General features: G+C 43.1%; 1 protein-coding gene and 1 long non-coding RNA gene across 6 annotated transcripts; both read left to right on the forward strand.

Moving 5' to 3' along the window:
• The first annotated feature begins 58,120 nt into the window (after window positions 1-58,120).
• LOC311129013 (Krueppel-like factor 12) lies at window positions 58,121-229,257 on the forward strand. The gene is made up of 6 exons (XM_084161259.1): window positions 58,121-58,247; window positions 135,489-135,570; window positions 159,919-160,492; window positions 169,637-169,772; window positions 216,755-216,912; window positions 224,370-229,257. Exons 2-6 carry the CDS (start codon window positions 135,505-135,507, stop codon window positions 224,549-224,551), a joined length of 1,116 nt encoding a protein of 371 aa, XP_084017385.1. The 5' UTR covers window positions 58,121-58,247; window positions 135,489-135,504; the 3' UTR covers window positions 224,552-229,257.
• LOC311128965 lies at window positions 88,258-93,630 on the forward strand. 5 transcript variants are annotated; one of them, XR_014613246.1, is made up of 7 exons: window positions 88,258-89,229; window positions 90,740-91,013; window positions 91,106-91,863; window positions 92,119-92,267; window positions 92,356-92,537; window positions 92,676-92,824; window positions 93,335-93,630. It is a non-coding gene; the product is annotated as an uncharacterized lncRNA (long non-coding RNA). The 5 variants fall into 5 exon arrangements; XR_014613247.1 differs by having other exon boundaries at window positions 91,106-91,295; window positions 91,706-92,267; XR_014613248.1 differs by having other exon boundaries at window positions 88,258-88,839; window positions 89,139-89,229; window positions 91,106-92,267.
• Window positions 229,258-288,358: the final 59,101 nt, after the last annotated feature.

Below are 288,358 nucleotides of genomic sequence, written 5' to 3' on the forward strand. Positions count from 1 at the left end.
CATCAGTTGTCAGAGCACCTTACCGATCACTGCACCTGTACACAGCCCATCTGAAATTAGCCCACCCAACTACCTCATCCCCATATTGTTATTTATTTTGCTCATTTGCACCCCAGTATCTCTATTTGCACATCATTTCTTGCACATCTATCATTCCAGTGTTAATACTAATTGTAATTATTTTGCACTATAGCCTATTTATTGCCTTACCTCCATAACTTACAACATTTGCACACACTGTATATATATTTTCTGTTGTATTTTTGACTTTATGTTTTGTTTTACCCCATATGTAACTCTGTGTTGTTGTTTTTATCGCACTGCTTTGCTTTATCTTGGCCAGGTCGCAGTTGTAAATGAGAACTTGTTCTCAACTGGCTTACCTGGTTAAATAAAGGTGAAATAAAATAAATTAAATAAACACCCAGTAGTGCTATCTGCAAGGTTAGCTCCAGGTAAATATTGCAATCCTTCAGCCATTCATGGACAGTACCAAAACAAATGATTTAATGATTCTGTATCTCCGCAGCAAAATCTGCAGAGCTGGGAAGATTGTATCCCTATATAAATAACATTCTATTGGTAGCAAGAATTTAGTATAATAATTTAAATAGAAAAATTAGAAGTTTTGAATCTGAGTCGTTTTGCGTATCATTCATAAACACTATGCCATGGAATCAGTAAGTCAAAAATCTCTTCCCAACTATTTTGCAATCTATATGGAACGGCTGTCAATCCTTTGGTACTTAAATGAAACTGGTATACTTTTTTATTTATCACAATATTTCACCAATTATGCAAGGCCGACAGACAAGTTTCTTACTTTTTCCCCCTTCCACTATCCTCTTCCATTTTTGCGGTAATGCTGCAATTGTTTGGATGTAATTTTGGGTAGAGTAGAAATTTCCATATGTTTTTGTTAGCGACATAACTCCACCAGTCCTACCTATGATATCATTTATGAAGATTATACTTTAATTTTTTTATCATGTTTTTTATCAATTAGTATATTTCGCTTTAACCACAATATTTGTTGCATTATTTGTTCTGTCGTTTCTAGAGAATTAAATTGAAATTGCAACCAACTTTCTATGGCTTGTTTTAGAAATAGTGATATTTGGGAGGTGATTTCCTTTTCAAATAACTGAAAGTGAGAGGTTGTAATCTGAATAAAGGGAAAAAGGCCATTCTTGAACATGGGGTGAGACAATCTTACTAATTTGCTAGAGAACCAGTTCGGATTTAAGTATAACTTTTGTATGACTGAAGCTTTTAGTGATAGGTCTAATGCGTTAATATTTAATTATTTCTGTCCTCCGAATTCATATTCATTCCAAGTAAAATTGAATCTTTTTTTCTCATATAATTTAAAAAACTGTTCGCTAGGGTTAGGCAAGACCATAAGCAAATAGGTAAACTGGGATAATACTAAAGAGTTAATCAGGGTGTTTGTCCACAAATAGACAGGTATTTACCTTTATGAGGCATGTCTTACCTTGCTTCAAAGTAGCCTATTATGTCTCTTCTCTTTCTACATTTCTAATGGATATTTTCATCTCTGTCACATGAAACCTTTTGGCAACGGTGTTTTTCCGCTCATTGTATTATGGAACGTAGCCTGCTGCCTTGTGCGCAATGTTGCGCCTATAATGTGAAGAATAGTTTAACAACATTTTAAGCTAAACATTCTGATATGTTGCATCAGACTCAATGCTTTTTATGTAATCTAGGCCTACTGGTTGTATGAATTTAGGATCTATCGTCACACAACTGTCTCAGAGTCTTTTTGGAATAGGCTATTTCTTTCTTGACAAGCTGACCAATAGAATATGTAGCCTAAACTTTTCTACTATAGTGGATTGACAAAGGCTAGTGATTTTGCTGTTCGTTAGTCGTCTTGTTGGCTGAGGAAAAGTGAAGAATTCAGAATTCGTAAGAAGAACCACACATTGTTGCATTCTCGACTTGCATGTTTTGTTAATATGAATTACCATATTCTAAATGTGATTCCTGTCATTCTGAGCACCGTGGGTGGATGTCCTAATCAGGTTACGCACCCAATGCATATGTGTACGGTACATTTCTCAAATGTCTGGTAAACTAAAATGTTGTCGGTCAAATGTCCAGCGCCACATTTTCCTAATGGAAATCCTGTATGGTAGCCATATCTAGGAAAACTAAAGTTCCAATGGCTGGGCCTAATATATTATTTAAGAGATTATACAAGAGGTTTTGTATTGATTCCCAAAGTGCATTTGGAAAGTATTCAGACCCCTTGACTTTTTCCACATTTTGATACGTTACAGCCTTATTCTAAAATGGATTAAATAGTTTTTTTCCCTCGTCAATCCACACACAATACCCCATAATGACAAAGCAAAAACAGTTTTTTATAAATGTTTGCAAATGTATTAAAAATAAAAAACGGTAATGTCACATTTACATTAGTATTCAGACCCTTTACTCAGTACTTTGTTGAAGCACATTTGGCAGCGATTACAGCCTTGATTCTTCTTCGGTATGACACTACAAGCATGGCACGCCAAAGAGTTCAATCTTGGTTTCATCAGACCAGAGATTCTTATTTGTCATGGTCTGAGTCCTTTAGCTGCCTTTTGGCAAACTCTAAGCGGGCTGTCATGTGCCTTTTACTGAGGAGTGGCTTCTGTCTGGCCACTCTACCATAAAGGCCTAATTGGTCACCTCCCTGACCAAGGCCCTTCTCCCCTGATTGCTCAGTTTGGCCGGGCAGCCAGCTCTAGGAAGAGTCTTGGTAATTCCAAACTTCTTACATTTTATAATGATGGAGGCCACTGTGTTCTTTGGGACCTTCAATTATGCAGAAAAGTTTTGGTACCCTCCTTGACACAATCCTGTCTCGGAGCTCTACGGACAATTCCTTCGACCTCATGGCTTGGTTTTTGCTCTGACATGCACTGTCAACTTTGGGACCTTATATAGACATGTGTGTGCCTTTCCAAATCACGTCCAATCAATTGAATGTACCACAGGTGGACTCCAATCAAGTTGTAGAGACATCTCAAGGATGATCAATGGAAACAGGATGCACCTGAGCTCAATTTCGAGTCTCATAGCAAAGGGTCTGAATACCTATGTAAATAAGGTATTTCTGTTTTTTGTTTTTAATAAATTAGCAAAAATGTCTAAAAACCTATTTTCACTTTGTCATTATGGGGTATTGTGTGTAGATTGATGAGGAAAATATATAATTTAATCAATTTTAGAATAGGGCTGTAACGTAACAAAATGTGGAAAAAGGGAAGGGGTCTGAATGCTATCCGAATGCACTGTATGTTGAAGATGTAAATAATAATTGCTGTTCTGATGTGTGTAATGAGGAGCAACCAGATGCTGCACTTGACACATTTATGAAATAGCTTATTCCAGTTACTAATAAGCATGCACCGTTTAACAAAATTACTGTAAAAACTGTTACATTTTTGTGGCTTGATCAGAAATGGAAAATGTGTATGGTTGAGAGGGACGAGGCAAAAGGAATGGCAAATAAGTCTGGCTGCACAGATGATCGTCACAGATATCATGTGACTAAACTAAACAAAAAGAAGAAGAAACTGATAAATGATTTAAAAAACTTTGGAGCACCTTAAATTACATTTTGGGCAAAATCAGCGCCATCCTTCAATGAATCAGATGGCTCATTCAGCACAAAACCCACTGATATTGCCAACTTTAATTATTTTTTCATTGGCAAGATTAGCAAACTTAGGCCTGACATGCCAACAACAAACTCTGATCCTACAGATGCATTCATCTGACCAAATCATGAAAGACAAGCATTGTAATTTTGAATTCCTTAAAGTTAGTGTGGAAGAGGTGAAAACATTATTGTTGTCTATCAACAATGACAAGCCACCTGGGTGTGACAACTTGGATGGTATCGGACTATATTGCCACTCCTATTTGCGATCTCTTCAATCTAAGCCTACATAAACCGGACTGGAGACACGCACCACTGGTTTGGTGCGAGGAGCAGGCACGGGCCGTACCGGACTGGAAACACGCACCACTGGTTTGGTGCGAGGAGCAGGCACGGGCCGTGCCGGACTGGATACACCCACCACTGGTTTGGTGTGAGGAGCAGGCACGGGCCGTACTGGACTGGAAACACGCACCACTGGTTTGGTGCGACGAGCAGGCACGGGCCGTGTCGGACTGGATACACGCACTGGTTTGGTGCGAGGAGCAGAAATGGGCCGTACCGGACTGGAGACACGCACCACTGGTTTGGTACGGGGAGCAGGTACGGGGCATACCGGGCTGGCGACACGCACCACTGTTTGGTGCGAGGAGCAGGTACGGGCCGTACCGGGCTGGGAACACCCACCACTGGTTTGGTGCGGGGAGCAGGTACGGGGCGTACCGGGCTGGAGACATGCACCACTGGTTTGGTGCGGGGAGCAGGTACGGGACGTACCAGGCTGTGGAGGCGCACTGGTGACACAGTTCGTAGAACCGGAGCAGGATATACTGGACCTTGGAGGCATACTGGAGGTCTAGAGTGTGAAGCTGGCACAACCCGTCCTGGCTGGATGCCCACTTTCGCACAGCACGTGCGGGGCACTGGCACAGGACACACTGGGCTGTGAACGTGCACTGGCGACACAGTGCGTATGACTTGCGCAGGATATACTGGACCGAGCGGGGCACTGGCCCAGGACGCACTGGGCTGTGAAGGCGCACTGGTGACACAGTGCGTATCTCCGCATACCTTGGTTCCTCAAAGAACACACACTCCTTCTGTTGCCTGGCCAGCTCTTCTCTCCGTGCATCCACTAATTCCTTCTCCCTTTGGGCCTCCTGCAGCGCCTCCTTCTGAAGTGAGAGCTCCTGCTCCCTCTTCTCTAACAGCCCCCGTAATGTGGTGGCCTCCTCTCTCAAACTGTTGATCCACAGATCTTGGAGGACCTCTACAATAGTGGCATCCTCATCCACAGTCAGCCCTTTTACGGCCTCCTTCGTTGACCACCCCGTGTGCCCCCCTCCAAAATGTTCTTGGGGTTGCCTCTCGGGTCTCCTTCGTCGTTTTGCATTTTGGAGTCGCCGTCTTTTCTCCCTCGCTGCCTCTGTTTGCTCCCAAGGAAGGCGATCCATACCATCCGGGATCTCTTCACACGTCCATGATCCTTTTCCGTCCAGTGTCTCCTCCCATGTCCAGGCTTTTTGATTTTCCTGGCCACGCTGCTTGGTCCGTTGGTGGTGGGATCTTCTGTCACGTTCGTTGAGTACAGGATTGGACCAAGGTGCAGTGTGGTATGCGTACATGTTCGTTTATTAATGAAACACCAACAAAAGCAATGTAACGTGAAGTTCTACTGGCTAAACATCAAACAAGCCAAACACACAGAAACAAGATCCCACAACTAAGGTAGGCAAAATGGCTGTCTAAGTATGATCCCCAATCAGAGACAACGGTCGATAGCTACCTCTGATTGGGAACCACACCCGGCCAACATAGATCTACAATAACTAGATCTGTCACGATTCTCTAAAGCAGAACCCAGAAGCAGACCAGGACAAGGTGAGTAGAACGAAGGTGAGTATTTATTTACAGATTCAAATGTAGAAGCAGAATAATCCAGGAGACAGAGCGGGCAGCGGAGGTGAGTTGGTGGGATTGAATAGGCAGATCCAATGATGGCACAGAAGCCACCGACGACCAGGGTGGGGTGAATGTTCCGGGAGAATGACTGTAGACAGAGTAAACGAAGGTAAGTACACAGCAAGCAAAAAGTACAAAACAACAAAACTAACTCTAGTAACTTTGAGGCTGATACGCTGATACAACATACTGTTCATGGCTAACGATCCGGCAGGGAATGGATGTCAGGTCAGAGCTTATGAAGAGGTGATGATCAGGACCAGGTGTGCAGATAGCTGATGAGATGCAGGTGCGGGTAATCGAGAGATCTCCCTCCTAGCTTCGTCGCCCGGCAACCAGACAGGGTGCGTTCAGGAACCTTCAGGAAACAGACTCCAAGACAGAAAACAGGCAACTCAGGCAGAAACAGACTCAGGAAGCGGGATTCATGACAGTACCCCCCCCCCCCCCCCCCCTCCGACGAACGCCACCGGGCGGACTACCCGGAGCGCCAGGATGGAGGCCGTAGAAGTCACGAAGGAGGTCAGCATCAAGGATCTGACGCCGAGGAATCCAACTCCTCTCCTCAGGACCATACCCCTCCCAGTCCACGAGATACTGGAAACTCCGGCCCCGCCATCTGGAATCCATGATGCGGCGCACCGTGTAGACAGGGCCACCTCCGATCATCCGAGGAGGAGGAGGAGGCGGAGAGGGCAGCAGAGGGCTGAGGAGAACAGCTTGAGGCAGGAGACATGAAAGGTGGGATGGACTCTGAGCGTCCTAGGCAATTTGAGTCGAACCACAACAGGATTAATCACTCTCTCCACAACAAACGGACCAATGAACTTCGGTGACTGCTTCTTCGACTCAGTCCGCAGAGGAAGATCCCGTGTAGCCAACCAGACTTTATCTCCGATGGCATAAGCGGGGGCTGGAATACGGCAACGATTCGCCTGGATACCGGTCAGAAACTCTAAGAAGGGCCTTTTTGGCCCGATGCCAAGTCCGGTGGCAACGACGAATGTGGGCCTGGACCGAGGGAACCGATTGATCCTTCTCCTGAGAAGGAAACAAGGGAGGTTGGTAGCCGTACAGGCACTGGAAGGGAGACATCCCAGTGGCAGATGTAGGGAGAGTATTGTGGGCATACTCGACCCATGGCAACTGAGAGACCCAAGAGGTGGGGTTGGAGGAGACAAGGCAGCGCAGCGTGGATTCCATCTTCTGGTTGGCTCTCTCCACCTGACCATTAGATTGGGGGTGAAATCCAGAGGTGAGACTGACTGTAGCACCAATGGCCAAACAGAAGGATTTCCAGACAGCAGAGGTAAACTGAGGACCACGGTCGGAAACTATGTCACTGGGCAACCCGTGGACCCTGAAAACCTCCCTAACAAGGATCTCGGACGTCTCAGAGGGAAGCTTGGAGACGGGCACAAAGTGGGCGAACTTGCTGAATCTGTCCACAATCGTTAGAATGACCGTGTTCCCATCAGAAGAGGGCAACCCAGTGACAAAGTCCAGGGCCAGATGCGACCATGGTCGCCGGGGAATAGGTAGGGGGTGAAGAAGTCCAGAGCTGGGCCGATTGGTACTCTTATTCTGCGCACAAACTGGACAGGCAGCAACAAATCTCCAGGTATCTTCTCCCATGGCAGGCCACCAAAATTGTCTGCGTAGTAACGCCATCGTCTGAGCCACACCAGGGTGACAAGCCAACTTGCTGGCGTGGGACCATTGGAGGACAGCAGAACGGACGGACTCAGGCACAAACAACCGACCAGGTGGACCGTTACCGGGACCGGGCTGCGTCCGAAGGGCCGCCATAACCTCCTCCTCAATCCTCCACGTAACTGCTCCCACGACGAGGTTCTGGGGAAGAATCGTCTCAGTCTTGGCCCCACTCTCCTCCGTCTTGGAGAACATCCGGGACAAGGCGTCCGCCTTTCCATTCTTAGAACCCGGTCGGAAAGTCAGGGAAAAATTAAAGCGTCCAAAAAACAAAGCACTCCTGGCCTGACGGGAGTTGAGACGTCTAGCCGATTGCACGTAAGCAAGATTATTGTGGTCAGTCCAGACAATAAACGGTTGCTCCGCCCCCTCCAACCAGTGGCGCCACTCCTCCAAGGCAAGTTTCACCGCGAGAAGCACCCGGGTTACCCACATCATGGTTTCTCTCTGCAGACGAGGGACAACGAGAGTAGAAGGCGCAGGGATGGAGTTTTCCGTCAGTGGAGCTTCGCTGGGACAGGATGGCGCCAACCCCCACATCAGACGCATCCACTTCAACGACAAACTGACGGGCAGTGTCAGGTTGAGAGAGAATCGGGGCGTTGGTGAATCGACTCTTCAAATCCAGAAATGCTCGGTCTGCCTCAGGATTCCAACAGAAGGTTCTGGTGCTAGAAGTCAGGGCAGTTAATGAAGCGGCCACACGGCTGTAATCACGGATAAATCTACGATAGAAATTCGCAAACCCCAGAAACCTCTGGAGCTGCAATCTCGTACTGGGCTGGGCCCAATCCAGAACCGCCCTAACCTTCTCTTGGTCCATCGTAATCTCTCCCCTGGAGATGATGTACCTGAGAAAGGATGTAGTGTGGGCGTGGAAATCACACTTCTCTGCCTTCACAAACAGGCGGTTCTCCAACAATCGCTGCGGAACCTGCTTGACATGCTGGACGTGGCTGGAAAGCTCCTTAGAGAAGATGAGAATGTCATCCAGGTACATGAACACAAATAGACCGATCATATCTCTCAGAACGTCATTTACCATGCTCTGGAACACTGCTGGAGCATTGGTCAATCCAAACGGCATCACTTGGTACTCGAAGTGTCCCATAGGTGTATTGAACCCAGTCAACCACTCGTCCCCCTCTCTGATCTGGACCAGATGATACGCATTGCGTAGATCCAGCTTAGTGAACACAGTAGCACCCTGTAAGGAGTCGAAAGCAGAGCTCATCAAAGGCAGGGGATACTTGTTCTTGACCGTAATATCATTAAAACCCCGATAATCAATAGACGGTCGAAGAGAGCCATCCTTCTTACTCACAAAAAAGAAACCTGCTCCCAGGGGTGATGACGAGGGACGAATGAGATCAGCAGCTAGAGACTCCTTTATGTAGGTCTCCAAAGCTTCACGTTCAGGTCGAGAGATACTGTATAAACGTCCCTTGGGATAGGCAGCTCCAGGGAACAGGTTAATCACACAATCATATGGTCGGTGGGGAGGAAGTGACAGAGCCTTCTGTTTACTGAACACTTCACCCAAATCGTAATATGTTTCAGGAACCAGGGACACATCTGGGGGGGTAGGATCAATGACCTGACTGGGAACAGAATGGGGACAGGCAGTCTTAAGGCAGTTAGCATGACATTCCATGCTCCAACTAGTTACCTTGCCAGTCCCCCAATCGAATGTGGGATTGTGTTCTCTCAACCAGGGGTATCCAAGAACCAGAGGAACATGGGGAGAAGGCAGAATGAAGAAGGAGATAACCTCTGAATGATTCCCTGACAACAGCATCTTAACCGGTTCAGTCCTCATAGTGATACGTGCCAGACTACTGCCGTTCAGAGTGGTAGCTTCAATGGCTTCCGGTAATTGCTCCTTGGAAAGCTCCAGCTGTTCCACCAAGTCGGCATCCATAAAGCTGCCATCGGCAACTGAATCGATAAAAGCGTTAATCGCTAAACTCGGATTCTTGTTCATGAGGGTTGCAGGAAAACGAGGTCTGTCAGGGCTATTGAGAGGTTGAAACTGGCTCGCTAAAAGTCCTCCCAAACTTAACGAGCCGGGCAGTTTAACGGGTGCTGGGGACAAGCGGAGATGTAATGTCCCGAGTTACCACAGTAGAGGCAGCTGTTGGTCTCACGTCTACGTTGGCGCTCCTCCTTGGTTAACCCGTGCCGCCCCACTTGCATGGTTTCAGGATCTGGAGGCAGGACCCCTCCACTAATCCCGTGAGGTGAACTTCCTGACCCGAATGGTAACCGAGTAGCTGATTGATTGGACGGGCCCCATTGCTCTCCCTCCTTCTCTCTCGGACTCTGTTATCCACCCGAATAGATAATGCTACCAACCAGTTCAGGTCACTAGGCTCAGGATAAGAGATCAACTCATCCTTGAGTTGCTCCGACAACCCCTGATAAAAAAACGCTTGTAGTGACTCCTCATTCCACCCACTCTCCACAGCCAATGTCCTGAATTCGATAACAAAGTCGGCAACACTGCGAGCTCCTTGGCGAAGAGAAAACAAACGCTTAGCTGCATCTTTACCTCGGGCTGGATGGTCAAACAACTTCCTCATCTCTGCCGTGAACTCCTGGTATGACGCCATGCAGGTGTCCTGTCGTTCCCATACGGCTGAAGCCCACTCCAGAGCTCTACCACGCAGCAGTTCAATAACAAAAGCTATCCTAGCCTTGTCTGTGGCGTAAGAGTGGGGCTGCAGATCAAACACTAATCCACAGTGCATAAGAAATGAACGGCATCTTCCCAAAACCCCTTCGTACTTATCTGGCGTCGGAATCTTGGGCTCACGGAAGGGAACAGCTCCAGAAGCGGCAGGCGAGAGGGGTGAAACAGGTGGTGGATTCTCCGCCGGCAAACTGAGCTGAGCCTGGATACTCGTCAGACTGGCAGAAAAGTTCTGAACCGACAATGCTATCTCCTGTAGCGCCGTGCTGTGTTGTCCCAACATCTTCTCCTGATGGGTAATGGCATGGCGAACAGAGTCCAGGTCCGCTGGGTTCATCCTTGGCCGGATCGTTCTGTCACGACTCTCTAAAGCAGAACCCAGAAGCAGACCAGGACAAGGTGAGTAGAACGAAGGTGAGTATTTATTTACAGATTCAAATGTAGAAGCAGAATAATCCAGGAGACGGAGCGGGCAGCGGAGGTGAGTTGGTGGGAGTGAATAGGCAGATCCAATGATGGCACAGAAGCCACCGACGACCAGGCAGGGGTGGGGTGAATGTTCCGGGAGAATGACTGTAGACAGAGTAAACGAAGGTAAGTACACGGCAAGCAAAAAGTACAAAACAACAAAACTAACTCTTGTAACTTTGAGGCTGATACGCTGACACAACATACTGTTCATGGCTAACGATCCGGCAGGGAATGGATGTCAGGTCAGAGCTTATGAAGAGGTGATGATCAGGACCAGGTGTGCAGAAAGCTGATGAGATGCAGGTGCGGGTAATCGAGAGATCTCCCGCCTAGCTTCGTCGCCCGGCAACCAGACAGGGTGCGTTCAGGAACCTTCAGGAAACAGACTCCAAGACAGAAAACAGGCAACTCAGGCAGAAACAGACTCAGGAAGCGGGATTCATGACAAGATCTACACATAGAAATTCACACCCTTATTTGCTGAAATAAATTGATAATAAGAAGCTTGTGGGAGCTGTGTTTTTAGACTTCAGTGCAGCTTTTGACATTATCGATCATAATCTGCTGCTGGAAAAACGTATGTGTTATGGCTTTACATCCCCTGCTGTATCGTAGATTGAGAGTTACCGGTCTAACAGAACACAGAGGGTGTTCTTTAATGGAAGCCTCTCCAACATAATCCAGGTAGAGTCGGGCATTCCCCAGGGCAATTGTCTAGGCCCCTTACTTTTTAAATCTTTACTAATGACCTGCCACTGGCACGAAGTAAAGCCTGTGTGTCTATGTATGCTGATGTCTAAACATTATACACGTCAGCTAAAACAGTAAGTGAAATCACTGCAACACTTAACAAATAGCTGCAGGCAGTTTTAGAATGTGTGGGAAGTAATAAGCTAGTACTAAATGTAAAAAAAAAACGAAAGGCATTTGGGACAAACCATTTACTAAACCTTAAACACCAGCTAAATCTTGTAATTAATCATGTGGAAATTGAACAAGTTGAGGAGACTAAACTGCTTGGTGTAACCCTGGATTGTAAACTGTCATGGTCAAAACATATTGATGCAACGGTGGCTAACATGGGGAGAGTTCTGTCTGTAATAAAGCGTTGTTCTGCTTTCTTGACATTGCTATCAACAAAACAAATCCTACAGAGCTTATTTTTATCCTACCTGGATTACAGTTATAAATTCAAATACCACAAAGAGGGACATAGGCAAATGACAGTAGGCCCAGAACAGAGTAGTACGACTGGACTTTAAATCTACACAGAGAGCTAACATGAATGACATGCATGTCAATCTCTCCTGGCTCAAAGTAGAGGAGAGATTGAGTTCATCACTACTTGTCTTTGTGAGAGGTATTGACATGTTGAAAGCACCGAGCTGTCTGTTCAAACAACTAGCACACAACTCAGACACCCATGCATACCCCAGAAGACATGCCACCAGAAGTATCTTCACAGTCCCCAAAGTCCAGATCAGAAGCACACACACACAGGCACACTCACACGCATACTCACACACACTCCAGCACACGCACTCTAGCACACGCACTCTACACACACGTACATTTTAATATTGTTGTATGTTGGTATTATACATTTTGTGTTGTAGATATGTAGTGGTATAATAATGTTATATGATGTACTGTTTTTGTTTGTTTTTTGTTTTTTGTGTGATGTGCCTTAATGTGTTTTGACCCCAGGAAGAGCAGCAGCTAATGGCGCCATAAGAAATACAAATACAAAAAATGCACACAAGAACAGCCTTTCATTTGTTTGAAAGAGTATTTTTTAAATGAAAATAATGGACTAACCAACCTGAGAGAGCAAAGCCAAGCATTCCTTTAGCGTGCAGTCAGTTTTATTTCAACACACTTAGGAATCCTACACGTTTTCAACTCTTGATTAATTTTCTTGCTCCTTCCGTGTCCTCAATATTTCAGACCTTTCCTTGAATGTAGAAAAACTTGATCCCTTCATTAAAAAATAGTCATTGTTTGCTTGTGATGTAATCCAATGGCTATATTCACAAAATGTTTTTTTCTGCCTCTGCAGGCTCAACATTTAACTCAAATATTAAAAAATACTCAAAACCATTTATTTTGGACTAATATCAAATCCTTCAGCTGATTAAGTTTGGCTTTGCCCAGAGTAAATCAAGTAGAAAATAGTAGTCCATTTCGCCAGCATGAGCCACGCAGGCCTGTGCAGCAGCACATGCAAAATAAAACATTCCAACGATTTCTGTGAAATTATGTCTTGTTTTTAATATCAGCCCCTTGCAAAATACATATAAACTGTCTGCAATTCAGGAAGCCCATATAGATTGGTGTGTGGATACTATAAAGTGAACTACAGACAAAAGGTTATATAAATTGTATTAATGTAAAACACACAAGAATAAAAAGAAGCCTACTGTGTGTCTGAAAGCTTGTAAAATCTTGAAAATGACCTGCTTGTACATGTAAATCATTCAATGACTGAGTGAGAATCACAAGTTATGGACTAGCTCGGAAAGCACAACCATACAACCATGTTATAGCTGTTCGTAGAGAAATCTAATTAGCATGGAAGTGCTCACAGACAAAAATATAAATATTGTAAGAATCATATGGTGTACAAAGATTCCCTCAGATCTTTTTCAGCAGCTAACAAAAAAGTAATGTTTGTAATCATCAATTCTAATTTTATTTTCTTCCATCAATTCTAATTTTATTTTCTTCTGTAGCATTTGTGGAGTTTTGGTAGAGACGCACAAGTATCTCTTCAGCCTCTTTTCCACCCACTACAATCTTCCATTTGAAAAATACATAATTCGCTGTGTGGCAATCATCCTCTCTCTCTCTCTCTCTCTCTCTCTCTCTCTCTCTCTCTCTCTCTCTCTCTCTCTCTCTCTCTCTCTCTCTCTCTCTCTCTCTCTCTCTCTCTCTCTCTCTCTCTCTCTCTCCAGGCTTCTCTGCAACACAACGTCCGCCAATGATTATGTAAACGGTTTCCAGAAAATGAATGTGACCCCTTTAATTTGGGCTGTATGAGATAGAGGGTGGGAGAGAGATGGAGGGATAGGGGTTAGTAAGAAATAGAGTGAGGGGTTGAAAGAGAGACAGAGAGAGGTAGGAAAAAAAGAGAGAGTGATAGAGAGAGAGATGGAGAGAGAAAGAATGAGAGTGGCAGATAGATAGATAGAATGAGAGATAAAAAGAGAGCGAGAGAAAGGGGCCCTACAATTCACCACACTCCCTCTTTTGCTAGCAAGCGAGGCTGGGGAAGTGGCAGCCAGAGAGAAGCTGTTGCCATGACTACTCGCTGGCAGCTTCTCTCCGTGTGTTCCGAGAGCACTGGCTGTTCCCTCTACCCAACACATGGGAGTGACGGAGGGAGGGGTGGAGCCGCTGAACTAAGCAAGTCTAAGGTTTCTCTTCCACAAAACCTAAGGTTTGCCGGCTGGTAAAAGAGCAACAAAAGAGGAACAACAAGGGCTCCGATGTCGGATCAGCCCATGGCCCTTAGTTGGAAGATTGTTGGTGGTTGCTACTACATACATACATCATCTCTATAGTTGCAACACAGTAGCGTTGGAATACTAGTGGTACAATGCAAATCATTATTATCAGGTATCTCCACAGAGTTTGTTACATTACACATTCCAAAGTGCCACTTTTAGTAACTTGTAATACCTCAATTCCATATGGCTCCTCTTTTCCACGCTGGATATTACCTTAACACAATTTGAATTTAAATATGCAATATGCAGAAATCGCTCTCTGCCATTTCCTGGTTGCTAAAATTAAAATATTTAGCCTAAAATCAATTTATGTGACAAAACAAGCACTTATAGTGTAGAGAATTAAACTGCTGTGAAATATATAAAATATTATATTTTCAGCTGTTTGAAGCTGGTGTACAAAACTGAAAGTAATAGATAAAAAAAAAAACTTAAGTACAGGACGCATAGAAATAGCGCACATAGAACAGATTCTTAAACTTGCTTTCAAAGAGATTGACAGATCTATAACTGACATTTCTATATGAATTGGATTGGGCTGCCCAAAAAGTTACATATTGCAGCTTTAATGGTTTTATTTAATTCCCCTGCAGTTCTATCAGTGTGTGTACACAGGTGACTCAGGTATGTCAGAATGAGGTTTCAGTGTCTATGGCTCCACTCTAGCTCAGACAAACTGTGTGTGTGTGTGTGTGTGTGTGTGTGTGTGTGTGTGTGTGTGTGTGCGTGTGTGCGCGCTCGTGGGTGCATGAATGTGTATGCATGTGCGTGTATGTGTGTGCATGTGTGTAGGTAAGATGATCTAGGTAATGGATACAGGTGGAATGGATATAATACACCAGCCAACAGTTTTAGGACATACAGGTCTCCTTGTTACTTTCATAGTCGTCCTTCTCCTCATCTTAACTAGTCAGGGTATAGTTACTTTGTCAGCTAATCCACAGCGTTTCCATCACATTGTGATGGCCTTTTGTTCAGTCGTATTGTGTGTGTGTGTGTGTGAATTCATGGCAGGTTGAAGTTTATTGTCATGAGTCTTGCACTGGAGGCAGAACGGAGTGGTTTCTGCTAGATGGGCCAGCTGCAAAGTCAAATTGGCTATATCTTAAAACATTTGCTATTTGGTCTTAATTTATGGTTAGGGTTAGGCATTAGGGTTGGCAGTGTGGTTAAGGTTAGGGTTAAGGCTAGGTTTAAAATCAGATTTTATGATTTTGTGGCTGTGCCAGCTAGTGACCACTCTGCAGAGCTGCATCCAGTACGAGTCATCTCTATAAATGCCAACCTTCAAATTCGTGTGCATTTGTGTGTGAACCTGAATGTGTGTTGTGTATGTGTGCTGGCGTTTGTGTATGCTTATTTGTCTATGAGTGGTCTACTCTCCACTTGCCTCTCTCTGTGTGTCTGAAAGGCTTTGCCTTTCCAGATGCAGTTGCTATTAGACACTGCACGCAGAGGCCATAGTGGTCATGTTGGAGCCTCCACCCCTATCTCCGCAAACACAGCCCCCGCTCTCTTCCCCTCCGGCCCCCAGTGAGAGGCTGACCTTGGCTGGGCCTGACAGAGAGCTGGCCTGGGGGGGGGACTGCTGTAGCTCCACACCAGCCCACCGAGTCAACCCACTCAGCCAGTGCAGGTGTACTGATGCCTGGACAAACACACACAGAACAGAAACACAGACACACGGACAGGCACACACACACACACAGCACATGGACCACGGGAGTCCCCCCGAGCTAGCAGATGTCCAGTCTCTCTCTCCCTCTGTCTCTGTTCCTCTTTTTCCCTCTCTTTCTCTCTCTCTCATTGCCTCTTCCACTTATAGTAGCTGTGATCTACATCTGTCTATATTAGTTACTATGCTGTTACCTAAGCGGTAATGTGTGTGTGTTATTGGTTTATTCAGATCCCCATTAGCTATTGCTGAAGCAGCAGCTACAGCCTTCAGCATGCCTGTGTCCATACCAGGGTTCTGTACCAACCAACACACTGACTGCCTAGTCCACTCCCTTGGACGACACAGTATATGATTTTGGTTTGTTGGCACTTTTCTTGCTTTCTCATTTGCCTAGTTGACATACAATACTTTTTCATCAAGGTCTAATATTATGTATGTTTTGGAATTATTGGACACATAATTCCAAAGCATACATAATATTTGACCTTGATAAAAAAGTACTGTATGTATTTTCTCAGACACCTGTTCGCATCATTCGGACTAGTTAAGGAGCTCATCTTGGACAATGGGCCTCCTTTCAAGTCGAACAACTTTGAAATGTTACTCAAGAACGATTGAGTAAGAAACATCCTGTCACCACCTGTGATGAGGTGGTGTTGAAGGAGTCAGGTGCAGGAGGGTAAATCACAGAATAACAGGCTTTAATCCGCAAAATACAGGTTTACGCAAAACTGTGTCAAACACACTCCAGGGCACAAAACAGGTGCACTGGAAAATACAAAGCACACAGGAAAAATACTCCTGTCGAACAAAATACACGCGCTCCACCGAGCTTCACTAACCTTCACAATAAACAATCACCCACAAGGACAAGGGGGCAGAAGGAACACTTATACACAGACTAATTAGGGGATAGAACCAGGTGTGTGTGATAACGAGACAAGAAAATTGTGATGATGATTGGGGCGGCAGTGGGTAGTACTCCGGTGACGACGAACGCCGAAGCCTGCCCGAACAAGGAGGGACAGTACACCCCCCCTGACGCGCAGCTCCAGCAGCGCGCCGACCCCGGCCTCGGGGACGGCCAGGAGGACGTGGAGCAGGGCGAGCCGGATGGCGACGGTGGAAATCCCGCAACAGGGAGGAATCTAGGATGTCCCTCACCGGGACCCAGCACCGTTCCTCCGGACCGTACCCCTCCCACTCCATGAGGTACTGAAGGCCCCCCACCCGACGCCTCGAATCCAGGATGGCACGGACAGAGTACACCGGGGCCTCCTCGATGTCCAGAGGAGGTGGAGGAACCTCCCGCACCTCAGACTCCTGGAGCGGACCAACCACCACCGGCCTGAGGAGAGACACATGAAACGAGGGGTTAATAAGGTAATCAGGGGGAAGTAACAACCTATACGTAACTTCGTTGATTCTCCTCAGGACTTTGAACGGCCCCACAAACCGCGGACTCAGCTTCCGGTAGGGCAGGCGGAGGGGCAGATTCCGGGTCGAGAGCCAGACCCGATCCCCCGGTATTCCGGGGCCTCACTGCAGTGACGGTCAGCGTTGGCCTTCTGACGACGCACGGCGCGCTGGAGGTGAACGTAGGCAGCGTCCCACGTCTCCTCCGTGCGCCGAAACCAGTCAATCACCGCAGGAGCCTCGGTCTGGCTCTGGTGCCACGGGACCAGAACCGGTTGGTAACCTAAACCACATTGGAATGGTGTTAGGATAGTAGAGGAGTGGCGGAGAGAGTTCTGGGCATATTCTGCCCATGGCAAGAACACGACCACTCCCCCGGCCGGTCCTGGCAGTAGGACCACAGGAACCTACCCACATCCTGATTTACTCGTTCCACCTGCCCATTTGACTCGGGGTGGAACCCAGAGGTCAGGCTGACCGAGACCCCTAGACGTTCCATGAATGCCTTCCAAACCTTGGACGTGAACTGTGGACCTCGGTCGGACACGATATCCTCTGGCACCCCGTAGTGCCAGAAGACGTGATAAACAGGGCCTCCGCAGTCTGCAGGGCCGTGGTGAGACCAAGCAGAGGAAGGAGGGAGCAGGATTTGGAGAAGCGGTCCACAACAACCAGGATGTTGGTGTTACCTTGGGAGAGGGGAAGATCAGTCAGACAATCAATACTAAGATGAGACCATAGTTGTTGTGGAACTGGTAATGGTTGTAGCTTACCCGTTGGGAGGTGCCTAGGTGCCTTACTCTGGGTGCACACTGAGCAGGAGGAGACGTACACCCTCACATCCTTAGCCAAGGTAGGCCACCAGTACTTTCCACTCAAGCAGCGCACTGTATGGCCGATACCTGGGTGACCAGAGGAGGGTGACGTGTGTGCCCAGAAGATCAGACGATCACGGATAAGAGCAGGCACGTACCGCAGCCCAGCTCGACACTGCGGTGGAGATGGATCTGTCCGTAATGCCTGCTCTATATCCGCGTCCATTGTCCATACTACCGGCGCCACAATACTGGAGGCCGGGAGTATGGGGGTGTTGTCTCTGGGCCTCTCCTCTGTGTCATACAGCCGGGACAGTGCGTCTGCCTTCACGTTCTTCGTACCCGGAATGTATGATAGTGTAAAATTAAACTGGGTGAAGTATAGGGCCCACCTGGCCTGGCGAGGATTCAGCCTTCTCGCTGCCCGGATGTACTCCTGGTTACGGTGGTCCATCCAGACAAGGAAAGGGTGTTTCGCCCCTTCGAGCCAATGCCTCCACACGGTCAAGGCTCGGACAACAGCCAACAGCTCCCGATCACCAACATCGTAGTTCTGCTCCGCCGGGCTGAGCTTCTTAGAGAAGAAGGCACAGGGGCGGAGCTTGGGTGGCGTACCCGAGCGTTGAGACAGGACAGCTCCTATCCCAACCTCGGACGCATCCACCTCCATTACGAACGGTAGTGATGAATTGGGGTGGGCCAGTACTGGGGCTGAGGTGAACAGACCCCGCAGTTTGCTGAAGGTCAGCCTCAGCAGACCAGCGGAGCCGGGACGGCCCACCCTTCAACAGGGAGGTAATGGGAGCTGCGATCTTGCCAAAGCCCTGGATAAACCTCCGATAGTAGTTGGCAAAGCCAAGGAAGCGCTGCACCTCCTTAACCGTGGTTGGAGTCGGCCAATTACACTCGGCTGAAATGCGATCTCCCTCCATCTCCACACCTGAGGTGGAAATGCGGTATCCAAGGAAGGAGACGGACTGCTGGAAAAACATATACTTCTCTGCCTTAGCATAAAGGTCATTTTCCAACAGTCGGGCCAGCACCTTGCGAACCAGGGACACATGCACCAGGATGTCGTCGATGTAGACCACTAACCACGACCAAGCATGTCCCGAAACACCTCGTTCACAAAGGATTGGAAAACAGAGGGAGCATTCATCAAAACATAGGGCATCACCACGTATTCATAATGCCCCGTGGTTGTGCTGAATGCTGTCTTCCACTCATCTCCCTCTCGGATACGCACCAGGTTGTACGCACTCCTGAGATCTAATTTGGTGAAGAAGCGCGCTCCATGCATTGATTCAATCACCGAAGGAATGATGGGGAGAGGATAACAAAATCTTATCGTCTCCCTGTTCAGTGGTCGAAACTCGAGGAGGCGGGTGAAGTGGAGGGACGTATATACCCCTGGCGCAGGGACTCGGTGACATAGGTTTCCATAGCCACCGTTTCAGCCTGTGACAGGGGGTATATATGACTCCTGGGAGGTACAGCGTCTACCCGGAGGTTTATCGCGCAATCCCCCGCCCGATGAGGTGGTAATTTAGTCACCTGCGTTTTAGAGAACGCTTGCGCCAGATCGAGGTATTCAGGGGGAATGCTCACGGTGGAGGTACTGTCTGGACTTTCCACCGTGGTTGCACCAACGGAAAGACACCTCGCGACCACCCCGTGAGAGCCCTCTGCGGTCATGAGAAGGTGGGATTGTGGAGTGCTAGCCAAGGGATACCTAATACCACAGGGAAAGCAGGAGATTCAATAATCGAAAAAATAACCTGCTCAAAATGAGTCTCCTGGGTGATCATGGTGACTGGTATCATGACTTCCGTAACAATCCCGGACCCTATTGGTTGACTATCGAGTGCTCTGATGGGGAGTGGAATGGATAGGAGAACCAATGTTATGCCTTGACGGCGTGCGAATGCCCTGTCCATGAAGTTCCCAGCTGTGCCTGAATCGACTAGCGCCTTACACTGGGGAACTACCATGAGATCGGGAAAGTAGATAGGTAGGGTACAGTGCGCAGCAGAGAGCTCTGAACAAGTGTGGGTGTTCGATATCTGGGGTGCTGCGTGAGTGCCCTGCCTGCTGCCTCCCGGCCCAAAAGAATGTTCACTACGACGTGTAGTGTATTGTCCCATCGTGCCACCAGAGTGGCACTGTCGCTGTCCTCCTCCGCTCTCTCGGCCGGCGGCTCCACCCAGCTCCATCGGCTCGGGATCCGAGTCGTCCGGGGTGGAAACGGGCAGACCCCTACCAGGACGTCCTCTGGCTGCCAGCAGGTTGTCCAAACGAATGGCCATGTCCACCAGTTTGTTGAAGGACAACATGGTGTCTCGGCAGGCGAGCTCCCGTCGGATGTCCTCCCGCAGATGGCACCGGAAATGGTCGATCAGAGCCCGCTCGTTCCACCCGGACTCCGCTGCCAGCGTCCGAGACTCCAACGCGAAGTCCTGCATGGTCCTCATCCCCTGCCTCAGATGGACCAGTCGCTCACCCGCCTCTCTACCCTCGGGCGGGTGATCAAAGACCGCCCGAAAGAGGCGAGCGAACTCCCTGTAGTCTTCCAACGCGGCTCCTCCTTCGTTCCACACCGCGTTGGCCCACTCCAGGGCTTTCCCACAGAGGCAGGAAACGAGGACGGACACCCTCTCCCGCTCCGATGGTTCCGGCCTGATGCTGGCGAAGTAAAGCTCCAATTGGAGGAGGAATCCCTGGCACAGCGCCATCGTCCCATCAAACGCCCGTGGTCGGGATATCTGGATCCCTCCGGGTGCTGGGGTGTAGGTGGCTGGATCCAGATGGCCAGCTGGTCTCGACAGATCGGGTTCTTTCCTCTTCAGGTTGTCCATCGCTTCTCTCAAGCTGGCCAGCATTGTGGAATGCTCCTGGACCTGTGCCACGACTCCAGGCATGCGCTATTGTCCCGCTGACTCCATATGAAGGGCGGGTGATTCTGTGATGAGGTGGTGTTGAAGGAGTCAGGCACAGGATGGTAAATCACAGAATAACAGGCTTTAATCCGCAAAATACAGGTTTACGTAGAACTGCGTCAAACACACTCCAGGGCACAAAACAGGTGCACTGGAAAATACAAGGCACACAGGAAAAATACTCCTGTCGAACAAAATATGCGAGCTCCACCGAGCTTCACTAACCTTCACAATAAACAATCACCCACAAGGACAAGGGGGCAGAGGGAACACTTATACACAGACTAATTAGGGGGATTAGAACCAGGTGTGTGTGATAACGCGACAAGACAATTGTGATGATGATTGGGGCGGCAGTGGTTAGTACTCCGGTGACGACGAATGCCGAAACCTGCCCGAACAAGGAGGGGAGGCAGCCTCGGCCGAAGTCGTGACACCACCTTACCATCCGGCATCAAACAGAGCAGTGGAGAGAGACATGCAAACTTTTTAAGAAGGCCTCGACTAGACTCGACCCACCCATCAAAGGCTTGCCCGCTTCCTGTTCACCTACCAGAACACACCAGACACAGTAACGGAATGTATACCAGCTGAACTGTTTCTGAAATACCAACCACGTACCCGCCTGACACTGCTGAAACCGAAACCAGACTTGTCAAACACTGTGGCTAAGCACCAGCTACAGCAGGTGAAAGCTCATGACAGACACCAAGCCCATGGTACTTGCCTACGGAGCAGCAACAGGAACTGCCCCTCCCTACCTTCAGGCTATGCTCAAACCCTACACCCCAACCCGAGTACTCTGTTCTGCCACCTCTGGTCTCTTGGCCCTCCCACCTCTACAGGAGGGCAGCTCCCGCTCAACCCCCACCCCCTCCAAGAAAGATGTGTGAACTAACACTCGTATTTGACTTTTCCCCCACTACTAGCACAGACTTTGCTGATAGCTACTTTATTTAAAAACATTTACTTACTATTACTGATATATGTGGTTGTCCCACCTAGCTATCATAAGATGAAAAAACTAACTGTAAGTCGCTCTGTATAAGAGTGTCTTCGAAAATGACTAAAATGTAAAAACATATATATAGACACTGAAAGACTGTCAGAGAATTCAAAGAGGGAGAGAGGGTGATGGTACGTGAATTCAGAACTCAGGTGTGATACTGCGACACAGAGGACCTTTGACCTACCAAGTCCAAATTAGTCATCGCCATGTCAATGCTCAAGTGGTCCAACACCCCAGCAGAGACATGCTGAGAGAACGAGAAAAACAACGACCCCCAGGACTATGCTCCTAACTGTGGACATACAAGAGAGACAGAGCTTGACCTTCCACCTGAACCTGACCCACCACCGGAAGCCCAGGAGGATGTATCCTTTTCGACAGTGAAGAGCACCTCAAAAGCTTGACCTTTGAGTTGACCTGTTTCAGGAAGTAACGAACCGTGAACAAAAATACTTTGATATGTCCTAAAGAATAGAAAAAGAAAAAGGACATTACCCATTACATGAAAAGATTAGTTTCTGGTTTGAAAATTCCAGAACACTACCACAAACAAACAGTTATTGGGAGTTATCAAAGCCGTGTCACACACATACACACCCTGCATGTACGTTGGGAAACAAACAGGTACATGTTCAGACAGGCTGAACATGTCTGCATACCTGCCGTGATCGGGTCGAGTATTCCAGGAAATTTACCGGGAATGAACAGTGTCTCTCAGGTTTCCTGACAATGTGTACTGCAGGGAATGCTCAGTGTGCATGTCTGAAAAACTCCTGATCACTCTCCCCCATAATATATGTGCCATTTAGCAAAAACTTTTATCCAAAGCAACTTACAGTAATGCTTGCATCATTTTGCGTATGGATGGTCCCGGGAATCGAACCAACTACCCTGGCGTTACAAGCACCATTCTTGCATTCTTGCAAACCTACAACATTCCACAGGCCACAAATGACATCACAAAATTCATGTTAGGTCAAACTACACTGAACAAAAATATAAACGCAACATGTAAAGTGTTGGTACCAAGTTTCATGAGCTGAAATAAAATATCCCAATATGTGCACAAAAAAAAAAGCTTCAAATTCGTTTACCTCCCTCTTAGTGAGCATTGCTCATTTGCCAAGATCCATCCACCTGACAGGTGTGGCATATCAAGAAGTTGATTAAACAGCATGATCATTACACAGGTGCACCTTGTACTGGGGACAATAAAAGGCCACTCTAAAATGTGCAGTTTTGTCACACGGCACAATGCAATTGGCATGCTGACTGCAGGAATGTCCACCAGAGCTGTTGTCAGAGAATTAAATGTTCATTTCTCTACCGTTGTTTTATAGATATTTGGGAGTACGTCCAACTGGCCTCACAACCGCAGACCACATGTAACCACGCCAGCCCAGGACCTCCAGATCCGGCTTCTTCACCTGCGGGATCATCTGAGACCAGCCACCCGGACAGCTGATGAAACTGTGGGTTTGCACAACCGAAGGATTTCTGCACAAACTCTCAGAAACCGTCTCAGGGAAGCTCATCTGCGTGCTCGTCGTCCTCACCAGGGTCTTGACCTGACATCAGTTCGGTGTCGTAACCGACTTCAGTGGGCAAATGCTCACCTTCGATGGCCACTGGAATGCTGGAGAAGTGTGCTCTTCATGGATGAATCCTGGTTTCAACTGTCCCGGGCAGATGGCAGACAGCGTGTATGGCATCGTGTGGCGAGTGGTTTGCTGATGTCAACGTTGTGAACAGAGTGCCCCACATGGTGGCGGTGCAGTTATGGTATGGGCAGGCATAAGCTACCGACAACGAACACAATTGCATTTTATCGATGGCAATTTGAATGCACAGAAATACCGTGTTGAGATCCTGAGGCCCATTGTCGTGCCATTCACCCGCCGCCATCACCTCATGTTTCAGCATTATAATGCAGGCCCCATGTCGTAAGGATCTGTACACAATTGCTGGAAGCTGAAAATGTCCCAGTTCTTCCATGGCCTGCATATTCGCCAGACATGTCACACATTGAGCATGTTTGGGATGCTCTGGATTGACGTGTACAACAGCGTGTTCCAGTTCCAATATCCAGCAACTTCGCACAGCCATTGAAGAGGATTGGGACAACATTCCACAGGCCACAAACAACAGACTGATCAATTCAACTCTATTCGAAGGAGCTGTGTCGCGCTGCATGAGGCAAATGGTGGTCACACCAGATACTGACTGTTTTTTTTTATCCACGCCCCTACCTTTTTTTCTAAGGTATCTTTGACCAACAGATGCATATCTCTATTCCCAGTCATATGAAATCCATAGATTAGGGCCTAATGAATGTATGTCAATTGACTGATTTCCTTGTTTGAACTGTAACTCAGTAAAATCTTTGAAATTGTTGCATGTTGGATTTATATTTTTGTTCATACAGGTATTCATTCTCAGACCAGTTTGGATTTTTTACTTTACCTTCTATAACGGTATTTTAATGTTTGATTTGTTACATGAAAACATTCAGTAATTATTCTGAAAAATGATGGCAATAATCTGTTTTTAGTGTCAGTAAGAAACTGCTAACTGCGGAGAACTGCTAGATAACATCCAAGCTCAACAAGTCAACAACCTTCGGAGTACAGACCCCCCAGAAGTCGGGCGACTAAAATGCACAGTTATAGGAGAATAATAATTATGTCAAGGAAACATATTTTTTTTATGAAATAGAGGCATACTAAGACAAAAGAAACGCGACACAGTGTATAAAAATAACAAATTAGTGCAGGAAATTGATTAAAATGCTTGAAGTGAATTGAACAAATAACTATGCAAATGTTAACCATTGGTCGAATAACAGTTTGAGGCTACAAATTATTAACACATTAAACTACACATTCATATTTACATAAAAATGCACTCTATTATACACAACAATACACGAAAAGCAAAACACAATCATAAAAAACAGACACATTCTTAAAGTGTTGAATTGTGCAATAGTTGTGCAGTAATAATATAAGTCCAATAGCAGCAGTCATGGTGTGTGTAGCATGAATGTGTGTGTGTGATTGTGTAGGTGTGTGAAACACCTCTGACCTCTCATGGGACCCTTGACCTGCCAATCACCCCCCTTGACCTTTAGGTGTGAATATGTCAATGACGAGTAAGTGAACTCTCTTCACCCCATAGGTCATGTACATAATCCTGTTCAGTGTTATTAGCTGGTAAATCGTTTTACGATGGTTATTACATAGCTATTACTTTGTACTTGTTCTTGTTTATTTCGATGGTAAAGTGTTTACATTGTGTTCATGTGTGTATTCTAGGCTATTCAACTATTCTGGTAGTTTTTTTCCTTCCATCAGTGCACTTTGTTATCTGAGCCATGGGGAGAATCCCTTCACAATAGCTTTACATTGACCTAAAATGGTGGCTTGTAGTTCTCCTTCAAGTCCCGTAAAAGACTACAAGTCCCAGCAGCGCAGTCACTTACAATTACTTCTGGTTTCAGGTATATCCGGTGACATCACTGCTGGAGTATTTCTGCATGGTTAGCATGACTAACATGCTAGCTGGGGTTTCCGATTGTAAAGAGTGTTTTGTGTGCTTGTTTAATATTGTTGGTATAAGCATTTTTTATTGCTGGGTTTTATAGCCATTATCATTGCACTTTATAAACACATTTCTACACTTTTATATGATGTTTACTGCTATTTACCTTCTGATATTGCACTACAATATGCTACCTCAGTTGCTATAGTTGTTATTTATCATTTATGCTAATTTCTTAGTACTGCTCTATGCTAAGCTATTACATGCTATAGTTGCTTATGCTAAGCTATGCTATCGCTAATACCTGGTCTCTCATGCTATTTCAACCACCTGCTAATACTGCTTGCCACTACTGCTAATCTACATTTACCTTACATTTACGTCATTTAGCAGACGCTCTTATCCAGAGCGACTTACAAATTGGTGCATTCACCTTATAGCCAGTGGGATAACCACTTTACAATGTTTTATTTTTTTTTTTGGGGGGGGGGGGGGGGGGTAAGGGGGGGTAGAAGGATTACTTTATCCTATCCCAGGTATTCCTTAAAGAGGTGGGGTTTCAAATGTGTCCGGAAGGTGGTGAGTGACTCCGCTGTCCTGGCGTCGTGAGGGAGCTTGTTCCACCATTGGGGTGCCAGAGCAGCGAACAGTTTTGACTGGGCTGAGCGGGAACTGTGCTTCTGCAGAGGTAGGGGAGCCAGCAGGCCAGAGGTGGATGAATGCAATGCCCTCGTTTGGGTGTAGGGACTGATCAGAGCCTGAAGGTACGGAGGTGCCGTTCCCCTCACAGCTCCGTAGGCAAGCACCATGGTCTTGTAGCAGATGCGAGCTTCAACTGGAAGCCAGTGGAGTGTGCGGAGGAGCGGGGTGACGTAAGAGAACTTGGGAAGGTTGAATACCAGACAGGCTGCGGCATTCTGGATGAGTTGTAGGGGTTTAATGGCACAGGCAGGGGGCCCAGCCAACAGCGAGTTTCCGTAATCCAGACGGGAGATGACAAGTGCCTGGATTAGGACCTGTGCCGCTTGCTGTGTAAGGCAGGGTCGTACTCTCCGAATGTTGTAGAGCATGAACCTACAGGATCGGGTCACCGCCTTGATGTTAGCGGAGAATGACAGGGTGTTGTCCAGGGTCACGCCAAGGCTCTTCGCACTCTGGGAGGAGGACACAACTGAGTTGTCAACCGTGATGGCGAGATCATGGAACGGGCAGTCCTTCCCCGGGAGGAAGAGAAGCTCCGTCTTGCCAAGGTTCAGCTTGAGGTGGTGATCCGTCATCCATACTGATATGTCTGGCAGACATGCAGAGATGCGATTCGCCACCTGGTTATCAGAAGGGGGAAAGGAGAAGATTAGTTGTGTGTCATCTGCGTAGCAATGATAGGAGAGGCCATGTGAGGATATGACAGAGCCAAGTGACTTGGTGTATAGCGAGAATAGGAGAGGGCCTAACTGAGCCCTGGGGGACACCAGTGGTGAGAGCACGTGGTGCGGAGACAGCTTCTCGCCACGCCACTTGGTAGGAGCGACCGGTCAGGTAGGACGCAATCCAAGAGTGAGCCGCGCCGGAGATGCCCAGCTCGGAGAGGGTGGAGAGGAGGATCTGATGGTTCACAGTATCAAAGGCAGCAGACAGGTCTAGAAGGACAAGAGCAGAGGAGAGAGAGTTAGCTATTCTACACTATGCTATTACCATAACATGCTATTGCTGATATAGATGCCATTATGCTATCCTAAGCTATGCTAGTCTATTGTATAATGTGCTATACTGTTGTTTATGCTATTACTGCTCATTCTCTGCTATTACTTAGTAATAATTTCTAGCCATAGTTTATCCTAATGCATACATTTCCTGAAGCTTTGAAACGTCTGTGAGGGAAGCCACCTCTATGTCCTTCACGAGATCCAAGCCAAGGAGACCCCGACCAGTCACCTTGTCACTGCCCCCAAGACGACAGCGCAAATAGGGCGGCTATGCTGACATGCCAGGGTCTTGCTCCTCCACAAAGGATACGCGATACATGGCCCCATCCATCCTCCCCTCAATACGGTGCAGTCGTCCTGTCCCCTTTACAGAAAAGCATCCCCAAAGAATGACGTTTCCACCTCCATGCTTCACGGTTGGGATGGTGTTCTTGGGGTTGTACTCATCCTTCTTCCTCCAAACACGGCGAGTTGAGTTTAGACCAAAAAGCTATATTTTTGTCTCATCAGACCACATGACCTTCTCCCATTCCTCCTCTGGATCATCCAGATGGTCATTGGCAAACTTCAGACGGGCCTGGACATGCGCTGGCTTGAGCAGGGGGACCTTGCGTGCGCTGCAGGATTTTAATCCATGACGGCGTAATGTGTTACTAATGGTTTTCTTTGAGACTGTGGTCCCAGCTCTCTTCAGGTCATTGTCCAGGTCCTGCCGTGTAGTTCTGGGCTGATCCCTCACCTTCCTCTTGATCATTGATGCCCCACGAGGTGAGATCTTGCATGGAGACCCAGACCGAGGGTGATTGACCGTCATCTTGAACTTCTTCCATTTTCTAATAATTGCGCCAACAGTTGTTGCCTTCTCACCAAGCTGCTTGCCTATTGTCCTGTAGCCCATCCCAGCCTTGTGCAGGTCTACAATTTTATCCCTGATGTCCTTACACAGCTCTCTGGTCTTGGCCATTGTGGAGAGGTTGGAGTCTGTTTGATTGAGTGTGTGGACAGGTGTCTTTTATACAGGTAACGAGTTCAAACAGGTGCAGTTAATACAGGTAATGAGTGGAGAACAGGAGGGCTTCTTAAAGAAAAACTAACAGGTCTGTGAGAGCCGGAATTCTTACTGGTTGGTAGGTGATCAAATAAAATGCAAATTAATTACTTAAAAATCATACAATGTGATTTTCTGGATTTTTGTTTTAGATTCCATCTCTCACAGTTGAAGTGTACATATGACAAAGATTAAAGACCTCTACATGCTTTGTAAGTAGGAAAACCTGCAAAATCGGCAGTGTATCAAATACTTGTTCTCCCCACTGTATATACAATGTATGAGTGCATTCAAAGGAAATAAAAGCTACATTTGACACTCCATTAATTATTTGTCTGTACTAGGAAAATATGTTGTGCTATAATTCAGTCAATATGTGATGGATTAAAAAAATCAAAAAAGTTTGGAGTACATTCATCCATCGTCCAACTGTTGCATTTGTTAGAATTGTTTTTAAAACCTTTTTTAAAATGTGATAACCATTGCTAATAACTTACGTGCTCTTTCGTGTCATCTTTTTATTTTATTTTAATTAACCTTTATTTTAACGTAAGACATACAGTGGGGGAAAAAGTATTTAGTCAGCCACCAATTGTGCAAGTTCTCCAACTTAAAAAGATGAGAGAGGCCTGTACTTTTTATCATAGTTACACGTCAACTATGACAGACAAAATGATATTTTTTTTTCCTGAAAATCACATTGTCGGATTTTTTATGAATTTATTTGCAAATTATGGTGGAAAATAAGTATTTGGTCACCTACAAATAAGCAAGATTTCTGGCTCTCACAGACCTGTAACTTCTTCTTTAAGTGGTTCCTCTGTTGCCTCGTTACCTGTATTAATGGCACCTGTTTGAACTTGTTATCAGTATGGTCCTCTGTAGCTCAGCTGGTAGAGCACGGCGCTTGTAACGCCAAGGTAGTGGGTTTGATCCCCGGGACCACCCATACACAAAAATGTATGCACGCATGACTGTAAGTCGCTTTGGATAAAAGCGTCTGCTAAATGGCTTATTATTATATTATAAAAGACACCTGTCCACAACCTCAAACAGTCACACTCCAAACTCCACTATGGCCAAGACCAAAGAGCTGTCAAAGGACACCAGAAAAAAAATTGTAGACCTGCACCAGGCTGGGAAGACTGAATCTGCAATAGGTAAGCAGCTTGGTTTGAAGAAATCAACTGTGGGAGCAATTATTAGGAAATGGAAGACATACAAGACCACTGATAATCTCCCTCGATCTGGGGCTCCACGCAAGATCTCACCCTGTGGGGTCAAAATGATCACAAGAACGGTGAGCAAAAATCCCAGAACCACACGGGGGGACCTAGTGAATGACCTGCAGAGAGCTGGGACCAAAGTAACAAAGCCTACCATCAGTAACACACTACGTCGCCAGGGACTCAAATCCTGCAGTGCCAGACGTGTCCCCCTGCTTAAGCCAGTACATGTCCAGGCCCGTCTGAAGTTTGCTAGAGTGCATTTGGATGATCCAGAAGAGGATTGGGAGAATGTCATATGGTCAGATGAAACCAAAATATAACTTTTTGGTAAAAACTCAACTCGTCGTGTTTGGAGGACAAAGAACTGAGTTGCATCCAAAGAACACCATACCTACGGTGAAGCATGGGGGTGGAAACATCATGCTTTGGGGCTGTTTTTCTGCAAAGGGACCAGGACGACTGATCCGTGTAAAGGAAATAATGAATGGGGCCATGTATCGTGAGATTTTGAGTGAAAACCTCCTTCCATCAGCAAGGGCATTGAAAATTAAACGTGGCTGGATCTTTCAGCATTACAATGATCACAAACACACCGCCCGGGCAACGAAGGAGTGGCTTCATAAGAAGCATTTCAAGGTCTTGGAGTGGCCTAGCCAGTCTCCAGATCTCAACCCCATAGAAAATCTTTGGAGGGAGTTGAAAGTCCGTGTTGCCCAGTGACAGCCCCAAAACATCACTGCTCTAGAGGAGATCTGCATGGAGGAATGGGCCAAAATACCAGCAACAGTGTGTGAAAACCTTGTGAAGACTTACAGAAAACGTTTGACCTGTGTCATTGCCAACAAAGGGTATATAACAAAGTATTGAGAAACTTTTGTTGTTGACCAAATACATATTTTCCACCATAATTTGCAAATAAATTCATAAAAAATCCTACAATGTGATTTTCTGGATTTTTTTTCTCATTTTGCCTGTCATAGTTGACGTGTACCTATGATGAAAATTACAGGCCTCTCTCATTGTTTTAAGTGGGAGAACTTGCACAATTGGTGGCTGACTAAATACTTTTTTCCCCCACTGTATTGAGACCTAGGTCTCTTTTTCAAATGCGCTCTGAATAGTACAATATAAATATACACATTATCCCCCCCCCCACCAACAAAAAAATACTGTAATCACAAATTAAACATCACAAATCACCCAGAAAAACAGTTACATTCCTCCACTAATAAGTCCCTAATCAATTAAGATCACTATTATCCCCGCCCTTATGGAGTGGCAGCACAAGATCTGATTTCCATACTTTTGGAATATTCCCTGATAACAATGTTAAATAAAAAATGTGGGTTACCAAGATCCAACTGGTCAGCCTCTGTGGATTTCTTGTTGTCTACTGCTAGCAAAGCATCCAGGACTTATTTTTCTGTAAAAAGCCTAAAAGAAAAGCTTTGACTATAATTTCTCTGATCATTCAGCAAGTTTCCCCTATCAGCATCCAGCCGAATATCATTGTGAATAGGCTTAGAAAATCTTTCAAAGAGATAAAATGGTGATTAAATGCATCAATGATTGCATTTTTTTTCCATAATGAGACCAGTGTCTGAATTAATTTGTTGTGGCAGAGAGGTGGAAGTAGAACCCTTCAGGGATTTGACAGTTTTCCAGAATTTAGCCGGGTTTCCATTACAAACCGAAAGAGTGGTTACATAATAATCAGATTTAGCCCGCTCGATTCAGTCTTATGTAGTAAAATTTGAAGTTGTGTTTTTTACATTGGATAAAAGTAGAGACTCAGAGCTAAACAATGGTAAATCCAGTTGAGGAACAATGGGAAAGTAATTCTGCTTTGAAAGTTGATAAACTTGTAACCCCACAAAAAGTGCCTTGAATGTTTTGGTACACCTACTGGAGAGCTCTTCTTTGTCAACACCCATTCAGCATCGTTCAAACCCTCTTAAGCCTTAGCCCCACCCATCTCTTTAGGGATTCACATGTGCTAAACAGAGTGAGTATGGTAGTGTACTAAACAACCAAAGATTTCAAGACTAAAGGCTGGTTTATACTATGTCTATTGACATGTCTGTAGACAGTTGTCACAGTGACATCATCGTCGAACATCAAACTTGTCGTTGTTGTTATGAAAAAGTATAAAGACAAAAACGACAGGCTGCATGTCATCAGTTGGTGGTCCAACATAAAATAACTGGTGTATTTAAACACCAATAAACCCATCCGTTTAAAAATGAATTTATTATCTAGCAAACCAGGCAACTAAGAGCAACTTTCTAAACAATGTTTTGGTTCCCTTCTAGATTGTTAGCTAGCTAGCTAACATTAAGTTAGCTGGCTAGCCAGTTCAAATAATGACCATATCATATAGCTGACAACGTCTTAACTTTAGCTAAGTTGTATTCATTAATACAGGAAAATAAACTCACAACAAGATCATTATTTAAAAGTTAATGGCGAGATAATTACAGAAAATAGCTTACGGTTGTGAGTGTGACAAAATAAAAGCAGGGCATTCTACAAGATAATTTTAGATTTTGGACACTGTCTCGTTGGCCTAGCGTTATATCCTAATTTGACTTTGGTGCAGGTCATGTTGGTCTTCACATTACCGTCTCTGGTAAACACACACTATATCAAATCAAATCAAAGTGTTTTTGTCACATGCACAGGATACAGAAGGTGTAAACGATACATTGAAATGGTTACTTGAATACTGGAGTCTTTTGTTTAGACATGTAGCTAGCTAGATAGCTAGCTAAACAATGAACCATAATCCCAACTCATAACTTTACTACCCTGCATGAATCTGCTGGTAGCTAAAACTTACCAACTAGGTTCAATGTTAGCTAGCTAGCTAACATTAGGCTATGACTAGCAATGCAAATGGCTCTGAGATACGAATAATATTACTACACAGATCATACACATAATGTTAGCTAGCGAGCCAGCCATTTAACGTTAGCTAGCTAATAGTATGCTTTAACTTGCAATGAAAACAACTTTCTGACAAAATCAGAAATGTATAATATCTGAGAATGTAGCTAGTTATACTCTCTTACCCGAATACATGGATGAATGTTTCTCCCTCTCTGTCACGGATGCCGTGGTTGCCCTTAGTTTGAATATGTAATCCGGAGACAGGTGCCACTGTATATACAACAGCATTCTGTGTATTCTCTTTTCGACTCCCTCCACATATTTGCAATCAAATTCCAGAATTTTCTCCATCTTCTTAGCTATCATACTTTGGTATAAAAAAAAATATATAAAAAAAATGTTATAAAATATAACATTTGCCCTTTACTACTATAGCCCATAGCAACTCATTAAATAACAAATTCATAAATGGCAAAAATTACAGTCAAAAAAATGAATCATAAGGAATCAGGTTTTGAAGTGTCTGTCCCTATATCTTTGAGATATAAGAAAGCTCAGGAAATACATATATACTGTATATATTTTTTTTTACACATAAATGTATTTAACCCCTTATTTTTGTTGCTACAAAAACTACCTCCATACTTCCATTCATTTGTATGCATTACATTCAGATGAGTCCCGTGGGGCTTGTCATGTTCGTGAGAGTCATATTAGTTTGTAGGCCAAACCATTCGAATGCTACAGACGTTTTAGTGAGAAGACCCATTTTTGGGATGTCTCATGGTCTAGCTTGCTTAGCAAATGGAACTTCCTGTCCTTGACGAACAATAACAAACTAGCTAGCAACATCTCTAATGTTAACCCTAAACTCCTGCTTCACACAAAGTAGCTAGCTTGATAAAATATGTTTATTAAACTCTGGTATGTGGTAGCTAGCTAGCTACCATTACTAGTTAGCTAGCTGCCGGTGCTGGCTTGCTAACTAGCTAGCTAATAAATAATTTACATTTACATGTATACCCACATACATTTATAACTGTCACTAACATGTTAGTTTGCATACATTTATATCATTCCGTTACATCGTTAGTTTACCTTTCTTTCCTCAGTCATTTTTGTGTGGTTGTTCCTGAGGATCGCTTGCAATAGTACAGTAGATCATATTAAGCTAACCTATTACAAGTTGTGTAATAATTGGGCACGTAGCGTATTTTAATCATTATGGAACGCAGACCATATGTAGCGGTTTAAACCTGGAGACTGGTTTACGGTTCATGTCGACTGGACTGTTGTCATCACAGTTCCATGATTAGTGAGGATTATTAAGGTAGATTTATAGGACTACTGTTCAACCCCTATTGTACACTTTTCTCACCTTTCAATATTTCATGAATTGAACAATTGAATAGGACAACTTTCAGGATGAATCAAACCAATGTATTTTTGATTCACCAATATATTTTGTGTATAAAGGCTCTCCAAACCTTTTTTTATTTTGTTATTATTCATAAATACTTTCCTAACCCTAAATAATATACAGTGGGGAGAACAAGTATTTGATACACTGCCGATTTTGCAGGTTTTCATACTTACAAAGCATGTAGAGGTCTGTAATTCTTATCATAGGTACACTTCAACTGTGAGAGACAGAATCTAAAACCAAAATCCAGAAAATCACATTGTATGATTTTTAAGTAATTAATTTGCATTTTATTGCATGACATAAGTATTTGATACATCAGCAAAGCAGAACTTAATATTTGGTACAGAAACCTTTGTTTGCAATTACATAGATCATACGTTTCCTGTAGGTCTTGACCAGGTTTGCACACACTGCAGCAGGGATTTTGGCCAACTCCTCCATACAGACCTTCTCCAGATCCTTCAGATTTCGGGGCTGTCGCTGGGCAATACGGACTTTCAGCTCCCTCCAAAGATTTTCTATTGGGTTCAGGTCTGGAGACTGGCTAGGCTTCTCCAGGAACTTGAGATGCTTCTTACGGAGCCACTCCTTAGTTGCCCTGGCTGTGTGTTTCGGGTCGTTGTCATGCTGGAAGACCCAGCCACGACCCATCTTCAATGCTCTTACTGGGGGAAGGAGGTTGATGGCCAAGATCTCGCGAAACATGGCCCCATCCATCCTCCCCTCAATACGGTGCAGTCGTCCTGTCCCCTTAGCAGAAAAGCATCCCCAAAGAATGATGTTTCCACCTCCATGCTTCACGGTTGGGATGGTGTTCTTGGGGTTGTACTCATCCTTCTTCTTCCTCCAAACACGGCGAGTGGAGTTTAGACCAAAAAGCTATATTTTTGTCTCATCAGAACACATTACCTTCTCCCATTCCTCCTCTGGATCATCCAGATGGTCATTGGCAAACTTCAGACGGGCCTGGACATGCGCTGGCTTGAGCAGGGGGACCTTGCGTGCACTGCAGGATTTTAATCCATGACGGCGTAGTGTGTTACTAATGGTTTTCTTTGAGACTGTGGTCCCAGCTCTCTTCAGGTCATTGACCAGGTCCTGCCGTGTAGTTCTGGGCTGATCCCTCACCTTCCTCATGATCATTGATGCCCCATGAGGTGAGATCTTGCATGGAGCCCCAGACCGAGGGTGATTGACCGTCATCTTGAACTTCTTCCATTTTCTAATAAATGCGCCAACAGTTGTTGCCTTCTCACCAAGCTGCTTGCCTATTGTCCTGTAGCCCATCCCAGCCTTGTGCGGGTCTACAATTTTATCCCTGATGTCCTTACACAGCTCTCTGGTCTTGGCCATTGTGGAGAGGCTGGAGTTTGTTTGATTGAGTGTGTGGACAGGTGTCTTTTATACAGGTAATGAGTTCAAACAGGTGCAGTTAATACAGGTAATGAGTGGAGAACAGGAGGGCTTCTTAAAGAAAAACTAACAGGACTGTGAGAGCCAGAATTCTTACTGGTTGGTAGGTGATCAAATACTTATGTCATGCAATAAAATGCAAATTAATTACTTAAAAATCATACAATGTGATTTTCTGGATTTTTCTTTTAGATTCCGTCTCTCACAGTTGAATTGTACCTATGATAAAAAATTACAGACCTCTACATGCTTTGTAAGTAGGAAAACCTGCAAAATCGTCAGTGTATCAAATACTTGTTCTCCCCACTGTATAACATCAGAGTATTTTAAAATCTACCAACTGGTGCTGTAAAGGAGACAAATATGTGTGTATTTACATGGCTTTCCTTCATTGAGCCCTAATATTCTGAACCGTTCTCTCCATATATTCTGTCGAGAAAATTCAAGAGAATGATTTGCCTCATGTCTTTGTCATGTTAAATTAGACACTCATTCTAACACTCAAGTCCTATTTATGTACTTTAAATGTACTGAAAACCGTAGTCAATGAACACTCCACGAGAATATCTGTTGGCCAGCAAGTGGGAAAGTTTTCAGTGGTTGAATTAAATGTGTTCAGCGCGTGCAAGGGAACCACGTCTGCAAAGCAAAGCCCGTTACGCACCTGCATAAGGTACTACTGAGAAGTGCATAGGAAAGGCGTGCATATTAAAGGAGTACATTTCCTAAGTCTGAATTGGGCCCCAAGGTCCTAAGACTATGTTGTATTGCATGAGATGTGAGATGTGTTACTAAATGACACCCTGACCTGTGCTCCCGTCTCCTGCCTGTTGATATTCTCCATTACACAAATATTACACTTCTCTTTTTCCATCTCTCACTTTTTTGTTCTTATCCCTTCCTCTCTCACTCTTTCTGCTCTGATCTCTCTTATTTTTCCTCCTCTTCTTTTCCCCTCTATCTGTCATTGTTCTTTCTTTCTCTGTCTGTATATTAGCAGGTCTTTGCCCTTCCTCCTCCCCAATTTACTCACTGAAAACAAATGACATCGTCAAAACATAGAACATCTGTAGAAGAATGGTTGAATCACGTAGCTTTCAGGAATTGTGTTTTAATTTCAAGAGTATTTCAATATACATTGGGAGAAATATTGATGTGGTATGGACTAAAATAAGATACTATACATACAGTGGGGGGAAAAAGTATTTAGTCAGCCACCAATTGTGCAAGTTCTCCCACTTAAAAAGACGAGAGAGGCCTGTAATTTTCATCATAGGTACACGTCAACTATGACAGACAAAATGAGATTTTTTTTCTCCAGAAAATCACATTGTAGGATTTTTAATGAATTTATTTGCAAATTATGGTGGAAAATAAGTATTTGGTCAATAACAAAAGTTTCTCAATACTTTGTTATATACCCTTTGTTGGCAATGACACAGGTCAAACGTTTTCTGTAAGTCTTCACAAGGTTTTCACACACTGTTGCTGGTATTTTGGCCCATTCCTCCATGCAGATCTCCTCTAGAGCAGTGATGTTTTGGGGCTGTCGCTGGGCAACACAGACTTTCAACTCCCTCCAAAGATTTTCTATGGGGTTGAGATCTGGAGACTGGCTAGGCCACTCCAGGACCTTGAAATGCTTCAAACCAAGCTGCTTACCTATTGCAGATTCAGTCTTCCCAGCCTGGTGCAGGTCTACAATTTTTTTTCTGGTGTCCTTTGACAGCTCTTTGGTCTTGGCCATAGTGGAGTTTGGAGTGTGACTGTTTGAGGTTGAGGACAGGTGTCTTTTATACTGATAACATGTTCAAACAGGTGCCATTAATACAGGTAACGGGTGGAGGACAGAGGAGCCTCTTAAAGAAGAAGTTACAGGTCTGTGAGAGCCAGGAATCTTGATTGTTTGTAGGTGACCAAATACTTATTTTCCACCATAATTTGTAAATAAATTCATTAAAAATCCTACAATGTGATTTTCAGGATTTTTTTTTCTCAATTTGTCTGTCATAGTTGACGTGTACCTATGATGAAAATGGCATCATCTCTCATCTTTTTAAGTGGGAGAACTTGCACAATTGGTGGCTGACTAAATACTTTTTTCCCCACTGTACTTGATTACTATGGGCAAAGACAGATGTACATGCATAAATACATATACCAACCAATGTGTGAATTCATAATTGGCCCAGCGTCGTCCAGGTTTGGCCAGTGTAGGCCGTCATTGTAAATAAGAATTTGTTCTTAACTAAATTGCCTAGTTAAATAAAGGTAAAAAAATGATTTAAAAAAAATATATATATATGCTGTATATACTATGCTATTATATTCAGTTCTGTAATGTATAATACTATCATTATGTGATCTTGCAGACATTGATTCAGTTTTGATCTAACTTTATGAAATGAGCACCATTCACCTGAGGAGCCTGTTCTCTTAGTATGGGGGACAGAAATTCCACGGAAAGGCTGATCGCAGCCACTCAAAGATGTTATTAAGTCAAATTAGTTGGGATTTGAAGTTGTTTCATCATATAAAGAATCATCCCAAAGTATCAGCTGCAACTAAATACAAATATAATACTTACTTTACATTATAAGGCTGTGTTGAGACAATGACTTATCAATAACCCAAGCCCAGCTCATTGAATCCCTACCATTGAGTCGCTGAGTTGTCATAATGCTTCAGCAAATGTACATTATCCCAGGGGTGCTGGAAGACACAATGTAAGTAACCTACTTTATGTCCCTTTTACTGCCCTGAATGCCTCTGCTGATCCTACAGCTATTGTATGCAGTAATCATGTGCCTATGAACAAGAGGTATACTGTTAGCACTGAGCAGGAAGGCCACTGTGTGCAGCTCACCCTGCACTAACATAAATAACCTGAGCACCTCTGCTAAACTTCCCAGTAAAGCAATAAAAACAATCAAGCATCCCAGAAAAATGCTAAATATAGCCGACATTAACATATGTAGCTTAAGAAACCAGGTTCATGAAATCAATAATTTGCTAGTAACAGATGACATTCATATTCTGACAATCTCTGAAATGTACTTACATAATACCTTTGATGATACAGTGGTAGCAATACATGGTTACAAGATCTATAGAAAAGACAGAAATGCCAAAGGGGGAGGTGTGGCCGTATATATTCAGAACCACATTCCTTTAAAGCTTAGAGAGGATCTCATGTTAAATACTGATTAAGTAATATGGCTACAGGTTCATCTGCGTCATCAAAAGCCCATTCTGGTGGGAAGCTGCTATAGACCACCAAGTGCTAACAGTCAGTATCTGGATAACATATGTGAAATGCTTGATAATGTATGTGATATCAACAGAGAGGTATATTTTCTGGGTGATTTAAATATTGACTCGCTTTCATCAGGCTGCCCACTCAAGAGAAAGCTTCAAACTGTAACTAGTGCCTGCAACCTGGTTCAGGTTATCAGTCAACCTACCAGGGTAGTTACGAACAGCACAGGAATGAAATCATCAACACGTATTGCTCATATATTTACTAATGCTGCAGAAATTTGCTTGAAAGCAGTATCCAAAACCATCGGATGTAGTGATCACAATATAGTAGCCACAGTTCCAAAGGCTGGGCCTAATAAGCCTACTAGAAAGTGTGTGCCCTCAGGCCTGGAGGGAAGCAAAAGTCATTCCCCTACCTAAGAATAATAAAGCCCCCTTTACTGGCTCAAATAGCTGACCAATCAGCCTGTTTTCAACCCTTAGTAAACTTTTGGAAAAAATGGTGTTTGACAAGATACAATGCTATTTTACAGTAAAGAATTGACAACAGACTTTCAGCACGCTTATAGGGAAGGACATTCAACATCACAGCACTTACACAAATGACTGATGATTGGCTGAGAGAAATTGATGATAAAAAGATTGTGGGGGCTGTTTTGTTAGACTTCAGTGAGGCTTTTGACATTATCGATCATAGTCTGCTGCTGGAAAAAAGTATGTGTTGTGGCTTTACACCCCCTGCTATATTGTGGATAAAGAGTTACCTGTCTAACAGAACACAGAGGGTGTTCTTTAATGGAAGCCTATCCAACATAATACAGGTAGAATCAGGAATTCCCCAGGGCAGCTGTCTAAGCCCCTTGCTTTTTTCAATCTTTACTAACAACATGCCACTGTCTTTGAGTAAAGCCAGTGTGTCTATGTATGCGGATGACTCAACACTATACACATCAGCTACTACAGCGACTGAAATGACTGCAATACTTAACAAAGAGCTGCAGTTAGTTTCAGAATGGGTTGCAAGGAGTAAGTTAGTCCTAAATATTTCTAAAACTAAAAGCATTGTATTTGGGACAAATCATTCACTAAACCCTAAACCTCAACTAAATTGTGTAATGTATCATGTGGAAATTTAGCAAATTGAGGTGACTAAACTGCTTGGAGTAACCCTGGATTGTAAACTGCCATGGTCAAAACATATTGATACAACAGTAGCTAAGATGGGGAGAAGTCTGTCCATAATAAAGTGTTATTCTGCCTTCTTAACAGCACTATCAACAAGGCAGGTCCTACAGGCCATAGTTTTGTCGCACCTGGACTAATGTTCAGTCGTGTGGTCAGGTGCCACAAAGAGGGACTTATGAAAATTGCAATTGGCTTAGAACAGGGCAGCACGTTTGGCCCTTACATGTACACAGAGAGCTAACGTTAATAATATGCATGTCAATCTCTCCTGGCTCAAAGTGGAGGAGAGATTTACTTTATCACTACTTGTATTTGTGAGAGGTTTTGACATGTTGAACGCACCGAGCTGTTTGTTTGAACTAGTGGCACACAGCTCAGACACCCATGCATACCCCACAAGACATGCCACTAGAACAGACTGGTCCAGAACAGACTATGGGAGGCGCACAGTACTACATAGAGTCATGACTACATGGAACTCTACTCCACATCAAGTAACTCATGCAAGCAGTAAAATTAGATTCAGAAAATCACCTTATGGAACAGCAGGGACTGTGAAGCAAAACAAACATATGCACAGACACATGCATACAAACACGATAACATACGCACTATACACACATGTACACATGGATTTTGTGTTGTAGATATATGGTAGTAGAGTAGGGGCCTGATGGCACACACTTAATGTGCTGTGAAATCAGATGTGAATGTATTGTAATGTTTTTAAAATTATACATTTACCTTAATTTTGCTGGACCCCAGGAAGAGTACCTGCTGCGTTGGCAGCTAATGGGGCTCCATAATACATTCAAATACAAATACATGGTTGAGGCTCACCAAAACTGTGTGAGGCTACAACATTTCTTAGTATTGTTTTGGGAAAAAATGTGATGGATTTGAACTAAATAATCACCCTATTACTCAGTGGACCTATCGGAGATTAATTAAAGTAATTACATTAATACAAAAAAATGGGTCCCACTTTAAATGACGTGCAGCTTATAAATGCTTCATAAAACCTTCATAAAGCCTTCAGAAATGTCACAAATCATCTTTAACCATATGTCATGCTCTATAAAGGGTTCATAAATGAGGCATAACTGTGTGACATAACCACCAATGTCAAATGTGACATAACCCACTAGGTCAAATATGACAACCTGTGCTTTATAAAGGGGGGCATAAGCACTGCTTAATAAAGGCTTTATAAATCATATTAAATTGAGGCTTCACAAAGCATTTATAACCTTGTCATGCATCTTGGTAGAGCATTGCAATGCCAGGATAGTGGGTTCAATTCCCGGGACCACCCATACGTAAAAATATATGCACACATGACTGTAAGTCACTTTGGATAGAAGTGTCTGCTAAATTGTAAATATTATATTGCTCAACAAAAAAAAATGTAGAATGGCCCAACCTCTTTCCCTCTTGGGTGCATAGTCAATATTGGACCTGACCTCAACTTTCCCCAAAATGCTGTGCTGCAGGATGACACGCACTTTATTTCACACTTTTTTTCATAGAAAAACAAGCAAAAAAAGCTTTTCTGTGTTCGCCAAAATACTTAAACCACATAAGGGGAAGACTTTTGAGGTTTTGGAAAAATCTAAGCAACCTTTATTTTTGAGTGTAGTTTGTCCATTCATTCAGTGTGCATGCCCTGCATTGTTGTTTGGTTAGCGGTGTTTCTATAGCGGAGTAAGCACAAGTGATGAGTTGGCAAATCAAATGTCCACTTGTGGTGCCACTGGACATTGAAAAACAAGTAAGTTAACCTTTATATATTGTAATTTAAATTAGTTTGTAGTAGTTAAGTGTTGAATGATATTACATATCTACCTCAATCGTTATTTCAAATAATTTAGGTGATTTCACATCATTTGCCAGCTAGCTAGCTAGCTAAAGAAATTTAGCTAGGTAGCAGGCTCAGCTAAACAAACATCCCCGTAGAAACAATCACGTCTCATACTAATGCCATGAGATTTGTAAATGAAATAGGAATATAATAATATGAATCGAATGGAGTCTTCCAATCTCCCAATTTAGATTATTTGCCCTTATCCAGATGGTGTGACAAAGGAACTTCCTAACAGACCTGCTAACTTTCTTTGTTGTTACTTTTAAGGTTTAACCAACATGCAGTACCTCCAGCAGGCAGAGAGGCAATAACCATTCGTCCATCAGCTCAGGGACAAGCTACACTATTCACAGCCCTGTATAATGTTCAATGTAATTGCATTGCATTGCTGGACTTTTTTTAACTTAATGTACTTGTATTGTAAAAAAATAAATAATAATAATAATAATAATAATAATAATAAGCCCCGTGTAGCTCAGTTGGTAGAGCATGGCGCTTGCAACGCCAGGATTGTGGGTTCGTTTCCCACGGGGGGGGCCAGTATGAAAAAAATGTATGCACTCACTTCCTGTAAGTCACTCTGGATAAGAGCGTCTGCTAAATAACTTTTTAAAAAAATTTAAAAAAGGAAAGTATGGTTTAAACATGTTTTTAATGTTTATTTGTTTGAGCTGTTAGTGAATTCCCTAAGTGTTAATATATTTGCGTTTACATAATTAAGCCTTTATGTATGTGTTATGAATTAGAGGTCTGCAAGGGACTGATTTCTTCATCCCGCTCCCATAGCTTTTCATACCACACCCCTCCCGTACATTAAGTACATTAAGTTTAAAAATGTCCAGCAATGCAATGCAATTACATTGAACATTACACAGGGCTGTGAATAGTTTAGCTTGTCCCTGAGCTGGTGGACGAATGGTTATTGCCTCTCTGCCTGCTGGAGGTACTGTATGTTGGTTAAACCTTAAAAGTAACAACAAAGAAAGTTAGCAGGTCTGTTAGGAAATGCCTTTGTCACACCATCTGGATAAGTGCAAATAATCTAAACCCAACCACAGCCTCGCAATGTTATTCTAGGCATATGTGATGCAGCTCACTTGCCAGCCATGGTCCCAGCAATTTTGCACCCAATAGGCAATATCAAATGTGCAAAAATAACTTCAGAAATAGGTTAAATTACCAGAGATTCTCACTTGGCCCATTATATTCGGCTATTTGTTTTACTGGGCTACATCAGCCAATATGCTAGATGTAGTTTGAAGAGATCAGAGTTGGAGAGACTTTTGAGCTATTTTTATAGCCTACCTTTTAGGAGTGGGACAATTTTCAGATGGAGAAATATGAGTGATCCCCAAAAAATTCTAGGCAATGAGGTAAACTATAGCCTAATCATATTTCGGAAGTACATTTCCTTGCAAAGATAACTGCCTCGTGCTTCAAAGTAAGTACAGCGTCATGCAAGTATTTTTGGATGTGTTATGAGTGACCGAAGATGTCTCACATCAAACAAAGTATTACAGGACACTACATAAAGTGTCAATAACATACTGCTGGACAGCCACAAAGTCATAAATATGGCTAAACCCATTTCTACAATTTCTCTTAAAATGTTATTATAAACCTAACCCTAACTAATGAATGCCAAGTTTGATGTGTTGTTTCATCAGACCCTCCGCACATTTGGACAGTAGAGTCTGGGAACGAGATTAGGTGTAATGTGACTAACGTGACTTCACTTTAGAGTCTGTGCCCTCCTTCAACACAACATGTCAACCTTTATAAAGCACATGTTTATACTGTATCATAATTGACATAAGTGGGTTGTGTCACATTTGATATTGGTGATTGTCGCACAGTTATGCCACATTTATGAACCCTTTATAAAGCATGAACATATGGTTAAAGATGCTTTGTAACACATTTATGTAGTGCTTTATGAGGCCTTAATAAGTTGAATGTAATGTAAAGCATCTAATGGACTACAGCTAAGGAGGAAAATAGGAAAAGAGAGGGGGAGAGATAGAGAAAAAGTGGGAGAGAGAATGAAAGACAGAATGTGCAGGAGAGAGGGAAGAGGGAGAGAGAGAGGGGGGAGCAGACAGGACGGGAAGTGACTCGGCGGTACGAGGGCTCTCAGGCAGTTAGGAAATGTTGCCGTCTAGTCAATTTGAGGTATTTCTTATCACATCTTTCTCTCTCTCTTTCCCTATCTCACTCTCTCTGTCTCATGTTTCTTTGCCTCTATTTCTCAATTTCTCTCTCTCTCTCTCTCTCTCTCTCTCTCTCTCTCTCTCTCTCTCTCTCTCTCTCTCTCTCTCTCTCTCTCTCTCTCTCTACTTTGCTCCACCTCTCTACACCCTCTCTCTCTCTCTGACTTGGGCACAGCAGGTAACAGGCTGTGTTAGCACCACTGCCCCCTTGCCTCCCTGTGTAGTGGTCTGCTCTTGAACTGCTGTATATAAAGTTCAGCCAGACACAAAAGGGTGCCATCACATCTCAGATCACTAAGTATTTCACAACACAACAGGCAGCTTTTCGCTGAGTCAAATACATGCTTCCTTTCCTTTAGTCCAATCAGTTCAAACGTATCTGTCTTTATACTAAATCTTAATTTTAATTTTGGCAAAATGTTTGAGTAAGGGCTCGATTCAATCCGTAGCTCGGAAGATCTGGGTTGTAGCACGATTGACATTTAAAGGCAATGTTACCGCATTTGCTGAGACTGCAATCAAGGTAAACGCTACAACATATGAAGAATGGGGCCGGAGGGGATGGCTGCCGTTTGACGGGCTCCTAACCAATTGTGCTATTTTGTGTGTTTTTTCACATTGTTTGTAACTTATTTTGTACATAATGTTGATGCTACTGTCTCTTATGACCGAAAAGAGCTTCTGGATATCAGAACAGAGATTACTCACCTCGAACTGGACGAAGAGTTTTTCTTTAATGAGTCAGACGCGAAGGATATAATCCCAGACAAAGCCAAAATCCCGTCATTCACATGAAGAAAATATGGAAATTCAGGATGCGGAGATCAGGATGCCTCGTGAGAATTAGTCGGCGAGTGGGAAACCCGCCTCTACCATCCGTTCTATTAGCCAACGTGCAATCACTGGAGAATAAACTAGATGAGCTCCGTTCTAAATTATCCTACCAACGGGACATTAAAAACTGTAATATCTTATGTTTCACCGAGTCGTGGCTGAACGACGACACAGATAATATACAGTTGGCTGGGTTTTCCGTGCATCGGCAGGACCGAACAGCTACATCTAGTAAGACGAGGGGTGGGGGTGTGTGTCTATTTGTCAATAACAGCTGGTGCGCAATGTCTAATATTAAGGTAGTCTCGAGGTATTGTATGAAAAATGTATAAACTCACTAACTGTAAGTCGCTCTGGATAAGAGTGTCTGCTGAATGACTCAAATGTAAATGTATTGCTCGCCTGAGGTAGAGTACCTCATGATAAGCTGTAGACCACACTTCACATCTACCAGCCGTCTATTTACCACCACAAACCGACGCTGGCACTAAGACCGCACTCAATGAGCTGTATAAGGCCATAAGCAAACAAGAAAATGCTCATCCAAAAGCGGTGCTCCTAGTGGCCGGGGACTTTAATGCAGGCAAACATAAATCCATAACATGTGCAACCAGAGGAAGAAAAACTCTAGACCACTTTTACTCCACACACAGAGACATGTACAAAGCTCTCCCTCGCCCTCCATTTGGAAAATCGGACCATAATTCTATCCTCCTGATTCCTGCTTATAAACAAAAACTAAAGCAGGAAGTACCAGTGACTCACTCAATACGGAAGTCGTCAGATGACGCAGATGCTAAACTGCAGGACTGTTTTGCTAGCACAGACTGGAATATGTTCCGTGGCACTGAGGAGTATGCCACCTCAGTTACCGGCATCATCAATAAGTGCATCGACTGTAACGACGTACACAGGGAGACAGGAAGCAAGTACAGGGTGAGGATTTAATAATAAATAGACATGAAACAAAGCAAGAACAGCGTCTGGACGGAAGAAACAAAACAACATCAATGCAGACACGGGGAACAAACTGAGGAACAGACAGATATAGGGGAGGTAATTAAATAGTGATGAGTCCAATGAAGCGCTGATACACGTAACAATGGTGACAGGTGTGCGTAATGATGGGCAGCCTGGCGCCCTCGAGCGCTAGGGAGGGGGAGCGGGAGCATGCGTGACAGTAATGATGGACAGCCACCTGGCGTCCCACCAGGGCGAGCCTGCCGAGTCAACCGAGGCTTGAGAGCCTCTCGTGCCGGCCCGAGGCGTGGAAGCCTGACGAGCCAGCTGAGGCGTGGGAGCCTGACGAGCCGGCTGAGGCGTGGGAGCCTGACGAGCCGGCTGAGGCGTGGGAGCCTGACGAGCCAGCTGAGGCATCCCCGGTTGCTTCGGCAGCGGCACCCGGACCCGACGTCACCACCAAAAAGACATAAAAAACTCCCTGATGCTTCCAATTGTGGTGTCTGCATTCTGTAACGACGGACACTGGGAGAAAGGAAGCAAGTACAGGGTGAGGATTTAATAATAATAGACATTAAACAAAGCAAGAACAGCGTCTGGACGGAAGAAACAAAACAACATCAATGCAGACACGGGGATCAAACTGAGGAACAGACAGATATAAGGTAATTAAAGAGTGATGAGGTCTTGGTGAGTCCAATGAAGTGCTGATGCGCGTAATGATGGTGACAGGTGTGCATAATGATGGGCAGCCTGGCACTCTGGAGGGCCAGGGAGGGGGAGCGGGAGCAGGCGTGACATCGACGACATCGTCCCCACAGTGACTGTACGTACAGTACATACCCAACCAGACGCCATGGATTACAGGAAACAACCGCACCCAGCTAAAGAGCTGCCGCTTTCAAGGAGCGGGACACTAATCTGGACGCTTATAAGAAATCCCGCTATGCCCTCGGACGAACCATCAAACAGGCAAGCGTCAATACAGGACTAAGATTGAATCCTACCACACCGGCTCTGATTCTCGTCGGATGTGGCAGGGCTTGCAATCTATTACGAACTACAAAGGGAAACCCAGCCGCGAGTTGCCCAGTGACGCGAGCCTACCAGACGGGCTAAATACCTTTTATGCTCGCTTCAAGGCAAGCAACATTGAAGCATAAATGAGAGTACCAGCTGTTCCGGACGACTGTTTGGTCACGCTCTCTGTAACCGATATGAGAAAGACCTTTAAACAGGATAATATTCACAAGGCCGCGGGGCCAGACGGATTACCAGGACGTGTACTCAGAGCATGCGCGGACCAACAGCCAAGTGTCTTCACTGACATTTTGAACCTCTCCCTGACCGAGTCTGTTATATCTACATGTTTCAAGCAGACCACCATAGTCCCTGTGCCCAAGAAAGCGAAGGTAACCTGCCTAAATGACTACCGCCCCATAGCACTCACGTCGATAGCCATGAAGTGCTTTGAAAGGCTGGTCATGGCTCACATCAACACCATCATCCTGGAGACCCTAGACCCACACCAATTCGCATACCGCCCCAACAGATCCACAGATTAGACAATCTCAATCGCACTCCACTCTGCCCTTTCCCACCTGGACAAAGGGAACACCTATGTGAGAATGCTGTTCATTGACTACAGCTCAGCGTTCAACACCATAGTGCCCACAAAGCTCATCACTAAGCTAAGGACCCTGGGACTAAACGCCTCCCTCTGCAACTGGATCCTGGACTTCCTGACGGGCCGCCCCCAGGTGGTAAGGGTAGGTAACAACACATCTGCCAAGCTGATCCTCAACACGGGGGCCCCTCAGGGGTGCGTGTTTAGTCCCCTCCTGTACTTCCTGTTTACCACAACTGTGTGGCCAAGCATGACTCCAACACCATCATTAAGTTTGCTGATGACACATCAGTGGTAGGCCTGATCACCGACAACGATGAGACAGCCTATAGGGAGGAGGTCAGAGACCTGGCAGTGTGGTGCCAGGACAACAACCTCTCCCTCAACGAGAGCAAGACAAAGGAGATGATCGTGGACTACAGGAAAAGGAGGGCCGAACACACCCCCATTCACATCGACGGGGCTGTAGTGGAGCGGGTCGAGAGTTTCAAGTTCCTTGGTGTCCACATCACCAACAAACTATCATGGTCCAAACACACCAAGAAAGTCGTGAAGAGGGCACATCAATGCCTTTTCCCCCTCAGGAGACTGAAAATATTTGTTATGGGTCCCCAGATGCTCAAAAAGTTCCACAGCTGCACCATTGAGATCATCCTGACCGGTTGCGTCAACGCCTGGTATGGCAACTGCTCGGCATCCGACAGTAAGGCGCTACAGAGGGTAGTGCATACGGCCCAGTACATCACTGGGGCCAAGCTTCCTGCAATCCAGGACCTATATACTAGGCATGTCAGAGGAAGGCCCAAACATTTTCAAAGACTCCAGTCACCCAAGTCATAGACTGTTTTCTCTACTACCGCACGGCAAGCGGTACCGGAGTGCCAAGTCTAGGTCCAAAACGCTCCTTAACAGCTTCTACCCCCAAGCCATAAGACTGCTGAACAATTAATAAAATGGCCACCGCGCTACAACGCAGATCATCTTCACCACTACGGATTGAATCGAGCCCTAAATGTTTAGCCATACAGATAGGTTTGGATTTCCCACTTCGTCTCCTTAAAAAAAAAAAAAAAAAAAAAAAAAAAAACATAACAGACCATACACATGACTGCACCTGATTAATTTGATTTAATTGAAAACCTTGACTGTCCATCAGTGACACACATTGCCACAGAAGAGTGTCAGAGAAATATCGTTCAGAGGAGGAAATGTCATTGGCTCCCTGTCAAGTACCTCAACCATAGATGTTCCATCTGTTACCTCTGTTCCCTTTCTCTTGGTGCTGTTGGTCTCTGAGTTCTGCTCTCTCTCTCTCTCTCTCTCTCTCTCTCTCTCTCTCTCTCTCTCTCTCTCTCTCTCTCTCTCTCTCTCTCTCTCTCTCTCTCTCTCTCTGTCTGTCTGTCACTCCCCCTATGCTTCCCCCACTGCCTTCTCTCTCCTTCTCTTAACCCCCCTTTTCCACTTACAGTCAGCCCTTCGCCTCATCCGTCTCCCTTTCTCTCAGGGCGTTGTGCAGGAGTCTTGCCCAGTCTGAGTGGCCTCAGGAGGGGCCCTCGTGGCTGTGGTCTTTCATAAACTCTGCTTGGGAGGCAGGAGGAGGGCTGGGAGACCTGGCTCTGTTCCACAACCATCCCATTCCACCTTCCCCCAGCCCCTGCCTGCAACCACTCTAACCCATCTCTTTCCAACCCATCTATCTCCTTCAACCTTCCCCGTCCAACTCTCCTCCTCCCTCTAGTACTTCCACCTACCACCCACCCTCTCCATTCCCCACCTCCCCCAAGTCCTTCCACCTTCCCCCCTCCATCCCATCCCATCCCATCCCACCTCCCACAACCTCTCATCCTCCATCCCCCCTTCCTCCACCCCCACCCCTCCTAACATCTCATTCAAATCTTGTCTCCATCTCCTCCCTCATTCTCTCTCTGACTCACTTTAACCACCTGCCAGGGGTTCCTTGTGAGTGTGTGTGTGCGAGTGCGTGCGTGTGTGTGTGTGTGTGTGCGACAGTATGTGTGTGTTTGAGGCTAAGTCTGGTCCCCACTCCCTGGCATCTTAAAGATGTCATTTTGGTGAGATCACCAGCCGTCATCGCGGCCACAGCTGCTTTACGGCCCTATAGAGAGGACCGTCAGGCATTGTTAACTATGGAGTCCCTCAGATCATACAATTTACCACCAGTATTATCGCTGGAATAAATTATGGCGCCTTTATGGAATATGCATTCATAAGGTTTAGGTGTTAAGTGCTACATTATCTTATTTAGGTATTGGAAGACCGGGTGATATTCGGTCGTGAACTCAGTTATGGATACATATTTTCACCCAATAATGTATTTGCATAGGGACAAATACAATCACAACATTGATACATTGAACATGCAACAGTCAGATTCATTGCACTATCTTGTCACTTATTCATCTTAATGTAAATATCTAATCATTAGATGTTGTCATTACTCATAAATATCACCGTCTCCATGTATTTGAAGTGTTAACAATGGCCCACACTGGTAGGCTAGCGCTGAAAAGCCCTCTTGTTGTAAAGCCTACTGTAGGCTACATTTATCCAAGCAGCCCATATAGCAATAAAGGCCTGTAATTATAACCCATTACAATTAACACAACTCAAAGAGAGCATCATCCCTCTCCTCCCTTCCTTCCCTCCGTCTATCCCCTCTCCCTCAATCTGTCACCTCCCTCTAAACATCCCTTTACATCTCTCCATGCACCCCTATCCATCCTTCTATCAATCTCTTTCCTCTTTCTTTCTTTTCTTCCTGCTCTTCTCTCCATCCAGCCTCATCCTTTCATCTATCCCTCCATCCTTCTTTTCCTGCCAATCTTCCACTCCTTCCATGCCCTCGTATCTATCCATCTATCAATCTCCCTCTTTCAATCCAACCTGCACATGAACAAAGGCTGCAAAAACACCCAAATACGTCCTTTTAGAAATGGCAACGCTCTCAGTCGAGTGATGCAGGTCTGTACACATGAAATTGTGTCATTCCAAACTTTATCCGCAACGTTATATTCCATTTTGTTGGACTCTAGTGATACATTTCCGTGTGCTAGCATGCGATTGCTTTTCTTGTTTCTCGTATTACCACAATGGGAACGAGAAAGCCTGTGCATGCAATTGAACCCAGCGAGTGTTCTTCAATGGAAGCTTCTCTAACATCAGATACTGTATGTACAGTGCAGTATCCCTCAGGGCAGTTTCCTTGGGCCGTTACTCTTCTCTATTTAAACAAATGATTTGCCACTTTTCTTACAAGAAGCTCAAATGACTATGCATGCTCATTATTGCACACTCTACAAATTGCACCTACAGCCAGTGAGCTCACTGAGACTCTTCGCAAGGAGTTACAGTCAGTGTCAGAATGGGTAATGAACCCTTCAGACCCCAATAGAATTCTAGAATGCTGCTATGGATTACTGAGAAAAATCTAATGTTCGCACACATTTCAAACAGACATAGCTCAAAAACAAAGTTAACAAAGTTAACTTAGTTTTAAAGAGCACAACCTCTTCTTTAACATGACACCTCATTCACGTCAATAGGAATAACACAATAATTTTTGTAAGGTTCTGTATTTATTTTCTTAGTCAACCTTGTGTTCTTGAATGTAGCCCTGTTTCTTTGTGTTCTTGAATGTAGCCCTCTCATTTTTGTTCATTGATTTCACCTATGTTTGTTACTCACCTGGTCTCATTAGCTCCTTATTTAGTTCAGTTCATTCTTGTGCCTTGTGAGGTATTGTTCATTTTGACTCTACTAAGCCTTTTCCTAGCTCGTTTGTGAGAACCCGTTATAGCCTTCAGTCCTAGTTTTTGATTATCCTGCCTGTTTGCCTACCTGTGTATGACCATTGCCTGCCTGTGACCACGATTCCTGCCTTTTGCGAAGGCGAAATAAAGACCTGCCGCGCTCTGCGCATTAATCTACAAATTTTTCTCCCTGAGTATAGATTACAGTTTTGTCTTCCATTCTGTAAAGACGCTCACTATCAACAACGATTAACACTCAACACAACAAAAAAACCTAGAGTATTTATTGTAGTAAATTTGACTAAATTACTCACTCAAAATGTACAATACATTATACTTACAACAAATATTTACATTTTTTATTATCCATAATGTGACCAGAGTACAATATTCAGAAAGTATTTCAAAACCCACACAAAGTAGGCTATTTGACAGTGATTCTTACTTCTGTAACAATATAAAAATGCAAACTATTCAGAGACTACTTCAAAATGTAGATAACCTCTCTCAATAAGATTTAGTACAGACCAGGCCTGACACAAAATGTAGAAATAGTAGCCTACTTTGACAACAATTCAGTGAATGTATTAAATAGAAACATATAAAGAGAAGATACAAAACACAACTGTTCAGAGACAATTTGAAAAAGTACACAATTTCCTTACAATATTTGTAGGACAAATTAATATTTCACACTATCATTTAGCATACAACATGTCATAGAACTTCTGGAGGCACAGCCCCATCCTGCAAAGTGGCACAGAACACGTAGAGCACCCAAAGGAGGTTTCTACACACTCCGGATGCACACCACACACCCACTCTTGCACCCTTCAACTTCACATGCTTTCAAATGAGTTACAACTAGGTTCACACACCCTGGTGCCACACTCTTGGCTACCCTCTTCCTACAACTGTAGACATATCACAAAGTGAATGCACAAGCTGCATTCTGAATGCCTTCAGGGACCCGCGCCTGCGATTTCTGGGAAGGAGCCTTTGCAGGGTCAAGATGGTCAACCCCGCCCATTTCTTATTGTAATCCATGACAAACTCTGGAACAGAAATTCCTACCGCTTTTAAAAACAACTCCAAAACCCCTGCCACTGTCACTTTAGGCCCAGGCTGTGTGGTACAAGGGTGAATGGTGGGACTTGGGGCAGACACACTCCATGGAAACGTAGGCTCCCCTCTCAGGTGTGCTCTCCCTCTTCCCCTCCCTCTTTCTCCTCCTCTGCTTCCTCCTCTCCCTCTTCCTCCTCCTTTTCCTCTCCCTCCACTCTCCTGTCCTTCCTCTTCACTCTCCTCTTCCTCTCTCCCTCCACTCTCCTCTCACTCCTCTTCACTCTCCTCTTCCTCTCTCCCTCCACATCTCTATCCCTCCAATCATCTCTAACTCCTCTTCCTCCCTGCCTTTTGCTGCTGAGCCCTGACTCTCCACATCACTTCTCTCGCTTTCATTGACCTAGAGGATTATAGGAACAGAGAGAGAGGAGCAACAAATAGGATACATTTGTGGTCAGGAACATAATCTCTCTTTCTCCCTCTCACACTGTCTCTCTCTTCCTTCATCTCTTTATTTTTCTCAACCATACACATACTCTCTTCCTAATAATCACCTCTTAGGGGTTTCCATAATAAATTGTGTGATACAGTTATACAGCTCCCATCCTCTCTCTCTCTCTCTCTCTCTCTCTCTCTCTCTACTAACTACAGAGTTCGCCAGTGTTAGCTGATTAGTTACGAATATGGGACAGTTTCCAAAAGAATTGAATCGGTAGAAACAGGATAAAACAAGCAACTTCTTCACTGGCTATGTAAACAAATATCCAACTCAATATCATATGAGCTCCACTGCGTAGGCATCTACCCTAACACGACAGCTAAGCTGTCAAATAATAGGAAAATGAGGCAATGTATAGCCTATGAATATCTGCACCAAGCAAACATGACAAACCATAACCTACAGAAACATGAATTACTCTAACCTTCATTTCGGTGGCTAGTTAGCTGGTTGACTGTATGGCTAGCTAGTGAAAGTGACAGCTGAGGTTGACGCTTCCTGAGCGCAGCCCAAATTTACTGCTACACACAACTTTTCTTGCCTGACAGACTAACTAGATAGCTAGCTATAGCAAGCAGCTTGGCCGTTTCCATATTAATTACATTGGTAGAAACAAGACAAAACAACTAACTAGTTAGTTGCAGTGTTTAGCTGTATATAGTCATCTATTTCTATGAGACAGAGAGCAATCCTTCGAGCTCCACCGCTGATGTGCTCACCAATACCAACCATGTGATCATGACAAGATTTGCTAATCTGATAACTATTCCCCAAGTTTCACAGCATCAATCATCGACAACGCCAAACATGTATCTGCTGTTTACTTATTTCACTCACCTCGACATCATCGCTTTTCAAAGTGCAAGGACGTGTCCAAATCCTTATCATCAACCAACATTCTCTAAGACCTAAACCTCAACTGGAGTTGTGCATAAAGGGTGTGACCATTTAACAAGTTGAAGAAGCTGAACTCCTAGGAGTAACATTGGATGGTCAGTTATCATGGTCAAGTCATATTGACAAAGTTGTTGTGAAGATGGGGAGAGCTATATCTATTATCAAAAGATGTTCTGACATAAATATCAACTGTACTAGTTGTTCAGACTCTGATCTTGTCTCATCTTGATTACTGCCCGGTAATACGGTCAGGTGCAGCAAAGAAAGACCTAGCTAAGCAGCAGCTGGCTCAAAACAAAGCAGCACACCTTGCCCTTAACTGCACACACAGAACTAACATCAACAACATACATGATAGTACTTCATTGTTGAGGGTTGAGGAGAAATGTACTACTTACAGTGCATTCGGAAAGTATTCAGATCCCTTGACATTTTCCACATTTTGTTACGTACAGCCTTATTCTAAAATTGATTAAATTCAATCTACGCACAATACCCCATAATGACAAAGCAAAAACAGGTTTTTCATTTTTTTGCAAAAAAAATTACAAATAAAACTTAAATATCACATTTACATAAGTATTCAGACCCTTTACTCAGTACTTTGTTTAAGCACTTTTGGCAGCGATTACAGCCTCAAGTCTACTTGGGTATGACGCTACAAGCTACAAGTTTCTCCCATTCTTCTCTGTAGATCCTCTCAAGATCTGTCAGGTTGGAAAGGGAGCGTTGCTGCACAGCTATTTTCAGGTCTCTCCAGAGATGTTGGATAGGGTTCAAGTCCGGGCTCTGGCTGGGCCACTCAAAGACATTCAGAGAATTGTCCCGAAGCCACTCCTGCATTGTCTTGGCTGTGTGCTTAGGGTTGTTGTCCAGTTGGAAGGTGAACCTTCGCCCCAGCCTGAGGTCCTGAGCGCTACGGAGCAGGTTTTCATCAAGAATCTCTCTGTACTTTGCTCCATTCATCTTTCCCTCGATCCTGACTAGTCTCCCAGTCCCTGCAGCATGATGCTGCCACCACCATGCTTCACCGTAGGGATGGTGCCAGGTTTCCTCCAGACGTGACACTTGGCATTCAGGCCAAAGAGTTCAATCTTGGTTTCATCAGACTAGAGAATCTTGTTTCTCATGGTCTGAGAGTCCGTTAGGTGCCTTTTGGCAAACTCCAAGCGGGCTGTCATGTGCCATTTACTGAGGAGTGGCTTCTGTCTGGCCACTCTACCATAAATACCTGGTTGTTGGAGTGCTGCAGAGATGGTTGTCCTTCTGGAAGGTTCCCCCATCTCCACAGATGAACTCTAGAGCTCTGTCAAAGTGACCATCAGGTTGTTGGTCACCTCCCTTTCTCAGTTTTGCCGGGCGGCCAGGTCTAGGAAGAGTCTTGGTGGTTCTAAACATCTTCCATTTAAGATGATGGAGGCCACTGTGTTTTGGGGACCTTCAATGCTGCAGAAATGTTTTGGTACCGTTCCCCAGATCTGTGCCTTGACACAATCCTGTCTTGGAGCTCTACGGACAATTCCTTCGACCTCATGGCTTGGTTTTTGCTCTGACATGCACTGTCAACTGTGGGACCTTATATAGACACGTGTGTGCCTTTCCAAATCATGTCTAATAAATTGAATTTACCAAAGGTGGACTCCAATGAAGTTGTAGAAACATCTCAAGGATGATCAATGGAAACAGGATGCACCTGAGCTCAATTTTGAGTCTCATAGCAAGGGGTCTGAATACTTATGTAAATAAGGTATTTCTGTTTAAATTTTTAGTAAATGTGCAAAAATGTCTAAAAACTTGTTTTCTCTTCGTCATTATAGGGTATTGTGTGTAGATTGATGAGGACATTTTTTTATTTCATATATTTTAGAATAAGGCTGTAACGTAACAAAATGTGGAAAAAGGGAAGTGGTCTGAATACTTTCCGAATGCACTCTATCTTCTAGTCTTTTTAAGAAAAAATTTTGTGGTGAAAATGCCTAACCACTTGTATAATCTATTTGCATTAACTTCAAACAGACATACATACCCCACCAGACACGCGACTATGGGTTTCTTCAATGTACCCAAACCAACAACAGATGTAATGTGTCACTCAGTTATGTATAGAGCCATGTCATCATGGAATGCACTGCCACCAGAGTTTACTCTGGCAAAATGCAAGCTTTAAAAAACAGATAAAAAACATATATTGAATCACAGTCACTCTCCTGTTTCTAAAGATCTAATTGAACTGTACTGTAGATAAGAATATGAATATGTATACAGCGCCTTTAGAAAGCATTTACCCCCCTGAGACTTCTTCCACATTTTGTTGGGTTACAGCCTGAATTTAAAAAACATTATGTCAAAGTGGAATTATGTTTTTCAGACTTTTTACAAATTCATAAAAATTGAAAAGCTGAATGTCTTGAGTCACCTTTGTCATGGCAAGCCTAAATAAGTTCAGGAGTAAACATGTTCTTATCAAGTCACATAATAAGTTGCATGGACTCACTCTGTGTGCAATAATAGTGTTTAACATAATTTTTGAATGACGACCTCATCTCTATACTCCACACATACAATTATCTGTAAGGTCCCTCAGTTGAGCAGTGAATTTCAAACACAGATTCATCCAAGACCAGGGAGGTTTTCCAATGCCTCGCAAAGAAGGGCACCTATTGGTAAATTTTTTTATTTTTATTTATTTAAAATAGACATTGAATATCCCTTTGAGCATGAAGAAGTTATTAATTACACTTTGGATGGTGTATCAATACACCCAGTCGCTACAAAGATAAAGGAGTCCTTCCTGTAGAGTTTAATGGCTGTGATAGGAGAAAACTGACAATGGATCAATAACATTGTAGTTACTCCACAATACTAACCTAATTGATAGAGTGAAAAGAAGGAAGCCTGTACAGAATAAAAATATTCCAAAACATGCATCCTGTTTGCAGCAATGCAATAAAGTAATACTGCAAAAAATGTGGCAAAGCTATACATTTTTTTTGTCCTGAATACATGGTGTTATGTTTGGGGCAAATCCAATACAACACATTACTGTGTAATACTCTCCATATTTTCAAGCACTGTGGTGGCTGCATCATGTTATGGGTATGCCTGTAATCATTAAGGACTGGGCAGTTCTTCAGGATAATAAAGAAATGGAATGGAGCTAAGCACAGGCAAAATACTAGAAGAAAACCTGGTTCAGTCTGCTATCCATATATCTGGGAGATTAATTCACCTTTCAGCAGGATAATAACCTAAAACAGGCCAAATCTACAGTTGCTTACCAAGAAGACAGTGAATGTTCCTGAGTGGCTGAGTGGCTGAGTTACAGTTTTTTGGCTGAGTGGCTGAGTTACAGAATTTACCACAGGTGGACTCCAATGAAGTTGTAGAAACATCTCAAGGATGATCAATGGAAACAGGATGTACCTGAGCTCAATTGCGAGTCTCATAGCAAAGGGTCTGAAAACGTATGTAAATAAGGTATTTCCGTTTGTCTAAAAACCTGTTTTTGCTTTGTCATTATAGGGTATTGTGTGTTGATTGATGAGGGGGGGAAAACAATTTAATCAATTTTCGAATAAGGCTGTAACGTAACAAAATGTAGAAAACGTCAAGGGGTATGAATAATTTCCGAATGCGCTGTATTTAGTTGGGTGAGAAAAATACAAAATTCCCTTTTTTTTTAATCCAATCAGTTTGCCATGTTGATTCAACGTCATCACATTGAATGTTTTGTCTGAAATGAAATGGAAACAGCGTTGATTCAATCAGTTTTTGCCCAGAAGGTTGTGTCTTCTCTATCCCCTCTCTCTCTTTCCCCTTTAAAGTGACAATCAGCAGTTGAAACAATAACAAAGCACCTCCCCACCACTGCTTCGGTAAAAAGCGAAGGGATGGGGCTGGAGAAATGTAACCACTGTCAAATTCAAAGGCAGAGCTATGGATGCATGAACTGACCATCCATATCAAAATTATAGTTTTAACCATGTTTTTGGGCTATACAGTGTTTGTTTGCGTTTATTTTTTTACAAATATTGGATTAGAACAAGTTTATATTTTGGGTTCTGATGGGGTAAACCTGGTCGTTCAAGATTAACATAGAAATTGGACATCTATCCATGTCCTGAGGACGTTGGGAAATGCCTTCAAAACCGGCCACAAGGGGCAACAGTGAATGCTGCTACCATCAAGTAGGCTTGGGTTTTGGTAGAGTGCTGGGATGTCAGGGGTGTAATCCCATGACTTTGGATCAGAAGGTTGTGTGTTTGAACACTGGTGTTTTATTTTTGTTTTTAACCCTATCCCTATTTGGAGAACGTGGATGAATGTCTAATTCTGCAGTGAGATTGTGAGAGCTTGTTGGTTGAACTGTGCTCATGAGGCATTTATAAGTTATATTCTTCAAGAATCAATGGGTACATATCATTAATTTATAAGTCCAAAATTGTTCCTTTAAATGGGGAGGCACTCCAGTGATCACTCCCAGCCCTGAGAGGCAGAGAGAAAGGCAAGGAGCAAAAGAGGCAAAGAGAGAGAGGCACAGAGAGAGAGAGAGAGAGAGAGAGAGAGAGAGAGAGAGAGAGAGAGAGAGCTGCATGCATGCATGGACCGATGCGTCGGAAACCTCCCACGAGGGGCCCCATGTAATTAGATGCATGCTGTTCAAGCTAGAGTATATTGTCTTCCTGTTGCCTATGAAGCCTCCACCCACTGGCCCACCCTACATTTAGCAGATCATGTGATGTGGGCGGGCAAGCTAAGTCATTTGCAAGTACAACAGTTCTCTGTGCAGCTCCCCATTCATTTCCTGAGAACTGCAAGAGCTCAGCAGCTGAGAGACAGAAGGGGAGGGAGCTGCACACACAGAGAGAGTGAGAGTGAGAGAGAGAGGAGCGAGAGAGGACTGGAGAAGGGAAAACCGTTTTCTACGGCTCTGAAGCTTCTGACAAGGTCTGTGGAAATGTTTCCTCCTTCTTCTGTTCTTCTCATGCTGTGGTTCTCATTTGTCATGCTTGTGGGATTGTGTGTGTGTGTGTGGTTCAGCTGTCATTGCTGTGTCAAGCCTTAAGACAACTCCTGGTCATCTAGCTACCTACTGCACGCTGGCTGCCTGTGCGCGCCATTGTGCACTGTAAAACTTTTCCCTGTAAAGTTACAGAATTATACTGGCACCAGAGATGCTGTAATATACTGTATTTTACAGTACTATTTCCCTTACTGTAAAACATACTACAGCATACAGCATCCATGCTGTAAATTTACAGCAGGGATGCTGTAATGTTTTACAGTAAGGAAATTAGTACTGTGAAATATATTACAGCTTCTCTGCTGTAAAGCAAAATTACAGTATTAAGCTGGCAACTCTGGTGCCAGGAAAATGCTGTAAACTTACAGTGAAAGTCTCCCTGAAATGTAAATGTAAGAAAAACAATACATTTGTACATAAAATACATTTATTCAAATTGGTAACAACATTAACTACAAATGAACAACATAATTGAAAATAGAAGTAACAACAGTTAACATATGTAACCAAATAAGAGCATAATTACAACACTAATTTAAAAACTATATTGTGTGCCTGTGTGTGTGGTGTGGGGGAGCAGAGAGACAAAGAGAAGGAGATGGAGTTAAAATTGAGATTGGGTACAGTTCTAGATCTATGATCAGGGGCAACTCTATTCGGCGTAAGGGGGTTCAGAGGCGGTGAAACACAATGGGACAGTTTGGGCAGGAGAGCATCCAAGATAGAGAAGTCAGCACAGCATCAGGTGTTCCTCATGAGGCTCCGTAACAATCCTCCTCTGTTCTGATTTGTCAGCTCTTCTCACCCCTAGGACAAGCATGGAAAAATACATTATAGAATGAGAGACAGAGAGCACCAGGGCTCGTGTCGTGTGTGTACTTACCTCACTAGAGGTCTTCATTCAAACTCAGTGAGCTCTTGGAAGAATGAGGCAATGTAGGGGTTGAGAACAGCTGGCTTCCTCTGGGCCACCTTGTCATGCACTTTGTCCCATCTTCAGGGTTCATATTCTTGGGTTGATTCGAACCAGGAATATGTACAGCCATATGTCCAATACAGTTTATTAAATCAACTGAGGCACTGAACAAATACAAATTAGACAGCTACTGTAGATACTGTACACCTACTTCAAACCCTAGTTAACTATATAATAAAATATTGATATAAGCCTACACAATAACTCAGATTATTTTACCAGACTCACAACATGTTCCTTTCTTTCAGTGCCACCAAATGTTTGCATACTACTGGTAAAGTGAGAAGGTTTAGCTAATACTATAACATTATGGAACAGTGTTGTTTAAATTAAACAAATGGTTAGGGGGAGAGGCTGTACGGACACACTGTAAAATGATGACGTATGTTGCGCAGCTGAGAGCCGAGTGAACCGATCACACAGGGTTGTGACAGCTAAGGACACTGTCCCGATGTGGTTGCAGTTCATGCTCTCCCCATTGAGTAGACTGTATCACAGTGACATCTAGATGGCTACCAATATTAGTTATTAGTTGTGTAGGTTGCTATCCTACTTGAAGTATAATCCTGGGAGGGAAGAAAATTGGCCACGTTACTAGCTACCGCCGGCAACACTGATACAGCTGCCCGTATACAGTGCCTTCAGAAAGTATTCACATCCTCAAAATGTTGTGTTTTTGTGACATTTTTGTTACTGGCCTACACACAATACCCCATAATGTCAAAGTGGAATTATGTTTTTTGAAGTTTTTACAAATTAATTAAAAATGAAAAGCTAAAATGTCTTAAGTCAGTAAGTATTCAACCCCTTTGTTATGGCAAGCCTAAATAAGTTCAGGTGTAAAAATTTACTTAACAAGTCACATGATAAGTTGCATGGACTGTTTGGACATGATTTTTGAATGACTACCTCATCTCTGTACCACACACATTTGTTTACCTGTAAGGTCCCTCAGTCGAGCAGTGATTTTCAAACACAGATTCAATCACAAAGACCAGGGAGGTTTTCCAGTGCCTCGCAAAGAAGAGCAGCTATTGGTAGATGGGTAAAAAAAAAAAAAAAGCAGACAATGAATATCCCTTTGAGCATGGTGAAGTTATTAATTACACTATGGATGGTGCATCAATATACCCAGTCACTGCAAAGATACAGGCGTCCTTGATAACTCAGTTGCCGGAGAGGAAGGAAATCACTCAGGGATTTCACAATGAGGCTAATGGTAACTTTAAAACAGTTACAGAGTTTAATGGCTGTGATAGGAGAAAACTGAGGATGGATCCACAATACTAACCTAATTGACAGAGTGAAAAGAAGGAAGCCTGTACAGAATACAAATATTCCAAAACAATACAACAAGGCACTACAGTAATACTGCAAAAAAATGTAGCAAAGCAATTAACTTTTTGAATAGAAAGTGTTATTTTTGGGCCAATACAACACATTACACAGGTGCACCTTGTGGTGGGGACAGTAAAATGCCAATCTAAAATGTGCAGTTTTGTCACACAACACAATGACACAGATGTCTCAAGAGTTGAGGGAGCATGCAATTGGCATGCTGACTACAGGAATGTCCACCAAAGCTGTTATGATAGAATTTAATGTTCATTTCTTTACCATAAGCCGCCTTCGTCGTTTTAGAGATTTTGGCAGTACATCCAACTGGCCTCACAACGGCAGACCACTGGTAACAACGCCAGCCCAGGACTTCCACATCCAGCTTCACCTGTGGGATCGTCTGAGACCAGCCACCCGGACAGCTGATGAAACTGTGGGTTTGCACAACTGAAGAATAGGATAGCAAAACCTGTTGTCGCTTTGTCATTATGGGGTGTTGTGTTTAGATTGCTGAGGATTTTTATTTATTTAATCAATTTTAGAAAAAGGCTGTAACGTAACAAAATGTGAATACTTTCCAAAGGCACTATAGTGTATCTGTATGTATTCCCAGTTCTGTGAAATCCATAGATTAGGGCCTAATTCATTTATTTCAATTGACTGATTTCCTTCCGCAAAGCAGCAGCAGAGACAGAGAGAGAGACAGGGCTGTTAGCAATGGGTTAAACAGTCAGAGGCTCGGGTAGTGGAGGAAGCACGCCTAGGGGGAGGTTTGTGTGTTTGTGTTTGTGTGTGTGTGTGTGTGTGTGTGTGTGTGTGTGTGTGTGTGTGTGTGTGTGTGTGTGTGTGTGTGTGTGTGTGTGTGTGTGGTGTGTGTGTATATGTGTGGGGCGGGTGGTTGGTGTCTTGGATGTCATCGGCAGTGGCTATGACTTCCAGAGGGGTAATAGTCATCGGTATTGATGGGTGGCTGTCACCAGGCTCAACACAACCCAGGCAGGGCTAGGGGTGGCTGGGGGCTGGCCCTGGCCTCTTCTTTTCAATTACAGGAACCGGGCCAGAGCTGACAGCAAAGGCATTTGTACACCAGGGGTTTGGGGCCAGGGAGAGCCAAGGAGGGGAGGGGAGCTACAGGGGACTGAGGGAGGGAGGGAAGGAGGGAGAGAGGAGACTGATGTGGAAACTGAGCACTGACCTCTTAGACCTTACCCCCGTGCTGGAGAGAGTCCCTGCCTTTAACACTGTGAGAGCCGCAGGGTGTGTGTGCGTGTGTGTTTGTGTGTGTGTGTGTGTGTATGTGTTTAGGGTCCGTGTAGCTCAGTTGGTAGAGCATGGCGTTTGCAACGCCAGGGTTGTGGGTTCGAATCCCACGGGGGGCCAGTATGAAAATGTATGCACTCACTAACTGTAAGTCGCTCTGGATAAGAGCGTCTGCTAAAATGTAAAATGTAAATGTATGTGTGGTGGGAGTAGGTGTAGGGAGGATAAGAGCGGACCCCCTGCTGCTCATTTAAACTCTCACTTTAAATCCATTTACCATTGGCCCCCTTGCCTCAGCATTAGTATGCTTTATATGGGGTAATATTGTTTGTACTATATGTACTTAGCATTTGCACTGAACATAATGTTCAAATTCATTAAACAGTTATATTGATACATATACAGAATAACGTATATTACAAAATATAAAAAACATTTATACACAATAATATATGTTTTACTGTATATGCATAGTGCCTTCGGAAAGTATTCAAACCCCTTGACTTTTTCCAAATGTTGTTACGTTACAGACTTATTCTAAAATTGATTAAATAAATAAAAATCCTCAGCAATCTACACACAATACCCCATAATGAAATTTAGCAAATGTATATATATATATATATATATATATATATATATATATATATATATATATATATATATATATAAACATAAGTATTCAGACCCTTTGCTATGAGATTCAACATTTTGCTCAGATGCATGCTGTTTCCATTGATCATCCTTGAGATGTTTGTACAACTTGATTGAAGTCCACCTTTGGTAAATTCAATTGATTGGACATGATTTGGAAAGGCACACACCTGTCTATATAAGGTCCCACAGTTGACATTGCATGTCAGAGCAAAAACCAAGCAATGAGGTCGAAGGAATGGTCTGTAGAGCTCCAAGACAGGATTGTGTCAAGGCACAGATCTGGAGAAGTGTACCAAAGAATGTCTGCAGCATTGAAGGTCCCCAAGAACACAGTGGCCTCCATCATTCTTAAATGAAAGAAGTTTGGAACCACCAAGACTCTTCCTAGAGCTGGCCGTCCGGTCAAACTGAGCAATCGGGGGAGAAGGCCTTCATCAGGGAGGTGACCAAGAACCCAATGGTCACTCTGACAGACCTCTAGAGTTCGTCTGTGGAGATGGGAGAACCTTCCAGAAGGACAACCATCTCTGCAGCACTCCACCAATCAGGCATTTATTATAGAGTGGCCAGAACGAAGCATTCTGTAATGCTGACGTCATCTGGAAGTCGAAGAAAGCGTCCTCTGGCAACGGGGGTCTCCTTGGAGATGTTAAGCTTGGACCTGACACAGACCAGAAACGGCTTTGCGCCCTGGATCCAGAGGTTCCGGCGTCTTCTTCCTTAGGGGCTTCCCATTCGAGATCGGCTCCAGAGGTACCTGTGTCTTCGTCCTCTGTTCTGTCTCCCTCTCCAGTGGCTTCTACCTCAGGTTCAGGTCCTCAGAGCTCCCACCCTCATCAGACCATGAGGCTGCCTGAGTGACCGGCCCATTCAACATCACCAGCTGTCATCATCGGCAGCTCTATTGTGAGAAACATCTCGGTTCCCAATGCAAAAACCCTGTGCTACCCAGGAGCATGAGTACAGGACATCACAAGGCTGCTTCCGACTGTTCTACGACAGATGCCGGGAGCTGACACTGTCGTAGTCCATGTGGGGTCAAACGACATCAGGAGGGCTAGCTTGGAACATCTGAAAATAGATTTTGAAGAACTCATTTTAGCATTAAAAGACTCCAAAAAACGGCCAATAATTTCAGGTCCAGTACCATCATTGGGCCGCGGGTGTAAAATATTCAGTAGGCTACTGGCATTACACATCATGAGCCTATGAACCAGAGTTACACTGTTAGCACTGAGGCGGTGTGCCCTAGTAGGAAGACCACTGTGGGCAGCTCACCCTGCACTATCAGCTCCAATATAAATAACATGAGCAAGTCTACTTCTGATAAGCTTCCCAGTAACGCATTAAAAACAATCAAGCAACCCAGAAAAGTGCTAGAAATAGCCCGTATTAACATATGCAGCCTGAGAAACAAGGTTCATGAAGTCAATAACTTGCTTGTAATAGATGACATTCATATTCTGGCTATCTCTGAAACTCACTTAGATAATACCTTTGATGATACAGTGGTAGCAATACATGGTTATAACATCTACCGAAAAGACAGAAATGCCAACGGGGGCAACCACATTCCTGTAAAGATTAGAGACGATCTCAAGTTCATAACTGTTGAAGTAATATGGCTACAGGTTCATCTGCCTCACCTAAAGCCCATTCTGGTGGGAAGCTGCTATAGACCATCAAGTGCTAACAGTCAGTATCTGGATAATATGTGTGAAATGCTTGATAATGTATGTGATATCAACAGAGCAGTATATTTTCTGGGTGATTTAAATATTGATTGGCTCTCATAAAGCTGCTCACTCAAGAAAAAATGATGACAAGAATATTTGCTGGTCTGTGGTGTGTAATGAGGAGCAACCAGACGCTGCACTTGACACATTTATGACATTGCTTATTATAGTTACTAATGAGCACGCACCTATTAAGAAAATGACTGTAAAAACTGTTAAATCCCCTAGGATTGATGAGGAATTGAAAAATGGTATGGTTGAGAAGGATGAGGCAAAAGGTATGGCAAATAAGTCTGGCAGCCCAACTGATTAGCAAACGTACTGGTTATTTAGAATTAAGAAATCATGTGACTAAACTAAACAAAAAGAAAAAGAAACTTTACTATGAAACAAAAATAAATGATATAAAGAATGATAGTAAAAAGCTTTGGAGCACCTTCAATGAAATTTTGGCAAAAACGGCAAACTCGGCTACATCATTCATTGAATCAGAAGGCTCATTCATCACAAAACCCACTGATATTGCCAACTACTTTAATGACTTTTTCATTGGTAAGATAAGCAAACTTAGGCATGACATGTCAGCAACAAACGCTGACACTACACATCCAAGTATTTCTGACCAAATTATGAAAGACAAGAATTGTACTTTTGAATTCCGTAGTCAGTGAGGAAGAGGTGAAAAAAGTATTGTTGTCTATCAATAATGACAAGCCACCTGGGTCTGACAATCTGGTTGGAAAATTACTGAGGATAATAGCGGACGATATTGTCACTTCTATTGGCTACAAAGAATAGTAAAGCCCCTTTTACTGGCTCAAATAGCCGACCAATCAGCCTGTTACCAATCCTTAGTAAACTTCTGGAAAAAATGGTGTTTGACCAGATACAATGCTATTTCACAGTAAACAAATTGACAACAGACTTTCAGCACGCTTATAGGGAAGGACACCCAACAAGCACAGGACTTACACAAATGACTGACGATTGGCAGAGAGAAATTGATGATAAAATCAATGATGATGTGGGGGCTGTCTTGTTAGACTTCAGTGCAGCTTTTGACATTATCGATCATAGTCTGCTGCTGGAAAAATGTATGTGTTATGGCTTTACAACCCCTGCTATAATGTGGATGAAGAGTTACTTGTCTAACAGAACAGAGAGGGTGTCCTTAAATGGAAGCCTCTCAAACATAATCCAGGTAAAATCAGGAATTCACCAGGGTAGCTGTTTAGGCCCCTTACTTTTTCAATCTTTACTAATGACATACTTTGAGTAAAGCCAGTGTGTCTATGTATGCGCATGACTCAACACTATACACATCAGCTACTACAGCAACTGAAATGACTGCAACACTTAACAAAGAGCTGCAGTTAGTTTCGGAATGGGTAGCAAGGAATAAGTTAGTCCTAAATATTTCCAAAACTAAAAGCATTGTATTTGGGACAAATCATTCACTAAATCCTAAACCTCAACTACATCTTGTAATGAATAATGTGGAAATTGAGCACGTTGAGGTGACTAAATTGCTTGGAGTAACCCTCGATTGTAAACTGTCATGGTCAAAACATATTGATACAAAAGTAGCTAAGATGGTTAGAAGTCCGTCCATAATAAAGCGCTGCTCTGCCTTCTTAACAACACTATCAACAAGATAGGTCCTACAGGCCCTAGTTTTGTCACACCGAGACTACTGTTCAGTAGTGTGTTCAGGTGCCACAAAGAGGGACTTAGGAAAATTGCAGTTGGCTCAGAACAGGGCAGCACGGCTGGCCCTTAAAAGTACACTGAGAGGTAACATTAATTACATGCATGTCAATCTCTCCTGGCTCAAAGTGGAAGAGATTGACTTCATCACTACTTGTTTTTTTAAGAGGTGTTGACAAGCTGAATGTACCTGTCTGTTCAAAATACTAGCACACAGCTCGGACACCCAATGCATACCCCACAAGACATGCCACCAGAGGTCTCTTCACAGTCCCTAAGTCCAGAACAGACTATGGGAGGAACACAGTACTACATAGAGCCATGACTACATGGAACTCTATTCCACATCAGGTAACTGATGCAAGCAGAAGAATCACATTTAAAAAACAAGTAAAAATAAACCTTATTGAACAACAGGGTCTGTGAAGAGACACACACAAAGGTACAGACACATGCATACGCATACATTGTGATGTTGTTGTATGGTGGTATTAAACAGTTTGTATTGTAGATATGTAGTGGTGTAATAATATTATATGTTGTACTGTTTTATCTTTTGTTTTATATGTAATGTAAGTGTTTTTAATATGTTTGGACCCCAGGAAGAGTAGCTGCTGCCTTGACAGCAGCTAATGGGGATCCCTAATAAATACAAATAAACATTTTCCTCAGTAAAAGGCACATGACAGCCCGCTTGGAGTTTGCCAAAAGGCACCTAAAGATTCTCAGACCATGAGAAACAAGATTCTCTGGTCTGATGAAACCAAGATTGAACACTTTGGCCTGAATGCCAAGTGTCACATCTGGAGGAAACCTGGCACCATCCCTACGGCGAAGCATGGTAGTGGCAGCATCATGCTGTGGGGATGTTTTTCAGTGGCAGGGATTGTGAGACTAGTCAGGATCGAGGCAAAGATGAACGGAGCAAAGTACATAGAGATCCTTGATGAAAACCTGCTCCAGAGCGCTCAGGACAATGACCCTAAGCACACAGCCAAGACAACGCAGGAGTTGCTTCGGGACAAATCTCTGAATGTCCTTGAGCCAGAGCCCGGACTTGAACCCGGTCTAACATCTTTGGAGAGACCTGAAAATAGCTGTGCAGCAACGCTCTGCATCCAACCTGACAGAGCTTGAGAGGATCTGCAGAGAAGAATGGGAGAAACTCCCCAAATACAGGTGTGGCAAGCTTGGAGCGTCATACCCAAGAAGACTCGATGCTGTAATCACTGCCAAAGGTGCTTCAAGAAAGTACTGATTAAAGGGTCTGTATACTTATGTAAATGTGATACTTCAGTTTTTAATTTTTTATAAGTTAGCTAAATTTCCTAGAAAACTATTTTTGCTTCATCATTATGGGGTATTGTGTGTAGATTGATGAGGGACAAAACAATTTAATACATTTTAGAATGAGGCTGTAACGTAACGCAATGTGGAAAAAGTCAAGGGGTCTGAATATTTTCCAAAGGCACTGTATAACTGTACATAACTGAGAGAATGCCAAGAGTGTGCAAAGCTGTCATCAAGGCAAAGGGTGGCTATTTGAAGAATCTCAAATATAAAATATATTTTGAACTGTTGAACACTTTTTTGGTTATTACATGATTCCATATGTGTTATTTGATAGTTTTGATGTCTTCACTATTATTCTCCAATGTAGAAAACAATAAAAATAAAGAAAAACCCTTGAAAGAGTAGATGTGTCCAAACTTTTGACTTGTACTGTATATATATATATATATATATATAGTTCAGCCTAGGTAGTCAATTATAAACGTTCAATCAGCAACAGACACAGTATATCTGTCCAATCACTAACAGACCTATAGGGCCCTATAAAATTACTACCTATTTCAGTTTTTTTCCAAATTCCTTTTTCTCCGTTTAGTTTTTCCAGGCTTCCGTTTTCCCCCGTTTTTTCAGGTTTTCACTCTCAAAATCACACCTTTTAACAGAAAAACAACTAGATTGGATGTTTTAAGTCCACAACCATGCTTAAACCACATCAGGAGACCACTTTTGAGGTCAGGGAAAATAGAAGAAATATGTATTTTGGGGTGTAGTTATCCTTTAATGCAAGTGTGCACCAGCAAGAGATCGCTGTTTGGTTAGCGATGTTTCTGTAGTGCTCATGTGATTGCAGAATTTGCTAAACAAATGGCCACTGGATTGATGTAAATAATCATGATATCATTCTGCCAGGTAGACATAGGATAATTTGTAGTTAACATTTAATTGAGAACGTTTTTGGGAAAGCCTTTCCATCTCTACCAGAAGAAGGTTTTCATTAGCATCATCGCTAATGGCTACACAAAGTGTAGACATACGTGTGCACTGCACATACACACACAGACCGGAATATTCCTGTGCCGTTTCAGAAAGATGCAGGAAAATATGAATCACTGATGCATTTTGTTCATGTCTATTGATTATCTTGGGCCAATTAATGCATTTTCGAATAAGTTCAATACAATTAGTTGATTTCCTACTAAGTTCAATACCTTTTTGAATATTGTTGAATTCCATTTTAATATCTGGATTCCATAATTCCGTCCACCTTCTCCGCACGCAGATTTGATAGGGCCCTAGATGTAGTCTGTCCAATCAGTAGCGAACTATCTATGTGTCCAATCAATTAAAAAGACCAATCAGCAATGGACACAGTCAATCAAACCAATCAGCAGTCTACCTGTCCAATCAGTAGCAGACACATTCTACCTGTCCACAAGGTTCATTCCAGTCCAATTATAATTGCTCTAAAGGATCCTGCCACCAATGGCATCATCTGTCTGACACATATTGTAATAACATCGACACAAATTGGAGCAGTTGTTGATGGATGGAATGTCATGGACTAGCTATTGTATTCTATCAACGATAATTGTTTCAACTAATATTGAATAATATTGAATAAACTGACCAGGTCTTGAGAAATTCTCTAAAACAACGTTGGAGGCGGCTGCACATTTAATAGTGGCCTTTTATTGTACCCAGCACAAGTTACACCTGTGTAAGGATCATGCTGTTTAATCAGCTTCTTGATATGCCACACCTATCAGGTGGATGGATTATCTTGGTAAAGGAGAAATGCTCACTAACAGGGATGTAAACAAATTTGTGACTGATTCGGTCTTATGTAGCAAAATATGAAATTGGATAACAGTAGAGACTCAGAGCTAGAAATGTTATAGCATACACTGCAGTTGAGGAACAATGGGAAAAAGTTTGATAAAGTTGTAACCCCACTTTTGAGAAAATGTCCCTTGAATGTTTTGGTACACCTACTGGAGAGCTCTTCTTTGTCTGCACCCATTCAGCATCGTTCACACCCTCTTAAGCCTTAGCCCCACCCATCTCTTTAAGGATTCACAGGCCATGTGCTAAACAGAGTGAGTAGTTTAGTAAACAACCAAAGATTTCAAGACTTAAAGTGGTAAAAGTAGTAGCCTACAATAAGGAAAACTCCAGGTAAAAATACACGTTATCTAGTCCATGGCTTATATCGTAATCTGATTTTGATGCAGGTCATGTTGTTCTTCACATTACCTTCTCTGGTAAACACACACTATTATCTATTTAGTCATTTAGCTGACGCTCTTATCCAGAGCGACTTACAGTTAGTGAGTGCGTACATTTTCATACTGGCCCCCCGTGGGAAACAAACCCACAACCCTGGCGTTGCAAGTGCCATGCTCTACCAACTTGTGTTATCAAATAAAATCTACGTTTATTTATCACATGCACAGGATACAGAAGGTGTAAACAATACAGTGAAATGAAGTGAAATGGTTACTTGCATAGTAGAAATATAAAAACCAGAAAGTGTCCAGATAAAATATTGTATAAATATTATATAGTTATTAGATGACACTTACCCGACACACTTGTCTAAATTGATGGGTCATGTGAAGGAAATGCTATAACCACCCCTCAGCCACATCTAGCTAAGTGGATGGGTCACTATTGTCTAGACATGTACACATGTTCATGAAATACAATAGATGGCCGTAATCACTCCCAGACACACCTGGCTATCTTGATGGGTCATGAAATCATCTGGTGAAGTGGAGTCTTTTGTTTAGACATGTAGCTAGCTAGCTAAACAATGAACCGGCACAATCCCAACTAATACTACTACCAATAGAAACATTGTCTTAGCTGTAGTATGAATCTGCAGGTAACTAAAGAGCTAACCAACTAGGTTCAATGTTAGCTAGCTAACATTAGGCTATAACTTGCAATGCAAATGGTTTTTCTGATTTGAATATTACTACACATATCATACACGTAAAATTAGCAAGTGAGACAGCAAGCTAACATTTGCTAGCTAGCTAAAAGTATGCTTTAACTTGCAATGAAAATGACTTTCTGACTAAATTAGAAACATATAATATCTGAAAATGTAGCTAGACTCTTCCCTGTATACATGGATGAACGCTTCATGGCAGACTGTAACAATTTAACTCAGTTTTGTTTGTAGTTACATCTTGTTTGGCCAGCGTTGTGTCAAGTCACTCCGGTTCACACTTACCATGGCATGTGCAGAAAGTAGCCCATCACTTTTTCCAACTGATCTGTCGATAGTGCCTGCTCAATTCAGGGCATCATTGTTGTTGAGAAAAGTAGCAAAACGTTTGTATTCTCGATGGCTAGCATTCTATCTTTCAAAAACGGCGCGGTAGAAAGGACTATCAACACATATTGAGCAGCTCACATTATAGACAAAAGCATGCTACATGGCAGACCAATCTAAACTCATCTCCCAGCATCTCCAACCCATCCAATCATGGCTAGCGGGAAGGTTCCTGTCTTTTTCCGTGGCTAAACCAACTAGGCTCGTAATTTAACAATTTTATGCATATTTACGGATGGAATACAAGTTTGTTAATAAAGCACATGAAAGTTTACGTTCCAGAAGGCATTTCTGCAAAAAAATGCATTTTGATAAAAAATAAATGTTAACTTTCAAATGCCTCTCCTGTGACGTAGTGACGTGCGACATAAGCCTAGTTTCCTGAAACTAGTCACATGTGTGCACAACATTTGAGAGAAATAAGATTTGTGTGAGTATGGAAAAATGATGTGATCTTTTATTTCAGCTCATGAAACATGGGACCAACACTTTACATTTTGCGTTTATATTTTTGTTCAGTATAATAGCAGACACCTGTCAATGAATGTAACCTGGATTAATACTTGTTGTAATCTGTAGAGTACAGTGTGTAGATTATTTCATCTGGTTGTAGCAATAATCTGGCTACTCTGCATTGTGGGGTAGCCCCTGGCCTGTGCCCGCGTGTGTGTGTGTGTGTTTGTGTGTGTGTGTGTGTGTTTGTTTGTGTGTGTGTGTGAGTATGTGTGTGTGTGTCGGCCCCTGGCTACAGAGAGGGCATTGTGTGTGTCTCTGTTTCTAGGAGCTATCAGGCCCAGCTATTCACCAGGACAGGAGCCTCTCGTCACTGACACACACAATACAAAGACTCCAGCAACACACACACACACACACTGTAAAAAAATCTAGATTCAACAAATAATGATTTAGTAACTGGTTCCACAGCCTTTTTTAGTTCACTTAATTTTTCAGCCAACGTGTTACCTGAACTTAACATTTTAGTTGGCCCAAACTTAGCTCCAATTTAGGAAAACGTATGTTTGGAACACACACACAGTGCTTTGAACATACAATGTTTCCAACGTACATATTTGACACACATTGACATACATGATGACATTGTGCATGTTCATTTATACAGTTAATTATTATTCACCATGTCCTCACCTGGGATTTGAACTCACAACTTGGTTCACGGCATTCCGATCTTTCTGCTACGCCACCATGTCTGTGTGAGCAGTTAATCTGACTATTCTTTCATCATTGATTTGATTTACTTATTTTAGGGTTTTCTGTTTTAATGTTACTCCATACTAATAATTTAAACGATTCTGGAGTGTACTTTTAAAAGCTCAGACACACTGGTAGTAGGATTGTCAAGCGTTTGCTGCCGACAGTACTTAGCTCCTCTGTACAGAGTGTCGGCAGTCAATCTCTTTTGTGTTCATTTACATTTTACATTTTTAGTCATTTAGCAGATGCTCTTATCCAGAGCTACTTACAGTTAGTGAGTGCATACATTTTTTATTTATTTTCATACTGCCACTCAGCCTTGTTAAAATACTCCAAACCAGAAGGTGGCCTGTAGCGTTTTTTTGTCAATGCATATCCATGCGCATTGCTTATGGTCTAGATTCCAAGCTATCTGTGCTAATGTTGTTATTTTGTAGAAAGCCTTTGTTGATACTAACCAGATGGTCACAGCTAGATTACTACCTAGCAAGATGACGAAGAAACAATTTAATTCACTCTCCATAATCCCATACTGCCATTGCCAGGCCATAGCCAAATGTTTAGCTAGCTAGCTAACATTAGCATATTCGCTAGGTAGCACAACATAGCTATCTATCTAGCTAGCTAAGGACACTGCACTAACTCGGCAACTAACACAGGCAGCTGTTTCATGGAATCTAGCTAATCCATTGTGATTGAATTATAATGTCAATACTAGCTACAGTGGTTAGCTTGCTGGGAGGAAGTTTTTAGTGTTGTGTGCATTGTGTCTGTGCACTTAGCCTACCATCCCATAGCCTACATTGAATATGAAGTGTGACTGGCTCATCTGTGGATGTCTTTATTTTTTTGTTGGCTTCCCCACGTGGGGTTTCGTGCTCTCTGATTGGCTCAAAGTAAAGTTATTGGCCAATGACGAGCATTGCGATTCTACAAGGAGAATCGGTAGGTTCGTCGCTACCAGGTCGGCACACAGCAGGTACTGCTTTTGTTCTAGCAAGATATTTACTTTGAAGTGCAAAGTATAGGAATACAGGTGAAATCATTCATTGACACAGACATGGTGGCGTTAGCAGTAATATATGAATGCCATGAACTAAGAGGTTGTAAGTTCAAATCCCAGGTAAGGACATGTTGTAATATTAATTACTGTATTTATGAACATGCACAATGTAATCACGCATTTCAATGTGTGTCAAATATATAAGTTGACATTTTTTATGTTAAAAGCACTATTTTTATGCGTAGGGGTCCCTAACCTAAATTCTGCCAAGTTGGAGCCAACTAAAAACTTTAAATTCAGGTGACACTTCGACCGAAAAGTTGAGTAAACAAAAGAAGCTGTGGAACAAGTTACTAAGTTAAATCAACAAAAACATTTGTTTTACAGTGCACACACACACACACACACACACACACGATTGATGCTGTGAAACGATTTGGTGAAAGAAATGTTGAAATCAGAAATACATTAGCTAATCTGAACTTTATTGCTGCTGACCACCTCTTCTAGTCTTTTTTTAGATTTGTACTGTATGTACGGTACATTATATTTAATGACATACTTTTTTGAACTAAGTGGTCGGCATGTTGCATTGAGACATTTTAGAATATTAATTGATGTATTCATTTCTGATTTATTACAGTATAGGCTATTTATCAGCAATGGGAATCAAGAAAAACCCTATACACATACATTTCAATAGATGGTTATACAATCAAATCTTAATGTAAGAATGACATGTTTCCTGAGTTTGAAATATACAAACAATCTAAAATATGTGTGTGTTTATGTGTGTATGTATATAAAGGCCATGCTCCTTACTCATTTAGACATCCGTTAAGTTGACAAAATGTTCTTTCTACGTGTCCTCTTGTGTAGTCAATCCTTGACCTCAGGTTCAGCCCATGTTTGTTTACTAAAGTTGTAGGGTTTGTGTCTGTGTGTATGTGGGGAGGGGGGCGGATTATGGAAACACCCACACAATCAGAGGTGGAGGAAGGGGAGAAAGTAGATGATCTGGTTATAGTTGCTGACACAGACAGAAAGATAAGTACAATCTGACATCATTGACAACCCTGTAAATACCACATGGTTCTTTTTTCAGATTACCTTGTCAAAAAGTGTGCAATACTCTCATTTTCCAGGCCAGTGTGTTAGTTATGAGCTATTGGACTAGGGGAAATTAAGAAAAGTGAGAGTGCCAGCCCACTTGTTGTGCAATCAGACGTATATAAGCCTGTATTTCTTGAGGAAAGAAAGAAAATGCATTATGGAATGCTGAAACAGATAGCAGCAAAGTGACAATCAAGGACAAAAAACAGTGTACACATTGAGAGGCGAAAAGAAACAATGGTAGTCTGTAGCTACCTCAGTCTGGCCATGGTGCATGGAATAAAAAGAATACAACTTCTACAAAAGATATTCAGCCACTCTTTGAGAAAAACCGAAGAACATAAAAAGGACTACAGAACTACAAAAAAAAGACAAACACTGAAGGACAAAATATACTTACGCTTTGAAAGTCCTGTGAAAAAAATAGCACATTTACGTTCTCACCCATTCCCCAAAAATCTTTATGGTTTGGGTTTAACATGTTAAATACTGTTGAAGTAATATGGCTACAGGTTCATCTGCCTCATCTAAAGCCCATTCTGGTGGGAAGCTGCTGTAGACCACCAAATGCTAACAGTCACTATCTGGATAACGTGTGAAATGCTAGTAGCCATATCTAGGAAAACCAAAGTTCCAAAGGCTGGGCCTAACATAGTGTATAAGAGGTCATACATTAAGTTTTGTAGTGATTCCTATGTTGTTGATGTAAAGAATATTTGTTGGTCTGTTGTGTGTAATGAGGAGCAAACAGACGCTGCACTTGACACATTTATGAAATTGCTTATTACAGTTACTAATAAGCATGCACCCATTAAGGAAATGACTTTAAAAACGGTTAAATCCCAGTAGATTGATGAGGAATTGAAAAATGGTATGGTTGAGAGGGATGAGGCAAAAGGAATGGCAAATAAGTCTGGCTGCACAACCGATTGGCAAACGTACTGCAAATTGAGAAATCATGTAACTATACTGAATAAAAAGAAGAAGAAGCTACACTATGAAACAAAGATAAATTACATAAACAATGATAGTAAAAAGCCTTGGAGCACCTGAAATACATTTTTGGGAAAAAAAGGCAAACTCAGCTCCATCATTCATTGAATAATATGGCTCATTCATCACAAAACCAATTGTTATTGACAACTTCTTTAATTACTTTTTCATTGGCAAGATTTGCACATTTGGGCATGAAATGCCAGCAACAAACGCTGACACTACACATCCAAGTATATCTGACCAAATTATGAAAGACAAGCATTGTAATTTTGAATTCCGTAAAGTGAGTGTGGAAGAGGTGAAAAAAAGATTGTTGTCTATCAACAATTACAAGCCACCGGGGTCTGACAACTTGGATGGAAAATTACTGAGGATAGTAGAGGGCGATATTGCCACTCCTATTTGCCATATCTTCAATTTAAGCTTACTAGAAAGTGTGTGCCCCCAGGCTTGGAGGGAAGCAAAAGTCATTCTGCTACCTAAGAATAGTAAAGCCCCCTTTACTGGCTCAAATAGCCGACCAATCAGCCTGTTACCAACCCTTAGTAAACCTTGGGACAAAATTGTGTTTGACCAGATTCAATGCTATTTTACAGTAAACAAATTGACAACAGACTTTCAGCATGCTTATAGGGAAGGACACCCAACAAGCACAGCACTTACACAAATGACTGACGATTGGCAGAGAGAAATTGATGATAAAATGATTGTGGGGGCTGTCTTGTTAGACTTCATTGCAGCTTTTGACATTATCGATCATAGTCTGCTGCTGGAAAAATGTATGCGTTATGGCTTTACACCCCCTGCTGTAATGTGGATGACATACTTTGAGTAAAGCCAGTGTGTCTATGTATGCGGATGACTCAACACTATACATGTCAGCTAATGCAGCGACTTAAATGACTGCAACACTTAACAAAGAGCTGCAGTTAGTTTCAGAGTGGGTGGCAAGTAATAAGGTAGTCCTAAATATTTATAAAACTAAAAGCATTGTATTTGGGACAAATCATTCACTAAATCCTAAACCTCAACTAAATCTTGTAATAAATAATGTGGAAATTGAGTAAGTTGACGTGACTAAACTGCTTGGAGTAACCCTAGATTAGTCTGTCCATAATAAAGCACTGCTCTACCTTCTTAACAGCATTATCAACAAGGCAGGTCCTACAGGCCCTCGTTTTGTCGCACCTGGACTACTGTTCAATCGTGTGGTCAGGTGCCACAAAGAGGGACTTAGGAAAATTACAATTGGCTCAGAACAGGGCAGCACGGCTGGCCATTGGATGTGCACATAGAGCTAATATTAATAATATGCATGTCAATCTTCATACCATTCCACTACTTGTATTTATAAGAGGTTTTGACATATTGAATGCACCGAGCTGTCTGTTTGAACTACTGGCGCACAGCTCGGACACCCATGCATACCCAACAAGACATGCCACAAGAGGTCTCTTCACAGTCCCCAAGTCCAGAACAGACTATGGGAGGCACACAGTGCTACATTGTACGGGGGGCACACACCTATGGAACAACGGGGACTGTGAAGAGACACACACAATGGTACAGACACATGCATACGCATACATTGTGATACTGTTGTATGGTGGTATTAAACATTTTGTATTTTAGATATGTAGTGTTGTAATAATGTTATATGATGTACTGTTTTATCTTTTGTTTTATATGTAATGTAAGTTGTCTAATATGTTTGGACCCCAGGAAGAGTAGCTGCTGCCAAGGGGATCTCTAATAAATACAAAGACAAATACATAGAGCCATGACTACATGGAACTCTATTCCACATCAAGTAACACCAATAAAACAAAAACAAAAAAAGTAACTGATGCAAGCGGTAAAATTAGATTTAAAAAACAGATAAAAATACACCTTAAAGAACAGCGGGGACTGTCAAGCAACACAAACATAGGCACAGACACTTGCATACACACACATGATAACATATGCACTATACGCACACGTACACATGGATTTTGTACTGTAGATATGTGGTAGTGGTGGAGTAGGGGCCTGAGGGCACAAAGTGTGTTGTGAAATCTGTGAATGTATTGTAATGTTTTAAAAATTGTATCAACTGCCTTAATTTTGCTGGACCCCAGGAAGAGTAGCTGCTGCCTTGGCAGCTGCTAATGGGGATGCATAATAAATACATATACAAACAGTTATGGATAGAGTGCTTAGTGCTTAGACATAGAGAGACATATCACCTTATTTAACATATCACCATATTTAACCTTACTTCTCACTGTAACCCTAACCTTCGCCTCTAGTCTAGGCAATAACATCATCTAGGCTATGGCATGATCCTTAAGGTTCCTTGGACTGGCCTGTGTGATAACCTGAGGTGAGCCACTAGGAACGATGACGCTCATGGATCTATGGGACCTAGTCCTTGTTCTAATACTGTAGAAATAATCACAGATATAATCACAGATCTCACATTACTTTATTGGTCAGTGAAATGGACTGGAGCTCTTCCTTTTACTCATGGGTCATTCCACCTCAAAAAGCACAAGGAAGAGGATTTCGACACCCACCATCTCAGATTGTGCTGACATTGTTTCTGTAGTTAAAAATAGATAAGATTAGCATTCCTGAAACATTATTCTGTTGAAATATAATTTGATCTCTGACAAATTTCCCATGAGTAAAGGGAAGAGCTCCATTCCATTTAACTTTGACCAATAAAGTAATGTGAGATATGTGATTACATCTGCGATTACTTCTACAGTATTAACTCCTTCAGTTAGCTCGCTAAGTAAGCCATGGCGCTTACCAGAGACTGTATTAGCTGAAAATGAAACGAGAATAACAACAGTTAAAGAGAAGCTGTGCATGTGTGTGTTTGTGTGTTTGGGAGAGAGAGAGAGAGACACACACAGAGTCACAGAAACACAGAAACACAGAGACCAACAGCATCAAGAGAGAGGGAACAGAAGTAACAGATGGAAAATGTCAAAGAGTGGGAGCAAAATCTATGATTGAAATACTTGACAGGGATGCACATTATAGCCAAAGACATTTCCTCCCCTGAAGGACATGCTATATTACTCCAACACTCTTCTTTGACAATGTGTTTAAACTGATGGACAGTCAAGGTTTTCAATTCAATTCAATTAATCAAGTGCAATCATGTGTATGGTCTGCTATGATCACAATAATTTTTTTTATTACGAAGACGAAGCGGGAAATCCAAACCTACAGTTGAAGTCGGAAGTTTACATACACCTTAGCCAAATACATTTAAACTCAGTTTTTCACAATTCCTGACATTTAATCCTAGTAAAAGGTCAGTTAGGATCACCACTTTATTTTAAGAATGTGAAATGTCAGAATAATAGTAGAGAGAATTATTTATTTCAGCTTTTATTTCTTTCATCAAATTCCCAGTGGGTCAGAAGTTTACATACACTCAATTAGTATTTGGTAGCATTGCTTTTAAATTGTTTAACTTGGGTCAAACATTGCGGGTAGCCTTCTACAAGCTTCCCACAATAAGTTGGGTGAAGTTTGGCCCATTCCTCCTGACAGAGCTGGTGTAACTGAGTCAGGTTTGTAGGCCTCCTTGCTCGCACACGCTTTTTCAGTTCTGCCCACACATTTTCTATAGGATTGAGGTCAGGGATTTGTGATGGCCACTCCAATACCTTGACTTTGTTGTCCTTAAGTCATTTTGCCACAACTTTGGAAGTATGCTTGGGGTCATTGACCATTTGGAAGACCCATTTGCGACCAAGCTTTAACTTCCTGACTGATGTCTTGAGATGTTGCTTCAATATATCCACATAATTTTCCTTCCTCATGATGCCATCTATTTTGTGAAGTTCACCAGTCCTCTTGCAGCAAAGCACTCCCACAGCATGATGCTGCCACCCCCGTGCTTCACGGTTGGGATGGTGTTCTTCGGCTTGCAAGCACCCCCTTTTTCCTCCAAACATAATGATGGTCATTATGGTCAAACCGTTCTATTTTTGTTTCATCAGACCAGAGGACATTTCTCCAGAAAGTATGATATTTGTCCCCATGTGCAGTTGCAAACCATAGTCTGGCTTATTTATGGTTGTTTTGGAGCAGTGGCTTCTTCCTTGCTGAGCACCCTTTCAGGTTATGTCAATATAGGACTTGTTTTACTGTGGATATAGATACTTTTGTACCTGTTTCCTGTTTCCTGTTGTTCTGGGATTGATTTGCACTTTTCGCACCAAAGTACGTTCATCTCTAGGAGACAGAACGCGTCTCCTTCCTGAGCGGTATGACGGCTGCATGGTCCCATGGTGTTTATACTTGTGTACTATTGTTTGTACAGATGAATGTGGTACCTTCAGTCATTTGGAAATTGCTCCGAAGGATGAACCAGACTTGTGGAGGTCTACAATTTCTTTTCTGAGGTCTTGGCTGATTTCTTTTGATTTTCCCATGGTGTCAAGCAAAGAGGCGCTGAGTTTGAAGGTAGGCCTTGAAATACATCCACAGGTACACCTCCAATTGACTCAAATTATGTCAATTAGCCTATCAGAAGCTTCTAAAGCCATGACATCATTTTCTGGAATTTTCCAAGCTGTTTAAAGGCACAGTCAACTTAGTGTATGTAAACGTCTGACCCACTGGAATTATGATACAGTGAATTATAAGTGAAATAGTCTGTCTGTAAAGAATTTTGGAAAAATTACTTGTGTCATGCACAAAGTAGATGTCCTAACCGACTTGCCAAAACTATAGTTTGTTAACAAGAAATGTGTGGAGTGGTTGAAAGACAAGTTTTAATGACTCCAACCTAAGTGTATGTAAACTTCCGACTTCAACTGTATCTGTATGGATAAACATTTAGGGCTTGATTCAATCCATATCGGGGAAGATCTGTGTTGTACGGCAAGCGGTACCGATGCACCAAGTCTGGAACCAACAGGACCCTGAACAGTTTCTACCTCCACACCATAAGACTATTAAATAGTTAACCAAATAGCTACCCGGACTATCTGCATTGACCCTCTTTGCACTCTTTTGACCCATTACATATGCTGCTGCTACAGTTTATTGTCTATCCTGTTGCCTAGTCACTTTACCCCACTTATATGTACATATCTACCTCAATTACCTTGTACCCCTGCACATCGACTCAGTACTGGTACCCCGTGCATATAGCCAAGTTATCGTTACTCCTTGTGTATTTACTCAATATTTCAATATGTTTCTCTCTGCATTGTTTGGAAGGACCCGTAAGTAAGCATTTCACTGTTAGTCTACACCTGTTGTTTACGAAGCATGTGACAAATACAATTTTATTAAATTGTATTTTATTTGTAGCTTGACATTTAAAGTTAATTTCCGATTGAGCCAACATATGCAGCGTTTACCGTGAATGCAGTCTCTGCAAATGTGGTAACATTGCCTTTAAATGTAAATCGCGCTACAACCCAGATCTTCCGCGCTATGGATTGAATTGAGCCCTTACTCAAACATTGGAGTACATGACTAACCGAAGTAAACACAGCTGCTGGTTTTATTAAGTCGAGTATGAATGCTGAAAACTTTTCCCCCCTTTTTAAAAATAGGCGCAGTAAGATTTGATATAATGAGTGTCAGTGAGCAGGAATGTTTTCCTTGGTACAGTATTGTCTGTTTCCATGAACTCAGTCAGTGTGTGTATGTGTGTGTGTGTGTGTGTGTGTGTGTGTGTGTGTGTGGCTGTGGAGGTTTACATGGTGTCAGCGTAAATGCTGAGTGAGGTCTGAAAGTGTTACCATTCCGTGAGGCTGCATTGATAGGGCTCGATAGGGCTTCCTCCGTAAGACCATTAAAGTGTGTGTGTGTACGTGTGTGCATGTTCGAGAGAATGAATTTGCTTACTTGTAATTTTTTGTATATGAGTGTATGAGTTTGTGTGCTCATGTGTGTTTATAGTTACTGTAGATGATAAACACTTATTTTTCTACTGTGGCAATGTGTTCATACGGTATGATATATAAGGGTTATGAACTTCCATGCATACTTGAGTGTGTGTTTTATTTTTTTATTTTTTTGTTGGGGGGGGGGGGGGGGGGGGGTTTACATAAATACATACAATTACATACATACAGAACCATTACAGAGATAGAGACGTAAACGTGCTCAACCTCCAGAGGGGGGAGTTTAAGTAAAATTCTTACAAGCTTTTTTGGCAGGTACAGTGGGGAAAAAAATTATTTAGTCAGCCACCAATTGTGCATGTTCTCCCACTTAAAAAGATGAGAGAGTCCTGTAATTTTCATCATAGGTACACATCAACTATGACAGACAAAATGAGGAAAAAAAATCCAGAAAATCACATTGTAGGATTTTTAATGAATTTATTTGCATATTATGGTGGAAAATAAGTATTTGGTCAATAACAAAAGTTTCTCAATACTTTGTTATATACCCTTTGTTGGCAATGACACAGGTCAAACGTTTTCTGTAAGTCTTCACAAGGTTTTCACACACTGTTGCTGGTATTTTGGCCCATTCCTCCATGCAGATCTCCTCTAGAGCAGTGATGTTTTGGGGCTGTCGCTGGGCAACACGGACTTTCAACTCCCTCCAAAGATTTTCTATGGGGTTGAGATCTGGAGACTGGCTAGGCCACTCCAGGACCTTGAAATGCTTCTTACGAAGCCACTCCTTCGTTGCCCGGTGTGTTTGGGATCATTGTCATGCTGAAAGACCCAGCCACGTTTCATCTTCAATGCCCTTGCTGATGGAAGGAGGTTTTCACTCAAAATCTCACGATACATGGCCCCATTCATTCTTTCCTTTACACGGATCAGTCGTCCTGGTCCCTTTGCAGAAAAGCAGCCCCAAAGCATGATGTTTCCACCCCCATACTTCACAGTAGGTATGGTGTTCTTTGGATGCAACTCAGCATTCTTTGTCCTCCAAACACGACGAGTTGAGTTTTTACCAAAAAGTTCTATTTTGGTTTCATCTGACCATATGACATTCTCCCAATCCTCTTCTGGATGTACTCTAGCAAACTTCAGACGGGCCTGGACATGTACTGGCTTAAGCAGGGGGACACGTCTGGCATTGCAGGATTTGAGTCCCTGGCGGCGTAGTGTGTTACTGATGGTAGGCTTTGTTACTTTGGTCCCAGCTCTCTGCAGGTCATTCACTAGGTCCCCCCGTGTGGTTCTGGGATTTTTGCTCACCGTTCTTGTGATCATTTTGACCCCACGGGGTGAGATCTTGCGTGGAGCCCCAGATCGAGGGAGATTATCAGTGGTCTTGTATGTCTTCCATTTCCTAATAATTGCTCCCACAGTTGATTTCTTCAAACCAAGCTGCTTACCTATTGCAGATTCAGTCTTCCCAGCCTGGTGCAGGTCTACAATTTTGTTTCTGGTGTCCTTTGACAGCTCTTTGGTCTTGGCCATAGTGGAGTTTGGAGTGTGTCTGTTTGAGGTTGTGGACAGGTGTATTTTATACTGATAACAAGTTCAAACAGGTGCCATTAATACAGGTAACGACTGGAGGACAGAGGAGCCTCTTAAAGAAGAAGTTACAGGTCTGTGAGAGCCAGAAATCTTGCTTGTTTGTAGGTGACCAAATACTTATTTTCCACCATAATTTGCAAATAAATTCATTAAAGATCCTACAATGTGATCTTCTGGATTTTTTTTTCTCATTTTGTCTGTCATAGTTGACGTGTACATATGATGAAAATTACAGGCCTCTCTCATCTTTTTAAGTGGGAGAACTTGCACAATTGGTGGCTGACTAAATACTTTTTTTCCCCACTGTATCTTATTCTTTAGATGTTTGGGGCTGCTGGTGAACCATTATGTGCAGGCATAATCACTAGACTAGAGCACTTGCCAGAGACTCTAGGGTGTCTATAGCTAGGTGACCAATTCCAAAATGTTCATAAAACCAATATGCCATTTCAGAGTTTCCTTTAGGAAAATTTGGTGCCGGACAACATGACAGGGAAGATTTTAATTTACCGGACATTTGAGAAGTCTAATGGACATCCATAAGCATTCAGATCCAACCTGGCGCAGCCAGCCCAATCAATAAATGAGGGATGTTGGCCAAATGAGCAACATTTACGTGTCCTTAAAAACAGCCTATAACCAATTCTAAAACTTGATTCCTTGTGTTCGATGTGTAGCATATGCAAAACTTTATAGACACTTATGTTAGTTTCTTTAGGCTACTTTTCTAAACCAATAATTGTCCACTTCACGGTTCAGCTGTCAGAGATTAGAGCACTACATGTATCAGGGCATTGCATCTAAAGGCCTATAGGCATAGGTGTCCACTGTATGATATTCATATTTTAATAAATATATATATAGGCTATATAAAGGAAGAGAGGCTTAGGCCTAACCTCAGCGAGAAAGAGATATGCCGGTGGCATGCTACGATACCGACATTCTTTATGTCAGATGGCTACTGCATCTGCTATACAGATATAGACGTACAGAAGAAGGATCATTTTCTATCCGAATATTTTGTATAAACATAAGCATTATATTGTTAGATTATAGGACTAACTGAAACAGTCTTCCTTACCTCAAGTTCAACTGTCGGAGTTAGTTGGCGTGCCGGGGCGCACTGCTTTCATATTGTAGGCCTGCAGTAGCTAAAGCTTAATAATAGCCACACCATACCAAACCTTCACAAACATTTCTAAACTTTATTAGGGTAATATCAAAAGTAAGTCAAGCCATTGTTTATCTGAGAAAATACGAGCAGAAGAGCGAATGTAAACCAGGGAAAAAACGCACTACCTTCCCCTGTGCCCCCCCAAAAATCACACAACCCTCCCCATAAATTTGATCTGTCCCCTATTGGATCCCAATATCAAAATGTTTAATATTGTTATGTCAATTGTGAATTATATATAGGCAACATGTTTTATATTTTGCACCCTTGGCTACACAATGCATTTCTCTACTGGGAGAATAAAGACTGATTTGAATTGAACAGCACTCTTAGCACCTTTTTATCTATCTAGAACCATAGGAGAACCCTTTGAAGAACCCTTTTTGGTGACAGGTAGAACCCTTTTGAGTTCCATGTAGAACCCTTTACACAGAGGGTTCTACATGGAACCAAAATTAGTTCTACCTGGAACCAAAAAGGGTTCTACCAGGAACCAAAAAGGGTTCTACCAGGAACCAAAAAGGGTTATCTTATGAGTGCAGCCGAAGAACCCTTTTGGAACCCTAAGAGTGTGGAAGCATAAGATTATTTAGTACCTTGGTGACTGCAGCCTAAGCCCTCTGCGGAGAGAGGGAGAGGTAGAGAGAGAGCGAGAGAGAGAAAGGGGGGAGAGGGACATTGAGAGAGGGAGAGTAAATAAGGGGAAGGAGTGGTGACACTGTTGATCTCTGAGAGGTAGACTAACACGCACGGGCGCACACACGCATCAACCAGAGAGAGTGAATTGAGAATGCTGATCAATCACACGCATGCATGCACACACACACTGAGAGAGAGAGAGAGCCCTGAGGGGGATAAGGCAGCAGCCTGCTCTAAGAATCCCCCCATTAGGGCAGGAGTGTACAACCATCCCAGAGAGAGAGGGAGAGGGAGAGAGAGAGAGAGAGAGAGAGAGAGAGAGAGAGAGAGAGAGAGAGAGAGAGAGAGAGAGAGAGAGAGAGAGAGAGAGAGAGATGGGAGGAGAGCAGAACAGTTATTGGACTGATGATAATGCTCTCTGCCCCCCCCCCCCCCCCCCCCCCCACTATCTCTCTTTCTCTCTTTCTCCCTCTTCTTTCTCTGTCTCTCCTTCACTGGCCCTGACCCTAAGTCCATCCTATTGGAACCATCGCTTCAGTAAGCTGCCGCTGCATTAACTAACAGTCAGCTATACACTATGTAAACTATGTACACCATTATACAGTATCAATACTACGTGGTTACATTAAAAACACATGTACTTACATTTACAGTTATGGGTCATCAATGTGACTGTTGTTATTGGATCCCCATATATATATATTTTTTAAAATATGTAATGTGAATTGTGTATAGGCTACATGTTGTTTATTTTGCACTGGCTACACAATGCATTTCTCTACTGGAACAATAAAGACTGATTTGAATTAAACTAGAAGCTGAAGATTGTTTAGTACTTTGGTGACTGCAGCCTAAGCCCTCTGCAGAGAGAGGGAGAGGTGGAGAGAGAGGGGAAGGGAGAGGAGCACATTGAGAGAGGGAGAGTAAATAAGGGGAAGGAGTAGTCACTGTTGATCTCTGAGAGGTAGACTAACATGTATTTCCATTCAACATCCTATTTTCCCTAACCTCTAACCCTTACCCTAACCTTAACCCAAACCCTAAACCTAACTCCTAACCCTAATTGTAACCCTAACCCTAAACCTAACCCCTAAGCTTAAAATAGCCTTTGTCCTCATGGAGACATGGGAAATGTCCCCACGTGGGAGAATTTCCCTTGTTATACTGTCCTTGTGGGGACTTTTAGGTCCGCACAATGATAGAAGAACCAACCAGCCCATACACATACACACACACACACACACACACACACACACACACACACACACACACACACACACACACACACACACACACACACACACTACCCAGAGAGTGAAAACCACGTTTACCCAGGTTTACTCCTCCCCACCTCCCCCACATCAGTGCAACTGAGGTTTTTGTGTCAAGGCTATTTTAGACAAACAGCCGCTGAGCTGACACCACTGCACTTTTATGTGGGGGAAATGGTGTGTGTGCATATGTGTGTGTATGTGCGCGTGTCTGTGCCTGCGTGTGTGTGCGTTTGTTGGGGGGTTCCACAGAGGTCATTCTATTGTATTGTTTAACACGACCGACCGTTCAGTAATGGTAAGAATTGAAACGCAACTCTCTGCTTTCTATGGAACTGAAACCTGTGAGCTGTGTAAGTCTCATATACAATCATGACCACTCAAATCTGTAGATTCAAAATCAGTACTTTGACTGCATCTGCGAATCGTACCAATTTTTGTTTTTTATGGTGACCACTCAAAATTGTTGTTTTTAAAGCTGTTTTTAGTCCTTCTTCAGTTTGAGCACAGTTTGTTTTGCTGCTTCGCCCAGAGATCTGAGGTACATGATGAAATCAAACATCAGGCTGCTCCGGCTCTGTTTACCTCTTTCAGGAGTGCTGTGTGTGTGTGTGTTGAGAGTATTCACTCAATGGTTAAACAGTGGTCTCCTTTGGTGTTATGGTGTGAGGTGTGTTTACAGTGTGGTGTGTGTGTGGTGTGTGTGTGTGTGTGCGCATTGTTCTACCTACCTAGGGGGACTATGATATAGAGACAACAACACGTGGTAACTCAGTGTCTGTGTCTGTGTGTGCGTGCATGCCTGCGTTTGTGTGTGTTAATGCAGTGCAGCACAGGGTGGGTGCAAGCAGAGGTCACAGGAGTGTGTGTGTAGCAGACAGTTTTAGAAGTGGAACAGAAGAGGAGGGCCCAGGAAGACAGACTAACTTCACAAATAGTGGGTAAAACCTCCAACACACACATGCAGACGCGACAGAAAACACTTGACTCCTACTTTCACTCTGACTGTGTTCCCCTCGAGTCTGAAGAGGAGTTCTTTATTTCCCACAGTTTGACAAGATGAGAGGCAGTGGTTAGATATCTATAGGCTGTTGTAAAGGCTGCACTGCTGCTGAACACAGTCTGACCTTTCTAAGTGAATAATAATTGCTGTTATTCTATTCTGACTTGGCACAGAAAGTGTTTTGATGCATGGATATCTCATGTTGCAGACGGTAAAGGACTGAACATGGCTGAAAATACAGGGGATGTTTTGGGGTGTTGTGAGTAGTATCATATAATGAAAAGGCAACCAACATAAAAAAAAAAACTGCTTATAGATAACGTGTGGCAACCTTCACATGACAAAGTTACCACACTTGGATAAGAAATGCAACAGCAGACCCTCGGCTTGAACTTAGAGTGTGTGAGGTCTGTTTAGAAGTGTGCGTGTGTGGGTGAGTGTGCGTGCCTGCATGTGTGTGTGTGGTTGTCTGTGTGTGTCTGTGTGCACACTCGCAACACAGTGCATCCAGCGACCTCATCAACCCTATCCTGTCAGCATTACTGACACAAGATCCCCCTAGCAGAAATAATCCAGGCCCAAGGGGAATCCACTGGGATGTAGGGACTTCCGTGTGTATGTGTGTGTGTGTTTACGTGGGTATCATCACTCTAAATTTGGAGCCCATTTCCTCCCAGGTGCTGAGGTCCTGACTGGGGCATTGAGGACATGATATTCAGTCTGTGTGTGTCTGTGTGTTTATATGTGCCATATTCAACTCTCATGTCCTGCCTGTCAACAGTATAATCAAATCAGGCTGTTCATCTTGGTTTTGATGCATCTCTCATATTACGTAAAATATTGATGTGTTTAAATCTTTATCAAATCATATTATACCTCCATTGCAGTGTATTTTGCTTAGTATTGAATACTTCATTAGGTTTCATCAAATGGGTTTAATATTAGCCTGCTGTGTCAGTAAACAGACTAATTTTGCTCCCTTTAGTGTTGAGCTACTGTATGCAATATGTTTACAGTGTATTTTCCCATGTTTTTTTAAATCAAACATTAGGTTAAGTAGGGCTTTGCTCAAGTCTGCTGTCGTGTATATTGTTATATGTACATTAGACCACTCAATATGTAACTGTTCCAACCTTAACCAGCTCCATTTAGCTAGTGCAGTCTGCACTGTAAAACCTGAAAAGTTAAAGGTCCAGTGCAGTCAAAATTCTGTTTTTCCTGTGTTTTATATCATATTGTACAACAGCTGATGAAACTTACACTGTAAAAGTGTGAAATAATTTGATCAATGCTATTTTCTGTTAGTTGCTGGTTGAAAATACAATATTCACAGACCTTCAAATCAGCAGGTTTGCATGGGCAGGAGTTTTGACTTTCCATGGTGACATCACCATGCGGTAAATTGGTTAATAGACCAATAACAAAGAGAGTTCCAAACCTCTCTGCCAATAACAGCTAGTTTTCAGTTTTCCCCTCCCTACTCAGACAACTCCCAGACAGTCCTAGGAAAATTATTGCTTGAGAAGTAGTTTTTGGCTAAAACTATTTTCTACCCACTTGAATGGAAATCTATTACAGTAAGGTATTTAAACGTACACACCAGTAGAAATCCACTTTTTTGAGCTGAAAGACGATGGCCAGAGCTATCTATCTATCTATCTATCTATCTATCTATCTATCTATCTATCTATCTATCTATCTATCTATCTATCTATCTATCTATCTATCTATCTATCTATCTATCTATCTATCTATCTATCTATCTATCTATCTATCTATCTATCTATCTATCTATCTATCTATCTATCTATCTATCTATCTATCTATCTATCTATCTATCGATCTATCGATCTATCGATTGATCCATCATCTCTATCTATCCCTCTATCCGTCTGTCTGTCTCTCGCTGTGTGTGTGTGTGTGTGTGTGTGTGTGTGTATGGGTTGGTTGGTTGGTTCTTCTATCCTTGTTTGTAGCTTTGTCCACGTTCATGTGTCTCACTTCTGCATTTCTTTGTCTATCTGTTTTTAGCTTATTACGTTTGTCTGTCTGCCCATATGTACAATGCCCCACTGTGCGTGTAGGGTTTCTGGTTGCAACATCAAAGACCGGGGTTTGCATGAGTTTCCCTCCCGAGGTCTCCATCCTCATGTTGACCATCAGTGGATAACTTTCCTCATCTTGGAAGAGTCGCAAGAAAATGTACGCGCTTCAGTCTGCAATGCGCATTTCACCCAGGAGTCCTTTTCAAATTACTTGGACTTTCAAATGAGGCAAACTTTGACTCAATGAAAATGTTGTTCCGACCATCTACCCGGACAACGAGACTGTAAGTAAAGAAAGCTTCTCAGCTAGCTAGTTAGCTGATCAAATGTAAATTCTAAACTTGCTTCTTCTAGTTAGCTACATCATTACAAGAAATGATTATGCAAGTAACTAGCTAGTTAGTTACCTAACGACATTAGCTAGTTGACTAGCTAGCTGACTGCTGACTAGCTAGCTGTGATAAATGTATGCTATCAAAACATCTGAATTAAGTGAGTTCAGTTCAAGTTAGCTAGCTAGCTACCAACTATTTGGTTTAGGGCAAAACATATCCAAAACTGTACAATGTACATATATTTACAGGTTTCTAGAACAAGAGAGATCGGCTGCCAGACAGACCCGCCGCAGGCTTGTGATTTATCTGCGCGAGCATCCCCACAAAGGAGGAGCAAGGGTGAGTTTCTGACACTCAAGTAGAAACTACAGTTGTGCTCATAACAACACATCAACTAGAATAATTAGCTAGTTGGCTTGGCTATTTCCTTTGCCTCTCCCGACCTACTCAAATGTAATGTTACCTCATGTTACTGTTGTTACTGACATACTTGACATTCAGATTACCTCAAATACAGGCATACTGTGTAAATTCGCAGCTCAATTGAAAAACAATATCAACACAAATCGCTATCTGAGGTAGGGTTCAGTGGAGCTGAGGCTGGGTTAGGAGAGTGTGAGCGGAACAGGCTGCACTCGCGTAGGGAAGGTCTTTGGGGAAGACAGTTTGACTGGGTTTGCCAATGGGAATGAGATAATTAACTGCCTAATTTCTCTAGCCTACAGTTCACCAGATTATCAAACCCGTCATTTTGCCTGTTTATCATGCAAAAAAGTAGCATGTGGATCACAAGCTGTGATTAGCGTATCACTGAGACACAAAACAATCTATTGTCTTTCTGCATAATTTACAGCCACCCAGTTCCAGCCAAAATGCAAGATCGTCTATTGCAATACAGCAACACTGGTGTACATGCCTGAAACCTTAGCTCCTTGCATTCCAGTAAAAAGGCCAAGAGCGGACTATTCAAATAAAATAAAATAAAATGTTATTGGTCACATACATGTGTTTAGCAGATGTAATTGCGGGTGTAGTGAAATGCTTGTGCTTCTAGCTCCGAGAGTGCAGTAATATCTAACAATTTCACAACATATACCCAATACACACACATCTAAGTAAGGAATGAATTAAAAATATATACACTACTGTTCAAAAGTTTGGGGTCACACATTTTTGAAAACTGTTGTGCTGATTAAAGAAGAAATACAACTGGCCTTCTTGAGACTAGTTGAGTATCTGGAGCATCAGCAATTGTGGGTTCAATTACTGGCTCAAAAGGTCCAGAAACAAATAACTTTCTTCTGAAACTCATCAGTCTATTCTTGTTCTGAGAACTGAAGGCTATTCCATGCGAGAAATTGCCAAGAAACGGAAGATCTCGTACAACGCTGTGTACTTCTCCCTTCACAGAACAGCGCAAACTGGCTCTAACCAGAATAGAAAGAGGAGTGGGAGGCCCCGGTGCACAACTGAGCAAGAGGACAAATACATTAGAGTGTCTAGTTTGAGAAACAGACGCCTCACAGGTCCTCAACTTGCAGCTTAATTAAATAGTACCCGCAAAACACCAGTCTCAACGTTAACAGTGAAGAGGCGACTCTGGGATACTGACCTTCTAGGCAGAGTTGCAAAGAAAAAGCCATATCTCTGACTGGCCAATAAAAAGAAAAGATTAAGATAGGCAGTCTAAGATGACACTATAGTGAGCTTGTAATGACAATTTATGGGTTGTTGTACTGACCCATTTGATCAGTGAACTGCATTGCTGTGCCAAAATACTACATGTAGACTAACGTAGACAGTGGAGAAAGTGTACCTCATACCGGCAACTTTTTTATCACTATTGCAGAGTCCCTGACACACCTGTTCACATGGTGAAGAAGTACATTGTGTACAAATATTGTCTGCTGCAGCTTTTCCACTGTTGTCCGGTTTGCACCAGAACATGGAACATCACAAAGCGGTTCAAAGGCACCCTGATTTCCACTGTCCAGATATGGCCTCACTGTGACCACATCAAGACATGGAAGAGTCAGCAGTATGTGTCCGACACCCCTGCAGGCAACCTCCACCTAACTGCAGCTATTGCTTTCACAGGCTCTTCTATTGCTCAGACAAACAAGGTAAAGCAATATATGTTGTAGTGCCACCTAATACCTTTCATGTAAGTACATAATGCTGAACAGCTCTTTTATGTGCTTAATTTCTGTTTCAGATCCTGAATGCACTAAAAGTGCAGATCATATCTGAGTCGACCTTTTACAGCCATCAGAAAACGGTCCAGCTTCCAACCATATACTGGCAGTGGAAGTCAGAGCAGAGAGTCATCCAGCAGTATGTCAGGGAACCTGTGGATCTTGGAGGGGATATGACAGCAGACTTGCCTGGCCACTGTGCAAAATGTGGTTCGTAAAATGTATTTGCATGCTCGTAAAATGTATTTGTGGAGAAAGGTACACATGCCTGCATGTCCTACGCATATTTGACCATACGCACACATATACAAATGTCCACAATTCTCTTGTGTTGGACGGACATTGATCTCAAACACTAACATCTAACGGGGTCCTACACCATGGTCAACTTCAACATTAACAGAGTGCTTGATGTACAACTTGTAAAGGTGAGCTTTTCATCCGTGGAGTACCTTTTTACATTTTACATTTTAGTCATTTAGCAGACGCTCTTATCCAGAGCGACTTTTCAGTGCCATGTTGGTAATGGCAATCCTGAATCCTGATTTGGGAGCCTCTGTGCCCAGCCTAACAAAGATTGAGGGAAACATTGCTAATGATACTGTTAATCTCTTCCACAGAGCAACGAAGTTGGCAATAGTCTGAGAATGGAGAAGGAGGGACTGCTGAGGAGCATCGTGTCAGATGTCAGCATCGGCTCCATTATCACAGATCAACACATCTCAATCCAGTAGTACCTGAGGGAGGAGATGCCTGACATTAAGCACTACTACGATGGGTAGCATGTGGCTAAATATATGTAGTTGTTCAATTTTCAATTTTCAGAAAGTGTGGGTATGACGGGGGGACTGCACAGGCAACAAGTATGTGTAATAATCTGTCTGTTATTTTGCATCTATCCAACTGTGTGGAAAAAACGTGATGCCCTTGGGAAGGAGAGAGACTGTGAGACGGTTAGGGGCTGGCGAAGGTCAATGTGAATGTTAAACATACTTGTGATGTTCACTCACATGTCTGACATGTTGTCTTACAGACTTCTCCTTGCAGCCATTCACTACAACGAGAATGCAGACAGGCCTCAGGCAACCACTGCAGCCGGAGAACCCAGGTTCATGATTCTGTTCCCTAAGTGGAAGAAAGGAGACTACTCCACCAAAATTTTGAAATCTCATCCTATGTATGGTAAGTTATTCCCCCCCATTGCTTTGCTGTAGCAATAGTAATTACTCCAATTTTATAACTGCCTGTATATGTAATACATTTTTCTTAGCTAAGTCCACAAACTCCTTGGCGCTACTGTTCCAGGATGTTGTGTGAGATTCAGGGCCATACCAACAGCTGCTGGAAAGCGTGACTATCATAGCCCCCCTCTGCATTGAATACGACCGACCGGAGAAGAGTGACGCCGTGGCCAAACACCAGTCTTGCTTTGCCTCTCTGGAGAATGCTTGAGTATATATCGGTCTAGAAGTTAAATATTGATCTATGATAGTTATAACAACTGTTTGTATACAGCCATGACAGACAGGTATCACTGTTCAACTGTTTACCACACTTTACATCTACCTCTGTCTTTCACGTCTGCTACAGGGACTGCTATTGCTTTAGCAATAGTGTGATGACCGGAGACTGGATGAGAAAGCAGTTGCAGCCGTCAACACAGTAAATGTGTTCTACCGCCACACACTGAAGTACTGCGCCCAGAGTGCAGTCTACACATTCATTCAAGTATAGTGAAGGTAAGTCACGGAATCCTATCACTAGGATATGTTGATGTTGGATTTGGAGCCATGACAGATGGGGCTGAATCATATCAACACATAATTTCTGCCATAAATATCCCACTGACATCACAGCATGATTTGCACAAAAGTCAAAGCACATAAATCTCAAGTTAGGATTCCACCTACACTCTTAGAAGAAAATGTGCTATCTAGAACCTAAAAGGTTTATTCGGCTGTCCCCATAGGAGAACCATTTGAAGAACCCTTGTTGATTCCAGGTAGATTCATTTTAGTTCCAAGTAGAACCGTTTCGGGTTCAATGTAGATTCCTATCCACAGAGGGTTCTACATGGAACATGGAACCCAAAATGGTTCTACATGGAACCAAAAAGGGTTTTACCTGGAACCAAAAAGGGTTCTCCTATGGGTACAGCCGAAGAACCCTTTTGGAACCCTTTTTTCTAAGAGTACAATGTACAATAAATTCAATTAACTAACTCTACTTTTTTGTCATATGTTTTACAGGACTGCTGTGCTGCGTGAGACCAGATGGACAGATGCTGAGTCAGTGGTTATATTGCAATAAAGTTTTGATTTAATTGTAGCATTTAAATAAAGTGAGGATGTTTACACAATTTGACTGACTACATTATTCTAATGGGGTAAGTTTGAAGCCAGTGTAGTCCCCGTGGGATCGGGGAATCTGGCCTGCATACGCTGGGATTATCAAGTGGACATGCGTTCCTAGGTACCCACGGCACTAATGCACAATGACTTTCTGCCAACGATTTGCCTAAGTCTCACAGAACCTGTTATCACAATTGCAAATAAAGACTTTGAAATTGAATAAAATGTATTCCAATCTACAAAAAGCCTACAGGTGTATTCTAGTCCACTATTCTTTTTCTCAGGGTTAGATTTCCCCATTGACTGGGGGTTCATTGATATTTCAGTTACTATAGGGATGTCCAGTCCCCCTATAATTAGAACCCTGCCTGTGCTCTAACATAGCATAGTTTGCATTTACCTACCAATGTATTTCAGCATCCATGTCCCCATGTTCTTGCCTGTAAGCATTGCATAGGGCATGTGGGTTGAGGCATACAGGCCAAAACCTGGGTGGTCAGTAACATGCCACCAACACATGTTCATGCACTTGGCCATCACCTGTACAGTGCATACATACACCATAGAGATCCTATTAAATTCCTAATTCCTAATTTTATGGTATACACATTCTGCTACCAGACCACCATTGCTATGTCTTTGTAGAACACTAGTTAGCCAACTAATAATGGTGTGTAGTTGCATGAACAGTGTGCTCAAAGATTATGATAACTAACCCTGTACACTATCATCTGCGTTGTGTGATGGTAGCTATATCATTGAAAACTGGTTTATTGTGTGAACACAAAATGACACAAAATATTTCATGAGCTAATAACATTAAAAAATAATATATATAAAAAACAAAATACCGCAAAGTTTCCTAAGAGCTAGTCGCGAGGCTGCCATCTCCGTGGGCGCCATCACAACAACATTTGGTTCCTAAAAGGATTACACATCATGGTAACTCTTTACTTGACACCCAGCATCATAACACGTTATGACACGGTCATAACCTGTTATAATATGGTCGTAACACTGTCATGAAACATATACAGTGCATTCGGAAAGTATTCCTTCACTTTTTCAATATTTTGTTACACTACAGCCTTATTCCAAAATTGATTAAATTATTTATTTTCCCCATCAATCTACACACAGTACCCCACAATGACGAAGCAAAACACTTTTTTTTGATATTTTTGCACATTTACTACAAATAAAAAACGGAACAATCACATTTACATAAGTATTCAGAGCCTTTACTCAGTACTTTGTTGAAGGACCTTTGGCAGCGATTACAGCCTCGAGTCTTCTTGGGTATGACGCTACAAGCTTGGCACACCTGTATTTGGGGAGTTTCTCTCATTCTTCTCTGCAGATCCTCTCAAGCTCTGTCAGGTTGGATTTGGAGCGTTGGTGCACAGCTATTTTCAGGTCTCTCCAGAGATGTTCGTTCGGGTTCAAGTCTGGGCTCTGGCTGGGCCACTCAAGGACATTCAGAGACTTGTCCCGAAGCCACTCCTGCGTTGTCTTGGCTGTGTGCTTAGGGTCGTTGTCCTGTTGGAATGTGAACCTTAGCCACAGTCTGAGGTCCTGAGCGCTCTGGAGAAGGTTTTCATCAAGGATCTCTCTGTATCTTTCCCTCAATCCTGACTAGTCTCCCAGTCCCTGCCGCTGAAAAACATCCCCACAGCATGCTTCACCGTAGGGATGGTATTGGCCAGGTGATGAGCAGTGCCAGGTTTATTCCAGATGTGACACTTGGCATTCAAGCCAAAGATTTCAATCTTGGTTTCATCAGACCAGAGCATTTTGGTCAACTCCAAGCGGGCTGTCATGTGCCTTTTACTGAAGAGTGGCTTCCTTCTGGCCACTCTACCATAAATCAAATCAAATCACATTTTATTTGTCACATACATGTGTTTAGCAGATGTTATAGCGGGTGTAGCGAAATATTGTGCTTCTAGCTCTGACAGTTCAGTAATATCTAACTAGTAATATCTAACCATTTCACAACATATACCCAATACAGACAAAACTAGTAAGGAATGGGATTTAAGAATATATACATATATGGACAAGCAATGACAGAGCGGCATGGACTAAGATACAGTAGAATATTATAGAATAGAATGCAGTATGTACAGTGGGGGAAAAAAGGATTTAGTCAGCCACCAATTGTGCAAGTTCTCCCACTTAAAAAGATGAGAGAGGCCTGTAATTTTCATCATAGGTACACGTCAACTATGACAGACAAATTGAGAAAAAAAAATCCAGAAAATCACATTGTAGGATTTTTAATGAATTTATTTGCAAATTATGGTGGAAAATAAGTATTTGGTCACCTACAAACAAGCAAGCTTTCTGGCTCTCACAGACCTGTAACTTCTTCTTTAAGAGGATCCTCTGTCCTTCACTTGTTACCTGTATAAATGGCACCTGTTTGAACTTGTTATCAGTATAAAAGACACCTGTCCACAACCTCAAACAGTCACAATCCAAACTCCACTATGGCCAAGACCAAAGAGCTGTCAAAGGACACTTTGTTTTGTTAATGTTGAGTGAGAGGTTATTTTCCTGGCACCACACTCCCAGAGCCCTCACCTCCTCCCTGTAGGCGGTCTCGTCATTGTTGGTAATCAAGCTTACGACTGTTGTGTCATCTGCAAACTTGATGATTGAGTTGGAGACATGCTTGGCCACGCAGTCATTGGTGAACAGGGAGTACAGGAGGGGGCTGAGCACACACCCTTGTGGGGCCCCAGTGTTGAGGATCAGCGAAGTGGAGATGTTGTTCCCTACCTTCACCACCTGGGGGCGGCCCGTCAGGAAGTGCAGGACCCAGTTGCACAGGGCGGGGTTCAGACCCAGGGCCTCGAGCTTAATGATGAGCTTGGAGGGTACTATGGTGTTGAATGCTGAGCTATAGTCAATGAACAGCATTCTTACATAGGTATTCCTCTTGTCCAGATGGGATGGGGCAGTGTGCAGTGTGATGGCGACTGCATCGTCTGTGTATCTATTGGGGCGGTATGCAAATTGGAGTGGGTCTAGGGTGACAGGTAAGGTAGAGGTGATATGATCTGGGCCGGCAGCCTTGCGGGGGTTAACATGCTTAAATGTCTTAATCACGTCGGCCATGGAGAAGGAGAGGCCACAGTCCTTGGTAGTGGGACTCGTCAGTGGCACTTTGTTATCCTCAAAGCGGGCGAAGAAGGTGTTTAGCTTGTCTGGAAGCGAGACGTCGGTGTTGGCGACGTGGCTGGTTTTCCTTTTGTAGTCCGTGATTGTCTGTAGACCCTGCCACATACGTCTTGTGTCTGAGCCGTTGAATTGCAACTCCACTTTGTCTCTATACTGATGTTTTTCCTGTTTAATTGCCTTGCGGAGTGAGTAGCTACACTGTTTGTATTCTGCCATATTCCCAGTCACCTTGCCATGGTTGAATGCAGTGGTTCGCGCTTTCAGATTTGCGCGAATGCTGCCATCTATCCACGGTTTCTGGTTAGGGTAGGTTTTAATAGTCACAGTGGGCACAACATCACCTAAAAACGTCCTGATAAACTCAGTCACCGTTTCAGTGTATTCGTTTAGATTATTTCCGGAAGCTACCCGGAACAACAGATCCCAGTCCGTGTGATCAAAACAATCTTGAAGCGTGGATTCCGATTGGTCAGACCAGCGTTGAATAGTCCTTAGCATGGGTACTTTCTGTTTGAGTTTCTGCCTATAGGAAGGGAGAAGCAAAATGGAGTCGTGGTCAGATTTGCCGAAAGAAGGGCGGGGGAGGGCCTTATAACCATCCCGGGAAGTTCGAATAGCAATGGTCGAGGATTTTAGCAGCGCGAGTACAACAGTCAATATGTTGATAGAACTTTGGAAGCCTAGTCCTGAAATTTGCTTTGTTAAAATCCCCGCCAACAATAAATTCAGCCTCAGGATATGTGGTTTCCAGTTTGCATAAGGTCCAGTGAAGTTCTTAGAGGGCCGTCGTGGTATCGGCTTGAGGGGGGGTATACACTGCCGTGACTATAACCAAAGAAAATTCTCTTGGGAGATAATACGGTCGGCATTTGATTGTGAGATATTCTAGGTCGGGTGAACAGAAGGACTCGAGTTCCTTTATGTTACTACAATTACACAATGAGTCGTTAATCATGAAACACACACCGCCGCCCTTCTGCTTCCCGGAGAGATATTTATTCCTGTCTGCGAGATGAACTGAGAACCCATCTGGCTGGACCAATTCCGACAGAATATCCCAAGAGAGTCATGTTTCCGTGAAATAGAGGATGTTATGGGCCTTGATGTCTCTCTGGAAGGAAATCCTTAGTTCGTCGAGCTTGTTAACCCAAGACTGAATATTAGCAGGCCGCTCCGAGTGCCTCTCCTCCGCCGGCGATGTTTTGGGTCAGCCTCTGGAATCAGTTCAGTTGCCCTGGGGAGAGCAAACAAAGGATCTGCTTCGGGAAAGTCGTATTCCATAAAGGCCTGATTGGTGGAGTGCTGCAGAGATGGCTGTCCTTCTGGAAGGTGCTCCCATCTCCACAGAGGAACTCTGGAGCTCTGTCAGAGTGACCATTAGGTTCTTGGTCACCTACCTGACCAAGACCCTTCTCTAGTCTTGGTGGTTCCAAACTTCTTCCATTTAAGAATAATGGAGGCCACTGGGTTCTTGGGGACCTTCAATGCTGCAGAAATGTTATGGTACCCTTCCCCAGACCTGTGCCTCGACACAATCCTGTCTCGGAGCTCTACGGACAATTCCTTCGACCTCATGGCTTGGTTTTTGCTCTGACATGCACTGTAAACTGTGGGACCTTATATAGACAGGTGTGTGCCTTTCCAAATAATGTTCAATCATTTTACTTTACCACAGGTGGACTCCAATCAAGTTGTAGAAACATCTCAAGGATGATCAATGGAAACAGGATGCATCTGACCTCAATTTCGAGTCTCATAGCAAAGGGTCTGAATACTTATGTAAATAAGATATTTCTGTTTTTTATTTTTAATACATTTGCAAACATTTCTAAAAACCAGTTTTTGCTTCGTCATTATGGGGTATTGTGTGTAGATTGATGAAGAAAACAATTAATTTAATCAATTTTAGAATAAGGCTGTAATGTAACAAAATGTGGAAAAAGTGGAGTGGTTGAATACTTTCCGAATGCACTGTATTTAGGCCTGTTGTGACACACAATATATTGCGTTATTTTATGACTGGTTATGAGACCTACATAAGAGTGTCAAAACCCACAAAACCTACCACACAAGGCAAAACATTCAATTACACCATAGCTTACGTGTCAACAGTATGTTTATGTTTTATAACATTCTTTGAAATTGACCATATTAAATTACCATTGTAATTGCGCACACATTGATGAAAGACATGCACCTACCCCAATGCTCTGTTGCTGATGACTGGGATGAATGAGCAGATTTCAGGAACAGGACAAGACACCCTCTTTTTGACTGTACGTGATAGGCCAATCTGATTTATATGATTATTATGGTCATAATGTTTCTTGACAGTGTCGTAGTGAAATTACTTAGTCCAAGTAAAGTGACACAGGATGGTCATAATGCTTCATGACAGTGTCATAAAGTGTATTTTCTACAAGTTATTTAAAATATGATGAATAAAACATGACTGTATTAGAATTAATTACAACAACAGCAAAGGATTTAAGAAACAAACAAAATAAAACTTATTGCCAGGGAAAAAACTAATTTGAATAAATGTGGGATTTGACACTCTTATGTAGGTGTCATAACCAGCCATAACATAACGCAATATATGTCACAACAGATGTAAATATATGGGTCATTACATTTTACATTTTAGTCATTTAGCAGACGCTCTTATCTAGAGCGACTTACAGTTTAGTGAGTGCATACATTTTTCATACTGGCCCCCCGTGGGAAACGAACCCACAACCCTGGCGTTACAAGCTCCATGCTCTACCAACTGAGCTACAGGAGGTGTTATGACCATATTATGACAGGTTATGACAAGTTATGTCAGCTGTTATGACATATTATGACATGGTTATGACCGTGTCATAATGTGTTATGACACTGGGAGTCAAGTAAAGTGTTACCATAATGGTAATCATAAATGTATTTTATTTCATATGCTTACAAATCTAACCTGTTACATCAACAGTATGTAATTTGTTTAATTGACAAAATATCCACTAGAGAAACATTTGTATATTTTGCCTAAAATCACTTGTGATAAGTGCTGGGCTTGGTTTAATTTGCCTGGAACAATGGAACCAATGGACTAGTCACAAAAGGGCAAAGTCTTGCAGCCTTTCAAATACTATTATTATACTTTCAAGGTTTACAAGTAGTTGATCTTTGCATTAGACCCAAATCTGATTCCAGCGTTATGTGCAGTGCCCTAAAGATCCTCCGTCTTAACCGTAGCCTAGATCATGACACCTCAGAATGTCAACCAAAGCATTAACGATCCTTCCAGTATTCAATGCCCTCTGTCGGTACAAGGTCATCAAACGAGGGGTGTGACGGTCAAGTGCAGCATAGAAGAAAGGTGTTCGGCAAGTTCTGGTTTGTGATTCGCCGGAACTCTGCATACGCCTACATTTGGAAATGACAGACAGCAAAGGAGAGTAGTTAACAGTATTATCACAAGTTCGGCAACACAGTATCACAATTGAATTCAGTATAACTAATACAGGTTATAATTGTGTAAAAAAAAACAGCTGTGCAATTTTACCTGCGACTCCATGCGCAGAGCAGGCCAGAGATCCTTTACAGGTGGGCTGTAGGTAACTATGCCCTGGCGCCGCAGGGCAAATGAGTTCGTATTAATGGCCCTTGAATGTTTTGGTACACCTACTGGAGAGCTCTTCTTTGTCTACACCCATTCAGCATCATTCACACCCTCTTAAGCCTTAGCCCCATCCATCTCTTTAAGAATTCACATCTGAGGCCATGTGCTAAACAGAGTTAGTATGGTAGTGTACTAAACAAAAAATCAAGGCTGGTTTATACTATGTCTATTGACATGTCTGTAGACAGTTGTCGCAGTGACATCATGAACATTCTATTGTCGTCCGGCATCAAACTTGTCATTATCGTTATGAAAAAGTATGAACACAAAAATGACAGGCTGCATGACATCAGCAGCCTGGTGGTCTTAAATAGCATAACTTGTGTATTTAAACACCAATAAACCCATCCGTTTAAAAATGAATTTAGTATATGTCAATCTTGCAAACCAGGCAATTAAAAGCAACTTTCTAAACAATGTTTTGGTTTGTTTCTACCTTGTTAGCTACCTAGCTAACATTAAGTTGACAACCAAATGTTCCGCGACACAAAGACTACTCCATGGCTATTCTGAAAGTTCTAATAGAGGAGTTGAATAAAGGAACACCCAATACTAGCCATGGTAGGGATTGTAATAATAAAACACATTTATAGTGTTTATAGTATTTATAAAGGGATAAGACGGCGTTACAAGAAAGGATAACAAGCAAAATAATACATCTTCAAATATAACTAACTAGAACACAAGTACACAATCAACATAGTGGAGATAAAAACATAGCAAACAGAAGACATAGAAGGCACAGTATGTGGGTATGTGTGGATGTATTATGATGGAAGGTGTGGTGTGCGCTTTTGTGTTTGGAAAAGTGTGGCGTTAAGTGAGTGAGAAAGGAAATGGTTGCATATCCCAGAACCAACGTGTGTCTGTGAGCAGGGGTTGCGAGAGAGAACTTTCAATTTTGTGCAGATGAGGGATTACATTTTAAAATAAAGTATACATCTAATTAATTGTTTTATTGTCCTATCATGATGGAACGGTCCCCAACCCTATATCCTAGACACCCACCTGAGCGACCCATACACCAAAGAGAAGTCCCCATCTGTTTTATGGCCCTGCTGTAAGTTGCCTATATGCAGCCAAAACAGAAAGATAAATGCAGTCAGAGACCTACTAGAGCAGCACCGCCCCCTCAAGATTCTGAGCCTGCCTGGCAGGTTTGGTCCTACAAAGCCAGAGCCCCCTAATGGGAGAGCAAAAATACACAAGGAAATTCTCAAAGCTGCTAATGAGAACCTTGACGACCTTGTACCTAGCTGGTGGGGATTCCGGTGGGGTACCCCCACGCAGGTAGTGGCAGTGCTGGCAACACTGGCTGCAGTAACCCATGGGGAGGGGGTCACACTTGGACAATCAGAGAGGGGGCATATTATTGTTGCCCTGGTGGCACAAAATAATCAAAGGTCTGACTGCACAGAGATGCTTGGGAAAAATGGTTACAACGGAGGACCAGAGTGTTCGTGTTTCAGGGGAAGAGGGTGGATCTGATCTCCATCAACTAGGACTTGACATAGGTTAATCAAATCTCACATTTTTGTTAATTTTTGCTCAATCTTGCATGCTTTCTCAAACAGCTGTAACTGTAAATGATTTCGTAAATCAGGTCCTTTCTTGAGTTGGGCTCTGGAATGTAACAACCATTGAGCATCTGAGCTTATGGTTGATTGTGGAGGAAAGATCCGCAAGGTAGATGGATGATTTTAAATATGTTATTGGACCATAAACAGATATGGCTCATTAACCTGTACGGACCAAATAATGATGATCCACACTTCTTTCACACTTCTTTCACAATATATATAATAAATTATCAACCCTGCAAGCAATACAAGACAATATTATTATGGTGGGAGATTATAATACTGTTTTAAATAGCTCAATGGACCGTAAAGGAAATCACACTACAAACTATCACCCTCATGCTCTTTAGGAAATCATGAATGTCATGGATACATTAGATCTAGTAGATATATGGAGGCTTAAATATACTGACCTAGTGAGATATACATGTCGGAGACTCAATCAAGCTAGTCGTCTTGACTTCTCATGTCATTCTCGTTGGCTCCAAAAGTTTAAAAAGTGTTGATAGGGGACAGAATGAGGTCGGACCATCATATAATTGGCATATACATTACTCTTACTGAATTTCCACGTGGGCGAGGATATTGGAATTTTAATCAAAGCTTATTGGATGATAACTTATTTTTAACTAGGACAGAGGAATTTATAACAGATTTTTTCTGACTTAACATCGGTACAGCAAATCCCCTTATTGTATGGGACACTTTTAAATGTGCCTTTAGAGGCCATGCAATTCAGTACTCATCTTGAAAACAAAAGCAATTTAGGTCAAAAGAGTCCACACGAACAAAGGAAATAGAAGGTCTAACAGAACAGATAGATAGCAATAAAAACTGTAACAAAGAGGCTCAGAATAAATTAGAGGAAAAACAAAAAGAAATTGAGAAACTTATTCAAGAAAGATCAAGTGTAATATATTATAATAAATAAAGCAAACTGGATGAAGTATGGGGAAAAATGCACCAAATTCTTTTTTAATCTTCAACATAGATATGCTACCAAAAATAATTTACTGAAACTGGTTACAAATGACGGAGTCACCCATGATTCACCAAATTATATTTTGAAGGAGGAAGCAAAGTACTTTATGCATATGTTTTCGTTTCAGTCGCCTCCATCTCCTCTAAATGAAGCTAATTTGGATTGTTTTCTATTTGATAATGAAAATAACAGCCATACAGAAATTACAGAGGAGGAACTTCTGGATGCAATTAAAGACTTTAAGTCCGGGAAAACTCCAGGGTTGGATGGCATACCAGTCGAGGTATACTAAACTTTTTTTGATATACTCAGAGGACCGTTATTAGCGTGTTTTAACCACTCCTGTGTAAATGGTAGATTATCAGACACTCAAGAAGAAGGTCTGATTTCATTATTACTGAAACCGAAACATTTTATTTTTCCTTTATTTAACTAGGCAAGTCAGTTAAGAACAAATTCTTATTTACAATGACGGCCTACACCGGCCAAACCCGGACGACGCTGGGCCAATCGTGCACCGCCCTATGGGACTCCCAATCACGGCCAGTTGTAGTACAGCCTGGAATCGAACCAGGGGGTCTGTAGGGACGCCTCAAGCACTGAGATGCAGTGCCTTAGACCACTGCGCCACTCGGGAGCCCAATATGTCAATTTGAGCCAGTCCATTTAAAAATTGGAGGCCCCTTACACTTCAGGGTTGTGATGCAAAAATTCTAGCAAATTGTATAGCGCATAGAATTAAAAAGGTATTGTTTGACATTATTCATTCGAATCAGACAGGTTTTTTACATGGACGATACATTGGATATATTATAAGGCAAGTACTGGAAACAATAGAACACTATGAAAAGTCTGGGAAATCAGGCCTGCTATTCACAACAGACTTTGAAAAGGCATTTGATTGGAGGTGTACCTGTGGATGTATTTCAAGGCCTACCTTCAAACTCAGTGCCTCTTTGCTTGACATCATGGGAAAATCAAAAGAAATCAGCCAAGACCTCAGAAAAAATCAATCCCAGAACAACAGCAAAGGACCTTGTGAAGATGCTGGAGGAAACAGGTACAAAAGTATCTATATCCACAGTAAAAAGAGTCCTATAGCGACATAACCTGAAAGGCCGCTCAGCAAGGAAGAAGCCACTGCTCCAAAACCGCCATAAAAAAGCCAGACTACGGTTTGCAACTGCACATGGGGACAAAGATCTTACTTTTTGGAGAAATGTCCTCTGGTCTGATGAAACAAAAATATAACTGTTTGGCCATAATGACCATCGTTATGTTTGGAGGAAAAAGGGGGTTGCTTGCAAGCCGAAGAACACCATCCCAACCGTGAAGTACGGGGGTGGCAGCATCATGCTGTGGGGGTGCTTTGCTGCAGGAGGATCTGGTGCACTTCACAAAATAGATGGCATCATGAGGAAGGAAAATGATGTGGATATATTGAAGCAACATCTCAAGACATCAGTCAGGGAGTTAAAGCTTGGTCGCAAATGGGTCTTCCAAATGGACAATGACCCCAAGCATACTTCCAAAGTTGTGGAAAAATGGCCTAAGGACAACAAAGTCAAGGTATTGGAGTGGCCATCACATATCCCTGACCTCAATCCTATAGAAAATGTGTGGGCAGAACTGAAAAAGCGTGTGCGAGCGAGGAGGCTTACAAACCTGACTCAGTTACACCAGCTCTGTCAGGAGGAATGGGCCAAAATTCACCCAACTTATTGTGGGAAACTTGTGGAAGGCTACCCGAAACGTTTCACCCAAGTTAAACAATTTAAAGGCAATGCTACCAAATACTAACTGAGTGTATGCAAACTGCTGACCCACTGGGAATGTGATGAAATACATAAAAGCTGAAATAAATCATTCTCTCTACTATTATTCTGACATTTCACATTCTTAAAATAAAGTGGTGATCCTAAATGACCTAAGACAGGGAATGTTTACTAGGATTAAATGTCAGGAATTGGGAAAAACAGAGTTTAAAAGTATTTGGCTAAGGTGTGTGTAAACCTCCGACTTCAACTGTATATGGGTTATAGGTTGAGAGCTTTTGTGAAAGACCACAGTTAGAAAGATATGGCATATAGAAGCAAACCGGATGGACATCATGAAAATGATCGGAGAGGTTGAGGGTAGAGGAATTTCAGGAGTAAAAACAAAGGAAATAGAATTGTTGTAAAATTGACTGTGTCCATAAAATGTATATAGTATGTATAAGCTGGAAGTAGGAGCCTAAGCGTTGTTGTTCACTAGTTTACTCCAATTAGGGAAGGGGTGGTGGGTTTGGTAAGTAATAAAGGGAAATAGGATATGTGTATATATGTATGTATATGTATTTATATGTATGTATATATATATATACAGTGAGGGAAAAAAGTATTTGATCCCCTGCTGATTTTGTACGTTTGCCCACTGACAAAGAAATGATCAGTCTATAATTTTAATGGTAGGTTTATTTAAACAGTGAGAGACAGAATAACAACAAAGAAATCCAGAAAAACGCATGTAAAAAATGTTAGAAATTGATTTGCATTTTAATGAGGGAAATAAGTATTTGACCCCCTCTCAATCAGAAAGATTTCTGGCTCCCAGGTGTCTTTTATACAGGTAACGAGCTGAGATTAGGAGCACACTCTTAAAGGGAGTGCTCCTAATCTCAGTTTGTTACCTGTATAAAATACACCTTTCCACAGAAGCAATCAATCAATCAGATTCCAAACTCTCCACCATGGCCAAGACCAAAGAGCTCTCCAAGTGTCATGCCCTGGCCTTGAGAGCCCGGTTTTCTTTGGTTGGTTTGGTCAGGGTGTGAATTTCTATGTGTACATTCTAGGTTTGTAGATCTATGTTGGCCAGGTGTGGTTCCCAATCAGAGTCAGCTGTCGATCGTTGTCTCTGATTGGGGATCATACTTAGGTAGCCATTTTGCCTACCTAAGTTGTTTGATCTTGACTCTTGTTTGTGTGTAGCCATTGTGAGCATCACGTTACATTGCTTTTGTTGTTTTGTCGTGTGTTAACTTGGTTAATAAACTTGTATGCATTCCATGCTGCACCTTGGTCCAATCCTGTTCTCAACGAACGTGACACCAAGGATGTCAGGGACAAGATTGTAGACTTACACAAGGCTGGAATGGGCTACAAGACCATCGCCAAGCAGCTTGGTGAGAAGGTGACAACAGTTGGTGCGATTATTCGCAAATGGAAGAAACACAAAATAACTGTCAATCTCCCTCGTCCTGGGGCTCCATGCAAGATCTCACCTCGTGGAGTTGCAATGATCATGAGAACGGTGAGGAATCAGCCCAGAACTACACGGGAGGATCTTGTCAATGATCTCAAGGCAGCTGGGACCATAGTCACCAAGAAAACAATTGGTAACACACTACACCGTGAAGGACTGAAATCCTGCAGCGCCCACAAGGTCCCCCTGCTCAAGAAAGCACATATACAGACCCGTCTGTAGTTTCCCAATGAAAATCTGAATGATTCAGAGGAGAACTGGGTGAAAGTGTTGTGGTCAGATGAGACCAAAATCAAGCTCTTTGGCATCAACTCAACTCGGCGTGTTTGGAGGAGGAGGAATGCTGCCTATGACTCTAAGAACACCATCCCCACCATCAAACATGGAGGTTTGGGGGTGTTTTTCTGCTAAGGGGACAGGACAACTTCACCACATCAAAGGGACGATGGACGGGGCCATGTACCGTCAACTCTTGGTTGAGAACCTCCTTCCCTCAGCCAGGGCATTGAAAATGGGTCGTGGATGGGTATTCCAGCATGACAATGACCCAAAACACACGGCCGAGGCCACAAAGGAGTGGCTCAAGAAGAAGCACATTAAGGTCTTGGAGTGGCCTAGCCAGTCTCCAGACCTTAATCCCATAGAAAATCTGTGGAGGGAGCTGAAGGTTCGAGTTGCCAAACGTCAGCCTCGAAACCTTAATGACTTGTAGAAGATCTGCAAAGAGGAGTGGACAAAATCCCTCCTGAGATGTGTGCAAACCTGGTGGCCAACTACAAGAAACGTCTGACCTCTGTGATTGCCAACAAGGGTTTTGCCACCAAGTACTAAGTAATGTTTTGCAGAGGGGTCAAATACTTATTTCCCTCATTAAAATGCAAATCAATTTATAACATTCTTTACATGAGTTTTTCTGCGTCTCTCACTGTTCAAATAAACCTACCATTAAAATTATAGACTGATCATTTCTTTGTATACATGGATGAACGCTTCTCTCTCTCTGTCATGGATGCCATGGTTGCCCTTAGTTTGAAGAGGTAATCTGGAGACAGGTGCTTTATACAACAGCCTTCTGTGTGATCTCTTTTCGACTCCCTCCACATATTTGCAATCATTTTTCTCCATCTCCTTAGCTATCATACTCTGCTTCCACCAGACATTCCACTGATTTCAAAACTCGGTCCTACAGAAAATGGAGAGCATTAGCAACACTTTTGCAGTTCTTCATGATATCTGTCAAAAAAGCTGCGTTTGAAACGATTAACTACACATACTGAGCAGCTACATAGCAGCTACATAGCAGACCAATCCAAACTCATCTCTCGGCATGTCCAGCACTTCCATTATCTCAGCCAATCATGGCTAGCGTGAAGGTTCCTGTCTTTTTCCGTGACTAAACGATCTAGGCTCATAATTTAACAAATTTTTTTTCAAATTGTATTCGTATATACAGATGGCATTCAAGTATTTTATTACACCTAGTTTCCTGAAACGAGTCACAAATATCTTTGCTGGAGGCGTGTTGTTGCACAATTCGGAAAAGGATATTAACAATGTAAGAATTCTCCAAAACCACACGCCAGGATAAAGTGACTAAGTGGCAGTTGAAATCAGGGAGGGGGCAACATTTTGTGGGGTTCTTGCATTGGAATTATATACAATTCTGCTTATATCATGCTATACCACAATAAAATACATTTCAAATGCCAAGACTCCGAGACCACGGATTGTGTGCTTTTGAAGTGACAGGTAGGCGTGAAATCTGTAGCCTATCTACATACTAAAGCGAGGCCATTTTGGTAATGAATATAGGCTACAAGATAGATAGGGTAATTCACTTATTGTAAACAGGATATATAAATCCAGTCGTACACACAGCTGTCTTGCCAAAATAATGCAAACTAAATGATGAAAGTAGTAGCCTAGTTCTTCATGCATGCAAACAAAAATAATGAATAGCAGTTTGGCTTAGAATACCAACACAACTCCTAATGCCAACAAATGAATGTGAACAGAACAAAACAGCAGTACCAAGTAGGCCCAGTAAACAAAATATCAGATCGTTAAAGGCATGACAAAATCTATATTTAGGCTAGTTACATTAACACTAAAGAAACGCAGTAAAAAAAAGGTGAATGGAGATCCAAATAACCAAAACATAGCCTAAAGCCTACTACAGTGATATGCATCTATGCACAGCTGTCTTGCTAAACAAATAGGCTTCAAACTTGGAAAACCATGCCGCTCATGAGTACAGCAACACGTACGCATGAGAAGCACAATACACTTCTGTGGATCAAATTCGACTTACGTAATCAATTAAGCAATGCCAGCCTACCATAAACATGTTTCCAATATGTACAGTTCCATTTACAACCACGAAAACCAATAGGCTACCGAGAAAACCATAGTAGAATGTGTCTATTTCTAGGGTAGGAAGATCGTCAGGAACAGTCGGAGGGGGCTGTGGAGACATTATCCTGGCAGCTTTTGTGGAAGGGTGGGTAGGCTCTGCACGTGGAACTAGCTGGAGCTCAGCAGCATCATCGCCAAGAGTGTGCAAAGCTGTCATCAAGGCAAAGGGTGGCTATTTGAAGAATCTAAAATATAAAATATATTTTGATTTGTTTAACACTTTTTTGGTTACTACATGATTCCACATATGTTATTTCATAGTTTTGATGTCTTCACTATTATTCTACAATGTAGAAAATAGTAAAAATAAAGAAAAACCCTTGAATGAGTAGGTGTTCTAAAACTTTTGACCGGTAGTTTATATGGACATAAAACTAAAACTGTGGGGGCACAAGTTTCAACTCAGGGGATAAAGCCCATTTTGCCTACTCGTGGAGCCGGGTCCGTACCACACAAAAACAATTGTCAAATCTTATCTAGCCAAGTAAAACTGATTGTGAAATCAGTGCAGACTGTGACATCCTTTTAAACCCAGTCAGCTTCACATCACGCATACTCGCAGAACTTGACCTGCCTACATTTAATTCCAGCTTTTATTCATTTAAAAAATTTACTGATATAATGGCCGTAGCTTAACTTGATTTAAACTGTTGTCTGATTATTTGCATGACTACTTCCCCACCACTATTCTGGCATTTTCAAATCATGTTAGTCACAATGTAACGTTACTCGTGAGCCCTGGCTTGCCAGTTAATAACCTGATTGCTAGCTTGACAGATTATGCTTCAAAATTCGACAAATTAACACACATGATACAAATGAACAATTCATTACTTTTTATAATTAAGAAAGGATCCACCGTTGCCGAAAAATAGTTTATAAAAGTTTGCTACAGAGATAATTCCAATTTGAAGAATCGCAGAGATTGTGGCGACATGTTGAAAAAAATAAATCTGAACCTAATGAACATGCCTTTGCTACGTCAGCGTGCATGACGTCAGATGTAATCAAGGTCAAACGTGAAAGAGCTTGCATGTAACTAATTTCTTCTATCAATTACACTCAATCTGATTGAGTACAATCTACAATAATTGATAATTGAGTAATAAGTACTGAGTGAAAGTGAGTACATTTTACCTTTAGTCGCCTTTGAATAAATTGTACTTCATTCGTTTAGCAAGATATACTGTTAGGTTTTACTGTGAAGTTACATTCCAATGTCCACACTAGAATACAGTGGTGGAAAGCGTACCCAATTGTCATACTTGCGTAAAAGTAAAGATACCTTAATAGAAAATTACTCAAGTAAAAGTGAAAGTCACCCAGTAAAATATTACTTGAGTAAAAGTATTTGGTTTTAAATATACTTAAGTACCAAAAGTAAATGTAATTGCTAAAATATACTTAAGTATCAAAAGTAAAAGTACATCTATGAATAATGTAAAATTCCTTATATTAAGCAAACCAGACGGCACAATTTTCTTGTTTTTTACATTTACGGATAGCCAGGGGCACACTCCAACACTCGTGTGTTTAGTGAGTCCGTCAGATCAGAGGCAGTAGGTATGACCAGGGTTGTTCTCTTGATAAGTGTGTGAATTGGACCATTTTGTGTCCTGCTAAGCATTCAAAATGGAACGAGTACTTTTGAGTGTATGGAAAATATATGGAGTAAAACGTACATTATTTTCTTTAGGAATGTAGTGAAATAAAAGTAAAAGTTGTCAAAAATAGAAATAGTAAAGTACAGATACCCAAATAAACTACTTAATTAGTACTTTAAAGTATTTTTACTTAAGTACTTTACACCACTGCTAGAATACCACTTAGAGTACATGCCCAATACATTGTTTCCTTCTAAGTAAAATGCAAGTGTGGATATTGGAATGGAGTTTGAGAGTTGAGCTACTGTATGTTTATGTTTGTTCCTCTCACCATTGGCCTTTCAGTCTCCTCTTGGTCCAATTGTGTACTTTACCTGAGTGCTGTGTTGTTGATTATAGGTAAATTATCTGATAGTGTTGATATTGATGTTTTGATGCTTCTTTCTTGTTGGGAAGGCTGGATAAGTCAGGATGACACTTGAAATGAAATTACAGCAGCAAGTTCATATAGCCATATCGTTTTGTGATTTCAAGGTTGAAATTTGAGATTGAGATTTGTAGTCTGTAACAAAGGCATGGATGTGGGTGTTTTCAGGTAAAGTGGATCAGTTGAACTGACCCACAGACAGAGTCTGAACACTATGACAAACACTTTCAGTGTTTTACTAAGACAGCGTACAGTTCCACAAATGATAACCAGCCAATAGTGATATCAACAATTAGAAGTAGTACGCTAGGAGAGGAAATTTGTTATGTGTTGATATCTGGTGATCCATAACAGTTGTTTGTACTCTGTGTACACCATTGTTGTATTATTATGTATCATGCATTATGGAATAAGGATTATGCATTGTAAATAAGGACAGTCATTTTCTACTCCTGACAATTACTTTCATAGCGTCTTACAAAAATGTGCAATGCATGTTAAATGTTGTTTGTGCTCCTGAAATGGTTAAGAACACCCTGGTGCCGGGCACTGAGGTAGCAGCACTCGGCTCTCTTGAGTCCGGTTCAAACATTTCTCAGAAGCATCCAAAGGAAAATAAGTCTTATAAAATGGAAATTCTGAGGCCATTCACAGAGTGCCAGAAAAGATTAACCAAAAAACTAAAATGGTGTCCATCTGAGTACATCCAGATCTGAGGAAAGAGAGAGTCCAAACAGCTATCACACTCACAGACACAGACACACACGCAGACACACACACACACACACATTATGTCCGCAAAGTAGGACTGTGTGGAGAAACAAATTACAGGAGGTTGTTGGGAGTTCAGTTTTTTTTGTCAGTGTGAGTCATTTTTGGTGATGTTGATTTACTCCTGAAATATGATCATCGACAGGAAGCTAGTTAGATGGACACTCTAGGCTGGAATAAGAACCAGGGGGGATAGATGAGGTCATTACAGAGACACAGAACTATGACAGAGGCCGTGTTCCGATACCCATTCTCGAGACCTAAATAGTATGCTGTTAAGGTATAGAAATATAACATTTTATAGTATGTAAAATTTTGTTTGCTTTAAAAGCCAGGATGTCATCTTCATTTTGGCTTTTCATCTAGTAGAATTCACCAGACACTATTGAGGAAGAGAATCATCTTTCCAGACCCACATGTGTTTGTCAACAGTTGAAAATCAGATGTGGGGACGCGCTGTTCCAAATGAACGAATGGCGGATATCAAGCGCGATTGGGCATTAAATGATGCCTGTTGATATTTGCCGCTTACTGCATAAGGTTTTACTCAACAGTACGTGCTAAATAATATATAGTGTGCTGCTGTTATATTCTCAAATCATGAATTTAAACAAATTAACATTTCTGTTATTGTGTCATGAACACACATCAAATGGTGTTTCCAATACTTTAATACATGTGAATCATTGTTTTTGATACAGAAACATTTGTAATTGAGCACAATTCGGCCAGGTTTTGCATTTTCATTGGAAATACAAGTTAAGTGATTACATTTTCCACTTACCACTGACTGATAATCAAGCTCATTTGTCTTTTATTTTACACAGTGGAAGTAATAGCTGAGGTTTTAAGCATGGAACATTAGTAGCTGAAATCTCTTTATAGATGTTAAAATACTGTTCATGTTGAGTGTGTTATTTTTTACAATGGTAACAGTCTCGTAGCAGTCTCTCTGTCTCCTTCCCTTTCTCCCCCGCCCCTCTCTCTGCATGTTCGTTCTGTGTGCTCTGAGCTCGGCTGGGCTTTGGCTTCAATCCACTATCCCCCCTCTACCCCTATCCCCTCATTCACCCTCCACTCTCCTACTCCACCTCTCCACTGAGCTTTCCCAACCACCCCCCTAGCAAACAGCTCCTCAGTTTTTCCCCTTATCCAATCCTCTTTCACCCTTCCTCACCTCACCCCCTTGTTTACCTCTCTCTCTCTCTCTCTCTCTCTCTCTCTCTCTCTCTCTCTCTCTCTCTCTCTCTCGCTCTCTCACTCACACACTCTACCCCCCCCCATCCCCCACCCTCACCCCCTCCTCTGTTGTTCCCCCCTCGGCCCTGGGCCAGCAGGTCCAGTCTCTGTGACACAGATGCACACAGTTGCTCGGGGCGCTCGACATGGGAACAAAGCATTGGCGGGGCCGAGTGGGCCTGTCTGTTAGAGAGAGAGCGAAAGAGAGTGAGAGAATGTGTGTGTGTGTGCTCTCCTGAAAATATAAGCAGATTACAGAAGAGAGCAGAGGAGAAAATACACTCTCTGTCCTCTCTGGTTTAAGATATATCATTCTATTCTAGTTCCAAAACTGCTGAATAGTTGAGGTCCAATATACATCATTCCACCTCTACTAGGTGCCAGAACTCCCATTGTTCAAGTCCAAGTAGCAATATTTTCTGGCATTGTGATCTTGGAAAATATTTCCATTCTGACTTATACTAATGCACCACACACACACACACACACACACACACACACACACACACACACACACACACACACACACACACACACACACACACACACACACACACACACACACACACACACACACACACACACACACACCTATCCCTTTTCTAATTACTCACCATTTAAAAAGTGACCTTTGAAAACAAGCAGTGATTAAGAATGAGCAATTCCTTTTAAAAGTGAATACATCTTAGACTCATTCACTTTCCCTGACACACTACCATTGGATATGCACTGGAGTAGATTTAATAGAAAAGAGTTTGAGTTGCACAATGAATGGACTGGACTGCCAGTGTTCAGAATCAAATGAATGCTCTTACAATCAGTTTGTGTGTGTGTCTGTGAATATGGGGTTTAGCATGGGTCCAAGGTCAGGGTTTTCCTCAGAGGCCCGTCACCTCCTATTGATCCGCTAGTCATTCTGTCTGGCTGTGGCTCCCTGGCCCTTACCCCTCTACACCAGCCAATTGGTTCAGTCAGCACAGAGCTGATAGCCATCAGGGAGTTAGGAGTGATGGAGGGTGGAGGAGGTGGGTGGGGGTGATGGATGCAGGATTGGATGGAGACTCCAGTTGGACACGCACACATCACACTCTCTCCCTCTCTCTCTTTCTCTCTCTGACACACACTCTGACACACACACCTTTCTACCCCCTTCTTTTTTTGGGGGGTGGGTAGAATTGGCATCATTCTAGCCTGGTTCCTCTCTGGGGATATAGGGGGGTCAGAGGATGGAGAGAGGGGGAAGGGGGTTGTAGATGCCGCAACACTCCACAGCCCATCTCAACCCCCATCCCAGCCCCCTCCCATTCTCCCTCACACCTGGGATGGTAATTTCATTTTGGAGCAGATCAAATGGAAAGACGATCTTAATCTCCTCTCCTTTCCCTGTCTCCCCCTCTCTTTCCATCTCTCCCACACACAGAGCCGTATATTTTGCTGATGGAGGTCTGAGGTCTGCTACTAGACCTAGTCTGAAGATAGTAGCCATAGCTGCTATTTTCCTTGTAAGGGAGGGCTCCCGAGTACGGCCATTTAGTCACATTTTTGTGACCCTTTGACTTGGCTGTGCGAGTAAATAATTGTATTGGTCGCATCGGTGAGAGCCACAAATTCTAGCTGGTCACTTCAATTAAAACATTATACTTTAGAGGTGGCTAAAACCATGATTTTGATGCAACCAACTCATGGGCTGGTGCCACCAACTGAAAATGTTAGTGGCACCAGGGCCACCAGGGGAAAATGTTAGTCTGGAGCCCCTAGTCTGGAGCCCTAGATTCCTATTCCTTTCCAAACCATATTACTGTATTTACAAGGGTACAAGGGCAACTTAATGTAAAGTGATATACACATTTGACCTTAAAGGTGTCAGCAAAAGTTTTTATTTTTCTACTAAGCTAACATATGGAATTGTTTTAATCATACCATGGATTTTTTGCTATTTGGTTTTGAATAAAAATAAAAGTAGAGACTCAAAGCTAGAAAAGAGTATATCCTACACTGCAGTTGAGGAACAATGGGAAAGTAATTCTGCTTTGAAAGTTAATAAACTTGTAACCCCACTTTTGACAACATTTTTGGTAGCAATACAACCTGACTGTCATAGCTAGCCACCATGCATGAATTTGCAGGTAGCTAAAGCTAACCAGCTAGGTTCAATGTTAGCTAGCTAGCTAACATTAGGCTATAACTAGCAAGGCAAATGCCTTTCTGAGATACTAATAATATTACTACGCATACCATACATGGATGCCATGGTTGCCCTTAGTTTGAAGATGTAATCCGGCGACAGGTGTTTTATAAAACAGCCTTCTGTGTTCACTTTTCGACTACCTCCACATTTGCGATAAAACTCTGCTTCCACTGGGCATTCGACTGATTTCAAAACTCGGTCAACTTCTTCCGTGACAACAACACTGTTGAGCGCCGTTTCTTCCCCATCACTGTCATCAGAAGATTCTACAATGTCTGGTTCAATTAAAATGTTTTTACCTAAATTAGGGATTTCCTCATCGTCTGATTCATTTTCAGAGTCAGAGAGATTCAGCATGGCAGGATCGTCCTCCAGAAAGTAGTCCATCACAACTGTTTCCCACTGATCTTTGTTGATAAATTGTTAAATTCAGGGCAGCAATGTTGAGATCAGTAGCAAAACTTTTGCAGTTCTCCATGATATCTTTCAAAAAAGCTACGGTAGCAAGGATTATCTACACATACTGAGCATGTTATAGACAGAAGCATTCTACATGGCAGACCAATCTGAACTCTTCTCTCGGCATGCCCATCCATTATCTCAGCCAATCATGGCTAGTGAGAAGGTTCCTGTCTTTATCCGTGGCTAAACCAACTAGGCTCGTAATTTAACAATTTCATTCATATTTACAGATGGCATTCAAGTTTGTTATTAAGGCACATGAAAGTTCACATGTTCCAGAAAGCATTTCTGCCAAAAAACACATTTTGATAAAAAAATACATGTTTATGTTCAAATGCCTCTCCTGTGAAGTAGTGACTTAGGACATACGCCTAGCTTCCTGAAACGGGTCACAAATATTGAATTTGGCCTTTATTACTACTTTCTCAAACGTCAAATTTCGAAGTTGTTCCAAACTTTACATTTCGAGGGTATTTAAGGTTAAGTATAGGCATGAACTCTGAATTGTTAATGTTAGGGTTAAGGTTTGGGATAGGCTTTAAGCAAATATCTCAAAAACTACTTTCTACCGTTGGATTCGAACATGCAACCTTTTGCTCCAAAGGCAGATGCTTAAGTAACCTTACCCGAAACCTACTTGAAGGTAAGAGCACTCACTGTTGCCCCTAGTGGCCGGTTTCCACGTCATCTCCCGATGTCCTCAGACATGGATGGACATCTAATACTGACTTTATCACGGATGACCTGGCTGTGAAAAACATTGCTGTAGGTCGGCCACCGTCCACTGCAGATGCGGAAGTACGACATAGGCGATGGCCCAAAAAAACTGATATCTCTAGTTTAAACTGACAGATTTTGATGGGGATTTTTTTATTATGTTACTTACTTTAAGTAACAGCTAAATACATCATTAAATTATCTGCATTAATAATTTCATCAGAGTAGGTTTTGTTTCCTTGAGATAACACTAAGAGAGGCATGACCACCTATCAACCTGCTCCTTTGGAATGCTTCGAAATTATATCATTTGTGGGGGTTGTGTAAATTCCATAATCTGAAAAGGTTTAAAGTTATCTGATTTGAGTGCACAATATAATCTCTGAGCTCACATGCTCGATATTGTACTGTTGAGAACAAAATCAGAGCTCTATTTCACGTTTTACATTTGAGCCCCTCATGGAATCACATTTCACAGTGGCCACACGCATCTAATGGGGTACCGATGTAAAAATCCCTCAAAATCTGCCATTGGCGCCAAGTCAAATTAGCCCCAAGGTTGCCTTGTTCATACTCTTAAATTAAATACCGTGAATGTTTTTTCATTAGCTGGGAATGTTGTTTGAAATGTCCAATACTACATACTTTGGTGATATCGTTATCAACCTACTGCATACCCCTTAAAATAAAATTGTTTGTGTGCAGGGTGTGCTATTAGCCTTCATTAAGACAGACTGGTAGAATAGCTAGCATAGCTAGCCATCACTAGCATTCACTGGTTGAAGTTGAAGTAACTTTTGAGTGTAATGGAGTTGACTGGTGACTATGACATTGTTTTACATGAACATTTTAGTCATTTAGCAGACACTTATCCAGAGCAACTTACAGTTAATGCATTCATCTTAAGATAGCTAGGTTGGACAACCACATATCACAGGCATAGAAAGTACATTTTTCCTCAATAATGTAGCTATCAGTAGAGTCAGAGCAAGAAGGGGTTGCAGTAGTCCAGACGGGAGAGGACAAGTGCCTGGATTAGGACCTGCGCCGATTCCTGTGTGAGGTAGGGTCTTACTCTACGGATATTTGAACCAGCAGTAGCAGTTCACTGCTTTGATGTTCGCAGAAAACGATAGGGTGTTGTCCAGGGTCACACCAAGGTTATTTGCACTCTGGGAGAGTGACACTTGGGGAGTTGTCAACCGTGTTGGAGAGGTCTTTGAGCGGTCAGGCCTTCTCTGGGAGTAAGAGTAGTTCTGTCTTGTCGAGGTTGAGCTTGAGGTGGTGGACCGACATCCAAGTTGAGATATCTGCCAAGCACACAGAGATGTGTCTCGCCACCTAAGTGTCAGAAGGGGGGAAGGGGAAAAGTAGTGTCATCCGCATAGAAATGATAGGAGAGACCATGTGAGGGTATGACGGAGCCGAGTGACTTGGTGTATAGAGAGAAAAGGAGAGAGCCTAGATCCGAGCCCTGGGGGACACAAGCAGTGAGAGTACGTGGGATCCTCTCCACGTCATCTGGTAGGAGCGGCCTGCCAGGTAGGATGCAATCCAAGAGTGTGCAGAGCCTGAGACGCCCAGCCCTGAGAGGGTGGAGAGGAGGATCTGATGGTTCACGTTGTCAAAGGCAGCGGATAGATCTAGGAGGATGAGAGAGAGGAGAGAGAGTCAGCTTTGGCAGTACGGGGAGCCTCCATGACACAGAGAAGAGCAGTCTCGGTTGAGTGACCCGTCTTGAAGCCTGACTGGTTTGGGTCAAGAAGATCATTCTGAGAGAGATAACAAGAAAGTTGATCAGAGACAGCACGCTCAAGTGTTTTGGAAAGAAAAGAAAGAAGGGATACAGGTCTATAGTTTTTGATGTCAGATGAGTCGAGTGTTGGTTTCTTTAGGAGGGGAGCAACTCAGGCCATTTTGAAGTCAGAGGGGACGCAGCCAGTGGTCAGGGATGAGTTGATGAGGGAAGTGAGGAATGGGAGGTCTCCAGAGATGGTCTGGAGAAGGGAGAAGGAGATGGGGTCGAGCGGGCAGGTTGTCGGGCAGCCAGACCTCACTAGTCGCAGGATGTCATCTGGAGAGAGAGGGGAGAAAGAGGTCAAGGCGTAGGGTAATTCTGTGTGAGTGAGACCAGTGGACTCAATAGGCTGAGTGAATGATTAGCGAATGTCGTCAACCTTTTTTTCAAAGTGTTTTTTCTAAGTCGTCTGCTGAGAGGGAGGGGGGAGGGGAGGGGGTGGATGATTAAGGATGGAGGAGAAGGTGGAAAGGAGCTTCCTAGGGTTAGATGCAGAAGCTTGAAATTTAGAGTGGTAGAAAGTGGCTTTAGCAGTGGATACAGAGGAAGAGAAGGTAGAGAGGAGGGAGTAAAAGGATGATAGGTCCTCCGGAACTTTAGGTTTCTTCCATTTTCGCTGAGCTGCCCGCAGCCCTGTTCTGTAAGCTTGAAATGAGTCACTCAGCCACGGAGCAGGAGGAGAGGGCCAAGCCAGCCGGGAGGAAAGGGGACAGTGCGAATCATAGGATGTGGAAAGGGAGTAGAGTAGGGTCGAAGAGGCAGAATCAGGAGACAGGAGGGAGAAGGATTTAGGGAGAGATGATAGGATAGAAGAGGAGAGAGTAGTGGGAGAGAGCGAAGATTGTGATGGCGCTTGACCATCTGGGTAGGGGCTGAGTGGTTAGGTTTGGAGGAAAGGGAGACAGAAAAAGGAAACAAAGTAGTGATCAGAGACCTGGAGGGGGGTTGCAGTGAGATTAGTAGGCAAGCAGCCTCTAGTAAAGATGAGGTCAAGCGTATTGCCTGTCTAGTGAGTTGGAGAGGATTGGGAAAGGTTGAGGTCAAAAGAGGCAAGGAGGGGAAAGAGAGAGTTGGAAATAAATGAATTGAAGGCAGACGAGGTTGAAGTGGCCAAGAACGAAGAGCGGTGAGCCATCTTCAAAAAATGAAGAACTCTCATTGAGGAACTCTCCTGGTGAGCGATAGATGACAATAATGTTAAGCTTGAGTGGATATGAATATATATAATTCAGGACATTTGGACAGGAGCTATAATCCAGTTATGATAACAAAAAAAGTAAACTATGTGTGTCATTATTGCTTGAAGTCAAGCTTGGCTTAATTGTTTTCAATGGGGAAAGATTGCTTCTGTACATGACTTCCGTGATAATAATTGAAAACATAATTTTACCGTGTGGAGCTATTCCAGTCAAGAATGTATCCAGTGCTGGGATTTTAAAGTTTAAAGCCAGTTGTTTTCACTTTTCACTTGTGCTGCACAGTGAGACCATTGGCGGTCAGTCAGAATGAGAAGAAAATAAGCTGTTCTCCATCAAGCTAGCTTACCATAATAAATCCCTTGAAACTACACTACTGTTTACAGTGATATTTATTTATGGACAGTGCTAAAGTGGTGAGACAATTTTTTTGTGATTCAGACAATTATTTTCAAAGCGAGATCATGGATCATCATGGCTAGCTATAATCCACACTTGGGATAGCTAACTTTTGCTAGCTAGCTACCCAGCTAGCTATGTGTTCACAATACATTTGGCTAAAGGGACTAACTATATGGTAACATTTGATCAGACATACCAAAGCTGAATTAATTTCATGTGATATCATTTTTTATTTTACCTTTATTTCACCAGGTAAGACCTATTGAGGTTAAAAAACCTGGAAAGAAGGCAAACAGGGAAATAGCAGTGTGTACATAAAATATTACAAAGAAATACAAAATACACACAAAAGACAAAGTGTCACAATTTACAGATGCATTTGAAGATTAGAAACAACTGCAGTTATCACAAAGTGTCGTCGATCAGAATCTTAAAAACAGGCAAGGACACTAACTCCCTAACTTTAATATATTTAACATTTACGTCATTTAGCAGACGCTCTTATCCAGAGCGACTTACAGTTAGTGTCCAAATAATACATTATTTGTTTAAAAACAAACCCACAACCCTGGCGTTGCAAACGCCATGCTCTACCAACTGAGCTACATCCATTCCCTCACCTACCCTGGACGACGCTGGGCCAATTGTGTGCCACCCCATGGGTCTCCCGGTCGCGGCCGGCTACGACAGTGACGATTCGAACCAGGATCTCTAGTGGCACAGCTAGCACTGCGATGCAGTGCCTTAGACCACTGCTCCACTCGAAGCATGTTCCAGGATGAAGGGGCATTATGGGAAAAATATTGTTTCCCCATCTCAGTTCTAGCCTTAAGAACAGACAAGGACAGCAGCGACTGTGAACGAAGACTGTTTTGAGTGACTGATCTGGTCAGGAAGGAACAGATATACAAAGGGAGTTGTCCTATCAATGCTTTGTACACAAAAGTGGTCCATTGCACCATAGCATACAAATCACATTTGTAATCAATCTTAAAGCACCATGATACAGCGTGTCCAGAGTTTTTAAGGTACTTACTGAGGCCTGCATATAGACAATATCACCATAATCCAGCAGAAAAAAAAAAAAAATCCTTTCTGACTAACATTGAAAAGCCAGATTTGTTCCTAAAATAGAAACCCAATTTCAACTTCAGTTTCTTGGTCAAATTATCAATGTGCTGTTTAAAATTCAGCTTTTCATCTAACAAATCCCAAGATACATATAGGAGGTGACCCTATCAATTTGCTGGCCTTTTATAGTTAAAATCTGCAAGTGACTCCGTCTGTCTACTTTCAGAGAAGAGAAAACCATACATTTTGTTTTCCGTGCATTAAGCACAAGTTTCAATTAGAAAAGCTGCCTTTGAATAACATCAAAAGCCAACTGTAAATCCTGAAAAGCCTTCTCAATATTAGATGCGCTAGAATATATAATTGTGTCATCAGCATACAGACGGAGATTTGCAGAGTCAACAGTCTTCCCTATAATAATTTACAGTGGGGAAAAAAGTATTTAGTCAGCCACCAATTGTGCAAGTTCTCCCACTAAAAAAGATGAGAGTGGAAAATAAGTATTTGGTCAATAACAAAAGTTTCTCAATACTTTGTTATATACCCTTTGTTGGCAATGACACAGGTCAAACGTTTTCTGTAAGTCTTCACAAGGTTTTCAAACATTGTTGCTGGTATTTTGGCCCATTCCTCCATGCAGATCTCCTCTAGAGCAGTGATGTTTTGGGGCTGTCGCTGGGCAACACAGACTTTCAACTCCCTCCAAATATTTTCTATGGGGTTGAGATCTGGAGACTGGCTAGCCCACTCCAGGACCTTGAAATGCTTCTTACGAAGCCACTCCTTCGTTGCCCGGGCGGTGTGTTTGGGATCATTGTCATGCTGAAAGACCCAGCCACGTTTCATCTTCAATGCCCTTGCTGATGGAAGGAGGTTTTCACTCAAAATCTCACGATACATGGCCACATTCATTCTTTCCTTTACACGGATCAGTCGTCCTGGTCCCTTTGCAGAAAAACAGCCCTAAAGCATGATGTTTCCACCCCCATGCTTCACAGTAGGTATGGTGTTCTTTGGATGCAACTCAGCATTCTTTGTCCTCCAAACACGACGAGTTGAGTTTTTACCAAAAAGTTCTATTTTGGTTTCATCTGACCATATGACATTCTCCCAATCCTCTTCTGGATCATCCAAATGCACTCTAGCAAACTTCAGACGGGCCTGGACATGTACTGGCTTAAGCAGGGGGACACGTCTCGCACTGCAGGATTTGAGTCCCTGGCGGCGTAGTGTGTTACTAATGGTAGGATTTGTTACTTTGGTCCCAGCTCTCTGCAGGTCATTCACTAGGTCCCCCCGTGTGGTTCTGGGATTTTTGCTCACCATTCTTGTGATCATTTTGACCCCACGGGCTGAGATCTTGCGTGGAGCCCCAGATCGAGGGAGATTATCAGTGGTCTTGTATGTCTTCCATTTCCTAATAATTGCTCCCACAGTTGATTTCTTCAAACCAAGCTGCTTACCTATTGCAGATTCAGTCTTCCCAGCCTGGTGCAGGTCTACAATTTTGTTTCTGGTGTCCTTTGACAGCTCTTTGGTCTTGGCCATAGTGGAGTTTGGAGTGTGACTGTTTGAGGTTGTGGACAGGTGTCTTTTATACTGATAACAAGTTCAAACAGGTGCCATTAATACAGGTAACGAGTGGAGGACAGAGGAGCCTCTTAAAGAAGAAGTTACAGGTCTGTGAGAGCCAGAAATCTTGCTTGTTTGTAGGAGACCAAATACTTATTTTCCACCATAATTTGCAAATAAAATCATTAAAAATCCTACAATGTCATTTTCTGGATTTTTTTCTTCTCAATTTGTCTGTCATAGTTGACGTGTACCTATGATGAAAATTACAGGCCTCTCTCATCTTTTTAAGTGGGAGAACTTGCACAATTGGTGGCTGACTAAATACTTTTCCCCCACTGTATATACAGTGTAAAAAGGATTGGACCTAAAATTGAGCCCTGGGGAACTCCTTTCATAAGCCTTTGAAACTCCAATTTCGTATCCTCCTGTGCTACACACTGTGTTCTGTCAGAAAGGTAGTTTTGGAACCAATCCAATGCATCAACACTTAAACCAACCTTTTTTAGTCTATACAACAGCAGGGCATGGTCAACAGTGTCGAAGGCCTTCGATAAGTCAATAAAAAGTGAAACACAGTGATTCTTCTTGTCCTGAGCATCTAAAATATCACCTACAACCTTACTTACTGCAGTAATTGTACTATGCTTGGCTCTAAAACCCGACTGGAATTGAGATAAAACTGATTTATTACTGTATAAAGAAAGTCTTTAAACTGTGAGTTCACCAGGTTTTCCAAAACTTTTGCCAGTGCAGACAGTTTAGATATGGGACGATAGTTATCCAACTGGGACAGATCTCCCCTTATGTAAAGGTGTGACGTAGGCTATTTCCAGACTTTTGGAATGGTATTACTCGCCAATTAAAGAGTTAATATATGAGTGAGAGGGGCAGTAATGGTCTCTGCACACATTTTTTGAAAATAAGGGTTCAATTAATCCGTGCCAGCCGCTTTCTTAACATCAATAGATTTGAGTGCCTTTACAACTTCTGAAAGCTCAATCTCGGTAAAATGAAATAGATTAACCATAGGCCGGCATGCGTAAGTTTCATTCACAGCCTCATTTGAGATGTTAGGATGGAGTTGATCATCAAATAAATGCCCAGCTTTAGCAAAATGCTCATTAAACATGTCAAGCAGTTTATTCTTGTTCGTCAAGTCCATTGAATTTAAGGTCAATTTCAGCGGAAGACCAGAGGAGTTTGTGTTAGCATTCATGGTTTAATGGTTTTCCAAAATTTTGTTGGGTTATTGAGGTTTACCTTGGTAGATTCGTAATAGAAGCTATATTTGCATTTCCGTATTAACAAGGTGCATTTATTTCTAAGTGCCCTGAATAACTGCCGTTCAGCCTGGGAATTACCCTTTCTGTCACACCCTGATCTGTTTCACCTGTCTTTGTGATTGTCTCCACCCCAGGTGTCGCCCATCTTCCCCATTATCCCCAGTGTATACCTGTGTTCTCTGTTTGTCTGTTGCCAGTTTGTTTTGTTTTCATCAAGCCTACCAGTGGTTTTCCCGTTGCTCCTGTCTTTTTCAAGTCCCTGTTTTCTAGTTTTCCCGGTTTTGACCATTCTGCCTGCCCTGACTCTGAGACTGCCTGCTGTTCTGTACCTTTTGTACTCTGATCTGGATTACTGACCTCTGCCTGCCCTTGACCTGTCGTTTGCCTGCCCCCTGTTTTTGAAATAAACTTTTGATACCCCGACACTCTCTGCATCTGGGTCTTCTCCTGAAAGTGATACTTTCTGGCTTTCGCCCATTGTGTATTCGTTTATGGATCATATCAGATAATTCCCCTGTAAACCAGGGATTATGTCTACCTCTTACCTGGTACTTTTTAAGAAGGGCGTGTTTATCACAGATAGTAGAAAACATGGAATGAAAATAGGAGAATGACTCTTTGATGTCCGGATTAAATGCAATCCTATCCCAGTTGCATGCATAAAGTTCATGCACGAATGCCTGCTCACAGAACTGCGCAAAATGTCGTTTGACTATGAACCGAGGGGGCACTTTGGGGATTTTAGTGTCTCTAATGCAAGCAACTGCACAATGATTACTTAAATCATTAGGGAAAATACCAACGGCCAAGTATTTATGCGGATTGTTAGTTAGAATAATATCAATAAGTGTTGACTTAGAGATGTCTTTTTGATTGAGTTTTGTGACTGCATTTATAATTTGAGTAAAATTCTGTGTATTGCACAGTCCTCTTATGGCCTCGGAGTTTGGAGATAACCAGTCCCAGTATAAATCACCCATAAGCACCATTTCATTTTTCCCCCAACCACGCATCAGTTCAGAATCCAGGGATTCAACTTTTGCAGATGGAGGTCTATAACATCCTATTAAATCTAAGTTCACAGCTTTCGATAAATGCAGTTTCAATGCTAAAAACTCAAACTGTTCTGGTTTAGATAAAGACTTTAGTTCAGTAACCACATATCTGTCTTTAATATAAATGGCTATACCTTCCCCCTTCCTTCGTCGGTCACATCGATAAACATTTTAACCATCCAAGCCTATAGACTGATTTACAACAGATTTCTTAAGCCAGGTCTTGGACAGAACTAAGACATCTGGGTCAGCAGTGTGAACCCAGACTTTTATCATCACCACATTAATATGCATCAGTCCCAACCCTGATCTAGGTTTTAAATCATTTGGAGTCGAAAGTTCATCCATAGCCAATGGGCCTGGGTTCTGAAAGCAGAATAATAATAAAACACCTTGATTTGTTGCTTCCTAAAATCTCTACACTTAGATGATTTAAAATAATCCAAACTTCAGTCATCTGTTACAACAAACACAGTTTTTAGCCAGCCAAAGCCTGTAGATGAGAAATGTTTATGAGCATGTCCCAGTGGGAGTCAAATGGTAACACAGTCAGACCCCTCTGAAAGATAAAAGCTGCTGTACCATCAGTCAAAGTAGGGTTTGGCGGAATCTCTGGGGTAAGGAGATGAGATTGTTTTTGATAACTGAGACTATGCAATGAGCCAAAACCCATGTAGGCAGCAATTAAAACCATTTGTACGAAAATACCAATTTTAACCACTGAATCCAACAATTCACTAGAACGAAAAGAAAACAAATAAATATGCTGAGTCAGTCTTTTAAAACCTTAAATGCCCTAAAAATGTTTAGCTGTAGCCTACAGGTCTAGTAGAGTCAGAAACCAAGTGTGTGCCCAGCGTTGCTGCCTTAGTTAGAGCGCCAGAGTGTTCAACAGCCGCTGCCAGGGATTTCGCCCAATGTGTGGATCTGGTCAATGCGCCCAGTCGCCTTGCAGTAGGCTACCGCACAGTGAGCCCAGTAGAATGGCGAGTCCACCCAGCGGGGGTATCCTGGGCTAGTAAGCCCAGCATATCTAGACGTTATTTCACAGCGCAGATACCGACCTCCGGCTTCCACCACACAGCACAGCAAGGCAGGAGAGGAGTCAGAAGACTCCGGTAGATTGACGGAACACAGATGAAAAACCTGACCGTCTAGCAGTATCCAAGGCTAGTCGGCCCAACGTGTCAGTCAGTCACAGCGCAGATGTATCCTCTCTCAGCTTTCAGGGAGGGCACCACACCGCCACTGTCTCCTCGTGTAGAAAACAGCAGATGTCACTGCTTGGTTTACTAGCGATTTTAACGCTTTGATTGCTTTGATGCTGTAGGATTTTGGATTTTGCCTGTTGTTCAATGACAATTCTCGCAGCCTATAACGGTTTTGATAAGTAATACAAACTTGTAACACTTGAAACAAACAAACAGTGTGACACAACACGCTCAGTGGAACTGCCCTGCATCCATTTTGAGTTCTGCCCTGTCGATATGTTGCATCTCTTACAATGCATTCTGTGATTTGATCACCCACAGGGCAAGAGCCTCAAAATTCATCCTATAAACTCTTTCAAAAGAAAAGAGCACATCAATCAATACAAACAAACGTTTTCCAATGGTCCTGCTTTAGAGAGAGAATCACTCCATTAGCTCATTACTCAGCATTAACTCTCCCTCTCTGCTGTATCTGGGTGATCATTACATAGACGACAACTGGCCTGACTTTCTATGTGGAAGCTGCTCCCGGACAGTTCATTAGGGTAGCTCAGTGTTTCCAAAACTCGGTCCTGGTGAACCCAAGGAGTGCACGTTTATTTTTTTGCCCAAGCACTACACAGCTGATTCAAATTATGAACTCATCATCAAACTTTGATTATTTGAATCAGCAATGTAGTGCTAGGGAAAAAACCAAAGCTTGCACCCCTTGGAGTCCCCAGGACCGAGTTTGGAAAATGCTGGGGTAGCTGCTCTGAGACCACTGGATTAGCCTAACCAATCACTGTGAAAAGCTATTCCAGAACATAGAAATATAAATAATATAGTGGGATTTTCCATAAGGGAGGGAGTTCCTAATATGGATGCCATTTCGCTGCAGTAGAATCAGTCCACTGGATCAGAAAGTGACCAATCCTACCTGTCTGTGGAAATACTGTAGAGTATTAGGCTACTGAATGAAACTGCTTTCACAGTAAATGCTGCATGTCGTCAACCAGATATTCGGTACTACAGATTGAATCGAGCCCTTGACCTTCCAATGAAAAGCTACGGTTTTAGTTAAAGGTGGTGTCTGTGATGTGGTCATTTGAAAGGAGAAAAAAAACCTGTCTCTCAGCAGCCTCCTCTCACATCGCTAGAGACTGGAGTGAGGCGCCACCCGTGGTTGCCATAGCAATGCTATCTGGGCCCACCAAGACCTAAAGCCCAAGGACATCCTGGACAATAATACAATAGCTCTACACAGCCAGTACCTGGGAGATTCAGACCTACGCACATGCACGCACACACACACACACACACACACACACACACACACACACACACACACACACACACACACACACACACACACACACAAACAGCTCTACAGCCAGGTGTAGCTGGTGGATTCAGATATGCAGAGGATATCTGCCCACTGGATATCAAGTGTGAATATCCCCTATTTACCTTTTTTTCAACAGGGAAGTCATAGAGACTAAAGTCTCTTTTGCAAATGAACTCTGCACAATACAAAAATGAACACATCAATAGGCAAGTATAGATACACATGAATTATTAAATGGTGGTCCTCTGTAGCTCAGCTGGTAGAGCACGGCGCTTGTAACGCCAAGGTAGTGGGTTCGATCCCCGGGACCACCCATACACAAAAAATATATGCACGCGTGACTGTAAGTCGCTTTGGATAAAAGCGTCTGCTAAATGGCATATTATTATTATTATTATTATTAAATACATATTAAGCTTGGTGGAGGAGTGACGAAGTGAGTTCTGGGCGTACTCCGCCCAGGGAAGGAACCGGGCCCACTCCCCCTGCCGGTCCTGACAGTGACTCCTCAGGAACCTCCCCAGCTCCTGGATGGTCCTCTCCACCTGCCTGTTGGACTGAGGTTGGTCCCCGGATGTGAGGCTGACCGTGACCCCCAGCTTCTCCATCAAGGCTTTCCATACTCGCGATGTGAATTGGGGACCACGGTCGGAGACGATATCCTCCGGAAGACCATTGTGTCGGAAGACCTGCTGGAACAACTTACATTTACATAAGTATTCAGACCCTTTACTCAGTACGTTGTTGAAGAACCCTTGGTAGCGATTACAGCCTCAAGTCCTCTTTGGTATGACGCTATAAGCTTGGCACACTTGTATTTGGGGAGTTTCTCCCATTTTTCTCTGCAGATCCTTTCAAGCTCTGTCAGGTTGGATGGGGAGCGTCGCTGCACAGCTATTTTCAGGTCTCTCCAGAGATGTTAGATTGGGTTCAAGTCTGGGCTCTGTCTGGGCCACTCAAGGACATTCAGAGACTTGTCCCGAAGCCACTCCTGCATTGTCTTGGCTGTGTGCTTAGGGTCGTTGTCCTGTTGTAAGGTGAACCTTCGCCCCAGTCTGAGGTCCTGAGCGCTCTGGAGCAGGTTTTCATCAAGGATCTCTCTGTACTTTGCTCCGTTCATCTTTCCCTTGATCCTGACTAGTCTCCCAGTCCCTGCCGCTGAAAAACATCCCCACAGCATGATGCTACCACCACCATGCTTTACCATAGGGATGATGCCAGGTTTCCTCCAGACGTGACGCTTGGCATTCAGGACAAAGAGTTCAATCTTAGTTTTATCAGACCAGAGAATCTTGTTTCTCATGGTCTGAGAGTCTTTAGGTGCCTTTTGGCAAACTCCAAGCGGGTTTTCATGTGCCTTTTAATGAGGAGTGACTTCCGTCTGGCCTCTCTACCATAAAGGCCTGATTGGTGGAATGCTGCAGAGATGGTTGTCCTTCTGGAAGGTCCTCCCATGTCCACAGGGGAACTCTGGAGCTCTGTCAGAGTGACAATCGGGTCCTTGGTCACCTCCCTGACTAAGGCCCTTCTCCCCCGATTGCTCAGTTTGGCCGGGCGGCCAGCTCTAGGAAGAGTCTTGGTTGTTCCAAACTTTTTTCATTTAAGAATGATGGAGGCCACTGTGTTCTTGGGGTCCTTCAATGCTGCAGACATATTTTGGTATCCTTCCCCAGATCTTTGCCTCAACACAATCCTGTCTCGGAGCTCTACGGACAATTCCTTCGATCTCGTGGCATGGTTTTTGCTCTGACATGCACTGTCAACTGTGGGACCTTATATAGACAGGTGTGTGCCTTTCCAAATCATGTCCACTCAATTGAATTTACCACAGGTGGACTCCAATCAAGTTGTAGAAACATCTCAAGGATGATCAATGGAAACAGGATGCACCTGAGCTCAATTTCGAGTCTTATAGCAAAGGGTCTGAATACTTATGTAAATAAGGTATTTCTGTTTGTTTTTTAATATGAATTTGCAACAAATTCTAAAAACCAGTTTTTGCTTTGTCATTATGGGGTATTGTGTGTAGATTGATGAGGATTTTAAAAATTTTAATCCATTTTAGAATAAGGCTGTAACGTAACAAAATACTTTCCGAATGCACTGTATATATATATATATATATATATATGTATGTATATTGTATTTATATTTTATTATCCTAATTCGATACCCATTCATAAATGTTGAACACGTGCTAAGAATATAAAGCATTATATTCAGTATATGCAAACAGATGATCTCTCTCCTCTCACCAGAGTAGTTTGCGATGGGGTGCTGAATGGAGACATGGGCCACACATCCTGTTTCTGGTGCCAGAAGTGGAGTGTAACAGAAATGTTTAGAGCGTATTTGCTTTGCTTGCATTCCTCCATGTACTGCCTGCTAAAATAATAAAAGGCTGGGTTACTTCAGGTCGGCCTTGGCCAAGGGAGATGGAACATGCATTGTTGTCATTGGCTCCTTCTGAGGAACCATCTTAAAGGTACAGTACAGTGTCTTAAAGGTAGAGTAGTTTGAGTACTAAGGAGCTGCCCATATTATTGGATGAGTGTACTTTGTGTCTCTGTTACTGTGAGAGGTGTCTGTGGGGTAGAGGTTCAGATTCAGAATCACAGAGGCCGTACTTTCTTAATGCATTATATTACATTTTCACTTAGGACTTTTTTTAATAACAAGATTGAATTGCATTCAATAGCTGTCAATGCGGAAATTTCTGAGAAATTCCATTATAATGTAGGTTTCTGTACTCTAATATTATTAGGTTCATGGTGTTTCATATGCTATTCTAGAGACAGTGAAAGTAATAAGCGGTCAATTTCAAAGGGCTGATGACATATAATGTCTCCTTAAGCAAATTGTCTCTCCTAGAACTGTAAGGTACAACTCACTTTCATGTTCTTAGAAGACGTAATGAACTGTGAGTGGGACATTCAAGCAGGTCATTAGTACTAGTCATTAATTGTCACACATTATGATCAAGCACGCACACACACACCATGTACTCACACACACTACACACTGAATGTACAGGTTCACTGTAAGCCACTTTGGATAAAAGTGTCTGCTGAACAACTAGGGCCGGGATCCAATCCGATCGCTGGTTAAAAGCATTGCAGCTATTATATGCAGCGTTTACCGTGAATGCAATCTCTGCGAATGTGGGACCATTGCATTTAAAAACTGCAAAGCCTACTGTATAACCCGCGATCAGACTGAATCCCGGCCTAGGTAGCATTAGTTAGAAATCAGAGTCTGTGTGTGGAGGAGAGACCTGGGTCATTGTCAGTAGGCATGAAACAGAAGAAAATGTTTGTTTCTCTAGCAATTTGCCTCTCCACAGTGCACCTGTACCCAGCCACACTATCAATGATCCAGAAAATCACTTGTAACGATCTCCGCTGTTCACCAGACCTCATGGGTCATAGCGGTTTTGAAAAGTGTTTCAGTGTGTTCACTTGTTGCACTATTGTTTCCCCAAAACAATGAAGAATCCCAATCATGGAGGTATAGGCAATGCTGACAAAGAAAGTGATGCACAAACAGCTCACTGTGTAAGCACTAAAGCCTTGCTCTACAATTATCTCTTTCTTCCCCCATGGCTGGTGTGATTGATTATATGATAACAGATTTGCTAACAGTGATGTTTGGTTACAGAGACAACACAAGTCATATCTATGTACGAGCACAATATTATGACAAGTCAGCTGGACGAGTCATTGTGTGCTCATACATGGATGATTGGTTATACAGATGGATCGATATCTTTGTTACATTGTGTTTTACTCTATGACTTGATGATTAGCTCGAAACATTCCCCATAGCTTTTTTGGCACATGAAGGACATATATTGTAAATGGTTATACTATTTTGCCTTTGTGCAATGCAATCATGATCATTATATACTACGTTGAGAAGTAGCAAATAAAATGGACCATGAAATATAATGCAAAGAATAAATTAGTGTTTTGAGATGTGATTTGATTCCCTTATCACTTGTAGGCCTACTGTTTAATGGAAACAAAATAGTGCTCTGGTCAAAAGTAGTCCACTATGTAGAAATAGGGTCAGCATTTAATCCTCCAGAAACGACAGAACAAATAATGCAACAAATATTGTGGTTAAATTCAAATATACTAATTGACAAAAAAACTTAATTTTTTGACAGAATGTTTAAAAAAGGTTTAATCTTCGTAAATGATATAATCGGTAGGACTGCTGGAGTTATGTCGCACATGCAGCTAACAAAAACATATGAAAATGTCTGCTCTACCCAAAATTACAACCAAATAATTGCAGCCTTACCGCAAAAGTGGAAGAGGAAAGTGGAAGGGGGAGAAAGTAAGGAACTTGTCTGCCGGCCTTGCATTAAAGAACATAATTGGTTAAGGAAAACTGTGATAAATAAAAAAGTATATCAGTTTCACTTAAGGACCAAAGGATTGACAGCCGTCCCATATAGATTGCAAAATAGTTGGGAAGAGATTTTTGACGTACCGATCCCATTGCATAGTGTTTATGAACTGACACGCAAAACGACACCGGATTCAAAAATTAGAATGTTTCAATTTAAATTATTATATAAAATTCTTGCTACCAATATAATGTTATTTATATGGGGGATACAATCTTCCCAGCTCTGCAGATTTTGCTGTGAAGAGACAGAATCATTAGATCATTTGTTTTGGTTCTGTCCATTTGTAGCTTGTTTTTGGACACAGGTCCAGGAATGGCTAAAGGATTGCAATATTTACCTGGAGCTAACCTTTGCTGATAGCATTACTGGGTGATCTGAAAAGTCATAGTCAATCGATCAATAATATAATAATACTTTTAGCAAAAATGTTTATTTTTAATTCACAATCTGTAGAAGCAATGAGAAAAGAAAGGTTCAGAACTTGTGTAAAATCACAGTACGGTTGAAATATATATGGCAAATAGAAATCCTATATGGATGGTGTTAAGAGATAGATGGGAGGTATTGAATAGAGTTGAAGGATGGGACTAATAACAAATAACAACAAATAATAACAAAGATAGCTAATAATGTAAGCATACTGTGTCCATAATAAGTATATAGGTTGTATGTTGGGAGCTTTTGGGAAAGAGCACAGTTAGAAAGATATGGCATATAGAAGCAAACCGGATCGACATCAAAATGATTGGAGAGGTTGAGAGTAGAAGTTCGGGAGCAAAAAAAATAAAAAATAAAATATATATATATATATATATATATATATATATATATATATATATAATATATAATTATTGTAAAATGAACTGTGTCCATAAGGTGTAGATAGTAAGTATAGACCGGAAGTAGAGGCCTGGGCATTGTTGTTCACTAATTTACTCCAAGTAGGGAAAGGATGGCGGGGTTGAAAAGTAATAAAGGGGAGTATATATATAAAAAACATGGGGGATTGGAAGTGATGCAGACAATTACATTGATAGAAGATACAATCTATCTGCAATATTAAGCTGATGAAAAAAAAAAAAATATATATATAAAGGAATAGGGTGCCATTTGGGACGCATCCAGTTGCCCATGCCCCATTCAAAAAATACAGAACTAAGAACCGATATAGCCCCTGGTTCTCCTCAGACTTGACTGCCCTTGACCAGCACAAAAACATCCTGTGGCGTACAGCATTAGCATCAAATAGCCCCCGCGATATGCAACTTTTCAGGGAAGTTAGGAACCAATATACACAAGCAGTCAGGAAAGCAAAGGCTAACTTTTTCAAACAGAAATTTGCATCCTGTAGCACTAACTCCAAAAAGTTTTGGGACACTGTAAAGTCCATGGAGAATAAGAGCACTTCCTCCCAGCTGCCCACTGCACTGAGGCTAGGAAACACTATCACCACCGATAAATCTACAATAATCGAGAATTTCAACAAGCATTTTGCTACAGCTGGCCATGCTTTCCATCTGGCTACCACTAACCCGGCCACCAACTCTGCACCCTCTGCTGCAACTTGCCCATGCCCCCCCCACTTCTCCTTCACACAAATTCAGACAGCTGATGTTTTGAAAGCGCTGCAAAATCTGGACCCCTACAAATCAGCTGGGCTAGACAATCTGGACCCTTTCTTTCTAAAACTAGCCGCCGAAATTGTCGCTACCCCTATTACTAGTCTGTTCAACCTCTCTTTCATAACGCCTGAGATCCCCAGAGATTGGAAAGCTGCCGCGGTCATCCCCCTCTTCAAAGGGGGTGACACTCTAGATCCAAACTGCTACAGACCTATATCCATCCTGCCCTGCCTTTCGAAAGTATTTGAAAGCCAAGTTAACAAACAGATCACCGACCATTTCGAATACCACCGTACCTTCTCCGCTATGCAATCCGGTTTCCGAGCTGGTCACGGGTGCACTTCAGCCACACTCAAGGTCATAAACGATATTATAACCGCAATTGATAATAGACAGTACTGTGCAGCCGTCTTCATCGACCTGGCCAAGGCTTTCGACTCTGTCAACCACCGCATTCTTATTGGCAGACTAAATAGCCTTGGTTTCTCAAATGACTGCCTCGCCTGGTTCACCAACTACTTCTCAGATAGAGTTCAGTGTGTCAAATCGGAGGGCCTGTTGTCTGGACCTATGGCAGTCTCTATGGGGGTGCCACAGGGTTCAATTCTTGGGCCGACACTTTTCTCCGTGTATATCAATGATGTCGCTCTTGCTGCTGGTGACTCTCAGATCCACCTCTACGCAGACGACACCATTTTGTATACATCTGGCCCTTCATTGGACACTGTGTTAACAAACCTCCAAACGAGCTTCAATGCCATACAACAATCCTTCAGTAGCCTCCAACTGCTCTTAAACACTAGTAAAACTAAATGCATGCTTTTCAATCGAACACTGCTGGCACCCGCCCACCCGACTAGAATCACCACTCTCGACGGGTCTGACCTAGAGTATGTGGACAACTACAAATACCTAGGTGTCTGGTTAGACTGTAAACTCAACTTCCAGACTCACATAAAGAATCTCCAATCCAAAGTTAAATCTAGAATCGGCTTCCTATTTCGCAACAAAGCCTCCTTCACTCATGCTGCCAAACATGCCCTCGTAAAACTGACTATCCTACCGATCCTTGACTTCGGCGATGTCATTTACAAAATAGCCTCCAACACTCTACTCAGCAAATTGGATGTAGTCTATCACAGTGCCATCCGTTTTGTCTCCAAAGCCCCATACACTACCCACCACTGTGACCTGTACGCTCTTGTTGGCTGGTCCTCACTACATGTTCGTCGTCAAACCCACTGGCTCCAGGCCATCTATAAATCACTGCTAGGCAAATCCCCGCCTTATCTTAGCTCATTGGTCACCATAGCAGCACCCACCCGTAGTCTGCGCTCCAGCAGGTATATCTCACTGGTCATTCCCAAAGCCAACACCTCCTTTGGCCGCCATTCCTTCCAGTTCTCTGCTGCCAATGACTGGAACGAATTACAAAAATCTCTGAAGCTGGAGACTCTTATCTCCCTCAATAACTTTAAGCATCAGTTGTCAGAGCACCTTACCGATCATTGCACCTGTACACAGCCCATCTGAAATTAGCCCACCCAACTACCTCATCCCTATATTGTTATTTATTTTGCTCTTTTGCACCCCAGTATCTCTATTTGCACATAATCTCTTGCACATCTAGCATTCCAGTGTTAATACTATTGTAATTATTCTGCACTATAGCCTATTTATTGCCTTACCTCCATAACTTGCTACATTTGCACACACTGTATATATATTTTCTGTTGTATTTTTGACTTTATGTTTTTTTACCCCATATGTAACTCTGTGTTGTTTTTATTGCACTGCTTTGCTTTATCTTGGCCAGGTCGCAGTTGTAAATGAGAACCTGTTCTCAACTGGTTTACCTGGTTAAATAAAGGTGAAATTAAAAAATTAAAAAAAGTTGTATGGTTTTGACAATATCAAATCTAACTTTATTTATACAGCACATTTCAGACATGGAAGGGAACGCAATGTGCTTCACAGGAAAAAAACTAATAAAACATAAGATAGAAATTAATCGGATCTCCATGGTTGTGCTATTGTGCTATAGTTCTATGGGAATATGATATGGTAATTAAATTAGTCATTTAGCAGATGCTCTTATCCAGAGCGACTTACAGGAGCAATTAGGCTTAAGTGCCTTGCTCAAGGGCACATCGACAGATTTTTCACCTAGTCGGCTCGGGGATTAGAACCAGCGACCTTTCGGTTACTGGCACAACGGTCTTAACCACTAAGCTACCTGCCGCCCCAGAGAGTGCGCAGTATGTGCGTGTGTGTTCTTTTACGTGATTATTTCTTTGTGTACTGTATGTCGGTGTGTTTAAGTTTGTTTTTGTCAGCGCACATACAGTATGTACAATAACTGTAATATCTATTTGATTGTAAGCATGTGTATGTGTGTACAGTATGTGCTTGCGTATATTTCTATGTGTAGCGTGCGACTTTCTTTATGTAATTTTAAGCAGTTTACTATTCTGTTAGTCAGCACCCCTACCAACTTTTTTGTGGTGTGCGTCAGCTCCAGCTTTTTACTGTATTTGTGTGTCAAAGTCAAACTAAGATGCTTAGTCATGGTCAAACTCAGCGTCCGTCTTACACCTCCTCCTCCTCCCTCTCACAGACGGCCCGAGAACAGGATGTTAATGCTTGACGGAATGCCTGCAGTCCGAGTCAAAGTCGAGCCCCTGGAATCGGAACGAGGGGTAAGAGAGCAGTTGTTTTCCAGACAATTCCTATTTTTCCTTCCTCCTTTTTTTCTTTCCTCCTATCGGCCCTATTATCACTCCTAGGCCAGAGAGAGAGAGTGGTCGGAGAGAGTGGTGGTGAGGAGGAGAGGAGACGGCTTAAGCAGCTGAGGTCGGAATGCATGAAGGACTTACAGTGAGGTCGCTTTAGCTAGCAGGGAGTCCATGTTGGCAGGGTAACTGCTTCAGGGAGAGACACAATGAAAACTCCCAAAACGAATTATTGCTCTCTCTTGCCGCTCTGTCTCTCTTGCCCTCTCTTTTCCCCTCTCTCTCTGCCTCTCTCCAATTCAAAATCAAAACACACATGTACACACACACACACACACACACACACACACACACACACACGCACACACACACACACACACACACACACAGTCTCAGTCTCTCCCTATAAGTCTATTTCTCTCCCTAACTTACAGTATGCTGGAATCTGTCTCTCTCAGTCCTCTGCCTAAAACCAACCAACTCTGTCTTTCCATTTATACAAACACTCACTATCATCCCTCCATCTCTCCCTCCATGTCTCTCACATGCCTACACACAGTCTCTCTCACCCTTCGTTCTCTCCCACTATCCCCCTCAGACAGACTTTCAGTTTCAATCCTCTCTCAGTTCAGTTCAATTCAAGACTGGCATGAAAAGTAAGGAAATGTCAGAACAATTTGTAACAACTGCAACAATAATTTTGTTATAAGTATCTAACAATATGAATCATAATAGGATAAGAAGTGAAAAACAAAGAAAGATCTCTCTCTCCGGCTCTCTCTCATTGTCACGATTCTCTTAATACTCTTCATGTAACATGATGCTCTTTCCCACCTGAGCATACCTGCCCTCCAAACTGTGTCACCACAATATGCACAAAAACGGACACTTTTCACGGGTGTTTTGTATGTTTCATCCTTTGCTTTTCCCTTCATTTGTATAATTAGCTACCTTAGATGGGCTGCATACTGTAGTGTAGTAAGTAAAGTGTAGGACTTGTACCATTCCTCTTTGCAAAGCTGTCAGTCATGACGTAATTGCAATTAGTTTTCGGCCACTGCGTGAAGTCTCTGTACTGTAACAGGAGTCCAAAGATATGCTATATTATAGTTTTTGCCCAAACATAAGTTAAGTCCACTTTAGTGAAAAACATCATCAGCTACAGACATGAAGTGGTCTTCTGCTGTGCAAAAGCTGTTGCTAGGTTACGATAGAGCGTTGTGTAGCTGTTACAGCTGTGTGTGTGCAGAGGAGTCCAGCCCATGTTTTATTTTTAGTGATGGCTGTCACCATGATGAATAGTATATCTGTTATCAATAACTTGTTGATTCTAATACGTTTTGTAATAGGAGATGTAATGTCCGTGACAGGGTTGGGATCATTTCTGAATTGAGTTGAGGTCTTTAATTTCAATTCAAGTGTCCAATTTGAATTAGAATTTATGCTGAACAAAAATGTAAACAAGTAAATTAGTGTTGGTCCCATGTTTCATGCGCTGAAATAAAAGATCCCCAAAATGTTCTACACGCACAAAAAGCTTATTATTCTCAAATTTTGAGCACTAATTTTGTGCACAAATAGAAATTTTCCTTTGCAAAGATAATCCATCCACCTGACAGGTGTGGCATATCAAGAAACTGATTAAACAGCATGATCATTACACAGGTGCACCTTGTGCTGGGGACAATAAAAGGCCACTCTAAAATGTCTCATGTTTTGAGGGAGAATGCAATTGGCATGCTGACTACAGGTATTGTCACGCCCTGACTCAGGGGATTCGTAGAGAGGCGTATGACTGGGCAAGCTCTGTGTTATGCGGAGCTACGTACTGTGTCGCCAGTGCGCCGGCACAGTCCTGTACGTCCTGTGCTTGCACCACGCACGTGCCGTGCGAAGATGAGCATCCAGCCAGGACGGGGTGTGCCGGCTCAACGCTCCTGGTCTCCAGTACGCCTCCTCGGTCCCGCATATCCTGCGCCAGTTCTACGAACTGTATCGCCAGTGCGCGTGCACAGCCCAGTGCGTCCTGTGCCAGCTCCCCGCACGTGTAGTGCGAAAGTGAGGCAGCCAGCCAGGACGGGTTGTGCCAGCTCTCCGCACCAGACCTCCAGTCTGCCTTCACAGTCCGGTCTGGCCCGTTCCTGCACCTCGCACCAAGATAGTGGTGCGCGTCGCCAGTCCGGCCCGGCCTGTTCCTTCTCCTCGCACCAAGCCAGTGGTGCGCGTCGCTAGCCCGGCCCGGCCTGTTCATGCTCCTCGCACCAAGCCAGTGGTGTGCGTCGCCAGTCCGGCCCGGCCTGTTCCTGCTCCTCGCACCAAGACAGTGGTGCGCGTCGCCAGCCCGGCCCGGCCTGTTCCTGCTCCTCGCACCAAGCCAGTGGTGCGCGTCGCCAGCCCGGCCCGGCCTGTTCCTGCTCCTCGCACCAAGACAGTGGTGCGCGTCGCCAGTCCGGCCCGGCCTGTTCCTGCTCCTCGCACCAAGCCAGTGGTGCGCGTCGCCAGCCCGGCCCGGCCTGTTCCTGCTCCTCGCACCAAGACAGTGGTGCGCGTCGCCAGTCCGGCCCGGCCTGTTCCTGCTCCTCGCACCAAGCCAGTGGTGCGCGTCGCCAGCCCGGCCCGGCCTGTTCCTGCTCCTCGCACCAAGCCAGTGGTGCGCGTCGCCAGCCCGGCCCGGCCTGTTCCTGCTCCTCGCACCAAGACAGTGGTGCGCGTCGCCAGTCCGGCCCGGCCTGTTCCTGCTCCTCGCACCAAGCCAGTGGTGCGCGTCGCCAGCCCGGCCCAGCCTGTCCCTGCTCCTCGCACCAAGCCAGTGGTGCGCGTCGCCAGCCCGGCCCGGCCTGTTCCTGCTCCTCGCACCAGACCAGTGGTGTGTTTTTCCAGTCCGGCACGGCCCGTGTCCGCTCCACCGGTGCCTGATCCAGTGCCGGTCAGCTGTTCCACTACGGAGCCAGAGCAGTCCGCTCCACCGGTGCCTGATCCAGCTCCAGTCAGCTGCTCCACTCCGGAGCCAGAGCAGTCCGCTCCACCGGTGCCTGATCCAGCTCCGGTCAGCTGCGCCACTCCGGAGCCAGAGCAGTCCGCTCCACCGGGGTCTAGTCCAGCTCCAGTCAGCGGCTCCACTCCGGAGCCAGAGCAGTCCGCTCCACCGGTGCCCAGTCCTGCTCCGGTCAGCGGCTCCAGTCCAGACCATGACGTCAGCCCCTCTCCAGGTTCGGGGTCTCCCACACCAGGGTCCAGACAGGGCCTGGCGTATCGTGGGAGGAAGGAGAGGGGAAGTAGTGCGCCGAGGTCCAGACCAGACCAGGGGCGCAACAGGGAGGCGGAGAGTGAGAGGTCGTCACGCCCCGAGCCGGATCCGCCTCCGAGGCGGAATGCCCACCCGGCCCCTACCCTGTTATGTTTATGTTGTGCGGTCGGAGTCCGCACCTTTGGGGGGGGGTACTGTCACGCCCTGACTCAGGGGACGCTTAAATGTTGAGTCGGTGTGTATATTCTTTGTTGTGTGTTTTCTATGTTTCGATCTATTATGTGTAGATCTATGTTGGCCGGTGTGGTTCCCAATCAGAGGCAGCTGTAGCTCGTTGTCTCTGATTGGGGATCATACTTAGGCAGCCTATTGGCACTAGTGGGTTGTGGGATCTTGTTCCGTGTAAGGTTTGTTGTGTGCTACCTTGGACTTCACGTGTCGTTGGTTTATTGTTTTGTCGTGTGTTTATTCAGTGTAAATAAACATGTACGTATATCACGCTGCACCTTGGTCTGACCCGTCCTTCAACGAATCCAGGCTCTGTCGTAGCCGGCCGCGACCGGGAGACCCATGGGGCGGTGCACAATTGGCCCAGCGTCGTCCAGGGTAGGGGAGGGAATGGTGGCAGGGATGTAGCTCAGTTGGTAGAACATGGCGTTTGCAACGCCAGGGTTGTGGGTTCGATTCCCACGGGGGGCCAGTATGAAAAATTCAAAAAATAATGTATGCACTCACTAACTGTAAGTCGCTCTGGATAAGATCGTCTGCTAAATGACTAAAATGTAAATGTGTTTTAGGTTCCTTTAGGTATCCCAAAAAATATATACAAAATATTGAATTTGGCCTTTACTACTATAGCCCATAGAAACTCATTGAATAACACATTCATAAATGGCAAAACATACAGTCAAAAAATAAATCATAAGGAACAAGGTTTTGAAGTGTCTGTCCTGTATCTATGAGATATAAGCAAACACTGGAAATATATATATTTTTACACAGATTTATTTGGGTAGGCACAAAACTACCGTAGAGCAAAATGAACACCATCATGTTCGTGAGAATCTCCCGTTTCCACAGTGGGGTCCCATTAGTGTGTAGCCCAAACGGTTCGGACGCTACAGACGTTTTTGTGAGAAGATCGATTTTCGGGATGTCTCATGGTCTGACCCCGCTGTAGCTCGGCCACCTTCCACCGCAGATGAGGACGGCCGCCATAGGCGGATGCGATGGATTGAGGCGCAGCCAAGGCAAACAAACAGTTCTCAAACTTAAACTGACCGGTGTTTCAATCGGCTCTAGGGGGATATTATTAAGCAAAGATGGGTCTAAATTGTCAGCCCCTAATGACTTCTTGTTGTCAATAGCTTATAAGGCAGCAAGAACTTCTGTTTCCAAAAAGAAAAACCCTGAATACCATTTCCCAAGTCACGTGAGGTTGACTGATCATCCATCGAGGCAACTGGAGGCTGTATGTGGGAAGAAAAGTCAACTGACTGACCAAGACCAGTATGAACACCATTCTTTAAATTGGAAACTAGATTAGATAAAATGCTGATTAAAAGCATTAAAAGCATCTTAACTTTTTCTGTAATGTTGGAGGAGTCTAAAACTACTTGCATAGGCAGGGAAGTAGAGGAATAACCACACTTCAGTGAATTAACAGTTTTCCAGAATTTAGAGGGATCACTAACAGAGTCTGTCAGAGCACTAAGGAAGTAGTTTGATTTGACCTGTTTAACCGAGGCAGTGCACCTATTTCTCAATTGCCTAAATAGCTCCCAATCAGCTAACGAGCCAGTTTGTCTAGCCTTGGCCCAGATTTGATTTTTTATCAAGAGGAGGTCTGAGAGTGCAGGAGAGTACCATAGGTTAGTTGTTTTTTTATTCTGAGTCGCTTGAAAGGGGCATGTTTATCAGCCAGAGAGTTAAAAATGGATGAGAAAAATTCAAGTGCCAAAACAGGGTCTGGTATGCAGCTAGTAGAAAACAGTTCGGAATAATATAGATCATGAAGCCTGGGGTGCGAATAATACAAATCAAATCCCAGTATTGTGCTGCCATGTTTGTAGACTTGTCAAAAGCTTTTGATACTGTAGACCATGTTATTCTGTTGAATAAGCTGTCCTTGACATGGTTGAGTACTGATGCTTGCCAATGGTTTCATAATTATCTCAATGACAGAACTCAGGCCATATCAAGGTAGATGGGGTCAAATCGGAATTCCTTGAGTTACATAAAGGGGTGCCCCAAGGTCCGATTCATGGCCTACTACTGTTTACAATCTATATATGTCATCAAAGCAAAGTGTGGGTATTTGAAAAATTTGTTTAACACTTTTTGGTTTACTACATGATTCCATATGTGTTATTTCATAGTTTTGATGTCTTCACTATTATTCTACAATGTAGAAAATAGTAAAAATAAAGAAAAAACCTTCAATAAGTAGGTGTGTACAAACTTTTGACTGGTAGTGTATATTCATTTGTATGCAAATCAAATCAAATTTTATTTGCCACAAGCGCCGAATAAAACAGGTGTAGACCTTACAGTGAAATGCTTACTTACAAGCCCTTAACCAACAATGCAGTTTTAAGAAAATAAATAATAGTTTTAAGTAAAACCTAGATAAGCAAAAAAATAAAAATAGCAAATAATTAAAGTGCAGCAGTAAAATAAAATAACAGTAGGGAGGCTATAAACAGGGGTACCGGTACAGAGTCAATGTGCGGGGGCACCGGTTAGTCGAGGTAATTGAGGTAATATGTACATGTGGGTAGAGTTAAAGTGAGGTAAAATTATATAGTTTTGTATTCGATTGCTCCATCGGTTGGCCAAGCCAAACCTTTTCACATTTGAAATCTGATTTTCAAGCACTGCAGAGGTCACTATTGGATCTAAAGTTAGTGCTAGGTCCCATAACCCAGATTTAAATGAATTTGTAATGACTAGTTTGAACGGTACACAAATTGAGCGAGTTCCTTCCTGCAAATATCTTGGTATCTGGCTTGACGACAAATTGTCATTTAAAAAACATGTCACTGAGCTGGTGAAGAAGTTGAAGTTCATGGTTTGTTTCTTTTACAGTCTGTCTTTTGTTAATATGAAGGAGATTGTCCAAGCCACTTTTATGTCTATTTTAGATTATGGGGATATTATCTATATGCATGCAGCAGCCTCTACCCTTAACCACTAGATGCTGTTTTCCATTGTTTATTACTAGTGATCTCTTCATAATTATACGAGGGTCAGAGTTTTTCAATTTCGTATTTCTAATGCAAGCAATAGGACAGTGGTCGCTGATATCATTTGCAAAAACACCACTAGACAAATGCTTCTGGGACTGTTAGTCAGGATAAGGTCAATCAATGAGGAGTTTGTTCGATTTTTTGACATGAATCCAAGTGGGTTTCATTATCAGCTGAGTCAAGCTGAACTCAAGACAGATTTTCTTAAACTGATCTGAGGCATGTGTAAGCCAATCAAGATTTAGATCTCCTAACACAACCAGTTCAGATACCAGAAAGGGTTTTAAATAATCAGAAATAATACCAACAGCCTCCGCCAAAGCGCCTTGTGGGCGGTAGACCGCAGCAATAAATATATGCATATTTTGGCTTATGGACACTTTTATAACCAACAGCTCACATATTTTGGGGACAGAGATGCTAAGATAGCGTGATGCCTTAAGAGAAGATCTTACATAAGTAGCCACCCCTTCCCCCCTTTTTTGTCTATCACATCTGAAAATGTTGTAGTCCGCAATGGCAACGTCCTTATCCATAATCAAATTATTCAGACAGGTCTCTGAGATAACCAGAACATCTAGGCTAGTGTCATGCACCCAGACATCCAGAAAGTCCAGTTTATACATCAGGCTTCGTACATTTGTACAGTATGTAACAGTCCAAGCCCTCTGTGAGATTTGAAAACAGCAGGAGTATCCATGGTGACACAAGAGTCAATAGAGTCAATCTTTTACAATTGACAGGAAATACATAAAGGAAAGGATTCTAGTAGAGGCATTGTCTAGCATAGGGTCAGTGGCGTTGTTCCTAAATAATCTGAGTATGTTATATAACTCCCTATAGCAAAGGCTATTAGGTGTAAGACAATGGGCTAGGGGTTAATTGGGGACTGAGCATAGCTTTCCTATTGGCTGCATCTCATTAGTCTTAAGTGAATACTCATTTCCTTTCCTCCATCTGCACTGACATTAGGTGAAAGCACATTCCTGGTAGTTATACACCATATTTCTTCACCTGTGCTGTGTTTTCAGATCTGTACAGATAAAGGAGATAAGATAATAAACGGAAAGGAAGCAACTTTAGACTATTGAGACTCAGCCATAGTGTCTGACCCTGACAAAAAGGTGAAATTACATTCCTGGTAGTCATTCGCCGTATTGCTTTTACCTATGCTGTAATTTCAGAACAGTAAAGATACAAATCTATTGAAATGCACCCCTTTTGTCTGACCCTGACAGAGAGACAAAAGAGCAGGAAAAGGGAAAGGCTTTAGCAGTCAGTGACATCAAGGTCTTTATAGTCATAGTCTATGGTGGGGTGTCTGAGTGCAAAAGTGCATTTGTTCTCCTAGCTAATAGGTTGTGATTGAAGCTGTTATCCATATGTGTAGTGATGTCAGTAGTGTCAGTCAGAGGCAGGATGTGAACAGCCCACACTGGCTTTGAAGTGTTCCAAGATGTGATATATTGCCCTAACAGATTGAACTTCCCATTTAACATACAAACACAAGAACGCACGCATGTACACACTCAAACACACGAAAACACACACAAACACTAGGCATGTGACAAATGGAGAAAAAAAATCGTAACATTTAAATAAATGAACATTTTAAACATTTTTGTTGCTGCCAGCAACTGTTTGGGTTTCACAGTGCGTCCCTTTCAGATGGTTAAGCATTGCACCTGTACTACCATTACTGTCCCTCAATTCCACCTCGCACAGTTTGCATTTCACCACCTTCTCATTTAACTTCTCAAAGTATTGCCGTACAGGACTTTGCTGCTGTCGCTTGCCTTTCTCTGATATTTTTCCAACCGTTAACAACAAAGACGTAGTGGTGGAGAGCCGACTCCAAAATAATTGATCCTTCGACTGCTTGCATGTCGACTCCCGGTGTCGACTCAAATTTCTGAGTGTCAAGACTCCTCGACTCCTAAGGTTCAGTATTTTTGCAATGGAGGAGACTGATAAGTTGCCCTACATCCGAGAACACAAGCACTTGCATGTTTCGTAAAGCTAGCGAGGAACGGAGAGAAAAGAGAGGGGCACAGTATATGCAGTTCGGCCACCAGGCAGACAGAGCCATAACCGTGCACTAGGCCTATCTATCGGTAATTAAATGGTGTACCTCGCAATGGAATGCTGTATCTCACAATTTATTGGCTTGCAATGTCTCGCAACTTCAGTAAAGCAGGGCCTGCAATCAATTTGTATTTTGTATTTATTAAGGATGCCCATTAGCTGCTGCCAAGTGTGTGTCTTATGTGAATGTGTAAGTGTGTGTCTGTGCCTGTGTGTGTGTGTCTCTTCACAGTCCCCGCTGTTCCATAAGGTGTATTTTTATCTGTTTTTTAAAATCTGAATCTACTGCTTGCATCAGTTACCTGATGTGGAATAGAGTTCCATGTAGCCATGGCTCTACGTAGTACTGTGCGTCTCCCATAGTCTGTTCTTGACTTCGGGATTGTGAAGAGACCTCTGGTGGCATGTCTTGTGTGGTATGCATGGGTGTCCGAGCTATGTGCTAGTAGTTTAAACAGACACCTCGGTACATTCAGCATGTCTACACTTCTTACAAAAACAAGTACTGATGAAGTCAATCTCTCCTCCACTTTGAGCCAGGAGGGATTTACATGCACATTATTAATGTTAGCTCTCCGTGTACATTTAAGGGTCAGCCGTGCTGCCCTGTTCTGAGCCAATTGTAATTTTCCAAGGTCCCTCTTTGTGGCACCTGACCATACGACTGAACAGTACTCCAGGTGCGACAAAACTAGCGCCTGTATGACCTGCCTTGTTGATAGTGTTGTTAAAAAGGCAGAGCAGCATTTTATTATGGACACACTTCTCCCCATCTTAGCTACTGTTGTATCAACATGTTTTGAAAATTACAGTTTACAATCCAGGGTTACTCCAAGCAGTTTAGTCACCTCAACTTGCTCAATTTCCACATGAATTATTACAAGGTTTAATTGAGGTTTAGGGTTTAGTGAATAATTTGTCACAAATACAATGCTTTTAGTTTTTGAAATATTTAGGACAAATGTATTCCTTGCCACCCATTCTGAAACTAACTGCAGCTCTTTGTTAAGTGTTGTAGTCACTTCAGTTGCTGTAGTAGCTGACGTGTATAGTATTGAGTCATCCGCATACATAGACACACTTACTCAAAGCCAGTGGCATGTCGTTAGTAAAGATTGAAAAAATTAAGGGGCCTAGACAGCTGCCCTGGGGAATTCCTGATTTTACCTGGATTATGTTAAGAGGCTTCCATTAACGAACACCCTCTGTGTTCTGTTAGACAAGTAACTCTTTATCCACAATATATCAGGGGATGTAAAGCCATAACACATACGTTTTTTCCAGCAGCAGACTACGATCGATAATGTCAAATGCCGCACTGAAGTCTAACAAAACCATTCCCACAATCTTTTAATTATCAGTTTCTCTCAGCCAATCATCAGTAATTTGTGTAAGTGCCATGCTTGTTGAATGTCCTTCCCTATAAGCGTGCTGAAAGTCTGTTGTCAATTTGTTTACTGTGAAATAGCATTGTATCTGGTCAAACACACATTTTTCCAAAAGTTTACTAAGGGTTGGTAACAGGCTGATTGGTCAGCTATTTGAGCCAGTAAAGGGGGCTTTACTATTCTTGGGTAGCAGAATTACTTTTGCTTCCCTCTAGGCCTGAGGGCACACACTTTCTAGTAGGCTTAGATTGAAGATATGTCAAATAGGAGTGGCAATATCGTCCGCTATTATCCTCAGTAATTTTCCATCCATGTTGTCAGCCTGCAGTGGCTTGTCATTGTTGATCGACAACAAAAACAAATTCACCTCTTACACACTCACTTTACAGAATGTATTATTTGATCAGTTATACTTTGATTTATATTGTCAGCGTTTGTTGCTGGCATGTCATGCCTAAGTTTGCTAAACTTGCCAATTAAAAAATGATTAAAGTAATTGGCAATATCAGTGGGTTTTGTGATGAATGAGCCATCTGATTCAATGAATGATGGAGTTGAGTTTGCCTTTTTGCCCAGAAGTTCATTTAAGGTGCTCCAAAAAGGTTTTTACTATCATTCTTTATATCATTTATCTTTGTTTCATAGTATAGTTTCTTCTTATTTTATTCAGTTTAGTCACATGATTTCTCAATTTGCAATGAATAGGCTAGGATATTCCACACGCAACAGACCGAAGACAGAACACACTCTCGCATCAGAAAGAGCAGGCTAGCCAAGGTAGGTAGAGAGAGGAGGGGACAGGCAGAAAGAACCGTGCGCATGTGTCTAGGTAATCTGTATCTCGCAATGTCTTATCTTGCATGCCTCGCAAAACAACATTGGTTTTCAGTTCAGAATTTTTTCTTAACATTAACGACCACAAATTTGTTTAAACATTTAAACGTTCACACCCATGACACACACACGGTTTAGACTGCAGAAACATGGTCTTGATTTGGGTGGCGGGGGGCCAAGGCTTTGCTGGAAATAGTCTGCCTCATTAGAGAATTCACCCGCATGGGCCTGGAAAATCAGCCCTGCCTTACCAGTATCCCCTAATAAAGACAATTAGATCAGCACAGAGGCAGGCAAGCAGGCGGGTCCCGGTGGATTGTGTGTGTGTGTGTTTGTGTGTGTGTGTGTGTGTGTGTGTGTGTGTACACTGTAAAAAAAAAAATCTAGTTGTTTCAACAAATTATTATTAAAGGTCCAATGCAGCCATTTTTATATCAATATCAAACCTTTTCTAGGTAACAATTAAGTACTTTACTCTGGTTGTTTTCAACAAAAATAGCTTCTTAGCAAAGAGCAATTTCTCAAGCAAGAATGTCCATAGGCCTGTCTGGGAATGGTCTGAGAAGGGAGGAAAACCTGAAAATGTGATGTAATTGGAGAGGTTTGGAACTCTCTTTCTTATTGGTCTATTAACTAATATACCACATGGTGATGTCACCATGGAAGGCCAAAACTCCATCCTACCAAAACAGGCAGATATTTCAGGCAGTGTTTTCAAACAGCTCTTACACTAAAAGGGCATTATCATCATGTTCACAATTTCACAGTATTATTCCAACCTCATTGTGTGGAAATGTATATAAAACACAGTAAATTCACGCTTTTGACTGCACTGGTCCTTTAAGTAACTAGTCCCACATCCTTTTTTTAGTGTTACCTGAACAAAAAAAATTGTCGGCAACCAAGAGGTTGAACTCACAACCTCTTGGTTCACAGCATTCCAATCGTCCTGCTATGCCACCATGTCTGTGTCAATTACAGATTTCAACTGTATTGCTAGATTTTGCACTTCAAAGTAAATCTCAGCTCTGTTAAAAGTAAAAATTTTTATTAAAAAATGCTGAAATAAGTCAAACAAATCAATGATGAGACAATAGTCAGATGAACGTATAATTGATATAGACGAAGCAGGAAAGTCGGTTTGCCATGAACCAAGAGGTTGTGAGTTCTTATCCCAGGTGAGGACATATACAATTACTGTATAAATGAACATGCATAATGTAATCATGTATGTCAATGTGTGTCAAATATGTACATTGAAACATTGTATGTTAAAAGCACTGTGTGTGTGTAGACAGTTGCATAGCCTTTTTTAGTTAAGATGCCCAAATAATAATTCATAGTTGAATTAACATATGAGACAAGTAGAGCAAACACATCATTTTAAATTGACAGATTTTTTGGAGCTAACTTGGACCGAATGTGAAGCTGGAATGTCTTGAGTTCATAAGTATTCAACCCATTCGTTATCACAAGCCTGAATACATTCAGGAGTAAGAAAGTCACATAATATGTAGCATGGACTCACTCTGAGTGCAATAATAGTGCTTAACATTATATTTTTATGACTACCTGATCTCTGTACCTCACACATACAATTATTTGTAAGGTCCGTCAGTAGAGCAGACACATTTCAAACACAGATTCCACAAACCACAAAGACCAGGGAGGTTTTCCATTGCCTCGCAAAGAAGGGCACCTATTGGTAGATGGGTGAAAACTAAAAACAAGCAGACATTGAATATCCGTTTGAGCATGGTGAAGTTATTAATTACACTTTGGATGGGGTATCAATACACTCAGTCACTGCAAAGATACAGGCGTCCTTCCTAACTCAGTTGCCGGAGAGGAAGGAATCCGCTCAGAGATTTTACCATGAGGTCAATGGTGACATTAAAACAGTTACATAGTTTAATAGCTGTGATAGCAGAAAACTGAGGATGGATCAACAACATTGTAGTTACTCAACAATACTAACCTAATTGACAGAGTGAAAAGAAGGAAGCCTGTACAGAATAAAACACTTCCAAAACATGCATCCTGTTTGCAACAAGGCACTAAAGTAATACAGCAAAAAATGTTGCTAAGCAATTAACTTTTTGTCCTGAATATAAAGTGTATGTTTGGTGCAAATCCAATATAACACGTTACTGAGTAGCAATCTCCATATTCAAGCATAGTGGTGGCTGCATCATGTTATGGGCATGCTTGTAATTGTTAAGGACTGGGGAGTTTCTCAGGATTAAAAAGAAATGGAATGGAGCTAAGCGCAGGCAAAATCCTAGAAGAAACCTGGTTCAGTTTGCTTTCCACCAGACACTGAGAGATGAATTCACCTTTCAGCAGGATAATTACCTAAAACACAAGGCCAAATCTAGACTGGAGTTGCTTACCAAGAAGACAGTGAATGTTCCTGAGTGTCCGAGTTCCAGTTTTGACTTCAATCTGCTTGAGAATCTATTGCAAGACCTGAAAATGGTTGTCTAGCAATTATCAACAACCAATTTAACAGAGCTTGAAGAATTTTGAAAAGAATAATGGGCAAATGTTGCACCATCCAGGTGTGGAACGCTCTTAGAGACTTACCCAGAAATACTCACAGCTGTAATTGCTGCCAAAGGTGATTCTAACATGTATTGAATACTTATCTAATTAGGATATTTTAGTGTTGTATTTTTTTTAAACACATTTTAGAATGTTTCTTCTACTTTGACATTACAGAGTATTTTGTGTAGATCATTGACAAAAAATGACAATTAAATCAATGTTATTCCCACTTTGTAACACAACAAAACGAAGAAAAAATCAAGGGGTGTGAATACTTTCTGAAGGCACTGTAAATACATCAAACACATACAATATACAATATTACAAAATATATTAAGAAAAACAGACACATTTATCAACATAGAGGTCTCTGATCATTACTCCGGACTGACCAAGGGGGACCAGAACATGTCATTTCAGAGAGCTCTGTAAGTTGTTCTGCATAAAGGGCGCAAAAAACTAAAAGTAGCTTTACCCAACTCTCTGGAGACCGAAAGGGTGCAGTGTTATCCAAGCCTGAGACCGGGTTTGGTCATTTGTAAGTCTAAATTAAATAAATGATGATAGATAGATAGGACGTTTCCGCATGAGTGCTTTATAGATTAACACAAGAAAAGACTGCTCTCTCCTTACATACAAAGAGGCCCAACCCACTTTTTGATACAAAACTCAATGGTGAGTTCTATAACCATCACCAGTAATAAACTTAGGGGCACAATGGAAAACAAAGGCAGTCAAAAGTGTGATTTTTCTGTGTTTTATATATATTTCCACACTATGAGTTGAGTAAACAAAAGTTGAGTAACAAAAAAAAAAGTCTGTGGATGTCACGACTTCCGAGGCTGCCTCCCCTCCTTGTTCGGGTAGGTTTCGGCGTTCGGCATCACCGGCTTACTAGCTACTGCCGATCCATTTATCATCACTCCATTTGTCTTGTCTTATCAATCACACACACCTGGTCCTTATCCCTCATTAGTCATTGTATAAGTGTTCCCTCTGCTTACCCTGTGTGGGTGATTGTTTGTAGAGCTGTGGGTAGCTCGGTTGAGCTACCCTTACCTTGTTGTTGCCAGGGATAAGAGTTTCCCCTGTGCCTGTTTCGTTGATCGCTATTTGAGCGCATTTGTGTATCAACGAAGGATTAAACGCTGTATTCGGTGATTACCCTCCTGTGCCTGCCTCCTTTCATCACACTCATCACAGTGGAACAAGTTACTTAATAATAATTTGTTGAAACAATTTTTACAGAGTGTGTACTGTTTGTGTGTGTGTGTACGTGTGTATGTATATGTATGCATGTCTGAGGGATAATACAAGTGAACATGTGTGCGTTTTTGTGTATGCACAGTGCTTTACTTGGGCAGGAGCTCACCGGAGCTGAGTACCGGCACCTCAAATTTTCTACTGCTTTCTCTTATAGAATATTAGCTCAAAAGTATTGTGGAGCTCCTGCACCAAAATATAAACAGTACCGGCACCCAACATGAGTACCAGCACCTATTTTTGTCCAAGTCAGTCACTGTGTATGCATGCATGTGCGACTATGCGCATGTGTGTGTGCGACTATGCACATGTGTGTGTGCGACTGAGTGTGTTTTTGTGAAATAGAAACTGGGGGTGGCTGAGGTTTCAAAAACATTTTCCATTTCAGTTGGGTTGAGATCCATACAAAGCCTACACCAATATGCACATTTCAGTTGATGTTTTTCACTTCTGTGCAACCTTATCCACCCTGTTATTTTGACCTTTTAAACCACAGCAATGTTTTGCCATCTCTTGGTAATATGAAGGAACCACAGCCTATCGGCCTATATGACATCCTGTCAATTCCTCTGCCAAAGCCTTTTGACTGTAGCAAATTATTGATTTTCAAAACTCCAAAGCCGATGTGGCTTCAAATACTACTTGAAATCTTTCAAATACTTTTAGTCTGCCTGGAGTGCCAGATGGGCGGGGTTTACAGTTGTGCAACTATTCTATTGGTGCCATCCATTGCGCCAGGCAAGCTGAATCAATCCCAGCTAAAGTGATGATTTCAAATAATATTTGAACCCAGGTCTGATTGTCAGTGATCCAGTGCTTATAAAGTACATTGTTCTGACAGTAGTAAAGTACATTGCTTTGACAGATTAAATTGCGTAATGATTATGAAAACAAAAACATCTCCTAATCATTTGAAATAGAATATCTTTGTCTATCTCACATTTTCCCTCTGTCCTGCTACTTGTAGGAAATATGGCAATATTGAAAGAAACAAAACAAGTCAAAGCCAATGCTTACAGTAGCCATCCAAAGCTGAATAGCTTGCATTGACAAAAAGAAGAGACACAATATTTCAAGTTCAGTCTCCAAAGGTCCGATGCCTCAGAGTCCTTTGGCCTCAGGCACTTTTTATCACTGTCCGCCTATAAAGTTCACACAAACAGGCAGAGAACACACAACAAGCATGTTAACCCTACCAGTCCAGCCTTCTCAGCATTTTTCATTACATAATTTCTATATTCTTCATCAAGTTTTAGATATCCTCTTATTCAGAGAAAACGCAACAATAGCCGAGGGGCTATACAGTGCATGGAATATGTTATGAAGGCAAGATTACGTCATGTGTTGACGTCACGTGATCAATGGAGGAATTTTGATGTTGAAAATGCTAGTCTTTGAAAACAACAGCTAGCCTAACGTAGCTGCTGTTTGTTTGGCTCATCTACACTGGGGTGGAGTTGCTATGTACTTAGCAAATTACGAGTACCATTCATAGCCTGATCAGGAGCTTCTGGGCATAATTTTCCACTGCGCTGTGAGCTAATGCATTGCAAGTGAAATTATAATATGCAGCGCGACATACTGTATGCTGTTACTTTTCTTATAGTTGAGCTCCATTCCCCAACCTTTCCCCTGCAATTTTTCCGGTTTTGTTTGAGCTAGAAACATCTGGGTACTTGCATTGGATCTGTCTCAATCCACTAAATCCGCTATTAGCTGCTGCTGTGAAAGGAGGCTGTGGTAGAGCGGTAGAGTGGCTATAAAGTCTGAATGGTGTGAGCTACAAGCTATAATGTTCTTCGGCTCGCAAGATACCCCCTTTTTCCTCCAAACATAACGATGGTCATTATGGCCAAACAGTTCTATTTTTGTTTCATCAGACCAGAGGACATTTCTCCAAAAAGTACGATCTTTGTCCCCATGTGCAGTTGCAAACCGTGGTCTGGCATTTTTGTATGGCGGTTTTGGAGCAGTGGCTTCTTCCTTGCTGAGCGGCCTTTCAGGTGCCTGGAGCACCTCGGGACTGCCATGGACGAGGTGATCCAGACCGTATGCCAACTGCAGGCTACACCTCCACCTTCCCAACTCCTCACGGTCGTTCCAGCCACCCCAACCACCATGAACACATCTACATCACTCGGTCCGATCAGCAACGTCCACCTGCCCCTCCCGGAGTGGTTTCACGGCACCCCAGCTCACTGTAGGGGGTTTCTACTGCAGTGTGACCTCCACCTTGCACGTCATGCCGGGACGGCCTCTGAAAGGGACAAGGTGGCCTTGGTGATTTCAGTGCTGACAGGCCGGGCTCTGGAGTGGGCGCACGCCGGCTGGGAGAGGGACGGTCCAGAAGTACAGTCCTATGAACGCTTCATCCAACTCTTCCATGCCTTTTTCGACCACCCAACCGAGGGCCGAGAGGGAGGTGAGCATCTCCTCCATCTGCGCCAGGGGTCCAGGACAGAGTCTGAGTACGCTCTGGATTTCCGGACGTTGGCTGCGTCCACTGGCTGGAACGATCAGGGCCTGTTGACGGTTTTCCACAGTGGGCTACAGGCAGATGTCCACACCGAGCTGTCCTGTTGCGATGAGGACCTCACGCTGGACCAGTTCATCGCCATGGCCATCCGCATGGATAATCTCCTGCGTGCCCGTCGTCGCCCATCCCAGGGGTTCGGGTCTCTCCCAGGAACCTCCTGCAAGACTGAGCCCATGGAGGTGGGCACGTCAACGCCGCCGTCAACAGGGTCTCTGCTCCTACAGCGGGGAGTCGGACCACCCCTGGAACACCTGTCCCAGAAGGAGAACCAGGCGAGGAAGCGACAGGCCGAGGAGCGCTCCTGCACCTTCCCAGGTAGGCGTGGATGTGCCTTGCTCCACTCTGTCCACCCAGCCCATCCTCCTCCCTGTCACCTTCCCGGACTATCCTGGTCCCCCACTGAGTCCTGCCCTAGTGGACTCAGGTGCTGCAGGCAATTTCCTAGACCGGTCAGTGGCCTTATCATTACGCATTCCTCTAGTCCCTTCACAACCCCCTATCCCAGTCCATGACCTAGGCAACCGTCCCCTAGGAACAGGACTGGTGAGCCAGACCACGATCCCCATTTCCCTCACAGTTGATCACAACCACCATGAACGCATCACGTTCCTCATCTTAGACTCTCCTGCACACCCCATAGTTTTAGGTCTCCCCTGTTACAGTTGCATAACCCAAGTATATCGTGGACAGAGAGGAGGCTGTTGGGTTGGTCGCAGGAGTGTCAGGGGAGGTGTCTCTCGGTGTCTATCTGTGCCACCTCCGTGGAAAGTCCGGAGCAGGCCACCCACGTCCCTATCCCGGAGGAATACCAGGACCTACAGGTGGCCTTTTCGAAGACTAGTGCCACATGCCTGCCCCCTCATCGCCCATAGGACTGCACTATCGACCTACTGCCTGGTTCTACCCTCCCGTGGGGGCACATTTACCCTCTCTCGAAATGCAGAGACCAGAGCCCTCACCTGCCCACTGTCCCGAGGGGCATATCTACATGCCCTCTGATGTGCGGGACCGTCTCCTCGCCTGGGCACACACAGCACCTGTGTCGGGGCACACGGGTATAGCCCGTACTATCGACTGTCTCTCCGACAAGTACTGGTGGCCCACCTTGGCCCGGGACTTCCTGGTTTACGTCTCTACCTGCTCCACCTGCGCACAGAGCAAGGCACAGAGACACCTCCCCTATGGCAAACTCCACCCGCTGCCGGTTCCACAATGACCCTGCTCCCATCTCTCCGTGGACTTTGTCACAGACCTTCCCCCCTCGGAGGGGCACACCACTGTGCTGGTCGTTGTGGACCGGTTTTCCAAAGCCTGTCATTTGATTCCTCTGCCTGGTCTCCCTACACCCATGCAGACCGCGGAGGCTCTCATCTCTCACGTCTTCCGGCGCTACGGGATCACGGAGGACATCGTGTCTGACTGTGGTCCTCAGTTCACCTCCCGTGTCTGGAAGGCCTTCATGAAATGACTGGAGGTCAACTCTGGGTACCGTCCCCAGTCTAATGGGCAGGTGCAACGGGTAAATCAGTAACTGGGTAGGTACCTTCGTAGTTACTGTCAGGACCAGCCGGGGGAGTGGGCTGCATTTCTGACATGGGCAGAACACGCACAAAACTCCCTCCGTCACTCCTCCACTAACCTCACACCCTTTCAGTGTGTTCTAGGCTATCAGCCGGCCCTGGCATTATGGCACTGGAGTCAGATCAAGGCTCCAGCGGTGGACGATTGGTTCAGGCGCACTGAGGAGTTATGGAACACAGCGCACACCCGATCGTCACCGCAGTGTGGCCCCGGTCTTTCACCCCGGTGACAGGGTCTGGCTTTCTACAAAGGACCTGCCCCTCCGCCTGCACTGCGGAAGCTGATCCCGCAGTTTGTTGGGCCATTCAAAGTCCTGAGGAGAATAAATGAGGTGACACGCAGATTACAGCTCCCTGTCAATTATCGTATCGGGTCCTGTCACACCAGCCTTCGCTTTTGCTCCCCATCCTGTCCAGCTCAGGTGTTCGGCATCGCCGGCCTTCTAGCTGCTGCTGAACCTGCTGCTGGCAAACGGCCTTCACTCATCAACCCCAGACTTGTCTCGTCATCATTACACACACCTGGTTCCAATCCCCACTCTATCACTGTATATATACTCCCTCTGTCATTTGTCTTTGTCGGTCATTGTATATGTTGCGTGTTTTCCTGAGAGGAATCTCTCCTACTATTTCCTGAGTACTTTATATTTTGCACTGTGGGTTTCGTCCCACTTTAAGCTATGGCGCTTTAATAAATTCAGTAGTTCTAAACATGTGACTGCTTCCTGCCTACTCCTCTCTACACTTGTGACACCAACCCTTACCATAACCACACTGCTAACACTAATGCCTAACTATAACCTTAAATTAAGACCAAAAAGCTAAAAAATAAAATCATAAACAGTTTAATATAGCTAATTTTGACTTTGCAGCTGGCCCATCTTGCAGAAATAACTCAGTTCTGCCTTAAGGACAAGTATCATCCAAAAAAATGTCAACCTGCTTAAGAGGCATTAGAAGAAGACAAAAATTAATATTACCAATTGAACATCTATTGCAGGATAAATCAATGTCAGAGTTTAGATAGCTGACCATAAATGGATTTTGCATTTTACTTTATGGGTTGGTTATGTAGGCTTCTTCTAACCCACTGTTTTCTACTACAGATAATAAAATATTTCTTATATCTTTACATAAAAACAACAACAGAGTCTGTCAGATATTCAGTCATTCCAATTAATTTAATACCCCTTGATATTCAAAAATAGGACTTGAAAGGAAATATTTAAATATCGATTAGCCAAATTGTTTTACCTGAGCATACCCCAAAAACGAAGGACTAATTAGCCTACTCTGTTGTTAAGGACTTTGTTGTCATTGAGGACTGTTTGGGCTCATTGCTTCGAGTTGAAAAATAAATGCTGCTCTCGGAATGGCATGCTTTGAGCACTACCAAAAAGTGCTATTTGCATGTGAAAAATGTATTCCATATGCTGCATTTGCTATAGGTCTATTGTTTACGTTTTTGTTGGTGACACTTTGATATCTCAATAATTTGCAGCTGTTTGTCTATCAAAAGTGCTTGAGTTTGAATATGTGTCTGTTAGGCCTATGGACTTTTTTTTAAATCAGCACAAATTAGATTGAGTAGTAAAAGCCCCACTCGTGGTGTTCTTAAATTCAACTCATTTTTTGACAGTATGCAGCACAATACCACGTGGGAGTGGTATAAACTTTCATTCCATAGGCTGGGATCCGCACGACACAGCTGTTGCAAGAGCGCATTTTTCACTGGCTGTCCACTGGGGCGTATTCTTTATGCCGTTTCTGTTGCAAAACGTTTCTTAAACGGAAGCAAACGGAACGAAACGGGGAGGGACCTACCTGAATTTGTCCAATAGAAACTCTCGTTTTGCTCTGTTTGCTTCCATTTGGTTCTTAAACGGTGAACAGTTTCCGTAATGAATACACCCCATGTCGCAAAAGCAATGATTGATAGGCAGCTTAAACTTCTTCAATTCAACCATTATTGGGTTTAACCTCTTAAGGATCAGACCCTTTTTTTCAATTTTTGCCTAAAATGACATACCCAAATCGAACTGCCTGTAGCTCAGGACCTGAAGCAAGGATATGCATATTCTTGATACCATTTGAAAGGAAACACTTTGAAGTTTGTGGAAATGTGAAATTAATGTAGGAGAATATAACACATTAGATCCGGTAAAAGATAATAGAAAAATATGCGTTTTCTATTCTGTTTTTTGTTCCATCATTTTTGAAATGCAAGAGAAATATGAAATTGCAGTTTAGGAGCAATTTAGATTTTGGCCACTAGTAGCAGTGTGTGTGCAACGTTTCAGATTGATGCAATATTGGACTATTTTTTATCAAGTCTGCCCAAATGTGCCGAATTGGTCAAATGATACATTTTCAAGTACATAACTATAGAGAACATACAAAAATGAAATGGTAATACAAAATGTACGTTTGCACACTCCCGGGAATGTCATACATGATGGATCATTAGCTTATACACAAACTTTCACACATCTAGATGGCCAGGTGGGGTGGGTGTGGAGCCAGAGACAGCAGGGGTTCAAACTGTAGAACCCAGTTCCTACATTTGAATATAAAAATGGATTTTATCAAACAAAACTATGCTACATTTTATCTCTGGGACCCTTAGGATGACAAATCAGAGCAAGATTACTGAATGTAAGTACATTATTTAGCTTCAGAGGGGAATGTATCAAACTAGTTGCCGTGATACGTTTTTTGTTGTTGTGCACTCTCCTCAAGCAATAGAATGGTATTCTTTCACTGTAATAGCTACTGTAAATTGGACAGTGCAGTTAGATTATGTAGAATTTAAGCTTTCTGCCCATATAAGACATGTCTACGTCCTGGAAAGGTTGCTGTTACTTACAACAGTCATGCTAATCACATTAGTTCACGTTAGCTCAACCGTCCCATATACGGGACACCGATCCCATAGAGGTTAAATACACATATACATTTGTGAACAGCCATCCACAACAACTACAATCCGTAAGGTGCAAATAGCTAAATGAGAGAGCAGCAGTGTGATTCGCATCAATGCGCTATGTAGCCTAATAGGCCTAAGTGACATCTGTATCGCCCGTAGGCTACACCACTGCTGTAGTCATTACCTCTAAGAGTTTATTCAAGTTGGATAATCTTTGGATTCCGACAACTGTCGCACCATTGGAAGTATCCTACAAAAGCCTGTTCCTGCTCTTTTCCTGCGATCCATCAAACGCATTTGGTGTGTCATCATAGTGTTCTCTGACTTGTGGTCAGACTCGCTCAGGCAGAACAAACTTAAACTTGCTGCCTTTTTTCAATGCTGATTTGAATGTCATTGAGAAAACAGAAAGGTGTCAAATAATTATTTGGCAAACATCCTTTCTGAATTTAAAAGTAATCCTAGAAGTAATCATCTAGTTTTTCAAAAGTATCTGTAATCTGACTACAATTTTTTTGTTGGTAATGTAACGAATTGCATTTACAGGTATTTTTGTAATCCGTTACTCCCCAACCCTGTATACAGTGTAAACAAGTATACTTATATACCAGTTTACGTTTTCCACTGTTATAGGCATTTGGGTTTTGCTCAATATCATTTTCAATTTCGATTTGGATTATAGAGGTTGGTTCTGTTTGGGTGTGGCTTGCCCTGATTGGAATCATCCTTGTTGGTCAGGATGTGTTGCACCTGTAGCCTCGTTAGTCTGTCATTAGTTTCACCCAGAGCTCCAGTGGGCATGAGAGACCTAGACCACTGTTTAGCGTTCCCTCTTTAAGTTTGTGAATACAAAGCCTTTTATTTTGGGTCTCCCTATTTGGTTTGCTCCACTTTCTTTTTACTGCATATTATAGGTTGGTGTTGGTTTTTATTTTCGTTTGCCTTTTCTTGTGCAAATTTAGTGGGCACTTATGGTGAGTGTCTTTTAGGACCCATATTTCTTGTTGCTTGCAACTTTCAGTGGACATAGGTGGCTTTGAGAACCTCTTCGAAACCCCTACCTGTTTTGTTTTGGTTGTTTTTAGTGACTCTTTGTTAGTTCCCCCTTCTGTTTGAGAGATCATTTTTTGGTTTCTTTTTGGGGAATGTAACATTCACACATAGCTTCATTTATCTGGTACACTTTACTGTAGGTGTCCTTTGTATGCATTCATAAAGCCTTTATAACAGCTACATAACATGCCGTTGCTCAATAACTGTTAACGAAGGCTTATGATGAATGTTATAATGTGTTATGTAGCTGTTATAAAGGTTATGTGAATGTGAAAGGACACCTACAGTAAAGTGTAACCTTGTTGGTAACAGATTACTGATAAATACAATGGATAGTTTGTATCTGTGGATTTTATAAATTACTATTAAAACGTTCTACAGGGTTATTCATGCACATACTGTTGTGGATTTACTTCTTAAAACATTGTAATAGTTATGTTTTAAAATAGGGCCTTTCATGCAGCCACCATGTTCAGAGAGTCCTGTGTATTGACAGTAGCAGGCTAGCAGTTGACAGTGGTATGTCCTAGATAGTTAAGTTGAGATAAACAGTGTTATGAAATGCCTCTGGACAGACAGAACAGTGTGACTTAGAGGCCTGGGATGTGTTAAGTATGGGGTGCATGGAGGGACACACTGAACCTTAAGAGGCCTGGGACAGATGATGGCCCATATTATGTTTTTCCACCATCACGAAAGGAGATTTAGGAGAGATATGGGAGAGCAAAGAGAGCTGTGTTCCTGTGGGATAGAAACCAGGAGGGAGAAAGAGACAAATACCAGGCGAGAGAGAGCGAGAGGTGGAGAAAGAGAAAGAGAGCGAATGAGGGGGGTGGAAAGAGTCAGGGAAAGAGAGAGGGGCCAAAAGAGAGAGAATGAGAGATAAGCACAATAAGAGATGACAAGAGCCACAAAGAGAGAGACATACACTTCAAGAGAGAAAGTAACAAATGCCAGTAGAGAGAAGAGACCAAACGTTCTCCATCATTTCCTCTCGGTCTATGACATCATAGTTACGACAGATGAATCATTTTGGGAGTTGACGGCTTCCATGAGCAAGAGGATATTACTATGTTCACATACTTCACCCTCTCTAATCTAGAAAATATCAGTGCATACACATGTCTGTTTTGTCATTATATCTCTATCATACAGGACATCATCATCTATGTATTTATGTTACCTTAGAATGAAAGATTGAAACAAGTCCTGCTGAGATTGAAACAAGTCCTGCTGAGATTGAGGCTGTTAATATGGACACCGTTGTACATATAGACTAGCTAGTTCCAATACTTACTCAGTCCTCTTCATCCTTTATGGGACATAAGGCAGCAATAATTTTCTGCCACTGGAATATGTCTTTGGCCACAGCTTGTGTAGTAGTTCCAATGGGCTATATGTATTGCTGCAAAATCATGACACATGTAGATCATGTATAGAACATGGATCTTTTGACTCATGTGTTTCTTTTCCTCCCTCAATCCCCCAAAGGTCAAAAGTGTGTGTTTTGGCAGGGTTAAGTGGTATGCATAGCAAAGGCACGACCACCAATGACTAATACAGATGTTGGATCAATAATCAGAAATGTGTCTCTCTTCTCCTCTTTAGTCCCCCAAAGTACACAGCTACCCCACGATGGACACCGTCCCCCTCCTGCTAAGCAAAGTCAAACCTGAACCTCCTGAGGACCTGCTCTCCCATGATCCCCACTTCCAGACACAGACCGAGCCTGTCGACCTGTCAATCAACAAGCCCCGCCCCTCACCCCCGTCCTTCACCTCCACCGCTTCTCCTGTCACTTCGGCTTTCTCTCCGCCCTCCATTTCTTCTTCATCATTGTCATTCTCCTCTCTGTCTGTCATCACCTCCGCCTCGTCCGTGCTCACACCCGGGCCCCTGGTAGCCCCTGGAGCTGCTGTCCGGGGTCATCATCATCAACAGCAGTTTTTGCACATCATGCACCCCGTGCCGCCGCCACGCTCCAGCCCCCTGAACCTTGGAGGGGTACAGGGCAGAGGAGGAGTAGGGGGTAAGATGGGGGGCCACCAAGTGCATCGTATCCCTGTGGTGGTGCAGTCGCTGCCCCTCATGCACACCAAGGCCGTGCGCTCCCCCTCCAGCCTCCACAACAATGCCATCATGCTACCTCTGCTGGACGACCACAAGAGCCACCATTGCAAAGGTGAGACAAAGAGCGTGCTCTCTCTCTCTCTTATCTGTCGCTCTCTTTATCTCTCTCTCTCTCTCTCTCTCTCTCTCTCTCTCTCTCTCTCTCTCTCTCTCTCTCTCTCTCTCTCTCTCTCTCTCTCTCTCTCTCTCTCTCTCTCTCTCTCTCTCTCTCTCTCTCTCTCTCGTCATCCTGAAGAGTCATGTGAGACAAGGCAGAAGACTACCTTCTCTCTGTGATCTCACATCTCATTTCCAAATTGTCTTCGGTCTTCTCCTCCCTCGCTCTTCTCTTTTTACTCTTTATGGGAATGTACAGTATATGACAAAAGTGGGACAAGGATATTTATGTAACACTTCATCTTACCTTGCCATGTACTGCAGTTACTGTACACTATAAGCCCTGTGTGTCACAACAGTGTCATGACTGTTTAGTTGCATGTATTGTCTTGTACCCGGACGCAACAGCCTGACATTCAGACAAACATCATACTAAACATCTTCCTGCCTTATCATCCCAATGCCATAGATGGAGTTACTTGGGATAAAGTTAGCCACCCATACATAGTCCTGCCTTCTCCTCCCTTCTGTCTCAACAGACAATGTCTACAATACAGTATGAGAACACTTCTGATCAGAAATGAAAAGAGAGAGGAGACAGAGAAAGACACAACACCATCCGGTGTAATGACAGGCATGTGTGTGCCCTATGCTAAAGAGGGACCCCAGGAGATAACGCACTCCTTCTGAGAGCAGATGAGATTTAGAGGATGAAAAGCTTTCTGTCTGTAAGTGTGAGGATTTTTCTCCTCGGCCGTCCTATTGCCTCCAGTCCAAGTAACGAGGACCAGGCAGGCTGCCGTATTTCTTTCCCCTAATCTAAAGCACACATCTGGGTCTGGGTTATACTTAGATTTGAGAGAGAGAGAGGATTTGAGAGAGTGAGAGAGAGAGAGAGTTTTGGAGCAGGCAGGCTTGTTACAGGGTGTGGTTTTATAGTCACTGTGTGTAAACCACTAGTGACTTTGGGTGTTTCTGTCAAGTGGACTGGAGGCTGTACACTGGGGAGCAGTTTGTTGTAAAATAACATTGTTTATCTGAGGTTGCTGTCCGTCACTCCCTGGCAGATTGACACACACACACCCACTCATTGGGTATGCGGGAGGGTCCACTGAGACGGGCGCTTTAAACGCTGGGTGTCTGCATTCTGGGAGAGGAGAGAGGACGAAAGAGAGGAAAAACAAGGATTGCGTAATAGGGTGGAGACCGATATTGAAGATGGGTGGCAGTGTACATTGAGAGCACAGACACACACACACACACACACACACACACACACACACACACACACACACACACACACACACACACACACACACACACACACAGCAACACCACCAGCTCCATCCAGTGTGTGAGAGGAGAGCATGGGAATCGGGGTCAGCCCTGGGGTGGGGCAGACACAGTCACTGTGGTTATACAGCCAGAACATGAGGCACACAGAGCATTGCATTGTACTGTATTGTACTGTACAGTTACCGTGTGTGTACATTTGTGTGTGTGCATATTTGTGTGTGTGTGTTTTATGGGTCATATAGCGTAAGACGTTACAGAAAGAACATTGCATTCAACTGTAGAGTCATTGGGTTTGGCAGTACTGCAATGATATCCAGGCTCTGTCGCAGCCGGCCGCGACCGGGAGACTCATGGGCGGCGCACAATTGGCCCAGCGTTGTCCAGGGTAGGGGAGGGAATGGCCGGCAGGGATGTAGCTCAGTTGATAGAGCATGGCGTTTGCAACGCCAGGGTTGTGGGTTCGATTCCCACGGGGGGCCAGTATAAAAGAAAATGTATTCACTAACTGTAAGTCGCTCTGGATAAGAGCGTCTGCTAAATGACTAAAATGTAAATGTAAAATGTATATCCAAACAAACTGTTTCTCTGGTTGGAAAAGCACTGCAGAGCGAGCCAAAGTACTGTACCGTCCTTTCACTATAGACACATAGTGGAATGCACACTAATATGCTTATTTGTATGATTACATGACCTGTCCCCTCATTTGACACATTATTGTTCTCCTTTTATGGAGAGTCACTCTCCTTTCATATTTTACTGACAGACAGATTTGAAACAGTTGGAGATAGATGAGGAGGAGACACAGAGAGAAGGGAACACTCTGGGATTGAACCCCAGTCTCCTGCGGGGTGTCACATATGTGCATGGAGCCAGGAGTGTTAACACTGGACCACAGCTCCACACTATTGTGCTTCTTTGTAGGATGTGACATTTGTTCCTGATGTATTGATAACTGGCAATCATACTGAGTTGCAGACATGTAAGAATCCCTAAGTGTCACTATATTAGTCTCAATAAGTAATGTTCGTAATGTCTCCTTGGGAATTGCTGTTGCTGTATGCATTATCTGTACTGGACTGTAATGAAGTGTAGGATCAAGAGAATGATGAAAGAACAGCTCTCTTCTCTCTCCCTCTCTCTCGCTCTATCTCTTTTCTCACTCTCTCTCACACGGACACGGCCCTACCGCCCACCCACCCCCCATACACACACTCAGGTTGGCCATCCTCTTTCAGAGAGAGGGGCATGTGCCCTTCCTCTCTCATATCGGTCTCCGGGAGCAGGTTGCCATGGAAACTAGGCTTGACTGGAAACAATAGGCAAGAAAGAGAGAGAAAGAAAGAAATGCGCCAGGGCTCTTCCCACCTCTCCACCATGTACTCCTCTTTTGTGTCCCCTTCCCTCGCTCCAAATACACGTTTTCCAACTAACGTCTCTACTAATCAGCCTGTGTAATTAGGGGTCTTGCTGAGAATGTAGATTCTCAGTCTTGGGGGGAAGGAAGACCCTATAAAGGAAAATCAGAGACAGAGTTGTAGTTTTAGTATTGGCTGTGTTTTCTTTCTGCTGTAATACTCAGACCTGGGTTCAAATAGTGATTGAAATTTTTCTAAATACTTTGAGCATTTGCTTGAGTCTGTCTGGAGTGCCAGTGGGAGGAGTTTGGCAATTTTGGAGACTACTGTATAACTTTGGTTTAATTGCCCAAAGCAAACTCAATCCATCACAGTTTTGAAAGGGTTTGAATAATATTTGAACCCGGGTCCTACAATAACCCCATGTCTGTCTCCTGCCTACAGACCCATATTATTAGAGACCATTATGGCCACTGTCTGCACTGCTCTGAGACAGCAGCTGAGCTGGTAGATGGGGGAAGAGAGAGTAGCATCCAGATAGACAGCATACTAGAGAGAGTGTATAGGACATGCTTTGTTGTATATTATTGCATCTATGAACTATGGTAAACCCCTCTCTAACTGTAACACATTGAATGCACTGTGTACCAAGAGGTGAAACAAATATTTTTGTCTATTAACATTGACAAGCCACCGGGGTCTGACAACTTGGATGGAAAATTACTGAGGATAATAGCGGACGATATTGCCACTCTTATTTGCCATATCTTCAATTTAAGCCTACTAGAAAGTGTGTGCCATCAGGCCTGGAGGGAAGCAAAAGTCATTCCGCTACCTAAGAATAGTAAAGCCCCCTTTACTGGCTCAAATAGCCGACCAATCAGCCTGTTACTAACCCTTACTAAACTTTTGGAAAAAATTGTGTTTGACCAGATACAATGCTATTTTACAGTAAACTACTTTCAGCACGCTTATAGGGAAGGACATTCAACAAGCACAGCACTTACACAAATTACTGATTAGCTGAGAGAAATTGATGATAAAAAGATTGTGGGAGTTGTTTTGTTAGACTTCAGTGTGGCTTTTGACATTATCGATCATAGTCTGCTGCTGGAAAAATGTATGTGTTATGGCTTTACACCCCCTGCTATATTGTGGATAAAGAGTTACCTGTCTAACAAAACACAGAGGGTGTTCTTTAATGGAAGCCTCTCCAACATAATCCAGGTAGAATCAGGAATTCCAGAGGGCCCATTACTTTTTAAAATCTTTACTAACGACATGCCACTGGCTTTGAGTAAAGCCAGTTTGTCTATGTATACGGAAGACTCAACACTATACACGTCAGCTACTACAGCGACTGAAATGGCTGCAACACTTAACAAAGAGCTACAGTTAGTTTCAGAATTGGTGGAAAGGAATAAGTTAGTCCTAAATATTTCAAAAACTAAAAGCATTGTATTTGGGACAAATCATTCACTAAACCCTAAACCTCAACTAAATCTTGTAATGTATAATGTGGAAATTGAGCAAGTTGAGGTGACTAAACTGCTTGGAGTAACCCTGGATTGTAAACTGTCATGGTCAAAACATATTGATACAACAGTAGCTAAGATGGGAGAAGTCAATAATAAAGCGCTGCTCCGCCTTCTTAACAGCACTGTCAACAAGGCAGGTCCTACAGGCCCTAGTTTTGTCGCACATGGACTACTGTTCTGTCGTGTGGTCAGGTGCCACAAAGAGGGACTTAGAAAAATTGCAATTGTCTCAGAACAGGGCAGCATGGCTGGCCATTGACATGCATATTATTAATGTTAGCTCTCTGTGTACATCCAATCTCTCCTGGCTCAAAGTGGAGGAGAGATTGACTTCATCACTACTTATATTTGTGAGAGGTATTGACATGTTGAAGGCACCGAGCTGTCTGTTTGAACTACTGGCACACAGCTTGGACACCCATGCATACACCACAAGACATGCCACCAGAGGTCTCTTCACAGTCCCCAAGTCCAGAACAGACTATGGGGATGTGCACAGTACTACATAGAGCCATGACTACATGGACCTCTATTCCACATCAAGTAACTCATGCAAGAAGTAAAATTTGATTTAAAAAACAGATAAAAATACACCTTATGGAACAGCGGGGACTGTGAAGCAACACAAACATAGGCAGGGACACATGCATACACACACACACGATAACATACACACTATACACACACGTACACATGGATTTTGTGTTGTAGATATGTGGTAGTTGAGTAGGGGCCTGAGGGAAAACACTTAATGTGTTGTGAAATCTGTTGTGAATGTATTGTAATGTTTTTAAAGTTGTATAACTGCCTTAATTTTGCTGGACCCCAGGAAGAGTAGCTGCTGCCAAGGCATGGGGATCCATAATACATACAAATACATATACCAGGATTGGTACAGAGTGCATTCAATTTCTACTTTAATTCAGTCAATTCAAGAATTAAACTGAAATTCCGTTTCCAATTCCAATTTTCCTCTATGATTCTCAATGAACTGACTATTGAAATGGAATTGAACCCCAATGCAAGTGTGTATTTTGTATTTTACCATGTACTGTATGTGCTCCATATATTGACATTGTAATAAGGTGTAGATGAATTGTCACACATTTTGTAGCGATATTCTGTTGGGTTGGTCAGAGTTTGTTCATTGCATTGCTCTGCCTCTGTCCTGGCAGTACTCTGAGAGCAGGAGAATGCTTAACTATAGAATAGCTGAAGGCCCTGGTCATATAACCAGTGAGTCGCCCATTGGAGAAGTTGTGACATTCTCAAAGGAACATTAGCAACAATAGAGCATTGCTCCAATCGGCTGGAGGTCAAGGGTCACATTTGGCCTGGTCAATGAAAAGAGAATTTACACATGTAGAATTGAGCTTGGTAACTGAGGAAAATGAAGCTGTGGATGATCAGGAATGGGAAACTGCAGGCCTATTGCGGGGAGTGCAGGCTTTTGTTCTTGCCCAGCTCTAAAACAACTAACAGTGGTCTATAATGAAGACCATGTACACACTGTGGTCCCTGTTACCCACCACAGGATTACACAGTGAGCAGAGCTCAGTCTTTCTTAACATATCATTTCATTCCTCTATACATGAAAGGCAAAAGCCTGAATGTGTTTTACAGAATTTATTGTAAAATAATATTTCACAAGCTTTCATAATATATTTTTTAATAAAAGAGAGATGTCTGTACATTAGTCTGCTGTAGGAGAGATGTGCTTTTGAACAAATAGACAGTGATGTTTTTGTCTAAAGCTCAACCCACACGGACTGTGGGCATGTAGACACACACACACACAGTTGATGGGCTATCACTATCACAACGTCCCCCACCCACTGCTCAGAGACAACAACAACGCCCAAATACACTGCACCACCCAGCTTTTTATCTACAAGGCGGGGGTGATAGTGGCTAATAATATGTGTGTGTGCATATGTGTATTAGTGTATGTTCGTGTCTGCACATGTGGGGGTGTCTCTGGGGTGGGCCCATCCTCAGTGTAGACCCTGCAGGCACTTCCTGTCAGGAGCTGTCAATCATGCCAGACAACTGGCCTGAGGGCAGGACAGCCTGTTTGCATGGCTACCCATACTCCTTGCTCCTGCCAATCGCTACGCCACGCCCATGGACGTTATTGTCTTCTCCGCAGTGAGTCTGGATCTGAGTACCTCCCCGAACCTTCACCGAATGTGAACACATTCGGGGCCGTCTGATTGACCCAGGGTTGGGCTAGAGCCAGAGCACACGTGGGTAAAGCGGCAGCTTGAAAATGTGTCATTTGCTTTGGTTAGAGACAATCCAAACACTGATGACTATGTTTTGTACAACGACCCTCGTGCCCCTCGTCACCACAAACAACTTCAATGATGGCAGTGTCATACTAAAGAATGTAGCGAACGACAGAGCAGCGGAAGACTTCTGTGTGAGTCGTCAGACTAACGGCCTGTAGCATGGCATGAGCATTTTCACTCCCTGTGGTGCCGAACACACATGGACGCATGCACGCACGCTCGCACACTCACACACAGAGAGGTTCAGACAGTCTACCGTACAGGATGTACTGGGTGTTTTCAGTATCTATTTTGGTCTGCAGAAAGGGTAAGAGGGCTGGGGCTTTGATTGCTGTTAGATGCAAAGAAGAGAAAATATAGCTACAGTATTACAATTCTGAAAAACATTCATTTGGTTTTCTATGAGTGAAGTGACGTGGCCTTCATCAAGCTCTTCTTTGAGTGAAATTTAATGTATTGAACATGACTATGAATGAAATTCAAAGAAAGTATGTCAGAGCATTCTGACTAGGAATGAGAAATCGGTGTCAGACAGGTCATTTGAATAATACCAAAGTAGCAACATAGAGGGAAAATATCAAATAAAATCCAAGTAACTGGAAACCATGTACAGTAAGAGCAAATTATTTTACAGAAAACTAAAAAAACATTGTCTGATATGTTGGACTGTTATTCGATGCATACAGTATGACATATGATTAAAACATATACTGTATTTTAAGGAGTGGTTGTTGATAGACAAAACTTTTTGTAAAGTGTATCGGTTTGTCTGTGTCTGTATATGGTACAGTATACAGTATAATGTAATATGGAACTTCTGTCTTTGTCTTCCGTGTTTGTGTCTAATGGCAGTACAAACAAACCCTAACATCATACATATATCCTATCTTAATTTGACTAGTTTCTCACAGCAGGAATTATAAATAATATACATTTTTGTAGGGGTTGATAAAAACAATTCTTAGGATACAGTGGGGTCTGAAATTATTGGCACCCTTGACAAAGAATACTGTATAAAATACAAATACTGAGCTTTATTGGTGTGTGTGGCAAAATAGTTATATTTTCATGTCATCCAACAAATGTAAATGCCTGGCGTGTGCAAAACGGCAATGGCACTTGGAATGGAACCGGTGCTATTGTCAGATGACATGAAAATAGAGCTCTTTGGCCACGCACACCAGTAGTGGGTTTGGCATCAAAATAATTATGCATAAGCAGAATAGAACCCCATACCTACTGTAGAATATGGTGATGGATCTTTGATGTTATGGTCCTATATTGCTTCCACTGGTCCTGGGGCCCTTGTTAAGGTCAATGCATGATGAACTTTACCCAGTACCAGGACATTTTATCAAAAAACCTGGTTGCCTCTGCCAGGAGGCTGAAACTTGGCCGCAAGTGGATCTTCCATCAAGACAATAACCCCAAGCATCAAAATCCACAAAGAAATGGTTAACTGACCACAAAATCAACATTTTGCAATGGCCATCTCAGTCTCTGATCCCCTTTGAAAACCTGTGGTTTGAATTGAAGAGGGCAGTCAATAAACGCAGACAAAGGATATCAAGGATCTGGAAAGATTCTGTATGGAGGAATGGTCTAAGATCCCTCCCAATGTATTCTCCAATCTCATAAAACACTTTAGAAAAAGGCTCAGTGCCGTTATCCTCGAAAGGTGAGGTATTGAAAGATATTGAAAACAGGGGTGCCTATCATGTTTACCACTATCTTTTTGAGAGAACAATAATATTACTTGTCAAATAAAATATCTTTCTCTGAACAATTACACTGAGTGTACATAACCTTAGGAACATCCCCTTTTGCCCTAAGAACATTAGGAACACACCCTTTTGCCCTCAGATCAGCCTCAATTCTTCAGGGTATGGACTCTACAAGGTGTCGAAAGCTTTCCACAGGGATGCTGGCCAATGTTGACTCCAATGCTTCCCACAGTTGTGTCAAGTTGGCTGGCTGTCCTTTGGGTGTTGGACCATTTTTGATACACACGGGAAACTGTTGATTGTGAAAAAACCCAGCAGCGTTGCTGTTCTTGACACACTCAAACTGGTGCGCCTGTTCAAAGGTACTTCAATATTTTGTCTTGCCCATTCACCCTCTGAATGGCACACATACACAATCCATGTCTCAATTGTCTCAAGGCGTAAAAATCCTTCTTTAACCTGTCTCCTCCCCTTCATCTACACTGATTGAAGTTGATTTAAGTGACATCAATAAGGGATCATAGCTTTCACCTGGATTCACCTGGTCAGCGTGTCATGGAAAGAGCAGGTGTTTCTAATGTTTGTCCATTCAGTGTATATTAGTATAAAATAATAATATTTCCCACTTTTTTTGCATACAATATAGCTCAGTATTAGTATTTTATTTTATACAGTATTTTTTGCGAATCTTGCCAATAATTTCGACACCCACTGTAAATCAAGTCTGACATTTTAAACCTCTAATACGCTACAAGAAAAATTATCTTCTACCACAGTGATCAAATTAAGATAGTATATCTGTATGTCTAACTCATGTAACCTCTTGACAGTATCACATGTTACAGTACAGAATATAAAATATGGGACTAACTCTTCTCTGTCTGTCTCCATGGCAGCACGCACTGACCACAACGGCTTGTCGCCACGGCACATCAAGAGTGACAGTGACGATGACGACCTGCCCAATGTCACACTGGACAGCGTTAACGAGACCGGATCTACTGCTCTGTCTATAGCACGGGCCGTACAGAAGTAAGTACAAGCGTGTGTGTTCTGTGTGTGTGTGTTTGTGTATTATGTGTCCCTCTGTATAGGCTTTACCACCCTCCCTATGTGTCTAGTCCATCTGTGTATAATAAGATGAGTCAGGGCTTCCCCATCCTAGTGCAGTCTGATAATCAGAACCAGGGTTTCAGTCTGCTCTCCCTACCCCCTAAACCTAGAAACCTCCAGACCCAGCACTCATACTTTAACCCAGCCAGGTCACGCGTGATACAAGTCAGTATTCAACGTCCATCCATGTCTGAGGACATTGGGAGTTGACTTGGAAACCGACCACTAAGGGCAACAGTAAGTGCTGTTACCATCAAGTAGGTTTTGGTTTTGAGTTTGATAGGCTGTTGTGGACGGGGATGGTGGATGGCCTTAAGCATCTGCCTCTGGTGCCAAAGGTTGCATGTTCGAATCCAATGATAGAAAGGTAGAAGCAGCTACTCTTCCTGGGGTCCAGCAAAATTAAGGCAGTTATACAATTTTTAAAACATTACAATACATTCACAACAGATTTCACAACACATCAAGTGTGTGCCCTCAGGCCCCTACTCAACTACCACATATCTACAACACAAAATATAATGTGTTTTTTATTTAAAAAAATTATTTCACCTTTATTTAACCAGGTAAGCCAGTTGACAACAAGTTCTCATTTACAACTGTGACCTGGCCAAGATAAAGCAAAGCAGTGTGATAAAAACAACAACACAGAGTTACATATCGGGTAAAACAAAACATAAAGTTAAAAAAAATACAACAGAAAATATATATATATACAGTGTGTGCAAATGTAGCAAGTTATGGAGGTAAGGCAATAAATAGGCCATAGTGCAAAATAATTACAATTAGTATTAACACTGGAATGATAGATTTGCAAGAGATGATGTGCAAATAGAGATACTGGGGTGCAAATGAGTAATATAAATAAATAACACTATGGGGATGAGGTAGTTGGGTGGTCAAATTTCAGATGGGCTGTGTACAGGTGCAGTGATCGGTAAGGTGCTCTCACAACTGATGCTTAAAGTTAGTGAGGGAGATAAGAGCCTCCAGCTTCAGAGATTTTTGCAGTTCGTTCCAGTCCTTGGCAGCAGAGAACTGGAAGGAATGGCGGCCAAAGGAGGTGTTGGCTTTGGGGATGACCAGTGAGATATACCTGCTGGAGCGCATACTACGGGTGGGTGTTGCTATGATGACCAATGAGCTAAGATAAGGCGGGGATTTGCCTAGCAGTGATTTATAGATGGCCTGGAGCCAGTGGGTTTGGCGACGAATATGTAGTGAGGACCAGCCAACAAGAGTGTACAAGTCACAATGGTGGGTAGTATATGCAGATTTATTTGACAAAAAGGATGGCACTGTGATAGACTATATCCAATTTGCTGAGTAGAGTGTTGGAAGCTATTTTGTAAATGACATCGCCGAAGTCAAGGATCGGTAGGATAGTCAGTTTTACGAGGGCATGTTTGGCAGCATGAGTGAAGGAGGCTTTGTTGCGAAATAGGAAGCCGATTCTAGATTTAACTTTGGATTGAAGATGCTTAATGTGAGTCTGGAAGGAGAGTTTACAGTCTAACCAGACACCTAGGTATTTGTAGTTGTCCACATACTCTAGGTCAGACCCGTCGAGAGTAGTGATTCTAGTCGGGTGGGCGGGTGCCAGCAGCGTTCGATTGAAGAGCATGCATTTAGTTTTACTTGTTTTTAAGTGCAGTTGGAGGCTACGGAAGGAGTGTTGTATGGCATTGAAGCTTGTTTGGAGGTTTGTTAACACAGTGTCCAATGAAGGGCCAGATGTATACAAAATGGTGTCGTCTGCGTAGAGGTGGATCTGAGAATCACCAGCAGCAAGAGCAACATCATTGATATACACAGAGAAAAGAGTCGGCCCAAGAATTGAACCCTGTGGCACCCCCATAGAGACTGCCATAGTTCCAGACAACAGGCCCTCCGATTTGACACATTGAACTCTATCTGAGAAGTAGTTGGTGAACCAGGCGAGGCAGTCATTTGAGAAACCAAGGCTATTTAGTCTGCCAATAAGAATGCGGTGGTTGACAGAGTCGAAAGCCTTGGCCAGGTTGATGAAGACGGCTGCACAGTACTGTCTATTATCGATCGCGGTTATAATATCGTTTAGGACCTTGAGCGTGGCTGAGGTGCACCCATGTCCAGCTCGGAAACCGGATTGCATAGCGGAGAAGGTACAGTGGGATTCTAAATGTTCGGTGATCTGTTTGTTAACTTGGCTTTCAAAAACTTTCGAAAGGCAGGGCAGGATGGATATAGGTCTGTAACAGTTTGGATCTAGAGTGTCACGGCAGCTTTCCAATCTCTGGGGATCTCAGACGTTACGAAAGAGAGGTTGAACAGGCTAGTAATAGGGGTTGCGACAATTTCGGCGGCTAATTTTAGAAAGAAAGGGTCCAGATTTTGCAGCTCTTTCAGAACATAAGCTGTCTGAATTTGTGTGAAGGAGAAGTGTGGGGGGCATGGGCAAGTTGCAGCGGAGGGTGCAGAGCTGGTAGCCGGGGTAGTGGTAGCCAGGTGGAAAGCATGGCCAGCCGTAGCAAAATGCTTGTTGAAATTCTCGATTATTGTAGATTTATCGGTGGTGATAGTGTTTCCTAGCCTCAGTGCAGTGGGCAGCTGGGAGGAGGTGCTCTTATTCTCCATGGACTTTACAGTGTCCCAAAACTTTTGGAGTTAGTGCTACAGGATGCACATTTCTGTTTGAAAAAGCTAGCCTTTGCGTTCCTAACTGCTTGTGTATATTGGTTCCTAACTTCCCTGAAAAGATATCGCGGAGGCTATTCGACGCTAATACAGTACGCCACACGATGTTTTTGTGCTAGTCAAGGGCAGTCAAGTCTGAGGAGAACCAGGGGCTATATCTGTTCTTAGTTCTGAATTTTTTGAATGGGGCATGCTTATTTAAGATTGAGAGGAAAGCCAATCCCAAACCTTAACACTTAACTTAACCATTCAGAGTTAATACCTAACCTTAAGATTTTGGAGTTAATGCCTAAACTTAACCTTAAACACTTTGAAATTGGACCTTTGGAACAACTTCGAAATTTGACGTTTCAGAAACATGGATGAACGTCAAATTCTGACGTGAGACTGTGAGAGCTAGTTGACTTTGAAGCCCAATCGGATGATCAGAACCAGCGGCTCATAGTCTGCTCTCCTCCCCTAAACACATAAAGCTCCAGACACAGAACTACAGTCATATGTCCCTGCCCAGACTCTGTACTGTTACCCGTCAGACTGGCCAGACTCATATTATTGTCAGTGTTGGACTGTTATTAGGTTTAACTAGTAGGAAACACAAATGGTATATGTGTGCTACACACACACACACACACACACACACACACACACTGTTATTTAGACTAACTGTTAGGAATCTTTTCCAGGACTGTGTTCCTGTGTTAAACCCCCACTAATGATGAACCCTCAGTAAATACACAGGCTGAAGGTTTCCCTCACTTAAAGAGTTTCCAAAATGACACACTTTCCCCTACATAGTTCTACAAAGGGAATAGGGTGCCATTTTCGACACAGACATACATTTGTGCTGCTTTTCAACTGTGACACCAGTGTTACACTGGGGTATATACCCTGATGTTATACTAGGAAAATTGTGTTTCCATAGCTACAGATGTCGGATCTTAACTTGATCACTCTTTTGTCGCTGAGAATTTGAACAGTTCTCTTTTTCTCCATGCAGGGGCAATTGAGTCATTGGGATCAGAGCTTGCTATCAAAATAATATTCTCTCTCGCTCGCTCAAATGCTAGGCATAGGTCCTGCTACTGCAACATTAAAATGTACAAAAATGTATCTGAAATATAGCCATATACTGTGGGGAGAACAAGTATTTGATACACTGCCGATTTTGCAGGTTTTCCTACTTACAAAGCATGTAGTGGTCTGTAATTTTTATCATAGGTACACTTCAACTGTGAGAGACGGAATCTGTGTCTGTGTGTTTCGGGTCGTTGTCATGCTGGAAGACCCAGCCACGACCCATCTTCAATGCTCTTACTGAGGGAAGGAGGTTGTTGGCCAAGATCTCGCGATACATGGCCCCATCCATCCTCCCCTCAATACGGTGCAGTCGTCCTCTCCCCTTTGCAGAAAAGCATCCACAAAGAATGATGTTTTCACCTCCATGCTTCATGGTTGGGATGGTGTTCTTGGGGTTGTACTCATCCTTCTTCTTCCTCCAAACACGGCGAGTGGATTTAGACCAAAAAGCTCTATTTTTGTCTCATCAGACCACATTACTTTCTCCCATTCCTCCTCTGGATCATCCAGAAGGTCATTGGCAAACTTCAGATGGGCCTGGACATGCGCTGGCTTGAACAGGGGGACCTTGCGTGCGCTGCAGGATTTTAATCCATGACGGCGTAGTGTGTTACTAATGGTTTTCTTTGAGACTGGTCCCAGCTCTCTTCAGGTCATTGACCAGGTCCTGCCGTGTAGTTCTGGGCTGATCCCTCACCTTCTTCATGATCATTGATGCCTCACGAGGTGAGATCTTGCATGGAGCCCCAGACCGAGGGTGATTGACCGTCATCTTGAACTAATTGCGCCAACAGTTGTTGCCTTCTCACCAAGCTGCTTGCCTATTGTCCTGTAGCCCATCCCAGCCTTGTGCAGGTCTACAATTGTATCCCTGATGTCCTTACACAGCTCTCTGGTCTTGGCCATTGTGGAGAGGTTGGAGTCTGTTTGATTGAGTGTGTGGACAGGTGTCTTTTATACAGGTAACGAGTTCAAACAGGTGCAGTTAATACAGGTAATGAGTGGAGTACAGGAGGGCTTCTTAAAGAAAAGCTAACAGGTCTGTGAGAGCAAATAACTAAATCCCCCCGATTGACTATATTTAGTTACACATTTCAAATATGGACAGTCCAGGGATATTTTACCCCTTATCTTGATAAGAAATGACCATACCAGACACTTTTGGATAACATACAGTGCATTCGGAAAGGATTCAGACCCTTTGACTTTTTCCACATTTTGTTACGTTACAGCCTTATTCTAAAATGGATTAAATAAAATGTTTCCTCCTCAATCTACACACAATACCCCATAATGACAAAGCAAAAACAGGTTAAGATTTTTTTGAAAATGTATAAAAAATAAAAAACAGAAATAAGTTACTTACATAAGACCCTTTGCTATGAGACTCGAAATTGAGCTCAGGTGTATCCTGTTTCCATTAATCATCCTTGAGATGTTTCTACAACTTGATTGGAGTCCATCTGTGGTCATTTCAATTGATTGGACATGATTTGGAAAGGCACACACCTGTCTATATAAGGTCCCACAGTTGACAGTGCATGTCAGAGCAAAAACCAAGTCATGAGGTCGAAAGAATTGTCCGCAGAGCTCCGAGACAGGATTGTGTCGAGGCACAGATCTGGGGAAGGGTACCAAAAAATGTCTGCAGCATTGAAGGTCCCCAAGAGGCCTTTATGGTAGAGTGGCCAGACGGAAGCCACTCCTCAGTAAAAGACACATGACAGTCCGCTTGGAGTTTTCCAAAAGGCACCTAAAGGACTCTCAGACCATGAGAAACAAGATTCTCTGTTCTGATGAAACCATGATTGAACTCTTTGGCCTGAATGCAAATCGTCACATCTGGAGAAAACCTGGCACGATCACTACGCTGAAGCACGGTGGTGGCAGCATCATTTTTTTCAGCGGCAGGGACAGGGAGACTTGTCAGGATCAAGGGAAAGACGAACGAAGCAAAGTACAGAGAGACCTGCTCCAGAGCACTCAGGATCTCAGACTGGGGTGAAGGTTCACCTTAAAACAGGACAATGACCCTAAGCACACAGGACAATAACCCTAAGCAGTCTAAATGAACATTTCTGACATGTATACACTCTGAATACTTATGCAACGACTATATTTTTGTTATTTAATGTCTATCAGTCTTTTAAAAAAGTTTTAAAAAATTCTTCCACTTTTACATTACAGAGTATTTTGTGTAGATTGTTAACAACAAAAATGTTTGTTTAAATACATTTTAATCCCACCTTGTAACAATAAAATGTTAAGAAATAGTTTCAGTGCCAATAATGAGTTTTGAAGTGCAGAGAAAGTTGACAATGATATCGATTGTTTATTCCACATAAGGAAACATGCACAGCCGAGGAACATGCTTCCTGAGAGTATACTTTTTCATATCTCAAGAAAATATACTTAAGTATACTTTCAAAAAAGTATATTTCACTTAAATGTCCACAAAATGTATTGAAAGTATATTTTCAAAAGCATAATATACTACACATTACACATTTTGTTGAAAAATGTATTTATCACCGTAATGTGAACAACTAGTGTGAAATGCCACTGGTGCAGAGTTATCAAAAGCATTACTTCTAATTTGCTGCTCTAGCCATATCTGCTTTGTAAATAGTATAGGCTGAGAAGATGCCTTGGTCAGTCAAGGTAATCTGTACATGGCTAATTACAATAGCTAATGTGGTTAATAAGTAGAAGTGTATTTGTAAAAGTATACTTGGTAACAATTTATTTTAAGGTACACATTTTAGCCACTAATTAGTAGTTCATAAGTGTGTATATAAGTTGCTAATAATGTCTTTATCCTGTGTTATTAGTCATGTATTAGGCATTAATTAAGTATTTTATTATTCAAACATTATAAGTCATATATTACTGTTCGTTCAAATTCTCTAGAAATGATTTCGTTGGACAGAAGGGGCACACCTTATGGAATTGCAGGGACTGTGAAGAGATACACACACACAGGAACAGACACACGCATACTCACACACACGCTAGCACACACACTCTATACACAAGTACATAGTAACATTGTTGTATTGTGGTATTACAGTATACATTTTGTGTTGTGGATATGTAGCGGTGTAAAAATTGTATATGATGTACTGTTTTATCTTTTGTTCTATGTGTGATGTAAGTGCCTTGATGTGTTTGGACCCCAGGAAGAGTAGCTGCTGCCTTGGATCCCTAATAAATACAAATGCAAATACTACACAGATCATACACTTAACGTTAGCTAGCGAGCCAGCAAGCTAACGTTCGCTAGCTAACGAACAGTACGCTTTAACTTGCAATGAAAACGACTTTCTGACAAAACTAGAAACGTATAATATCTGAAAGTGTAGCTAGACCCATATACATGGATGAATGCTTCACGGCAGAATGGAACCATTTAACTCCGTTTTGTTTGTAGCTACAGCTTGTTTAGCCAGCGTTGTGTCAAGTCACTCCAGTTCACACTGACCGTGACGTGTGCAAAAAGAAGCCCATCACAACTTTTTCCAACTGATCTGTTGATAGCGCTGATCTGTCGACAGCGCCTACTAAATTCAGAACATCAATGTTGTTGAGAAAAGTAGCAAAACCTTTGTAGTTCTGAATAGCTAACATTTTCTCTTTCAAAAAAGCTACAGCAGAAAGGATTATCAACACATACTGAACAGCTCACATTATAGACAGAAGCACGCTACATGGCAGACCAATCCAAACCGGCGTGTCCATCCCATCCATTATCTCAGCCAATCATGGCTAGCGGGAAGGTTCCTGTCTTTTTCTGTGGCTAAACCAACTAGGCTCATAATTTAACAATTGTATTAATATTTACAGATAGAATACAAGTTTGTTATTAAGGCACATGAAAGTTCACGTTCCAGAAGGTATTTCAAATGCCTCTCCTGTGAAGTAGTGACGTGCGGCATAAGCCTAGCTTCCTGAAACAGGTCACATAGGAACTGTAACTTTGAAATTGTTGCATGTTGAGTTTACATTTTTGTTCAGTGTAATATGTCTTTATTATGGTTAACAATTAAGTTATCAATGATTGACCAGTTATATATGACTTATAATGTTTGAATAAGAAAATACTTAATTAAGGCCTAATACATTACTAATAACACTGAATAAATACTTTATTAGCTACTTATATACACCCTTATAAACTACTAATTAGTGGCTAATATATGTACCTTAAAATAAGGTGTTACCGTATACTTGAAACACATTATAAATACACTTAGTTCAACTGTCATTCCCTATCAGAACCCAAAATTCAAGCTTGTTTTACTCCAATATTTGTAAACAAAGTGAATGCAAACAAACAGTGTAAAGCCTCAAAACATGGTTAAAACTATAATTTTGATACCATGGATGCTTAGTCCTTGCATCCATAGCTCTGTCGATACATTTTAGAGTGGTTAGTGCTCCCGAATGGCGCAGTGGTCTGCCACTAGAGATCCTGGTTCGAATCCAGGCTCTGTCGTAGCCGGCCGCGACCGGGAGACCCATGGGTAAGGGAGGGAATGGCCGGCAGGGATGTAGCTCAGTTGGTAGAGCATGGCATTTGCAACGCCAGGGTTGTGGGTTCGATTCCAGTATGAAAAAAATAAAATAATAATGTATGCACTCACTAACTGTAAGTCGCTCTGGATAAGAGCGTCTGCAAAATGTAAATGTAAATGTTACATTTCTCTAGCTCCATCCCAGCTTTTTACCAAAACAGTGGCGGGAGACCACTTTATTATTGTTTCAACTGCTGATTTTAACTTTAAGGGGGTGTTACTTTGGCAGATAATGTTACCCATCTTAAGAAATAGTGTTTTTTAATAATTAACTAAATGTATGGTGTTTCTAGTTTACGGGTATAGACCGTCAGTTGCATTGTTCATTGTTATGCTGTAAATGGCTATTTTATGGTTGTAAGTGATAGAATTAACTAACAACTATTGTATATTTAGCAAATCTGAGTAGTTACTACTTCAGTAAGGATTACTATACCATGGCTATAGAAACGTTTTGATGGTCTGTCTGATCAACACAATGTTTAAGGTACTGCAATTGCTAAATATTTCCAATAGATGGCAGTAGAAGACCACAAATGAAATTTCAGACGATTAGTTTTCTCCCTGGACACACCACTCCCCCCTCCCCACCAAAGGAAAACTCCCATGAGGAAGGACTGACTCTGAGAGAACTGTAATAATACTGAACATTAATTCAGTCACCTCTGGTCAAGAAAACATATTTTCCTAGTTAATACATTCATTGTCAAATTCATCAACCAGGTACTGCAATTCTCAATTAAACCATAAAGCTAAAAATACTTTATTTCTCAGCTGCCTCTCCAATATCTTTACAGTCTGCTGTGAATTAAAAACTTTTCAATATTCACAGGTCCACTCCTCTGATTGCAGGCAGGCAGGCAGGCAGGAATTGCAAGCAGCAAACAGCTCAGCAGAAGCAGAAGCAGAAGCAAAGGCTTTTTTTTGAGAGCCACCAAGAAGGTGTTTAGCTTGTCCGGGAGCAAGACGTTGGTCTACGCGACATGGCTGGTTTTCCCTTTGTAATCCCTGATTGTCTGGAGTCCCTGCCACATATGTCTCATGTCTGAGCCATTGAATTGCGACTCCACTTTGTCTCTGTACTGAAGTTTTGCCTGTTTGATTGCCTCACGGAGGGCATAACTGGACTTTTTGTATTCGACCATATTCCCAGTCACCTTGCCGTGGTTAAATGCAGTGGTTTGCGCCTTCAGTTTTGCTCGAATGCTGCCATCTATCCAAGTTTTTTGGTTTGGATAGGTTTTAATTGTCACAGTGCGAACAACATCCCCTATACACTTCCTGATGAACTCAGTCACCGTGTCAGTGCATACGTCAATGTTCTTCTCAGAGGCAACCAGGAACATATTCCAGTCTGTGTGATCAAAACAATCTTGAAGCATGGATTCCGATGAGTAAGACCAGCGTTGAATAGACCTTAGCACCGGTACTTCCTGTTTGAGTTTCTGCCTATAGGAAGGGAGGAGCAGAATGGAGTAACAATGGTCAAGAGTTTTTGAAGCGCGAGTTCTACAGGCAATATGTTGATAGAACTTTGATAGCGTTTTCCTCAAATTTGCTTTGTTAAAGTCCCCAGCTACAATAGATGCGGCCTCAGCATATGTGGTTTCCAGTTTGCACAAAGTCCAGTGTAGTTCCTTGAGAGCCGTCGTGAGGGGGAATATACTGTACACAGCTGTGATGATGACCGAAGATAATTATTTTAGGAGGTAATGCGGTCGGCATTTGATTGTGAGGTATTCTAGGTCGGGTGAACAAAAGGACTTGAGTTCCTGTACATTACCACAATCATGAAACATACACCTTTCTTCTTCCCGGAGAGTTCTTTATCAAATCAAAATGTTCTTTGTCACATTCATGTGTTTAGCAGATGTTATTGCGGGTGTAGCAAAATGCTTGTGCTTCTAGATCCGACAGTGCAGTAATATCTAACAAGTAATATCTAACAATTTCACAACATATACCCAATACACACAATGTAAGGAATGGAATTTAAGAATATATACATATATGGACAAGCAATGACAGAGCAGCATGGACTAAGATACAGTAGAATATTATAGAATACATTGTATACATTTGAGATGAGTAATGCAAGATATGTAAACATTATTAAAGTGACTAGTGTTCCATTTCTTAAAGTGGCCAGTGATTTCCATAGGCAGCAGCAGCCTCTAATGTGCTAGTGATGGCTATTTAACAGTCTGATGGCCTTGAGATAGAAGCTGTTTTTTATTCTCTCGGTCCCAGCTTTGATGCAACAGTACTGACCTCGCCTTCTGGATGATAGCGGGGTGAACAGGCAGTGGCTCGGGTGGTTGATGTCCTTGATGATCTTTTTGGCCTTCCTGTGACATCGGGTGCTGTAGGTGTCCTGGAGGGCGGGTAGTTTGCCCCCGGTAATGCGTTCGGTAGACCTTACCACCCTCTGGAGAGCCCTGCGGTTCCTATCTACACAATGTACTGAGAATCCAGCTGGCTGTATGGACGGGGACAATATATCTGGAGAGAGCCATGATTCCGTGAAACATAATATGTTACAGGCCCTGATGTCTCTCTGGAAGGAGATCCTCGCCCTGAGGTTGTTTACTTTATTTTCCAGGGACTGAACGTCTAGGAACCAAAAGAAAGTATGAATTCGCTCATAAACATTGAAATATCAAAGAAAAAAAGTATGGCCTCATGGAGAAATCCCTTAACGGTAAAATCCATGGGTGTATTGATACACCATCCAAAGTACAAGTAATAACTTCACCATGCTCAAAGGGATATTCAATTACTGCTTTTTTGTTTTTTTTACCCATCTACCAATAGGTGCCCTTCTTTACGAGGCATTGGTAAACCTCACTGGTTTTTGTGGTTGAATCTGTGTTTGAAATGCACTGCTCGACTGAGGGACCCTTACAGATCATTGTATGTGTGGGGCACAGAGATGAGGTAGTCATTAAAAAATCATGTTTAACACTATTATTGCACACAGAGTCCATGTAACTTATTATGTGATTTGTTAAGGAACAGTTTCTCCTAACCTTATTTAGGCTTGCAATATCGAAGGGGTTGAATACTTACTGACTCGAAACATAATTCCACTTTTGTATTTGTATTTGTATTTATTATGGAACCCCATTATGTTTAACATTAAAAACATTACAATACATTCATAACAAATTTCACAACATATTAAGTGTGTACCCTCAGGCCTCTACTCTACTACCACATATCTATAACACATAATCCATGTGTGCGTGTGTGTATAGTGCATATGTTATCATGTGTTTGTATGCATGTGTCTATGTTTGTGTTGCTTCACAGTCCCCGCTGTTCCATAAGGTGTATTTTTATCTGTTTTTTTAATCGAATTTTACTGCTGGCATGAGTTACTTGATGTGGAATAGAGTTCCATGTAGTCATGGCTCTATGTAGTACTGTGCACCTCCCATAGTCAGTTATTGACTTGGGGACTGTGAAGAGACCTCTGGTGGCATGTCGTGTGGGGTATGCATGGGTGTCCGAGCTGTGTGCCAGTAGTTCAAACAGACAGCAATTTTCCTAAGTACCTCTTTGTGGCACCTGACCACACGACTGGACAGTAGTCCAGGTGCGACAAAACTAGGGCCTGTAGGACCTGCCTTGTTGATAGTGCTGTTAAGAATGCAGAGCAGCACTTTATTATAGATAGACTTCTCCCCATCCTAGGTACTGTTGCATCAATATGTTTTGACCAGGGTTTATGACAAGCAATTTAGTCTCCTCAACTTGCTCAATTTCCACATTATTCATTACAACATTTAGTTGAGGTTCAGGGTTTAGTGAATGATTTGTCCCAAATACAATGCTTTTAGTTTTTGAAATATTTAGGACTAACTTTTTCCTTGCCACCCATTCTGAAACTAACTGCATCTCTTTGTTAATTGTTGCTCTCATTTCAGTCGCTGTGGTAGCAAACGTGTATAGTGTTGAGTCATCCGCATACATAGACACACTGGCTTCACTCAAAGCCAATGGCATGACGCTAGTAAAGATATAATCACAAGTAAGGGGCCTAAACAGCTGCCCTGGGGAATTCCTGATTCTACCTGGATTTTGTTGGAGAGGCTTCCATTAAAGAACACCCTCTGTGTTCTGTTAGACAGGTAACTCTTAACCTCAATATAGCAGGGTGTGTAAAGCCATAACACATACACTACCGTTCAAAAGTTTGGGGTCACTTAGAAATGTCCTTATTTTAGAAAGAAAAGCAATTTTTCTGTCCATTAAAATAACATAAAATTGATCAGAAATACAGTGTAGACATTGTTAATGTTGTAAATGGCTATTGTAGCTGGAAACAGCTGATTTTTAATGGAATATCTACATAGGCGTACAGAGGCCCATTATCAGCAACCATCAGTCCTGTGTTCCAATGGCACGTTGTGTTTGCTAATCCAAGTTTATCCTTTTAAAAGGCTAATTGCTCATTAGAAAACCCTTTTGCAATTATGTTGCACAGCTGAAAACTGTTGTGCTGATTAAAGAAGCAATAAATCTGGGCTTCTTGAGACTAGTTGAGTATCTTGAGCATCAGCAATTGTGGGTTCGATTACAGGATCAAAATGGCCAGAAATAAATGACTTTCTTCTCAAACTCATCAGTCTATTCTTGTTCTGATGAATTAAGGCTATTCCATGCAAGAAATTGCCAAGAAACTGAAGATCTCGTACAACGCTGTGTACTACTCCCTTCACAGAACAGCGCAAACTGGCTCTAACCAGAATAGAAAGAGGAGTGGGAGGCCCCGGTGCACAACTGAGCAAGAGGACAAATACATTATAGTGTCTAGTTTGAGAAACAGGTGCCTCACAGGTCTTCAACTGGCAGCTTCATTAAATTGTACCCGCAAAACACCAGTCTCAACATCAACAGTGAAGAGGCGACTCCGGGATGCTGACCTTCTAGGCAGAGTTGCAAAGAAAAAGCCATACCTCAGACTGCCCATCTTAATCTTTTCTTTTTACTGGCCAGTCTTAGATATGGCTTTTTCTTTGCCTAGAAGGTCAGCATCCCGGAGTCGCCCCTTTTTTTTTTGCGGGTATTTCTGATCAATTTGATGTTATTTTAATGGACAAAAAAATTGCTTTTCTTTCGAAAACAAGGACATTTCTAAGCGAGCCCAAACTTTTGAACGGTGTGTACGTTTTTCCAGCAACAGACTATGATCGATGATTGACATTATGGGGTATTGTGTTTAGGCCAGTGACACAAAATCTCAATTTAATCCATTTTAATTTCAGCCTGTAACACAGCAAACTGTTGAAAAAGCCAAGGGGTGTGAATACTTACTGAAGTTACTGTAACTGTGTGTGTCAAATCAAATCAAATCAAATTTTATTGGTCACATGCGCCGAATACAACAGGTGCAGACATTACAGTGAAATGCTTACTTACAGCCCTTAACCAACAGTGCATTTATTTTTAACAAAAAAAGTGTTGAGAAAAAAAAGAGCAGAAGTAAAATAAAATAACAGTAGGGAGGCTATATATACAGGGGGGTACCGTTGCAGAGTCAATGTGCGGGGGCACCGGCTAGTTGAGGTAGTTGAGGTAATATGTACATGTGGGTAGAGTTAAAGTGACTATGCATAAATAATTAACAGAGTAGCAGCAGCGTAAAAAGGATGGGGTGGGGGGGCAGTGCAAATAGTCCGGGTAGCCATGATTAGCTATTCAGGAGTCTTATGGCTTGGGGGTAGAAGCTGTTGAGAAGTCTTTTGGACCTAGACTTGGCACTCCGGTACCGCTTGCCGTGCGGTAGCAGAGAGAACAGTCTATGTGTGTGTGCGTGCATGTGTGTGTGTGCACATGCTCCTGTTTAAATCTGTGTACTAGTACAGAGGACACAGCAGCTGGCTGCAGAAAGACGTCAGTTAGATTGGAAACAGGAAGGCCAACATGCATGTTTGTCTGTGATCAACAAAGCTGTCTATATACTGAAGTACTCAGAGTTAGTAATATGGTCATATGAAAGAATGTGAAAGAATGTGTAGGTGTTCAAATCAAATCAAATCAAATTTAATTTGCCACATGCGCCGAAAACAACAGGTGTAGACATTACCGTGAAATGCTTACTTACAGCCCTTAACCAACAATGCATTTATTTTTTAATAAAAGGTAAAATAAAACAACAACAACAAAAAAGTGTTGAGAAAAAAAGAGCAGAAGTAAAATAAAATAACAGTAGGGAGGCTATATACAGGGGGGTACCGGTGCAGAGTCAATGTGTGGGGGCACCGGCTAGTTGAGGTAATATGTACATGTGGGTAGAGTTAAAGTGACTATGCATGAATAATTCATAAAAAAATGGGGTGGGGGTGGGGGGGGGCAGTGCAAATAGTCTGGGTAGCCATGATTAGCTGTTCAGGAGTCTTATGGCTTGGGGGTTGAAGCTGTTGAGAAGCCTTTTGGACCTAGACTTGGCGCTCCAGTACCGCTTGCTGTGCGGTAGCAGAGAGAACAGTCTATGACTAGGCTGGCTGGAGTCTTTGACAATTTTGAGGACCTTCCTCTGACACCGCCTGGTATAATGATGGTGTTGGAGTCGTGCCTGGCCATGCAGTCATGGGTGAACAGGGAGTACAGGAGGGGACTGAGCACGCACCCCTGAGGGGCCCCTGTGTTGAGGATCAGCGTGGCAGATGTGTTGTTACCTACCCTTACCACCTGGGGGCGGCCCGTCAGGAAGTCCAGGATCCAGTTGCAGAGGGAGGTGTTTAGTCCCAGGATCCTTAGCTTAGTGATGAGCTTTGAGGGCACTATGGTGTTGAACGCTGAGCTGTAGTCAATGAATAGCATTCTCACGTAGGTGTTCCTCTTGTCCAGGTGGGAAAGGGCAGTGTGGCGTGCAATAGAGATTGCATCATCTGTGGATCTGTTGGGGCAGTATGCAAATTGGAGTGGGTCTAGGGTTTCTGGGATAATGGTGTTGATGTGAGCCATGACCAGCCTTTCAAAGCACTTCATGGCTACAGACGTCAGTGCTACGGATCGGTAGTCATTTAGGCAGGTTATCTTAGTGTCCTTGGGCACGGGTCTATGGTGGTCTGCTTGAAACATGTTGGTATTACAGACTCAGTCAGGGACATGTTGAAAATGTCAGTGAAGACACTTGCCAGTTGGTCAGCACATGCTCGGAGTACACGTCCTGGTAATCCGTCTGGCCCTGCGGCCTTGTGAATGTTGACCTGCTTAAAAGTCTTACTCACATCGGCTACGGAGAGCTTGATGACATAGTCATCCGGAACAGCTGGTGCTCTCATGCATGCTTCAGTGTTACTTGCCTCGAAGCGAGCATAGAAGTGGTTTAGCTCGTCTGGTAGGCTTGTGTCACTGGGCAGCTCGCGGCTGTGCTTCCCTTTGTAGTCTGTCATAGCCCTGCCACATCCGACGAGCATCAGAGCCGGTGTAGTACGATTCAATCTTAGTCCTGTATTGACTGTTTGCCTGTTTGATGGTTCGTCGGAGGGCATAGCGGGATTTCTTATAAGCGTCCGGGTTAGAGTCCCGCTCCTTGAAAGCGGCAGCACTACCCTTTAGCTCAGTGCGGATGTTGCCTGTAATCCATGGCTTCTGGTTGGGGTATGTACTGCTGTGAAGTTAGCACACTTAGCTGTGGTAATATTGTAAAGGTACCTCTGGAATTGTATAGAACCACTGGAGAATCTGACATTTTCTGGCCTCAAATCCCTAACACCCCTGACCTCCCAATTGAATTGTCCAAAATGCTCTCTTCAAGCATCATATTATACACTGAGTGTCCAAAACATCAAGAACACCTGCTCTTTCCATGACATAGACTGACCAGGTAAATCCAGGTGAAAGCTATGATCCCTTATTAATGTCACTTGTTAAATCCACTTCAATCAGTGTAGATGAAGGGGAGGAGAAAGATTAAAGATGGATTTTTAAGCCTTGAGTCAATTGTGTCACAAGCCGGGCTAGAACTCCGGTCTCAGATGTGTAGAGCTGGGGGTACTACCCCTTAGCCACAGAGGAGATGTTGTAGGACCCAAATGAAACACCCAAGGCAATACTCCAGGCAAGTAGATTTAATGTTCCAAAACAGGAGGCAAAACAAAACAACTCCACGAGGGGAGAAAAACAAACTAAAGATAACTTCGAACAACTTACTAGGACTGACACGGTGGGACAAATCAGGAGACACATAGTCAGGACGCAATAACCAAGTGAGAAACAAGGGGAAAACACACAGCTAAAATACTAAAGGGAAAACAAGGCACAGGTGACCTGGATCAAACTAATGAGGACACATGAGGAAGAACAAAGGCAGAGGGGAACACAGCTGACCTCTAGAGGCCAGGAGACAAACAGGAGAAGCAGGAAGCTGACAAATTGAGACATGGATTGTGCATGTGTGCCATTCAGAGCGTTAATGGGCAAGACAAAAGATTGAAGTGTATGGTAATAGGTGCAAGGCGCACCAGTTTGTGTCAAGAACTGCAACGCTGCTGGGTTTTTCACACTCAACACACTTGTACTGTAGATAAGTGGTAGTGGAGGAGTAGGGGCCTGAGGGCACACAGTGTGTTGTGAAATCTGTGAATGTATTATAATGTTTTTAAAATTGTAGAAACTGCCTTAATTTTGCTGGACCCCATGAAGAGTCCAAAAAAAAAAGAGTAGCAGCTAATTGGGATCCATAATAAAAACAAATACAAACAGTTTCCTGTGTGTATCAAGAATGGTTCACCACCCAAAGGACATCCAGCCAACTTGACACAACTGTGGGAAGCATAGGAACGCTTTCGACACCTTGTAGAATCCATGCCCCGACGAATTGAGGCTGTTCTGGGGGCAAAAGGGGGGCCGGGTGCAACTTAATACTATGAAGGTGTTCTTAATGTTTTGTACACAATGTATAGCTCTATATAACCCTAATATACCAGCCAAATGTTTGGACACACCTATTCATTCAATGTTTTTTCTTAATTTTTACTATTTTTTACATTGTATAATAATAGTGAAGACATCAATACTATGAAATAATACATATGGAATCATGTAGTAACCAAAAAAGTGTTAAACAAATCAAAATATATTATATATTTGAGATTCTTCAAATAGCCACCCTTTGCCTTGATGACACCTTTACACACTCTTGGCATTCTCTCAACCAGCTTCACCTGGAATGCTTTTCCAACAGTCTTGAAGGAGTTCCCACATATGCTGAGCACTTGTTGGCTGCTTTTTCTTCACTCTGCCATCCGACTCATCCCAAACCATCTCAATTGGGTTGAAGTCGGGGGATCGTGGAGGCCAGGTCATCTGATGCAGCACTCCATCACTCTCTTTCTTGGTAAAATAGCCCTTACACAGCCTGGAGGTGTGTTGGGTCATTGTCCTGTTGAAAAACAAATGATAGTCCCACTAAGCCCAAACCAGATGGGATGGCGTATTGCTGCAGAATGCTGGGGTAGCCATGCTGGTTAAGTGTGTCTTGAATTCTAAATAAATCACAGACAGTGTCACCAGCAAAGTACCCCCACAGCATAACACCTCCTCCTCCATGCTTTATTGTGGGAACTACACATGCAGAGATCATCCGTTCACCCACACCGCGTCTCACAAAGACAGTTTGAACCAAAAATCTCAAATTTGGACTCCAGACCAAAGGACACATTTCCACCGGTCTAATGTCCATTGCTCGTGTTTCTTGACCCAAGAAGGTCTCTTCTTCTTATTGGTGTCCTTTAGTAGTGGTTTCTTTGCAGCAATTCAACCATGAAGGCCTGATTTGACAAGTGGATAAGGCCTGATCTGTAAGTGGAAGCAAAGAAGTGGAGGGTGGCAGGTAGCTTAGTGGTTAAGAGCGTTGTGCCAGTAACCGAAAGGTCGCTGGTTCTAATCGCCGACTAGGTGAAAATTCTGTCGATGTGCCCTTGAGCAAGGCACTTAACCCTATTTGCTCCTGAACAGTTGATGTGTCTGTTACTTGAACTCTGTGAAGCATTTACTTGTGCTGCAATTTCTGAGGCTGGAAACTCTAATCTCTGGGTCTTCCATTCCTGTGGTGGTCCTCATGAGAGCCAGTTTCATTATAGCGCTTGATGGTTTTTGCGACTGCAATTTTCCGTATTGACTGACCTTCATGTCTTAAAGTAATGATGGACTGTCTTTACTCTTTGCTTATTTGAGCTGTTCTTGGTCTTTTACCAAATAGGGCTATCTTTTGTATACCCCCCTACCTTCTCACAACACAACTGATTGGCTCAAACACATTAAGAAGGACATAAATTCCACAAATTAACTTTTAAGAAGGCACACCTGTTAATTTAAATGCATTCCAGGTGACTACCTCATGAAACTGGTTGAGAGAATGCCAAGAGTGTACAAATCTGTCATCAAGGCAAAGGGTGGCTATTTGAATAATCTCAAATATAAAATATATTTTGATTTGTTTAACACTTTTTTGGTTACTACATGATTCCATATGTATTATTTAATAGTTTAGATGTCGTCACTATTATTCTACAATGTAATTATTATTTTTTTATTCTGAAAAACCCTTGAATAAGTAGGTGTGTCCAAACTTCTGACTGGTACTGTATTTGAATGGGAAATGGCTTATTTAAAAAAATATATATATGAATGCAACATGTAAAGTGTTGGCCCCATGTTTCATGAGCTGAAATAAAAAATCCCAGAAATGTTCGATACTCAAAAAAAGATTATTTCTCTCAAATGTTGTGCACAAATTTGTTTACATCCCTGTTAGTGAGCATTTCTCCTTTACCAAGATAATCCATCCAACTGACAGGTTTGGCATATCAAGAAGCTGATTAAACAGCATGATCATTGCACAGGTGCACCTTGTGCTGATGACAATAAAAGGCCACTTTAAAATGTGCAGTTTTGTCACACAACACAATGCCACAGATGTCTCAAGTTTTGAGGGATTGTGCAATTGGCATGCTGATTGCAGGAATGTCCACGAGAACTGTTGCCAGAGAATTTAATGTTAATTTCTCGACCATAAGCTGCCTCCAACGTCGTTTTTAGAGAATTTGGTAGTACGTCCAACCGGCCTCACAACCGCAAACGCAATCTATACACACGTGCACATGGATGTATTGTAAATATGTGGTGGTGGAGTGGTGGACTGAGGGAACAAACTGAATGTGTTGGGTAAGGTGTTATGAAATGTAATGTCATGTAATATTTTGAAATGTATCTAACTGTCTTATGTTGCTGGACCCCAGGAAGAGTAGCTGCTGCCTTGGCAGCAGCTAATAGAATCCATCATAAATACAAATACAAATGTATTTGATGTATTATACTGCCATTGTAGAATGGTAACGCACAATTAATACCTATGGTACCATATGATAATGTTTGGTACCATTTATCATAATTGTGCATTACCATGGTATAATGTATAATGCAGATAAAAAAAAACATGGAATTATTTAGGTGAATGGCATTACCATCATACTTCAAAGCTAAAACCATGGTACATTTCCATGATTCAGATCTATACCATGGTATAAATGATGCAATATTATGGTAATATTTAGGTACAATGGCAGTACCACGGTAGTACCATTATACTTCAAGGCTAAAACCATGGTACATTTTCATTATTCAGATTACACCATGGTATAAGTGAAAGTACCATAGTAGTGCCATGGTACATTCTTGTAAGGGTTTTATAGGGAAAAACTCATTCTGATTGGCTGGGCCTGGCTCCCCAGTGGGTGGGCCCATGCCCTCCAAGGCCCACTCATGGCTGCACCCCTGCCCAGTCATGTGAAATCCATAGATTAGGGTTTAATGAATTTATTTCAATTACTGATTTATATGAACTCTAACTCAGTAAACATTTTGAAATTGTTGCATGTTGCGTTTATATTTTTCTTCAGTATAGTTTAAAGGATTATATTGTTTGTTAGAACCAAACTGTCTTCAGTTTGTGAGTAGGCTTACTAACAGCAGAGGTGGAGGACGGGAGAGAGAGTGTCAGTGAAAGGGGTGAGCTTGCAGTTGAGTTGAGGGCCATGTATCCACATAAATACATGAGGAGAGAGAGAACTGAAGAGGGCTAGAGGGAGGGAAAGAGGAAGAGTGGCGGAAAAGGAATAGCAGGAGGACGAAATAAAAAAGGAGCGGCAGAGAGGGGGAGAGGAATAAATAGAAAGGGGTAGAGAGGGAGAAATAGGAAAAAAGGGCGAGCATGGATATGAAATGGGCTTCTTGGCCAGCCTCCTCCATATTCATGTGTTTCCTTGTGGAAACGATGCATGGGCTATTGTGGGAAAGAGGGAATGAGGGAGAGATAGAGAGAGGGAAAGAAGAAAATAAGGAGATAGGGTATGAGGGAGAAGGGGGAAGGGGAGAGAGGGGGAAGGGAGTGAGAGGGTACAAGGCTCTGGTGATTTCTGGCCGGTCCCCAAGGGCCTGAGGCCGCAGAGCAGGTGGAGGGAGAGAAGGGAAGTGTGTGAGTGTGTGTGTCCGTACGCAGGTACAGGGATGCCCCTTGGGCTTTTGTAAGCCCCCACCCCAACTCCATTAATCTGTGTGTGTGTGTGTGCGTGTGCTTGTATGCATGCATGCACATGCGTGTGCTTGTGTGTGCATTCACAAGCTTATGAAAGTGTGTGTTCCTATGCCTCATTTCCATACGAGATGCTCTCTACAGTTGAGGGCTTGTTATGTTTTTTCTGCATCTTGTTGTTATGGTCCTGTTTCCTTTGAGAGACTCAGAGCCAGAGGAATGTACAGCCTCTGTCCTGTACAAAGAGTGTTTTGTGGAAAGCCCCCATTACAGGTGACACACACTCAAACGCAGACACTCACACATGCAGGAACGCCACCCCCCCCAGTCTTTCACACAGGCTGGGATGGCAGGGTTACACGCTGCCGCTTTGCCACAGCTCTCAGGAAATATTATTACTACTACATCTAGTATTACTACTTCCATAAATACGGCTATTATTATAATGGTACGTGTAGGGGTAGAGTAGTAGTAATGATAACACTTTAGAATAAGGTTCCATTTGTAAAGGGTTTATAAAGGTTTTGTAATTACGTTATTAACGGTTATTTAATCATATGTAAATGCATCTGCTTAATGACTAAAATGTAAAAAATATATAAACCATTAATAAATGGGTTATAACAAATTGGTCAAAATAGTGCGATAGCCAGTCAGTGCTTGACAAATAGTGAGCCACTATTTACCTCCAGCTAATATTGAACCCTTTTGTATCATCATGCAACCTTATTTTCAATGGTTGCACAGTTAAACAATAGTTATTTTCTCACTTTTGGGTGTGATGCATTGTTGCTCTGTCCAAGGAACAGAAATGGTTGGTTTTCAGACCAATAGTCAACTCCCATGATGTGCCCCACATTTGAAACCCTGATGATGAATTGGTACACTTATTTATTCCAGGAATGAAGGCTTCATCTGAAGATCTCAAGTCATATTATTGGTGTGGTTTGCTGGCTTCGGAGAAATTCCCTCGACTTTGTGAGATCTGCCCAATCTTTGAAACACGCTTGAAATAAAGATGACCTGGAACGTTCCCAGAATTTTGTGTTGACACTGACATCAGGTGACAGTGCGTCGTGAAGAATCAGGATGAACGTGGCGATGAGAAGTATGCAAAGGCCAGACAGAAGAGATTGCGCAAAATAAACATCGTTCACAAGATAAAAATGTTGACAGGGGAGCGAGGCTAAATTGTCTATGCAATTTGTTGCACTTTTGGATACCGAAGTTCTGCTGGATGAGTTCGCACTCTAGCTAACATTTGCTAGCACATTTGACTGTCCTACCTAGCTAGCTAGGAAACCTGCTAGACGATTAAGCACAAGATCATCTTTGGCATTATATAGCTTGTTAGCTAGCTAAGTAGATCATGTTTGCTGGCTAGTTAGCTTCACTAGCTAGCTAGAAAACATCGATGTGACCGAATTCCCATGGAATTTGTTTAGCTAACGTTTTTGGATTAGCACCCTAGCTAACTAGTTATCTAACCTTTGAACTAAGTTGCTGTCTCTAGCTTAGTAGCTGGCAAGTTAGATAGCTAGCATCCTTTGTCAGCACACTAGTGGTTCCAATTTTACAACTAACTTACCAGCTATCTAACTAGCTAGTGTATTAGCAAAACATATATATAATTAGCTAACCCCTTTAATCTGTGGTAGCTAGCTATTAGTGTTAGCAAGTAATGTTAAACACTAGCTAGCTATTATTATTATTATTATTATTATTATTATTATTATTATTATTATTATTATTATTATTAGCTAGTAGTGGATAACAACTAGCTAAGCCTAAACGGTATAAATCATGATAATGATGATAGAGTTACGTGTGGCTAGAATGTCTATGCTAAATTGTCATACATTCCTTTTCTTTCCCACAGATTCACATAAGGTCTCAGGATGAGAAAATGCTTAACCAGAAAGAAACAGATGATGACACAGAAGGGGACCATGAGACCCTATGTTTTATTTCAAATAGTTAATCTGTTGTCAATTTCTATTCTGACTTGTAATATTAAAAAGGAGAGAAAGAGACACCCCCTGTTTATCTGAATTAGCTAGGCTACTCACTATACCAATTAGGGGTGTAACGATCCATCTACTACATCGATGTATCGATTTATATTCCTATGATCCAACTACATCGACCTGTGCTCGGCGAGTTGGCCTGTTGGACAACATATATCGATCTAACATCGTTTTAAAATGTAATAAATCGATTGTATCGATACTAGGAAATAACCCATTGGATTTAAGCACGTCAGACTTTATATGGATGTTTTTTCTTAGCACTTTTAATGATAAAGGCTTTAAACATCTAAATGAGCCAATATCGTCCTTGAATCGTATCGACAACCACGAATCGTGATACAAATCGAATCGTTGTTAAAACGAATCGTTACACCCCTAATACCAATGATATGCTACAGATTTGAGTCACTGCAATTAAAATTGTTTTCCCAATGTATCCTTCTACTAAATTGCATGTTTGAGGGGGTTATATGCTGTTATAAATGTTTGCAACTCAATAAATGGTCAGTAGGTTTCCACTTTCTTTAAAGGTATATTTTCAGCAGTTATACAGTACATGTTGGTACAGTGAGGGAAAAACGTATTTGATCCCCTGCTGATTTTGTATGTTTGCCCACTGACAAAGAAATTATCAGTCTATAATTTTAATGGTAGGATTATTTGAACAGTGAGAGACAGAATAACAACAACAAAATCCAGAAAAACGCATGTGAAAAATGTTATACATTGATTTGCATTTTAATGAGGGAAATAGGTATTTGACCCCCTCTCAATCAGAAAGATTTCTGGCTCCCAGGTGTATTTTATACAGGTAACGAGCTGAGATTAGGAGCACACTCTTAAAGGGAGTGCTCCTAATCTCAGTTTGTTACCTGTATAAAAGACACCTGTCACAGAAGCAATCAGATTCCAAACTCTCCACCATGGCCAAGACCAAAGAGCTCTCCAAGGATGTCAGGGACAAGATTGTAGACCTACACAAGGCCGGAATGGGCTACAAGACCATCGCCAAGCAGCTTGGTGAGAAGGTGACAACAGTTGGTGCGATTATTCGCAAATGGAATAAACACAAAATAACTGTCAATCTCCCTCTGCCTGGGGCTCCATGCAAGATCTCACCTCGTGGAGTTGCAATGATCATGAGAACGGTGATGAATCAGCCCAGAACTACACGGGAGGATCTTGTCAATGATCTCAAGGCAGCTGGGACCATAGTCACCAAGAAAACAATTGGTAACACATTACGCTGTGAAGGACAGAAATCCTGCAGCGCCCGCAAGGTCCCCCTGCTCAAGAAAGCACATATACAGGGCCGTTTGAAGTTTGCCAATGAACATCTGAATGATTCAGAGGAGAACTGGGTGAAAGTGTTGTGGTCAGATGAGACCAAAATCGAGCTCTTTGGCATCAACTCAACTCGCCGTGTTTGGAGGATGAGGAATGCTGCCTATCACCCCAAGAACACCATCCCCACCGTCAAACATGGAGGTGGAAACATTATGCTTTGGGGGTGTTTTTACGCTAAGGGGACAGGACAACTTCACCGCATCAAAGGGACGATGGACGGGGCCATGTACCGTCAAATCTTGGGTGAGAACCTCCTTCCCTCAGCCAGGGCATTGAAAATGGGTCGTGGATGGGTATTCCAGCATGACAATGACCCAAAACACATGGCCAAGGCAACAAAGGAGTGGCTCAAGAAGAAGCACATTAAGGTCCTGGAGTGGCCTAGCCAGTCTCCAGACCTTAATCCCATAGAAAATCTGTGGAGGGAGCTGAAGGTTCGAGTTGCCAAACGTCAGCCTCGAAACCTTAATGATTTGGAGAAGATCTGCAAAGAGGAGTGGAACAAAATCCCTCCTGAGATGTGTGCAAACCTGGTGGCCAACTACAAGAAATGTCTGACCTCTGTGATTGCCAACAAGGGTTTTGCCACCAAGTACTAAGTCATGTTTTGAAGAGGGGTCAAATACTTATTTCCCTCATTAAAATGCAAATCAATTTATAAAAATTTTTACATACGTTTTTCTGGATTTTGTTGTTGTTATTCTGTCTCTCACTGTTCAAATAAACCTACCATTAAAATTATAGACTGATCATGTTTTTGTCAGTGGGCAAACGTACAAAATCAGCAGGGGATCAAATACTCAGTGGATTGCCACTTTAAAATAAGGTATCATTTTATCAGTTATACATGTGGGTAGGTAGCTTAGTGGTTAAGAGCGTTGTACCAGTAACCGAAAGGTCGCTGGTTCTAATCCCCAAGCCGACTAGGTGAAAAATCTGTCGATGTGCCCTTGAGCAAGGCACTTAACCCTAATTGCTCCTGTAAGTCGCTCTGGATAAGAGTGTCTGCTAAATGACCAATTTTTTTTTTTTTTTTTTTTTTAATCATTTATAGATGATTTGACAGTTCACTCAGAGCTTAGACATACTTATAGGCAGTATTGGGTACTCATCACTACACACATGAGAGAAGATTCAACACTGTTAAACGTGTTCAATCAATGAATTGTTGGTATGAAGACCAAAACATTCAACATTGTGAGAGGATACCTCCTCCACTGTTTCACCAACCAAAGGTATTATGGTTACCATTTTACACCAGAGCGTTCACCATACTTGGACTATCACAGAGAAGTGGTAATTGTGTTGATATAATCTGGTAAGAATGATGATTGAATACTGTCCTGGATGTAAATTTGGACAGGGCATCAGGGTTTCAAAGGTGGGTCAAGACACATCATGAAAACCAACCTATTCTCTTCCTGGGACAGAGCACCAATGCATCACACCCAAAGAGAGAAAATGGCTATTGTTCAACTGTGCAACTATTGAAAATAAGGTTGCATGATGATACATAAGGGTTAATCTTATAAGCATTTGTAAGTGCATTTATAAATGGTTAATAACTGGAGGTAAATATTGGCAAACACTGACCAGTTATTGCACTATTTTGACCAATGCGATATAACCGTTTATTAATGGTTTATAATGCATTTACAAATTATTATATAATTATTGATTATAACCCTTTTATAAACGGAACCTTATTGTAAAGTGTTACCATAGTAATTGTATAAATACAGGATTGTCTTCATACTGTCTTTAGTCAGTAAAAATGCTAATGTTGTAAAAGACGTGCTACTGTAACACAAGTGGCTAGGTAAGCCTCGCTTGTGTGAAGAGTAGTGGTGGGCACCAATATCGACAATTCATTTGATATCAATATGAGCAAGGCATGATATCGGTTTATCCTTGCTGTTAACCCACACTATTATGTAAAATACCATATATGACTGTTCCTGCAGGCACAAAACCCTCTCAGAGGCTCTCAACTTATCATACTTAACTGCCTGCAGATTGGTGCTCTGCTACCCGACCCGAGCCCGATGGCCCCCGACGTTATACATCGGTTAGGGCCTGGTAGGGTCTGTTTTTTAATCAATAACTAGAGTAGGGGTAGGGCTCGGGTATCACTAAATTGATCACTAACATTTTAAAGATGAGCCATGTGCTTCTGCTCTGCTGCGCAGTACAGTCATATCTGATTATGATCATAACATGGTGTTAGAAGTGCTTAAACCTCGTCAAATATAAAACAGGAAAGATTATTTTTTAAAAGATGATAAAGTTATTTGTGTTTTGTTGGAGTTTAGCGTGACCAAAAGTAGCTAACAGCTAACTTCTCTCATTTCAAATCAAATCAAATCAAATTGTATTGGTCACATGCGCCGAATACAACAGGTGCAGACATTACAGTGAAATACTTACTTACAGCCCTTAACCAACAGTGCATTTATTTTAAACAAAAAAAGTAAAAATAAAACAACAACAAAAAAAAGTGTTGAGAAAAAAAAGAGCAGAAGTAAAATAAAGTGACAGTAGGGAGGCTATATATACAGGGGGGTACCGTTGCAGAGTCAATGTGCGGGGGCACCGGCTAGTTGAGGTAGTTGAGGTAATATGTACATGTGGGTAGAGTTAAAGTGACTATGCATAAATACTTAACAGAGTAGCAGCAGCGTAAAAAGGATGGGGTGGGGGGGCAGTGCAAATAGTCCGGGTAGCCATGATTAGCTGTTCAGGAGTCTTATGGCTTGGGGGTAGAAGCTGTTGAGAAGTCTTTTGGACCTAGACTTGGCACTCCGGTACCGCTTGCCGTGCGGTAGCAGAGAGAACAGTCTATGACTAGGGTGGCTGGAGTCTTTGACAATTGTGAGGGCCTTCCTCTGACACCGCCTGGTATAGAGGTCCTGGATGGCAGGAAGCTTTGCCCCAGTGATGTACTGGGCCGTACGCACTACCCTCTGTAGTGCCTTGCGGTCGGAGGCCAAGCAGTTGCCATACCAGGCGGTGATGCAACCAGTCAGGATGCTCTCGATGGTGCAGCTGTAGAATTTTTTGAGGATCTGAGGACCCATGCCAAATCTTTTTAGTCTCCTGAGGGGGAATAGGCTTTGTCGTGCCCTCTTCACGACTGTCTTGGTGTGTTTGGACCATGATAGTTCGTTGGTGATGTGGACACCAAGGAACTTGAAGCTCTCAACCTGTTCCACTACAGCCCTGTCGATGAGAATGGGGGCGTGCTCAGTCCTCTTTTTTTTCCTGTAGTCCACAATCATCTCCTTTGTCTTGGTCACGTTGAGGGAGAGGTTGTTGTCCTGGCACCACACGGCCAGATCTCTGACCTCCTCCCTATAGGCTGTCTCATCGTTGTCGGTGATCAGGCCTACCACTGTTGTGTCGTCGGCAAACTTAATGATGGTGTTGGAGTCGTGCCTGGCCATGCAGTCATGGGTGAACAGAGAGTACAGGAGGGGACTGAGCACGCACCCCTGAGGGGCCCCCGTGTTGAGGATCAGTGTGGCAGATGTGTTGTTACCTACACTTCTCTTTGTTCGTTGAGCAGAGCCAGAGATACTTTTGAGGAAATAGGAAACTCCATTGGAATCGTATTAACGACCATTGTGTACGCTGCCCATGCTATGTCAATGGGTCGCGCGGTGCATTCTGGCCGGATTCTGGGACAAGGCGAGCTCTCCTTCAAGGAGTGAATGGGAGTCAGTTGGGCGCTAGCTCAAAAACCCAACATTAGCATGAATTCCGTCAACAAGAAATACAACATTACAAGATTTTCCAAGATGTGAGATATTTTAACATGCTATTTGTAATATTGTATAGCTTTGGAATAGTGACATTACGTACTTTCAAGGAAAATAGGAACATTTCTTGACTCATACCCTGACTTTGAAAAGGGATTGCATGACGATTAGCTTAGCAACCGCGTGTCGCAGCGTGACAACGTGAACGCGATTGGTCAACAGTCTGCTGGGTGGGGCATTATACGTTCCTCCATTCATTGCCCATTGGGGTTCCTTTCTCCTGCTTTCTCTAATATCTCTGGCAGAGCAGCCCAAGTGGAGCCGTTGCTATGGATACACAAACTCAGAGCTGCCATGAGCAGAGTGCATGCAGAGCGAGCTGCCTGTGCGTAGGTATTGATCGAATGACAGACAGAGAGGAGCAGCAAATGGATTAACTAAAGGAGGAAGTTCTTTCTAATTTTGGGTTTCGGGCAGGGCCGGGCCTTAAATTTGACAAAAGCAATCGGGCCTGGGTAGGATAGGGCCTGAACCTCGCGGGCATGGGTAGGGCTCGGAATGAAAATTCATGCCCGTGCAGGTCTCTACTGTGGATGGGCCATCAACAGGCTTCCCATTGTATTCAAACTAGTTGGGTAGGTCAGGACCCAGAACATTCACAACTTGCCCAATGGGCAATCAGCAAGCAGTGTTATTCATTAAGTTGCAATGTTATTTATTCAAACCAATACGATATTGGTTTGAAAAGTACAACTGATATGGATATAGATTTTTCATATCGGTGCCCATCACTAGTGAAAAGTAATATTGCCTTAGATTATCAGAATCTTGTCTCACATATGACCCGGGTGTAATCTAGTTCGTCACAGCTACAGAGCATTCGGAAAGTAATCAGACCCCTTGACTTTTTCCACATTTTGTTACGTTACTTATTCTATTTTAATTTTTTTTATCCCTCATCAATCTACACACAATACCCCATAATGACAAAGCAAAAACCGTTTTTTAAATTATTTTTTGCAAATGTATACAAAATAAAAAACTGAAATATCACATTTACAGTACTTTGCCGAAGCACCTTTGGCAGCTATTACAGCCTCGAGTCTTCTTGGGTATGACGGTACAAGCTTGGCACATCTGTATTTGGGGAGTTTCTCCCATTCTTCTCTGCAGATCCTCTCAAGCTCTGTCAGGTTGGATGGGGAGCGTTGCTGCACAGCTATTTTCAGGTTTCTCCAGAGATGTTCGATCGGGTTCAAGTCCGGGCTCTGGCTGGGCCGCTCAAGGACATTCAGAGACTTGTCTCGAAGCCACTCCTGCGTTGTCTTGGCTGTGTGTTTTGGGTCGTTGTCCTCTTGGAAGGTGAACCTTCGAACCAGTCTGAGGTCCTGAGCGCTCTGGAGCAGGTTTTCATCAAGGATCTCTCTGTATTTTGCTCTGTTCATTTTTTCCTCGATCCTGACTAGTATCCCAGTCCCTGCCGCTGAAAAACATCCCCACAGCATGATGCTGCCAACACCGTGCTTCACCGTAGGGATGGTGCCAGGTTTCCTCCAGACGTGACGCTTGGCATTCAGGCCAAAGAATTCAATCTTGATTTCATCAGACCAGAGAATCTTGTTTCTCATGGTCTGAGAGTCTTTAAGTGCCTTTTGGCACTCTAAGCGGGCTGTCATGTGCCTTTTATTGAGGAGTGGCTTCTGTCTGGCCACTCTACCATAAAGGCCTGATTGGTGGAGTGCTGCAGATATGGTTGTCCTTCCGGAAAGTTCACCCATCTCACAGAGGAACTCTAAAGCTCTGTCCATTGTGTTCTTGGTCACCTCCCTGACCAAGGCCCTACTCCCCCGATTGCTCAGTTTGGCCGGACGGCCAGCTCTAGGAAGAGTCTTGGTGGTTCCAAACTTCTTCCATTTAAGAATGATGGAGACCTTTGTGTTTTTGGGGACCATCCATGCTGCAGACATTTTTTGGTACACTTCCCCAGATCTAGACACAATCCTGTCTCGGAGCTCTACGGACAATTCCTTTGACCTCATGGCTTGCTTTTTGCTCTGACATGCATTGTCAACTGTGAGACCTTTTATAGACAGGTGCATGCCTTTCCAAATCATGTCCAATCAATTGAATTTACCACAGGTGGACTCCAATCAAGTTGTAGAAACAGCTCAAGGATGATCAATGGAAACAGAATGCACCTGAGCTCAATTTCGAGTCTCATAGCAAAGGGTCTGAATACTTATGTAAAGGCCCCGTGTAGCTCAGTTGGTAGAGCATGGCGTTTGCAACGCCAGGGTTGTAGGTTCATTTCCCATGGGGGGCCAGTATGATTTTTTTTTATGTATGCACTCACTAACTGTAAGTCGCTCTGGATATGAGCGTCTGCTAAATGACTAAAATGTAATGTAAATGTAAATAAGGTATTTCTGTTAATTCTGTTTAATACATTTGCAAAAATGTCTAAAAACCTGTTTTTGCTTTGTCATTTTGGGGTATTGTGTGTAGATTGCTGAGGAAAATAAAATGTTTAATCAATTTTAGCATAAGGCTGTAACGTAACAAAATCTGGAAAAAGTAAAGGGGTCTGACTACTTTCCGAAGGCACTGTATTACTACTCGAACGTCCACTGCAGGTAGGCAAAACTAGCAATTGTGATTGTTTTTATCTGTGCATTTTGTGATAAAAGCACCACATTTGGCACATATGTAGATTTATGTACCCTGAAAAGATTCAGATATAGAGCCACCCCAGATTTTGCCCCTGAGGGGCGTGTCAGCCACCTTTCAAAATGGTTGTCAGCGGCACCATTATTCAGAAGGACTAATTGAAAGACAAGCTCCGGAACTTTAGCGACTAGTTAGTATTTTTTAAACCTCCCGCTTTGGGATGGATGTGTCAATGTGTAGTTCATACATGCATAATATATGAGCAGAATTACTGTAATACCTCAATTAGCCATGGAATCCCTAGTTTGAAAGTGACTGTTTACTGGAAGCTGTGCGGCGCCATTTTCTCTACATTTCCCCCCACGTTGGCCAGCCCCCTAGCAATGGGTTTTAGCCAATGAGCTTCAACTAGGTTTGGGCGGTATACCACATATACCGTATACCGGGGTATTTGGAAATAGCCACACACAATGATTTGATAAAATATTGAATTTGGCCTTTACTACTCTATCCCATAGAAACACATTGAATAACACATTCATAAATGGCAAAAAATACAGTCCAAAACATTACCATAAAGAATAAGGTTTGGAAGTGTTTGTCCTATATCTATGAGATGCTCAGTAAATATGTTTGATTTTCTTACACATATTTAACGCCTTATTTTTGTTGGCACAAAACTACCTCCATACTTCCATTCGTTTGTATGGCTTACCTTCAGATGAGTCCCGTGACACTTGTGGGGAACACCATCGTGTTCGTGGGAGTCTCCCCTTTTCATAGTGGGTTCATATTAGTTTGTAGCTCAAACGGTTCGGACCCTACAGACAGAAGTTGGCACATCAGCCTTACCGACTTCAGACGAGTCCTGTGGGGCTTGTAGAGCAAAACGGAGAACAACATTGTGTTCGTGAGAGTCTCATCTTTCAATAGAGTGGTCATAGAGTGGGACGCTACAGACGTTTTTGTGAGAAGACCAATTTTCGGGATATCTCCTGGCCTGAAAAACAGCGCTGTAGCTCTGTCACTTTAACCGCAGATGTGGAAGGGTGACATAGGCGGATGTGGAGGCTTGAGACACAGCCCATGCAAAGAACAGATATATCTAGCTTAAACTGATGGATTTTGATTAGATACACTCTTAAGGATTAATGTTGTAAATTGTGACTCGTTTCAGGAAACTAGGCGTATGTCCTTGGTCACTACTTCACAGGAGAGCCATTTGAACGTAAACTCTTTTTAAAAATCTAAATGTGCCTTCATAAAAAAACGTGTATGCCATCTGTAAATACGAATACAATTGTTAAATTACGAGCCTAGTTGGTTTAGCCACAGAAAAAGACAGCAACCTTCCCGCTAGCCATGATTGGCTGAGATAATGAGTGGGCTGGACATGCCGAGAGATGAGTTCGGATTGGTTTGCCATATAGCATGCTTCTGTCTATTTGAGCTGGTCAGTATGTGTAGGTAATCCTGTCTAGCGTGGCTTTTTTTTAAAATGTATTGCGTAGTAAAACTGCATAAGTGTTGCTCTCCACTTTCTGGAGGACCAAGTTTTGAAATCAGTGGAATTAGAGTATGATAGCTAAGGAGACGGAGAAAACACCTGTCTCCGGATTACATCTTCAATTACATTCACAAGAGAGTGAACATCTTTTGCAAATGAGGCCTGAACACTTGCTGTCTGATCATGGTGATACGTCCACTTGCTTCATCCAATGTACACCCCCTGGACAGGACTAGTCTAACGCAGGGCCTTTGTCATTTATCGTTAGTTTGTTGTTAATTTGATATTCATTAGCTAGCTGGCTAATGTCAGGAGCCATATTTAGAGGTGAAATATGGCTCTTGACATTAGTCAGCTAGTTAAAACATTTGTGGGTCCGATTTGTAGAAATATTAAGATTAGTCAATCAGTTTACACCTCCAGGTGTGAACTACACTCACCTTTAAGTCTAAAATAATGAGGGGTTTGGAAAATAGTGGTACCATTGGTGGCCATTTTGAAATATGGCTGCCATGCTCCCCAGGGGCCAAATCAAATCTTGGGTGGCTCCATATCTACATCTTCTCAGGGTCCATACACCTACCTCTGTTTCAAATGTGGTGCCTTTATCTCAAAACAGTCCTTCTGAATTGTGAAATAATGATACAGTTAACAGCCATTTTGAAAAATGGCTGCCACGGCCCCCTAGGGGACAGATCTGGGTTGGCTCCATATCTAAATATCTTCAGGGTACATCAATCTACCTCCGTGCCAAAAGTGTTGCTTTTATCACAAAATGTTCCAGATTTTTCAGTTTCGGCGCCCCACTACTGGCATTTATATAATGTAAAAGTATCAGTACCTACAAAAGCCCCTTCAAAATCTGTAATCTAAACAGAATTACAACCTGAAACCATCCTTCATCCTCTGTTGTAAAATCTGTCTGATTCATAGCGTCCTAAATTATATCATAATCATGGAATCACTTTGTGATGAAGTCAGAATGTAAACATCCTCCTCCTCTCTCTTGCTGGATGCCTCTGTGCTCCGAGTGTTTCCACTGTAAATCTTCTCTTCTCTGTCTTCTCTCCTCTTCTCCTCTCATCCCAAGATCCCCAATTCTCTCTTTCCCCACAGGTGTATTTTCTGGATGTTTTTGAGTTGCTGTAATTTTTGGAGTACAGTAGGCTTCTCAATTTTTCCTTTAGGTAGCTAACTTCTGAAGTTACTTTTGTGCTAGTAATATCAAGCAAATCTTCTGAAGTTGTCACGATCGTTGAGAGACGGGTCAGACCAAGGTGCAGCGTGAAAAGCGTACATGTTTATTTAACTCAATAAACATAAACAAAACAAGAAACAACGTAATGTGAAGTCCTCAGGCTAAACACATACAAGCCTAACACAGAACAAGATCCCACAACTAAGGTAGGCAAACAGGCTACTTAAGTATGATCCCCAATCAGAGACAACGAGCGACAGCTGCCTCTGATTGGGAATCACACCCGGCCAAACCTAGAAATACACATCTAGAATCTAAACATAGAAATACTAACATAGATCCTCACGCCCTGACCAAACCAACTAAAGACAACCGGCCTCTCAAGGCCAGGGCGTGACAGTACCCCCCCCCCCCCCTTAAAGGTGCGTACTAACCTGACTCATTAGGGGAGGGTCCGGGTGGGCATTCAGCTTCGGAGGCGGATCCGGCTCCGGGCGTGACGACCTCTCCCTCTCTGCCTCCCCGTTGCACCCCTGGTCTGGTCTGGACCTCGGCGCGATGCTTCCCCTCTCCTTCCTCCCACGATGCACCAAGCCCTGTCTGGACCCTGGTGTGGGAGACCCCGAACCTGGAGAGGGGCTGACGTCTGGGCCTGGATCGGCAATCCTCCCGCGATGCACCAAGCCCTGTCTGGACCCTGGAGAGGGGCTGACTTCTGGGTCTGAAGTGGAGTCGCTGACCGGAGCTGAACTGGATCCCGGTGGAGCGGACTTCTCTGACCCCGGAGTGGAGGAGCTGACCGGTGCTGGATCAGGCACCGGTGGAACGGGCACGGGCCGTGCCGGACTGGGAACACGCAACACTGGTCTGGTGCGAGGAGCAGGAACGAGCTGGGCCAGACTGGAGACACGCACCTCAGGTCTGGTGCGAGGAGCAGGCACGGGCCAGACTGGGGACACGCACCACTGGTCTGGTGCGAGGAGCAGGCATGGGCTGTACCGGACTGGGAACACGCACCACTGGCTTGGTGCGAGGTGCAGGCACGGGCCGGGCCGGACTGGAGACACACACCACTGGTCTGGTGCGAGGAGCAGGAACGGGCCAGACTGGGGACTTGGGCTTCCTCTTCGGCCGGCATCGTTGATGTCACCGTTGATCCTGTCCTACCCGGGCTTCCTCCTTTAATGCCTTACCATAACAGACGGCCTCCTCCTCTGTTATTTTCCCCCAACCGAGGAGAACATCTACCAACGTAGCCTCCCGTTGAGTACCAGGCGTTTGCTCCTTCTGGGAATGCTGCTTGATCCTTTTGTGGTGGGATGTTCTGTCACGATCATTGAGAGACGGGTCAGACCAAGGTGCAGCGTGAAAAGCATACATGTTTATTTAACTCAATAAACATAAACAAAACAAGAAACAACGTAACGTGAAGTCCTCAGGCTAAACACATACAAGCCTAACACGGAACAAGATCCCACAAGTAAGGTAGGCAAACAGGCTACTTAAGTATGATCCCCAATCAGAGACAACGAGCGACAGCTGCCTCTGATTGGGAATCACACCCGGCCAAACCTAGAAATACACATCTAGAATCTAAACATAGAAATACTAACATAGATCCTCACGCCCTGACCAAACCAACTAAAGACAACCGGCCTCTCAAGGCCAGGGTGTGACAGAAGTTGAGAACAAAATTCGTAGTATTGCAAACAAGAAGAATGATATTGAAAGCAAAACATAAACTTCAAAAGTATTGAGAGCCCAAAAATATATATTGCAAGGAAATCATTTAAAAATGCGAGAACAAATGAGTTATAAATGAATGCAGGAAAAAATTAAATCAATGATAAGGCGATTGCGAACTTTGCTTGCAATTTTCCCTATCTTTGGTTATATTACCCTGGCTTTTGCTTTTGCTGGCTTTTTTGCTGTTGCAAGTTTTTTGTGATATTTGTTCCAGCAGCATAGCACGCTGCATTCCACTGCTGGTTTGCCTCTGAAGCTAACCAAGGTTGGTCCCTGGATGGGAGACCAGATGTTCTTGGAAGTGGTGTTGGAGGGCCAGTTGGGGGCACTCTTCCCTCTGGTCTTAAGATCAGCTAGTACCCCTATGTGGGGTGCTAGCTGATGTGTGGTGAGTGTTCTGGCATCAACCAAGTGGGTGCCACACATTGGTGTGTGCTGTGCATCACCCAAGTGGGTGCCACATGTTAGTGGTGGATAAGGTTACTATGTAGAAAATTGCTTTGAGTGTGTAAGTAGAAAGGCACCATATCAATCCATGTAGGTGGGGTTTAGATGGCAGCGTAGATTATGCATCTCTGTTGGTCAACCAGTTTTGTAGCGATAGTTAAGCTTTATGTTACGATAAGTGAGAGTCAGTTTAACATCCCATCCAAAAGACCAGAAGGAAGAGTGCCCCCTACTGTCACACCTACAACCTTTCTAGCAACCTTTCTAGCAATCTGATCTCCCATCCAGGGACTGACCAGGACCAACCTTGCTTAGTTTTAGAAACAAACCAGCAGTGGGATGCAGGGTGCTATGCTACTGGAATGCATGTGCTAACTTGCAACTGAAAAAGAAAGTCAGCAAAAGCAAACACCAGGGAAACGTAAACAAAGATAAGAGAAATAGCAGGCACATTCCTTATTTTTTATTTTATTTATTTCACCTTTATTTAACCAGGTAAGCCAGTTGAGAACAAGTTCTCATTTACAACTGCGACCTGGCCAAGATAAAGCAAAGCAGTGCGATAAAAACAACAACACAGAGTTACATATGGGGTAAAAAAAACAAAGTAAAAAAATACAACAGAAAATATATATACAGTGTGTGCAAATGTAGCAAGTTATGGAGGTAAGGCAATAAATAGGCTATAGTGCAAAATAATTACAATTAGTATTAACACTGGAATGCTAGATGTGCAAGAGATTATGTGTAAATACAGATACTGGGGTGCAAAAGAGCAAAATAAATAACAATATAGGGATGAGGTAGTTGGGTGGGCTAATTTCAGATGGGCTGTGTACATGTGCAGTGATCGGTAAGGTGCTCTGACAACTGATGCTTAAAGTTAGTGAGGGAGATAAGAGTCTCCAGCTTCAGAGATTTTTGCAATTCGTTCCAGTCATTGGCAGCAGAGAACTGGAAGGAATGGCGGCCAAAGGAGGTGTTGGCTTTGGGAATGACCAGTGAGATATACCTGCTGGAGCGCAGACTACGGGTGGGTGCTGCTATGGTGACCAATGAGCTAAGATAAGGCGGGGATTTGCCTAGCAGTGATTTATAGATGGCCTGGAGCCAGTGGGTTTGACGACGAACATGTAGTGAGGACCAGCCAACAAGAGCGTACAGGTCACAGTGGTGGGTAGTGTATGGGGCTTTGGAGACAAAACGGATGGCACTGTGATAGACTACATCCAATTTGCTGAGTAGAGTGTTGGAGGCTATTTTGTAAATGACATCGCCGAAGTCAAGGATCGGTAGGATAGTCAGTTTAACGAGGGCATGTTTGGCAGCATGAGTGAAGGAGGCTTTGTTGCGAAATAGGAAGCCGATTCTAGATTTAACTTTTGATTGGAGATTCTTAATGTGAGTCTGGAAGGAGAGTTTACAGTCTAACCAGACACCTAGGTATTTGTAGTTGTCCACATACTCTAGGTCAGACCCGTCGAGAGTGGTGATTCTAGTCGGGTGGGCGGGTGTCAGCAGCGTTCGATTGAAGAGCATGCATTTAGTTTTACTAGTGTTTAAGAGCAGTTGGAGGCTACTGAAGGAGTGTTGTATGGCATTGAAGCTCGTTTGGAGGTTTGTTAACACAGTGTCCAATGAAGGGCCAGATGTATACAAAATGGTGTCATCTGCGTAGAGGTGGATCTGAGAGTCACCAGCAGCAAGAGCGACATCATTGATATACACGGAGAAAAGAGTCGGCCCAAGAATTGAACCCTGTGGCACCCCCATAGAGACTGCAATAGCTCCAGACAACAGGCCCTCCGATTTGACACATTGAACTCTATCTGAGAAGTAGTTGGTGAACCAGGCGAGGCAGTCATTTGAGAAACCAAGGCTATTTAGTCTGCCAATAAGAATGCGGTGGTTGACAGAGTCGAAAGCCTTGGCCAGGTCGATGAAGACGGCTGCACAGTACTGTCTATTTTCGATCGCGGTTATAATATCGTTTAGGACCTTGAGCGTGGCTGAAGTGCACCCATGACCAGCTCGGAAACCGGATTGCATAGCGGAGAAGGTACGGTGGGATTCGAAATGGTCGGTGATCTGTTTGTTAACTTGGCTTTCAAATACTTTCGAAAGGCAGGGCAGGATGGAAATAGGTCTGTAACAGTTTGGATCTAGAGTGTCGCCCCCTTTGAAGAGGGGGATGACTGCGGCAGCTTTCCAATCTCTGGGGATCTCAGACGTTACGAAAGAGAGGTTGAACAGGCTAGTAATAGGGGTTGCGACAATTTCGGCGGCTAGTTTTAGAAAGAACGGGTCCAGATTGTCTAGCCCAGCTGATTTGTAGGGGTCCAGAATTTGCAGCTCTTTCAGAACATCAGCTGTCTGAATTTGTGTGAAGGAGAAGCGGGGGGGGGGGGGGGTGGGCATGGGCAAGTTGCAGCGGAGGGTGCAGAGTTGGTGGCCGGGGTAATGGTAGCCAGGTGGAAAGCATGGCCAGCCGTAGCAAAATGCTTGTTGAAATTCTTGATTATTGTAGATTTATCGGTGGTGATAGTGTTTCCTAGCCTCAGTGCAGTGGGCAGCTGGGAGGAAGTGCTCTTATTCTCCATGGACTTTACAGTGTCCCAAAACTTTTTGGAGTTAGTGCTACAGGATGCAAATTTCTGTTTGAAAAAGTTAGCCTTTGCTTTCCTGACTGCTTGTGTATATTGGTTCCTAACTTCCCTGAAAAGTTGCATATCGCGGGGGCTATTTGATGCTAATGCAGTACGCCACAGGATGTTTTTGTGCTGGTCAAGGGCAGTCAAGTCTGAGGAGAACCAGGGGCTATATCTGTTCTTAGTTCTGTATTTTTTGAATGGGGCATGTTTATTTAAGATTGAGAGGAAATTACTTTTAAAGAACAACCAGGCATCCTCTACTGACGGAATGAGATCTATATCCATCCAGGATACCTGGGCCAGGTCAATTATGAAGGCCTGCTCGCTAAAGTGTTTTAGGGAGCGTTTAACAGTGATGAGGGGTGGTCTTTTGACCACGGACCCGTTACGGACGCAGGCAATAAGGCAGTGATCGCTGAGATCCTGGTTGAAGACAGTGGAGGTGTATTTAGAGGGTAAGTTAGTCAGGATGATATCTATGAGGGTACCCATGTTTACGGATTTAGGGTTGTACCTGGTAGGTTCGTTGATAATTTGTGTGAGATTGAGGGCATCTAGTTTGGATTGTAGGATGGCCGGGGTGTTAAGCATATCCCAATTTAGGTCACCAAGCAGTACGAACTCTGAGGATAAATGGGGGGCAATCAATTCACATATGGTGTCCAGGGCACAGCTGGGGGCTGAGGGGGGTCTGTAGCAGTGAGAGACTTATTTCTGGAAAGGTGGATTTTTAGAAGTAGAAGCTCAAACTGTTTGGGCACAGACCTGGATAGTATGATAGAGCTCTGCAGGCTATCTCTACAGTAGATTGCAACTCCACCCCCTTTGGCAGTTATATCTAGACGGAAAATGTTATAGTTGGGGATGGACATTTCAGAATTTTTGGTGGCCTTCCTAAGCCAGGATTCAGACACTGCTAGAACATCAGGGTTGGCGGAGTGTGCTAACGCAGTGAATAACTCAAACTTAGGAAGTAGACTTCTGATATTTACGTGCAAGAAACCAATACTTTTGCGATTACAGAAGCCGTTTTTCCTATTTTGTTGCATTACAACCTGTAGTTTAAATGGATTTTTATTTGGATTTCATGTAATGGACATACACAAAATAGTCAAAATTTGTGAAGTGAAATGAAAAAAAGAAGTTTTTTCAAACAATTCTAAAAAATTAATAACGGAAAAGTGGTGCGTGCATATGTGTTCACCCCCTTTGCTATGAAGCCCCTAAATAAGATCTGGTGCAACCAATTACCTTCAGAAGTCACATAATTAGGTAAATAAAGTCCACCTGTGTGCAATAAGTGTCAAATGATCTGTCACATGATCTCAGTATATATACAGTGGGGGAAAAAAGTATTTAGTCAGCCACCAATTGTGCAAGTTCTCCCACTTAAAAAGATGAGAGAGGCCTGTAATTTTCATCATAGGTACACGTCAACTATGACAGACAAATTGAGATTTTTTTTTCAAGAAAATCACATTGTAGGATTTTTTATGAATTTATTTGCAAATTATGGTGGAAAATAAGTATTTTGTCACCTACAAACAAGCAAGATTTCTGGCACTCACAGACCTGTAACTTCTTCTTTAAGAGGCTCCTCTGTCCTCCACTCGTTACCTGTATTAATGGCACCTGTTTGAACTTGTTATCAGTATAAAAGACACCTGTGCAAATTATGGTGGAAAATAAGTATTTGGTCAATAACAAAAGTTTCTCAATACTTTGTTGTATACCCTTTGTTGGCAATGACACAGATCAAACGTTTTCTGTAAGTCTTCACAAGGTTTTCACACACTGTTGCTGGTATTTTGGCCCATTCCTCCATGCAGATCTCCTCTAGAGCAGTGATGTTTTGGGGCTGTCGCTGGGCAACACAGACTTTCAACTCCCTCCAAAGATCTTCTATGGGGTTGAGATCTGGAGACTGGCTAGGCCACTCCAGGACCTTGAAATGCTTCTTACGAAGCCACTCCTTCGTTGCCCGGGCGGTGTGTTTGGGATCATTGTCATGCTGAAAGACCCAGCCATGTTTCATCTTCAATGCCCTTGCTGATGGAAGGAGGTTTTCACTCAAAATCTCACGATACATGGCCGCATTCATTCTTTCCTTTACACGGATCAGTCGTCCTGGTCCCTTTGCAGAAAAACAGCCCCAAAGCATGATGTTTCCACCCCCATGCTTCACAGTAGGTATGGTGTTCTTTGGATGCAACTCAGCATTCTTTGTCCTCCAAACACGACGAGTTGAGTTTTTACCAAAAAGTTCTATTTTGGTTTCATCTGACCATATGACATTCTCCCAATCCTCTTCTGGATCATCCAAATGCACTCTAGCAAACTTCAGACGGGCCTGGACATGTACTGGCTTAAGCAGGGGTCACGTCTGGCACTGCAGGATTTGAGTCCCTGTCGGCGTAGTGTGTTACTTATGGTAGCCTTTGTTACTTTGGTCCCAGCTCTCTGCAGGTCATTCACTAGGTCCCCCCGCGTGGTTCTGGGATATTTGCTCACCAATCTTGTGATCATTTTGACCCCACGGGGTGAGATCTTGCGTGGAGCCCCAGATCGAGGGAGATTATCAGTGGTCTTGTATGTCTTCCATTTCCTAATAATTGCTCCCACAGTAATTTCTTCAAACCAAGCTGCTTACCTATTGCAGATTCAGTCTTCCCAGCCTGGTGCAGGTCTACAATTTTGTTTCTGGTGTCCTTTGACAGCTCTTTGGTCTTGGCCATAGTGGAGTTTGGAGTGTGACTGTTTGAGGTTGTGGACAGGTGTCTTTTATACTGATAACAAGTTCAAACAGGTGCCATTAATACAGGTAACGAGTGGAGGACAGAGGAGCCTCTTAAAGAAGAAGTTACAGGTCTGTGAGAGCCAGAAATCTTGCTTGTTTGTAGGTGACCAAATACTTATTTTCCACCATATTTTGCAAATAAATTCATTAAAAATCCTACAATGTGATTTTCTGGAGAAAACAAATCTCAATTTGTCTGTCTTGGTTGACGTGTACCTATGCTGAAAATTACAGGCCTCTCTCATCTTTTTAAGTGGGAGAACTTGCACAATTGGTGGCTGACTAAATATTTTTTTCCCCACTGTATACCTGTTCTTAAAGGCCCCAGAGTCTGCAACACCACTAAGCAAGCGGCACCATGAAGACCAAGGAGCTCTCCAAACAGGTCAGGGACAAAGTTGTGGAGAAGTACAGATCAGGGTTGGGTTATAAAAAAATATCTGAAACTTAGTCTTATTTCTTGTTTGTTTCACAATAAAAAATATTTTGCATCTTCAAAGTGGTAGGCATGTTGTGTAAATCAAATGATACAAACCCCCCAAAAATCTATTTTAATTCCAGGTTGTAAGGCAACAAGTGGGGTGAATACTTTCGCAATCCAATGTAACCTTTATTTAAGCAGGGAGTCATGCTGAGACCACAGTCTATTTTGCAGATGAGCCCTGTGAGGGAGGCATTTACTTTAATCGTGTTATCATAAAACATTTTTCAGTTGCTAGGTTTCCATCCAACTGGCAACAGATTTTCATGCGAATATTCTAGAAACATAAAAACAATATGTGCTTTTTCCCACCAGAGATGTGTTTCCATCAAATTGACTTGTGCAGATGAAAAGCTGTGCGTGATGACGTAGTGCACATAAAAATACTTTATTATTTTTATTTGTCAAACAGCAGCCAAGCATCGATGATCATGTCACCAGAATAAGACCCTCAATATTTATTGGAAAGGAGCATCAAGCTCATCACCTTGCACTTTCACCACCCTGTGAAGTTCATTATAATGTATTTAATCTGTAGCCTAATAAACTGCATGCTTCCCGATGAGTCGTAGTGGGAGGCTGTGCTTGATGACGTAGTACACATAAAAATACCTTTTGCAGTTAAATTCCCATGTACCAAAATAATTGAGTTAAATGGGTTTCCATCGCAATTTCAACTCTCTCACCAAATAAATTGCATTATATAGCGAGTGTGCCCAACCTGGTATTGGCACATGCGCTCTATCCAACATGTATAGCCTACATGATGAGATTACTTTGAACAAAAGAGCGAGATTATTTTTATTTGTCAAACAGCAGCCAAGCATCGATGGGGCGGCAGGTAGCTTAGTGGTTAAGAGCGTTGTGTGAGTAACCAAAAGGTCGCTGGTTCTAATCCCCAAGCTGACTAGGTGAAATATCTGTTGATGTGCCCTTGAGCAAGGCACTTAACCCTAATTGCTCCTGTAAGTCGCTCTGGATAAGAGCGTCTGCTAAATGACTAAAAATGTAAATCATGTCACCAGAATAAGACCCTCAATATTTATTGGAAAGGAGCATCAAGCTCATCACCTTGCACTTTCACCACCCTGTGAAGTTCATTATAATTTATTTAATCTGTAGCCTAATAAACTGCATGCTTCCCGATGAGTCGTAGTGGAAGGACCACACAACATGTTCACCTGGAGAAGATTGACCCCAAGAGACACGTGTTATGATGAGCCTCTGTTGGCTGTCATGGACAAAGTGGATTCTTTTTTATTCTGTAATAAAAAATAAAAAAAATGTAATTTAAAAAAACATTGTCCATGACAGGACTCCAAGTTTACTTCGATATGATGGTTATTATATCAATATTTGCGCATAAAAGAGTTTCCACCAACATTTCTCGCATAATTCATTTTACCGACATAAAAAGATCCCACATTTGGAAAGTTTACCCAAAAAAAGTATATTTCCATCAGGACTCTCATAACATTATTTTATCCGACATGTACTTCACTCGCATAAAAAGGTTGGCTGGAAACCTGGTTACTGTTTAAAAAATGTTAGCCTCAATTTACAATGAATTTGTTCTCGCATTTCAAAATTATTTCCTTGCAATATTTTTTTTGGCTTTTGATACTTTTGGGTTTATGTTTTTCTTTCAATATCATTATTTTTGTTTGCAATGCTAAGAATTCTGTTCTCGACATCAGCGGTTTTACTTGATAATAATGGCACAAAAGTAACTCCATACTAACTCAAATATACATCATTTTGAGTAGGTTAATCAGTTTCATCTGAGTATGTGTTGACTATGGGTGACTACACAGTTTATGCAGGTTTGCCAATAGTTAAACCTTAATTGTGCAATATTTGTGCTGTTGTGTGGCACACTCTCAGCTTTCTCTTTGCTCAGTAGAAGTGGACATTTGGGGAAGAAAGAGAGAGGGGGAAGAACTGAAGTGAGAAAGAGAGAGAGGGGAAGTTAGTTTGAGCTACTGTGGTTGAGAGAGAGAGAGAGAGAGAGAGAGGGGTGTAGAGCGAGAGAGAGGTATCAGTATCATATCTGACCCAAGCGCTCATTTCCTGTGTGTGTGTACGCTGTCAATGTGTGTGTCCTTGTGTGGCATATCTGTGCATGTGTGTGTGTGTCAGTGAGACAGGAAGTGGGCTGTGTGTGGTGGAAACAGTTCACCGGAGGGCCTGTCTGGCCACGCCTCCTCTCTTCAACACCACCCAAAAGCACCCATCTGCTCCCCTCTCTCTCCTCCCCTGTCTTCTCTGTTTGCACCTCGTAACCTCTTTTCTTTTCCCATCCTCGAAAGAGCCCCTTTACGCACCCCTCCAGAAAAACAAAACCCCACAAAACTGCTTGTCTTGTTCCTTTTCTCCTTCCTTTTCCTAGCCCCCAACATCACGATCCCAAATATACTTTGGCTGCTCCTCGTTCTCCTGCATGACCCTCACCCCCCCTTCTCTTCTCCTCTAACTGTAACCCCCCAGTCCCCCCCCCCCCCCCTCTCCTTTCCCTCACTGTACACCTACGACTCTCACTTCTCTGTCTGACCTCAGAGCTGTATGGGGAGAGAAAGAAAAGGCAATGTGGATATCCAGGTTGAAAATCATTAATGGAGAGAGACTAGGACCAGTGACATTCTACCCCACCCCCTTCTCCTCCCTCTCTTTTACCCCATCTCCCTCACTCTTTCCCTGCCTCAGCCCCACCCCCAACACACACACGTTGGCAGTTGACTCTGTGTGGATTCTGAATGTGGGAGGATTAAAAAATGTGTCCTTGCCGTGTGTGTGTGTGTGTGTGTGTGTTTGTGAGCAAGGGCACATGCCTTTTCCTGAATATACAGTACCAGTCAAAAGTTTGGACACACCTACTCATTCAAGGGTTTTTCTTCATTTTTACTATTTTCTACATTGTAGAATAATAGTGAAGACATCAAAACTATGAAATAACACCTATGGAATCATGTAGTAACCAAAAAAGTGTTAAACTAAATATATTTTATATTTGAGATTCTTCAAAGTAGCCACCATTTTCCTTGATGACAGCTTTGCACACTCTTGCAAGCCTACCCCTTTTTCCTCCAAACATAATGATGGTCATTATGGCCAAACAGTTATATTTTTGTTTCATCAGACCAGAGGACATTTCTCCAAAAAGTACGATCTTTGTCCCCATGTGCAGTTGCAAACCGTAGTCTGGCTTTTTTATGGCGGTTTTGGAGCAGTGGCTTCTTCCTTGCTGAGCGGCCTTTCAGGTTATGTCGATATAGGACTTGTTTTACTGTGGATATAGATACTTTTGTACCTGTTTTCTCCAACATCTTCACAAGGTCCTTTGCTGTTGTTCTGGGATTGATTTGCACTTTTCGCACCAAAGTACGTTCATCTCTAGGAGACAGAACGTGTCTCCTTCCTGAGCGGTATGACGGCTGCGTGGTCGCATGGTGTTTATACTTGCGTACTATTGTTTGTAGAGATTAACGTGGTACCTTCAGGCGTTTGGAAATTGCTCCCAAGGATGAACCAGACTTGTGGAGGTCTACAAAAAAAAATTCTGAGGTCTTGGCTGATTTCTTTTGATTTTCCCATGATGTCAAGCAAAGAGGCACTGAGTTTTAAGGTAGGCCTTGAAATACATCCACAGGTACACCTCCAATTGACTCAAATGATGTCAATTAGCCTATCAGAAGCTTCAAAAGCCATGACATCATTTTCTGGAATTTTCCAAGCTGTTTAAAGGCACCGTCAACTTAGTGTATGTAAACTTCTGACCCACTGGAATTGTGATACAGTGAATTATAAGTGAAATAATCTGTCTGTAAACAATTGTTGGAAAAATTACTTGTAATGCACAAAGTAGATGTCCTAACCAACTTGCTAAAATTATAGTTTGTTAATAAGAAATGTGTGGAGTGGTTGAAAAACGAGTTTTAATGACTAAGTGTATGTAAACTTCCGACTTCAACTGTAAACATACACCTTATGGAACAACAGGGACTGTGAGTGCTTTAATATGTTTGGACCCCAGGAAGAGTAGCTGCTGCCTTGGCAATAACCAACCTAATAAATGCTACCTAATAAAAACAAAATACAAATACAGTACGTGATGAGGCAAAAAGGGTCAATGCAGATAGTCCGGGTAGCTATTTAGCAGTGTGTGTGTGTGTGTGTGTGTGTGTGTAAGGTCACGCATGTGTGTGCAACATGACCGTAGCATTGTGTTAGTAGAGTGACTGTTTAGTATGCAAGCTAAGCGGACCTGCCACCACTGCTAACCATTACTGGAAGCACATTTTTCTGATGGCACATGTCAATACTGTCTGCATTTCCCAACACACACACACTCTAGCTAGTTGCTTTATTGTGATAAATTGTGTACTCAATGTATTGACTACTAATTTGAAAGGAAATGCTACGGAAAATGTTATTGATGACATAGACAACTCAACAGTCATTATGTTTATTGAACTCCATGGAGAAAATAAATATGAAACTGTCTTCAGATGATTGATCAATCTATAGGAATGGTCAAAATAACAGTCTTACCCAATCCAGTTTCCTGTGCCGTCCCACTGGGCACACACTGGTTGAATTAACGTTGTTCCCACTTCATTTCAACAAAATGACGTTGAACCAAGGTGGAATAGACGTTGAATTGAGGTCTGTGCCCAGTGGGTTGTGGTGGTTTCTACCAAGGTGCAAGATCACCATCTAAAGGCCATTGAAATATTTTAACAATATATCTGAATGAACATGTTTCACACATGTTGTGAAATGTGATCTTGAATCTATTTCCTAGTATTTCTATTGGAGTAATTGGAGCTTGGTTGAAAGGTATGTGCTGTCTGGGATCCTTGGGATGTCCCTACCCCATTGAAGTTGACATGTAAAATGGTTAAGGTAAGGGTTAATGTTAGGGTTAGATAAAGGTTGTGGTTATGGTTAGGGTAAGGGTAAGGATAAGGGTAGGGGTTAAGGTTAAAGTTTAGGGTGGGGACGTCCAAGGATCCCGGATAGCACTGACCTTGGATGAAATGTGTCATACATTACAAACAAGTGCTAGGCTTTTTTTAAGGATACGTGTACATGTGTAGCCAACAAGACGGAAAAGACCTTGAAGGGAAAATTACCCAAAATATAAAAACAAGTTTTTAGTTTGTTTTTGAGTCTACGTTCTCCACCATATGTTGAGTAGATACTCCAATATGCATTATCAGAAATCTGCTTGCCTCAATATAATGGCACTATTGATGGAATTACGGTAGTCAATGAATACACAGTAAAGATGTCATGTTGGGGTTTGCTCATTGCTACAGTTAATAATATCCAAATTAGTAATATAAATGAAAGATGATGAAGATGATCCTCTAATGATCCACCATTTCCTCTCTTGTTGCAGTTCCATGTCACCATTCAGTATTGAGAGCATACGCCGCCCCCGGAGGTCAGAGTCGCCCGACTCCAAGAAGAGACGCATCCACAGGTGTGACTTTGAGGGCTGCAATAAGGTCTACACCAAGAGCTCCCATCTAAAAGCACACCGGAGGACGCACACTGGTCAGTGGCTTCACCAACACATTACAGTTCTCTTCATCAATTAAAGGCTAGGTCTCTTCCTGAATAATAATGTATTCCGTAGCGCTAATATGCATGGAAAGTCAATACACATGGAAGATGCTTCACAAAAGCTTTAAACACAACAAGCAACCTGGACTTAGGGATAGACGGTACATAGTATAAGTAAATCCGGGAGACTCCAATTAGTACGATATGTTATGTTTCGTATGGTATGTATTTATTTGTGGATGTCCATTATCCATTTCGTATGATACAGTATGTTATGAATTACAATTCAGATGATATGTTACAAATTGCAATTTGTACAAGATTTTACGAATTGCAATTCATACAATACGTTAAGAATTTGCTAAATGTGTGATATGTTACGAATTCCAATTTGTTGTTGCTAACGTTAGCTAGGTGGCTAATGCTAATGTTAGTTAGGTGGCTAAGGTTAAGGGTTAGGGTTACGGTTACGGGTTAAGTTTAGGCTTAAGGTTAGGGTTAAAGTTAGGTTTATGAGTTAGGTTAAAGGGCTATGGTTAGGGTTAGCTAAGATGCTAAGTACTTGCAAAATAGCTAAAAAGTAGTAAGTAGTTGCAAAGTTCCTAATTAGCTAAAATGCTAAAGTTGTCCGTGATGAGATTCGAACATGCAAACAGTTGGTTGCTAGTCGTTCACATTATACTCCTACACATCCACTCCAACCACCCTACTTTTATTGTTTTTGCCTTAAGTAACCTTCTGTGTTATGTAACCATACCAAACATAACATGTCATACTAATTGGAGTGTCCCGGATTTACATATACTATGATAAGTGTAGTCTATGAGAGCACCTGATGTGTGTCTGACGAACTGCGGCTTCTCTTGCTGTTTCAACATGCATAATCAGCTTGCCCAACGACTTGACTTTGAGCCATTCAGAGAGCATGAAAGAAGCAACAATGAGAAGGAGAAAAGAGGGTACTTTTTCTATACTGGTAACATCAACCCCCTTACATCATCAACCAATTAGTTCATTTACATTACATTTACATTTACGTCATTTAGCAGACGCTCTTATCCAGAGCGACTTACAAATTGGTGCATTCACCTTATGATAGCCAGTGTGACAACCACTTTACCATTTTTTAAATATATTTTTCTAATTTTTCAATAGTCTTTTAGAGTATATTTTTAATCTTCATTTGTATTATATATATTGTTTTTGTTATTTTATTTGTTATTAGTGTTTTTTTTCACTTTTTTATTTATTTGATTTCAAATTATCATTATTATTTTTTTATTTTTTTGTGGGGGTGGGGTAGAATGATTACTTTTATACCATCGCAGGTATTCCTTAAAGAGGTAGGGTTTCAAGTGTCTCTGGAAGGTGGTCAGTGACTCTGCTGTCCTGGCGTCGTGAGGGAGCTTGTTCCACCATTGGGGTGCCAGAGCAGCGAACAGTTTTGACTGGGCTGAGCGGGAACTGTGCTTCTGCAGAGGTAGGGGGACCAGCAGGCCAGAGGTGGAAGAACGCAATGCCCTCGTTTGGGTGTAGGGACTGATCAGAGCCTGAAGGTAAGGAGGTGCCGTTCCCCTGACAGCTCCGTAGGAAAGCACTATGGTCTTGTAGCAGATGCGAGCTTCAACTGGAACCCAGTGGAGTGTGCGGAGGAGCGGGGTGACGTGAGAGAACTTGGGAAGGTTGAACACCAGACGGGCTGCAGCGTTTTGGATGAGTTGTAGGGGTTTAATGGCACAGGCAGGGAGTCCAGCCAACAGCAAGTTGCAGTAATCCAGACGGGAGATGACAAGTGCCAGGATTATGACCTCTGCCGCTTCCTGTGTAAGGTAGGGTCGTACTCTGCGAATGTTGTGGAGCATGAACCTACAGGATCGGGTCACCGCTTTGATGTTAGCGGAGAACGACAGGGTGTTGACCAGGGTCACACCAAGGTTCTTTGCACTCTGGGAGGAGGACACAACGGAGTTGTCAACCATGATGGCGAGATCATGGAGCGGGCAGTCCTTCCCCGGGAGGAAAAGCAGCTCCGTCTTGCCGAGGTTCAGCTTGAGGTGGTGATCCGACATCCACACTGACATGTCTGCCAGACATGCAGAGATGCGATTCGCCACCTGGTTATCAGAAGGGGGAAAGGAGAAGATTAGTTGTGTGTCGTCTGCGTAGCAATGATAGGAGAGGCCATGTGAGGATATGACAGAGCCAAGTGACTTGGTGTATAGAGAGAATAGGAGAGGGCCTAGAACTGAGCCCTGGGGGACACCAGTGGTGAGAGCACATGGTGCGGAGACAGATTCTCGCCACGCCACCTGGTAGGAGCGACCTGTCAGGTAGGACGCAATCCAAGAGTGAGCCGCGCCGGAGATGTCCAACTCGGAGAGGGTGGAGAGGAGGATCTGATGGTTCACAGTATCAAAGGCAGCAGATAGGTCTAGAAGGATGAGAGCAGAGGAGAAAGAGTTAGCTTTAGCAGTGCGGAGAGCCTCCGTGACACAGAGAAGAGCAGTCTCAGTTGAATGACCAGTCTTGAAACCTGACTGGTTTGGATCAAGAAGGTAATTCTGAGAGAGATAGCAGGAGAGTTGGCTATAGACGGCACGCTCAAGAGTTTTGAAGAGAAAATAAAGAAGGGATACTGGTCTGTAGTTGTTGACATCGGAGGGATCAAGTGTAGGTTTTTTGAGGAGGGGTGCAACTCTCGCTTTCTTGAAGATGGAAGGGACATAGCCAGCGGTCAAGGATGAGTTGATGAGTGAGGTGAGGTAAGGGAGAAGGTCTCCGGAAATGGTCTGGAGAAGAGAGGAGGGGATAGGGTAGGGCAGTGTGAGCAGATTTCATCTGGAGAGAGAGGGGAGAAAGAAGTCAAAGCATAGGGTAGGACAGTGTGAGCAGGACCAGCGGTGTCATTTGACTTAATAAATGAGGATCGGATGTCGTCAACCTAGTAGACAATTAGTAGGCAATGCCTACTCATAATTGGTTGAAATCACACAATGCACACCGATGATGTCATTGGAAACACTTATGTTCCTCTATCTTTTTTACTACAAAACATAGAAATGCGACAATTTCACATATGTTGATGTTGGGTGGTGCTGGAGATGATAAAGATGAAGTTGAAAAATTTAGAAATGTAACTTTAACTAAAACAATACATCTGCAAGTTTTTTCTAGAGCAATTCCTAGTTACATATTGCACATCTAGCTAAGGAGTTTTGTGCATGAAGGAGCATTATTTTTAGTTTACAAATGTTTTATATTGTAAGTTTGACGACAATGTGCACAAAACTTGTCCATTAGCTAGATAGCTAGCTTGCTAACTGAGTCAGTCAAACGAATGGGATGGTAACCAGCAATAATGCTAAACACTAGCTAAATGCTTCCTCCATAAGCTAGCTATCTAGCCACTGTAGCTAGTAACACACCAAGGATACTGATGGCTAAGGTATTTAGCACCTCTGACAAGCATGTCGGCAGTCAAAATCACCAACTAGTGAAGCAGCTATTCTGCCAAAAGCAGTGCTGGACAGAGTGAGCTCTAGCCAACTTTATTCCATGTTTACGTCAAGTCAGGAACTCGTAAATACGTCCTTCCTACTGGGAAAAATGCACGTGGATGCCCCTCCAACTCAGAATTATGACTAGGAAACTCGGGTATGATCTCGGGACCCCGATCTTTCCCACATGATGAACTCTGACGTCATGCACCACAGAAAATGTCAACAACCATGGCCACAATTTTGTCTGTCAATGGTGAGAATGGCTCTTGTGTTCCTTCCGAGTTCCGAGCATATGAACTCTACAAGTCGTTCCTCCGAAGTAGACAAGTCGTTCCTCCGATTACTCCGACATGACGTGATCATGGCATTATACTGCTAGTGCCAGTTTGCTAGCTTGCTAGCTAGCTAAATCGTTAGCATCATCATTCGGTAGCGCAACATATAAACTAGAAATTTGGCTAGATGGCACTGGCAGTATGGGATAGTGGAGAGTGAATTCAATTATTTCGTCAACATCTTGCTAGCTAGTGGTTATCTAGTTGTGGCCATCTAGCTATCAACAGGGCTTCTAGCTAGCAACATTAACGCAGCTAGCTAACATTGGCTATATAGCAACATGGTCCTACTACGTGCCAATGGAAACAAAGCTTAAGATAGCACCACTACTGCCATCTTCTGGTCTGGAGTATTTTAACAAGTCTATAATGTTTTATTTTATTTTGTTATGACAGATTATGAAGGCTTTTGTTTTGTTTAATACTTTGTGAATGAACTGTTAGCTACAAATATATATTTTTAAATGTTATTAGATTTTAATTTTTGTAATTGTCACATGCTTTGTAAACTAACAGTGGAATGCTTACTTACAGGTCATTATCCAACAATGCAGAGTTAAAGATAAAACATGTAATAAACAAATACAAATAGTGACACAAGGCATAAGTGTGAATAAGTGAATAACGAATAACAATAACTAGTAAAAGTAACATGGCTATATACAGGGAGTATCAGTACCGAGTCAATGTGTAGGGGTACGAGGTAATTGAGGTAGCTATGTACATATACTGTAGGTTGGGGTAAAGTGACTAGGCAACAGGATAAATAATAGACAGTAGCAGCAGTGTATGTGGTGAGTGTGAAAGTGTGTGTGTGTGTTTGAGTGTGTGTGTGTGGCGTCAGTATACATGTGTGTGCATGTTATGTGTGTGTGGGTGTATGTAGTGTGTGTGTGTATGTGTGTGTCGGGGTGTCAGTGTAAGTATGAGTGAGTGTGTGGGTAGCATCCAGTGTGTGTGCAGAGAGTTAGTGCAAGAGAGTTAGTGCAAAAAAGGGCCAATGCATGTAGTCCGGGTAGCCATTTGATGAGCTATTTAGCAGTCTTGTTTAGCAGTCTTATGGCTTCGTGGTAGAAGCTGTTCAAGGTCCTGTTAGATCCAGACTTGGTGCACTGATACCGCTTGCCGTGCGGTAGCAGAGAGAACAGTCTATGGCTTGGGTGGCTGGATTCGTTGAAAATGTTTTGGCCCTTCCACTGACACAGCCTGGTACAGAGGTCCTGGATGACCGTACTCACCACCCTCTGTAGCGCCTTGCGGTCGGGTGTCTTGCAGTTGCCGTACCAAGCGGTGATGTAGGCAATCAAGTTGCGCACAATGGTGCAGCTGTATAACTTTTTGAGGATCTGAGGGCCCATGCCAAATCTTTTCAGCCTCTTGAGGGGGAAGAGTTGCTGTCGTGCCCTCTTCACAGCTGTGTGGTTGTGTGTGGACCATGTTAATTCCTTATGGATGTGGATACATAGGAACTTGAAGCTCTCGACCTGCTCCACTACAGCCCCATCAATGTGGATGGGGGTGTGCTTGCCTCTCCGTTTCCTGTAGTCCACGATCAGCTCCTTTTGTCTTGCTGACGTTGAGGGAGAAGTTGTTATCCTGGCACCACACTGCCATCTCTGACCTCCTCCTCCGCCATGAACGGTTGATGATCTGAGCTACAGTGACGGGAAAAAAGTATTTGATCCCCTGCTGATGTTGTACGTTTGCCCATTGACAAAGAAATGATCAGTCTATCATTTTAATGGTAGGTTTATTTGAACAGTGAGAGACTGAATAACAACAAAAAAATCCAGAAAAACGCATGTCAAAAATGTTATAAATTGATTTGCATTTTATTGAGGGAAATACGTATTCGACTCCCTCTCAATCAGAAAGATTTCTGGCTCCCAGGTGTCTTTTATACAGGTAACGAGCTGAGATTAGGAGCACACTCTTAAAGGGAGTGCTCCTAATCTCAGCTTGTTACCTGTATAAAAGACACCTGTCCACAGAAGCAATCAATCAATCAGATTCCAAACTCTCCACCATGGCCAAGACCAAAGAGCACTCCAAGGATGTCAGGGACAAGATTGTAGACCTACACATGGCTGGAATGGGCTACTAGACCATCGCCAAGCAGCTTGGTGAGAAGGTGACAACAGTTGGTGCGATTATTCGCAAATGGAAGAAACACAAAATAACTGTCAATCTCCCTCTGCCTGGGGCTCCATGCAAGATCTCACCTCGTGGAGTTGCAATGATCATGAGAACGGTGAGGAATCAGCCCAGAACTACACAGGAGGATCTTGTCAATGATCTCAAGGCAGCTGGGACCATAGTCACCAAGAAAACAATTGGTAACACACTACGCCGTGAAGGACAGAAATCCTGCAGCGCCCGCAAGGTCCCCCTGCTCAAGAAAGCACATATACAGGCCTGTCTGAAGTTTGCCAATGAACATCTGAATGATTCAGAGGAGAACTGGGTGAAAGTGTTGTGGTCAGATGGGACCAAAATCGAGCTCTTTGCCTTCAACTCAACTCACCGTGTTTGGAGGAGGAGGAATGCTGCCTATGACCCCAAGAACACCATCCCCACCGTCAAACATGGAGGTGGAAACATTATGCTTTGGGGGTGTTTTTCTGCTAAGGGGACAGGACAACTTCACCGCATCAAAGGGACGATGGACGGGGCCATGTACCGTCACATCTTGGGTGAGAACCTATTTTCCTCAGCCAGGGCATTGAAAATGGGTCGTGGATGGGTATTCCAGCATGACAATGACCCAAAACACACAGCCAAGGCAACAAAGTAGTGGCTCAAGAAGAAGCACATTAAGGTCCTGGAGTGGCCTAGCCAGTCTCCAGACCTTAATCCCATAGAAAATCTGTGGAGGGAGCTGAAGGTTCGAGTTGCCAAACGTCAGGCTCGAAACCTTAATGACTTGGAGAAGATCTGCAAAGAGGAGTGGGACAAAATCCCTCCTGAGATGTGTGCAAACCGGGTAGCCAACTACAAGAAATGTCTGACCTCTGTGATTGCCAACAAGGGTTTTGCCACCAAGTACTAAATCATGTTTTGCAGAGGGGTCAAATACTTATTTCCTTCATTAAAATAGAAAAATCAATTCATAACATTTTTGACATGCGTTTTTCTAGATTTATTTTTTGTTATTCTGTCTCTCACTGTTCAAATAAACCTACCATTAAAATTATAGACTGATCATGTCTTTGTCAGTGGGCAAACGTACAAAATCCGCAGGGGATCAAATACTTTTTTCCCTCACTGTATATATAAATGTAAATAAAGTTACTGCTGACATAGTCAGAGCTGCTAAGTACCTTGGCCATCAATATCCTTGGTGTGTTTTTAGCTTAACTGTGGGGTGACACAATTAACTTATTTACAGTTAATTAACCACTTCAAATCTCTTTGTTAGCAAGCACTGTCTCCAAAACTGCAAGCTGTCTCAGTAATGTTTACTTTTTTATGTTTGTGATGTCTCCACTTTCCGTTTTAGAAGAAAAATATCAATCATTAGGCAATACAAAAATGCATGCACATGAATTGTATGTTGCGAAAGTCACTGCTTTACCAAGTCTCTGTTTCTGTCTGTTTGTGTTGACCTGTCCAGGTGAGAAGCCATACAAATGCACCTGGGATGGCTGCACGTGGAAGTTTGCCCGCTCTGACGAGCTGACACGCCACTACCGTAAACACACAGGTGTCAAACCCTTCAAGTGTGCGGACTGTGACCGCAGCTTCTCGCGCTCAGACCACCTGGCCCTGCACCGACGGAGACACATGCTAGTATGATACAGTTGCAGGGTGATGATGTCATCAGAAGGAGCATATACACACACTTACACACACACATCGCCGCCAGGGGAGCAGTGTCTCTCCCTCAATGTGATTCAGCTGGACTGGACACACACCGCCGTCTGTCTGCGAGGCGGTGGGAAGAGCGGAGTAAAATGCACAGAAAGGCGTCTGTCTGTCCACAGAGAAAAAAAACAGGGTCAGTTCTGGATCCTCAGTGACTGAGGAGGGTCGGAACTGGAAAATGCTCTTTTATTATCATTTTTGAATTTTGAGTTTTAACGTAAACCTGTCTTTATTCCCAGCACTGTTCTTAGATGGTTTCACTTTGGAGTTTTTCTCGGAAGGAGTTATGCTCTTCTTCGTTCATTTGGACGGGAATCGTAATTGCAACCGTTCTTCTTGGTGTTTTGTTTTGATTATATTGTTCAAAATGGCTGCTTTTCTCGCGTCTATAATGTGAAAGAACTCGGAGGATTTGATGGCTGGATGAATGGATGGAAGGGCTGTGTGCATGTGTGTTTTTGAAGTATAGGGCAAACCTTGGCCAATTGAATAAACAGACACAGATTCTGGTTCGTCCATGGAGAGTATTGTTTCCCAGTTCCTTCCATACAGCAGCTCCCTGCCTCGCTGTGCTTCAGGACAACCGGCAGCAGAGGGCGCCATCCACTCATTGATTGTACCCATAAAAACTGGTTTGAGTGTTCTAGAGTCAGCATTCTAGAATGAGTTCTAGTACCAGTGTTCTAGATTTAGAAGCATCAGAAGCATCCCAGTGGGCCAGTGATATAGAAACTGTAAGGGGCGGAGTTAACTCCAACCCAATGTCAGCAAACCAGCAACTGAGATTAAAGAGTACAGTATATCCACAAACAGAGAGCATCAGCAACCTCACTTCTCGTTCACATCCACGCATATTGCAATACATACAGGTTTAGTATACATGTTTGTTGTTTTTGGTATTTGTTATTTTTTTTCTTCCAATGGTTCTTCTTAGCACACGACTTAACCACATTGCTGTTCCTCACCTTAAGCTTCTTTGAAACTTTTTATTTAAAAAGAAAACTTTATTGGTGCATTTTGTGCTCTGATTAGCAATCAGTAAAGTGCAATCTCATTGGGTAAATATAGTTTCAATATCGAGACTTTTATTGTTTCTTGTTCATTATATCTTGCTGTGTATGCCTGCTTTGATCCATTTCACAAATAAAGATCAATCCACACACCAATGTACAATGAACTTTAAAACAAATCAAATTAACATATCTGGTATGTGAAAACGACTTTGAAGCACCTTACAGATTCACACCTTATATGATGATTCCATAATGTTCAAGGATTTTGTTTTGTATCCCTGCTCTTTACAGTGAAAGGGATTGGCATTGTGATAATCTGTGTGTTAGTAGTCTAGAGCTAACACATCTTGGGTTTAGTTAATAATAATATAATATATGCTATTTAGCAGACGCTTTTATCCAAAGCAACTTACAGTCATGAGTGCATACATTTAGATCAGAGGGCTAACCCACTCGGTTACTTGAGTTCAATAGAAGAGCAATACATTCAGAGGAGGGAAATGTTCTTGTACCCTTGGTCTCGTTGCTGACGTCATACACAAATAAGTCCTCAATCACAGACAGATTTCTACCAGTGCCACTTCTTCGTTTCTACTCTATACTACACATTTCTATATTTCTACAGCACAATGTTCTAGGCAAGCTCACTTATTTTGGTTACCCCCTCCCTTTAAACTGTGTGGAAAATGTCACATTAATGATGGGTGGTTGAGGAGGAACAGGTTTTTCTAAATGTATCTATGACAGACCTACACTCTTAGAAGAAAGTGTTATCTAGAATCTAAAATGGTTCTTCGGCTGTCCCCATAGGAGAACCCTTTGAAAAACCCTTTTTGGTTCCAGGTAAAACCCTTTTGAGTTCCATGTAGAACCCTTTACACAGAGGGTTCTACATGGAACCCAAAAGAGTTCTACCTGGAACCAAAAAAGGTTCTACGTGGAACCAAAAAGGGTTCTCGTATGGGAAAAGCCTAATAAACTTTTGTAACAATTTTTTCTAAGAGTGTACAGTGCCAAAATGAAAAAATTAGGAGAAAAAAAAATGTGGCTCGACTTTCAATTACTTACAGCAATGACATCAACCACTTATATTTTGCATATTGTTTGACATCAACTGCAATTTACCAGTTAAAGACAATTTATCCAGCCGGTTGGAAAGAGAAATCTATGGACATACAAATAGCACTACATAAACCTTTCTGAGATACATGAAAGAAATATCGTCAACTTTTGCTATCACAACGAAGTTATCAGATTTTCCTTTTTACGATAATTGGACATAGATCTGACCTTGTTCATCATTATCATAGCTATTCTCAACAGAATCCCACTTATATGATAATTGTATATGTTCAAAGTATTTTTGTAGTGCAGTACATAGAAATTAGAGTATGCTGAATGCTTACAGTTTCAGGAGCTCATTTCAGAAGGCCAGTAAGTTAAGATTTTGTCGAGTCAAGTGCTTATGGACAACGTTTTTGAGATTGCAGCATATGCTTAGTGATTTAATAACACACGCATACACCAGTGGTACTGTACTATAATTCAAAACCACATCCTTACCTGAACAAAAAAATATTTTGCAGAAATATATTATGCAGAATTCGTCTCTCTCCCTTTTGGTTTGCTGAAGTATTATAATATATGTCATATTATGTTGTTATATGTTGTTTGTGTACATGTGAATATTTCATTGGCCTTTTTTGGCTCAATCATATCATCAGCACCTTGTTTGTTATGAAGTATAATTTTACAATGATTTAATTGATGAAGTCCATTTAGACATAGTCATAATTCTCAACACATTTTATTATTCTTATACTGTATTTTTCTGAAATGAGGGGCACTTCATCATGCATATAACAATTTTCTGTAAAAATATATATATATTTGAAATGTTGTAATATATGTGATAGTGGAAATACAAATTATAACTCAGTTCTACAGCCTGTATATACATTTGAAAATAGGGCTTTTGATTATTAGATACAAGGAAATACATTTATACATGTAAAATATTTTTCTGAAATGCTAATTTATCTGATCTGATATACAGTAAGATGGGGCTATTGATTCTAAACTGTTTTATTATCTAAAATACTCATATAAATGATCAAATCGGATGTCAGAAATGTGCATTTTGGTTTGTGATTTTCTTCTTTCTCAAAACAAGAGAACGTTTTCATATGAATATGGTCAATATGATAATTGCTTTTATAAATTGATCAAACTTTAATATGTCATTCTCCACCCAACCATGTTGAGTTGAAGAATTTTACAATTACAAGTACAGATTCATATCAACAATATATTAAACTATTTTATTCCGTTTTCTTTTTGTGTTGAAAGGTTTTCATTCACATTAGCATCGTTTATCCAAATTTTACATATATTTTCTTTAAATTTATCTTCACTTGAAAGTTATAACTAATATTTTGCATGTGTACACAGAGGCTTATTGTATGCATGCATTACCACTCCCTTTTGGCATAATCAAAACTTTTTACGAGCTTAATTCTTTAACGGTAAGCAGGGTCAATGTTATGCAATAATGATTAGTGCCTCCTATCACAGCGAATCTCAGAAAAGCATGCACATAAACTATTTCACATCTAACACGTATCATATACATTCAAATATAGACCTTTGAATTGATACTAAGACAGAGACGTATTTGTAAAAAATGAAAGCCATCATACTCTGAGACCATTTTGCAAAAACCTGACTCCCATTTTTCAGTTTATTTTCAATGCACTGAGCCTTACCCCATCGTTTCAATACAGTATCCTCAAATATCAGCTTTTTACATGCTGTATGTATGTCTCATGGAAGCTCCATATGATTTGTATGGATGTATTTACAATACTAACTTCACTTAGAGAATTTAATTATTTTATCGTTATCGTATCATTTGGGTTTTGACCTCTCCGATCCTGGTCATTGGTGCAACTACTTAGCTTTTTTCATAATCAGCCAAACCATATTGCAGTATGCGAAATCACAGAAGAGTGACACCTGATTTTACACAGTGTTGAATTTATTGCGGTTCGCAGGGAAAGCTCTATTGAATATGTAAAGGCCTGAATACCAACCCTTGGAGAGCTCCCTTTGAAATAATTCTGATTACACTTCTGTATCCGTTCAATATTTATTTTATTTCTGTATCAATTCTGTGTTTGTTTTATCTCTGTTTTTGAAGAATTACATAGTGATGCCAATGCCTTTGTTTCAAGTTTACTGCTATTGCGTACAGTAATTGTTGTTCCTGTATTCATGTAAAGTGACTGTATTGTAAATGTATTCAGAGCATTTCATTCTTACCGTAAAATTGTGATATGCCCCACAATGATTCAAAGGGAGTCCCTAGCTCAAGGAATTCTGGGAACCAATTTGGAATCCCAATGTTTTTCAAAGGTCGATAGAACAAGTGTTTTTCTTCTTCTTTTCTTCTGTTCTTTCTTTCTGTTTTTCAAAAGTTGTCTAAATATTCTGTCAATGCCTTTAGCTTTTTTCTCTGTATTTTTCATATGGATGGAGCTGTGAAATTAAATTAAACTGAGTTGAAACATATACATGTACATGAATGGAGGCATGAAGGTTAATAAAGTTGCATTTTGTATTTAACATGCTCGTACCAGAACTCATTTAGACTGTGTTGTCGCTGGTATGTGGTTTTGGTTTCACTAACAGATTTGAGTGCTATACTCACATTCACTGGCATTCAGGAACCTAAGCTTATGTCCTGGAATGTAATGATAAGATGGGCCATGATCTTTGGCGGGCATTCAATCATCTATATCAAGTGTCTATACTGTAAGGGCACTTTGCTAGGCTTTGTTATGCCACTACGAACAACATCTATGAAAACATGCGTTTTCAGACAGTAAAATCAAGCTAATTAAAATTTTCCCCTATACTTATCAGTGTGTGCATCCCGTAGCATTATCAATGATATAAGGTGGTTTTCATGAAAGCTTCCAAAACAATTAGTTTTCCCTGATCCCTCCACATACTGAAATACCCCAGTACCATCTCATTCACTATGACTCATCACAATCACTCGGCTGCCACTTTTCCAGAGTAATCAAAACAGTTTAAATCAGTCACTCCTCTGGTTTGGTTTGCACAACAACAACAACAACCTTGAGCCAATTGCTTTTCTATGGGAGTCATATGTCGATGGACAATGGACATGATCAATGTCTATCTGTCAAATATGTGACATGTTGAAGTAGAACCCAGGAGGAGAGAAGAGAGCCAGACAAGGAACCAGTGGTTTAGGAAAAAACGTAAATACATTACTGGAAAACGTTCAACAGGAGGTACAAAGTAAAACTGGGAAAATAACTAATACTAAGACTCAAACTCTCTCAGGAGACACCGCACACGGCAAACAAATTAAGCTTCTGCAAAGGATTACAGAAAACACACATCTCTTAAAAGGGAATCATAATTAGTAATAGAAAACACCTGAGTGTCATAATAGTCTCTAGGGGGTCTCTGCCACCCTCTGGTGACAGGTGGAACCATGACAATATCCCCCCTTCTAGGAGCAGCGCCAGCTGCAAAGCCAGGGCGACCACCACGTAGTTGGTTGAAGTCCCGAACAAGTCCCGGGTCCAGGATGTCCCGGGCAGGCACTGGTTCTTACCAGCTTGAGACGGGAGATGTGGAAGGATGGACAGACTCTCAATGGCCTGGGGAGCTGGAGACGATAGGTGACCGGGTTGATGCGACTCAGGATCTTGAATGGTCCTACGTAGTGCGGGGTGAGCTTCTGAGAGCCCACTTTTAAGGGGAGATCAAGGGTGGACAGCCACACCTATTGACCCGGTCGGAGGAGTCGAAGGGGCCTTCGGTGTTGTTGTCAGACAGAGGAAGGAAACAAGGAGGATCGCGCTCTGGTCCAGGTGCGGCGACATCGTCAAATGAACGCCTCTGCTGAGGGCACCCCCACTTCGGCCTCTTGTTCAGGAAATGGGGTGGGGGCGGCCAACCCGGACTGACACTCGAATGAAGAAAGTCCCGTGGACGAGTTCGGCAGTGTGTTGTGAGGATATTCGGCCCAGACGGGGAACTTGCTCCAGTTAGTGGCCTGAGTGGAGATAAAACAGCGGAGGGCAACTTGTGTAGGGTGATGAAATTGGCTGCCTTGGAGAACTGATCGACGACAACCAGGATAGTGGTCAGCCCTTGGGATGGAGATAACCCAGCCGATCACTGTCGTGAGGACTTGCTTTGGGCACAGGTGGACTAGGCCGTAATGAAGGATCTCACATCCTCAATCATGTTGGGGCACCAGAATTTCAGCCTTAGGAACTCCAGTGTCCGATTACCCCCTGGATGCCCAGCTAATTTAGAGGAGTGTCATCATAGTAGTACTTGAGAGCAGGCTGAGCGTGGAACATAAAGTCTGTTAGCGGGTCCCCACCGGGGTCAGGTTCTCGGGTCTGGGCTTGTCGGACCGTGTTCTCAATAACCCATACTACGGAGACCACAATGCGGTAGCTGGGGTTGATGGGCTTGGGTTCCTTCACCTCGTTAGAGACATAGTGTTGTCGGAATAGGGTGTCTGTTTTCTGGTTCTTGGGCGATCGGCTAGCAGTAAGTTGAATCTGTTAAAAAACAAAGCCCACCTAGCCTGGCAAGCGTTTAACCTCTTGGCTTCTTGGATGGAGACCAAGTTCTTGTGGTCCGTCCAGATCACAAAGGGATGAGGTTCCCCCTCCAACCAGTGTCTCCACTCCTCAAGAGCCCACTTAATTTCCAAGAGCTCCTGATTGCCTACATCGTAGTTGCGTTCCGCTGGCAAGAACCGCTTGGAGAGAAAGGCACATGGGTGCAGTTTCTTGTCCCCCTCATTCCGCTGTCTAAGGACCGCCCCTGCTCCGGTGTCCGATTCGTCCACCTCAACCTTGAAGGGAAGAGCAGGATCAGGATGAACGAGAATGGGTCCAGAGGTAAAACGTCCCTTGAGCTCCTCGAATGCCCTGTCAGCCTCGGGGGTCCAGCAAAAACGGGTCTGGGATTTGTGGGTTAGGGCCAAGAGGGGCGCTGCCACCACACCAAAGTTTCTTATAAAACATCATAAAAAATTGGCAAACCTGAGGAACCCTTAATCTTTACGGAGTCCATTTGGATGCTGGCGGTAGAGATAATGCGGTCCAGGAATGAGACTTGGGATACATGGAACTCGGGAGCAGTGACCAAAAGAAAGTTAAGAGCCTCTGAGTGGTTCACCCCGACCTGCAGATGAATGGGCTTGGTCTGATATTCCACCTGGCCTTAGCCGATGGGGCATCCATCGAGAGCTTGAATCTGCAGAGCGATGGGGGCATTTCACACAGGGGATTAGTAGTTATCTGGCGAGGTCCTGATGGATGAAATTATCCGCGGCCCCTGAGTCCACGAAGGCTTGGATTTGGTGCTGACGGTTGTCCCAGTGGAGGGTCGCGGTTAGTGACAGACGGTGACTGGGTAGCCCGGGAGTCACTGCACAGCTAGTAAGGGTCTCCCCTTGTCCAGGTGAGCCCCGGTGTTCCCGTCAGCTCTGGACATGTAGAACGGAGATGGCCGAGACCTCCGCAGTAGAGGCAGCAGCCTTTGCGCATGTGACTGTCGCGTTCCTGTGGGCTCAGACGTGTGTGTCCCAGCTGTATGGCCTCCTCAGTGCTTGGCTCGGGGGGCTTGGGGTACTCGGGAAACTGGGATACTGGGGTGCTGTCTCACTCGTTCTTGGATGCTGTTGTTGATCTTGATTTCCAATATAATCAGGGACTCGAGGTCCTCCCCCAGTTTCCGAGAGGCCAGTTCATCCTTGATAGAGTTAGACAGCCCCTGGTGGAAAGTCTCTGTAATCCACTCACTCTCGGCGGCAAGGGTGGGGAAATCAATGGCGAAGTCGGCCTGATCTGGCCCTTGGCGGAGGTGGAATAGCCAGATCGACGCTTCTTGTCCACCCACTCGGTGGTCAAAGACTCGTCGCAACTCCGAAGTGAAGGCTGATATGAAGCTGCAGGATGGTGGCTGCTGTTCCCACACTGCCGTTGCCCACACCAGGGCTTTGCCCGTGAGTAGAGAGATGATGTAGGTGATCTTGGTCCGGGTGGCCGTTATACCGCTCGGGGGCTGGGAGCTTGGGTTCCCGGTGCAGGTTCCCTGGGGGATCTACGGTGACAACTGGAGCACTGGGTGCTGAGACTTGGGCAGTGGCTCCTCCTGGGTTGGGGGAGTGCAGTGGCTGGAGGGAGTTGGTAAGTGCCCGGAAAGTCTTTAATATTGGGGAGAGTTGTTCTTGCTGCCGCCCCAGAAGTGCTCCGTGGTGGGTTATAATGTTCTTGAGCTGGTCGATCTCTGCTGGATCCATGTTGGAGGCAGATTCTTGCTGTGACATGGTAAGGTAGAACCCATGAGCAGAGAAGAGAACCAGACGAGGAACCAGTGGTTTAGGAAAAAAGTAAATACTTTGCTGGAAAACGTTCAACAGAAGGTACAAAGTAAAACTGGGAAAATAACAAACACTAAGACTCTAACTCACTCAGGAGACAACGCACACGGCAAACAAATCAAGCTTCTGCAAAGGATAACAGAAAACCCACCTCTCTTAGGGCGGCAGGTAGCTTAGTGGTTAAGAGCATAGTGCCAGTAACCGAAAGGTCGCTGGTTCTAATCCCCGAGCCGACTAGGTGAAAAATCATTCAATGTGCCCTTGAGCAAGGCACTTAACCCTAATTGCTCTGGATAAGAGCGACTAAAAATGTAAAAATAATTAGTCATAGAAAACACCTGTGTCATAATAGTCTCTAGGGTGGTGACAGGTGGAACCATGACAGGTCTCTGGTGACAGGTAGAATCATGACAAAATATACACGCTGTCCAACTTTTTATGTATGAAACTCATACATTAGCCAGCCTCACTAACTTATTGGTTCCAAAAACCTTTTGGGGTGCCGCAACAAAATTATAGGGGAATTAGTTACAATCAGTCACCATTCTGGAAATACTATTGGCCAATTAGAATATAATTTCTAGATTATATTAACTCAATCCCAATTGGCTTTATTTAGTTACACATTTTAGATGTGGACAGTTCAGGGATATTTTATTTTCCCCTCCTGATAAGAAATTACCATACTGTATTAAGACAATGTCACGATCGTTTACAGACGGGACGGACCAAGGCGCAGCGTGATATGCATACATGTTTATTAACGAATAAACACAACGACAAAACAATAAACAAACGATACGTGAAGTCCAAGGCAGCACAACACAACATACCTTAACATGGAACAAGATCCCACAACTAACTAGTGCCAAAAGGCTGCCTAAGTATGGTCCCCAATCAGAGACAACGAGCGACAGCTGCCTCTGATTGGGAACCACACCAGCCAACATAGAAATAGACATACTAGATACTCAACATAGAAATATACAACATAGAACATACACACCCTGACTCAACACATACAAGTCCCCTGAGTCAGGGCGTGACAGTACCCCCCCCCCCCAAAGGTGCAGACTCCGACCGCGCCACATAAACATAACAGGGTAGGGGCTGGGTGGGCATTCCACCTCGGAGGCGGATCGGGCTCCGGGCGTGACCACCACTTACTCTCCACCTCCCTGTTGCGCCCCTGGTCTGGTCTGGACCTCGGCGCGCTGTTTCCCCTCTCCTTCCTCCCACGAAGTACCAAGCCCTGTCTGGACCCTGGTGTGGGAGACCCCGAACCTGGAGAGGGGCTGACGTCTGGGTCTGGACTGGAACCGCTGACTGGAGCTGGACCCGACGACGGTGGAGCGAACTGCTCTGGCTCCGGAGTGGAGCCGCTGACCGGAGCTGGATCCGGCACCGGTGGAGCGGACTGCTCTGGCTCCGGAGTGGATCCGCTGACCGGAGCTGGACTAGACCCCGGTGGAGCGGATTGCTCTGGCTCCGGAGTGGAGCAGCTAACCGGAGCTGGATCAGGCACCGGTGGAGCGGACTGCTCTGGCTCCGGAGTGGAGCAGCTGACCGGTGCCGGAACAGGCACCGGTGGGACAGGCACGGGCCGTGCCGGACTGGACACACGCACCACTGGCTTGGTGCGAGGAGCAGGAACAGGCCGGACCGGGCTGGTGACGCGCACCACTGGCTTGGTGCGAGGGGCAGGAACAGGCCGGGCCGGGCTGGCGACTTGCACCACTAGTTTGGTGCAAGGGTCAGGAACAGGCCGGACCGGGCTGGCGACGCGCATCACTGGCTTGGTGCAAGGGGCAGGAACAGGCCGGGCCGGGCTGGCGATGCACACCACTGGTTTGGTGCAAGGGGCAGGAACAGGCCGGGCCGGGCTGGCGACGCGCACCACTGGTTTGGTGCGAGGGACAGGAACAGGCCGGGCCGGGCTGGCGACGCGCACCACTGGCTTGGTGCGAGGGACAGGAACAGGCCGGACCGGGCTGGCGACGCGCACCACTGGTTTGGTGCGAGGGACAGGAACAGGCCGGACCGGGCTGGCGACGCGCACCACTGGCTTGATGCGAGGAGCAGGAACGGGCCGGACCGTACTTGGAACACACACCACTGGCTTAGTGCGGGGAGCAGGAACGGGTCGGGCCGTACTGGGAACACACACCACTGTCTTGGTGCGAGGTGCGGGACTGGGTTCCTTTATAAACCCCCGCTCCTTCTGCTGCCTAACCAGCTCCTCTCGCCGTGCCTCTACACCTTCCTTCTCCCTTTTTGCCTCCTGTAGCTCCTCCCTCTGACCGAACAACTCCTGCTCCCTCTGAACCAATAGCCCCCGTAACATGGTGGCCTCCTCTCCTAACCTGCAGATCCGCCCTTTAACGGCCTCCTGCTGCCTCGTCGTCCACACCGTGTGCCCCCCCAAAAAATTATCTTGGGGTTGCCTCTCGGGTCTCCGTCGTCGGCACGGTTGGCGCCGTTTCTCCTCTCCTGCCTGGGCATTTACCTTCGCCCATGGCCCTTTCCCCGCGAATATCTCCTCGCTCTTCCTGGGCACGCTGCTTGGTCCTCGTTTGGTGGGATCTTCTGTCTCGATCGTTTACAGACGGGACGGACCAAGGCGCAGCGTGATATGCATACATGTTTATTTACGAATAAACACAACGACAAAAAAATAAACAAACGATACGTGACGTCCAAGGCAGCACAACACAACATACTTTAACACGGAACAAGATCCCACAACTAACTAGTGCCAAAAGGCTGCCTAAGTATTGACCCCAATCAGAGACAACGAGCGACAGCTGCCTCTGATTGGAAACCACACCGGCCAACATAGAAATAGACATACTAGATACACAACATAGAAATATACAACACAGAACATACACACCCTGACTCAACATATACAAGTCCCCTGAGTCAGGGCGTGACAGACAAGTTGTTGTAAATTGGATTACATAAATTGTAAATGAAAAAGTAAGTACACCAACATGAGTTTTCCATAAATTGTGTAAGGTAAATTGCTGTGGTAAATGAGGATATACTTTATTTCAGTTGTACAGAATGATTGTCAATTAGTTAAATCTGTGCTGAGTCTGCTCAATGAGTATGTTTAATTTCTACAGAAGATAATACCCTGTAGAGGGCGAAAATGTCTTGGAAGTTTTTGGGAGACAGCAGGATTAAAAGTTAACATCAACTTTAAAGCCATCATGCAGTCTTTTTATTCCAAAATATATTTTTTATAATTTCTTTCCCTGAAAAGCTCAGTTCCGACTGTGTGGGTGTGGGGATACAAATTTGAACATATTTACATATACAGCCCAGATTGGCTGATAGAATCCTCTAGAGCCCACCCCTTACCTCTTCAAAAAATAAATAAATAAAGGCACATGGTATTCAACCTGTTTGTTGGACCCTGAAAGCGACAAACTTCCACAGGTGTGTAGGCTACTTTGTTTTGTCATCAAAATAAAAGGCATACATCACACATTTTAATTTGCTATGTCATTGTTGTACTATTTTCAATAGGTCACCAGAAGATGCAGGACCAGAACAGCCTGTTTGCATGGTGGACCATCCTGGCCAATACCCTGTCTGCCATCTATTCATTACAGAATGCCATGATTATCTGCAGGGCAGACTATAGGCCTCTGCGTCTCAGAGGCCAAACACAGTAAGTAATACCCATCTCAGAGGCCCATGGTATAATCTTCAGTATCATTACAAAGTCTATTTCATCATTTTGCGAAATACACTTTGTGATGATGCTGGAGATTTTAATAACTTATTTACATTTTTCTAATGAGTAAACACTTTTGAATTACACATTTCTGAAAGGTTTTCTGTTGTTGAAAGTAAATAAAGAAACCAGCCTACAATCATAAATTATCTTGTCAGTTGTTTACATAACATAATAAACAAATGGTAAATAAGGTTATAATGAAAGTCAAAATCATGGCATGTTTTCAAGTTATTGTTTTACAACTCAAGCTCTGAAAGGTATTACTCATAGTAAAATGTATTTCTATTCTGATCCTTACAAAATAAAGAACACCTGTTTTAGTGACTGATGGTACTTCTAAAAAAAGTATTTTGAATTTTCAGTGATCAGACACTTTCTTATCTGGATAGTAAATTAAACACATATCTGCACCAAATCAAACTCCATGAAGCATTGAGTCTTATATGTGATAAGGAAAGACATACACAAGTAATAGAATATGAATAAAACAATAACTGTATTGAAAGAATAAGGTTAGGGGAATACATTGTCTCATTCAAACCTGAAAACAAAGTGCAAGTTAGGGCCTACATCACTATCATAACAAGAACATCATTCACAACCGCTTGCCCTAACATTCAGGTGCCACACAAGCAAACCACGTCATACTCTCCTTTCTATCTTTCTTGTAACAAAGCCAAACATTTCAAGTGTAGTCCTCAAGTACATTGAAGTTTCACTCTTTCTTTTCTGACAATAAGGCAAATGTTAGCTGGGTCTTCGATCTGTTTGTGCTATAAAAACAACTCCTATGTATAGCCAACTCCTATGGTAACATGGCATGACAACTATTATGCATTAGGAGCATAAACAGATCTGGGACCAGGCTAGAGGCTCTACCTTCTCTCCAAAACTCTTTAGCCAACTCTCTTGCTATCTCTCTCAGAATGACCTTCTTGATCCAAACCAGTCAGTTTTCAAGACTGGTCATTCAACTGAGACTGCTCTTCTCTGTGTCACGGAGGCTCTCCGCACTGCTAAAGCTAACTCTTTCTCCTCTGCTCTCATCCTTCTAGACCTATCTGCTGCCTTTGATACTGTGAACCATCAGATCCTCCTCTCCACCCTCTCCGAGTTGGGCATCTCCGGCGCGGCTCACTCTTGGATTGCGTCCTACCTGACAGGTCGCTCCTACCAGGTGGCGTGGCGAGAATCTGTCTCCGCACCACGTGCTCTCACCACTGGTGTCCCTCAGGGCTCAGTTCTAGGCCCTCTCCTATTCTCGCTATACACCAAGTCACTTGGCTCTGTCATATCCTCACATGGCCTCTCCTATCATTGCTACGCAGATGACACACAACTAATCTTCTCCTTTCCCCCTTCTGATAACCAGGTGGCGAATCGCATCTCTGCATGTCTGGCAGACATTTCAGTGTGGATGACGGATCACCACCTCAAGCTGAACCTCGGCAAGACGGAGCTGCTCTTCCTCCCGGGGAAGGACTGCCCGTTCCATGATCTCGCCATCACGGTTGACAACTCCGTTGTGTCCTCCTCCCAGAGTGCGAAGAGCCTTGGCGTTCTCCGCTAACATCAAGGCGGTGACCTGATCCTGTAGGTTCATGCTCTACAACATTCGGAGAGTACGACCCTGCCTTACACAGGAAGCGGCACAGGTCCTAATCCAGGCAATTGTCATCTCCCGTCTGGATTACTGCAACTCGCTGTTGGCTGGGCTCCCTGCCTGTGCCATTAAACCCCTACAACTCATCCAGAATGCCGCAGCCCATCTGGTGTTCAACCTTCCCAAGTTCTCTCATGTCACCCCGCTCCTCCGCACCCTCCACTGGCTTCCAGTTGAAGCAGGCATCTGCTACAAGACCATGGTGCTTGCCTACGAAGCTGTGAGGGGAACGGCACCGCCGTACCTTCAGGCTCTGATCAGTCCCTACACCCAAACGAGGGCATTGCGTTCATCCACCTCTGGCCTGCTGGCCCCCTACCTCGGCGGAAGCACAGTTCCCGCTCAGCCCAGTCAAAACTGTTCGCTGCTCTGGCACCCCAATGGTGGAACAAGCTCCTTCACGACGCCAGGACAGCGGAGTCACTCACCACCTTCCGGAGACACTTGAAACCCCACCTTTTTAAGGAATACCTGGGATAGGATAAAGTAATCCTTCTAACCCCCCCTTACCCCCCCCCCCCCCGCCCCCCCCCCCCAAAAAAAAAAAACACACAAAAAAAACACAACATATTGTTAAGTGGTTATCCCACTGACTATAAGGTGAATGCACCAATTTGTAAGTCTGCTAAATGACGTAAATGTAAATGTAATGTAAATGTAGAGCATTTCTATGACCTGCACCACCAGCTTGGTATGTCCCCTTTCCTCCCGGCTGTCTCGGCCCTCCCCTCCTGCTCCGTGGCTGAGTGACATATTGTGAGCTTAAAGAACAGGGCTGCAGGCAGCTGAGCGGAAATTGAGGAAGAACTAAACTTCCGAAGGACCTATCATCCTTCCACACCCTGCTCTCTACCTTCTCTTCTTCTGTATCCACTGCTAAAGCCACTTTCTATCACTCTAAATTTCAAGCTTCTGCCTCTAACCCTAGGAAACTCTTTTTCTCCTTCTCCTCCCTCCTCCAGCCCCTCCCTCTTCCCTCTCTGCGGACGACTTTGTCAACCACTTTGAAAAGAAGGTTGACTATATCTGCTCCTTATTCACTTTGCCTATTAAGTCCACTGCTCCCACTCACACAGAACTACGCTATGCCTTGACCTCTTTCTCCGGCCGCCCGACAACCTGCCCGCTCGACCCCATCTCCTCCTCCCTTCTCCAGACCATCTCTGGAGAAGTGGTCATCACTGACCTCATCTGACTTAAAATTGGCCCGAGTCGCTCCCCTCTTCAAGAAACCAACACTCGACTCCTCTGACGTCAAAAACTACAGAATGGTATCCTTTCTTTCTTTTCTTTCCAAAACACTTGAGGGTGCTGTCTCTGACCAACTCTCTCGCTATCTCTCTCAGAACGATCTCCTTGACCCTAACCAGTCAGGCTTCAAGACGGGTCACTCAACCGAGACTGTTCTTCTCTGTGTCACGGAGGCTCTCCGCACTGCCAAAGCTGACTCTCTCTCCTCTGTTCTCATCCTCCTAGATCTATCTGCTTCCTTCGACCATGTGTATAATCAGATCCTCCTCTCCACCCTCTCAGGGCTGGGCATCTCAGACTCTGCACACGCTTAGATTGCATCCTACCTGGCAGGCCACTCCTACCAGGTGTCATGAAGATGTTCTGTGTCTGCACCATGTCCTCTCATGACTGGTGTCCACCAGGGCTCGGTTCTAGGCCCTCTCCTCTTCTCCCTATACACCAAGTCACTCGGCTCCGTTGTATCCTCACATGGTCTCTCTTATCATTGTTATGCGAATGACACTCAACTACTATTCTCCATCCACCCTTCTGACATCCAGGTGGCGAAACGCATTTCTGAGTGCCTGGCAGATATCTCACCTTAGATGTTGGCCCACCACCTCAAGCTCAACATCAACTAGACTGAGCTGCTCTTCCTCCCAGGGATTGCTTGCCAGCTCAAAGACCTCTCCATCACGGTTGATAACTTCACAGTGTCCCCTTCCCAGAGTGCAAAGAACCTTAGCTTGACCCTGGACAACATCCTGTCGTTTTCTGCAAACATCAAAGCAGTGACTCACTACTGAAGGTTAATGCTCTACAATGACCCTACCTCAAACAGGAAGTGACGCAGGTCCTAATCCAGACACTTGTCATCTCCCATCTGGACTACTGCAACTCACTGATGACTGGGCTCCCCGCTTGTACCATCAAACCCCTGTAACTTATCCAGAATGCTGCAGACCGCCTGGTGTTCAACCTTCACAAGTTCTCCCATGTCACCCCACACCTCCACACACTCCACTGGCTTCCAGTCGAAGCTCGCATCAACAACAAGATGTGATCTGATGAAGCGGACACTAAGCGACAGGACTGTTTCGCTAGCACAGACTGGAATATGTTCCGGGATTCATCCGACGGCATTGAGGAGTTTACCACATCAGTCACCGGCTTCATTAATAAGTGCATTGACAATGTTGTCCCCACAGTGATCATACATATATACTGTATCCCAACCAGAAACAATGGATTACAGGCAACATCTGCACTTAATAAAACGCTTGAGCTGCCGCTTTCAAGGAACAGGACATTAATCCGGACACTGATAAGCAATCCCGCTACGCCCTCCGAACAACTATCAAACAGGCAAAGCTTCAAAGAAGTTCGGCTTATGTGGCAGGGCTTGCAAACTGTCACGGATTACAAAGGGAAACCCAGCAGAGAGCTGCCCAGTGACGGGAGCCTACCACACAAGCTAAATGCCTTCTATGCTCACTTTGAGGCAAGCAACACTAAACCATGTTTGAGAGCACCAGCTGTCTGGATGACTGTATGATCACGCTCTCTGTAGCCGATGTGAGTAAGACCTTTAAAGAGGTTAACATTCACAAGGCCGCAGGGCCAGATGGATTATCATGACACATACTCATGCGCTGACCAGATGGCAAGTGTCTTCACTGACATTTTCAAACTCTCTCTGACCCAGTCTGTAATACCTATATGTTTACAGCAAACCACCATAATCCCTGTGCCTAAGAAAGCCAAGGTAACCTGTCTCAATCTCACATCTGTAGCCATTAAATGCTTTGAAAAGCTGGTCATGGCTCACATCAACACCATCATCCCAGAAACCCTTGACCCACTCCAATTCGCATACCGCCCCAACAGATCCACAGATGATGTAATCTCCATTGCACTCCACACGGCCCTTTCCCACCTGGATAAAATGTAAACCTACGTGAGAATGCTGTTGACTACAGCTCAGCATTCAACACTATAATGCCCTCCAAGCTCATCACTAAGCTAAGGACCCTGGGACTGAACACATCCCTCTGCACCTGGTTCCTGGACTTCCTGACGGGCCATCCCCAGGTGGTGAGGGTAGGCAACAACACTTCCGCCATGCTGACCCTCAACACAGTGGCCCCTCAGGAGTGCGTGCTCAGTCACATCCTGTAATCCCTGTTCATCGACGACTGCATGGCCACGCACGACTCCAACACCAACGTTAAGTTTGAAAATGACACGACAGTGGTAGGCCTGATAACCGACAACGATGAGACAGCCTATAGGGAGGAGGTCAGAGACCTGGCAATGTGGTTTTAGGACAACAACCTCTCCATCAACGTGGGCAAGAAAAATGAGTTTATCGTGGACTACAGGAAACAGAGGGCCGAACACGCCCCCATTCACATCGACGGGGCTGTAGTGGAGCGGGTCGAGAGCTTCAAGTTCCTCTGTGTCCACATTTTCAAAAGTGTTTATACTGTATACTATAGAGATCAGTCCTTTCGGGAGCCCAGATAATGTATTTATAAATCCCAGCATTGGATGGTTCGGTAGTTGGGTTTCCCAAGGGACTCCATAGGCCATAAATTGTAAATATAAAAAAGGAGTTGCCAGGTAATGTGTATGTGTCTTTCAAATCTAGGAATGCTCTCAAACCATTACTGTTCATGATATCAGCAAGGATACAGATTCCACATTTGGACCATTGGGGGGATGGGCATGCCATTTTGATTCCCAATTCCATTGGTTTTACATTTTGCACCAAAAGTTTGTAAATTTGATCTGAGATCGCTTACCTTGCCATATACATTTCCAAAACGCACTATTGATTTTATCCCAATAGCCAGAAGGGGGAGACAAGGGATGCATTGAATTACAGAAATTCAGACGTGGCAATATTCATTTTGACAATAGATAGGGCAGATTTACCTACATTTATTTTATAACTTGAGATGGAGCTGAATTTGTCTATGATCTTCAAAGCGTTTGAGAGGGATTGAGATCCATTGTCTAGATAAAGTAAGATATCGTCTGCGTATAATGAGATGACGTGATCCGTAGAATTGAGAGATATTGGTGTAATTTCTTTCAATTGTCGAACTGCCTAGGCCAGGGTCTCTGTAGAAAAAAAATAGAAGATGTGAGATGGGATCAACTTGCCTGCTACTTCTAGTAATTCTGAATGGAACAGAGCAGGTTTTGCCTGTTATTACTACGGCTGAGGGCATGGCATATAGTAATTTTAATCATATTAGTGAAATTGGAGCCAAGTCTCATATGTTCCAAAACCGACCAAAGATATGACCATTCTAGTCTATCAAAAGCTTTTTCTGCGTCGAGAGATAGAACTGCCCAAGGAGCTTTGGTTTCTGATGAAACATGTAAGATATGTAGTAGACAACGGAGGTTATCTGAGGATAATCGTTTTTAAAGAAACCCGCTTTGGTCCGGATGTACGAATTTGGGTAAGTAAGTTTCGAGATAGGATGACAGAATAAAAATAAAATAAATAATATCTGTGTTTATCAAAGTTAGGGGGTGATAGTGAGAACACTGGGTGGCGCCCTTACCTTTTAGTGCTGTATTTACATCCCTTTCAAATGAACCTTTGTGAACGGTTGTGTTAATCATTTCAAGTAACTGTGAACCTAATTGGTTCCTACATTTTAAATAGACCTCAGGAGGAATACTGTCCCAACCAGGTGATTTGCCTTTATTTATGTTATCCAGGACGTGTTTTTGACAGAAAAAGCCTCGCTCTCGTTCTAGCGTAGGAGGGTACATATGCAAATACAAAAATACAAGATGAATATGTAAATACAAGATGAATGATCATTGGTCCATTACAATCAGATAGCTGTGTGACGTTATGCTGCGGGACAAAAACTCCATCCACCCGAACAAGCTGAAATTCCAGGTGTTTTTTTCAAACAGCTCTTACACAAAAAGGGCATTATCATCATTTTCACAATATCAAAGTATTATTTCGACTTCAAAGTGTGGAAATATCATCAAAAAAACAGGAAAATCACGTATTTGACTGCTAAAACGGTGGCCAATAATGCTTGCAATTTAAATCAGCTGTGCTGTGATCTTAGCACATATTGATGGTTTAACAAGAGATTATCTGGCGATAATACAGTGGCCAATAATGGATGAAAAAAGCCCAAGAAGTTCCAAAAAGCAAGGAAACAAATAATCAAACAAAGATTGTGGTACATAGTTTGTTGGGCAACAGGGGGTTAAATGTCAAATGAAAATAACATTTTATTTATCACATGCTTCATTAACAACAGTTGTAGACTAACAGCAAAATGCTTACTTATGGGCCCTTCCTAACAATGCAGAGAGAAAAAAATAGAAATAATAGAAAAATAATAACATGAGGAATTAAAACACAGGTAACGATAACTTGGCTATATACAACGGGTTCCAGTATCAAGTCGATGTGAAGGGGTACGAGGTAATTGAGGTATATATGTACGTACAGTGGGTCCTCATTTAAAAGTTATGTCATACTGCAGCACAGCTTGTGGGATGCTGCGGAATGGTATGGCATGTTGGAGTGCATGACGTCATAGTATTTTACTGTCAGCCATTGTTGCCATTAATGCTAAATTTAACCACCAGAGGGCATCTTTGAGGGTGTCTTTATGAAGCTGGTTGGTGCTTGCTTACGTTTCCAAATAATCCTACAGAGGTCCATGCAGGCCATAGGTTTGATTGCTATACCTTATCCGACAGAGCATATTCAAAGATTTTTAATTAACCTAGTTTTGCCAAACAACACAAAATACTTTAGAGGTGGTCTCTCTTTCAAAATATAACGTTTTCCTAGAATAACTGCAGCTCCATGCCTACTGATGACAATCAGCAAATACAGATTTGGGGAAACATCCTTTCTATTGTATTCTGTTATGTTCCATCATATTCATATTGTAAAGGGCTGGGGAATATAAGCATTTGATGTCTGCTAAATTAACAACTTCATTTAATTGACATGGCGCAGCCGTAGCCTCAGCTACTATAGCACAGATAAATACATCTTAAAACATGCTATTCTGTTCTTTTGAAAGAAATTGTCCTAGTACCATGTTTTACAAAATATTAATGGATTTCTTTGTGATTGTGTATATTAAATTGTTTTATTAGACTGGCGGCTATTGGTAGGCTACTCATTGAGTCCAGGCTATTCTACTGTTAATATGCATATGGTGCAGCAGACCTTCATGGCGCTTTGAAGATAAAATGCTCAGAAAGTTGTAGTCTTTTATGATATTTATCTCAATGTAGGCCTACTGCTAGAGTGTAAAATACACATATTTAGGAAAAGTCAGGGACAGGTTGGTTCACGGTTTTTATTGAAATGAAGTTATTGAAATGACATGGAGATGTAGGCCGTAGAGTCCTGTTTACTGTAGCTGACTTAATGTAACTTACTTATTGGCATAAAGGCCTACTTCAATATACAGTGTGTCAATCAATCATTCATTAATTTGTGCATGTCATCACACAGCATACAAGTCATCCATGTCTTTAAATACAATCAAGCATTTTAGTTATAAAACAAAATAATAGGCTTGAATAATTAAACAATGAATAAACCGCAACATGTCAATTAAAGCGATTGAATTCACAAATACATTTGACTGTTTTTAATATTGGCTGTACTAAAGACTTTAAAACCTTTTTTTGTTAGAACAGACTAATATTATGGTGTTTCTAACCCCCCCCCCCCCAAAAAATGAAAATGAATTTTACAGTAGCCTATGTAGGCCTCAGGGTTTTGTTAGGAAAATATGGCGCTGTACAACGTGAACAGTCGGGAATAGGCCTAGTCTACTAAGCAACTGCGAGTGAAGAGCAAAATAATCCTAACACGTCCACAGCGTAATTGTAGGCTTACAAATATCCAAACGGAGAGTCAGTAAAAACGAAAATCTGATTGATTTATCAAGACCATTCCCCATGCTTGTCTCAAACCATGAAAATCTTTCAAACATATGTCGCTGAAGCAGAGCAAACATTTTGTGGTTCCTGATGTGGTATATTTCTCGAACATGGGATTTTTAAAAGCATGGGATTTCTTTAAAATGTTGATGTAAATAAAACTAATATTTACATTTCTCAACCCCTAAACATTAGTCAACAATTCAAAGTGTTGTGAGACATTGTGCCTAACTGTCTATACCTTCTCTTAAGGGTAGGTATTCAAAGACTTTGGACTTGCTGACCATAAGCAGGTAGGCTATTGCTTCAAATCCTATTATAACAATTAGATGTTTGTGTGTTTCAGTAAGCATCAATTTGTTGTCTTCAATTGTATTAGCCTACTTTATTCCGATATTTCCGTAATTCAGTGATATTTATTCCCAAAGTAACTCGTTATGGATCCATCCAGATGTGGTTAGAAAACACTGCATGTGGTGGGCTATGCAAAGAGATGGGTGAAGTGACATGCCTCGCAAACATCCATTAATACATTTAAATTCCCTAAACTCGGCAAGAGTCTATTGTCCTGCTGATAGCCCATCAAGGGTGGATGGCTTCTTTTGTATTCCAATTTATTGGAAAGGCTGCTAAACCATTTACACCTGGCCCACAGCATTGTTCCGTACTTACAGTACAGTGCACTTTCACTCCATTCTCTGTCTGTATCACACCCTGATCTGTTTCACCTGTCTTTGTGATTGTCTCCACCCCCCTCCAGGTGTCACCCATCTTCCCCATTATCCCCAGTGTATTTATACCTCTGTTCTCTGTTTGTCTGTTGCCAGTTCGTTTTGTTTTGTCAAGCCTACCAGCGTTTTTCCCCTTGCTCCTGTCTTTTTCAAGTTCCTGTTTTCTAGTTTTCCCAGTTTTGACCATTCTGCCTGCCCTGACCTGAGACTGCCTGCCGTTCTGTACCTTTTGGACTCTGATCTGGATTATTGACCTCTGCCTGCCCTTGACCTGTCGTTTGCCTGCCCCCTGTTTCTGTAATAAACGTTTGTTACTTCGACACTGTCTGCATCTGGGTCTTCTCCTGAAATGTGATAGTACGAACTGGCCATGACTGACCCAGCAGACTCTGACCAGCTCCACAATGCCACCATTGGAAGGCACGAGGAGTTGTTTCGTGGTCTCATGGAGGTGTTCCAGACCTTGGCCAAATGCCATGAACAAGCGTTTAACACATTGCTGGAGCATTTCCGCATGTTGTCTGTTAGGCAGCCTACCACGCCGGTAACCTCCCTGCCCCTCAGTAACCCGGCTGTTATCAGTGCGGCCTCCCCGGCCACCCCAGTTTCCCGAGAACCCCGCTTACCTCCCCCGGAACGCTTCGCTGGAGAGTCGGGAACCTATCGGGCATTTCTCGCTCAGTGTTCGTTCATCATCGAGCTGCAGCCCTCCTCCTTCCCTCGGACTGCTCTAAGATAGTGTACCTCATCACACTGATGTCCGGGAGGGCTCTCGCCTGGGCTACGGCAGTGTGGGAACAACAGTTGTCTGTGTGCTCCAGTCTGGAGTAGTTCATGCAGGAGGTAAAGAAGGTTTTCGAGGCTCCATTGTCTGGGAGAGAGCCTGCCCAGAAGTTGCTACGGCAAGAATCCCACGGTGTGGCACACTATGCAGTGGATAACTTCCCGAGTGGCGCAGTGGTCTAAGGCTGTGCCACTAGAGTTCCTGGCTCGAATCCAGGCTCTGTCGTAGCCGGCCGCGACTGGGAGACCCATGAGGCGGCGCACAATTGGCCCAGCGTCGTCCAGGGTAGGGGAGGGAATGGCAGGCAGGGATGTAGCTCAGTTGGTAGAGCATGGCATTTGCAACGCCAAGGTTGTGGGTTCGATTCCCAAGGGGGGACAGTATGAAAAATAAAAAAATAATGTATGCACTCACTAACTGTAAGTCGCTCTGGATAAGAGCGTCTGCTAAATGACTAAAATGTAAAAATGTATATGTTGGCAGCTGAGTGTGACTGGAACCCGGAAGCGCTGTTTGACATGTTCCTGCATGGAGTATTGGAGGAAGTAAAGGACGAGCTTGCAGCCCGGGAACTACCAACAGATCTCGACTCGCTCATTGCCTTGACCATTCGGATCGATGGGCGACTACGGGAACGAAGGAAGGAGAGGAAGGATTCCACCTTGCCTCGGGAGGCATCCTGGAAGTACCCACAAGCTCTGTTGCCCGAGTTCCCCCGATATTCTGCCAATTCACCTCTTCCCGAGCCGATGCCACTGGGCAGAGTTAGGCTGTCTCCAGCCGAATGGCAATACAGGCTTGACACAAAGAGTTGCCTGTTTTGTGGGACTGCTGGTCATTTTGTGTGCATCTGTCCTCTAAAACACCAGGCTCACCGGTAGGAGCGAGTACTCTGGTGAGCCATATGGATAACTTTTCCTCTCCCCTTACTCGCACCCCCTTTCATGCCATCTTGCTGTAGGGGATCCAGTCGAAATCTCTCCGGGTACTCATCGACTGGGGACGATGAGAGCTTTATGGACGCTACCCTGGCATCCGAGCTGGGCATCCCCACTCAGCACCTCTCCATTCCCATGTACGTTAGAGCGCTGGACGGGCATTCTATAGGCCGGGTCACCCACAATACCACCCCCATCAACCTTCGAGTATCAGGGAACCACAGCTAGACAATCCAATTCCTGCTAATTAAGTCTCCTCAGGTTCCCATGCTATTGGGTTTCTCTTGTCTCCAATGACACAACCCCTTTATTGACTGGTCTACTGGTACCATCATGGGCTGGAGCCCATTCTGCCAAGCTCACTTCCCCGGGATGTCTTACTTGGGGACTCGGAAGTTGCCTCGGACCTCTCCACCATTCCCGCAGAGTACCAGGGGGCAGATAACCGGATGTTTGTTCCTGACGCTGTCTGCTCCTCGGTCCTGGAGTGGACCCACTCCTCTCTATTGTCGGACCCTGGCCTTTGTGCGACAACGCTTTTGGTGGCTTACCATGGTTCCTGACGTCTCCGTGTTAGTCGCTGCCTGCACGATCTGTGCACAGAACAAGACTCCACGGCAAGCTCCGGCTGGTCTCCTCTAACCTCTGCCTGTTCATCACCGTCCCTAGTCTCACATATACCTGGACTTTGTCACTGGTCTTCCCCCGTCTGATGGCAACACTGCCAACCTGACAGTTGTGGACCGGTTTTCCAAAGCCACCAACTTCATTCCTCTCCCCAAGCTACCCTCCGCCATAGAGACGGCCTAGCTCATGGTGCAGCGCGTCTTCCGGATCCATGGACTCCCAATGGACATGGTCTCTGACCGGGGTCCTCAGTTCTCGTCCCAGTTCTGGAAGGCGTTCTGCACACTCATTGGGTCTTCGGCCAGCCTGTCCTCCGGTTTCCACCCTCAGTCCAACGGCCAGTCAGAGCGAGCTAACCAAGACCTGGAGACGACTCCGCGCTGCCTGGTCTCCGCCAACCCCACCACCTGGAGCCAGCAACTAGTGTGGGTCGAATATGCCCGCAACACCCTTCCCTGCTCTGCCACAGGTCTTTCGCCCTTTGAGTGTTCCCTGGGTTATCAGCCCCCGCTCTTCCCAGAGCAAGAGGAAGAGGTTGGCATACCCTCGGCCCAGATGTTTGTCCGCCGCTGTCATCGTATCTGGAGGAGATCCCGGTCGGCTCTTCTCAAGACCACCTAAAGGTTTGACCTCGGGGCAGGGGATTCCAGTACCTGGTTAACTGGGAGGGTTTTGGCCTGGAGGAGAGGTGCTCGGTCCCCGCTAAGGACATCCTGGACCCAGGCCTAATCGCTGAGTTTCAACGCCGGCACCCCGGTCAACCAGGTATGCGTCCAGGTAGGACGCCAGTTGGTGCCCCTAGAGGGGGGGATAATGTCACACCCCCCTCCAGGTGTTCTCTGTTTGTCTGTTGGCAGTTCGTTTTGTTTCGTCAAGCCAACCAGCGTTTTTCCCCTCGCTCCTGTCTTTTTCAAGTTCCTGTTTTCTAGTTTCTAGTGGTCCTCTGCAGCTCAATTGGTAGAGCATGGCGCTTGTAACGCCAGGGTAGTGGGTTCGATCCCCGGGACCACCCATACGTAAAAATTTATGCACATATACAACTGTAAGTCGCTTTGGATAAAAGCGTCTGCTAAATGGCAAAATATTTTTACATTCCAGTTACAGCTTCTGCTGACAGTGGAAACAAAAGAAAGTGTATTTTTTGATTGTGCTTGCGGGACAGAGGAAAAGTATGAAAAAAAATGTATGCACTCACTAACTGTAAGTCGCTCTGGATAAGAGCGTCTGCTAAATGACTAAAATGTAAATGTAAAAACAATGCTTACAGTGAGGGAAAAAAGTATTGATCCTGCTGATTTTGTAAGTTTGCCCACTGACAAAGAAATGATCAGTCTATAATTTTAATGGTAGGTTTATTTGAACAGTGAGAGACAGAATAACAACAACAAAAAATCCAGAAAAACGCATGTCAAAAATGTTATAAATTCATTTGCATTTTAATGAGGGAAATACGTATTTGACCCCCTCTCAATCAGAAAGATTTCTGGCTCCCAGGTGTCTTTTATACAGGTAACGAGCTGAGATTAGGAGCACACTCTTAAAGAGAGTGCTCATAATCTCAGTTTGTTACTTCTATAAAAGACACCTGTCCATAGAAGCAATCAATCAATCAGATTCCAAACTCTCCACCATGGCCAAGACCAAAGAGCTCTCCAAGGATGTCAGGGACAAGATTGTAGACATACACAAGGCTGGAATGGGCTACAAGACCATCGCCAAGCAGCTTGGTGAGAAGGTGACAACAGTTTGTGCGATTATTCGCAAAAGGAAGAAACACAAAATAACTGTCAATCTCCCTCGGCCTGGGGCTCCATGCAAGATCTCAACTCGTGGAGTTGCAATGATCATGAGAACGGTGAGGAATCAGCCCAGAACCTTCACGGGAGGATCTTGTCAATGATCTCAAGGCAGCTGGGACCATAGTCACCAAGAAAACAATTGGTAACACAGTACGCCGTGAAGGACTCCTGAGTGGCGCAGTGGTCTAAGGCACTGCATCGCAGTGCTAACTGTGCCACTAGAGATCCTGGTTCGAATCCAGGCTCTGTCGCAGCCGGCCGCGACCGGGAGACTCATGGGCGGCGCACAATTGGCCCAGCGTCGTCCAGGGTAGGGGAGGGAATGGCCGGCAGGGATGTAGCTCAGTTGATAGAGCATGGCGTTTGCAACGCCAGGGTTGTGGGTTCGATTCCCACGGGGGGCCAGTATAAAAAAATATATATATATATGTATTCACTAACTGTAAGTCGCTCTGGATAAGAGCGTCTGCTAAATGACGTAAATGTAAATGTAAGGACTGAAATCCTGCAGCGCCCGCAAGGTCCCCCTGCTCAAGAAAGCACATATACAGACCCGTCTCAAGAAGAAGCACATTAAGGTCCTGGAGTGGCCTAGCCAGTCTCCAGACCTTAATCCCATAGAAAATCTGTGGAGGGAGCTGAAGGTTCGAGTTGCCAAACGTCAGCCTCGAAACCATAATGACTTGGAGAAGATCTGCAAAGAGGAGTGGGACAAAATCCCTCCTGAGATGTGTGTAAACCTGGTGGCCAACTACAAGAAACGTCTGACCTCTGTAATTGCCAACAAGGGTTTTGCCACCAAGTACTAAGTCATGTTTTGCAGAGGGGTCAAATACTTATTTCCCTCATTAAAATGCAAATCAATTGATAACATTTTTGACATGCGTTTTTCTGGATTTTTTTGTTGTTATTCTGTCTCTCACTGTTCAAAAAACCTACCGTTAAAATTATAGACTGATCATTTCTTTGTCAGTGGGCAAACGTACAAAATCAGCAGGGGATCAAATACTTTTTTCCCTCACTGTATGCTATTGTTCTAAATTCAATCAACCTCTTCTTCTTCATCCTCATCATTCAGTTAATTAAAATTAAATTGTAATACATTTTGTCACTCCTGTTCAGCAACTCCAAATCGCTTTTGCATGGCTCCAAAGGGATGACTTGAAATAACATGATATACAGTGCATTCGGAAAGTATTCAGACCTCTTGACTTTTTCCACATTTTGTTACGTTACAGCCTTATTCTAAAATGGATTAAATATATATATATATTTAAATGAATCTACACACAACACCCCATAATGACAAAGCAAAAACAGGTTTTCAGACATTTTAGAAAATGTATTACATATAAAAAACAGAAATACCTTATTTACATAAGTATTCAGACCCTTTGCTATGAGACTAGAAATAGAGCTCAGGTGTATCCTGTTTCCATTGATCATCCTTGAGATGTTTCTACAACTAGATTGGATTCCACCTGTGGTAAATGCAATTGATTGGACATGATTTGGAAAGGCACACACCTGTCTATATAAGGTCCCACAGTAGAGGTCTGAGACAGGATTGTGTCGAGGCACAGATCTGGGGAAGGGTACCAAAATATTTCTGCAGCATTGAAGGTCTACAAGAACACAGAGGCCTCAATCATTCTTAAATGGAAGAAGTTTGGAACCACCAATATTCTTTCTAGAGCTGGCTGCCTGGCCAAACTGAGTAATCAGGGGTGAAGGGCCTTGGTCAGCGAGGTGACTAAGAACCCGATGGTCACTCTGACAGAGCTCCAGTGTTCCTCTGTGGAGATGGGAGAACCTTCCAGAAGGACAACCATCTCTGCAGCACTCCACCAATCAGGGCTTTATGGTAGAGTGGCCAGACGGAAGCCACTCCTCAGTTGTCGTCCGCATTTAGCCCCTCTGAATCAGAGAGGCGCAGAGGGCTGCCTTAATCAACATAAACGTCATCGGCACCCAGGGAACAGTGGGTTAACATTCTTGCTTAGGAGCAGAATGACAGATTTGTCCCTTGTCAGCTCAGGGTTTCGATCCAGCAACCTTTCGGTTACTGGCCCAACGTTCCTACCCGCCAGTCTACCTGCCTTGGAGTTTGCCAAAAGGCACCTAAAGGACTCTCAGACCATGAGAAACAAGATTATCTGTTCTGATGAAACCAAGATTGAACTCTTTGGCCTGAATACCAAGTGTCACATCTGGAGGAAACCATGCACGATCCCTACGGTGAAGCATGGTGGTGGCAGAATCATGCTGTGGGGATGTTTTTCAGCGGCAGGGACTGGGAGACTAGTCAGGATCGAGGGAAAGATGAACAGAGCAAAGTACAGAGAGATCCTTGATGAAAACCTGCTGCTTTCTTACAAATCAAAATACTTCCAGAGTTTTTGTAGAATTAAGAATGACTTTATTACAATTTCAACAAAGCCGATTCCGGTCTGCAGAGTAGCACCCTTTTTCTCTCTCCCTCCCCCAGTTATATATCCCATCCATATCTCCTCTAGCTCAAAATCCCTTCCTCTTCAGTTTCCCGCTCTTTATCGCTCCGCCTACTTCCTTTGTCTATGATGGCGGCTAAATTTGACTTTCATTCAGTTCAGAATCAATAGTAATACAATCAATCAAACACTCATGTTTAGTTTAAACTCTGTTCAACCCCGGCTCTCCCGGGCTTGACCTGAAGACCGATTGTTGGACATGACAGGTCCCTAAATCCTTGAAACATACACAAACCCCCACACACACAGTGAAATGATCCAATTAAGTTCCTGGCCCAATAACAAAGAACTCTAATGCTATGTTTGTGATTAACCCAGTTATCTCATAGTACACTAAAAAATCGCCATCAAATACTTATGTAAATATGATATTTCCGTTTTGTTTTTAAAATAAACTTGCAAAAATGTAAAAAAAAAAAACTGTTTTTGCTTTGTCATTATGGGGTATTGTGTGTAGATTGATGAGGAACAACAATTATTTAATCCATTTTAGAATAAGGCTGTAACGTAACAAAATTTGGAAAAAGTCAAGGGGGCTGGATGCTTTCCAAATGCACTGTAGGTTAATTAAATAATCAAAAGGAAAATTGTGATTATTTATTAGCCTAGTGGATATACTGTAAATATTTTAGGCATATCATATGAATTAGGCGTCCTGTTAAATCATTGTCAAAAACACAAGAGTGTCACGATCGTTGAGAGACGGGTCAGACCAAGGTGCAGCGTGGTATGCGAACATGTTTATTAAACTGAATACACACTGACAAAACAACAAAAGTCAACGAAACGTGACGTCGGAAGGCTATACACAAACAAGCCAAACTCACCAAAACACAAACAAGATCCCACAACCCAGGCAGGAAAACTGGCTGCCTTAGTATGATCCCCAATCAGAGACAACGAGCGACAGCTGCCTCTGATTGGGAATCACACCCGGCCAAACATAGAAATACAAATACTAGACTCTAAACATAGAATCTAAATAGAAAACTCACACCCTGACCCAACCAACCAGAGTTCTCTCGATCAGGGCGTGACAAAGAGATGCTGTTGCATGACAAACAGGTGCTGTTAGATTACATTATATATTTTCTGCCCGTTTGGAACAGTGCAAACAATGTTAAATAAATTATAAGTAACACCCGAGAGTCTGTTCTAATGGGAAAAAATTGTAAAACCTTTATTATAGCATAACAAAGTTTAAAAATTTCTGGATTCGTAAAATTGCTTTAACCGACATTTTGCAGGTTGCATGAGGCTTGGTGATCACAGAATCAGTAGGATATTAAACAAACACTCAAATAGGCAACAGAAGCAGGAACAGAAGTCTAGGGCTGAGTGACTCACTCATTCATGGCTTCCGTTCAAAATAGGTTATAATGCAGGGTTAAAGATATATTCTTTCTGATTGTCTTTAGCATATGCAGTCTCTCTCCTCTCGCTACTACTCATTTCGTTTGAATTATGTGGATTATAATAATTTGATATAGTTATAATAATAATAATATGCCATTTAGCAGACGCTTTTATCCAAAGCGACTTACAGTCATGCGTGCATAATTTTTTTTGTGTATGGGTGGTCCCGGGGATCGAACCCACTACCTTGGCGTTACAAGCGCCATGCTCTACCAGTTGATGCATTTATTGTTAAGGCAAACCAGGTCTGTGATATTGAGTTAGAAATGTAAAACTTTAGAGGACTTAAGCCTTGAATACATTGCAAGTTTGCCCTTATTGGCCATTAGGATACACTTTATAATAGGACTCAACTCTCCTCTCGCACTAGTGTTCTGCATCGGAGAACTTGGGTAAATACAATGGCGCAATTACACTTTAAATGAAGTAGTAGTTTCTAACAGGCCATTACATAAACGAAGAGTGGGTGTTATCCACCACGGAGAGGGACAGTGCAACTCAAAACTCCAGATAACATAAGGCCAGCTATTGTGAAAGAATACTTGTGGATCTTGTTGATTTCCTCTATCGCTTCAAGAAGCCTGCTGTCCACCTGGTAATTATGTGGTTCCAGAGGTAAAGTGTCACCTCAGATGGATTTGTGGTGTCAGAGAGAAGCCAGCTGCGAACCTGCGACCAGGCACGGTGGATGACATCCTTCTCCTGCACAGCAATTTAAAGAAATCCAGTGATGAATGGACTGTTTTTGAAGTTATTGTTTTAGAATATTTATTTGTTGTCTTATGTTAGAAGGCTCTTTGAAGCGATTTGAGTTGTCAATGTGCCGCATTGCATTGAGAAAATAAAAACAAATCATTATTTTTAGCCAAATGTTGAATAGAAATTTAGACAAATTAATTAATGCAGGAAAATAGGAATAATAGCCTACTGTCTCTAGTCATAAAAACAATTAGCCTAAATAAATGTATGTTATTTTGTTGTGTAACGGATTGGCTCTCGGAACTCATTAAGAGGCGGCTTCTATCTTCAATTTATATACAATAGGTGGGTCTAATCCTGAATGCTGATTGGTTAAAACTGCATTTCAGCCAGTGTCTATTCCACAAGTTGCCACCAGCTAAATCTATGACATTAAAATGCCTATTTACTCTGTTCCATCTGACTGCGTAATCCACTGTCTCATCAGCCCAGCCAGGCAATTTATTAACTTGATCTCCACTATAAAAAGCATCTAGACATTATCTCACATTTATTTTAGACTAACATTTCGTTTCCAACAGCGGAGATTTGTATAAACCTTGCTGTCTGTCTCTCCGACATTTGCAACATTGTTTCAATATTGAAATTCGATCTCCTGCTGTCCCATAGTAATGAACGTGTCGGGAGTCGGGACGAGACAGACAGGCAGGAAGCACTGGAAACTGGCATTTCTCAGCCAGTTGAAATCATGAATCAGCTGGCATCATTTTTATGGATATATACAAAAAAAGGTAAATTGAAAAAAGGTCAAGCGAAACGCAGCAAATTTGAAGTCTTTCCAGCTTCAGTTTGAAGTGATTGTGTTACCGTAGCTGTGTTGTTGGCTAGCTCCTCTGAACAACAGTGTCCTGACGAGTGAGCACATTTTCTATGCCAGATGAAATCGCGCCTCATTAGCTCATTGTTATGGATGTATCCAAATAAATGTCACTAGAAAACAGCTTAAACAAATGCAAATGCAGCTTATTTGCTGTTATTCTGGCTGCACTTTTTGACGTGACTGTAAGTTAGCCGTAGTTGGAAAGCTATTAAGCAAGGGATAAGAACGTTGCCAGTGAGTATGGTAATGGCACATTTAGAACGAACGACTGGATCGCGTCCATAGATACAGAACAAAAAGACTGAACGATTGGGTCGCGTCTCTAGCAACCCTAGATTTGTGTCGGGACTATATCTTGTGGAAGGATGAAACAGTATGAATAAATTAATCAAAATAACGTTTTTAATGAAAATATGTCAATCATTATTTGAATATGTTGGTAACCCGTTGTATAAAAGTGATAATGCCCACGAAGCCGGTGTTTGGAGGATATATTGGCACGATTTGCCAGCCCTCGACATCGTCTCGGGCCTAACAACACCGTGCCAATATATCCTCCAAACACCGGCTTCTCTGGCATTATCACTTAAATAATCATTCATTCAGAAGGGTAAACCCAAAGGTCTCAGGCCTGCAGTAATTTAATAATAATCCATGCCTTCTGGGAATGTTATAAAGTCCAAAAGTTATGGGCGGAGTTAGAAAGTTGGCTGTCAGAAGTATTACAATGGAAATTTACTTTTAATCCGTCTGTCTGCATATTTCAAGACATGGCATATAAGGGTGCAGTGAGATACCCTATGGGTTGGACGATACTTTTCTCATCAATCATCTTGAAAAACGTATACTTCAAACCTTTTAACCCCCCTTTCTTCGCTGGACTCTCTTTCATTCAGTTTCTACTTCACATCAGCGAAGAAGGACTCCGTGTTTCAGAAACTCACTTTATATAGAGGGGCTATCAGTCTTTCACACTGGTAAATAAAGCCAGTTTGATATTTAGCATTCTTTCTTTCTGTTTTTAGAGGGAGAGAAACCAAAAGCATGATCAGCGTTCTATCTCCCCCTTGTGATAGTGTGGTGCAATGACAGAATGACACAGTTTACCACAATCTGCCACCATCTACCAAAAACTGTGGCGGCATAAGCTTGAAACTTTTAATTGAGGAACCACAGTGCCTTCGGAAAGTATTCACACCCCTTGTTGTGTTACAGCCTGAATTTAAATGGATTAAACTGTGCTTAACAAGTCAATGAATATGTTGCATGGACTCACTCTGTGTGCAATAATAGTGTTTAACATGAGTTTTTAATGACTACTTTATCTCTGTACCCTACACATACAATTATCTGTAAGGTCCCTCAGTCGAGCCGTGAATTTCAAACACAAATTCAACCACAGAGACCAGTGAGGTTTTCCTATGACTCAAAAAGAAGGGCACCTATTGGTAGATTGGTAAAAAAAAAAAGCTTACATTGAATATCCCTTTGAGCATGGTGAAGTTATGAATTACTCTTTGGATGGTGTATCAATAAACCTGGTCACTACAAAGATACAGGCATCCTTCCTAGCTCAGTTGCCAGAGAGGAAGGAACACGCTCAGGGATTTCACCATTAGGCCAATGGTGACTTTAAAACAGTTACAGAGTTCAACGGCTGTGATAGGAGAAAAGTGAGGATGGGATCAACAACATTGTAGTGATTCCACAATACTAACCTAAATGACAGTGTCAAAAGAAGGAAGCCTGTACAGAATAAAAATATTCCAAAACATGGAATGAGGCACTAAAGTAAAACTGTAAAACATTTGCCAAAGAGTCCTGAATACAAAGCGTTATGTTTGGGGCAAATCCAACACAACATATCACTGAGTACCACTGTTCATATTTTCAAGCATGGTGGTGTCTGCATCATCATATGGGTATGCTTGTCATCGACAAGGACTAGGGAGTATTTTTAGGATAAAAATAAACGGAATAGAGCTGAGCACAGGCAAAATCCTAGAGGAAAGCCTGGTTCAATATATATATATATATATATATATATATATATATACACTACCATTCAAAAGTTTAGGGTCACTTAGAAATGTCCTTGTTTTCAAAAGAAAATCTCTTTTTTTTGTCCATTAGAATAGTATCAAATTGATCAGAAATACAGTGTAGACATTGTTAATGTTGTAAATGGCTATTGTAAATGGCTACATAGGCGTACAGAGGCCCATTATCAGCAACCATCAGTCCTGTGTTCCAATGGCACGTTGTGTTTGCTAATCCAAGTTTATCATTTTAAAAGGCTAATTGATCATTAGAAAACCCTTTTGCAATTATGTTGCACAGCTGAAAACTGGTGTGCTGATTAAAGAAGCAATAAAACTGGCCTTCTTGAGACTAGTTGAGTATCTGGAGCATCAGCAATTGTGGGTTCGATTACAGGATCAAAATGGCCAGAAACAAATAACTTTCTTCTGAAACTCGTCAATCTATTCTTGTTCTGAGAAATGAATTGCCAAGAAACTGAAGATCTCGTACAACGCTGTGTACTACTCCCTTCACAGAACAGCGCAAACTGTCTCTAACCAGAATAGAAAGAGGAGTGGGAGGCCCTGGTGCACAACTGAGCACGAGGACAAATACATTAGAGTGTCTTTTGAGAAACAGACGCCTCACAGGTCCTCAACTGGCAGCTTCATTAAATAGTACCCGCAAAACACCAGTCTCAACATCAACAGTGAAGAGGCGACTCTGGGATGCTCACCTTCTAGGCAGAGTTGCAAAGAAAACGCCAAGGTTCTTTGCACTCTGGGAGGAGGACACAATGGAGTTGTCAACCGTGATGGCGAGATCATGGAGCGGGCAGTCCTTCCCCGGGAGGAAGAGCAGCTCCGTCTTGCCGAAGTTCAGCTTGAGGTGGTGATCCGACATCCACACTGATATGTCTGCCAGACATGCAGAGATGCGATTCGCCACCTGGTTATCAGAAGAAAATTAATTGTGTGTCATCTGCGTAGCAATGATAGGAGAGACCATGTGAGGATACGACAGAGCCAAGTGACTTGGTATATAGAGAGAATAGGAGAGGGCCTTGAACTGAGCCCTGGGGGACACCAGTGGTGAGAGCACGTGGTGCGGAGACAGATTCTCGCCACGCCACCTGGTTGGAGCGACCTGTCAGGTAGGACGCAATCCAAGAGTGAGCATCGCCGGAGATGCCCAACTCGGAGAGGGTGGAGAGGAGGATTTGATGGTTCACAGTTTCAAAGGCAGCAGATAGGTCTAGAAGGAGAGAGAGTTAGCTTTAGCAGTGCGGAGAGCCTCCGTGACACAGAGAAGAGCAGTCTCAGTTGAATGACCAGTCTTGAAACCTGACTGGTTTGGATCAAGAAGGTCATTCTGAGAGAGATAGCAGGAGAGTTGGCTAGAGAAGGCACGCTCAATAGTTTTGGAGAGAAAAGAAAGAAGTGATACTGGTCTGTAGTTGTTGACATCGGAGGGATCGAGTGTAGGTTTTTTGAGGAGGGGTGCAACTCTCGCTCTCTTGAAGACGGAAGGGACATGGCCAGCGGTCAAGGATGAGTTGATGAGCAAGGTGAGGTAAGGGAGAAGGTCTCCGGAAATGGTCTGGAGAAGAGAGGAGGGGATAGGGTCAAGCGGGCAGGTTGTTGGGTGGCCGGCCGTCACAAGTCGCAAGATTTCATCTGGAGAGAGAGGGGAGAAAGAAGTCAAAGCATAGGGTAGGGCAGTGTGAGCAGGACCAGTGGTGTCATTTCACTTAATAAATGAGGATCATTTAACATCAATAGGTTTAGGCTACTCAATGTAACATCGATAGGTTTAGGCTACTACATGATACTCAAATGTTCCCTATACCCATCATGAGGTTGCTACAACATAGCCTATGAATTAAAGTTTATAACGTAGGTGCACACAGGTCGAGATAAACATTTGAGATGACAAACAGTGACACATGGACAGACAGTGACATATTCAATACCACCTTGCACTCTCTTGCCTGCATCTAGCTTATCTAGGGTGTAATCATTAGTCCAACAATTGCAAAGGAGTGTTTCTATTGGACAAATTCAGGTATTGTTATCCCAGTTTCAGTTGCTTCCGTTTAAGAAACGTTTTTCAACAGAATCGGCAGAATGAATATACCCCTGGGCACGCATAAACACAGTTCACTTTCATAGCAGCTACGTTGTATTCCTTCTCGCCTCTATGCACTCTCCTCCTCTCACTTTTTCCCTTCGTTTGTGGACTTCAATGAACGACACATCAGCTGTATGTGACCAGGCGAAATCATGTCATAACCGCTACACACAGCCTACATCATTGTCCCCATATTAGCTAAAGTAACGTCCTAGTCAACATAGTTATTAGAACTAATACGTTAGTAAACCCGCTACAAACAGTTACACTGGCGGGCCCCGGTGGCAATAAATTAATAAAACCAATAGCTTACCTTGACTTGGAAGAGTTCCAGTGTTGTGTTGGATAGTCATTGCCAGCTAGCTAACATAGCATCCCTCTGTTTGAGCCGGGTGTTTGAGTAACTAAACTAGCCAGCTGCATTTCCTAGCTAAATAAGTGAAATTGAAAGTGAAAAATAACAACGAAATCTCTCTCTCTCTCTTGCTTCTCCTTCATCTTTGAAGAAATTAATTTGTTGAACACTGTTAAATTACTGTCTTTCTCTCTCTTTGAGTCAACTACTCACCACATTTTATGTACTGCAGTGCTAGCTAGCTGTAGCTTAGGCTTTCAATACTAGATAAATTCACTGATCCTTTGATTGGGTGGACAACATGTCAGTTCATGCTGCAAGAGCTCTGATAGGTTGGAGGACGTCCTTCGGAAGTTGTCATAATTACTGTGTAAGTCTATGGAAGTGGGTGAGAACCAAGAGCCTCCTAGGTTTTGTATTGAAGTCAATGTACCAAGAGGAGGACGGAAGCTAGCTGTCCTTACACCATGGTGCTACCCTATGTTACAGGACGGGGTCGCAGTTCTGGAGCGACCCACTAGGTGTCATCCTCCGACACAGTCTGGACCTATTGGTGTCACCTGTGTCTACCTGTTCACCTGTATATTTATGCCCTCACTTCCCTGTGTTCCCTTGCTCAGTTTTCTCTGTTAGTTTCTCTATGTCCAGCAGTACTACTCGGTGTCTGATCGGAGACCTATGTACAGGTACTTGAGAAGTGTTCTCCCTGTTTCGTTATTTGTTTCAGTCGTAGGTAGTATTTCGTATTTTGGCTGTCAGCCAGTTTATGGATACTTATTTGCTCAGACTTTCTTTTATCGTTATAAGTCCGTTATTTTGTATTTTGGCTTCGGGACCACCAGTAAAGATCCTTGTTTCCCCATTTCTGCCTACTGCCTACTGTATATCCTGCACCGCACCTGGGTCACACCTCACACCAACCCTTACAATCCTACAGAGTGTCATTGAGGCTACTGTAGACCATTGCAAAACAGTGTGTTTTAATCAATTATTTGGTGACGTGAATATATTTCGTATAGTTTTATCTAAAAAGGATAACTTTTTCAATGTTTTTTTTTTTTTGAAATTCACTGAGGAGGATGGTCCTCCCCTTCCTCCTCTGAGGAGCCTCCACTGAAACACATGTGCATGCATACAAATGCTCAAAAAAAGTATATTTCAACATTCTGTCTGCTCAAGCAAATTTGCAAACCACTAAACTTGGAACCAATCAGAACTCCCGTACTACTTCTATCTAAGATGTAAACACAGCCTCACATGAAATTCTGATCTGCTGTCAATGTGTTAAGAGAAACTAACATTTGCTCCCAAAGACTGAAATAAGATAAATATCTGTTTTCGAATGCACTTGAAATATGCAGCATGCAATACGAATGGTCTTGATCATATGAAGAGGTAACTCCGTTGACCATTTAGCCAATTTATTGAAAGCTAGCCAATGTTACAGTTGACTAGCCTAGTCAGCAAATACTGTAAACGTCAATGTGCCTGCTCAGGAAGCTAGTGTTTCATTAGCTATCTCTCTGTCAGTGAATTACATTTTGAATCATGTCTTATTTAAAGTAACTAGCTGCAGGTTTAAAGAAACACTCAATCATATAATTTTCATAGAAACCCAAATAAAAACATATAGATAGAAAGGTGTGTGTGTGTCATGTATGCTAGAATGGACGTTTAAAAATGTCAACTGCAAAGCCTACAAATATATAGCAATACAGTCTCATCTGAAAACAGTTGTACAATGTGCTCTGCAATAAGATAACCAGAGTTTGATTTCCAAACCAGATGAGTTCTCAAATAACAGCTGCACAATACTATGGTGGGCATGCATAATGTTGGATGCATTGGATTATAAGGTATGGAGAATGATAAAGAGCCTGTAAGATTATAGAAAAAGCAGTTGGTAAATGAATTTGAGTTTCAAATACTAAATGTCCAGTGAATGTGAGTATATTTAGGTGGTATAAATGAATAACTTTCCTACTAACCTTCTAAAAGTTAACGGTGCCAAAATCTTGACTAAGTGTGAGACGTTTTCCATAATGTACGTTTCATGCATACACAGTTGAAGTCGGAAGTTTACATACACCTTAGCCAAATAGATTTAATCTCAGTTTTTCACAATTCCTGAAATTTAATCCTAGTAAATATTCCCTGTCTTAGGTCAGTTAGGATCACCACTTTATTTTAAGAATGTGAAATGTCAGAATAATAGTACAGAGAATGATTTATTTCAGCTTTTATTTCTTTCATCACATACCCAGTGAGTCAGAAGTTTAAATACACTCAATTCGTATTTGGTAGCATTGCCTTTAAATTATTTAACTTGGGTCAAACGTTTTGGGTAACCTTCCACAAGCTTCCCACAATAAGTTGGCTGAATTTTGGCCCATTCCTCCAGACAGAGCTGGTGTAACAGAGTCAGGTTTCTAGGCCTCCTTACTCGCACGCGCTTTTTCAGTTCTGCCCACAAATGTTCTATAGGATTGAGGTCAGGGCTTTGTGATGGCCACTCCAATACCTTGATGATGTTGTCCTTAAGCCATTTTGTCACAACTTTGGAAGTATGCTTGGGGTCATTGTCCATTTGGAAGACCCATTTGCGACCAAGCTTTAACTTCCTGACTGATGTCTTGAGATGTTGCTTCAATATATCTACATAATTCTCCTTCCTCATGATGCCATCTATTTTGTGAAGTGCACCAGTCCCTCCTGCAGCAAAGCACACACACAGTATGATGCTGCCACCTCCGTGCTTCACGGTTGGGATGGTGTTCTTCGGCTTGCAAGCATCCCCCTTTTCCTCCAAACATAACGATGGTCATTATGGCCAAACAGTTCTATTTTTGTTTCATCAGACCAGAGGACATTTCTCCAAAAAGTACGATATTTGTCCCCATGTGCAGTTTCAAACCGTAGTCTGGCTTTTTTATGGCGGTTTTGGAGCAGTGGCTTCTTCCTTGCTGAGCGGCCTTTTAGGTTATGTCGATATAGGACTCGTTTTACTGTGGATATAGATACTTTTGTACCTGTTTCCTCCAATATCTTCACAAGGTCCTTTGCTGTTGTTCTGGGATTGATTTGCACTTTTCGCACCGAAGTACGTTCGTCTCTAGGAGACAGAACGCATCTCCTTCCTGAGCGGTATGACGGCTGCGTGGTCCCATGGTGTTTATACTTCCGTACTATTGTTTGTACAGATTAACGTGGTACCTTCAGGCGTTTGGAAATTGCTCCCAAGGATGAACCAGACTTGTGGAGGTCTACAATTTTTGTAGCTGTTTAAAGCTGTTTAAAGCCACAGTCAACTTAGTGTATGTAAATCCACTGGAATTGTGATACAGTGAATTATAAGTGAAATAATCTGTCTGTAAACAATTGTTGGAAAAATTACTTGTGTCATGCACAAAGTAGATGTCCTAACCGACTTTCCAAAACTATAGTTTGTTAACAAGACATTTGTGGAGTGGTTGAAAAACTAGTTTTAATGACTCCAACCTAAGTGTATGTACACTTCCGACTTCAACTGTACATTCGAACAAAGAACACCATCACAAATAGTCTTTCACCATTTATTGAGTACGGAGACAAATAGCAAAGGTGTCTCAGGCAGTATTTGAAGTATCTAAATATAGTGTAACCTACCAATCAATGTATATCAAGAGCTGTGGAGGGCACAATCTTCCAATGTTGCAGTCCAGAAATAAGACCATTACCATCTATGCCAAAAACCTGGGCCTCTGATGGAGACCGTAGAACTGTCATCAACGCATGCATCAGTATTCCCCCTTCTCTCTTGGAGCATTTGTATGCTCAGGCCCCATAGGCGTATCGAAAGGATCCCACTATGGTCAGCAATATAGCTGACCGATGTAGAGCGAGACCAGTGCCTTAGCAGAATGCAATCTAAAGCTTGTCTAAATAGTGACAGCAGGGCTAGTTCAAAATGCAGGACTTTGTGAATAGATCATGGGAGACAAAGTGAGAGACAATAATGAAAAAAGATGCTCAAACAAGCATGTGTATCTGTAGTGTGTATTCTTCAACCTTAAAATGCACTAGACTGTGTAAGACAAAATCCACAAAGAAAAGACAACAGGCAAATGCAAATGTTGTCCCAATGTCTAAATAGTGATGTCAGGGATAGTTCAAACTGCAGTAGGATGGTTCTCCTCACAGGTGAGTGAATCAGCTCATGGTCTGTGAAAAGCACTTGGTTGATCTCTGGGAGCAGGACATAGGAGAGCTGAATAGATCATGTGAGACAAGTTTAATAATCACAGGACGCGTACTCAGAGCATGCGCTGACCAGCAGGCAAGTGTCTTCACTGACCTAGTCTGTAATACCTACATGTTTCAAGCTGACCACCATAGACCATGTGTCCAAGAACGCCAAGGTATCTTGTCTAAATTATTATCGCCCCATAGCACTCACATCTGTAGCCATGAAATGCTTTGAAAGGCTTGTCATGGCTCACATCCACACCATCATCCCAGACACACTGGACCCACTCCAATTCGTATACCGCCCCAACAGATCCATAGATGATGCAATCTCTATTGCACTCCACACTGCCCTCTCCTACCTGGACAATATGAACACCTATGTGAGAATGCTGTTCATTGACTACAGCTCAGCGTTCAACATCATAGTGCCCTCCAAGCTCATGACTAAGCTAAGGACCCTGGGACTGATCACCTCCCTCACCAACTGGATCCTGGACTTCCTGACGGGCCGCTCCCAGGTGATGAGGGTAGGCAACAACATACCCGCCATGTTGACCCTCAACAAGGGGGCCCTTCAGCGGTGCGCGCTTACTCCCCTCTATGCCCTGTTCACCCATGAATACGTGGCTGTGCATGTCTCCAACATCATCCTTACGTTTAAATGACAACACAACGGTGGTAGGCTTAATCACCGACGACGATGAGACAGCCTATAAGGAGGAGGTCAGAGACCTCTCCCTCAACATGGGCAAGACAAAGGAGCTGATTGTGGACTACAGGAAACGGAGGGCCGAGCACACCCCCATTCACATCAACAAGGCTGCAGTGGAGCTGGTCGAAAGCTTCAAGTTCCTCTGTGTTCACATCACTAAGGATCTATCATGGTCCACACACACCAACACAGTCGTGAAGAGGGAATGACAATGCCTCTACCCCATCAGGAGGCATGAAAAGATTTGGCATGGGCCCTCAGATCCTCAAAAAGTTCTACAGCTGCACCATTGAGAGAATCTTGACTGGCTGCATCATCGCTTGTAATGGCAACTGCTTGGCTTCAGACTGCAAGGTGCTAGAGAGGTTAGTGCTTACGGCCCAGTATATCACTGGGGCCAAGCTCCCTGCCATCTAGGACCTCTATATCAGGCGGTGTCAGAGGAAGGCACAAACATTTTTCAAAGACTCCAGCCACCCAAGTCGTACACTGTTCTCTCTGCTACCGTATGGCAAGCGGTACCAATGCACCAAGTATGGAACCAACATGGCCCTGAACAGCTTCAAAACCAAGTTAGGCTGGAGCAACGAACAGCCCTTGCTGTCTCTGCCAGGCCGGTTCCCCTCTCCACTGGGGTTCTCTGCCTCTAACCCTGTTGCAGGGGCTGAGTCACTGGCTTGCTGGTGCTCTTTCATGCCGTCCCTGGGAGGGGTGCGTCACTTGAGTGGGTTGAGTTACTGACGTGATCTTCCTGTCTGGGTTGGCGCCCCCCCCCTTGGTTTGTGCTGTGGTGGAGACCTCTGTGGGCTATACTCGGCCTTGTCTCAGGATTGTAAGTTGGTGGTTGGGGATATCCCTCTAGTGGTGCGGGGGCTGTGCTTTGGCGGAGTGGGTGGGGTTATATCCTTCCTGTTTGGCCCTGTCCGGGGGTTTCTTCGGATGGGGCCACAGTGTCTCCGGACCGCTCCTGTCTCAGCCTCCAGTATTTATGCTGCAGTAGTTTATGTGTCGGGGGGCTGGGGTTAGTTGGTTATACCTGGAGTACTTCTCCTGTCTTATCCAGTGTCCTGTGTGAATTTAAGTATGCTCTCTCTAATTCTCTCGTTCTCTCTTTCTCTCTGAGAACCTGAGCCCTAGGACCATACGTCAGGACTACCGGGCATGATGACACCTTGCTGTCCCCAGTCCGCCTGGCCTTGCTGCTATTCCAGTTTCAACTGTTCTGCCTGCGGCTACGAAACCCCTACCTGTCCCAGACCTGCTGTTTTCAACTCTAATGATCGGCTATGAAAAGCCAACTGAGATTTATTCCTGATTATTATTTGACCATGCTTGTCACTTATGAACATGTTTGAACATCTTGGCATGGTTCTGTTATAATCTCCACCCGGCACAGCCAGAAGAGCACTGGCCACCCCTCATAGCCTGGTTCCTCTCTAGGTTTCTTCCTAGGTTTTGCCTTTCTAGGGAGTTTTTCCTAGCCACCGTGCTTCTACACCTGCATTACTAGCTGTTTGGGGTTTTAGGCTGGGTTTCTGTACAGCACTTCGAGATATTAGCTGATGTAAGAAGGGCTATATAAAATAAAATTGATTGATTGATTGATTGATTGATTGATTGATTGGTTATAAGACTGCTACAGTTGAAGTCGGAAGTTTACATACACTTAGGTTGGATTCATTAAAACTTGTTTCTCAACCACTCCACCATTTTTTGTTAACAAACTATAGTTTTGGCAAGTCGGTTAGGACATATACTTTCTGCATGACACAAGTTATTTTTCCAACAATTGTTAACAGATAGATTATTTCACTAATAATTCACTGTATCACAATTCAAGTTTACATACACTAAGTTGACTGTGCCTTTAAACAGCTTGGAAAATTCCTGAAAATTATGTCATGGCTTTAGAAGGTTCTGATAGGCTAATTGACATCATTTCAGTCAATTGGAGGTGTACCTGTGGATGTATTTCAAGGCCTACCTTCAAACTCAGTGCCTCTTTGCTTGACATCATGGGAAAATCAAAAAAAATCAGCCAAGACCTCAGAAAAAAATTGTAGACCTCCACAAGTCTGGTTCATCCATGGGAGCAATTTCCAAACGCCTGAAGGTACCACATTCATCTGTACAAACAATAGTATGCAAGCATAAACATCATGGGACCACGCAGCTGTCATACCGCTCAGGAAGGAGACACATTCTGTCTCCTAGAGATGAACGTACTTTGGTGCGAGGGGTATTCTTTATTTTTACTATTTTCTACATTATAGAATAATAGTGAAGACATCAACATTCTGAAATCACACAAATGGAATCATGTAGTAACCAAAAAAGTGTTAAACAAATCAAAATATATTTGAGATTTGAGATTCTTCAAATAGCCACCCTTTGCCTTGATGACAGCTTTGCAAACGCTTGGCATTCTCTCAACCAGCCTCATGAAGTAGTCACCTGGAATGCATTTCAATTAACAGGTGTGCCTTCTTAGAAGTTAATGTGTAGAATTTCTTTCCTTCTTAATGCGTTTGAACCAATCAGTTGTTTTGTGACAAGGTAAACAGAAGATAGCCCTATTTGGTAAAAAACCAAGTCCATATTATGGCAAGAACATCTCAAATAAGCAAAGAGAAACGACAGTCCATCATTACTTTAAGACATGAAGGTCAGTCAATACAGAACATTTCAAATACTTTGAAAGATTCTTCAAGTGCAGTCGCAAAAACCATCAAGCGCTATGATGAAACTGGCTCTCATGAGGATCGCCACAGGAATGGAAGACCTAGAGTTACCTCTGCTTCAGAGGATAAGTTCATTAGAGTTACCAGCCTCAGAAATTGCAGCCCCAATAAATGCTTCACAGAGTTCAAGTAACAGACACATCTCAACATCAACTGTTCAGAGGTGACTGTGTGAATCAGGCCTTCATGGTTGAATTGCTGCAAAGAACCCCCTACTAAAGGACACCAATAAGAAGGAGACATGCTTGGGCCAAGAAACACAAGCAATGAACATTAGACCGGTGGAAATGTGTCCTTTGGTCTGGAGTCCAAATTTGAGATTTTTGGTTCCAACTGCTGTGTCTTTGTGAGACGCGGTGTGGGTGAATGGATGATCTCTGCATGTGTATTTCCCACCGTAAAGCATGGAGGAGGAGGAGTTATGGTGTGGGGGTGCTTTGCTGGTGACACTGTCTGTGATTTATTTAGAATTCAAGGCAAACTTAACCAGCATGGCTACCACAGTATTCTGCAGCGATACGCCATCCCATCTGGTTTGGGACTATCATTTGTTTTTCAACAGGACAATGAGCCAACACACCTCCAGGCTATGTAAGGGCTATTTTACCAAGAAGGAGAGTGATGGAGTGCTGCATGACCGGGCCACAATCCCACAACCTCAACCAAATTGAAATGGTTTGGGATGAGTCGGACAGCAAAATGAAGGAAAAGCAGCCAACAAGTGCTCAGCATATGTGGGAACTCCTTCATGACTGTTGGAAAAGCATTCCAGGTGAAGCTGATTGAGAGAATGCCAAGGGTGTGCAAAGCTGTCATCAAGGCAAAGAGTGGCAATTTGAAGAATCTCAACTATAAAATATATTTTGATTTGTTTAACACTTTTTTTGTTACTACATGATTCCATATGTGTCATTTCATCATTTTGATGTCTTTACTATTATTCTGCAATGTAGAAAATAGTAAAAATATAGAAAAACCCTTGAATGAGTAGATGTTCTAAAACTTTTGACTGGTAGTGTATATATATTTTTTTATTCAAAACAATAGATATTTTGAATGATAAGAAAGGAAGACATTCCTAATTAAATACTGTTGTTTTTTTGTGTTTGTGTCTGTGTCTGAGTGTATAGTGGAGTTTCACAATGGGAGCCAAGAACAGCAAGGGAGAACAAAGCCTGCCCGATCCCTTGATTGGACGGGTGAAGGTAATGGCAGATAAGTGGGGCAGGGACATTCTGGAACTGGTACCGCTTTGGCACAAAGTATCAGATTTTCCCTTAAAAGGCACATTGAGTGAAGATTTATTATCAGAATGTGGAAAGATGTTCAAAATCAAAATCAAGTCAAATTTTATTGGTCATTTACACGTGTTTAGCAGATGTTATTGCGGGTGTAGCGAAATGCTTGTGTTTCTATCTCCGACAGTGCAGTAATATCTAACAAGTAATATCTAACAATTTCATAATATATACCCAATACACACAAATCTAAGTAAAGCAATGGAATTAAGAATATATAAATAAATATATGGACGAGCAATGTCAGAGCGGCATAGACTAAGATACAGTAGAATAGTATAGAATAAAGTATATACATATGAGATGAGTAATGCAAGATATGTAAACATTATTAAAGTGACTAGTGCTCCATTTAATAAAGTGGCCAGTGATTTTTTATCTATATATATATAGGCAGCAGCCTCTAATGTGCTAGTGAAGGCTATTTAAAAATCTGATTGCCTTGAGATAGAAGCTGTTTTTCAGTCTCTCGGTCCCAGCTTTGATGCACCTGTACTTCCTGTGACATCAGGTGCTGTAGGTGTCCTGGGGGGCAGGTAGTTTGCCCCCGGTGATGCGTTGGGCAGACCACACCACCCTCTGGAGAGCCCTGCATTTGCGGGCGGTGCAGTTGCCGTACAAGGCGGTGATACAGCCCGACAGGATGCTCTCAATTGTGCATCTGTAAAAGTTTGTGAGGGTTTTAGGTGCCAAGCCAAATTTCTTCAGCCTCCTGAGGTTGAAGAGGCGCTGTTGCACCTTCTTCACCACACTGTCTGTGTTGGTGGACCATTTCAGTTTGTCATTGATGTGTACGCGGTCCTCTGTAGCTCAGCTGGTAGAGCACGGCGCTTGTAACGCCAAGGTAGTGGGTTCGATCCCCGGGACCACCCATACACAAAAATGTATGCACGCATGACTGTTAGTCGCTTTGGATAAAAGCGTCTGCTAAATGGCATATTATTATTATTACGCCGAGGAACTTGAAGCTTTCCACCTTCTCCACTGCTGTCCTGTCGATGTGTATAGGAGGGTGCTCCCTCTGCTGTTTCCTGAAGTCCCCGATCATCTCCTTTGTTTGCATGAGAGGTTATTTTCCTGGCACCACACTCCCAGAGCCCTCACCTCCTCTCTGTAGGCTGTCTCATCATTGTTGGTAATCAAGCTTACTACTGTTGTGTCGTCTGCAAACTTGATGATTTAGTTGGAGGCGTGCTTGGCCACGCAGTCATGGGTGAACAGGGAGTACAGGAAGGGGCTGAGCACGCACCCTTGTGGGGCCCCAGTGTTGAGGATCAGCGACCACTTGGGGACGGCCCGTCACGAAGTCCAGGACCCAGTTGCACAGGGCGGGGTTCAGACCCAGGGCCTCGAGCTTAATGATGAGCTTGGAGGGTACTATGGTGTTGAATGCTGAGCTATAGTCAATGAACAGCATTCTTACATAGGTATTCCTCTTGTCCAGATGGGATAGGGCAGTGTGCAGTGTGATGCCGATTGCATCGTCTGTGGATCTATTGGGGTGGTAAGCAAATTGAAGTGGGACTAGGGTGCAGGGAAGGTAGACGTGATATGAATTGCGACTCCACTTTGTCCCTTTCCTGACGTTTTGCCTGTTTGATTGCCTTGTGGAGTGAATAACTACACTGTTTGTATTCTGCCATATTCCCAGTCACCTTGCCATGGTTAAATGCGGTGGTTTGCGCTTTCAATTTTGCACGAATGCTGCCATCTATCCACGGTTTCTGGTTAGGGTAGGTTTTAATAGTCACAGTGGGTAAAACATCTCCTATACACTTCCTGATAAACTCAGTCACCGTATCAGTATATACGTCGATATTATTCTCTGAAGCTACCCGGAACATATCCCAGTCCGCGTGATCAAAACATTCCGATTGGTCAGACCAACGTTGAATAATCCTTAGTATGGGTACTTCCTGTTTGAGCTTCTGCCTATAGGGAGGTAGGAGCACAATGGAGTCACGGTCAGATTTACCGAAAGGAGGGCGGGGGAGGGCCTTGTATGCATCCCGGAAGTTGGAGTAGCAGTGGTCGAGTGTTTTAGCAGCGCAAGTACTACAGTTGATGTGTTGATAGAACTTCAGCAGCCTTTTCTTCAAATTTGCTTTGTTAAAATCCCCAGCTACAATAAATGTAGCCTCAGGATATGTGGTTTCCAGTTTGCATAAAGTCCAGTGAAGTTCTTTGAGGGCCGTCGGTCAGGTGTACAAAAGGACTTTAGTTCCTGTATGTTATCACAATTACACCATGAGTCGTTAATCATAAAACATACACATCCGCCCTTCTGCTTCCCAGAGATATATTTATTCCTGTCTGCGCGATGAACTGAGAACCCAACTGGCTGGACCGGCGCCATTTTTAACTAGAGAAGTTTGAGGAAACCAAGAAAGGCAAGAAATGGCGAATAGATTGTGGTAAGTTTAGAAAGTGGGAGAGGGAAGCCGAAAGACAGTCAGACAGGAAAGTTAAAGGAATAATGGTTAAAGAAAGTAACAAGAAGAAACAGATGGAGGAAGATAAGAAAATAAGGAGAAACAGGGATGATGATGATAATGTCTTTCCACCCCCCTATTATACCCCTGTATCCACTGCACCAGCACCAGCCCTGGTTGTCTGACAGCAGCTCGCTCAGTCGTCTCCCCCACTGCAGCTCCACCTGATACAACTCCGGGACCAGCAGACCCCTTGGAGGTGGCCCATGAGCTGTGGAAATCCGTTCCATACACCGCCCACATTGAGTCCCGTCTCTGGTGTTGATGGACTCTGGGAACTTAGTCCACCATCGACGTCGACCCCTACCACGCAGCTAAGTCCCTCACCCCCAACGGTCACGACCAGAACAGGTCCAAAAGGGGACCCAGACACAACTTTTCTCCAGGCACCTTTGGTAACGTTCCCTAATCCACATCCGCGACCTGTGGATGGTGAAGAGGGCCATGACGAATGGCACCCGCTCGTCGACATCCAGAAGACTTGGAGACAGGATTAAATGAAGGACATTGCTAAAGAACTTCCAGATCCTACAAAGGACGCTGATGAAAACGACCAATGGGAAGAGGGTGGAGCCTATCAGACCCAACTGACTACAATGTGTGATCGCATAAAAGAACATTACCCGCCCATGACTGATTGGGCAGCTATCCATAGTTGCACGCAGAAAGCTAAAGGGTCATTGGAAGACTACAAACATAGGCTGGAGACCTGCTACCGTAAGCATGACTGATGGCCGCCGCAATGATGACTACGACAGCCTCTTGAAAGCTTCCCTTATGAATGGACTTTGCCAACCCTTGGTAAACAAGTTATGACGACCTGCATTGGCTGGGAAACTACCAGTCTACAGGTGGTTATTGAACACTGTAAACACGCTGAGAGCCAGCAACTGTCTCAAGAAGACAAGACAAAACAGAGAATAGAAAAAGAAGGAGTGAAGTTAGAAACTACACAGCTGGCTTTTTATCAAGGACAGGGCCAGCAGCGACAGGCTCAGGGAAGACCTTCAAATGATGGACGGAGGGGAAGAGGAAGGGATAGAGGAAGAGGAGGGGGAACCGGTGCTGACGGGTGTGCAAGACAACAGCAACAACTGGACAGGAACTTTGTTTGTTACAACTTTGGAAAATAAGGACATTTCGCTGGAAAATGTCCAAACCCAAGTGTGCAGGGAGCAGCAGAGGGTGGTTGGATGACGGGACCCCCACCAAAAACATGGCATCTCATGATTCTGTCCGACACGGTCTCAACATGTGATCGATACTATGTATGGGACGTACAGGATATTGATGGGTCACATTATGACCCAACTGACAAAATCTTCTCAACTGCTCGCAGTTGTTGGAAACAGAAAGGCAGTTTTATGTCACAGACTGGCTTATATTTCACTGCCCATTTCTCACCATTGACAAGAGATTTATATTATGAACAAAATTGGCTGACACGGACCGTACCCCAAGAGAGCTTACTGTGCAGTGACATGTATAGTGGGCCCCAATTTTGCGCTATGAGTGTTAAATTGACTAAAGAACAGGCTTTGTTGTATTTATTTAGTGACAGGGTGTCACATGTTTCGGTAGCTAAGACAGATGATGTTGCTTGGGAGGATACTGGTATTTGACTGGGAACTTAGAGTGGATGGGTCTAAATTCTGCCCAGCATATATACTTTGTGTGTCCCATTTTTTTTGGCTGTACATGTTCAATGAGGTGTACATGGCCTTGATAGCACTAAACCAACTAAACAGATGATTTCCGTGGAGAATGAGTCACCCTTGTTGGTTGGTCTCCCGGACTCTCTGTGGGCTAAAGATAAGTATGACATTGGGCGAATGGGGGGGGGGGGGGTTGAACCACTTACTGTCACACCTAAGGGCACATACAGACAAAGCAGAACTCAGTATCCCCTAAGTCAGGAAGCTCTGTGAGAATTACCCCTGTTCATGCTTCATTGGTAGAAAGAAGAGCTATTGTGCCTTGTCCAGACACTCCCTGTAATACCACCATTCTTCCTGTCCGAAAAGCCTCAGGTGATTGGCGTTTTGTTCAAGATCTTAGACCTGTTAATGATGCAGTTTATGCAAGGGCTCCTGTTGTGCCAAACCCTATTACGATTCTATCTGCTGTGCCATTGTCGGCTAAATGGTTTTCAGTTCTTGATTTGGCTAATGCTTTTTTTAGCATTCCTGTCACACCAGAATGACAGTTCTGGTTCGCGTTTATGTTTTTAAACAAGCGTTGGACTTGGACGGTTTGCCCCCAAGGTTATTCGGAATCTCCTGCGGTATTTTCTGCTGCTTTGGAGCAACATTTATAGGGTTTATGGGAGTATGTTAATACAGTATGTCGACGACCTGTTACTGTGTTCTGAAACCCAACAAGCATGCGAAGTCGACACCAGAGCTCTGTTAGTGTTTCTTGCTGAAAATGGCCACAAAGTTTCTAAGAAAAAGTTACAACTTGTCTCTCAAACAGTTAAATATCTGGGACATGACATTTCATATAATGGTAGGAAATTTGGTTTGGAGTGTGTGGCTGCAATTCTATCGATACCGCAGGCAGTTACAAAACAGCATATGATTACACTCACAGGAATGGCAGGCTATTGCAGAGCCTGGCTACCTGATTACGCTGAGGTCACTCAGCCACTTTCTGATCTCATTCACGGCCACAAGATGGCGATGAATGATAAGATAAAGTGGACACCTGAAGGACTGCAGGTACTTGACAAATTGAAACAATTGCTAACCTCTTATCCTTGTTTAGGACTGCCAGATCACTCTAAACCATTTAATCTGTTTGTTTTCGAGAAAAATGGTTTCATGTCATCCGTCCTCACTCAGGACCATGGTGGGAAGCAACGGCCTGTTGCTAACTATTCTAAAAGACTTGACAGTGTGGTAAGAGGATTGGCATGTTGTCTCAGGGCTGTAGCGGCTGCTACAGAAGCAGTGTTAGCTTGTGCTAACATTGTTGCAATGTGCCCATTAACCTTTCAAGTTCCTCACACTGTCCATGCTCTTATCTCACAGGCACGGACCGCCCATCTCACTCCAGCACGGCTCCTGCATTATCAGAATGTGTTGTTGACAATGACTCACGTGACTCTTAAACGTTGTACTGTTCTTAACCCTGCTACTCTTTTGCCAACTGACGATTATGGGGAACCACACGATTGTGCTGTCCTTGTGGAACAGGTCTGTAAACCCCGCCCTGACCTCTCTGATGTGCCATTACTGAATGCTGACCTAGAGCTGTTTGTTGTTGGCTCCGCCCAAAGGTCACCACAGGGTGAACCATTAGTGGCATACACAGTCACTACTGCTGTAGATACTCTAGAAAGTGCAAAACTGCCATCACATCTGTCAGCTCAGGCTGCAGAATTGTTTACACTGAATAGGGCGCGCATTCTAGCTAAGAATACAACTGTTACCATTTACACTGATAGCAGACACGCGATCGGGGTGGTGCACGGTTTTAGAACATTGTGGCAGCATCGTGGGTTCCTTACTTCATCTGGTAATACGATTTCACATTCTAAACTGATTGCGAACCTGTTGGAAGCCATTCTCTTGCCCACATTTCTGTCTGCAAGTGTCAAGCTCACACTAATGCATCTGACAATTTCTCTAAAGGAAATGCTATGGCTGATATAGCTGCAAAAGCAGCTGCCATGTCAATTGTTTCCCACACTCTCCAAATGGTTTCACTTCCTGTTTCTGCTGCGAATATGTTTTTATTACAGGATATTTCTGATCTGCAATCAGGTGCAGGGCCTGGGGAGGTGAGAAAGTGGAGGAAGAAGTGTTCCTTTGACACACAGAGGAACCTCTGGCTGGGGCCAAACGGCCTTCCCGTTTTACACAGATCTTACTTCCCCTATGTGGCTAAGTTGGCACCATGTGTCAAAGGGGGGGGGTTGTACATAATTTTTGGTTTGTTCTTGGATTTTCTGTTTTTGCAGGGCAATTTTGTGCGAAGTGTTTAATTTGTATGACTAACAATACAGGCAGAGGCATTCCGATGCCTATGTCAGCCCACACAAGGCCTGAAGGTTCCTTTGAGTACATAATGATGAACTTCATTGAGCTTACTCCATGCCAGGGGTATAAGTACTTCCTGGTTTTGGTTGATGTCTTCTCCAAATGGGTAATAATATAAATAATATGCCATTTAGCAGACGCTTTTATCCAAAGCGACTTACAGTCATGCGTGCATACATTATTATTATATATATTTTTTGTGTGTGGGTGGTCCCAGGGATCGAACCCACTACCCTGGCGTTACAAGCACCGTGCTCTACCAGCTGAGCTACAGCGTTTCCTTGTAAGCATGTCACAGCAAAGGCTGTAGCAAAGAACCTACTAAGGGAAATCATCCCTAGGTGGTGTCTGCTGTCCAAATTAATGTCAGACTACGGCTCTCATTTTGTAAATAGTGTTATTCAGAGCATCTCTGAAAGTTTGCAGATTGATCTGCGAACACATTGTAGTTATCATCCGGCCAGTGGAGGTCTCGTAGAGAGAGCCAATAAAACGCTGAAAATTAAATTGACTAAACTGTTGGCTGTGACCGGATTGCCATGGGTAACAGTAATGCCGCTGGCTCTGATGTCAAAAGTTTGGACACACCTACTCATTCAAGGGGTTTTCTTTATTTTTACTATTTTTTACATTGTAGAATAATACTGAAGACATCAAAACTATGAAATAACACATATGGAATCATGTAGTAACCAAAAAAGTGTTAAAAAAATCCAAAATATATTTGAGATTTGAGATTCTTCAAATAGCCCCCCTTTGCCTTGATGACAGCTTTGCACACTCTTGGCATTCTCTCAACCAGCTTCATGAGGTAGTCACATGGAATGCATTTCAACTAACAGGTGTGCCTTCTTAAAAGTTAATTTGTGGAATTTCTTTCCTTCTTAATGCGTTTGAACCAATCAGTTGTTTTGTGACAAGGTAAACAGAAGATAGCCCTATATGGTAAAAAAACAAGTCCATATTATGACAAGAACATCTCAAATAAGCAAAGAGAAACGACAGTCATCATTACTTTAAGAAAAAGGGGGTTGCTTGCAAGCCGAAGAACACCATCCCAACCGTGAAGCACAGGGGTGGCAGCATCATGTTGTGGGGGTGCTTTGCTGCAGGAGGGACTGGTGCACTTCACAAAATAAATGGCATCATGAGGAAGGAAAATTATGTGGATATATTGAAGCAACATCTCAAGACATCAGTCAGAAAGTTAAAGCTTGGTCGCAAATGGGTCTTCCAAATGGACAATGACCCCAAGCATACTTCCAAAGTTGTGGCAAAATGGCTTAAGGACAACAACGTCAAGGTATTGGAGTGGCCATCACAAAGCCCTGACCTCAATCCTATAGAAAATTTGTGGCAGAACTGAAAAAGTGTGTATGAGCAAGGAGGCCTACAAATCTGATTCAGTTACACCAGCTCTGTCAGGAGGAATGGGCCAAAATTCACCCAACTTATTGTGGGAAGCTTGTGGAAGGCTACCCGAAACGTTTGACCCAAGTTAAACAATTTAAAGGCAATGCTACCAAATACTAATTGAGTGTATGTAAACGTCTGACCCACTGGGAACGTCATGAAAGAAATAAAAGCTGAAATAAATCATTCTCTCTACTATTATTTTGACATTTTTACATTCTTATAATAAAGTGGTGATCCTAACTGACCTAAAACAGGGAATTTTTACTAGGATTAAATGTCAGGAATTGTGAAAAACTGAGTTTAAATGTATTTGGCTAAGGTGTATGTAAACTTCCGACTTCAACTGTACATCCTCCCCGATGGACCTCCGCCCGATTCAGGCTCCCGCCATAGCGCTGCTCTGACCAGCCTATCGATTCCCCACGAAACTGGGGCATCAATCAGGGCGTTGGGAACAATGGGGTCGTCCCTATTCACCAGGTCCACAGGGTCGAACTGCCGGGAGAGCACGTCAGGCTTGGTGTTCTTCGATCCCGGACAGTATGAGATGGTGAACCAGAACCTAGTGAAAAACAACGCCCACCTGGCCTGGCACGAGTTGAGCCTCTTGGCCCCCTGAATGTAGGCTAAGTTCATGTGGTCAGTCCATACAACGAATAGATGGGCGGCCCCCTATAGCCAATGCCTCCACTCCCCCAGGGCGAGCTTGACCGCTAGCAGCTCATGGTTCCCCACGTCATAATTCCGCTCCGTTGTTGTCCATCAGGTTTCCCGCGGCCCCAGAATAAAGTTGCAGAATGGTCTACGTGGGTTCACACCAGCCACTGCAGGAAGGTGACCCACAACCCAGATGAAGATGTACGAGCCGATGTCCCGTCGTAGGCAACCCCAGTGGCCATGGGAGGATTAGGACCGGACTCTACGCATCATGTTTGTTGCTTTCGTGGTCAGTCTTCTCATTGCAGCTGTTGTATGGGCCCTGGGAGGAGCAGAACAGCACAGAGCGAGATGTGGCCACAATGCAACTGAATTATACAACACCAGCATAGTCCCATGGCAGGACATAAATAACAGCCGCTCCAGCTCGAGCCAACGGCAGGCTCAGGACGGGAGTCAAGCAAACAATAGCCGCCCCGCCACCAGAAGAAGCAGGAGGTCGATGCATCCACTTGACGAGCATCACAGCTAGAATCACAAGGGAAAAACTTGGTGGTCATTGCTTAATCATACAGTAAAAACTGAACAGATGGTAGAAAACACCTCCTGCTATGTGTGTAGTATTTTTCCCACTCAGCGATCTCACCCTTCCTACAGTATTCAGTAGAGGCCAGTATTAATGACACTCTATGTGCGCTGGAGGTGCTCTTATCAAATGGGTAAAACTTTCAGAGACAAATACATTAATGGTGATTTTTCATCGAAAAAGAAAATGAGAGGCAGATTTGATTGTGCACATTGGTGCATCAAAATTATTTTAGAACCCAGACATCATGTACCAGAACCTATTCTAATTCAACCACGGCAAACACCATTCCGAACCTGCCATTGTCACAAGCCAAGTAATATCTCCATACCACTATTCAATTAATCCTATCTGGGAATGTCAACATGTGTTAATTACAGTGTCTTCCCAATTGGATGTAGCTGGATAAATGGAACATGCGCTTCTAGCATTCCCGTTAAACTGAATGTGGGGTACACCATTATTCAGACAGAAACAGACACTCGCTCTCCACATCAATATGGCTCAGCCACGTTTACTGATCATTATTGGATCTGTGGTGATAAGGCATATCTTTATTTACCAACAAATTGGACAGGGTGCTGTGTTTTTGGTAAACTAAATATCTCCATTGTTGTAATGCATAAAACCAACTCCACCATTCCAAGCAGATTAAGACGGGTTAGAAGGAGCATTTCACAATTGAATGACGTTCCAATTGAGTCACGACAATCCTCGAAACTTGAAAGGTTTTGGCGCGGGTTAATTCCTTGGTATGGGGCATTGTAAAAAAATGGCCATGATTTAGATTGATTAGGATATCATTTAGAATATTTTGTAAATGTAACCACTTCAGGATTGTCAATAATGAAACCGGAATTGCAAGCCACTCGCCTCACGGCTATATGGAATAGGGTAGCACTTGACATGTTGCTAGCACGGGAGGGGGGAGTGTGCCAAATGATAGATTACCATTGCTGTACATTCATACCCCGGGGTGAGGGTAACTTGACTATCGTAGTGGAACATCTGAAAGAGCTTAGCAGTGATCTCGCAAACGAACACCAACCAGACAACGATTGGAATCCGTTTGGATGGGTTCATTCATTACTTTGTGTTATGGAAGCTACAATATTTTATTGGTTGATTTATGGCTTAGTTATCTTTTTTACAATAATGCTTAGAATTAACTTGTGTTAAGAAACTGTGCAGCAAAGCCATTGAGACTATTCTTGCCATGCCATTACTGACCCCTGAAGGAGACGCCTCAGAACCCTATTTACCTGATTTATATACTATGCCTGATTACGTGTCTGATGAAGACGATGATAATCCATAACACCAAGGTAAAAACATTGAGTTAATGGTGCAGCATGTCCATAGGCCATGCCCACAATGAGGGTTCTGTAAATGGTGCTACCAAGGTAGAGTTATGGACAGTGTCAATGAAGCGATTGCTTTGTGTGTGGTAAGGAAGTATGTACTGATGTTTAATTCATATGTCCTTTCCCCTCATGTTAATGCTTGTTTGATGAAAATGCTTGTAATTAATTGCCTTTTTGGTTGAGACTTTGTCTCAAAAGAGAGGATAAGTGGAGGAAATTAATATTCATTACATACTATACTGTTTAATTAGACATACCATGCTGTTTTTTACTTAAAGATTGTCCTTTGTTATATGCTAGTATTTTTTTACTAATACAAACTTGTCTTGTGTGACTTGGTCATGAATCTGAGTGCACAGATTTATGAGCCACTTGGGTGTGACCGCAGTATGTGATCTCCTGTGTTTACAATGAAAAGGAATTTAGCTATGTGGGAATTGCAAGGAGGAACAGAGAATGGTGGCGATATCAGCCATCTTGATCTACACAGATGAGCTAAATAACCTTTTACAACTCTGTACCCAGGGCCTGTTTCTGCACATCTGCTAACTGTCACATAGATAAGAGGATGTACTTTCTATAAAAGTAGAAAGCCAACTCTGTTCGTTGGGCTTTTCAACTCTGAACTATTTGAGTGATGGTTGAAATTGCTAAATTTTTGCTGATCTTATAATAAAGTTGTTTTTTAAAAGAATCTGCAGTCTCTCTTCCTGTAGAATTTCTACCACAGTTTGTAACTAGTAGAGAACTTTTTTGCTTTCATGCCTTTCTGAACACTATCCTTACGAAAAGTGTGTCAGGATTGCACATGCTGTAGCCTACAGTTTACAGTAAGATCCATTCCTCTAAATATTTCAGCATTCATGGCCACGCCAAAGTGTCAGCAATGCTGGTCATGATTCATTCAGTATTAATTTATTTTTTGTTTTTTCAATGAAACATTAATTTCTCCCTGTCTTTTAGCAACATTACTGTCACGTCAACATGATCTCAATAGATTTTTGGGATAAGCACAACAGTGTCTAAAGTGATCAACTCCCATAGAGTTGTTTTAGCAACTGGCAGTGCCAAATGACCCCTAGCGTCAGTGCTGATAACTGGTGTTAATTGCTAAGGTATAACATTTTACTCTATTAGTGTAGACTTTTACACAGTAAGTGTAAACATCATCACAACCCCGTCCATAAATTCAGTTTCTGGTTCAAATCCTCTATTTTCTCGATGCCATTGTTGGATCAACCAAATCCTAATTTGTTCCACGCAAAGGTGAGCTTTAAACAATTATTTTACTGATATTATTTAGCTATTTTAATTTCAATACTTGAGACCTGGTTGTCAGACTGCAGTGTAACATAAAAAGTCTAACCGTTTTGATTCTGTGTGTGCAGCTAATGTTAGAATTACTTGCGTTTCACTTTTTGCACGTCTTTGCTAGATAGGTAGCATGCTAGCTAATTAGCTCGCCTCTGTCCTGTGCAGTTAGTCTGCTCCACTTGGTGGTTCCATGGGCGTGTATCTCATTTCAGCACCAAGCTTTTTAGGCTCATGCTAGTTTGTTCTCTTTATTTCAGCTGCTTACTATATATTGAGGACTAATCTGATTAACCTGGATGGGTGTCCCGAAATTGGGACAGTTGTTGCTAAATATGGATAATGTGACAACAAGTACGTTGTAAACAAAAACAAATGTTCACGGACATATACATGTCTTATATGGGCAGAAAGCTTAAATTATTGTTAATCTAACTGCAGTTTCCAATTGACAGTAGTTATTACAGCGAAAAAATACCATGCAATTTTTTGAAGATATTGCACAACAATAAAACACTTTTATCACGGCTACAGGTTTGATACATAAATAATGTACTTACATTCAGTAATCTTGTTCTGATTTGTCATCCTGAGGGTCCCAGAGATAAAATCCAGCTTAGTTTTGTTTGATAAAATCAATTTTTGTATCCTAACACAGTCCATGTTGTATACAGCATTCCGCCAGAATTCCGACTCGTTCAACTGGCAACAAAGCATTTCGATGTAATATAAACACTACACCTTGTTTCACCCGGTCAAGTTCTGTTTTTCTGTGATCCTCAGATACTCAAGAAGGCAACCAAACTTTTTTCAGCATTCTGCATGACATATAGGCTACACAAAAGTTATTTTAGCCCACCAAGGGCTGACCTCATTACGCACCAATGAGACAGGCGGTGTTCACTTGATTGACTGTATTTTGGTCCAATGACTAACTATCGTTTTGAAACATAGCTAGCTAGATAGCCAATGAGCTGGGCTTTACATGAGTATGTGATTGTTCTTTGTATGAGTAAAAGCCATTGTGCTAAGCCCGCGCACAACAAGATTCATTCTCCATTGAAAATCGAAAGGACCAAGAGGAGTTTTCATTACGCAAAGCTCGATTTAGTTCTACAAAGTTTTCAGCAATTTGAGTAAGTTAAACAATGGCTTCTAACACTGGAAAAGCTAAATCAAAGTCCAGATATACAGATTTGGACGAGATTATAGCAGAAATCGACCGTGAAAGTGGCACAGAAACGGACTGGTTTTGACTCAACCGCTGAATACATTTTTTGGAAGGAAAGGACGCGACTTTAGACTGGTAAGTGAAATACATTTTTTCTTCTCATGCTAATGCACTTGTTTGAATGGTTGCATATTATTCAATAGAGATTTATTTGAGAATTTTACTTTGATTATAAACTCAGCAAAAAAAGAACTGTCCCTTTTTCAGGACCCTGTCTTTCAAAGATAATTCGTAAAATTCCAAATAACTTCACAGATCTTCATTGTAAATGGTTTAAACACTGTTTCCCATGCTTGTTCAATGAACAATAAACAATTAATGAACATGCAACTGTGGAACGGTCGTTCAGACACTAACAGCTTACAGACGGTAGGCAATTAAGATCACAGTTATGAAAACTTAGGACACTAAAGAGGCCTTTCTACTGACTCTGAAAAACACCAAAAGAAAGATGCCCAGGGTCCCTGCTCATCTGAGTAAACATGCCTTAGGCATGCTGCAAGGAGGAATGAGGACTGCAGATGTGGCCAGGGCAATAAATTGCAATGTCCGTACTGTGAGATGCCTAAGACAGAGCTACAGGGAGACAGGACGGACAGCTGATCATCCTCGCAGTGGCAGACCACGTGTAACAACACCTGCAAAGGATCAGTACATCCGAACATCACACTTGCGGGACAGGTACAGGATGACAACAACAACTGCCTGAGTTACACCAGGAATGCACAATCCCTCCATCAGTGCTCAGACTGTCCGTAATAGGCTGAGAGAGGCTGGACTGAGGACTTGTAGGCCTGTTGTAAGGCAGGTCCTCACCAGACATCACCGACAACAACGTCGCATATGGCACAAACCCACCGTCGCTGGACCAGACAGGACTGACAAAAAGTGCTCTTCACTGACGAGTCGCGGTTTTGTCTCACTAGGGGTGATGGTCGGATTTGCGTTTATCGTCGAAGGAATGAGCATTACACAGAGGCCTGTACTCTGGAGCGGGATCGATTTGGAGGTGGAGGGTCCGTCATGGTCTGGGGCGGTGTGTCACAGCATCATCAGACTGAGCTTGTTGTCATTGCAGGCAATCTCAACACTGTGCATTACAGGGAAGACATCCTCCTCCCTCATGTGGTACCCTTCCTGCAGGCTCATCCTGACATGACCCTCCAGCATGACAATGCCACCAGCCATACTGCTCATGCTGTGCGTCATTTCCTGCAAGACGGGAATGTCAGTGTTCTGCCATGGCCAGCGAAGAGCCCGGATCTCAATCACATTGAGCACGTCTGGGACCTGTTGGATCAGAGGGTGAGGGCTAGGGCCTTCCCCCAGAAATGTCTGGGAACTTGCAGGTGCCTTGGTGGAAGAGTGGGGTAACATCTCACAGAAAGAACTGGCAAATCTGGTGCAGTCCATGAGGAGGAGATGCACTGCAGTACTTAATGCAACTTAATGAGTTTATATATAGCAATCAATATAATGAAATATTTGTACCAATAGTAAATAAAGCACTCAAAACACAGCATTTCATAGTCAACATAAAATACACAGGCTATATATTGTGTGTCTATATAAAAGCCAGTGGAGGCTGGTGACGGTAGGATTGTTCATAATAACCTACAATATTCAATTGACTATGACATGCTGTGGTTTTCGAGTGTCTTATTTACTATTGGTACACATATACACTGCTAAAAAAAATAAAGGGAACACTTAAACAACACAATGTAACTCCAAGTCAATCACACTTCTGTGAAATCAAACTGTCCACTTAGGAAGCAACACTGATTGACAATAAATGTCACATGCTGTTGTGCAAATGGAATAGACAACAGGTGGAAATTATAGGCAATTAGCAAGACACCCCCAATAAAGGACTGGTTTTGCAGGTGGTGACCACAGACCACTTCTCAGTTCCTATGATTCCTGGCTGATGTTTTGGTCACTTTTGAATGCTGGCGGTGCTTTCACTCTAGTGGTAGCATGAGACCGAGTCTACAACCCACACAAGTGGCTCAGGTAGTGCAGCTCATCCAGGATGGCACATCAATGCGAGCTGTGGCAAAAAGGTTTGCTGTGTCTGTCAGCGTAGTGTCCAGAGCATGGAGGCGCTACCAGGAGACAGGCCAATACATCAGGAGATGTGGAGGAGGCCGTAGGAGGGCAACAACCCAGCAGCAGGACTGCTACCTCCGCCTTTGTGCAAGGAGGAGCAGGAGGAGCACTGCCAGAGCCCTGCAAAATGACCTCCAGCAGGCCACAAATGTGTATGTGTCTGCTCAAACGGTCAGAAACAGACTCCATGAGGGTGGTATGAGGGCCCGATGTCCACAGGTGGGGGTTGTGCTTACAGCCCAACACCGTGCAGGACGTTTGGCATTTGCCAGAGAACACCAAGATTGGCAAATTCGCCACTGGCGCCCTGTGCTCTTCACAGATGAAAGCAGGTTCACACTGAGCACATGTGACAGACGTGACAGAGTCTGAAGACGCCGTGGAGAACGTTCTGCTGCCTGCAACATCCTCCAGCATGACCGGTTTGGCGGTGGGTCAGTCATGGTGTGGGGTGGCATTTCTTTGGGGGGCTGCACAGCCCTCCATGTGCTCGCCAGAGGTAGCCTGACTGCCATTAGGTACCGAGATGAGATCCTCAGACCCCTTGTGAGACCATATGCTGGTGCGGTTGGCCCTGGGTTCCTCCTAATGCAAGACAATGCTAGACCTCATGTGGCTGGAGTGTGTCAGCAGTTCCTGCAAGAGGAAGGCATTGATGCTATGGACTGGCCCGCCCGTTCCCCAGACCTGAATCCAATTGAGCACATCTGGGACATCATGTCTCGCTCCATCCACCAACGCCACGTTGCACCACAGACTGTCCAGGAGTTGGCGGATGCCTTAGTCCAGGTCTGGGAGGAGATCCCTCAGGAGACCATCCGCCACCTCATCAGGAGCATGCCCAGGCGTTGTAGGGAGGTCATACAGGCACGTGGAGGCCACACACATTACTGAGCTTCATTTTGACCTGTTTTAAGGACATTACATCAAAGTTGGATCAGCCTGTAGTGTGGTTTTCCACTTTAATTTTGAGGGTGACTCCAAATCCAGACCTCCATGGGTTGATAAATTTGATTTCCATTGATCATTTTTGTGTGATTTTGTTGTCAGCACATTCAACTATGTAAAGAAAAAAGTATTTAATAAGATTATTTCATTCATTCAGATCAAGGATGTGTTATTTTAGTGTTCCCTTTATTTTTTTGAGCAGTGTATAAGTATAGTGATTGTGTACCCTATTCTCTATAGATGTTTATAGATGTGTTGTTTATTTGATGTATTGATGCATGCTCATCCGTAAAAGTGTTGATGCAGGGCTCACCCCCTGCTAAAATAAAGTAATAGTAAACTTGAGTTCTTACTGAATGTTTCTTATCTTCAATTGTGCCAATGACTCAGATAACCTTAGGGAACCACCACATTCAAGTCGTCCATCCCCCACTCATTCAAATGTAGAAACTGGTTCATCCAGTCTGACCCCTGCTGCAGTCTCTGGCTCCACCCCTAGCCCCGCCCGGCCATCTAGAGGGATGAATGTCCACAGTTGCACCAACGGAAACACCTAGACACCTACCCTGACACTCTCACGACCACCCTGTGAGAACCCTCTGCGGCCATGAAAAGGTGGGGTTGTGTAGTGCTAACCAGGGAAGACAACACAACAGGGAAATCAGGAGACTCAATAATAAAAAAGGTGACTTGATCTCTATGGGTCTCGTTCGTAAACATAGTGACTGGTGCTGTAACTTCCCTAACGAACCCGGACCCTAATGGTCGACTGTCAAGTGCTGTGATGGGGAGTGGAATGGATAGGGGAACCAATGTAATGCCTAGACTATGTGCAAATGACCTGTCCATAAAGTTCCCAGCTGCGCCTGAATCGACCAGCGCCTTACACTGGGGAACTACTGTGTAATCAGGAAAGTGGATGTGTAGAGTACAGTGCGCAGCAGAATGCTTTGAACGAGTGTGGGTGTTCAATACCTGGGGTGACGCGAGAGTGCCCTGCCTGCCGCCTCCAGACCCAAAAGAATGCAGAAGACAGCGTGCAGGAGAATGTCCTCTCACGCCACGAGAGTGACACTGGCGCTGTCGTCCTCCACTCTCGCGGATCGCCGCTCCACCCAGCTCCATCATCTCGTGATCCGGGTTGGGAGGGGGTGGAATGGGCCGGCCCCTTCCAGGACGTCCTCTAGAAGCCAGCAGGTTGTCCAACCGGATGGCCATGTCCACCAGTTGATTGAAGGACAACATGGTGTCCCGGCAGGCTAGCTACCTTCGGACGTCCTCTCGTAGATGGCACCGGAAGTGGTCGATGAGGGCCCGCTTATTCCACCCGGACCCAGCAGCTAGAGTCTGAAAGTCCTGCGCGGTCCTCGTTATCTGCCTCAGGTGGACCAGCCGCTCGCCTGCCACTCTACCTTCGGGCGGGTGGTCGAAGACTGCTCGGAAGAGGCGAACGAACTCCCCGTAGTTGTCCAACGCGGCTCCTCCTTCACTCCAATCCGCGTTGGCCTACTCCAGGGCTTTCCCCGAGAGACAGGAGATGAGGGCGGACACCTTCTCCCGCTCCGATGGAGCCGGGCTGACGGTTGTGAAGTAGAGGTCCAGCTGCAGGAGGAATCCCTGGTAGCGGGCAGCTGTCCCGTCATACTCCCTTGGTCGGGATAGTTGAATCCCTCTGGGTGCTGGGGTGTGGGTGGCTGGATCCGGTCACTCAGCTGGTCTCGAAGGATCGGGTCCTCTCCTCTCCAGGCGTTGGACGACCTGGAGAACCCAATCCATCGCTTCTCCCAAACTGGCTAGCATATCAGAATGCTCCCGGACCCATGCCACGACTCCTGGCATGTTCGCTTCTCCTGCTGACTCAATGTTGAGGGTGTGTGATTCTGTGATGTGTGATTTGAAGGAGTCAGGTGCAGGAGGGCAAATCACAGAATAAAAGGTTTATTCCGAAACACAGTAGTACGCAGCAATGTGTCAAACACCTCAGTGCGGAAAACAGGTGCACTGGAAAATAACGAAGCACACGGGTGAAAATAACCCGGCGATACAAAATAACACAGAGCTCCACTGAGCTAATCGAACCTCCACAATAAACAATCACACACAAAGACAAAGGGGCAGAGGGAACACTTATACAGGTACTGATGAGGGAATATGAACCATGTTTGTGTATTAAACAAGACAAAACAAATGGAATGATGAGATCAGGAGCGGCAGTGGCTAGAAGGCCGGTGACAACGAACGCCGAAGCCTGCCTGAACAAGGGGAGGTGGCAGCTTCGGAGGAAGTCGTGACAATCCACTTTGGTTACCCTGAGTGAAGACCAGTGCAGAGAGGCCATTTCTCTTATGAAGCATTCTTCTGATCAAGAAACAGTCAAACAGAAGATGAAATTGACCTTTGAGTACAGGAAGAAGATGACCCACGACCCGAGTAAACGCTCCACCATCCTAACCGAATTTCCACCCTTTCTGGATGTGAAGGGCTTGATAATACTTTTCTTTAAGAACTGTTTTAAATTGTATGAATTGCGTTTAATCTCTAGGTGCCAATTCAGGTTGGCAAGTACATTTTAACAAAAACAACACTTCCTTAATAGTAGTTCAATTAATGTGTATGCTGGTGATTTACTCAAACTCTGTTTTGGAGG

The sequence above is a fragment of the Coregonus lavaretus genome (assembly GCF_964263955.1).
Source record: "Coregonus lavaretus genome assembly, chromosome: 5".
In the NCBI taxonomy this organism is placed as follows: domain Eukaryota; kingdom Metazoa; phylum Chordata; class Actinopteri; order Salmoniformes; family Salmonidae; genus Coregonus; species Coregonus lavaretus.

Excerpts from the sequence above, each read along its gene's own strand:
- LOC311129013 (XM_084161259.1), top strand. The coding sequence starts at position 135,505 with ATGTTAATGCTTGACGGAATGCCTGCAGTCCGAGTCAAAGTCGAGCCC. Across the intron at positions 160,493-169,636 it reads CAAGAGCCACCATTGCAAAG|CACGCACTGACCACAACGGC; the intron begins GTGAGACAAAGA and ends TCTCCATGGCAG. Across the intron at positions 169,773-216,754 it reads ATAGCACGGGCCGTACAGAA|TTCCATGTCACCATTCAGTA; the intron begins GTAAGTACAAGC and ends CTCTTGTTGCAG.